The sequence below is a fragment of the Cinclus cinclus genome, chromosome 2 (assembly GCF_963662255.1).
Source record: "Cinclus cinclus chromosome 2, bCinCin1.1, whole genome shotgun sequence".
In the NCBI taxonomy this organism is placed as follows: domain Eukaryota; kingdom Metazoa; phylum Chordata; class Aves; order Passeriformes; family Cinclidae; genus Cinclus; species Cinclus cinclus.
In genome coordinates, this window is record NC_085047.1 from 62,014,261 (window position 1) to 62,301,303 (window position 287,043).

General features: G+C 36.4%; 1 protein-coding gene across 1 annotated transcript; it reads right to left on the minus strand.

Annotated features, from left to right (window-relative positions):
* Window positions 1–6,765: 6,765 nt before the first annotated feature.
* DIAPH3 (diaphanous related formin 3) lies at window positions 6,766–210,357 on the minus strand. Its single transcript, XM_062514786.1, has 28 exons — window positions 210,205–210,357; window positions 199,000–199,032; window positions 188,683–188,856; window positions 185,860–185,964; window positions 180,146–180,276; window positions 178,036–178,110; window positions 177,886–177,955; window positions 177,376–177,512; window positions 176,820–176,925; window positions 166,759–166,869; window positions 166,226–166,344; window positions 165,369–165,485; window positions 164,053–164,171; window positions 163,869–163,933; window positions 163,171–163,275; window positions 160,574–160,909; window positions 159,467–159,581; window positions 124,775–124,870; window positions 123,771–123,865; window positions 118,723–118,824; window positions 106,706–106,945; window positions 103,913–104,042; window positions 94,165–94,289; window positions 84,292–84,456; window positions 80,240–80,375; window positions 64,045–64,140; window positions 63,549–63,608; window positions 6,766–8,146 (listed from the first exon to the last, which is right to left on the minus strand). The coding sequence occupies exons 1-28, from the start codon at window positions 210,355–210,357 to the stop codon at window positions 7,896–7,898; spliced, it is 3,567 nt and encodes a 1,188-aa protein (XP_062370770.1). The 3' UTR covers window positions 6,766–7,895.
* Between the last annotated feature and the right edge of the window lie 76,686 nt (window positions 210,358–287,043).

The following is a 287,043-nucleotide window of genomic DNA, read 5'->3' on the forward strand; positions in this document are numbered from 1 at the left end:
CCAATACACCCACGCTCAGTTTGTAGGGTGACACAACAGACAACACAGACACTGTGTGTCCTAGGACATGGACTTCAAAATTGTTTGCCCATTGCTTTGTTCCCCAGTTGGCTCAGCCACTGACTGGAATGCTGCCTTGTAGACCATGTGTTTTCTGTAGAGTGGTCTTTATGATTGTGGCTCATTTAAGGAAAATTAGAATTGTATACAATCCTGAGTCCTGCATGATATAAGAAATCTGATTATAGGATCATTTTCGCTGGTTAAAATTTTAGGCAGTAATTCAACTCTCCTATCCAGCATGATATTTATTGGGCTGGCAACACAAAAATTATAATTATACTAAAAACTGCGCAGATTGGAGCTGGAAGCAATGAGACAATAAAGCCCACAGTATCAGCTGTATAGCTGCCTCCAGGCTAGAGCTGCACTTTGAGTCATCCTATTTAGGAGCTGTCTCCAGCACTCACTGAAGTCAACAGGAGCCTTTGATTTCTTCTCAGTAGGTGCTGGATCAGACTGTTACAGTCTCTTTTTAAAGTCTAAGAACAAGGGGGCAACAGGCAAGCTTAGTGAACCACATTGTACTGATGAAATAATATCATTTTAAGAAGAAACATTCTTGGAGGAACGTAAAATTTGCAGGAGGATAAGAGTTCAGGGCACTGCAATTACTACATAATAGTAAAATTTCATCAGTGAGCAAGGACAAAGCTGAATTTCTGGGGTAATGCTTGGCATGCATCATGGAAGAGGTTTGCAAATAACAAAATCCATGGTTGGAAAAGAGGCAGCATTTAGAAATATAAACCACAGCAATTAATAGTGCAGTTTGCATGTAAGGGGCTTGAAGTTAGAGATGTATTATATACTCATCTAAAACTTTATGGTGTTTTGAGATGTATCTGCTGTATATATGGTGGAACATGCCAATCATTTGGCAAAAAATTGCCCAAAAGTTCAGTGAATGAATTAGTTAGAACATTATCCATTTCTTTCTGAAAGCCAGTCACACAGGGGTCAAGTTGTTCTGCCAGGAAAATGTCCTAAGGGGAATATTTTATTTTACCTTTGTCAGCACATTGGAGAGGATTTCACTCAAGTCACCTTTGTATATTTTATTCATTAGGGCGTGATCCTGAAAGGCCACAGTCACCCTTTGATCAGAGTAATTTCATGCAGTCTGAGGATGATGAGTGCTTGTGAGGACATATCAGGGACCTCACAGGATTAGGTTTCGGGCATCTGTGCTCATATTTTGGACTCTGAGTTAAAAATGGGACAGGTTAATAATTTGAGACAAGGTGCTGAAACTGTGCTGATCAAAGCACCGGTGCAAAAGGTGTAAGATGAACACCAAGTCTTCTTGGTTTTATCTAATTAAAACCAATTTTAACTTTAATATAGGCTTGTGTATTTAGTATTAAAGATATTGGAGATGGAAATGGAAGAAATGATCCTGCACAGCCTCTTTCATGAAGGACTTAATTTGTCCTTGCCTGCTGATTTTGATGCTCTACCTAGGTGCTATTGAATTTTAACTGTTTATTAGATAATGGAAAGATTTACTGCTGCACAGTATTTCTGAGAAAAATAAAAACACCTAATGTCTCCTTGGAGATTTGGTAATCAAAGAATAGAAAACTGTATTCCAGAGCCAACGTTAATGAGAGCTTATTTTGTTCCTTCTGGACAAGGGTGGCCCATGTCCCCTGCTGAGGGGACAGGGAGAAATCTGGCTCTTCCCAACCATCATCCAGAGGTTTGAGCAGTTTATCTGTGGAGTGCAGTTGCAGGCTGGAATCCATTACATCCCAAGTGAAAAAATTCTCATACTGCCATGGTTACTGTTTCTTCCAATTCTCCATGATATCAGCGGGTTCCAGGATAGAGATGAAGACAGGGGTCTGATTATCTTGTCATGATGCTGCAGTACAAAAAGGCAAGGTGCCACCAACTACATAGCAGGACTGTATTTTTTTCTGTCCAAGCATTTTTAATGCAGTGCCCAGGCACCTTGGAGATAAATTCGTCATAACTAATTCCCCTCTAAAGGGGTGGAAATCTCTCACCCTATTTTTCATTTCAAACTTTTTTTGGTTCCTCTACCTCAGTGGTTGTCTTTCAGGAGCAGTGCTGATGGGTTGTGCTCTGAGATTCATTACTGAAGATGTCATGAGTAAAATTGATGGGTCTTGCATTCCACTATCAAGGTGACTTGTTTGACTGGACTACTCTGCTTTTCTACCCACTAGCAGAAAGTACCCTTTGTTAGTAAGGAATTCGATCATCAGACTGCATAATTGCCATTTCTGTCTTAGTTAATGGAAAGAGTTGTGTTGCACTCCATGTTTTCAACTATATGCAACAATCCTCACAATAAAATTCAACAAATTAAACAGACCTTTTACAAAAAGCCTCTTTTTAAACTAACAGTTATAGATTGCAAAGTTTAAAATGTCTTGCTTTGGACTGAAAATTTCAATTAAGGGCAGAACTATATATAAGAAGCCAAAAGAATTGAGAATTTAAACTCATTCTGTGCATCTTGAATGGAGCCATCAGACTTGGAGAGTGGATGTAATAGCTGTCTTTAGGAGGCATAAGGAATATATGCATATTCTGGTGCTGTTTTGACACCTGAATAATTTAGAAGACTATCTTTTTTATCCTACTTAATGTGTGGCTCTAGAACCATGGGGTCTTTTTATGGTGATCCCTTGGCTTGAGGCCATGTTTGCTGGCTATGGCACCTGTGTCTTTCCACAATCTGAAACACTGGAGGGCAGAGTGGCATCTGCACTGCCTTCACTGTGCCAGCTAGGGCAAGCTGCCAAGAGCAGCTTTGTCTGGCACAGCCATAGGGAGGGTATGGCCACTATGTGGACTCCATGCTCTTCTTTTACCTCTTCTACCTCTTCTACCAAAGTGAAGAGGAGCAGGGCTATTGCTTGGATTTAAGATGAAAATATTCTCAGGCTTTATGGTAGCTCATATTTATCTCTGCCAGACTTTTCCTTACTTTTGATTCATTTGAGGGCTTCAAGAAATAACAGCCCAACAGCATTGCTTATTCCGAGGATATTCTGATATATGTCTTTGAAAAGACAAGACACCTGTGGCCTTACCCACTCTGGATCACCCACCATCATTTCCTTCATGACCTTTACAGATGTCAGATGAGACTGGGTTTTTTCCCCCCTAGTTTCTTCATTCTGCACTGGATACAATTTCAGGTCCCAGAAGTGAAATCAGGCAGCACATTAATCAACTCTATTTTCCAGCCTCTGCACTTCTGTCTTTCCATAGTTTATTTTTTCTGGCTAATGTAACACAGATTTAAAAATAGGGGTACATTATCCTCCCAAAATACATACAATTCTGGTATCAGCAGTGGAATAAGCTCATTTAGATGAAAGGAGCCATTTTCCTTCTGTGGAATGAAATACCTTATCTGCCTGTTTGGGTTACATTTCAAGTGTTATGCCTCCTACGGCATATAGGGCTGATGTTCCATGCAAGTCATCTGCTTAGTTTCCTTTTGGTATGTTGCTAGAAAATATTTCCCTTAACAATTCTTCAGTGTACACCATTGCATGGATCACAAGAAGAAAAAGCTGCATTATGGAAGAAGCACAGAGGAATTTAAATGTACCCAGCTAGCATATGAAACTTAATGGTTATCTCTGCAGCTGGGAGGGAGAAAAAACTGTGTCTGAACACCTCTTGTTTATTTTTCACTGTCAGAGTGACCAGAATGCTTTATCAAATATGCTTTTACAGTGAGATGTAGATCCCTGTTCTAAATACTATACTTCAGCTAAAACACACAATAGTGCAACGGAGAAAGTGTATTTGAAAAGGAAGAAAATGTGCTTGCTTCATAACTTAAAAAAATGTAAAAAAGTCCATTAGTTGGTGCTGTAGTTAATTTAATAGCAGATGGTAATTTTAGAATTTCTTAGATATAGGAATCTTACCATAAAATTAGATAAAAAATTGGTAAAATGAAATTTGTCTAATTCTTTGTATTTTTTCATAAACTAGACAAACAGTTCCTCAGACTCAAAAGAAGTTATTTTTCTGCTGCAGTTCAGTTGTGTAAAACCCATATGTCACATTAAAAAAAATTGTAAAACGGTATAGTAATGCTTTATTTTGTTCTGGAGAAAGCAATGTTGTCATGCAATTGCTTTTTTTGCTGAGCTCTTTCACCTGACCCTGCTTGCTTATTATAATGTTTTAGGTGCAGTAGCTTGGGGTTTATTGACCCCTGTTTGTTGCCCATTTATTTTATAGTTACTGAGTATTGTAAGGCTTGGAAAGATTAGTGTAAAAATTATAATTTGGTCCTGCTTATTAGAAATAGATGTGGCAAAAGTGTTACCAGTAAATGTCATCTTTCTCAGTTTTTATTATAAAAGCTTGAAGGTCTGCAACACCTCCAGCTGGTCAGCATTAACTCCTGCAGTTCTGGAGACTGTGATTTTTTGAATGACCAGGTTGAGGAATGGTTGTATGAGGGAAAAGAAAAAAAAACTGTGTTGGAAAAAAACTGTTTGCAACATCTGCATCTGAGACTTTTTTCCTACATGTGGTCCTGTCAGTCTCTTAAGCAGTAGTAATGTCATAATAATTGGGAAGCAAAAACAAGCATTTTGAGGTTGCTGGTCCGTGCTTCTTTAATGAAGTGCCTGATCCAGGGCAGTATCACATCTAATGGCAGCCACCAGCTGCTGGAACTGTTGGACTTTTTTGTAACAAAGGCACTTCTTCCACTTTTCCTCCTGGGCTTACACACACTGGGGTGTTACCTACAGCCTGTGAGTTAGGTGTCAAACTTGGCTGTAAGCAGCTTGAAGAGACTGCTCCAAACATTCCTGCCTTGCTAAGGTCAAAACATTAGAATATTTTGTAGAAATTTAGACCACCACCACAAACAATACGGTATGTACAGGAAGTAAAAATTGATGTAGTAATCAAAATTCTTTTACTGAGTGAAATAAAAAGTCATCCAAAATGTATATGAAGAATCAAAAAGATGTGTTAGACCTTTACAGTTGTACTGGCAAGAAAAGTCATGGATGTTTGTGCCTTTTGTCTGCTGCTTAGGTAGGGAAAGAGCCTTGCAAGATTACTTCAAATGCTTTTATCTGAACAGTCGTGTTTGACTAAATCAGAAAGCCCTTTTTATAAGGACTTAATTTTCAGGTGTGAATTATAGAGAGGGTGTGTGAAACCTTTGTCCATATCTAACAGAAGTGGTCCACGGCTCAATCCCTCACCTGTAGTAGACTCGATACCTACCAAAAATGACTAGCACATACCAATAAATGTCTACCCTAAGCACTTTAAGATTAACTTTAAATTATAAACTGAATAAATGAATTTATTTTTAAATTTAATTAAAGCAATTTGCTCTATATAATTTACAAGCTGAGTTTTATACTTTAATAAAAACATAAAATCATAGCAATAAATACAGCGGCAATACTTTCAAAGTTACTATTTCCCTGAACTCATAAGGCAATATTAGCATTTTTCATATCAAAAACACCCTGTGTATGACTTTGTATCTAATGGAAATTAGAGAAAATATAGAAAGCAAACCTACTGTATAATACAGCTGGACCACGTACTTTAACTCTGAGAAGATTAAGAAATGATGATACAAAGAAGAAGGAAAAAAGAAGGAAAAAACTGCACACTGTATTTACATGGTTTCTAAGAAGTTGCACAGCATTTTATTTGCCTTGTTACAGAAAAAAACCTCTGCAAATTAACTTGATGGCTGCTTGAAAGGATTAATTCAGAAACACAGTACCTTAGAAGGACTAAAAGCCCTGGAATACATTTCTAAAACCTTTCCAAACAGTAAAGAAAAAGTAACTTAAATTATGTAATTTAGAGATAAATGTTTATTATAAAATCAGGAGATTCTAGGCTTCTAGCAGCATTTTGTTCATTGTAAAATTCAGTAGATAGTTTTGTAACTTTTCTTTGGTGGATCAGCTATGCAGCAGTGTTCTGAACTGTCAGTTTTCTCAGGTAGAGTACCATCCATTAATTCAAATGAACAAGTTTATAGTGTTCCTGAAAATAATGTGTACTTCCACCTACACTTGGTAGGTCATCCTCCTAATATTTAAGAGATGGCTCTCTACTTTTCGCCCTTTTATTTTAGCATCCCTGGCAAGTGAAGAAATCCAGTGAACTGCTAACTTTTATTCCTCTTGAACAGGCATTTTCTTTGCGTTTGAAATGTCACTTTATGTAGTCAATTGTATTGGCCTTTTTAGATAGTAATTTTTACTGCACCCTGTAAATAGGGGTCGTAAGTCTTAATACTGGAAGTGCAGAAGACCTTAGTGGAACAAATATCAGTTGCTGTATTTCGAGTTATATATTCAAGATATATTTCAAGTTATCAAAGATGTCTCTGTATGACAGCTGTGCCCATTGTTTGCAAGGGAAGCTGAAGAAATGTCTGTCTGACAGGCCTGCTCTGAATCCTTCCCTGACTTGTATTTATAACTCCCTTTTTTCATCAAAGGTGGGATATGTAATTAGTGTATAATGACAGCTACAACAGTCCCAGAAACAGGAGATTGATTCCCACGATGGCTGAAAACCCCCCTATGCCGTGTGTGTAATCAGGCCCAGTTTTCAAGTTCTAATTAACTTTATTAATGTTTAGTGCAGGAAGTACAAAGGCAACTTAAACAAGAATATAAAAAGCACTGGAGCATTGAAACATTGGTTTCATGTAACTGACTTATTGAAAGACATATTTTTCAGCATTTTGTAAAGAAAAATAAAGTAATTTAGAAGAAAGATATTTGATTCTTAATACACTCTTGTAATAAGGAAGCTTTAAATAAAGGAGCAAAGAGACTAACAATAGCTCCCTACTTGGTAACATTGGTAGCAACTCTTCCTGATGTGCAATTAATAAATACAATAGTGAACACACAACATTGTACAGTGACAGTGGGATAAAAGAGATGCAATCACTTGCAAGACTCCTGTTGTGCCAGTAAGTAAGACTTCATGGGCTACTGGAAAATAAGCTTGTGAAAAACTAATTGAAAAAATCTTCCCCATTACATGTTCCTTTTCTAGAAACATATTAATTCGCACGTGAAAAGATAAAATATTACACTGGTAAATAACTGTGAAGGCATTTTCCCCCACTAAAGACACAATTGAAAAGCCTTGCAATCAAAGCAATTGTATATATTATTTTGATATAATAATGATAATAACCTTAAAAGCAGTGATATATTAATTACACATAAAGTATATTATTTGCATAGACTTTTTTGTTTACTGTCCATGTGGTAAATACTTCTATAATGCAGCAAGTTTTGGTGCTCTCTTATGAGCTCAAACTGGAATATGGCTGATACTGTATATTACTGTAATTGTAAAGGACACTATAATGATACATTTTTGGTGCTTTAGCCTCCTAAATATAGAAATTACAGTAGAAAATATAAGAATACCTTTTCTGTTATTTATTGACCCTATTCCCAGGCATGATAATTTAACAATGCTTAAAAGATATTCCTATTTTCAGAAGCACTCAAAACAGATGATTAGCGGTCTGTCCACTAAAAGGATTGTGCTTTGGAACAATTTAGAATTTCTTTTCTTCTGATACTTTTCATATGCTTCTTAAGTAAAAACATATAATAAAAAACCATCTTGCAGTTATGCAAAACTATAGCATTGTTTTGTATAGTGCTGCAAACAAAGTTTAGAAGCAGATCATTCATCCACAGAAGTTAGGAACTCAGAGGTATGCAACATCAAAAATAGGAAATTACTGTTTTTTTAAAGACATAGTGTAGGCTCTTGTTTTTAACTTTTATTTAATCTGTCATATGATTATTCTATAGTGCTCGCAGTCTTGCCAAGAGAGCTTCTACTTCTGGAATGGCTTCTCCCTTAGAAGGGGACCCGATGCGATCTATTTTCTTTTCTTTGCCACCTTCTCCATGACAGGCTTCCTTTCTCCCAACAGCCTTGTTCAACACCTTAGAACTTGTTTCCACATCATATGTAACTTCTTTGGTGACTGGGCTTCTTGTCAAGTTTAAACTGTGGTGTGAACACCGCTTCTCTGGCTGTCCTTTCTGGTTCTCTGCAGAAGACAAATCAAGGAAACCTTGTTTCATTATTAAAATACTCAATATTCTGTAATATAAAAATACCTCTTGATCAGACAAATTTTACATGCAGATGATGTACTACAAGGAGTAATGATTGCCAAGGAGGCAAGACAAAATATATTATCACTTCAAAAGCAGTGGACTCAGTCCCTTGAAAGTGATCCAGACTTTACATGTCTTCATTAGAGTATCATCCATATTTCTTACCAAATCACAGATGTAGCCTGACAGGATCCTCCTTTCCTACTGGAGTCAAAGAGGTACCTACTCTCAGTGTCTTCCAAGGTTTTATTCTCGTTAATTACATTTCCTATATATTTTTAATTGTTAAAATTTTAAAATGTATTAGAAAAACTATTTTAATTTAAGCATCCATTGCAATACCTTTTCTTTCCTTTGTGAGCTTTTAGGCAGCTAAGTAATTTCAAGAAATTGCATAATTCAGTATTTTTTGCTAAACATCACTGGCATTGCTTGTCACACAAAGTTGCACTCAGTTAATATCCAGGCAGGAGTTTTGCAGGTTTGGCATGCTTAATAGATAGATTTCTTTTCCTGTCGTTCCCCACCCCCCTTCCAGATCAAGTGACTGTCTTCCAAACCAGCATATGAGTGGTTTCTCTCACAGATATCAAAATTTTTAAAAACAGACCTACTCAATATTCATGTAACCTTGAGCAAGGCTTGAAAATGCCTTCAACACACTTGACATGACATTTAAAGTTTTTTGGTTATTCGCTGAAAGATGTTCCATCATCCCAATAGTAATGACTTTGGAGCACAGGCAGTCACTCATGACAGTGTGTTTTATGTGAGTGCTGAAAATTCCTACTGAAAACAGCTTGTACATTAAAAGGCAGCTGCTGAAGATATTTACTGCACTGTCATTCCCTGACCGGGGGCTCTCGGTGATGGATGAGGATTTTACACACTTTCTTGGACAATCTCAGCAAATTTTTAAAGTACAATCACCTTTTGGGAAGTGGAGAAAAATAAATATTCCCTTTCCATCATCTTCTAAATCAGATAAACAATTCCTAATTAAACTTTCTTAAGACAACTTTGACACTTAGCTGAAAACATTATATTTTTTTTCACACCATGGAAAATAATTTGACCTTGAATATGCAGCAGCACAGTGTTCCTGAATCACAGGAGGCCAATGACTGGTTATGAACATATCTTTATAATTACATGTAATAAACCTGTCATATATAATTAAAATATCCTTTGTATGTGCACTCTTAAATATCCCATTCCACTTAAATGTTTATGCTTATTGATTTGGAACACATATTTGCAAACTGATAAAAGCATGCTACCTGTGTCAATATACAAACTACCAGCTGCACCACAGACCTTTCTGTTTACATTCAATCTATGTGCAGCTGGAAAAATAGCTGGTGTTTAAAAATCAACACTTCAAAGTATAAGAAAACACACTATAGTATCATCAGAGATGAAGCATAGCTGTTGGATTTTTAAAAAGTCTAAAAGAAATTAGGCACTGAAAGTAAGCTTCTCAAATGCGCCGACAACCAAATTTTAACTACTTTGCACTTCAGCAGTCTTCATCCCAAAATGTGAGGTTGAATTAGGTGTGGTGAGCTAGACTGAATAACAGAGATGGGGAACTTTTTATGAACTGAGGCCTCAAAGTAAAATCCAGCTGTAAAATCCAACAGTTTCTCATGGTATACACAAGGCAGAGTAGAGGTGACTTAAGAGTGAGACTCACAACTGCAGCCTAAGCAGGGAGCTGCTCCAAGCTAGCTATTAATAAGCAGTAGCTCATGGGATCTATCAAAACTCTTTCAACACTTTGAAACTCAGTAACTAATTGAGGCTTTCACTTCAGCATGTCCCATAAATCGCTGCCTACAATCTGGAGTTGTTGCATAGGGATAGGACAGAGTAAAGCTGAAGACAGCTGTGTCTTTTCTTTCCCCTCAAAACAAAAGCAATTGTGAATTTCTAGGCATAGACTAATAAGTGCAATATTTAACTCAAATGACCAGCCTTTCCCTTCATTCTGAAGTGTCCTGCAACACTGAAAAATGACATTAGGAAAGTGTCTTAAATAGTTTTTAGTTTATGTGTGTAGTTCTTGTTGCATCTCCTTTGCAATGATGATGTCAAGATTCACTAGAAAAATCACAAAGTCTCATGCTAGTCATTAGCAGCATTCCTTATTAATGAGAACAGTTTGGCCTCAGCCATGTTACAAATAATATTGATCAGCTAGATTATATTTTAAAAGTAGTACTTAGACACATATTTTATCTAAATCCAGTATTATAAACTCAAAGTTGTCATTTCAGCTGCTTTCTAAATCAGCTGGCATCTTTACTGCTTATGTTCTTCAGTCAAGAAGGAACTTCTCCACAGAGCATTGCTGTGCCTAAGTGCAAGTCCAGTATTTGCAGATGTGGAGGTAGATAGTTCCCTGCTAAACAATTTGGCTGCTGTGAATTTCATTCAGGAACACTGAACTTTGCTGGGCCTGGCTCAGAAAGCATACAAATTTATTTCCAGCCTTAGACTTCACTTCAGTAAATGTGCATGTAACAAATTAACCACTATATTACTTCAGGTATATGTGCTGCCCATGGCATTCTTATTAGAGTGAAAAAATATGACTTTAAATCAAAGTGTAAAATTAGTTAGGCACTATTAAGGTAAAAAGTCTCACTAAGTCATCACATTTTTTTTATTTTAAGACAACACAGAAATAAATTTGTGTTAAATCCAAGCTCTTAAGGTCTCCATACTGCTTCACACACTGATTCAAAACTTGCACGCATTGATGATTTGTTACCATCCATTCCAGTGCCTTGACTTGGGATTGTAACCTCACCTCCCTCAAATCCTGTGCTATAGTGGTGAATCCAAAGAAGTTAATTTTCAACCTGGCAGTGTTGAGGTGAACAGTTTAAAAAACCAGTGTATCTGGCATGTGTATTCAGAAGTACATGGCTGCAAACTGCTGCAGGTTAGCATGAATCTTTGACCACAGCTGTGGAAAAACTGAACTTCCTTAGTTTGGTATGATAAATGCTAGAAAGCATATAGTTATTTACTTGCAAGAAAAGCCAGAAGTCAAGATTAACTGACAAAGTATAAGAATAAATAGCCATTAATTTACTCACTATTAGACATTAAAACCTTGAATCACCAGAGTAATGAAGTTCTGGAATTCGCTTATATGCATGCAAAAGCAAGAAATCATAACCAGTCATAAGCAGGAATTTGATATGTTTCTGAAGACAGTATTTGATATGGCTGCCCAAACAGCCAGGACACGGTGACATTGGCCACCTATGTTTCCAGAAAAAGGGAACACACAGAAAATCCACAAACCATACAGGTATTAATGGACTTTTCCTAAAATGCTTTGAACCATTACATCGTAGACATACAAATTTGTTTTGTGCTTTCGACAACAAACTATATTTGAAACAAATTACGTATTTATACACATGCATTGGTTCAAATACACTTCTAAAGAACTGAATATATTTAAGCACACAGAAAGTTCAACTAAAAACTACTCATGGAAAGGCACTTCTGCATGAATTGTTGTTAAGAAGAAAGCTTACATTTCTGGAGATGCACTATTTGTCCACCTACTGTAGCAAGGAGCACCTTCCGGCAGTAGCAAGACAAAAAAAAATCAGACATGAAAAATCACTGGATAAAGACAGAACATATTAATTTCCTGTATACACTGGAAGTGGTTGAGACAAGTTTCTACTATTTGGTCACTTTCAATAACCAAAATTTGTCATTCACCTTATGATAGCAATGACTAGGCAGATAAAAAAAAAAAACCAGTAATTTTGAATTAATTATTAAGTTTTCTAAATGCTCAGGTGATAACCCATAATAGTTTTGACTTTACTGCTAGTGAATGCTTCCAGGCACAGGTTAGGCAGAGATCACGTTATACACTACGAAAGTCTCAGTGTCCAAATTCCAAATTCCATGATATTTAAATCTTTTTTTTCCCTTGTTTGATATTGAATTTTTGTGGGTCCTCTAGACCTATTCAAATGCAGGTTTTTGCAGATATTAATTGCTTGAACATTGCTGTTAATCAAAAGCATTCCAAAGCCGTATTTGCAAAACCTGGAGCCAAATACTATCATCTAGATACAAGACTTCTAAAAGTAATGCTCAGGAAACTCATTTGACAGAAAACTGTGCTTAATGTAGCTGTCCACAGTTTAAGTGATGTCCTAATACAGAACAACTTATAACAGCATGCTTATAACCTATTAAAGGATACATCACATTCAGAAAAAGGAAATTGTGCACTAGCATCTGAACAAAAAAAAAAAAAAATCTTAGACCTGCCTGCTGTGAACTTGGGGGGAAAATATGATCAGTTGGAGATTTTAGAATCCTATACAACAGTGTTATGTATTACCTTTAATAGAGAACAAAAATGATTGCAAGAGACTCACTAAAGTCAAGATAGATTTTTTAAAAACAACTAATAAATATTTAATATGAAAAAGGACGTTGAAAAGCTTCATTTCATCATGTAGTTTCTCAGTAAAAGTCTTGATACTAAGGACATATTTTGGTTTTATGCAAATACTTGTAGACTGATTGAAAAATAAAGTCGCAAATACAATAAGGAGAACAGCATTGCATGGCATTACATGCTCATATTACAGTCATACATCAAAATGTAGGGCATGACAAAACTGTAACATAAAAAGAACAATTGCACTTACAACCTCATTACATCTCTTACCAAGTTAACAGGGAAAAGTGCTCAAAACCCCTGTGGAATATTTCTGATCTCGCTGACTCGTGCTCCACATGCTACATCATATTCCTGAAGCTATGTCTATGCCAACATTTTCTAAAGCCCACCCATACTGACACTACTGGCAATGCAAATTACTTCTACATTTTAAGTCATGACTTACCATTTAAGTCATGTCCTAGACAATGAAGGAATGTCCCCATGCCAAAGGACTTTAGCTTGGATAAAGTAACAGCCCTACCCATAACTCTTACCACTGGCTCCCCAGTTTGGTGTCATAGTTTATCTCTGGTTCCTCATTCCTGATGCATGGAACTGAAATTCTCAAAAAGCTACACCCTGCTGATGCTGTGCTCATGTATCTTCCCAGCAGAAAGCCAGGGGAAAAGAACATGCATTTTTGACAGCAGTGCCATGTGCTAATTTTGGATGCAGCTTTATAGCATTCCCACAATATGAAATGCTTGACACAACCCAGTCTCTTTCTGGAAGTCCTGTTGATTTCTCTCAAGGTTCACTGACCATACCATCAGACATATCCCAGTGCAACCTTAACCAGTGAAGTTGTACTTAAGACAATGGTCACATACCACGGATGTCATGAGGATATTGGGGTATATCCTCATATGTTCCATTTAAATAAACAGATTACAAACTCTTGGCTTCTTACTGTCAGAAATGCCAAGAATAAAATAATTAATTAATGTTTTCCTCTCAATTTTGAAACAACAGCCTGATTCCCTGTACCAACCCCTATTAGAGACCCAGGCACCAGACAGTTGCGAGACCCCAGATTTTTCAGGCACCCAATTTCCTTTAATTTTTACAGCTCAAAGACAGCCTTCTGAATTCCATCCCCAGACCTTAGCCCCTGTGTGAGAACATACCAAGACTTAATTATCCTTCTCAAAGCCTACCTTATCCCTCAGAACCAGAATACAGACATAATATGAAAAATTGCTGATAGCTAGAAGGTCCATCCATATCACCTAAGATCATTTGTTTAAAAGGAAAAAAAAAAAAGAACAGGGACAGCTCCTTTCTGGATGGTTTAATGGAAAAAAAATTAAATACTTTTAATTGTTTTCATTTTTTTCAACAATATTTCTGACTGACAAGGGTAGGCTTGAAGAATGTCCCTGTTAAAAGCAGCAATGTGTGTTGTTACGACTTATTTCAGTTTGAACCTGCAGTTCCAGCCTTCCAGCCCTCCAGATAAAGGAGTGTGAGCTGTACTCGAAAGACCTTTGCTTGATAAGTAATTTCTTACATCTTTGTATTTCATGCTAAGTGATCACAACTCTACTACTCTTAAGCAGACAATAACTCATGCGACATGAAAAAAGTGCTACTGATATTTGGAACATTTATTTTTTAAACTATGCACATTTCATTTAATAGTTGCTGCTGTTCTTGAGTGTTGCATTAAAAAGGTGTGAAACACAAAGAAGAAACACTATCAGTAAGCTCAATTTAGATGAGACAGTTTTCAGAAATTGTGAATATAGGGGGTTTATGTGCATTTCAAAGGCAAGAAGTGACACTATCAGTACACAGTGTGACTAATATAAAGAATTTATAGAAACTAAATTTCAGAGACAGTCAATTACAAACTCTGAGAAAACTAATTTTTGACAACAGGAACTGTGCTGGATCAGCTCCCTTTTACTTGGCTCTAAAGTAAAGCCTTTAAAAATTCTTTTAATCCCTTTCTTACCTATATCTTCTCAAAGACCACTTTAAGTTCCAGCTGATCATTCGATTCAAAATTTACCAATCTTTTCCAAAAACACTTTGCACTTGCAGTGAGTTGGAACCAGTTTCTATATTTAAACTAATATATTCCCACCTGTGATAAGACACTGACTTTTTTTTACAAGAAATGCCAACTTTTATTTACTGGGATTTTAACAAAAATCTTGAGTACCTGTCAAGATAAGAGAACAAGAATGTGGATCAGGCTGCTGAAATCACCCAAGGTCAGTGAGAGACGAAACCTCTGCAGGTGTCTTCTAAGATGGCTACTTCAGACTTTGGAGTTTGGCATCTTCCCTAATTCACCCTGAATTACATTTGATTTCCTGTGTTTTTTCCATGCATTTTTCCCCAAAAGAAGGCACATTTGGCAGTTTCTAGGAAAACTGCAAAATGGAAATTTACAAAATAGATACCTGTTTTGCTTCATTAATGATTTTTAAGCACATGGTTTGAAACATTCTTGAAAAACTAAATTCTAAGTATCTTAATTTCAAAATGGATAAATCATAAGTTGTAACTTTAGGATTAACAACTAATAAATTAGTCTTATTTATGTCAGGCAAAGGGTGTTTAAAAAGGTAAACATTGATCTACATGTGTACCAGTGGCATGGGGTCTTCAGGCCCCAGTGGGCAGAAACAATCCACAGCCTAGGTGTTTATGGCATTTCTTTTAAAGTACAACTGGGACAAATATCAACTTTTCTCTTCTTTTAATCAAGAAAAAAACTCCAGGAAATGACAATAATAAAACTGGAAGTTAACATATTTTAGAGCATTTTAAATTCCTGGAATGTGGTTTATTACTTGCTTTATTTTGTTCACAAGTAAACTGCAGCTTGCATTCCAGATTGTCTTTAGAGTTAACAGTCAAAAATGATGGCTGTCTAAGTTAGTGACCTGTGACAAGATACAAAGAGGTCCACGGTCTAAAGCTACCCTCTTCAGCTGATGATAATTAATGTAGATCACATATACTAAACTGCCTTCGAGCAGTAGACACATTTAGTCTCCAAACCTGTCTGCAAACCAGCTACCTACAGATGAGTACTGCTTTCAAGGTGCACTTTGAGAAAAAACTACAGGAATATGCATAAAGACTGCTGCCATCAAAGGAAAGCCGCTAGCAGATGCAATGGGGAATGATAAGCAACATGCTGATGAACATAACTAAAATGGAAAAGAAACACACAATTTTGTCCTCCAATTTTGTTGAGGAAAAACGCAGTAGGAAGCCTCCTACCTCTAGAAAATAAAACTCATGACAAATCCAAACAACAAAGCAAATCTTAAAGAGTGACCTCATATTTTTGAGATTTTACTCACTGCAGTTCTAAATGTTGTTGCTTCTGTTCAGTATTTACTATTTAGCGTACACATAAAAAAAACCAAAAAAACCCCAGACAAACAAGCAAAACCCACAAACCCCCACAAAAAACATGCCCCATCCCTGGAGAGGTTCAAGGCCAGGCTGGATGGGATTCTGGGCAACCTGATCTAGTGGGTGCTGTGCAAGCCTACGGTGTGGGTGTTGGAATTAGATGACCTTTAAGCCAATTCTGACCCAAACCATTCTATGATTTTATGTATGGTCCTGGAGTGACTTTATGATTCTTGTATCCCCAACTGTCTGTTCTGTTTATGCTGGGTATTAAGTTCTGCACCTCTAAGACTGGTTCCAAGAGCAAAGTGGGGGAGAAGAAGTGTACAATTTGTTTGCAGAATGCATTTGCTCTCCCATGTTCCCTCTCGCGGACTGTGTTGTCTGCAGCACAGACAGTGGGAGAGAGCTCTCCTTTTAGTTAGTTTTTAGCTAGCTGAGGCAGAGAAGTTCCTTGGACTGTGGCTCTTCTTTGTCTTGGAACTGATCAGCCTGCTCTGGACTGAAAGCCCAGAAGAACACCAGGAGCTCACACCTGTGATCCACCGGCACACAAGATGTGACATTTTCCAGCTCAAAAGGGATTGATAAGAGACTGAATGAGCCGAGCTGCACCCCATGAAAGGGATTTTCTGAATTTGCAATCTCTTCAGAACAGAGAGAGGTTCCATTGTTTATTATTATTCCTTTTTCCAAGTTTGTGAGTACTCTGCTTGCTAAATGAACAGTTTTTTTCCACTTTTCTCAAATGAGATTTATGTCTCTCAAACTGGTAGGGGTAGGGGCTGCTTGAATTTGCTTTCTAGAGGGACTCCTTTGGAGGTTTCCTCCCAGATTTGCCCTAAAACAGGACATGTATCTATACCTGGTAATTGCCTTAAAAGTTTAGCACTATTATTATTTCTTATCCACTACTCTTGATATCAAATGTCTACAAAATATTCCCTAGCTATTCCAGTTGCTGCTACAAATCCATACAAATTTATTTCTTGTTTGTATCCCAAACTTCCATTCCCAGGTGTGTATCAGCAAGCAGAGTACTGGTAGTTTGAACTCATTTAAGTTTGAATACAAATACTTTGTAATATCAGATCAAACCAATGAGAAAAACTATCTTTCTCTCATCATCTGTTACTCTTCTCTCCAAAGAAATCAATCTACTTCTAAGCAAGAGGGAGATCTACAGAGTCCTGGAAATACTTTTGGGAACAGCATAAAGAGAGGCTAGAGATGAAAGTAAATTAGGTGGATATTAGTTTTAACAGTTGAATAGAAACATGATCTTCTCACATTGCTGTAAGAGGCACAGGACCAATGTCCTGGGGCAGCTCTTGCCCACACAGGTCACAGTCACAGTGGGCCGTCATTCACTGTTATTCAATAGATTGCAAGAATAGTGTATGGCTCTCAGGATCCTCTAATTTTAAACATTTTTAAAAGAGGTCTCTGGAAGAATAGCAACAGAGAGCACTACATGGTGTTAATGCTATGTCAGGGAAGAGTGTAGTGATTTACTAACCTGGACAAGTATTTATGAGAACTCTGAATTCTAATCTGCGCTTCTTTATAGCATGGGTGCTTTTTTAAGAGGACAGAAGCAGACCTGACTGTGTAGCTTCACTTTTGTAAACTAACATCTAAGATTGCCTTTATGAATACACTGGAGAGAAGTGGAATGAAGCTGAATCATCTTAGTTCATGCAACTTTCATATTATTATCATGGTCCTTACTTTCCTCTGACAAAACTCTGCAGAAAATAATTGATAGCGTACTAACGAGCAGACTGAAACCATGGAGCAGGAAATACTACATATTCAAGAAGATCTTTGTGCAAAAGTAAATATTGGGAAATAAAGGCAAAGTGATTTATCTCTTCCTCACTCAAACAAGATTGTATAAATATATTCCTTTGACATTCTTCTCTCTCTTTATAGACTGCTCTAATTAATGCCATGTACTTTCACTTAATTATTCCTTCTCTTTGGGATGGACTGTAATTTGGCCTTGTTCATGTGTGGAGAAAGATGGGATGTAAAAAAACGTTTTTACTCTGCACATGATCCAGCCATATGTGGATTTGACAGAAAAAACTGTACTCTGCTAGTGTGACAAACTGCTCTGAAAAGAGATGCTGATTTCAACAGTCTCTGAAAGAGGAGACTGTTTTATTATTTAAAAACGGCTTTTACTGACTCCTCCAAATACCACTGAATTATCACAAGATGAATTCAAGCTACATTATCATGGGTAATTAATCCAGTCATTGTGAATTCAAAATGCTGTGTTTAACATCACTAATGGTATGCATTTTTCATGCAATGAACATATTTACTGTCCTATATTCGACCAGTTAAACTCTTAGCAGCCACTTTGGTATGTTAAAAACAATAGAAGCTAACTGTAGCACTTCCTCCTTATATTCTTAATCAATTGCAATCAAATACTATTTAGTAATCATCAACTAATAAAAGTTAATCTTACTGTGTAGGAGGGTTTTTTTTAAATTTCCAAAAATCCAAAATGGAACACACCTCTGCACATACAGACAAAAAACCCTCTCTCTCGTGGAGGAACTTAAAATATTACACAGAATATGAAAAACTGAAAGACTGAAAACCTGAAGCTTCTATACCCATTGAGAAAACAAGGCAGAAAGCAGTAAGACCTCCCAAGCCATGGAAACAGAGGATTCTTAAACATAGACTTGTTTTTCCTTTGTCTGTTTTGACTTATGAAGCAGTCTTGCAAATGTATTTAGCTCAAAAGGTGATATTAAAAACAAATGATGAGAGAGCATCATGGTATATTAATTATGCAAAAGAACCCAAACCGAATTTAATCAGAAACAGGAGACTCCAAACAGGAAAAATTGTCTCTCTCTTTTTTTTTTTTTTTTTTGACAGAGACGGTTAAGAAAACATTTATGGTAATGCCAGAGCATCTGCTGATTAAAGTCAAAGCTGCAGGACGCCAACATTAAATCACTGAACCATCTTGACTGCTTCTGGGTACTTGAATTTAATTCGAATAATAAATTGCTGTGAAATTTACACAAATCGGAAAATTAGCCAGAAAATGTTTACAAAGGCTATAGGTAAGAACATATAAAACAGATATCAAATTGATTTGCATCTGAAAAAATAGAGCTAAAATAAATGTTTGGCACTCAGACATTCCAGAGCTGCATTTAATCAGTAAATCTCTAAAAGATTAAGTGCTTTAAGAAAAGAATACATTTTATCATTCATTTCCTAATGATTTTGACCTATCTCTTTTGTTTGGAATTGTTAGCATGCTTGTTTGTTTAACATAAACACAGATGAGCCATTTGAACGCAGCCTGCAACATTTAAAATCAATTTTTAATTCCTGACACCTGAGGATTCTGCACAGAACAATATACTTCATTGTAAAGCTTTAATTGATGCATCTATGTGCTGCAGAGGGTGATTACTTGAATAATAAGTATGAGACTTGTGATCTGGTTGCTAAGCAAATGTGAAAGAGAGGAAAAAGTCCAAGAAACGATGTAACAATGAATCAAGGTGTGATGACAGGATAATTATTCTGTGAACTGTCATGTTGAAGGACTCTCAGAACATTGACCTGCACTTGATCACACATCAGAAAATTGTCTGAGGGGTAATTAAAATAATAATACACCAGTTCAGTCACTCACAAAGAGAAAAACATATGTTTAACTTATTTCTCTGTAGCATGCATGGTCAAATACATTCTCATGTTAAATGTAAATGCTTGAACAGTGCATGAATTCAGAGAGCAACATATTACAGCAAAGAACCACTGAAGTTTATCTGAATTAGCATGAATGCTTTTCTTTCTTCAATTACTCTGGGCATTCAACTAAATATTATTCATACTATGACACATAAAAGCATAAAATCTGTGAAGGGGTTTTCTGAAGCAAGTTGGGGAAAATGCAGTCCTTTTAAAATATGCTTAGGTTGTAAGGGTACATATTCAAAAAGAACTTCTCCTCCTTTCCCTGAGATGTTATTGCTGAGCATGACATCATGTGGTAGAGCATCAGCCTGGGTCAGGTGTGCCAGTTATCCCCTTCCAACCTCTTTCCCACACTGAGCCTCCTGGCTCCGTGTGTTTTGCGGGTGAATAGACAGAAAGGCACGACACTGCGCAAGCACAGCTCAGCAACAGCCAAAACACTGCTCCGCTGGCATCACCAGTCACTAAGACAAAGCACAGCAGCTTATGGGCTGCCATGGAGAGCATAAAGGCCAACCCTGGCATCCCCAGTAAAACCAAAGATAATGTAACAACTCTATGTCATTACACAAATGAATTTGATGGAAGCTGATCACGACAGATTTCAGCCTTTAAAGGCAAACTTTTACAAAATTCCATTTTTTCCTGTTTAGGCTTTTGTTCCATTGTTTACTGTATCAGTTTATGTTGGTATGCACCCCACTACAAGCCTAGACTTTAGTTCCAAGCCTAGACTTTAGTTCAAAGCCCATACATGATCTCATCTAAGCAATGACAATTCCTTCTCAAATGTGGATGTGCAGATGCTTCACCGCCTTTAAACCAGATATTGCCAGACTTGGTTAGGGGTGAGCTTTGCTAATTGTGTGAAATCACTGGTGTTTACTACTTTGCAACTGTGCTGACTATAGATGCCAACTTGATGTAGACAAAAAAAACCCCAACTCATAAAAAAACTTATTTCCAGATCCAAGTTAGTCTGTGATGGAAATCACTTGACTGCTCAGAAATCTCCTCAATTTTCCCCTCCATTATTCCGTATGTAACTGAAGAAACTAGAAGTCAGTCAGGAGAAGTACTGTGGACACTCTTCAAAAATTTAAGACCACTCAAAACACTTGAAAATATTTTTTTAGGACACAAGGTACACACACAGTTTTACATGCACACAAATTCATTCAGGTTAGAATGTCTGTAGGTTACTCTCAGTCATACACAGGCACAATCGCCACACAGTTCTCCTGAAGAAAATTCTATTTCTCCTACCATGTTCTATAGAGACAGTAAAAACTCCTTTTAGGGAACACAGTATATGTAATAACTATTAAAATTACACTTATTTCTAGAACAACTGTATTGTGTAAACTCATTGCTAGCTCATCAATTAAGTTAGTCATTCACACTAAACACGTTAGAGATACGTTCTCAGATCTTTTCTAGCACCTTCATTAGTGCTCATGAGAAATGTTACACCTGAGTAGCTTTAAATGCTAAGGAAAAAACAAACGCTATTGAAAAATCTCACAGTGTTCAGCAGTTCACTGTGATCTAAGGAAAATTTATTAAAATGCAAATTTCATGCACGTTACTATTAATTTCAAAGCAAAATCTTATAGAATAAACATAATTTTCAGTTTTGTGTTATAGAATAATACCCCATACAATCGGTATTATTATCATCTAGATTCTCAACATTACCCAGCAGTGTTAAGAATAACAATTCAGCTGACTCCAAGGAGATTTATAAAAATTATGCAGCAAAAATAGTAGGCTAGATGTCTATGTATTTTTATTTCAGAAACATAACTGAGGAAAACTTTGGGGAAGGGAATGCGAAGGGAGAATATTCTTTATGTCTAACTTAGTTATGGAACTTGATAATTTATCTTATATCTCTTAAAAACCTTTGGTTCTTCTCAGCTTACTAGCCAAACAGTTTTTTTTTCCAGAAATTAAGCTTAAAATCACGACAGTTTCAATAGCTGAAACAGTTATAAATTTATAACTCTTTGGTTACGTAACAGAATATGGCTCAAAGCAAAAACTTCAATTACATTTTATAGATGCATTTCCTTTTTTTTTTTTTTTTGTGGTAATGAATACTTTGAAATAGTCTCAGTTACATTTAAAACAATAAACTACAAATTTAACTGGCCTTATTATAACTACAGCTATGAAATAGATATCTCATTGTCTAAGGATACATATGTATTGCAGGTACAGAAACAAACCTGACTCTTTTCTTCTGTGTTACACAAAATTGTGCATCCTTGTGCCCAACCAAAGGCCCTTGATCCCAGTGTGAGATTAAGTGCTGGTTGAATGAATTTGTGCTGGTTGCCTCAGGCTCCCTTCACGTTCACTGAGGAGAAACAAGCACTTTTAAACTGTGCTTCATTTCACCCTAATGTAGATACTTTAAACGGGTAAAGAGAGCCCACACTGCAGATATCTAAAAGTAATTCCTCTATCTGGAAGCTTTAGACTTTTGACTGCAGCAAAGTCTGGATAAAAGGTGGATTTCCTAGACAGGAAATCTAGACAAAGACAAGGGATTGCTGAGATGACACCTCCCCTATGAGAGAGGACAGGGTGCAGATTTGGTGATTTTAAGGCCTGATAGACTATTAAGTATACATCTCACCACTTACTTAACAGAAGCTGTAAAATTTCACAAAGCTTTTTCTGAATACATGAAGAATATAATTAAAACAAATTACAGTTGTTACAGTGAACAGTTTGGATATAAGCAGGGGAACTCTGTTTAGTATGCAATATGCTGACAAGAACTGTAGATGTGAAAGACACCATTATTAAGTACGCTGTCCAGCCATTACCTATCACCATTTTTTCCTTTTAAAATATCCCTCACATTCACTAACCTCTGCCTCCAGTAGACATCATTCTTATAGTTGTGCTTAGGCTCTTCTGACAGATTTGTGATACCCAAACTTCTGTACAGCTTTGCAAGTTTCTGACAAGCTTGAAACATATTCTGGGTTTAAAAACCAGCCTATACAATAAATTATTTCTACTTCTGCATTGGTACATGGAATCCTATGCTTCAGGTTAAAATCATCACTACTTTAAACTTAAATTGGCGTAGATTTAGTCCTGGCAATGCAAAACATACAAAACTCTAGTTGTGTACATCTAAACTTTAGAATTTCACATCCACAGAGGACTAAGTGTTCAAGTTTAGTCTTTATCTAGAGATGATAATTCGAATAGGAAGGCAGCCCTGTGATTAGCAGATATTAGTTCTGAGTGTACGCATTTTTGTTAAGTAAGATAGATTAGTAGGTGCAAGAATTAAAGTAACAGTTATTTGAGTTCCATGAAGATGATTTATGAACTCTCTCTCTAAAAAAACAAGAAAACCCAAAAAAGCCAAAACACCCATAACACTGCTTTTGAAGAGTATGAACCAAGTTTAAAAAAAGGGATAAAAATAGTATGTAGTGACAACAACTGTAACAGCACCTACTTTAATTTATATCGTTTCATTGCCATTCAAAATAAGCAGTAAACAAAATATTTTGTCTGGGCGTTATCATCGTATTTTATGCATATGTTGCAGAATATTTGTCTCTTACTTATACAGCATACTAAATATTATGTCAAATTTTAATTATTCCATAAAGCATAAAGATAAAGAACTAGTAAAGAAAATCATTAAAGTTTCAACATGGTAAATAAAAGGTATTGCATTATGATAATAATAAAATGCCAACACACAAAGCTATTTTTCGTATGAAACAAAACTATGCAGTTACTTGAGGCTCAATCACTTCAAAATACTATTTTCATCAATCTTTTCATTGTTTAACAGACTTTAATATATATTTCATCATTCATTCAGAAACTAATCCAAATGACCTATGCCCATCAGAATTAAAATAGAAATGCGATTTTCTTCATCAGATTATGCACAGCTCCATAGTCACTGGTGCATATAGGAAGGACTGTAATACACAAAGATTCAGCTGAAGGGTATTTCAAATTTAGGAGACAACTCATTTATAGGAAAATCTATTTGTGGGTGGCTGAGGTTGTTTTGTGCCTTACTAATTACACAAAATACAGAATTTCTGAGAGCACTACAAAGTGTGGAATGTTATTTATGGATCCTACATACCCACAAGTGCTGTATTTCACTATAATGAAATCATTGTAGAGCATGGTAGTCCCAGTGCAGAATCATTATGCCTGACTCTGCAGAACAATAATGGCAAAGAGATTGCACTGTCAAGGGACTAGTCAAGGGAAAAAGGCAATCTTCAGAGCACAATTAAAAGCACATACTTTAGGTATCTATTGGCTTCTTTCGATTAGAGACAGAGACTAGCTTAGATTAGTTTTAAATAGATAGTCAAGGCAAGCAAAACAGATCCCATGTAATTAAGTGGAATATATCTACACCTGAACATAAAGTTTATTTAGCTGTTTTACATGTAGCTATACCTGTCTGAGAACTGCCAGGTTTGAACAGCAATTTCTCACCAATAGTCTTTAAAATATGTTTTTTCCAAATGGAAATGATATAACTTGGAAAGAGAAATGGGCTGAAGTAGCTAAATAGAATATATGAGAGACAGACACCTGTAAGAGCAGCAGTGTGGGCCGCTGGCTGGCCGCAGAGGGTGCACTGACTGGTAAATCTTGGACTGGGAGTCCTCACCTGCCTTGGGAAGATAATCCTGCTGTTCAGAGAACAGTGACTCTTGACTGCTTTAGGAGTGACAGGACCATCAGAAGGAAGAGACTGTACTTCTTGTCTGAGTTCAGTAACAATGCAGTAGTTTCAACTGCAATTCCTTTCTGAGGATTTCATTCTAAAGTAGATCCTGATGAGACGATAGCTTACTCTCTAGCCCTAGGACCTTCACCAGTTCTAGCTTCTACCAACTGCTTTCCTCTGTAGTTTCACTTGCTTTTAAATGGCATTTAAGTCTTTTTTAAGAAGACAGATTAGTAAGATAATGGTAATAAAATTACTGCAAGATACAGTAATTTTATCTATTTATATACAGCATTGACTACATGTGAATCTGCATTTGATGAGAAAGCATCTCAGAAAGAATTGAGCACTTGTGATAGATGAGAGAGTTTTGGAAAAACATTTTCAGCTGCACCCAGGAGTGTGTAGGTAAATGAAGGATAGGGAACAGCAAGATAATCAAATTTATGATTGTGCAAGTCTGGGGCACAGAACAGCACTAGAATTCTGTGCACTTAAGTAACTTGGAATAATGAAATCCACTAAACAGGAACATTTAAAAACAGGAAGTTACATTAGAATGCTAGGTCCAATTTAACAAACCATTCATTCACCTGCACTTTCTGAAAACCAACAACAACAAAACAACAACAACAAAAACAAAAAACCAAAAACCAACAAAAAATGTTGAGAAATAATGTTTGAATTTTTGTTTTGAAAATATAAATTAAGAAATCATACAACTACAAAATAAACACCTTGATGTTTTGTATTTTTTTTACTGATAATAAGTTCTCTTTAAGTTTCATCAAATGTCCTTTTATTACCAAACCATGAGATATTTTTACTTGGATGAAATAATATAAATCAAGATGCAGCATTTCTTTCTCAGAAACATTAATTACATTAGAAACATTAATTTTCTTGCATATTTACAAAAATATAAATAAAATATAAAAAATAGCTGTAACATGGTAAAGCAGAAAATTCACTAATTTGAAACCACAATTCTTGAAACTCTTTTTGCTTAAATGTAAGAAGCTGAAGGTTAAAAGTTACAGTTAAACATGGGTTATCAAAGACATATACAATTTCCATGGAGAAAACCACTCGCTTTCTCAGCCAAAATTTAAAGACTTTTTAAATTAAGTCTTTGCGCAAAATGTTTCATTGAGTAATTGTCATAATATTTCACAAAATAACAATGAAATGCAACAGCTGAGAGAATATTGTTACATTTCATCCTTACAATTTGGAGGAAATTTTATTTTTATTTTTGTAGCTACTTTACTAACAGGTTTTACTCCCATAAATACAAAATATTACATTTATCCTCATTTGCAAATTTGGTCCTCAATGTATAATATCCTGTGTGTGATAAATTGGAACTCAAATATACAGTATTGTCCGTTCGACTTCAGAGAAGCACGGTTTTATAGCATAGTGCCTAGCATTATGACTGTGGTACGTTTATCACAATGCACTGTTAGGCAGAGTTTTCTAACAAAAGCAATTGAATGGTAGACTTTATTTAAGTCTATAAGGAATAGCTAAATGCACAGCAGCAATTAACAAGATACGCAGTAGAACAGCTTTTAGAAACAGGTGTTAGGAAATATCTAGTGAACAGTGTTTGTTAGAGACATCAGGTATCTCCTGGAGAAATGAAAAAAATGCATAACACACTCTACTCTTCATGATGCTGTGTATGAAGAATCATCAAGTTTTTCAAGGTCAGCTTTCACCATGCTAGTCATGAATCAGTTTATCGTAACTACCACTGTGCTACCTGACAATGAGAAAAAAAAAATAGTATTCTTCTCATTTTCACTGCATTTATTGCTTTTGAGCAGTTAAAAGAAAGGCAATTTTCCAAAATAAATAAACCCATGCACGGCTACTTTCTTTCTCCACACTCCAAAAAACTATGCCCTGTAACGTTGTTTAAATAATTGTTCATTTAAAAATACTTGATTTAGGGTTTTTAGAAATATATAAAACTTTCAGCTGATTTCAATTAAAAGAAATACCAGACACTTATTAATGGTGTATTGCTACAATATTAAAATAGGGGAAGTTTAAAACCCCATCACTTTGTGCAGTTACTGTTTCACAACACAAACAGTAATTTCTTGTAGAGTGACATGTTTCCTTATGCCACAGCTATTCTTCCCTTACAAAAGCTGCTACTTTGACGAGAGGGGGCAAATTCTTGCCATCTATTACTATGCAGTCCATTACAATGGGTTCATTCATATTTATAATACAATCTGTGATGTTGATGCATCACTTTAGACTTCACTGTTATTTCAAAAAAAATCCATAACTGAGAATAAGGCAGGCTGCTGACAGGAGTTAATGTGGGTTTTACTCTGTTTACAATTGCTTTCTAATCTACTAAATGGTTGTGAAAATTGATGCACTGTTAGAAGTGCTTTTATACACTACTACAGATAGAAAGCTGTTATACTGCAGTAATCTCTGTAATCCTAAATTGAATTTTTGACAGTGTTTTTTTAGTTTTTCCAATTTGAGTGTGACAAGGTAGGCTACTGCATTTACAGTAAGCTTAATTCCATCAATGCAAAACATTTTCCCATCTTTATTGAGATGCCTATTATTGTTATGAAGAAAAAAAGTTATGAATAAAACTTACAACTATTGCAATATGTACTTTCGGGGAAAATCTCTTAGTGGTCAAAGTAGGCAGAGTCACTAAATTTTGCTATCAAATTTATGATCTGTTCAAGTTGTGCAAGTGAATCCTCAGGAGATAAAACACAGGAGTACTGCATTCAGAACTGCTTGCCATGAAGGTGAACATGCTCTCCTTGAACATCACAAAATAAAATTTAGGATTAGGTGATTTCCTAATTAGTAACTTTCCAGTGGGATTTTAGGGAGACATTCAAAGATAGTTGGTTAGTTACACAACCAATGAAATCAGAGTTATAAAGAAGTCCAAAGAATGTATACTTCAGTTTATAAGCCAAAAAATGAAGCCAGAAATAAAATAATAAAACCTTTTAAGCCTCATATTTCCCTGATAAATAGGGGAGAATAATACCAAGGCTGTTGCTGACATGAAGTACAAGTACAGAAGACTAAAGTACTGTAGAATAGGTGCCCAAAAAATTCCTGACACTTATCTGAAATGTCTGGTGCCTCACTAAAACCTGAATGTGAGGAATGCAAGACAAATCCCTTTTTATGTTCGTCAAGGAGCTTCTAATTTTTTATGTGGATGTGAAAATATTTCTAAAAATTTATGATTAGAACTTCTACATGGCTCCTTGTGGAAACAAAACAAGTCCTTTATATTCAGGACATTTGCATATGTAATAACTTCAAAATTTACTTATGTATTTTAATTCACAAAATTTAATAAAGAGATACAGCTCTCTCAGATAATAAAAAAGGATAGGTGGGTGAAGAACAACAGAAGTCATCTGGTTCAAACCGAGCTTCACAGTGAGATACAGTTGTTAAGTTGGATCCTAAAATTTTCCAAGGATAAACTTAAAGATTCAAACTTCATAATTTAACCTTGGTGACATTTAATCACATCAGCTGAATTAAATATTCAAAGATAACACCAAATATGCCCATCCATTCTACGTAGGGCAGCATGTTCAGTCTATGCAGAGCAGCAAGTAAAGTTCCCCTAAACAACCTATCAACTAATGAACACAAATGTACAGTAACCAAGCTTCATGAACAATAAAGGTCACAGAGGTTTTGGGGTTCTTTTCCCCCTATATGACTTATTTACTTTTTTTAATGTACAGTTTTTCTGTTGTCATTTTCAAAAGTAAAAAAGGCCTAGGAATTAAATTGTAGAATTCTTACTGACTCAGTTCAAGAAAACCTATTATATTTAGGTGCTACTGAATAAATTGAATAGATTCTGCAACATAAATGAAATCTTGGGATGGAGAGATGATAATTTTAAAAGATTACAGAGTCATAAGAAGTTACTTCTGGAGATGCTTGGAAATGCGGTAAGTATGATCATCACTTATAAGCAATTTATCACTGATTGGTTAGAAGAACCATATTGATTGCAGGTCAAAATGTTATTTACTCCCCTACCAAATTTAAGGAAATATTATACAAAGGGTTTCTACAGAAAATTGATAATTTTGCTTAACTAGGGTGAAGAAAAAGAAAAATCTGCTGCGTACCTGTCATTTTCTAAGATTATTTTCTTAATAGCCAATGCAACCTCTTAGCAAGAAAATGTTTCTTCAGATAACTAGTGGTCACCTTCTAAATGGCGCTAAGAATTATTTCTTGTAGTTACTTCTAAAACACAACCAAAGAAACAACTTAATTTAGCACCCCAGCTTATTTCAAATACTGTCAGTCTTCGCAGAAGTTGCTCATGTTCAAGTCTACAATTTAATTTCTGGTCTGCAGCACTGCTTTGTACAATGTTGATTTCAAATTTTCCAATATCTAAACTTTCCTTTAAAACTATACTAGAACAAAAAGCCCCCAACTTATTATAAAAGCTAGTTTTCTTTTTGGAAAATTTAAAGAAAATCAGTAAATGTATCAAAAACAAAGACAGGGCTAGAGTGTCTCTCCTGTAAAGACAGATTGAGAGAGCTGGGGTTGTTCAGTTTGGAGAAGAGAACGCGTAGGGGAGACCTTAAAACAGAATTCCAGTACCTAAAGGGGGCTTATAAAAATGAGGAGAGGGACATTTTATGCAAGCAGATAGTGACAGGACATGGGGCAATGGCTTTAAACTGAAAGACAGCAGAATTAGCTTAGATGTTAGGAAGAACTTTTTTACTCAGAAGGTGGTGAAGAATGAACAGGTTATCCATGTACATGTTGTGCATGTACATCCCTGAAATGTTCAAGGTTAGGCTGGATGGGGCCCTGACCAACCACATCCTTGAGAGTGGCATCCGTGACCATGGTGAAGCCATTGGGACTTGGTGATCTTGAAGGTCCCTTCAAACACAAACCATTCAATAATTCTACAATTAGCTGCTTATTTAATGCTTCGTAACTTTCATCATGATTTTCAGAGTCTGGATTTCTTATTTCAATACAAATGTGAGAAAAACTTAATAGAAAACATTGCTTCTGTGAAAGCATAAGCACCTCTGCTCTTAGCAGGCTGACATGCATGCGACAGACCATAAATCTGTAGAATCGGACTTACAGAAACTCTATCTTACCATACACTAGCAGAGAACTTCTTACTGGCAAACTGTCGTAACTGTAACAAACCTGAGGTACTTGCAAGTTGTGGAAATTAAAATTATTTTGAATAACTTTGTTATATGTAAAGTTTTTATCCTTTGTGTTACACAAAAAATTCAGCTGGAGTAGAATTTGAGCATATTTAACAAAAACAGCCTTGACAATTAGAGAGAAGTTTGACACATATTTCATAAATACACCTACTTGTATATCAACGAAATAGAACAAGATTATAAACAACTATACTTGCATGAGTTTTGAATTGTCAGGTAACCTGCCAACATGAAAGGGGCCTTTTCCTGAACTGCATCGTGTTAGTGTATGATCCTGCTTTGTCTGGAGAAGAAGAGATGGAAATATGGCAGTCAGGTAATTTGATTTTTTTTTAAATTCCTTCTCCTGTACCAGCAAATTATAATTTTACTGTCTGAATATTTCCTCTTTAATAAATTAATTTCCTGAAATGCTATTCAATGAAAACTTATAGGAAATGGTGATTTATGGGCAAATACAATTAAAACCACAATAATATTTCATCATGTAATATTGCAATTATTTAAAGATACGGACACGTACTTTTGTCAACAGCATTTGATAAAATTACTCTGTACAAAATGCTATATCTAAAAAAAACAGCAAGGTGCTTTTTAAGTATTCATTTTTTTCTAAATTTTGGGTTCACACTATTTCAAAAATAAAATATCAGATTGAATCTTGTCTTAAAAACTATAAAGTTTATAATTTAACACCTGGGACAATTGTCTTTTCCCTATATATCTTGCTTATATAAAAGAGGAATTGAAATTTAATACAGCTTTTATAATTTCTATTTCTTGTAATGGTGTCTTAAAGGCAGAAAATGGAAGGAATAATAAATCACAAATGTCAGCAGTGTCTTTTGAGATACAAATTGTTAATACTACAGAAGCTGTAATTTAGAAGCATGCAATTTAAGTCCAGATTGCCTGATTTACTTTACTGACTCCCTGATCTAGTTCAGTTGAACACTGAATTTAAATAGAGGTGCTTGGAGTCAGGAGGGACTTATGTATGTGCTTATATGCTGTGCTGAATCAACATCCCATTGCAACAAATCACAAGTACAGTACGTTTAACAAGCATAACACGGCAAGCATATTTATCTGCTCATAACATAGCCAAAAATGACACCTTCTCTTTACATTTTTGTGAGTTAGCAAGAATCAGCAGGCTGGAATAACCTTACTTGTCCTTATCTACTTTACCTTAGAAATAATTATTTAGCATAAAAAACCAAGAGCAGAGTATACGTTTTTTTGAAGTTGAAAGGAAAAGGTCCAAACTGGCATGCTTTAGCTGTTTGTTAGCTGTTTTTCTCCTAATGAATTGCCCTGTTGCTCTGCATCACTCTGATTGCAAAATAACAGCTTTCATTAGTCATTATAAATATGGCTCTGTGCCACTTTATTTACATTCTTATAGTAAATAGCTAGAAGTTCACACTGTAATAATTCAGACTGTTTCTGCACTAGCTAAAAAATAATCTGGCAATGTCTAATATATGGTTTTACTTAAAAAAGCCTAAAACCCAAATCTGAAAGTTTTTGGGTTTGTAGGTTTTTTGACATAATTTTACCAGCAGCATAATTCCACTATGGCCAACATTCTTGCCAATAACAAGGTTAAGGGAATAGGAATGTCACTTTAATTAGACTTTGCAAACTGGGCTTCTCTTCTGGTAGACCTGTCACAAGAAGAAATTGATACTCAAAGTTTAAAATGTGATCAGTGCTTGAAAATGAACTAGCACTGTAAATATGCATAAAAACGAGCTTAAGAAAAATCTGAATCATAAATACGAATGATAATAAATATTAATCAGTAATAGGACTGTTTTCATAATACACAATTACTTTCTAGATATTATGGTAACATTTCATTAAAAAGCTTAATTTTCTTTAACACTTCTTTTTTTTGCAAAAGAAAAAAAGGACAACTTTTATCTGAAATACTGTTTGATGGTAGAGATTTTTTGTAAAACACTTTTCTATTAAACACATTATTTTACCCAGATCAATCTAAAGTCAATGAACTTCACACATAACTGACCTCTTATGAATTCTAGCGAGTAATTTAGGTAGAAAAGTAAAAAATGTTACAATTTTTTAATGTACTATTTTAGGAAAATAAACTGTTTCCTTTAAGTTGAAAAAATATAAGCAACAGAACCCATATCTAGATTGAACAACAACTATTACAGAGAATATTTTTCATTACTAGCACTCTTGAAAGCCCAAATTTTGGTGCTACTAAAAATTCATGCCTGATTCTAACAAATATATAATTATTAAATACATACAAAAATGATGTCTATAGACATTTAATACACATGCAGATATTATGCATGGTATTATAAATTATATCCAGATTTCTTGACTCAACAGGCTTTAGTAAAACAAATAATGCCAATACAAGTTCTGTCAATAATCTACACCAATACTTCGAAACAGTGACATTGCAAAACCCCAGCTGTCAGTCTAAACTCAGTTGCAAAAAGGCAGTTCACCTTTTAGCTAATTTATTCTAAGCAAAAAAGATTTATCAAGTGCATTACAAGGACTCAAAAATAATATTTACATATTATAATGGGAAAAAGTACAGACTTGAAAAAATGTCTCTAAATGATGCTGAGTCAACAAAAAAGGAAAATAAAAGATAACAGAGTTCTTTGAAAATTCATTTTTAACCTTCCTAAAATAAGAAAGCAAACTTCTTTTGTTCAAATATAAAAATCTTCTAAATGAACAAACAAGTTTTATTGAATTTAACATATTCCTCTCTGTCTAGTTAAATTTATATTAATCTTCTCAAATTCAGGTTGTATTCAGTATCTCCCAACCCAAGCTGCTGCTGAAAAAAAATCTTGTACAGGGTTTTCCCAGCTATTAGCTTTCAGCAAATAGAAAGCAATTCTAATTTGATGGATGTGATATTAGGTCCATTTAGTTTGTCATCTGGCTGCTTTTCTTCCCAATTACATGTTGGCATCATAATCCTTGAAGAGGATTCTTTCGCCTCGTAACGGATTGTGAACCATACATCACAAATGTGCCATCTACAATGCGTCTATGCAATCTCTCTGGCAACATAGCCACTTAATTCCACGGCAGAAGTTATTCTCAGAATGGCTTTTATATTCTTTTAAATATCTGAAATATTTATATGACAAATTTATAGATATAATCTATGGACTTTCTCCGGAACGCTAGTATCATCTTCCACCCAGTGAAGATGAAAACCACAGTGTCAGTGCTGGTCAGCATTACTGTTAGGATTAGGGTGAAGATGGTTATTTATCAAACCCTTATAAGGTAACTTCAATGAAGAATATTGCATCTTCACCTCTAATGAAAATATTGTGTAGTTATTGCATAATAGCTCTTTGTACTAACAATGAGACTAATTTTACACTACTATACCTATTCTCTAAGATTAGAGGATTACACACAATTCAGGAAAAAAAAAAAACATGACAAACAACTTCCTTCCATCAATGTACTACCTATATTCTAGAATACATAGGTCAATAAGTATAGAAAGGTAGAATAAACATATTCTTCATCATATTCAAGAAATAAGTTAAATTTTATATGATAAAGATAGCTTTATAATATGCCAAAATCAAGGAGAGCTTAATATTTTTGGTGTTCACATTAATCATTAACTAAAATGGCCTCAGACTCAAATCATCAGATATATTCTGCATTTCCCAAATGCCGCCAGAAACGCAACTTTTCATCACTATTCCCATTTGATATATTAAAAAAAAGAAACAAAAAGTGTACGATCTACCTTTAATTCTGTCTAGCTGAAGGCCAAGAAGATTGGTATGAACAGCTACCTACCTTAGCCACCTGACATGGGAAATGACAAAATTTATTAAGCAGAAATCTTACTAGAAATTAGATTTCGAAACACTCCAAAAATCTTAACTGGTGTCAGACAACCTATCTATTTTATTTTTTTTGACTGCAACTAAGAAATTAAATAAAAACTGAGTTTTTCAGAAGAACATATTTTTATTTTGAAAAAATAAATTTTCAAGTCTTTGGATAGAGCACTTTGCTCAGTTTTCAAGAGGAAAATTATTACTTACTGCTGCTTATTAATATAAATGGATTGGAAGAGCAACATTCCAATTTAGATTAATGCTAGAAACTGTTAATATCCTCAAAATTAATGCTTTGAAACAGGAGAAATAAATACAGGTTTCTTAGCTTTATTGTAAACACTGCCTACTTTATTTTTTGCACAGAAGAAAGTTCCCACAGCAAGAAATACTAGGAAAGAGTGGACCCAAAAATATTGGCATGCTTTAACAATGCAATATAAAAGTAATGAAATCCCATTACCTCAATGCAGAGAAAGTACAGAAAAAGTAGTAAGAAATCAACTCGATTAATTCACAAAGACTTCTATGACTTGAAATTCAGAAAAGAAAAGCAGAAATCACAGTCTTTGAAGAGAATTAGTAAGGATGAATACAGACAATTGCGTAAGGACAAAATAATCACATCAGTACTCAGAATGAGATACAACTGGCAAAGAAAGAAAAAAAAGTATACTGATAAGGAGGAGACCTAATAAAGACTTTGTCCATTACTCAAAAAGGAAGAAAAGCTTTGGGTGGATGAGACCACCATCAGGTTTCTGTCCAGTTTTAGACACTGAACTACAAGAAATAAGTTGACATTTTGTCCAGTTTTAGACACTGATCTACAAGAAATAAGTTGACTCCTTTTAGTTATCTGAAAATCCTAATTGACATGAACAATCAGAAAAAAAGTATCATGTTGTTATGTCTGCAGTCAGCAAAATACCAAGGAAAACATGGAATGATAAAGGTACTTCAGAAGTTCACATAAGACTCTCATTGCCTTTAACAGTATTCTGTCTTCCTCTGCTCTAAGGCACTCCATTCAGTAAATTTCCTGAATATATCTAAAGAAGCAAAAATGAAACAAATATGCAAAAAAGATGCTGCTCTTTTTGTCCAGTGTGGATGTGTTTGTCTAATTTTTTCATAGAAATCTCCATTGAGAATGGCATCTGTATCCTTGGACTCACAATGTGAAAGGGAAATAGATTAAATAAACTCTTAACTATCCATGAAGTTTTATGATTCTTAAATGTAGTGAAAGGAAGAAGAGCTATCTGCCATGTGTAAAAGTGATTTTATTATTTCTCCTGAACAATATAAGCATGTTATTTTACTCAAAATCAAGGTAACAAAAACAAGGAGTACAGCAAGAGCACTAATACAGTATATATGGATTTGTTGAAAAATCCCCCTACAGCTCATCTGTCACACAGAACATGAAATTTAATGTAATTCTTCTTGTATTATCAATGAGAAGATGTGCTAGACCATATGCTAACAGTTAAATTACATCTGTGAACCAGCTTTTTGAAGTAAATGTATTTCTGACATTCATTAACAGAAATTCCACAGTGGTAATAAATAGAGGTAAGAGATACAACTCTATATTTACTTATAACTCTAAAACAATCAAATAACTTTTAGTTAAAACTCTTTTCTCTGGTAAGCTGAACAGATATAAAACAGGACATAAGAACAGACTTGGACTGCAGCATCCCAGTGAAAGCTTTCCTTAAGCCTTACAGTCAATGCAGTCTACATTTTCAATTGTAGAATAGACAGTGATATTCTAAGTATTTACAAGTACTACAACTTGAGTTACATATAAAAAAAAATGCCCAAATTATTTCATTTGGAAATAGTTGCTATATTCACATTGGAAGTCTGAAAGAATTAAAAAACCAAGGAAATTAATCAAAACTATGAGAATTTCTATCACAACAAACTTAAAATGTATTTATATGCAAAAATGAAATACAAAATGTACTACTGTGCCAGTCATGCCTATCAGAAGCAATAACACCTCTCCCTCTTATGCCTGCAATTTTCTTCCTGGCTCCTGAATTTCCTTCTAAGTACTATATTTAACCACTTGTTTCATTAATTAAACATTTAAATCTACAGACCAGACCATGTATTCACTTCCATTCCCAACTAATGTATAGTTTCTCAAACAGTTGTTGTTTACATGTCAATGACTGATGTACAGTTTAGGATTAGGCATCGTAAATTAAAATTACCAGTCTCAATCAAAAATAACAGATTATTTTCTTAAAGCCTCAGAATTTCCAGCAGGATTATTGGGAATAATTATGATCCCTTTCTGGTAGGTTTTCCCTCAGCTTTTCCCTCTGTATGAAGACTTTTAACTGTAAAGTCTCCATAGATCAGGTGCCTGAGCACTAGATCATGAAGAAACAGCCCTTCCCTCTTTTTTACTATCCGTACAGTACATTCAGACCCTTTTCTAGCAACACACAATTACATAGTATATTATGTCATAGCAGTGTTTGGTACAACAATCTACTCTAATTTTCTAAAGCTGTTTCTTTCCATTTGGAATATATCTTCTCACAGACATGCTTTACATTAACACACTGAAACTGATATGGAAGTGGATGATGAATTGTACAGTCAAATACTCGAAGAATTAACTCACAGTCTTCTGAAATTAGAGACAATTTTGCATGGCAAGGGCAGATATTAAGATGTAGATATATTTATAATGCACGAACGTGTGTTTTAACTGCATGCACATACACAAAGAGGCGGATGAGCAAAGTCCAATGGCCTGGTGAAATGTCTTAGTGCAAAACTCCTGTGATAGGTGATCACCATGTTGGTATTTTCAGGCTTGCAAAGTTTCAGAACACAGAATCTTAAATAACAGTGTAAGAATGGAGAGTCATTGTTTATATTCTCCTCTTCTTTCAGGAAAACAAAAAAAAAAATGGTGAAAGGGAAAACTGGAAGATTTTAGGAAGATAAAGAATGATGGAGATTGTTTTGTATCTCAGTAAGATTTAGCTGGCCATCAGTATCTGATTAAATGTTTTCAAGTGCTTTAGAAAAAAGACACAGCGAACTTAAAAATCACATTTGCCCAACTGCAATTCAAAGAAATAAAATAAAGGAATAATTCTCCTCTATAAGGGAACATTCTGCATTATTTACCTTGTTTAACTTACCAATTTCCTCTTTTGCATTGGACTTTTGCAAAACAATTGTGGACAGAAGACCATGACAAATATAATAATGAACCCACAAAAATTAGAAATGGCATACATAATTATGTATAAATGTATGCAATTAAAATTTCAAGCTAAAATGCATCCCCAGAAAACTGCAATGCAAAATTATTAAGCAATAAATATATAAGATACTGGAGTATAATCTGGCCTTACCCTCAAGTTAGGGGAGTAAAATTAAGAAAATAGAGAACCACTGACAATAAAAATATTTTATAAAAAAGAAATAAAACTTAACCTACAGATTCATGGACAACATTGCAGAGGCAAATACTGAAAGCTTTCTTTGCTCCCCTCCCCACCAAAGCATCATTTAAGATTTGGACACCTTGAAGTGATTCTATTTATCTTTACTTATTTCTAGGTAACAGGATTATATAGAAAATAGCTGTAAAGTTTCTTCACAGTTCACTGCATAGGTGCAGTAACAGTCACTTTGTGAAAAGATCACAGCAGTGGGGGAAAGGTTGGCTGTTTGCAGCTGAATTTGAAGTTTCTGGAGATGAGGCAATTTGCTTCTTGCTTGAAGAAGTAATCATGCCCAACTTCAGCCAAGTTTCTTAATGCAGAATAGAAGGGGATGAAATAGATGAACTTTTTTTCAGAGGACACTGAGGGCAGGAAACAAATGGGTTCTGAAGTTTTTCAGGTCATCCAGCTCACCCACCAGTTTTGATTTTTCACTACATGCATAATTATTTTATTCTTTTTATATTCTTCTACAATGGGAAGATAAATAGGGAGCCTTTTGTGGTTTTTGGTATACTTCTTTCAAAGCTCTTTCTGAATCGCAGTGCCATCATTATATTCTAGCTGAAAAACATGTGAGTTCCTGAGGGCTTTTGACACACAAGCTTCAGAGGCAAGAAGCACCTTGGGAAATCTCAGAGGTGATTTGGTCTCATGCTATGTCAAGTCAAAGAACAGTCTGATGAGATACTATGTAAATGTTAATGAAGTGCTCTCTGAAATGTTAATAGCCTAATTCAGGTGACCAGAAGGACAGTTTCTTATAGTACACTTAAGAAAAAACAGTAGCTATATATATTAGCTTCATAACAAATTGCCCAAGTAGTGATATTATACTTATGGAACAAGCTACTCATTTTATCCATCTGTAACTAAGCTCAAATATAGTTTACAGGATATGTAAAAGTAAATTTTACCTTATAATGGTTTCATATCTATTTAATACAAATAATGGTTTTGGACAAAAATATTATGTCAATCATGTCAAATAGTAGAACTTAAAAAAGAAAGGGCTAAGGAGTATCTAAGGAAAGATGAGAAAGTCACAGAATTTTTATCCTTAAAGGCTAGAGTACTGATGTTACATTCTAGTGAATTGTTTCAAATTTCGTTAAGAGGACACAGGAGTCTAAAGCAGCATATAGAAAATAAAACTTACAGAGTACTGGTGGAGAGAAATACAAATTCAATATCTGAAATTATTTTTTCAGATACTTTTTAGGGGAAGGCAAGAGGTAAAGGTTAGACACCAAGAGTATAATGAGCATACCAAGAGCACAAAGCAGCCACTCTTTACTCTGAGTCTCAGTTAGCCCCCTCAGTGCAGTGCCAGCTCCATAATGAGCAAGCAGTCTACTCAACCAGGGAGCTCAGTGTATTAAACAGATCATGGGATACAGAAATACACTGCTTGTGGACACAAGCACAGAGATCAGCATTAATGATGAACTGAGGCAGATAAATAGTGAGACAAGGATGCAGAGGCACCACTAGTTGAGATACATCATTAAGCACAATCACCTTTGACAGAAGTGGTTTTGATATTTCAGTACTCCACTTATGTCAAAACCCATGAACTTCAGCATGTTGGAATGGTGTCTTAAAGGTTGCAGTTAATTAACCCAGATCATCTTCTGCAAGTTTCAGACTTGTTGTGGAACAGATCTTTCAGGGTATTTTACAGCTTAAATTGACTGGATTTACAGTGTTACTCTTGAATATAAATATGGCATGAAAGTAGAGCAATCAAATGCATAATTTTCCATGTCATAGTTGTGCAGGGTTTTTAGTCAGTTTTTCTACATTTAATGCAGTTGCTCAGTAATCTGCAAGAGCATATTACACCTTTGCTCTGATGTCTTGTGGCGAATGTGTCTTGGTGAAATTTAAGATGATAAACTGTATGAACTGCAAATAATTTAGATCCAAGCGCTTCAGAAAATTTCTTCTCACAGAATTTTTGGGTATCTCTTCCTAGAGTAACATTTAGGAGTACAAACTGTGAACTCACTGCAACTTTTTCCACTTGTAGAAACTCAAGAGCTTCAAGATTATTCCTATATTTCTGCCTTCACCTACATCTTTAATCCTAGTTGTTTCAGTTTTCTCAGTTTCTTCAAGTTCCTTGCAGAATTCAGTATTCATTTTGTGTTGTCTTTAAATCTTATTACCCTTAAGTGTTCTATCAAAACACCCATGTAGTTGAAGTAGCAGCTTTCTACATCTTATCCACCTGATACTCTCTTTCTGGAAACAGTATGAAATATTATCTCTCTTTACATCCATCACTTGTCGTTGTTTTCTTCATCCTAACTATAATATTAGTCGGCAATTAATATCCATCAGCATAAATGAAATAAATATTTTTTGCTTTTCTTTGACTTTGGGAACATCAACAAAATTGAAAAAAAATGGAAAATTATATATATTTAAAGGATCTAACTATATTTGACATTTAGAGTGTAAAAATCTTACAATTTTTTTTCTGTAATATAAACACAACCAATGAACATCTCTTTTTGAGAAAACATTTTATCTAAAAAAGATAAGCCTTTTAAGCAAATACGAATTGACTTTGAAAAATACAAAATAGTGTGGAGAAAGTCACAGCTAAAATATAGGATATAAGACTTAAGAGATTCCAGTTCCTTAATTATTTTCAATTATGATGCTAAAATACTTTCACTTGCTAATTAATAGACGAAATTTTAGAATGTCCCAATGTAAATGGGACCAACTACCCATCCTACAAGAATGCTGTTTTCAAAACCACACTTGTTAATAATCTCCACTTGTTCTTGTGTTTATGCTGTTAATAGTTCTTCTCCAACACTTACCCTTCCAAACATATACAACATATTATATACATTATAATTGTATATATATTTACATTGCATGTAATACAGATCTGTGTGCATTTTACACACACATATACATCTATGTACACTTTTTCTTGCCTTCCTTTTGTTAGACTAAACAAGCCACACTGTTTCAATCACTTAATTTTAAGTAGTCTATTTGTCTGTATTAACCTAGCAGCACTGCTCTTCATTCACTCTACTTGAATTAATTATTTTTCAACGCTGGTGGAGGGCATCAATATCTCACTTTTTGTTTGCAAAAATACTTTCCTGGATCCAGACAGAGAATTACTGACTTTTTGTACAGCACTGGAATTAAAAATAAGCCTGATCTTTACATTTACTTAACTGTCCAAGTCCTTCCTAGCTCATGAATCCTCTGTTTATATAAAGTATATGATGCTTTCTTATCTCTCAAGTTCTCATATACATAAAATAAGTATCACTACAGAGTTTTGTTTGGGAAAAAGTTTGTATATAATTGGCATGATTAATGCTTAAAATAAGGAAGAGGCAGAATGTATCCATGACTCATACTTCTTAAGATAATTCTCTGCTGTGTGTTTTCCAATTCTATAATCCTTACCCTTGTAGGAAATGGCAAAGTAGACAATCTGTGTTTGTTAATTAACTCAGCTGGAACCAAACTTGAAGCTGTTCAGAAATCAAAAATTCACAGAGAAATAAGTAAAGTTCTCTGGACATCACGTTACAGATTAATTTGGGGTTACCTCAGAATTAAATCCCCAAAGCTTTGTTCAATAGTCCTATTAGGTCTTCAGTAGCCATCATTAGTTTATTTTTTTAAAACACAAAACCCAGCCTATTACAGAGGATCAAAGTGTCATAGTGATACTCTACAATCACACTAGGCATAACTGGGACAGATACTATATCAAGGGAGAAGTTTCATCAAAAGAGCAAACTGAATGAAATCATGTAAGCTGTTCTTCAATGCAAAGAAAAGAGAAAAAAGAAGTCTCTTTATCCATGCAAATCCTTTTAGGTCATAAAACATCTATTAAATTAATGCCACAATATAAAATAAGCCCATTTCCTAATGAACCTCAAAACTGCATGCTATCAATAAATTGCCTCTAAGTCTGAAAATTCTGATTTATAAAATGCTTTGACAAACAAACACCTTTAAATCATATAACTTGGCCTCTGAGGAGTCATGTCACTTCTTTTTCATGTCAATTCACTGCACTGCTGCATTCCCATGATCTGTGGTGGCCACTGGAGCTCAAGTCAGACAGAGCTATCAAATCAATTATAGCAGCCTGCCACTGTCTTACACCAACAACAAATGATTGATAACAAAACCTGCCTACTTTCAGTTCTCATCTGACTGCAACAAAACAGTCCCTGCCTGCTTTTACTGGCATTTGTCATGAATCAATAGCAATTTCATCACTCAGAAAGGTGCTGTCAACTCTACTCAGTCCATCTGGTTTCACTTTACTGTTATAATTTTTAACGCATAAACTATTCAGGAAGGTTAATGTATAAAACTGGTTTTCTTTAGAATCTCCTATACATTGGCACCAGAGAAACACTTAGAAAACATAAAGTGTCGATCATTTTTAAAGATGGAAGGAGGAATCAAGAGAGTCACCCTCTGTAATCTTAAAAATTTATTGACACCTAGCCTTGCCTGGAATTTTCTCCTGATTAGGTAATACTATCATCTGATCCAAAAAGAAATTGCTCTTTTGACCTATTATTATGACCTTACAGTAATTATACCTGAAAGCTGAACAGTGAATAATTTAAATGAAACTCAGATTTTCCAAGCATGAGATGATAGATAAACTCTGTATTCTTCCTACCATGCTCAGCTAGGATGTTCATACTAAAAAAGATCTTCAATGTCCTACAAAGATGAAAAATAATAATTATAATATTTTAAAATTATTATAGTATTTTAAAACATCATCAGTAGTTACAAATATAGTTTGCACTATATTACAGAATTCACTGGTATACTAATTGGGACAATGAACTGTGTGGCAACAGAGATACTACATATCTTAACACATGGGTTTGCTTCACATCTAAGTTTCCAATGCTGATCTCAAAAGAACTAAATTACTAAATAAATTGCAATCTTCCTTTACTTAAAGCAGTTGGTGAATGGTTCAGCTCTGTGATGTGTGTGAAGCTCTAAACCATGGTATGTACCAGATCACAGAGTATGCTTAAGAAATAAAGGTCTGTCACACTCAGTTTTCCAGCAAACCACTGTTCAGATGTTTATGCAAAGGAGTGCTGTTTTAATTGTTTATATCTGTGTTTTGGGATGAAAAACATGCTATATTTCTACTTTACATAATGATACTTCCATAGTGGAACTTTATAGCAGAGTTATTATTTGAATTGGTAACACTTGCATTGACTAAAATAAATCCTTTTTTAAATCACTTAGAAAATTTATTTCCATAGTATTAATATCATGTACTTAAAGCAGAGAAAACAGTTTCCATTAACACCTAAGTCTTACAGAACAGAACACTAAAGTACATACTTCTCTTGGGGAGAATATTAATTGTTCAACACATAATTCCACTTTTCCTTCTCTAAAAAAAACCCCAAAAAATACAAACCTCAAATTGTCTCAAGATATTCCCAGGAATTCCTAAGCTAAAGTATCAAGGATTCATGAAAGAACATGAAAAAACCCTCAGACTGATTCCCGGCAGTTTTTGGGACATCCAGTTCTACTACAAAAGCAAACCAGCAACACCCACACCAACCAAAGCCACACAAAACACCTGGCTGAATCTCCCTTTCTGATGTTTCTCTGAGGTGCTCTGCCACTTTTTAAAATTTAACTGACTATCATTTGGGATGTTGCATTTGTATTTATTGCAAGCTTATGAGATTATAACCAGCTTCCACAGAACTTGTCTTTCTGGGTTTTCCTTCCATGGAAACTCAGGGCAAATTATACCTACCAAGAGCCTTCTTAAATACTTTGCATTCAACAAGATGACCAAGGTATCAAAGAACCCACTGGTTTAAAGAAAGAAATGACACTCAAATATAGAAAGCCACAGGTGAATTAAACAAGAGGCTTCTCTCTCACATTATAGAAAGTTTAAAAATTTCACCTGCTATCCAATGAACACTTATGCCTACAAAGTTATCTTACCATTTCCAACCAATTACTCCAGTCTTTAACATCCAGTAAGTCCAAAAGAGTAGGAGGTTTTTGTTGTTGGGTGTTTTGTTGGGGTTTTTTTCTGTTTGCTTTTTGTTTGTTTGTTTTGTTATGTATCACCATGATAGATGTATCAAATCCTAGGAATGCATTTAGAGAAATGGGTGGGTTGTTGAGGTGATGGAAAATGCTAACATAGCAATGTAAAACCCAAGAAAGAACATGTTCTCATAAAATGTACAGACCAGGAAGGACATCTTCATTTGGGATGAAACCCTAACCTAAATGTTATTTTATATCTTCTGTTAGCATAGGAAAATATGGTAGGGACGTGACAAACAAATACTGTGCTCTTCAATGATTATCTTAGCCATAGCTAACGGAAAAAAAAAATTGATGAGGAAAAATACAAATAGATAAAATATCCAGAAAATGACTAGTTAGTACTTGCACACCAGACCTTAATACATGCTGATGATCATTTGACAGAAAAATACAAGAGACATTTCCCTGAAAAGTGTAGCAGAATTTATCTTGCTTCTGCCTAAATTGATTCATCATCCTTTTAAAACAATTTCCCCCATGAAGGCCCCCAGAAAAGGGCAGTGAGGGAGATGACCTGGAAAAAATATGAAGTGAAATTAGAACAGCAACTTTTTTCAGAAGTCATTGTGATAATTTTAATCCCATTGCAAAATGCGAACCACCAAAAGTAAAGAAAAAGTGGGCGGAAGAAAAGCATGAAGAAATAGTATTGGTTCTATGATCTCAAGAACTATGTCAAACACAGCAGCTTTTATTCTCAAGGTATTCAGGGAAGATGCCTTGGGATTCTGTTTCTCCAAAGGCAGATAAAAAATTGCCACTTATTGAGGCATGTTTTCACAGGTTACAAAAAGAAGGGTTGTATAAAAGACGAGAAAAGAAAGGCTTCAGGCATGTTTTCTTTTGATTCTACTAGCACATTACCCACAGAGAAAATCCTGCACCTCACACAAAAGGCACATAGATCAATCTATATCTTCTTAGATTTTACACCCTGACCTAAGGGTTATCTAAACTGTAGTAACTCAGGCCGTAAACCTTGTAACTTCACCTAAAAACTAAGCTGATGATCAAATGCAGTCTCTGGATGTCTTGATTAACTCTGTCAAACCCATTTCTCACTGAGACTTAAATTAGACTTAATCCATTGGGACTGTTCCACTACTCACAGATATTCACAGCATGCAGTGATTGGGAAAGAACAGTTAAACTTGGTGGGTGACTTGTTTATTTCTAGAAAATTCACAAACATTCTCACACAAAGGAACAAAACTGAATCTGTGTTCTCATCTCCGGGCTAAATGATGAAGTAATCTGGGCGTTGAGCAAAGGCAGTAACATCCATCTCCTTCTTTCTGAATTGCATTTCTTTCTTTCTCTCAGAAAAGCAAATATTTCATGCCAAATGGAAAGAAATTTCAGTTTTCAATACAATGCAGAAAAATGTATGTTTGGGATAAAATTTATTTTTTTCTCTTTGTCTTAGCAACAGAAAAAAAAAGAGTAAATATCACAGCTCTGCCCCAGACATTTCTCTCAGGCAATACGTTCTCAGACTCCCCATCAAATAACCCATTCCATTACTCCCCCCTTTCCCAAAATACATCTACTGTGTCAGAAGTGTTTCTTGATGGCAGTCAGCCTGCTGTTCAGTGACAGACTCACTTACGGAAGAGTTACCACATTTATTTTCAGCCTAGGATTTCTACTAAATCTTTCTGGGTATCACATTACAACTTTAACAACAATACTCTCCCTTCCTTCCCTCCACACATAAAAACCCCGAAAAATTCCAACCAACCAAGCAAACAGCCCCTCCCTCTCCCAAGTTCCCAAACATAAGGTCAATAAAACCCTCATTTAACAGCCAGTTTCAAACAGTTTCCTGGAGTTGAAGGAAATAATCAAGTGATAGGATTAGATGTTATAAATAGGTATATGCCCACAGATAGAAAAACAAAAAAAAACCCCAGAAAAACAAACATTCTGCCTTTCAAGCTAGTTGATATGGTATAATGGTAATACAAATCTTGGTCATCCAAAAATACTGTAACCAGTTTTAACTACGAGCAATTTTAACATTCCAGAAACAAACACACATGATGTCCTTATTTGATGAAATTTTATAGGCTGAATGCAACTGGCTATTTTAAGGACTCTTTTCTGGTATGCAAAGACATGTGGCTTAAAGTCCCCATTTAGAAGCCCATTTAGAAGTATAACTTACATTTGAAACTACACATAATGCCCACTTGTGCAGGAAAAATGAAGTGTGCTGCTATCAAAGTGCATTGTTATGTGATGACCTCTTGATAACAAATAAGAGAGACAATATCAATTTTATGCTGCTTTCCTGGGAGGCAATTAGAGCGCCTGTGCTATTAGTAGTCACCTGTATTCCTAAACAAATAAAATAAAATTAATTGCATCATGGCAAGTTTCCTTGATGTAGAACCAAAGTTTGTTTTCCATATCTACCTTCTAAGCCCTACTTCTCTTCACCAACTCCCAGAAAGAAACACCCATGACTGTGAAGTTTTGCTGAATGTGCAACAGCTTTGCAAATCCAGCAGCAACTTCGTTTGGTTATCCCTTCAGCTGGGAACAAAACCATTTTGCCAGAACAAGGATGGGGAGTCTCTAACACTCATCTGGCATCTGCAGTCCGGGGAGAGCCGGGCAGTGGGAGCTGTACTCATCCCTCGGTTGCTGCTGCCATTGCCATGGTAACTGGGGTTGCCTGGACGATGTGGCGGCTGATGCTCCCAACGCGGCAGGCTTGGGCTTGTGCACCCGTTCAGCCGCCCTTCACATCCCTCCCTCATATTCCACTTTGATTCATAAGAACCTGGTTTTCTTCATCCTTCTGTTCCCCTTCCTCCCAGTCCGTGCTACATCCAGGTCAATTTTAATAACTAGGAACAGCTGAAATACCTTTATTCGCTCCTTCCCTTATACAGACATAAAAATACCTGGAATACAGCCAGACAAGCAAGCACAAGAAATCAGTCCAAATATGCTAATTTTTTTCACAGGTGGCTTACATTTCTTTCACAACAACTGATGGGGAGAAGAAAAGATTTATCCCTAAATAACGGAGCTGCTATAGCAATGGAGTAAAAGCAGCTATAGGGGTGGGCAATAGTCTGCATGGTGAGCAAAGATAAGAGGAAACAGTAATTTAATTATCCCAAAGCACAGAGAGTTGTTAATTTGAGCTGAATCTGAATTAACTGAAAATACTGTACCGGAAAATAAAACATGCAAATAAAGTGTTTCAGAAGCACTCTTCAAAACTTTTATCCCAAACAAAACAGCGAACTTCAAGCTGCTTTTTCCTGTTGGGCCGTACATTTAAGCCAGAAAGCTGCTGTGAGCTGTTAAACCTTTGAAAACACCATAGACTTGCTACTTTTTTTTTTGTAATGTTTATGAGTCTATCAAATGCAAACTCCACCCAGAATAATGGCTATAAACAATCCTTCAGGTGACTCATGCTAACACTGAACTGACTAGTAATCAAATACCCATCCCAAGAATTTAGTTTACTTCAAGACTCCAAGAATCAGTTTGATTATGATGTCAGCTGCCATATTTTTGATAGCATCCTGTATGTAGGGGAAAAAGTAAAAAATGTAGATACTTCACTAATTTCTTTCTGCAAAGAAAGTGCTTTATTTTTTCTCTTTTTTTAACACAGGGAGAATTGCTATTATCTGAGTAGGTTTTAAAAAGTTACTCAGAAGATGAAACACAATCTAATTTCTACCACCACTGTTTGTGTGAAACAATTTATTTTCATGTTTCTCTTCATATTCAAAAGCACCAAAAGAATGATCACAAATGAAATAATTTCTAAAAATTAACAAGAAAAACCTATAAATACTTCTTTAAACTAGGAGACCTCTGACCCAAGTTCTAGTTGCAATTGTTTCTGTTGTATTAGAAATTAAACTATTAGGTAAACTCCAATTGTGATGAAAAAATATGAAATTTTTTATCAAAAATGTCTGTAATGGCACCTGGGTAATTTTTATATTATCTTGTTGTTGCTTTGGATGAAGTCTTATTAAATTGCTTTAAGGATTAATTTGGTTTAACAAATTATATTGGCTAGACCGCAGTATTTCTTGTTTCCTTACACTGCTGAAAATGTAATTTGCCAACAAGGAAGAAATAAGTAATATTAATTGGAAACCTATTTTGAAAAAAAATAAAGATCCCAGTAAAATCACTGCTTCTGTTTGATTGATGCACCGTGATCCAGGGAGTTTCAAGGTTGACTCAATTTTGTTAATAATTAATGGGATTTTATTTACAAAAATGTAAAATGGAAAACGAGTACAGATACTTCCCATGAATACATATTACAACAGAGCATCTCTCGTGCATTGATCAGTAATGAGTTATTATATGCACTCCAATCATAAATCCCAGAGGAAAGTTTAGCTGATAGAAGTTCTATTCTTAGTCTGACTTAATAAGCCTGGACTGATTTACTGAGTAAATTGAAAGATATTTCAGCTTTCTTGGGTGAATTTGTTCAATTCCACATATCCACTTCTAGGCAAGTTTAAGAACAAAACATCAAATCCACCACTGCTCATATACCTCAAAGTTAAGTAACTCCTCAAAGATAACAGGTTAAAGTACATCTGTTAAAGTATTTCAAACAGAGGAAGGATTTCAATATGTACTGAAAATGGCATAAGCTCAAATCTCAAATTTAATGTCTGGGATACAACAAATATGAGCATGTTAAAAGACATGGAAATACCAATTATTATACTTTCAGTATTATGCAGTGTGAAAACTACCAAGCTCTTTTCGTCCTAAAGATATGTAGCAGAACTTAATACTGCAGAGAAGTATTATGCTTCCTCAGAAGGAAACATTCAAGGGCAATATATTTTTCTCATCAGTATACCTCATGTAAGTGTACAAAGTATATCATTAGCTCCAAAATCTGAAAATCTTGTTGAGGACAGCAATGCTGCAGCACTGTTTTCCAGATACAAAGCACCTTGAAGTAGACTTCTCCACTAGCTTGCTCACCACATTCCAAGAACACTAACAGATCATAAAATTTAATTGCACTCAGCTTAGTTTTTGAAGGTGGACAATTTGATTCAAAGAGAATTCTGCATAAATAACTAAAAAAAACTTAAGGTTGAAATCTGCAATTGAAGCCAAGAACATAATACAGTGGAGTGCACACTCTTTACTGGCATATACACTGGCAGCTTAAGAAGAGCTTTCCCATTTCTCATATTTTCCTTGTTCTTCCTAATTTGCTTAGTTTAGCTTTGAAAAAGCCAGATCCCAGTAGATTAATTTTAGTCAAACTTTATTTCCATATGAAATGCAGTTAGTACTTTTTAAAAAGGTGTTCTTGACCAAGCAAGTTTTCTTATCACTTGCAGAAATGTATTACTGTAATTCAAACATTGAAATAACTTTCTTTATGTCAATGCAGGCTAAAGGGTATAAAGATTTTTAAACTAAAAATAAGAAGCAATGCCTGTTTGTTTGGTGACTTGTTTCAAATGGGCTAAATTAAAGCAAAGAGGTACTAAGTATAAGAAAAAACACCCCGCAACTACTCCAATGCACTGGCATTGTAGAAGTACATATGAAGAAAATCTTGTTTGACTGTATGGTGCAACCCCAGAGCTAGCAAATCTTGAAGTGCATCTTGTAGCAATAGCTGAGTAAAACCAGATGCTGAGTGACACCCAGTTTATGATGGGAGGTCTGTGTATGATGTCAGAATCTCACCCACCACGTTTTCCTCAGATCTTGAAAAGGACGCAAAATGTATGGCTATTTAATGCAAAAATATTTTATGGCTCTTGGACAGCACATTACTTTAAGTTATTGCTGACCTATCTCTCATTTAGCTTTAAGTAGTTTGGACATATTTTTTTTAATGCATCTCTTTGGACTTTCAGTTACTAGAAAAATGATAAAAGCATATTTTGTGTTACTACAGCTTTCCCAGAAAACATCAGCTGGAGATCCTTTGCAACCTTTCTGGTTGCTTAGTTCCTTCAACATGCACAATTTCACTAAAGCTTTATTACTAATGTGAGAGTAAAATACTTCTATAATAAGTAATATTCTAATTTTTAGACCACAGTGCATTTTATAGTTTATTGGTACAGGTCAAAAATGCCCTTTTTATTAGGCTAAATCTGCAGTTACAGACTGAAATAGGAATAAAATGTTTTATACACTAGAGCTAAGTGGTTCTGTAGAGGAACCACTACAAGTATGAGTAAGGAAGATGGGTTAGAATAAGGATGCTACAAGATGTGGTCGGGGACAAGAAAAACTATCATTAGGTATCATTCATATGGTTACTGATGTGAATAGAAAGGAAGAAAAAAGATCTGCAAAGGATGATCAAAAACCAAATCAAAATTAGGAAAACAGGATAAAAATTAGGATATAGCTAGTAGTATCTGCAACTAAAAAGTCATTAACAGTTTATTTTTTAACTTCTAATATTAAAGATAGCCCCTTTTTTATTTGACAGGTATTGGAATGTGGAAAAGGAAGAAATTAATTCCACTTCAGCAGGCTTTGTTTTCTGTCCCATAAGAAGCAACTATTCCCAATAATATAATCCATTCTTAGACTGTAAGATTCCTGTATTTTTGACCCCAGTGAAACAAATACAAGATTTTATAATAGCAGATCTCGCTACATAACAAGTTTTCAATAAAATGATCTCAGAGCAACTGCTGTTAGGTGGATAAACAGAGACTGGGTAAGCTCAGCGGAGAGTAATTGGCTGTGTCCTGTTTTCAGTCAGCAGCTGGCAACAGAGAAAGAACAGACTTAAAGCACTGGGGTAAGCTCGGAGACTGATTAGTCAGGAAGCTATTGCTAAAGGCAGCAAGAGTAGGAGCTATCCCAGGAGCTCTCTCACAGCAGTTTCCTCTGCCCTGTGAGACACAACTGGAAATCCCTTAATGCACTCTGCCCTTCATTTATTTTTGCTACTGGACATGTGAGAGCATTTAAGAATGTTACTTTTTTGAGTAGTTGCCTGATGATGGATCACACAGAATTAAAATGATTTTATATTTCTTAGAGAAAGGGGAAGACTACCATCTACAGTACAATTATAAAACTAGGGATTACCTGAGAGCAAAGTACTTTTTATTCTGTGCTGAATGGCTGAAACGGAGTTTGCAGCTACCTACGCATCAATCCTTATTTACTCTTTATGCTGAAATTAAGAACCCACTCTGCATTCCAGGAAGGCTGCGTAACTTAAAGCCACACTGCTGATCTATTTACTTTTAATCCAGCTAGTTAAATAAAGCATAAGTAGATTAAAAAATATTATTATTGCACTAGCAGTAGAACACAAATTACACAAGCATACTCTATAGTAAAGGAAAAGAGACGAGTACCAAAATACTAGAATTTGGAAGCATAACTAAGTTAGCTATCCAAATTTAATGCAAATTTTGTTTGTATGCATGTAAGAGAGTTAGTTTTTTTTTGTCCCACAGAAGCCAGTACTATTCATTGCCTAGGACAGAATACGAACTTAAAGAGCAGCTATTCAAGCTATTGTTTCATCTGCAGTATTAACTGTGCTGTGTCCTGTTTTATTAACTCTATTATACATAGAGACAAAGAACTTAAACATGAACAACCCTTATTAGGTCTCTCAGCCTCAAGCACTTTAAATTGGAGGCGTGAACTCATTGACTATTGACAATTTATACAGACTAAATCCTGTGTAGGATGAGTATGTGTCTCTCTCTAGCCACTATGAGGAGCCTAAACACCCTAAACTGTGCATCTATTGATGAGGTATTTTATCTCTTCAAGAGATTAAATACATATATTAATTTTGGAGGTCAGTTAAAAATGCTTAATACTTGATTTCCCAGAGCAATTAACATTATGAAGCACTCTATGTGTTTAGTGCTTTGATTCTACCTTTCAGTGCAATTGTAGATGTCTGTAAAGAGAGCCTGGAGATCTCAGTTTAAGAACCAAACAATGCAAATTGTGACAAATTTCACCCACCTACCAGAAGGATAGGAAGGAGGATCCTGTAAAATACAGGCCTGGCAGCTTGACCTCATTGCTGGGGAAGGTTATAGAACAGATTATCTAGAGTGCCATCACATGGCATATGCAGGACAACCAGGGCATCAAGACCAGTCAATATGAGTTTAGGAAAGGCATGTCTTGCTTGACTGAACTGATCTCCTTTCATGACCCTGGTGACTGATGAAAGGCTGTGGATGTAGTCTACACAGACTTCAGTAAAACCTTCAACACTGTCTCCTACACCATTCTCCCAGAGAGGCTCACAGGCCATGGATTAGAGAGAGTGCACTCTTTGCTGGGTGAAACCCTGCCTGGATGGCCAGGCTCAGAGAATGGTGGAGAAAGGAACTAAACCCAGTTGGTAGCCAGTTGCTAGCTGTGTTCCCCAGGGCTCAGCACTTGGACCAGTCCTGTTTAAAATCCTTACTGATGATCTGCATGAGGGTACTAAGTGCACCCTCAGTCAGTTTGCAGATGACACTGAGCTGGGTGGCAGTGCTGATCTGCTGGAAGCCAGGAAGTTTCTGCAGAAGGACATGGACAGGCTGGATTAATGGACTGAGGCCAATTGTAAGAGGTTCAACAAGGCCAACCGGTGGGTCCTGCATTGGGTAACACCAATCCCTTGCAGCACTACAGGCTGGGGGCAGAGTGGCTGGAAAGCTGCCCAGTGGAAAAGGCCCTGGGGGTGCTGGTTGACAGCAACTGAACATGACCCAGCGTGTGCCCAGGTGGCCAAGAAGGCCAATGACATCCTGGACTGCATCAGCAATGGTGATCAGCAGGACCTGATGGCAATGGCATCCTGGACCTGCATCAGCAGGACCAGGGCAGTGACTGTCCCCCTGTACTCAGCACTGGTGAGGCACCCAAGTCCTCTGTTTATGGGCTTCTCATTACATGAAGGAGATTGAGGTGCTGGAATGTGTCCGGAGAAGGGCAATGGAGCTGCAGTTCCTTATCCTGGGAAAAAGGAGGCTCTGGATAGACCTTATCACTCTCTACAACTACTTGAAAGAACGCTGTAGCAAGGTGGAGGTTGGTCTCTTTTCCCAGGCAATCAGCAACAGGCCAAGAAGCCTCAAGTTGCACAAAGGTAGCTTCAGGTTGGACACAGGAAGAATTTCTTCACTGAATGGGTGGCAAGGCTATGACATGGGCTACCCAGGGAGGTGGAAGGGTCACCATATTTGGTAGTGTTCGAGAAATGACTCAATGTGCCATTCAGTGCTGTTGTTTAGTTGACATGGTGGTGTTCAATCAAAGGTTAAACTTGATGATGGAGGTCTTTTTCAACCTTAATGATTCCATAAAAATCCAAGCAACCCAAAACCAAAGCCAATTTCCACTCACCACCACAAAAAACAAACAAACAAACAAAACAAAACAAAACAAAATAAAATATTAGGATAGAGGGAAAGGATGGGGCACTCTATGAGCTTGTAGCATTTATTTTGACATAGCTGTCATTTAATGTTACCTCACTTTATAAATACTGACCAAACTGCAATAATGCCTCCACAAGATCCTCCCTCTGCCTAATTGCCTAATTTGACACTGTGTTCATATGAGTTAATCAGCAGATTTTGAAGCATTGGATTGACTCAGACAGCTCTTGAGCTACTGATGTTAGAGTGAGAGATTAGACTCCTTAACGTTCACTTTCTCTTAGAAAATATGGATCAAATGAGATATTTACATTTCAGATCATAGGAAGAAAAAAATATATAGGCAGTCTCCCTTCTTTGGTAATGGCAGAAATACAATGCATTCAGTGAAATAAGAATATGTCCTCAGATAAATGTTTCTGTCCTTATGCACTGAAAAGAAAGAAATTTTGGCAAGGAATTTAGAGTATTTGGGGATTAATCTCTGCTTTTGAAAATAACGTAATATTAAATAAAATCACCAAATGTAATTATGACTACAGTAAAAAACAACCAAAATCAGAAAATGCCAACCTTCTACAAAGCTATAAAAGCAGCAGAAGCCTTTATGTATTAACAGGTTTTATTCTGATCACTTCTCCAGAGCCTAGAGAACACAATGAGAAGATCACCACCTTTAAGACTTCTTTCTCTTTCTCTGGCAATATGTATCTGTAGTAACTGAAACTTTCATTAGCCCTACATTTCAGCTAATTCTGGCAGGAATTTCTTCTGTTGTTAAAAATTTTAGTTACCAAGCGAAAATACCAGGAAAACTTAGGTGCCAAAGTTAAGCTGGGTAATGAAAGCTCTCACTCAGCTGTGTTTAACCCTGGTTCATCAAGATTTATTGTTCCCTCAAGGAGAGGATTTAAACCTTGCTTTCTGTATCCCTGGAAATTTCCCTGCTGTTCATTAGCCCCTCTGCTCATGGAGTGCCACTATAAATAAGAAATTTTAGTGAGTCTACTGATTCAAATACTCATAATGGATGTGGATGGATGTTAAGGATTCCTGCCACATTCTTGGACATGTTTCTGAAACTGCATAGCTCGATTAGGTGTAGTACACAGATCCCCAAATATCATCTGAAACCCCCAAACTGGGCTGTGATATCCAAATTTGTTCCTGACCTAAAAGCTATCCTGCCTTAAGTACACAAAGTAGACTGTCTAGAGATAATTCAAGTACTTTTATGTGCACTGTATTATAATGTACCATGTACACTCATATCTTTTCAAATGCAAGGAAACAGGCTTAAAGCCTAGGAAAACAGATAAAAATAAAAACCTCTGGAATAATTATTTGCCAGTGCTGAAAATCTGCTGAGATTTCATTCCATTTCCCTGTTTATGACACTAAGTAGTCCTGATGTTATCTTTTCAATTTCTTATTTTATCATTTTGCTATGCTACAAGGAGGGAGAAAATCAAAAAACTGCAAGTTTGAATAGTGTAGAAAAAAATTCACTCTTAGTTTTCCAAATCACAGTCTTTGAATTTTTTTAAACACAGGGCAAATATGGGCAAGCTTATAGGGTCAAGTAACATTTCTCTGGTATATGAAGTTAGATAGCATCAGGAGACAAAAAAAAGCATGATAAAAACTCTTTCCCCCATGAAATAAAATACTTCACCATTACAAAGTCTTCTTTTCAAGACATCATGACAAACTATTGGAACAGAAAGACTATGCTACAAGCTAGACAGTTACAGTCTCTCAAAGAAAGAAGTATACACTAGTTATCCTCCAAGTAGTAAGAACTAACGTGTTATTTATAGTGGCACTCTGTGAGCAAAGAGGCTAATGAACAGCAGGGAAATTTCCAGGGATACAGAAAGCAAGGTTTAAATCCTCTCCTTGAGGGAACAATAAATCTTGATGAACCAGGGTTAAACACAGCTGAGTGAGAGCTTTCATTACCCAGCTTAACTTTGGCACCTAAGTTTTCCTGGTATTTTCGCTTGGTAACTAAAATTTTTAACAACAGAAGAAATTCCTGCCAGAATTAGCTGAAATGTAGGGCTAATGAAAGTTTCAGTTACTACAGATACATATTGCCAGAGAAAGAGAAAGAAGTCTTAAAGGTGGTGATCTTCTCATTGTGTTCTCTAGGCTCTGGAGAAGTGATCAGAATAAAACCTGTTAATACATAAAGGCTTCTGCTGCTTTTATAGCTTTGTAGAAGGTTGGCATTTTCTGATTTTGGTTGTTTTTTTACTGTACAATGTATAATTACACAATATTATTATTATACACAATATTATATTATACAATGTATAATTACATTTGGTGATTTTATTTAATATTACCTTATTTTCAAAAGCAGATTAATCCCCAAATACTCTAAATTCTTCTGGGAAATTGCATAGACTTCACATAGGTTTTCTGTTTGGTTAAAATAATTTTGCTTTAAAAAGTTATTGGCTATTTTTTTAATCAAAATATTACCATGCCAAGGATAAGAGCCAAACTACTTCACAGTGTATGCTGAAAGGGAATAGACTGATTAACCCACTATCTTCCAAAATCCAAATATTCTTTCCTGAAATTACTTAAACTGCAGCTTCCCATCTGGGATTTGTAACCTACCTCAATGTAAGAAAAGACGATTTGCAGACCAACCTGCTCACACTCTTCCAGATCATTCAGCGCAAGCCTGGCTATCATCTTTCCTCCTGCCATTCAGGCAAGAGCTGCATTTGACCCCTATATTTCCTTCCTTTATCACTCATGGTCTCCAGATTTGAGCCACCAAAATGCCTTCTGAGGCTTCAGATTATTTTGCTGGGTGATTGATGCAGATATTGCCCTAGGCACGTATGGTGGAAATACACAAGGCTCATCTATTTTATGAACAAAACAAAGAAGATACTGTATTTATCAAGCAACTTACAGGCACAAGCACTAATTCTGATACAACTGAACTGCCAATTTCCCTTTAGAGTGTTCAAAATCTTGAAAGTAAATCTTCCAAGTGTTCCCACCCCAACAAAAGGAAGAAGTTGAAGATAACCCTTGTTTTCTCTGCATGTGTGCACATTTTCAGAGGATTTGTTATAATGAAAAAAGTCAGGCAGAAACATAACTCCAGTATTTCTTCTAGACAACATTTTTGTTATGTTACAGCAACCACTTAGGAAAATAAATGAAACTGAATTCTCCCAAAGGGGGAAAAAATCCCAGAACAATAATGGAAGAGATTCACTTACAAGGCAAAAAAAGATGACTTAAGAAAAGTGCTTGAAAAATTTTATGAATAATATTTTGTGCTTTCTCTAAATTTTTTGAATTCCAACTGACTAAACAATGTTGCATTAACCAGTCATCACTGGAGTCACAGAACAGACTCAGGTCAGGAACCATACTTTGTTAGTATCTCAGATTTTGTCCCCAGCGAAGTCTTTAACCTGAGAAAACACATTTTTAATGTCTTTATGATGAAAACTTCCTACCTAATATTTCACTTGTGGTTTATTTGTGATTTCTTTATGAAAGCTAACCTCTTTAAGAAATATATATGTGTGTGTATCTATCTAGCTACTTTTAAAACCCAACAATATAAAGAGCTTTATGGCTGTTGTTCAGCATATCTATTATTCAGATCAAATTTCTAAAAGCCCCTGAAGAATGAGGCAGGAGTTTAGATACTACTTGTTCTTAACATTCAAAAAGCAGAAGTGAAACAGACTGGTAAATTTATATCTAAAATCTTGTTTAACAAATATGAAAAGTGCTCTGATAAGTGACAGAATCTCTTTGCTACACATATAAACTTGGCAATTGTCTTTCAATGGGAAGTTCTGTTTGACTAAAAATGAAAATACAAATATGGGTAAATTTCTGGCAATTTACAGCTCCCTTTGTAGTTTTAAGATTTTCAACTGATAAATTTTCAGCCAACTGCTTTGAATATATAACTTGCCTGCTGTAGCTTTTGGAAATCTGGTTACCTACCTAGGCGATTATGAAGCTGACATTTACTGTATGTGCAATTATGGAATATACAGTGTCACTGCTTTCAAATGTCACCTCTTTGCTACTGTTATCTTGCAGAACGTGTCCTTGCCTCCCTTGAGAGCCGTGATCTTATTCAACTAATACCAATGAACACTGGCAAAATATTTACAAAAGCAATTAGCTCTTCTGAATGTCTAATCTGACAGCTTCAAGGGGTTGCATTTCAGGAATGAAGTTGTCGAACCCCTGGAGAAAAAAAACCCTTTTTAAGGTCCACCTTGTCTCAAGGTGGTACTTAAAATTTTTACTCTGAAAAAGTTTGGGCTCTCTTTTTTGTCTGCATTATGTTCAGATATAACACTATATGATAAGATACAGGGTGAAGGATATATGTGCAACCTCACTTAGGAGTGTTGATAAGGGAAATCTCATAGGACTTTAACTAAATAGACAGGACATTTTTTATAGGAGTACAGTTCCTCCTCACCTTTCTAAATACTAGTTTCTAGTGTGTGTTTAGCTTATACTGAGGGCAAGATTGCATTTTTTTTCTGTCTAGATCAGTATTTTCACAGTAATATGCAATTACTACTAATTTTAAGTACCCTTTTCCACTCTTTACAGAGTCTTCAACCATTTTCTGCATTCAGCATTTTAAAAATAAATACATGATTAAATAAATGAGTGGTTTATACCTCTTGATGTCAGTCTATTTGAAAGAACATTTTGTTAGAAAAGGCCTGAAAAAATAATTTTCTCATTTTTCATTCTAAACTCTTCTTGCTGGCTGCCATCCCTTCTGAGTTGGAAACTTCATTCTAACATTAATTTATGAGCGTGAGAGGCTGCTAAGAACTCTGCATCAAAATTAATCTTTTTCCTAGATATTTTGGAATGAAAATTCTTCAGGGATATTTTTGTGATGGTATGTGTTTGCAACTGTGGCAATACAGAAATAGTTCTAAAGAAAGAAATAAAAATGTGTAAATTCACTTTCCTTGTCTGGATATTATTTTTTCTTTCCACACATACAAAATTGACTTTTATGGTCAGTTTCTTTGAACTCTGCTGTATTGTCTAAGAAAACAAATTATAAGCTATTATAAAAAAGTGTACATGGTTCCAGGGGAATTATTTCTGTTGGAATAAGCAGCAATTTCACTTGACCTATGAAGTCAATATTGAAGAGAAGGTTTGTTCTTAAAATGGCAACAACTGAGAACCATTTTTAATAGAAATCCTATGAAATGTTTTCCTTTCATAAGAGTGCTACAGTTATTCCATGTCTTCTACTGAGGAAACTTGTCTCTTGAGTAAAACTTCACAAAGCTTAACAAAAAATTCTCCACCAGAAGTACTGATGTTTTGTGATCACGCAGCTAAACATGCACAGTGCCTTGAAATCAGAATCTACTGTGAAGGACTGTTAATGCTCAAGAGGCTGCCTTTACTGCTAACATGTTTTGGGAAGAAAGCTATCTTCATGGGTAGCTCCTTCACTGTTAGGTACTTCCTAATGTTCAGTACATACAGATGAGGAAAAGACAGCAATATACACAGACTTAAGGAAAAATTAGGTTGAAATGCCAATCATAGATTGCTGTCACATACAATAGGGAAACAAAAATGACCTCTACGTAGTCACACTGTTTGAATCAGTATGATGAGCTTGAGCTCACTGTCAGCTTTGCTTGTCAAAAAATAAGGTAGCAGAGACATTAATATGAATATCAGATAATAGTTCTATTATAAATACGAGATGAAAATAACCCAAAAGACATGAAAAGAGCGTTTCCTTAGGCTTAATTGGGACAGAATGGCATTACTACATAAGGGTTTTATTTAACAGAAGTCTTTAAAATGCTTCAGACTACACATGACATGAAAATTATTCTATTGTGTATAGACTTATGAACAAACAGCTACAACAATTACAACCATCTCTTACCATGGAATTTTGATCTCAATACAGAAACAAGACCTTTTTGTCACCTTTAGAAATGTAGTCCACAATGTAATTACTGATTATGACAGAAAGATTTCCTTTCAACCTCTGCAGTCTCGAAAAGCTATCTGTATTTTTTTGCTTGCATTTCATTATAGCTTTTATTTTCTCACAGCATTATTAATATGATCTGCTTGTAAAGATAAACTCTTTCTGATGCATTTGAGGTATGTGTTTATATGCAATCCAAGCTGCATCTCAAATTTGTATTCATGCAATTCAGGTAGCATTAGCTTGGTTAATGCTACTGCAAATAAATGTGTAGCCATAGCAGCAGAGAACTTGATGCAGGCTGCAAAACCTGACCAAAAACTCAGTGAATAATGCAGCTTTCTGTGCTGCAGTGGGCTCTGTCCTGCCTTGGATATGCTGCTCCATGTATCTGGACCTCAGGAGCTTGAAATAAGCATACAAGCTGCAAATATGCCTTTATGCCTTGACTCTTGTAAATAATTGATAAACTCAGATCAGCCATAGCTAATTGCTGCTTGAAACGATCTTTTAATGTGCAAAATCCTGATCACTGAAAATTAAGTGCTTTCTGCTGCTTCCTAAATAAAGAGCTCCTCTGTTAGATGCTATGGAATCCTAAGCACACCACTAAAACTATACCAAAACTTTGCTTATTTCAAACAATGCTCTGAACTGGAATTGCAGCAAAAGCATATTCCACAACATTGACTGCAGTCCATGGTCCCTGCAGTTAAACCCAGCTGTAACATTAACAGGTAGTTTTGCACATAGTAGGCAATTTAAAAATAAAAAATACTATGAACGGGAACAAAATATACTAACTGTATCTATATCCACTAAAATTTAGTATATATTACTTGCATTCTTAAGGCATTAAAACACTTCCAAGATTTAGCAATGTATCTTATTTCTGTTAGTTATGCAGCAGGAATTTTTCTCCACAAGAAATACTGTAACTTGATGGGCCTTGCCACAAACATTAGAAATACAACTGGTAATTCTGGTCAACAAAATAGAGCAGATTTAATCTTGACAAAACCTACATATCACAGAATCACTAGGTTGGAAGAGATCTTCAAGCTCATCGAGTCCAACCCATGCCCTAACACCCCAACTAAACCATGGCACCGAGTGCCACATCCAATCTTTTTTTAAACACATATAATGCTAGAAAGAGGCAATCTGTTCAATAACAGAAGAATGCAGTAGGATTGAAAATAACACACATTCGGCTACCATGGAATGTGGCATGAGAATGAGTACTCCCTTTTAATTAGCAGTACCAGCTAAACACTGCCAGAGCTTTCAGGGGAGCTCAACAGATCATGAAAAGAAAAATGGTTTACACAATAGTTATCATTTCACTAAATTTATTATTGCTCTTTTTTTTTTTCTTAAGCAGTCTATTCAGTTAAAGGAAACAATTTCAGTTCTCAGTTCTACACCTGAGCAGCATTGGCTTGCTCCTCTGTATTAGTTTGTTTTACAGGGTTTGGCTAAGCCTGAAGAGCAAATGCTCGTTTGATTCCTTGTGTAGCATTGTACTGAGGGTGGCACTGGCAATGGTTAGAAAAGTTTCCTTCCTGCTTTCATTCATATGACAGCTATGGAGAAAGTGTGCATTCAGGCTGTATTTTTCTCCCTTGTCTTACCATATGAGACATGGAACCAGCTTCCTGTCCTGTGTTTATGCAGGATAGAGTTAATTTTCTTCTTAGTAGCTGGTACACTGCTCTGTTTTGAATTGAGGTTATGAAGGATGTTGATAACACACCAATGTTCTAGTTGTTGCTCATCAGTGCTTACTGTAAGTCAAGGAATTTTCAGGTTCCCGTGCTCTGGGATGCTCACAGGCTCTGCATGTGCCCTGCTCAGTGGGCAAGGGCACAATAAACTGGGGGGATCATAGCTGGGACAGCTGACCCAAAATGGCCAAAGGGATGCTCCATACCATAAGGCATCAGGCTCAGCATGCAAACTGAGGAAGTTGATCAGGAGATGCTGATTGCTAGGAAGAGACTGGCTCAGCATTGGTCCACAGGGGTGAGAAATTGTATTGTGTGTTATTCGATTCTCTTGTGTTTCATTCCTCTCGCTCCCTCTACTTTTTACTCCTCCTCCTTCTCTCTCCCTATATTCTTCTTCTTATTATTATAATAATTATTATTATTAACCTATTTTAATTATTGCACTGTTCTTTTCTCAACCCATGAGCTTTATCTTTTTCCATCCCACCAGGGAAGACAGAGTGTATGGCTGCAAGGTATTTAATTGCCAGCTTGGGGTTATAACACTATTTATGCTTTGATCTGATTTGGTTTCCACTTTTTAAAGAGAAATATCTTTAATCATAATTACTAAACTAGATTTTATTAATTTGGATGGTTATGTTTTGAAACAGAAGAGATTAGTTAAAACTTGATGGCATCTGCCCAACAGAGATTACTACACTCTTAAGGATTCAGGACAGATATTTGAAGTCATGGCTTGTAATTATTTTTGACTGTATGATGAATCATAGCTATTAATCTGCAGTGTGCATTAATAAAATATATCTACAATAAGTAAATCTGTCAGTCTCAGCAGAATAAACAGTAACCAAACCAGTTACCAGTTAACCCAAACAGCCAAAATCAGTACAGAAGCAAACACGGAAAGTGTTTGAATTGCTACTAAAGAACTTTCAGCAATCTCCACATATTTTAGCATTACAGTAAGACAGTGGTTTTTTTTCCCATGATATAAAATTTGGCATCCTTTTGAAGATGGAAAAAAAAATTAGCAAATTAGGAATGACCAAGCCCATACTTCTGTCTAATAAAATATCCCGGTTTTTCTGAGGTGGGCTGAAGTCACAGACTTTTTGCTCATATGGTATGTACATGTAACAGACCACTACATACAGCATTCATCACTTATTATACACATATAGATAGAAAGAACAGGCTATTGAGCATATATCTATATATCAGATATAAAGTGCAAGAAAAAATGATAAAAAGAACAATACTAACATTATACATTGTTGAACTCAGAAACAGAAAATTAAAGAACCTTAATCATTATAATTCCTATCTTGACTGACCACATTAACTTCATTAAAGTTATTATTCAAAATTTGACTTTGACACTCAGGGTCTAGAATTCATTCTAGACAGTATGTAACCTAAATGACCATATCTTTCTACTAAAAATGAAATAAAGGTTTTGAACTCACCATGATCTACACCAGGTTTAGTGCTCTATTTGGCTCCAGATAGGAGGATATAACACACAGACATTGTGACAAGTGTCAACAAATCAAAAACATGCTAATGAATTCCTTAAAAGGAAGCTCAGATCTGTACTAGCCTGTTTCTGAGCTAACAAGACAACTGAAAGAAACAATGAATTAATTTTAAAATGTGTTAGAATTAGACTGCCTCAAAATGCTCTGTAGAAAAACTGTCTTTGATAACAACAACAACAACAATTCCAAGAGTTTACTTTTACTCTTCTCTCCAAGTCAGACTTCTGAACTTCAAACTTTAGCATCAAATTATATCCACCTGATATGCAAATCTTTGCATGGTTTAGACTAAGATTTTTCAGCATTAAAATTTTGGCGATTGTGAGTGTTTTTTTGTTTTGTTTTTTAAGCTGAAACATGGCCATGATGTTTGACCAAAGGCAATTAAGTTTGAAAACTGGAACCTACAGTCTGTCCACAAACAGTTACCTAGATGGAATGTGCTGATAAGATGCAGTATTTCAATATGACTGCCCTTACAAGCAGAAACACTTAAAGGATAAATTCAGATGTGGTCTATAGTCATTATTCAAATATCAATATGTTATGTGCTAGACAAGTATCTGTCAAATATACTTGATTATTTTTTGATCCAATTTCTGTAATTATCTACAAACTGTCCTTTCAGCTTGTTTTCTTCAAGTTTGTCTATATATGCCAAATTCAACAGGTTTGAGGGGGGAGTTTTGCTACACTTAGTGAAATAAACACTTAAACAAGGTATAATTAATATAATCAATTTTATGACATCTGCTTTATAAAACCTGCAGTGCATTTAAATATCAAAAAATAGTGCAATCTGCTTTAAAAACTAAGAAAGAAGATTTTTTCCCCCATTATTATAATTTCTCTTTAACAGAAGGACTATAGATATAAACTTTTTCCTGAGATTACTAGTCATGAGCACTCTGAACTCAAGCTTAATTAAAACACAGCAAATATAGTAATATTCTGCAGATTATCTAACAAAGCTATCAGGCACCCACACCTGCAGTGTAACTTTTCTTACAATCTTACTGATTACAGTGAGATAGTTCAGTAGTTTATGAATAACTGAAATAAAATGAAAACATTTACTATAACTTTGTTGAGACAACACTCCTTTTGAATTATACTGATAAACAATAGCTTAAACCATTCCAGCTATAGCACCAAGAAAACCAAGACAAAGAAACACAGAATAAATGTCAAAAGTTCACAGATTTGGTATAATAGGCACTTAGCAACACTTGAAACAACGCAATCTCTGCTTTCTGTTACAGTTCCAAAAACTCTAAAAAACTTGCGTAATAATTCTTAAGGATTATAAAAGTACTACAATTTAAAAACATAATCAAAATTTAAATAAATAAAAATCTCACAAAAAATACAAGAGCTTTGCAGAGTTAGTATAGTTTCAGGATGCAATATTCAGACGATTCTTAAAAAGCAAGCTCCAATATGCTTTAGTACTCCACTAATGTACAATACTGAATAATCACAGCAGTCCTGAAAGCACAGATCAACTATATAAGCTAAGCTAAGAAGTGCATGCAATTCGTGAATGTGGTTCATTACCATGGTTACAAGCTTTCAGCACGGGACGTTGTGTGGTTGGACTGAGATTTTGTGGTACGTCTGCAAAAGCAAAGAAACAATAGAAATAAAACACCTGTTTGAAAGCTACTAGAGCATTACAACATTACAAAGCAGAAGCTTAGGAATTATGAATTAGGAGTTAGGTATTTCTTAGCATAAACAACAGTTATATACCAGAGAAATAATTTGACTCAGACAAACGTATGGAGCAAAATAACTTTCACTTCCCCATACAACTATAAACCCTAAAAATTTAAAGTAAATTTGGCTGTATTGAGAAGTCTTGTCATAATGGTCTGAGTACAGTAAGTTCAGTACATTAATTTCCAGTCTTACTGACATAAGCAACAGTCTGAACATCCCTGAAAACTGTCATTGCACAAAAGAATTAAACCTGACAGTATCTAAATTCTAGAGGACTGGACCCATGCTTTTAACTTTCTCTGGAAAATAAGATCTAAAACAGAATATTCACCTTTAGACCTTGGTGTCCTTTTCCTTCGGTCTCGAAAAGCCGCACCTGACTGCAAGGCCTCCAGCAGGCTATCCATCACTCCCGTCTCCTCACCTTCTGTAAAGGAAAAAGAAGGAACCCTCTTGGTTACCATAGCAATATCAAAGCATAAAGAATAACACCAACAAAGAACAATAATAATGGATACCTATAGTATTGTTAAAACTATTAATTTCAAACTTTGACCAGTGCTTCAATATTTAGAAATTGCTCTCTTGCAATTAACCACAACAGATTTAGTCTTCTAGCGACTGAACTAGACCAAATTCTTTTCCACTCATTTCATATTATTCTTTCTCTATACAGAGTCAAGCATAGATTTAAGTGAAATGTCATTTCACTCATACTTTCATTTCAGTACTCATCTACAACTGCAAATAATCACTCTCATGCCAGCTTTCAAGAGCTGTCCCTTATATGATTTGTTACATTTGACAAAAGATCATTCAGTTATTGTGATAAAAAGTTGAAATTGTTTCTCAGTGAGGAGTGGAGCGAACAGTATTGGACTGGATAGGATGCAGTGATATCCATAAGTAGTTTAAATCAAAAGCCATTTTCTGTTCACATTTAATAACCTCTGGCCAATATTAAATAATTGATGTAGTTCAGGAAAATTCTACTTGTCGAATTACATGCTTATAATGCCTAACAATAGACACAGGTGTATAATAACCCCCAAAAGAATTATGACTGTTATCTGAGATGGTAACCAAATGCAAGTATTAAACACTCTCCTTTTACTTCTTAAATAAACATATCAAAAAGTGTTACATTCTTGAACCTTGTTTCCCCATTGGATGTATGCATGGGAGAACACTGAACAGAACTCAAGGGATTAACTATGCAACAAAAAATCTCTATGGAGGAATTAAGAATTCCATTATAGAAATCTCATTATATTCCACTGGCAAAACTCTCTAGGTCAACACACATCTTGGATGGAGTCAGCAGTCATTGCTAGCAGTGAATATGTAAATCAGGATCCAAACTACCTGGTGCATATAACAAAATGTCAAGTACATGGGGACAGTCACTGCCCCGGTCCTGCTGGCCATACTACTGCTGATACAAACCAGGATGCCAGTAGCCTTCTTGGCCACCTGAGCACACAGACTGGCTCACTTTCAGCTGCTGTCAATCAACACCCCCCTGGGCCTTTTCCACTGGGCAGCTTTCCAGTCACTCTGCTCCCAGCTTGTAGCGTGGCAGGGGATTATTATGACCCACATCTAGGACCCACCAGAGGGCCTAGATGAATACCATACAACTGGCCTCAGCCCACTGATTCAGCCTGTTCAGATGCCTCTGCAGAGCCTTTCTGTCCTCCAGCAATCAATACTTGTCACCCATCTTGGTGTCATCTGCAAACTGAAGGGGCACTCAATTCCCTCATCCAGATCATTGACAAAGATACTAAACAGGACAGGGCCCAACACTGAGCCCTATGGAGGGTTACTCATGGGCAGCCATCATCTGGATGTAACTACTCACCACCGCTCTTTGGGCTCAGCCATCCAGCCAGCTTTTTATCCAGGAAACAGTAACCCTTAATCTTCTCTTTTCTCTCTACTCTGTACTACCAGACTAGTTTTCAACCTTAGACAAAGTGCTATACACAAAACCAAATAAGCAAAAATTAGCAAAAGCATCATGATTTTGCCTAACATTTATACTTATGGCAGGAATAGAATAAACATAAAGACTGAAATACACAATGTTTTATCATTTTGCTTAGTGTTTGCTATAACATGCTTTATTATGCTGAAGTTTGCTGTCTTGTGACTAATGGACTATCACACCTATTAGTATGACTTGGAATATACCTTATAAAAAATCACTCAGATTATGTCTTCAGCTTCCTACTTGTTTGTTTGTTCAGCTTTGGGTTTTTATTTGCTTTTTTTTTGTTTGTTTTTGGTATTGTTTTGGTTCAGATTTCGTGTGTTTGTTTTTTTTTTTCCATGTTGGTTTGGTGGGGGGGGGGGGTTGTTGGTTTTTTAACTTTCTCCATCTGATGTCATGCAATTCTCTAAAATACTAATGTCTGGAATAAATATAGTCAGTGAATAGTTTCAAACCAACATGATGCCTGATGAAATTTTGAGCCAAGCCATTAGTAAGGAACATGAATACTAGAGGAAAGCTTACAAGCATTTTGGTAATAGTAGTTCAAAAAAAGATTAAATAGTATCACAGTCACTAAAATGATACCATTAATGTCTATGGAAAAGAGTTCATAAATTTTGTTTTAGGAAGTAGGACTAACAGAAGGAAAATGTCAATGCTATTTCAGCATATAATTTATTTCCTCTTAAGCCTGTCCAAGACTACTACAGATTTCACAGTAAATTCAAAAACTTAACAATTTTCACTACAAAATCCCTGGTTACTATAAAAAGGTTCATCAAATAAATTAAAAAAAAAACAAAAAAACCCACAAATATTGCAGACTCATAACTTCTTGCAGTAAAGCTGTAACATTTATGTGCACTATCTTTTTTTCACTTTTATCCGAAATAATCTGGTAGTCACAGAGTATAGATTTGTGTTTCCATTGACATCCAAAACAGTACTAGAAGAATAAATGTTAGTAGATTGAAACTTGAATTAAAAAACTCCTCTAATAGTTGTCCTGTATACATTGATATATTGAAACAGGCTAACCACTGCAAATGAAAGCATTCATACTTAACAATCTTTGCACCCAGAGCATGTAGAAAGCATGGTTTTCAAAGTCGTACAGCTCCAGTAAGCTCCAAATTCTGGTTTCTGATACCTATATCAGCAGCTGACTGTGACAACTTCTATCAAGTTATGCAGGTAAGTTATGCAATTACCAGTACCCATACGCTTAGTAACATTGTCCAAGTGTCTATGATGGGAAGATTAGGAAATGAGAGTCCACCATGCAGTATTTGAGAAATCTTTTAAATTACCTTGGAGAGCTGTATACAACATTGCTACCATGACAGTACAAGAGTCACAAATACTGTTCAATATTAACACTTCCTAAGGGACCTTTAAATCGGCTTTCACAAGCTGCTACAGATGATTGGCACCAGTCCCAACTGGCTTTCTAATTAGTCAAGTGTATCAATCTTTTGACAACATAGAACTAGGAATTCTAGTTGGCTTGCAGATAGCTACATAGCCCACATTAATTCCTTTGAGAAAGATACCCTTTTATGATTGAAATGATCTCTTTTCCCTCAATTGCAGAATACAAGATTTAAACACTTTTTAATATCATACCTAATTAAAACTCATATGACTGTGTTTTAAATACCATCTAAAGGAGAAGTAAACTTCTCAAAGTAGCCAGTGAGTCTTGCCCTTGACATTTCAGTGCCAAGTCAGATATAAACATCCTAATTTCATAATTACATCTTTAAAAATGTTAAGAATATTAAAGACCCTTCTCTTCTAGTGCACTGAGTACCATTAGCTTTATATGTACACCTATAATGTCTTATAATGATAGCAACAGATACTGCAGTTAGTAGTAACACCTACATTTCATGTACTGATAAAGAACAAATTGTATATACCATAATTCCAGGAGCAGTAGTCCACTGACATGATAGAATCACAAATATCATTAGCAATGTAGTTTTATAAAAAGTGTTGCAAAAATATTATTTTGGATGAAAAATGTTTTATTTTTACAGTTCCTCTGAACCTGTCCAATATAAAATAAACCACAGAACACTTGGACTCCGAAAGTTCACTTTACCAGCAGAAAACATAGTAATATCCCTGTTTCCTTTTTCACAGAACCAAATCTTTATTCAGCTACTCTTTTCACAAAAGAAAATACTAAAAAGTTTCAGAAGAGCAAACCAGGGATTCTTTAGCATGGTTTCTGTTCATGTCCCTTACTCAATCTGTACACTTAAGAGATTTAGCTACAGGGATTTTGACTATCATCTTTCCGCCGCCTTTATTTATGGCATTGCAACTACATGCAGCTTTTTGTTATATTGCATGTAATGAAAATTACCAGCTCCTAAAGCCAAACACTAAGTTTCATGCGAAACTAAAACCACATAACTTGGACAAATACATACATTAAAAAGAGACCTTGCAGATTCCATAGCTGTTAGAGAAGGAAAAGGGTGCAAAATCTCCAGGGCTACTCCTGAAGTTATCTGGTTAGCAGAGTTTAATTATCTTTATTTCATCTTTGATGTAACTCCATGGCAGCACTCAAGCCTTTATATAATTTAACAACAAACCTGGAGTGCTGAAGCTATCAGATTTGTTTTCTTCATCTTAAGAATTAAATCCTCTCAATTCAGCAAGTAGCAGAATTGATAATTTTTTACTCTTGCTTGCTAGAATACACACTGCTTTTTTTCCTTCCTCTTCAGCTCAGGACATAGTTAGATATACTGCATCCAGTTTTAGACTGACTAAAATGTAAGCCCTTCACAGCTTTCTTCCAGGTTTAGCTCCATCATGTCATGTGAATTTACATACAAACATTTCAGAGGCAAATGATTACCAGGCCTAGTGTAGTGACAGCTGAGATGTTTCCAGACTATTGGCACAAGGAAAGAAAAAAAAAAGTTAGATCTTTTAACTTTGTTAATATTGTACCTTTACTTTAGAGACATTATGAAAAGTCCTTTATATTTGATGCATAAGGACAGATTTTGATTAGTGCAGGCTACAAAGCACTGCTCAGCTGACTAAGGCCTCCATCTGAGTAAAATTTGAAGTAACATTCTCTGAACAAGATCACAAGAGGAAAGCTTTAGCCATGTGTAGTTTTGAATGGTTTAGGTTCCAGGAAGCAGAGCAGCAGATCACAGAGAGGAAGATAATTTAAGCCATCAATGCAGCAGTGAGCTCCAATGTTTTGGATATAGGTTCCATCTTTTCAGTCTTAGAATGCAGCCAAATTCTGCAGAGTATTCATAGTGCTGATATGAACAATTTCTAGATGTGTCAGCCATACATATGATCAGGGCAGAAGACTACTTGAAGGCTTTTACATTGTAAACATAAAACTATAAAGCAACCTTAATGTTTCAATGCAACATAGCAGCAATGTACAGTAATGACTACCTAAACTCTGAGTCTTCATTCTAATGAAATTCAAATACAATTTTACAAAGAAATTGTGGGAGGATAACAAGAGCAACTTTATCCAGAAAATGCTCAGGATATATAGACTGCAACTTGAACTTGCGAAGACTGAATTTTTTCTGGTAAAAGCCAGAGCAGCAACCAGATACTCCAGTGACAGGTGAGTTAAGGAATATATGACTATCAGTCTGATTTTCAATAGCAGTGCACAATGACCCAGAACATGGAATCCTTTGACATTGATAAAATTTTAGAAGAACCTTGTTACAATAAATATGAAAAAGAAAATTTCCAGTGTACAGTCACAAGCAGAAATGGCTGCCAAGTGTGCTTTGGATGGACTGGTTGAAAGGACAGCTCTTTTTAGACCCTGAAGTGTTAAATCCAACTTCAGAAAAATATCATTATTTGCAGTGACTTCAGGCGAAAGACACATAACAGCCCTTCCAAAAGTAAAACATATGTACATACCTCATGTTTCAAATCAACACTCTAGGCCACAATCAGAAGAGTTACATTTCTTAATTATGCTCAAAACTAAATAGAAAGCCTTTGATAGTGCTTCAGAGCCCTTGGCAATTATACTTTAAAACGGTATGATTTCTCCTAATGACTGATTTGCCCATTCCATAAATCCAGCTGAGAAGAGTAGGTTTCATGTCATCTTGTTTTGTTCTTGATAAACTGGTCCATTGTTGAGCTATCCTAGAGTGTTTTTATGGTTTAGAAATAGATATATTTTGACTCTAAGCATATGAAAAAAGAGGACCCAAAGCTCCAGAGAGCTTAAAACAAATTCAAAATAAACTCCACCCTTCATGAGCTATGAAAGACATCTGTCCCTTTCAAATCAGCTGTTGAAATTAATGTCAGTACCTACATAAATTCAATTTAAGACAGCTCATACAACAAAGCCAAAAGATAAGCTTTGCAAAGTAAGAGGTGCTTTTGTATCACCACAGAGATAAAAAATACTTCAGTGGGGTAAGGCACAATTCCCGCATCTCAGTTGGATCACAATTTCCCATTTAAGTAATGCAACTGAAAGTGAAATCATCTTAATATTGAGTTTTTTAATAAAAATGTTAAAACATTTCTGATGTACATTCTGAGTCTGCAAGTTTCTTCTTTCTATGACAACAGAAAAGAAGCCACTGTAAACTCATACAGAGTTTTTTCCACAAAGGTTGTCCAGTTTTATTTATATTGGTGCAAAATCCAGGAGAATGACTGTTAAAGCAAGTGTTTCTGAGAGACATCCAGGTAAACTGGACTTATGAAAGAATGAAAAGAGCACAAGCCTTTGAGGTTGTGCACACCAGGACTTGATATGGGGCATAATATTTATTATATTTGCCTTCATGACCTGAATGATGGAATAGAGTGCACTCTGACCAAGTTTGCCCATGGTGCAAAATTTAAAGTAATGTCTGACCTATTCAGAAGAACATTGAAAAGTTGGGGAAATTGGCACATAAGCATCCTAATGAAATCCAACAAAAGACCTATATGTGATGAGGTGAAACCTCATCCAGGAGCACAGGTTGGGGGGCTAACTGGCTGGAAAGCATCTTTAAAAAATAATTGGGGATTCTGGTGGACAACATATTGGTCATGAGTCAGTATTATGGCTCTGTGGCAAAGATGACCAAAGAAAAGCACTGCCAGCAGGTCACAAGAGGGCATCATTCCCCTCTTCTCAGCACTGGTGAGACACATCTGCAGTGCTGAGTCCAGCTCTGGCACCTCTGTACAAGAGGGGCACAAACATATCCAAGCAAAGCCAAGGGCTATGAATATGCTAAAGGGATTAGAGCATCTCTCATATAAGAACACACTGAGAGAGCTAGGATTGTTAAGCCTGAACGGAGAAGGCCCAGGGAGATCTTATCAATATATATAAACACCTGTGGGGAACTGTGTGGGGTGTAAAGGTGACAGCACCAGACTCATCTTAGAGATGCCAGGGAGGGCAGTAGGCAATGAGAGCAAACTGATTACAAAGATTTCACCAAGTCCACTGAATTTTGCATACACACCTACTCTCTCATCAACTCAACAACACAGGATGTTCTAGAAATGCATTTTATATTGCATTACCTGATACCTGATTACTGACTTTTTTAAAGTCAGGTAAAAGACTCAGTCTTTTTATAGCCTTTTTCCTATTCACTTGGAATGCTGTGCCTTTTTAGTGGGGAAAAAAACGCTTGATAGATTGAGAACAATGCTAAGTTTCTTTTAGTTTTATTTAACCACTTATAATTGAAACAGATCAGCCTTATGCACTCAGATTATCTAAGGCTATGATTTGAAAGGACAGCTAATAGCAAGAACTATTGATTACATATGAAGAAGTCAGCCAACATGCTTTACTATTAAGGAGTTTCCCATTTTCTTTACACATCACAACTCCAATGACTCTGAAAAGAATATAACCAATCTGCTTTTCAGACTAGCCAAAAACTAGTATTTTCATTAGTTTATTTTCACAGAAGGAAAAAATACAAACACCTATTATTGAGATTAATCAATTACCATTTTATTTAGAAAGCAGGAAGAACAACTATAGGAGCATTAATTGAACATAGCTTCTTAAAAGAATATACAAAGCTGTACATAATACACCTGTGTGGGCATGTTTGAACATCTTGTCTCTTGGTTACAGTGTTCCTCTGAAGGAGCTTATTGAGCACAGTAGTTTCCATTTAAATTTATAAACAGCCAACAAATTAGAAAATGTACACAATGATTACTCATACTGAAAGTTGTGCTACAGAGATGAGGGGCTCAAGGAAATTTTCACCAGTGAAAATTTCACTAGTTTTTCACCAGTGAAGTGATAAAGTTCTGACTGGATTACATGACTGAGCTTACTCTAAGGAAAACTTCTGGACACCTTTGGGTGGGAAAGACCCTTTCATCTTAGGTTAGGGAGGTATAAATGCCCAAGAGTACCCAGGAATATCAGACCAACAGCCCACCTACCCCTGCATCCTTTCTGCACTAGAATCTGACAGCCAACATCCATACAAAGGACAGGATAAATATATAATTATATTACTAGAATGGTCTCTTGGTCTCCAGCTGTTCACGATTCAAAGACTAGTGTTTGAATTTAGTAGCCTTCAATAGAGAGAAGCTGCCAGAGAAATCAAGTAACTTTTGTCAGCAAGCTTCAGAGCAAGAATATTTTAGTATGCAGTAACATGACTGTACTTCTGTACAACCACTGAGGTATTGCTGAGTGAAGATAAGCGTCCTAGCAAACAGCACAGTAATAGAAGCAGCAGCAGACTCAGTTTGAAGGAAGAGTCAGACATATGACCTTCCCATCAGCTAGCTTTCCAACCATTACAGAGGAGGTTCTTGGCTTTTTTACAACCTTGGACAGAGGAAAGTAAAAATAAAGCATATCCTTCAGTGCTTTGGTAAGAATATTTATTCCTCCTTTCCTCTGCAACTTGAGAGAAGAAACTTTTGATGATATAGAAAAAACCTTGAGAGAATAAAAGCATCACATAGCAGGAGTGAGAGTTTAGAGGACTCTGATTTCTCCCTCCTTACAGAGGAGATGTGAGGTAGTATTTGGAGTAGGAAATGCCTATTCAAATCAAAACAAACTATCTGTACAAATGTTACAACTCTTAATAACAAAGATGTCTCAAGAGAGCAACTGTTTTTCATGGTAATGCCATTTTAAGTTTGTACAGGTTTGTTTTAAGTTTGTTTTTGCATTTGTTGAGAAATTTTACTGCTATTACATAAATGGCAAGCCTTATGAGAATATTCATCTACAGACATTACTTTATTGACCCTTAATTTTTTCAACAATTCTGTTTGTTCTAATTATTTTTCTGTCTTCCAAATACAGCTGCTATTTATTTTTCCTTGGGCTTTCTGTGAACCTCAGTTTCACAAATGCTTTTCAGCTGCTATCTCCAAAGATTCCACTTCTAAGTAAAATTTTCAGAAGGAAAATAATTGTTTCTTCTAAACAACTTGCTCTTTTGGAGCTACTACATAGCACAAACTAATAGCAGTTGCTGCATTCTGAGCCTATGGGCTGCAAATAAGTGCATGAACCTCCATGTTCCAGAAGACTTAGCACCTTTGACATCTTGTTAGAGCATGACCTGTGACTATTAGTTGTTGATTAAATTAATATACATTCAGATCAGTTCTACTTTTTTGCACTAAAACCATCCAATTCTGTGAACAGATAAGGTTTTGCTGTCTCTCATCTTTTGCTGTGGCTTCTGCAGATGTTTTACATCTGATGTATCACACTGAGTCTTTTAGATTTTTTTGATTAAACATACCTGCATTTTATCGTTCTCTGGAACTTTTTTCAAGCATGAATGTGCCAATTATCCTTAAGGGAACATCTGGATGTTCTTGGTAATTTACCCAGATTTATACTTTACTGTCAAAACAATACAGTTGTAGATGAAAAATAGCCTCCATACTTAGGGAAGTATCGAGTGATATCTCCTTTCTGGTGGCCATGTCTCTCACATCGCCTTCCTCACATGTATGATTTATTTTTTTTTTGGTAAACAGACATCATGCAAAAATTAGATCTACTCTCCAAAATCGTCATGGGATTACTACCAACTCTCCAGTACATAAGAATATGAGTAAACATTGAGTAAGCAACTCTAAAAGGTCTCAGAGTTCTTTCTGTCATTGTAATTTAACATACGAGGAATAGGTTACACTCCTCACAGTTATAGAAAAGAGTTATTTCACACTGGCCTCCTAATAAAAGTGATTCTTAAGAATGAATTCAAATAATAGAAAGTGACATCAGGAACGCTCTTGGTGAAGAGGGTCCAATTTGAGGATAAGTAGAGGCAATCAGGGAACAAGAGGAAAAAGTTACCAGCACCAGAGAGGAACCGACTGGAGTGGAGCACTTGAAATTCCAAAAGGGGAAACTACCTGGAGAAAATAACTTACACAAGATGCCTGTTGGATATTAATAATATATCTTTAGGACTTCTTCATATATATAATTGCCATATATTTTGTCCCTTTTACAGTAAATTTAGTTGAATGAAACATATTCCTAAATGCCCAAAAGCTAGTAACATACCTACTATTGTCCAAAAATCGATACTTTTCTGGGATATTAGCCTAGCAAACATTTTAAAGCAACAAATTACCAACATATGTTAGAAACTAATGATGTCATTTCACTAATGATTCACTAATGATGTGTCTTTTGCAGTCCTTCACTCCCCTGAGAGGAAAGGAATGCTCTTGAGAAGTATTGAATCTCTTACTCCAGTGAGAACAAATTAATAAAATGGAGGTCTTATGAACTTGAGCTAAGCAGGTAAAGTAGGGTCTTTGAGCGTACCTACTAATATAAATAGCTTTGGGGATTTTTAAATTTATTTCAAAGGCAAGCATTTTATCTTGGAATCAGTTGGAATCTGAACTTTAACTACCTAATTACATTTATTACTTTCATTTTTTAAACTATCAGTAGTGGGATCCATGGTGTCCCTTTTTTTGCAGAACATTACAGAACTAATGAAAATATTAATATTGCTCAGCTTAGCAGACAATAATAAGGCAGTTAATATTTGAAGAAACAAAGCCAAAAATGCCCTTAGCAAGTTTGTGAGACAGGAATGTGGGGAATTTTTTTCCAAAACAAGATAAACAATATAAAACCTCTACAAAAATAAATGCTGCAAAATTGACTGCAAATAAAGTCATAACTGTTTAAATGAGCAAAAACTTCTTTAAAACCAGATCATTGTGATAAAAATGAAACTGAATAACACAACTGAAAACAAACTAATATGCTATATTGGAAATCAGATGTTTTATTTTGGCATTACTTCACCACTTTCATGCAAGAAAAGGGCAATCTTTGTAAACAACCACTGATAAAAGTGGCTTGTTACTTAAATAGTATTCAAAGTAAGACACAATGAAGATGCCACAATGATGGAGTTCTCAATTATATTGCAATAAATTTAGCTGCTATTATCTCAACTATAGAATTCTTTACATTCTGATAAGATCAAAGTAATTGATTGGTGTGCTTCTACAAAGAATCTGAACAGCATGAGAAAGTATCTATCTGAATGTTAATAGTATGCAGACAAGTGGCATTTACATAAAGATCCCCTTTCACTGGCTATTTACCTTTGGAAGGATAGTGTGTGATAGTTTGATCTGGCTTCACAAAAGCAAGTAAAGCATCTCAAAATGAATATAATTTTTTAGTCCAGAGAATATTTAGTGGACAGATTTTATTAACATAAATTTCAAAACTCTAAGTATCACTCACTACTTAGTCAAAATGTTTACTGAATTCCACTTACTTTTCAGGTTAAGATGGAGCTCAAAGGCAAATATGTGAACCTTCTACTTTTACTAAATAAACTGAAGACTCACAGCCTTCTTTATCAGTGAACTATTTGAGCTGTGACCACTAGAATATGTAGGTGTTGCTAAGATGTAAAGCAGAGATAAGAGACTTAGCAAACTGCAGTTTAGAGGGGTGTAAATCTGACATTAGTTGCAGGTTCAAATCTCAAAACCAATTTCCTAGAGGAGAAATGAAACAATTCCATATATTAACAGAAATCTATGGTCTTATTAGCAGGGAGTAAAATTTATATTATAAAGCCTACCTAAAATGTTCAGGCTTTTCTAAAACATGCTGTACTGCCTATTCATAAAATACTACACTTCAGAATACTATAAAATATTGATATATTTATATCAGAGACATAAAAAATTGAATTTAAAACTTTATGAAGACTTATCACAAAGTACACATATTTACCTAATTTTAGAAAATGACCACATCAGCACTGAATTTGGTGCAAACAGTATGGCAAAAGAAGCTTGATATAGAAGTATCACAGTATGCCAGAGCACACCTGTGATCTAGATGACTCAGTTGTCACCTGTGTATCAAAGGCATAACACAGGCTAAGAAAGATATATTACAGGACTACCTTGAACTCATATTTGCCATAAATATCAGTTACTACTAATGAAATTATTGTTTTCCTCCTGAAGAAATAAGTTTAAACTAAAACTCAGGAGTTACCGTTAATTCAGATTGATTTTCTTTTTTGGTTAATATGACCTTTGTAGTCTTATTTTTTTTTGTTGTAGTTCATTCAAAACTCGTATAAATACAATCTTAACATGCTATATGCAACTTCTTGACTCAAGTCACATATTGGATATATTTTAATAAAATTTATATTTCATTACATATTACTTTATGATGTAAGTGCTCCTGCACATGACTGGGAGGGTTGGGGGTTATTGTCCATTCCAACCCCTTAGCATTCTATTATTCTATGATTCTATATTAAGTTTCTGTCAATGCAAAAAAAGTGAGCAAATACCCTCCCAAGTAACTAAAAACTTTTGCAGTATTATGTAGGCTACTTTTATGCAAAAATAGTTTCCTCCACCATGTGCAGCCAAAGGTAGCACAATAGGCAACAAAACCCTCCTCTTCAAATAGCTTCCAAAAGCAGATGAAAGATGAAGAAATCCAAAGAAAAGGACTTCAAGAACAAAGCAAAATTTGGGGCAGGTTAAATGCCTGTATTGTAAATGAGACCAGCTAACAATACAAGCTTAGGATGATGATACTAATCCTGTTTAAGCACTGGATAGCACCTCAGGTCCTTGAAAGGTATGAAGCATAGGTTGAAAGAGAAGCTCCAGAATCATAAAGTAGTCAGCAATGGTAATTAATGGTCACCAAAAAAAGCATAACCTCAAGCACTGTGAAAAGACTGATTTTACCTTAATAAAAGGAGCAACAGCTAAGCAACAGAAAATCAAAGACAATGCTGTGGCCTGGGGAATTAACACACCCTGAAGCATTTTTACATCCTCTAACCATAGACAGACAAGAGGATTTGAACCATCTAGAAACTAAACCATTTTATGAAAGAATAAGATCCAAAACCATGCATAGGGAGGAAAGGAAAGGAAAGGAAAGGAAAGGAAAGGAAAGGAAAGGAAAGGAAAGGAAAGGAAAGGAAAGGAAAGGAAAGGAAAGGAAAGGAAAGGAAAGGAAAGGAAAGGAAAGGAAAGGAAAGGAAAGGAAAGGAAAGGAAAGGAAAGGAAAGGAAAGGAAAGGAAAGGAAAGGAAAGGAAAGGAAAGTTTCAGGAAAGGAAAGGAAAGGAAAGGAAAGGAAAGGAAAGGAAAGGAAAGGAAAGGAAAGGAAAGGAAAGGAAAGGAAAGGAAAGGAAAGGAAAGGAAGGAAAGGAAAGGAAAGGAAAGGAAAGGAAAGGAAAGGAAAGGAAAGGAAAGGAAAGGAAAGGAAAGGAAAGGAAAGGAAAGGAAAGGAAAGGAAAGGAAAGGAAAGGAAAGGAAAGGAAAGGAAGGAAAGGAAAGGAAAGGAAAGGAAAGGAAAGGAAAGGAAAGGAAAGGAAAGGAAAGGAAAGGAAAACCTTATTTCAGTATGTCATCTTGTCTTCTAGGATCATTGGTAGCCATAATCACCAACACTACAGTATCGGTTCCAGGGGATTTTATACTGACATTAAATTTAGGACACAGATTAAGACAGACTATGCGGAGGTAAGTACTTTGACTTACCTCTAGACTATGGAGATTGATAAGTAATAAGATTTAATTATAATTATAATGACAGATAATGCACAAAGGGTAAGATAATAGTATAACCAGTGCTGCTAGTGACTGTCAGCCCAATAAAGTGGGATTAGATATTTTTTTGATTATTTTTGTTGTCTTTTGTTTGTTTTTTTATTGCTGTTGCTGATTCGTAGAGTTTTTAAAAGAAGTTTAAGAGAAGCAGTTAAGAAACAATGAAGTAGCACATAGTACAGGGATACACGGACATTCCTAATCTTCAAGTAATTTCCAGTTAAAAAGTCATGTTAATTAAAAAAAAAAAAAGAGTTGATATATAGAGTACACTATGATCTATCCACCAAGAAGAAAAATGTTGAAGAACCATTTAGCGTATAAACTCTCATCTTTTCTATCAAGTATGCACCTCTATGAAACCCCAAAAATAACTTCTGGGTTGGTGATATCAATGAGTTTTATTTGAGCAATATTTTAAATAATGTTCCTACAAATCTAACATCTGTTCTAGTCTCCATATAAAGAAATAATAGGCAGCAAAAATCAGTTACTCCACAGTCACACTTCAGGTAAGAGTGTTTTAGTATTTTTACAGAGAGCTGGGTATGAATTTTTTAGCAGATCAGACATGACTGATTTACAGATTCTTAATGATAAGATAGTCTTTCAATGAACAAGTTAGAACTAGGGAAAAAAAGGGGGGGGGGAAAGGAAAAAAAACCACTTTTTTGGATTGGCTACGTAACTCCTAAACATCAGAGCTACATTATGCCTCCAATTAAATATTGTAAATACAACTTTGAAGACTATCAAAATAACAGTAACATTAATCATCATTAAAAACTCAAAACAAACTACCCCATTTTTCATAGATATGTTGTTGACAAAGAAATCTACCACATGTACTTTCCTTCCCACTCTCAAAATTCAGGTGTTCTAGTAGGCTTAAAAATACGTTGCGAACAGGCACAAGAAACCTTACAATGCATCAGGGATCAATTTAGTCAACATCAGGCTCAAGACATTTATAGCTTAACCCTAATACCATCTTTTACCATTTGCTGTTTAGATCAGTCATTCCAAAATGAACCTTAAGTAACTCACAGGACAAGAAACATCTTTCTTTATACTTGCAAGATATGAAAACCCCAGGCTACTTAAAGACAAGTAGAGGACAAGTACTTAGCTCCCTGCCACATCAGCTGAAGTGGAAAGGCTTGCTATCAGAGGCCTGCATACACGTGTATATAACACATAAGTCTCCAACATTGGCACCTGTATTCTGGGAAGATTGAACATTACATTATGAAGAACAGGACTTGAGAGCAGCTTTAACTTTGACTAAGAGACTATCAATTTTCCATCCAAAATGCTATCAGCCATACATAAATCTCATCTGAAACACTACCAACCATGAATAAATACAGACACCACTTTTACCCCTTCCTAGTCTTCTCCAGCTTCCTCTGTCTTCTGTGAGCTTTGAAAAGATTGTCACTTGTGGTTTTCTGATTGGGTCTTGAACTGTACTTCTAAAGAATTAGAATTTCTGTATTCAGACAAAAGCTGCCTGATTTCCCACAAGAAAGCTTTAGACTCGCACCTCCAAAAATGGATAGGCTTATAAAAATAAATCAAAGATTTTTGGTCTGAAGCATCTCTGAAACTAAACGCACCTACTCTGGCTATTAGTGAAAACTGGAAGAGACAGATAATCATTTATGCCAAAGGTGCCAACCAGGGTTTAGGAAGGGAACTGTTTAACAAGATCTGCTCAGGAAAAAGCAAAAGACTAGCTCACGGCAATTTAAGCAGTAAGTCATGTATCATTCTGAAGTACTACAGAAGCTCAGTCTAGGATAAAATACAGGTGTATTGAGGATCATCAGACACCTCTTTTAGTAACAGAAAATTCACAGCATCTGCCATCTCTTTTGGTACAAAAGACAATATAGCACCAGTAACTTTTAAAATGCATAGCTGAGGGGTTTTTTGAGGTGTTTCAATAGGGACCTGTTAAAATAACAATTGACATACTCAAAGAAAAATACAAAGTAATTCAGGAAGGGCTTAGTCTCATAAAAGAACAGAAATTAGTAACCTTAGTTAAAGAAAATGGCTTTGTGATTTGGAAAATGTTTTTTCTCAAGTAACATAAAGGGTTCTGAGCATAACTGAACTTACACGTGGTCACATAAGGTTCAATATACTCCAATGGAAAACTAAAAAGCAGCAATTTGAGTTATTTTATAACTCAAAACCCCAGGCAATTAGAAAAGCCCATTAAAAAAACCTAAAATTTAAACACCTCTTTGCTGAAAACTTTAATCAGTGAAACACCATTCACCTATTTTGTTTTTCTTTCCTCATAGTACATTTTCACATAGTGAAAAAATAGAAGCTTTATTTCCAGTAAAATGCTTGGTAAAATGCATTTTCTACATCACTTACCCGTTTTCATTTCTAACAAGCGTTTTTTCTTTTGTTGTCTCTCTAGTTTTTCTTTTTCTGCCTTCTCCTTAGCTATTTTAGCACGTCTCTGTTTTTCTTCTGCTTCCCTTCTTCTCATATTTTCTTTTACTGCTTGCTATGAAAAAAGAAATAGAGTTCCATTAGAATGGAAGTCTCAGCAAAAACAAAGTTGAAACTTAAAAACAAAGAAAAAAGCTTTCAAACCATATCCCCTAACTAATCTTAATTTATCAAAGCAAGTATTTTACATTCCATATTTAGTACATTTTATTCAGTAGAGTAAGCAAATTCAGAATAAATACATTAAAAGCATACTAATTGGCCCCAAATGAGGATTATAAATTCAGCAGGAAATGCATCTTAAGAATACATATGTTAATGTAGGAAGAATTCAAAATGTCTAAACCACCTTGTTCTATGAAAATATATGTTACCATTTGTAGCTCCAAAATAATTTCAACACTTTCTTCTTTCTCATGCTGCCAACTATAGCAAGCAAAACAAAGCTGCCTGGGTAACAGTGTTGCATTTTTCTTATTCTTTTCAACATATGCATTAATTCACTGGCTTTATAAATTATGGCTAATATCCGTACAGTACTGGTTATTTTGAATTATAAATACATACTCCAAAACTTCCAATGGAGCTAAAACAGAACAATGAATTTCAGAGTTTAGAAATAAAAATTTTGCACATTCAGACCTGAAGCAAAAGAACTCCAGTACATTCAATACATTTTTAACAAAAGTATTTTCAGATTACATTTTCATTATTTTAGTGTTAGCTATGTACGCTGGTATTTAAATTTGAAGTTAAATTTGCATTAAAGGTAAAGTGCACTTATTCTTCATTGCAGAAAGATTTATTTTTTTCAGAACAGCTACACAGAACCCTGTGTGTCCCCCCTTACTAAATGGTTAACATCTCCACAAAGTCTGAGGCAAAAGCTGCAAGTTTGCAGGGATAATTTGTATTTAGTGGGAAAACATCCAGACTGCACTTAGGAAAAAAAAATAATGGACTGACAAGCATTAAATAGCACAGATAAATGTGGATTACAACAATACTTGAACAGGCACTGTTTGTAGCATCACTGTCATAGAGAGTGACCGAAAGAAGGGGAAAGAAATATATCGCATAAAGCCTATGAAGAACTACTAGTTTTGGAAAGAAGAATAAGCTTTCCATCAAGAAAAAATGGCAATGAAATGGATTTTTATACAAAGCAAAACTGTACTTTCACAGTGTCTCCTCCAAAATTGCCTCTGTCAAATTTCTTGATACAGGGGGAGGAGGGTAGGTGCTTCCTACAAAATGCTAAAATTTTTGATTGAATTAATTTTGACAAACGATTTGATGATTGTCAGACTGGGCACTCTGTAAAATAAAATACTGGACAGACTACTGGATAAAATTCAAATGGGACTTGGTACTTGACAAGTACAATATTGGAAAAAACTACACACTTTCATAATAGAATGATTAAGGAAATTTCTACTTTGCACCTACTTTTTCTCCAAAAATAATATCAGAACGACTCAGCCTCAGAGTGCAGTAATTCAAATGTAGATGTCTATTCTTTCTATTCACACTGAACAAGTGGGCCTGACTTACTAATTTACATCTTTATATGCAGTGCAAATTGGATGCTTTGGAGTATCACACCTTGTCCCCAGCCTTTCCCTAACAGGAAAGTGATTTTCTGCAAATTCTATGTCAAAGCTTAAAATTCCAGGCTGATGATATCTTGGATACACTTCAGGATACTAGGTACCTCTGTTGTTATGTGTCCTTTGAGACATCAGGCAGACAGCTCTCCAAATTCCACTAAATGAATTAAGTATGCATCTCCCTTGACTAAATCACAAGATTAGACACTTAAACTCTCATAGAGATATGCCCTAAGGCCAAATTCTTTCCTACACGTCCCATATGTTTTCTGCACAAAATGTAAGTGGAATGCCAAGACCTAGATTTTCCAAACTGGAGGCATTCTTGGGTTCTCTCGTGTAATTTCCGGGGTAGTTTCTAATTTTTATTTAAGTATTTGCTTTGTATAAAGGAAAAATAGAGTCTAGGGAAAACACTTACCTGGTTGCTCTTCTTCTGGTTCTTGAAATTATATCTCTGCTGCAGAGTAACCTAGTGCCAATAGGAGCAAGGGGTTTCTATACCCTATGATTAGCCCAATTAGTCTACTCTTGAACAGAAGGGCTGTTACCTCAAGGTGTGTTTATTCCTTTTCCTATGACTGGAAGAAAATTCTAACCATTAGACAATTTCTTCATCACAAAAGCTATCCTTCTAAGGAAAGGAATGAGCCTTTGTTAGCAGTACCCATGAGGCTGTGAAAATACAGAGGGAGGTTAACAGGGATATCTGGTACCTAAGATAATCCACTGAGTGTATCAGGAATTTAGCTGTGGGAGCTAAAGCTCTAAAGGCAAGATGCTTCACCCTGTTTTTTGTATCTAGCCAAATAACTGTACTCTTGACTTGGTGCTCACGGAGTGTAAATATTAGCTGTCACAGCTACCAAATAATACTGAAATACAAGGTGCAGATCAAAGTTAGCTATGAAACTGAAGTCTACGGCTCCAGATTTAAAGACAGATATTTTTAAAACTTTTAAATACATTTTCATTAATTAAGAATAAAAAAAAAATAATTATAAGTCAGAAAATACTCCATGTAAATCATCAGCCTTCCATGACAACAAGTTGACCGAACTTCACTCTCCCATACCTATTGGTGACGAGGGGTCTTTTAGTTCGGTCTTCTTAATAATTCAATTATTTTTCTGCACTAAATTTACAAGTCTTCTGAACTAAATTTTCTAAGATAACCATCACCTTCAGTTTCTATAGTTCCAATACTAAACAATTCTGAAAATCGGCTCATTTGTCTCATGTTAGGTGTCTCAAAAATCTTTTCTGAAAAGTCTCGAAACTGAGCAGCTATTCAAGATTTTGGTTAGTGTCATTGAATGATAGGGGATTTTATGCCTTATCTACACATCTTTTTCATATAGCCTTCAAACTGTGCTCTGCAAGACAGAATTATTAATTTTCATCAAGGTTTCTTCTATCATGCTCATCAATAATACCTAACTGTTTTGAAGCTTTAATTAATCTATCTTTATGACACTTCTGTGAAGTAGAGGCTAGCATCAGTGCTAATTTTACAGACACAGAGAAGAAATATGGGAAAATTAATGCAAAGCACAACCACTTCCTTAGAGCTTCCAACTCAACATGAACCTAAGCATTTAGAATTCTACAACATTTACATGGTAGGTATAGTTCAAACATCAGAAATTAAAGTAATACAACTATTTTGTAATAGTCATTAATTCTGAAATCAGACTACTGAGTTTCGTATTAGGCATTGACCAAGTTAGGAAAACGCAATCAATGCCCCTCTTCCCAAAAATCTGGTATATGTAACTTGCCAAGCAAAATTATTGCAATTGAATAGTATCTAAGGTTTTAATTGTTAAACTGTAAAGCAGAAGAGGCTTAGCAATCATTACATGTTTCAAATGGTTGTTAAATATGGGTTCCAGTTTAAGCCCTTTCCTCAAAACTGATGGGCATATGAATTTCAAACTGTTTCTCAGTACCAATGAAAAACGTAATTTTCTCCACCTGTATCTTCAGATCTCTCTGAAATCATTAAAGAACCCAACCAATCCAGTAAAATCAAACAAGACCAGGAAACATGCAAGCAACCTAAATACATGTGCTGTAATGATAAGTTGTACTGATCACACTGCAATGAGGAGTAGGTAGCAAAATGACTAAATGAATCTTTCTACAGACCTATAGGCACTAGTTGGGTCACTCCTCCAGATTTTGCCACAAAACGCATGCTCATACAATATTCTTGCAAGAGTGTATACAGTAAGTTAAGCTATGTAATCATAAGAAGTCAGATGTGACTCAAAACAGCTTATCCAAATTTATACATATAGATAAGGTTACAAAATATAACTTGTAGGAAACATCAAGTATAAAATAAACATATTGTACCATGAACATCATCCTGAAGTTGTTTAAGTCTGTTAAAAACTCCTCCACCGAAACTTTCTTCAGGTCAATGGCATAATACCCCATCACGTTCTGATAGAGTTTTTCCATGTTCTCATGCATTCGTGAAACTTTCTGAAAATCTTCTTTGGCATGAATGAGGAAGCTGTACATTGCTGTTAAGGCTGCAAGAATACTCAATGAATCCAATCAAACACACTGCTATCACTTAACATTGATTTCTATGTCATACACAGTTTTAATTTCCTCAAATAAGGATCAAAAGAATTATTTCCATGTTGTATATGCTTCCTAGAATTTACTGCATATACTAGGCCTATGAATAAATTCAGGGGCTTTCATCAAAATATCTCAACCACTTTAAATTTAAAGATTATTCAATTCCTACATAATTTCTTAATGAAATGAAATGAAATGAAATGAAATGAAATGAAATGAAATGAAATGTATATAACTAATCTAACTTCAAGGACCCCTGTCGTTTATTTAGTATCACTGTCTCCTTATCGAAGCTAAATGTTTAGGTATATAAACTACAGTTTCATGGAATTTAGGTGCAGATACCAATAATTAACCTGAATATTTTATCAATAATACTATAGCTCCTACTAAAATTAGATTAAAAATAGAAATATTGATAAACAGTATTAAAAGTAAATATCATGAAAGATAAAAAACTTCATTGTAACAGCAGTGCATTTACTTCTTTCTACTCCTGAAGGCTGCATCAGGTATTTATGCTTTTTCTAAGGCTATTTGCAATGTCAATACAACTAAAGGCCAAATTAGAGGCGAAAACAATAAAACTACTTGTACAAAAGATAAACAATTTATAAACAGCATCAAAATATTGCGTATAAAATAAAAAAACCTATGTTTATTCAGGACTTCCAATAATGTAGTTTGCCAAAGAAGCTCAAAGACAAAACTTTCTACCTAGCCATTTCCTTATGTTGGGCATCATCAGGAAGTGTGTACTTTAATGGAATGGTAGCTAAACAAATATTTATGTTCCATTATTTTCCTGCTGTAGTAAATGCTACGAAAGAAAAGAAATAGCCATTTTATATTTACTCTCAATTGCCCACCTCAGCTACTGCAGAAAAGAATTTACTGTGTATGTACACTTTCTGCTACAGACTAAATACACTATGGTCACTTTAAGAAAAACAGAATTTTTAATAAAGTGCATGAAAATCTAGACCAACTGAATAGCACATAACCTGGCATTTTTTCTTAATTCATCTCATACCATTGGCCTCAGACCATTGTCCCAGGCTGTGCAGATCCCTCTGCAGAGCCTTTCTACCTCCAGCAGATCAACACTCCCACCCTACTTGGTGTCCTTAGCAAACTTGCTTGAGGGTGAAGTCAATCCAGTCATCCAGATCATCAATAAAGATGTTGAACAAGACTGGCCTCAATACTGAGCCCTGGGGAACTCCACTAGTGATCAGTGCATATTAACATTTTACAGCTGGATGACTGTTTTTACTCCTTTTTATAGTTTTGTTTAGAAGATAAATTCCATGTCAGTTGCACTGTTAAATGTCCTTCTGATTTGTTAAGGTTACTTTAAAAATAACAAGAAAGAAGTTCATGGGGTTTTCTGCGTGATTTAGAATCCAGGCCAGAAATTCACACAATAACGATCTCAGATATGTGCAGGATGGGAGAAATAATGCACTTTCACAATATTCTAATTAGTCACTAATGGCTACTAGATGATTCTGTAAGTGTAGAAGAGCCTCCCCTATGACAGCCTTATGAAAAAGGACTAACTACAGTCAAGATTTCAACAATTTAAAAAAATGCATCTTCCATCACCCCTCAAACACCTAATTTTAGACTTTCTCAACATGGCTCTTTTGCCAGGACAAGCTTCTCTTCATGCTTTTAGTAACTCCACAAGATGTAGCTCGCAAGCAGCTTCATACTTCCTGTGCTGACTGGCTGGCAACAGCTGAAAGAGAACTGATGCTGCCAGCCCTCTTTTCTTCTACATCAATTTGAATCTCCTTTACTCAGCTCCCAAGATGAGCATAGAACACAGGAAACTGATCTTTATACTTGAGATTCTTAAACATTAATAATACTCTTAAAAAGCTGTTGGTAGGAAAGCAAAGTTGATGACAGGTTTGTCTATAAATGCTGCCCAAGGACTATATAAAAAAGGATTATGAGAAACAAAACATGACAAAACACAAGCTAAGACCATCAAAATAAATGTCACCAGCTCACAAAAACACAAACAAACCAAAATAACAAAAAAGAGTAAAATTAGAAAAAGAATTCCTACATCTGGTTTAATTTTGATCCTAAAATTTAGGATACTTATTATTTGTGATTCTTTGACTATTAACAGATCTTATAAAAAAAATAGCTTTGTGCAATTATGAGGGTGCTTATTTCCACAGAGTGAAGGGTAAAGGAAAATTAAATAAATTAGTTTCGCTGTCTCTTTATATAAATTCCAGATATTAAACATCCCAGTATTTTTAGTTTTCCAGAAAGCAAAAAAAAAAGTTTAAATTATCAGTAAAATGTGTACTTCATCTTGTAAATTCTAGAAAATATCCTGAAAAGTAAACCTGGGGAGTGGGGGAGGTTAGAGAAAACTGTGATATTCCTCAAGACACAGCTAAAATTACAGCTATGTTAATAGAGTCCATATAAGCTGGTTAATTTTATACTGTTGAAAACTGACTCCCATTGAATATCTCATGCAAAATTTTAAACACCAAATACAGTATTCTGGCAAGATGTTTTGCTATCTAGTATTTTAACGCCAGACATGACAAATCCTTAGATTTTTATTTTCTATCTGATGCATTATGGGATATCCCTTGGCATTCTGCTGAGACTGTGTTTCAATTTAGGTATTTTTAATGACTCCTCTTCCTTTTCTCCTCAAATATGGCTTTTGTTAGCCAACCCTAGCTAAACTGGAAACAACAGGGAATTCTACTGTGTACAGCAATCCCTACTGCAATTATTATGAACAGGTTGATACATACACAATATCAACTACACAATTCATTGGTTTTGGATGAATGAAGACAGAAGTACAGCTAAACTGCAACATAGGTGGGAAGAAAACAAAATCAAGAAGTTTGGTATTTGTTAACTTTTTCTGAAGTGGCTTTATTTCATGGACTAATTCATCATTCTGCTAATTAATATAACAGGACACCATTGCACTGCTGAGACAAGATCTGTGGAAAAATTTCTAGCTGCTGTTTGGTCTTGCATTTTCTGGCAGCTCTTTTCACAGTGAACTGCTTGTCTGAAGTTTCTACTGGTTTTAATACATTGTGGTACATAAAATACTAATATAGTGCAGCATATCAAGCCAAGTAAAAGCAGCTGTTACCCTAGAAAATATAATGAAAAACGTTAATCTCTACCAAGCACTTCCTTAATAGACCCCAATATTCACCACTCGTATTTTAGCAGAAGCTTCAAAAGGGAACTGAGACCGCCATTATACTAGAAGACTACAGTTTCCACAAAACTTGCCAAACCTTTTGAAGACTGATGCAAAAAGACTTTGAGGTCACTTCAAACCATTTCAACAAATGACTTTCTACTAAGAGGAAGAGCAGTGAATGCTGTAGGACTCTGTTAAGGATTTCCCACATTTTGGGAAAATAATTACAATTGTCTGAAAAATACATGTCAAAGAGACTTCATTTTATATATGTATACCAAGGTTCAACAGAGAAACTCTGCATCTGAATGTAATAGTTGAAGAAACAGATAGAAATGCTTAGATTTTTTAATTAGTACCTTCTGAAGAGTACTTGTCAAGTAATACCTTTCCTTTGATTCACTCCTACTTATCTCTGTGCTATAATGCTGAAATGAATTGGCAGGTATTTGTATCACACAAAGCTGCTGCATCCACTGTGTATGCATCATATATTAAAAGTAAAACCAGTGCTAGCTATAATACATGCCTTAAGTCCAGACCAGATAATAAAAGAATTAAGAGACTTAAATTTACATTGGTTGAAAAAGCCCTATCTCATTACCTGTCACCTGTCCACATAGTTAACATCTTGACCCTCTACCAAAGAGCAGCACACAACCTTTTTTTATCTGAAGAGCTCAGAACTACAAAGTCCTTAGGATGCAAGGACATCTTACAGATTCAGTTTATGTTGCACAGGGGGAACTTCAGACTCTGAGGTCAGTTAAGTAACCAACAGTTTGGAGGCAGCAAGTAGGCCCTTCCCTGCTGTTGAAATGGGCTCCTTCTACCTCATTTGGTAGTGAAGGCTCTGATTCATTTAAGTGCTGTTTCTTCCTCCCCATTCTGCAGTGTCAACAAATCAAATTAAATGGCAAAGGAACAGCTAATTTATCAAAAGAAAGGTCTTTTTTCCTAGATGAAAGGCAGCAATCAACTGATTGTCTCTCAAATATTAGTTTCATAAGTTTCTGAAAAGAACACCATCAACACTACTTTTATCAGTAAGCTCAAACTTTCTCAGCTGCTGCTTGGAAAATCAGAAGATGGGAGTTGTACTGATAAAGAGCACGTTGACTAAATCACTTAATTAAACTTTTAATATGCAATTTAAATACTCTCCATAAACCCACTAAATTTTTATTTTGAAAATACAAGTATTTTTTTCACTGTGCTTTTTATGGAACATTTCGCTCGATGGATTTAATATGTTAGATCAATATAAATTCAATATTCTTTGACTTGCCTAATTAAAGAAAACAGAAGAATTGTGATAATAACTATTTCTTTCCAGCTAGCATACACATGATGGCTCACAAATTAACACAATCTAATATATAGGAGAAATATTCATAATTACAGACTTTGTCAATAAGAAAGTGAACCAACTGTGCATGTCTCTGACTTCCTAAAGAAACAAGAATGCTAATCAGTTCATTAGGGGGCTTTGGGTTGTGATATTTAGTGACAGGATGTAGCAGCCTGCTTGTCCATGAAGCTTAATTGTATTCAGGATGAAAAATTATTTTCTACAAAGCACTATCTTTCCTTTTTAAGACTTCCTGCTGACTTCTTTTTATGAGCCACATGCTTTTCAAGACATCACCATTCAGATTTCCTTGTTATAGGAATAAAAGTAAGGTTTCATCATGCTGTGCAAGATTATCTAACCTTTACATCAAACCTTTTCTGCTTCGTAATTTATTGAAGTTCCTGTTTTTCTAAAAGTGAGCTGCTTTAATGAGTATGTTCACAGACACAACTAGAAACCATATGCAACTATGCTGTTTAGAAATTGCTGTCTGTCTGCTGGGTCAGGTAGTAGGTGAGGGTAAACTACTTCTGTTAATAATATTTAGTGTTCAAAATATTGTATTTGAATAGTCCAATACAATGAAATATGTAGTATGGCTGCTGCAGGAACTAAAGAGCAGAGCTGCCTGTCTCAAACACTCTTTAGGCCACAGAAGGACATTGCCATGAGATAAGCACAGAAGGGAGTGACAGGATGTTTCTAACTTGGCAGAGGTGAGATCTGCATGGCACATCCTGGTTAAGGCATCCAGACAACAATTCCCACTGTGGCAAACTGTAAAGAAGCAACTGCTCACACACATATCTCTGGTCAAACATAGTTCACCCCAAGTTAGGGGATAGATGGGCAACTGTGACCACTGAAGATGCCCCTCCCCAAATATGCCTCCTAGGGACTACTAATTAGGCCACTGTGACAGGACCTCAAGATAAGATAAAGGTGGCATTATTGTCCAGGTATTATCTCAGACCTAGGGGAAGGTAACAAGCTGGAGGAGAATAGATCGTTGATAATGGACATAAAGAATGCAGAATTTCTGTTCCACAAGGAAAGCCAACCTGGCAACTGTGCTGAAATCAGCTCCAGTTGGGTAGGAGGTACTTCTGTCAGGGGAAGATCACAACCCACTGAACCAAGAAACACACCAACTCAAACAAAGAGAAAGACTGAGCATGGGATTAACAGTAAGAGAACTGTGTTATTATGAGCATTAATTCATTTGTTTGCTAAAATGTATAAATAGTGAAATAGTTTTAAATTTTGAACCACCTCAGGACACACTACCACAAAAACCCCAAGGTGAAGAAAGACTAACAGCATGCCACTGGATCCAAGTGTGGGGACTATCTCCTGCTTTACACCTCTCTTCCTTTCCCCCTACCCACCCCCATTTACTGTTAAAGATGTGAAGTATTGACTTCAGCATAGGGTCTTAGGTCACTAATCAGATCTTAACAGTTGGTTCTACCTGTACTGATTTATTCTAAGACCAAATATTTATTTTGCCTGTTTCTGACAGTAATCAATACCCAACAATTAGGGAAAACAAGGAGGAAAGGAAACTTGGCAAATATATAATTCAAGTGATGTAGTATTCAGTTTCTAGCAGGCCTGTACGTTAGTCGGTCTTCTGAGCTAAAGCTGCCTCTGGGCTACTGTGTTTCATAGTACTTGACATACAATTTTTAGCCACCTCTCTAAGCCCTATACGAAATTCATTCACATTTTCACATTCATATTTTCAGTTTAATTTTCAGTCTGTTGTCCATGAAAACATTTCTGTTAGTATATTTTAACCTGATGGACAGCATTTCACATGGGATGAACCCATGGTTATTTAAAGACACAAAGAATATATTTCTCTCTTTCCTTCTGTATGGGATACAAAATTACAAGTATTTCTACTGTATTTTCTCAACTTTTTTTTACTTTCCACCATCAGAGTATTACTCTACTAAAACATTCCTTCTGCATAACCTATTGCCAGTTGCTGCTTATTGCCACCATCCTCTGCAACATCAGTAGATATATACTACACTTTTGGAGACGAGGTAATGGAAGAACTGATGATGTAAGAGTATTGCTGATTTTTAATTATCTTGTTGTTAATGTTTTTCGCTTGTTCTCAACTTGATTTGCTCCCAGTTTTTCTAATACAGTGTTTCTCCTTCAGATCTATTAGTCCATAATCACTGCAGATCACTTGCTGCTTTGTCAGCATCTGCCAGTATCTCCCTTTGGCATGAGCATCTTTTTCAAAGATATTAATCCCAAAAGAATAGTAATCAAACCACTTTTCAATGTAAGAAATTTCTTTCCTTACATGTCTTTGTTAAAACACGTTGAAATATGGATGGAAATTCAGTTATGTTCTACTGACTTCTTACCTTTATTTGCCTGCTGCAATAGACCCTCAAAGTATGGTTTCTCTTTACGAAGCACACAATGACTCTCCTCCATCACATTTTATCTCCAATTTTTCATGCTCATTTTGTATTTAGTCTTCATCAGTTTTCTTGGTAGAGAACCTGACTTGCAGATCCTCCTTGTAGCCCTTCTAAAAAAACTTGTGGGCTTTTTTTCAGCTTTGACCTGGTCTAGTGAAAGGTGTTCCTGCCTATAGCAAGAGGGGTTGAAACCAGATGATCCTTGAAATTGCTTCCAAGCCAAATTATTCTACGATTCCTCAGTTGTATGATTCCTTTGTGCCTTCAGCTAGCTTAGTTCATGTAAGAATCTGTAGTCCATTGAGTTTATATTCTAGTTAATTTTGATTTTTTTTCAAGTGTTTTGTGATCACTGTTTACTCCTAGGGATTTATTGCTATTTATTTTATATTAAGAAAAGGAATTCTACAGATTCCTTCATTTAACATCATCCTTCCATTTAAAATATTACGCAGTAGGGTCAACTTAAGTTCTCCTTAGAGAAAACTGGTGCAAAGAATAAATTTAACTTTAGGGTTATGACTTATCTTATTGACAGACATTGATAATCCATGTCTTCTCTGGCAAGATTAGAGCTTTTGAGATGCCTGAAAAAGACGAAGTGTAGATCCTCCTTTGCATTTCCTAAAATGATCACTTATCCTTTTTAAGGGATCAGTAAACTGCCCTAATGGTCTTCATGTATGGGGATGGAATTTCTATCTCTGAAAAAGTTTATGCTGTTTATTGCTAGGTCTGCCTACTTACTCTGTCTTAAATACAATATATAACTTTGTATCAGAGTATTCCACTCACTTCTGCCAGGAAGTTTCATAAATATCCAAAATGTCAGTAACACAAAGGGAAATGAGGCATCCTACATAACCATTTTTGGATTTCAGATGTTTGGTATTAGCATATAATGTATATAAATTACATCTTTATTTATCCACTTTTCTCTTGCTCTCCTTAGATTTTTTAGAGGAGTCACTCATTCTCAACTGAATTTTGCTAATTTAGTTCTTCTCTTTTTTTTTTAGTAAGTATATATCTAAGGAAAACTGTATACTATCTGTTCCTTCAAAATCTAGTCATTAGATAAAAAATGCAAAAAGTTAGAGGGTATTTGGAGAGCCTGCATCATGACTATTTTGAAGTAGATGCTTGATGTCCTTCCAACTGAAATAGCCTAGCCTATCCTATCCTATCCTATCCTATCCTGTCCTGTCCTGTCCTGTCCTGTCCTGTCCTGTCCTATCCTATCCTATCCTGTCCTACCCTGTCCTGTCCTGTCCTGTCCTGTCCTAACAGATAAAGAAGGGCCCATCCTTTTTCATAAAGTGCTTCCCATTCCTAACTTCCCAGACTACATATAATTTTCCAAACAAAGCACAGATTTTGTAAGTCCTAGCAATATTTGCCAAAAGCTCTCATGGATATATTTTCCTTTAACTTCCTGGCAATAATAAATCCCTTGCCTTCAGGACCCATCTCCCAGTTCTCCTATTATGCTGTCAGTTTTCTTCAGGAGCAAACTTATATTTCATACTGTAGAGACATCATGCTGGTGGGCTGCAACTTAGTTCCCAAAAACACATTGAGCTGGGAAAAAAAGGCTTCACCACAAACGATAAACAGAACAAGCTCAACAACAAAATGCCCAACCTTACAAAAAATTAGTAATGACACTGGAAGGTTAAGATAACCCAGAGTGGGCAGAGGCCTGAAGCTAAGCTACAGACACTTGGGTTGCAATGCATCTAATGGAGAACTGGCCCACACACAGGAAGAACCAGTACACACACTTGGCTTTGGGGTCACTTGCCCTGGCTCGTGTAACAGGATGAGATAAATCAAGAGGACTGTGTGCTGAGTCTCCCAGCCTTTGTACATAACAAAGCAGTCTCTCAGCTAGGTAACTACCTAACCATGCCTGCAGAGCAAATTTAAACATGTCTGCTCATATTTCTGCTTCCAGATTAGTCTTGGTGCCAAGCATATATGGCCAAAATTTTCTAGAGAGGTTTAAGTGAAAGAGTGTCTTTTTTTTCCAGTTTAATTAATTATCTTCATGTCACAAGGTGTTTTTATGAGAGATAGGCAGTGAAATTGCCTGCATGATTTGGAATAAATAGTGAGAGAAAGAATTTTGGCAAAAGTAACACCAGAAAATAGTTTTCATGGGCTATGAATCTCATTTCTGAAATCACAGAACCATTCTAATTCTGTGGTTGCACTACAAAAACATTCACAATGGTAATGCATACACTAGAAAACAAAGAGACGCAGGGTGACAGACATATTTTTCTAAGAGACTGACAAAAATACCATGTAACACTAGAGTGCTTAACATTCATATTACAACTTCTTTTCACTAAGTTAAGAAATTCAGTTAAGAAATAAACAGTGTAAAAGTCAACAGTAAGCATTTTTTTTCCTCATTCATTCCACTGCAGAGGAATCCTTTAGTTGGACTGCTCATGTATATAGTTTTTGAGAGGAAAAACAAGTTATTTTTTTCAAAAATACATGCTACAAACTAGACGGAAGTCATGAAAAGATATTAAAAATTTTAAGCAATGCAGTTAAAATACTTGGGGATTTTTCATTTGTTTGGATTTTAAGAGTGCTCTTAAGGATATTGACATTTTTGCTACAAACTTATCGTGCTTATCTTCGGGAGCTGGAAAAGTCTGCAAATCCTTCTCAAGCTGTTGAAGTTGCCTCTCCATGTGCTTGAGGCTCTTCTCCAGGTTTTCTGCTGAGACTAAAAATACAGAACATTCATTCTGTTAACACACTAAACAAAAGACATTGTTTTCAAAATGCAAGAATTAAAACCTTACCCATGTCAACACCCTACATTTGTAAATTACAATGCAAAATGAGGAGGTCACTCTACAATGTTCAGCTCTCCTCACTTATGCAGATTCCTTAGTCTCACTGGATTCATGCTATTTGAATGTTGTATTTTCATTTGTTTTTATGCCCAAGGTTTTGCATTGCAATTAATGCTGTTTTAAGTAACCTGAGATATACATACGCCAATCTGTGTTTTCTGATTAATCAAAGGACAAGTTTACAAGATATTCTAAGATCCACAAAGCTTTTCTCCATCTCATTCTGTTAAAACAGAAAATGCAAACATTTTTTAAGAAAGATCATGAAGAAAATAAGATTCTCAAACACAGAAAATGGGTCTGTTAAACACCTATGCATGAAACCTAAACCTCAATTCTCTAGTTTAAAAGCACTATGTATGGTAAAAAAACCAACAGAATTTGTTGGAGCAAAAGTGCTTGCCAAGCATTTAAGAGGGTACAACAGAGCAACACAAGGACTTGGGAAAAAGCAAGCAGTGGAGCTGAAATATTAGTGATTTACAGAAGGATGAAGAAAAAGTGTAAATTTTCTTTGCCAGGAAAAGATATATAACTTTCATCTACTTGAAGCAATGCATGTAAAATTGAATGCCTGATCTGTAAATAGTTAATTGAAATATCAAGATGACCAGAGTAATCTGAGGATAGTTAGTATGCATTCTATCTTAGATCTATATTATTGCCATTGGATAAAATTTACTTATGATTTATTAAATCAACTTAACATTTCTTTAAATTTGATAGGAGCAACACATGAAGATGTAGGAACACCTAGTCTAATGTTTTTTTTCTAATTATTTAATTAATTCATAATATACTGTAAATATTTGGAAAGATATAGTTACTTTCATCTTCACCTCAAAAATAAGACCTCCTTGGAGAAAGTCTGTGTCCCTATGATGATAGTAGGACCTGTAGTGGACCTACAATTTCTTTCACTATATAGTTATGTGAGAGAAAACAAAATACATAGAATAAACACATCCTTCTCTGATCAAAGTCTGACAGAGTCCCAAAATGACCAGAATAAAATGCTGCATAACAACTTCTATCCCATTCATAGCAGAAGAGTTATGACAATTATAAAATGATCCATGGCAATGTGATAAATTGCTTTATAATCACCATTTTTAAAAGCTCCTGTTTAATCAAAAAATAGTTTCCCAAATGTATGTTAGACATGTACATTTTGCCTCAGCAATAGGTAAGCCAAAATCATCACCAGTTAGGTCAGTTGGCTTCAGAAGTTTAAAAACTGCTTTGTTTCAGGAGCATAGCTAAAATAGAAGAAGCTGACTATGTTGACTAAGACGTGTTTCAGTCTTCACTGGCCACAGAAACAAACCTAATTTTAATAGAAAGTCATACTTCCGCTCTCATGAGAAGCACCAGAGGGTTAGGCACACATTTTAAATCACTGAAGATGCTAAGAAACACAGAATACAACTTGTGCCTAATTTAACTACTGACTGGACTCTTCACAAGACCATTTATCTTGCATAAAGAGCTCATAGTATAAATTAATGTGACATGTACATATAGTACATAGTATCAAAATTATGAGAGCTGGCAAGGAACACTGCTTTAAAAACAATACAAAAGCTCAACCCACCAGAAATAATCCTCTACAGCAACTGCAGGTAGCAACTGAGTAACAGCTACACTCTTTCACACAGATGGGAAACCCAGCAAAATAACTCATTGCCTAGAGCTGATTAACAGGTGCTGTAGAAGATATTTTCAAGCTCTTGCTTCCAGGAAAGTCAGTTTTTCACTCTAGTACTTCAGCTTTTGGGGTTTTTTTACACTGAACATTTACATATTTAATCAAGAATCTTTATACCTCTGTTTTGTCCTCAAGAGGTTTTTTCCCCTCTGTCATTATCTTAGGTCGTTCTTGAACTTAAGATTTCAGCATGCCTTTGATTTCAGCAGTGTATAACTATTAGATATACTTTGCTTTAAGACTATATTTCTGCTGATAGCCTCAAATAAAGGCTAGATCACAATATGCTGCTATTAAGTTTGGTACTATTCGCAGCTTTCAGTTTAGTGAAAACAGATTTTAAAAAAATCAAACCTCCAAATATAACCAGCTCTTCCAAAAGAAGATCATATAAAATAATTGCCAACCTTTTCTTGTGTGTCTCTGAAAGACACGGTATAAAATCTGAAGGGACATATAAGAATGGCAGAAAATGGAAAAAAACTCCTTAACTTTAACCCCTAATCCTGGAAGGATTCAGAAATAAACCCAAGCCAAACTGAAATACACAACTCAAACTCTAGTTAAAAAACAAAGTCGAACCCTGGGGTTTTGAATGTTAGTGAGTCCACAAAGCCAAGTTGTTTGCTGAACACAGTGCATATGTGCCTAAACAATCTCCTTCTTACACCCACTCATACCCCCTAAGCTCTCACAGCCCTCTTCCAGAATGGCTCCTGCTATTTTTATAAGCAAAAATTAGATTTCCTGCCATATGCTTTTCGTGGCTAAAACACCTTCGTTCTTAGGGCTTTCTCTTCTGAATCTGGTTTTCTAGTATCACATTATTCTGGAAGCCTCTTCACCTCCTTCTGTTTTCAAATATTTCTGCACAGTGTTTAAGGTGATGACTCACCAGCCCTTTAATTTTTGCATTACAATTTCTCCAGTTATTCTGGGAATACCTTATCTGATTAACTTACAAGAAAATATCCTTTTTTTTCTTGACCAAAGCCCTTATTACAGTATCAAGCTGCCTGATCTTGTACTTCATGCTATTGATTTTCATTACTTTTATTCTGCTTCCTTAGGATCACTCGGTGATAACAACACAATACCCCTCTCATCTGGCAAAATATCTAACCCTATGTCAGACATGCTCATTGGTATAAAACCACGGGGTTTTTTTACCATGTTCCTTTTAAAACAGTATTTTGTTTCTTCTACTTATAGAGAATATTCTCATGAATATTCTCCCATTGTATATAATATCAAGTGATTTACTGAAGTCAACATAATTTTATGGGATTGAAAAAAAAAGAAAAAATTAATAACCAAAGCTACCAATAAATTCATTTTTATTTTGTGCTACTCTCATTAACCTCTCTCTGTGTAGGATTATTCTTTCCTCTATAAACCTTCATATCTATAAAGTCAGATAAAGAGACATGAAAGTGCTCAAATCATTCTTTTTCAGTTTCTTGAATATTCTATAGTAGCACATTACTACAGCCACAGTAAAACTTGGTAAAAAAAGCACTTACTAAAATACTAGCTTTGTCTCAGTTATCTCAGGATGCAGAATATGAAACTGGTATTTACAGTATGAGAATACAGTACTCTGATTTTTTTTTTCTTTCAAAAAAATTCTGTGGAGAATTTTCACTCCCCTCTCTCCCATCCCCAGATCATTATTCTTGCTTAAAAATAAAAACAATATTTAATCTAGCTTTGAAACTACAGTTGTTTTATCTTAAATACGAGAAATAATTCACCAAAGTGAAGCAACACTTGCATGCTCTCTCATTTTTATTGCTGCAAACCTGTTGTTACTTTTTGCATCAGTTGATATTTCTGACATCTTATGTGCCAACCGAATCATGATGCACCTCCTCTTGCCTACAGGTATTTTGCTTCCCTTGTGTTATTATGACCTCTTTATTCTGAGAGAGTGATAGTGACAAACTGACCTCTAGCCTGATACAAAAAATTATACAATATTATTAAAAATAATCTGGAAATATACTATTAGTTTTTCCATTTGAAAATCACATTGGACTGATTAAGCCTAATGAATAATTCTCTAAAACTGTCATCATATTATAAATGTGGCATTTAAAAGTGAAGTTAAATGACAAAACATAGCCCAAAATAACCCAATAACCAACAAGATAAAACTCACCCATATTTTCAGGTGAATTTGGAGCACTAGCAAAGAAATATTGCAGAAGAAAATTATTGAGTGTTTCTCACAAGCATCAGCAAAGGTCTGAAATACCATTAACAGTAGCATAAGATCTACTTGGATATACTCAGTGTCACACGGCACTGAAAATACAGTATTTACACTTTTTTTTCTCCCAAAATAATGATTTGCCTTGTCTCTACAGCCATTTTCTGGCTTTCTTGCCCTTATTCTCCCTTTTCTTCTTCTTCTGTGTGTGCCTAAGGTGCATACAAAACTCTTTTTGAGATTTTTTTTTTCCCAAACCTCTGACAATGCCACTGGCTCTCTAGCACTCAGACTTTTCTGTCTATAGCCAGAGTAAATTTCAGCTGCACACATGAAGAAAAGCAGCTAAGCAGCATTTTTGTTTCCTGTTTTCAAATTCAAATATGAGCATGCTAATGTAGTTTAATTGGTAAAGATGTGGAAGCATTATTTGTACCCAGTTCACCAGTAATAATATTATCATCAGTAGTATTAGGCCTCAGATCTTACAGAGATGATGCCCTATACTACCTCCACAAGAACCCTGGCCTGCTGGACTTGTTATAAACTTCAAGAACCTCCTGGGAGAAATGCAGTCTGACACCACATCTCTTTTAATAATGTATAGTTTAAGCTCAAAAATTGAAAATATGGGAAACAGTTGAAAAGAGAAACACCTGAATGACAATTCACTGTTTGTCAGTCATTCATCACTGAAAGAAAGAAACAGCTGCTTAGGCAAGCAGGAAAAAATGGCCAAGCAGCAGGATACGGCACCTGCCCCGAGCACAGGGTTCAAGGTCCCCCAGTGTTGCACAGCACACAGTGGTATGGTACAGTGGTAGACCAAGATCTGTCAAGAGACAAAACCATCTTATAAAAGAAGAAATTAAATTCAGAGGAGAGAGCAGAAAGAAGACCCTTGCATCAGCTGCAGCTTCCCTTGCTGAAGAGTTCTCGAGCCTCACCACCAGCTTCCTTGGGGACCACAAAGTGGTGAGCTGACTGCAGGTGTTGTATACTCGCGGATAATTTAGGGTATGATTGTCAATAACTTAACTGTTTTGAATATGCAGTGAGAGTGGTTAATAATGATTCAGAATGAACTATTAACATGGAATGGCAATGACTATCAGTCTAGTACAGTTAAAAATAAAAGTTTACAAGTGGCCACATTTATCAGTCTTTTACCCAATATTGTCATTCTAAGATCTAACTCTGTGATGTATAAAGGCAGCAAGATACATGTCTACATGTATATCTAAATGCACTTTCAGCACCTTCCTACTCATTAAAATTAGCTTTAATGAAGCTCTCTCACCTTCAAGAGTCTATACATCTGCACAGTGCATTCAGCTTCTTTTTTTTTATTTGTCTTTTCCACCATTTTAAGGTTCCTCTTGAAATTGATTTCTGTGTAGGGCATTTGATATCTTTTGTATTTTAGCAGATATTCACATTTTTGCCCTACAGAGTGTATAACCTTGATGGCCTGAAAATAAGAGCCTGTGAATTTGTGATCCAAATCAAAACCCAAGCAATGCATAACATAAATATATCCAATAGTACTGAGAAATTTATTGTTAACTTAGAAATTCTCTAATAAGAAAAACACCCATTCCTTATGACATATAGAATTCTTATGGCATATATATTACTACTTTTCTTTCATGCTGCCCTAATATTTTTAAGTTTTATAGGTGGGGGTGTCCCACTTTTCATGAATATAGTTTAAATTTCACATTTTCAATTTAGTTCCTAGCTTTTTTTTTACTTTGAAGTGAAATTAATTATCTATTAAAAAAACAAATGAAGTTTCAAAAAGGAGAAAGTGGATACATTACTTCTAAAGCTGTGATGAGTTAATGTCTTTTAGAGCAAGGAAAATCTGCAGCTTTATAGTGTTATTACAATACGAAAGACTTGCTACACTGTTACCTGTAAGGTCTGTGTAAATTAGAGTCAATCAAGTAAAACAGCAGCCTGAACAAACACAATATAAATCTTTATAATACCATAAAATATGAAATTAGTAAATTGTACTGAATTACCAAAATGTTTCTTGTCTGGAATACTAACAGAAAAGCATGAAAGTAATTATGTTTAAAAGAAAAGACAGCTTTAATTATATAAATCTTCAGGAACTGTCATATCTGTTAAGCTCATTAGCTGCAATGAAACTTCCTCCTGCTGATCTAAGAGCACTTAGAAAATAGGATTTGTTGTACTTCAAAGTAAAAAGGTATCTTTAATTCATGTACTGTAACAGTGAATTAAATCTACTTCTAGTATTACAAAAGTAAAAACTAAAACTTTAGCTTACAATGGAAAAAACCAAAACCACAAATTAAATACCTTAAATACCCTGAAGCTAGCTTCAACTGCACAGGTCATATGTTCCTTACCATTTGCCTCTCAAAGCTGGATTTTAAAAATTATTTTTTCCTGCAACAATTAATTTACCTACTGTGAATATTCAATCATTTATAAAATACTACAAAATATGTTACCTTCACCATTAACTTGGTGCAGTCACTTGTTACCACACTTCAAGCCTAACAAGCTATTTTAACAGCTTACTGTATGATCACTGGACAATGTTTAATGAAATTCAAGAAGCATGAATGTTTCTTCAGAAAAGTATAAAAAGAAAATGAGTTGCTGAACATTGTAACATTCTAATGTTCACCATTTTGAATAAGAAATATCTTGAGAGAGAAGTTTTAAGAATGTGCAAGTATGAAACAAAATAAACACAAGACATGTATAGGCTGGCTGATACATGAACAGTCATGTCAAGGAAGGATTCCAAAAAAAACCCCTTTTTAGTAATTTGTTTTGAGAAACCTGTAGAAAACTCAACAATTGCTTGGAGATGATCAAGCCAAAACTAACAAGTGCACAGTGTAGTTCCATTTTTATGTATAAATATGTATGTTCAGCTTCAGGTTTTCTGTTAATATTGTTCAAATGGCATGTACACATCTTTATACCACGTTGATTTTGATTTATAATTTACAGGACACCTGCAAATAATACTTTTATGCCAGATAAAAATATGAAAATATTGTATCTGAAGACATGAATATACAGCCAGGTAATAAAACCAGCTCAGTAAAGACCAGCTCACACCAAAGGTATAGGAGAATAGAATATTCTTATCCAACTTCATTGATCTATTCTTGGAATGTATTTTTAGAAATTACTTCAGAAAACAAACTTCAGTAAAACCATGAAGGGAACATAATTCCATCTCCTGCACAAGGCCCCAACCTTTGCCAGGACAAAAGCTAGAGAAGAGGATTTAAAAACTACTACTAAAACAAAATACTACTTCTACAGTTCAGGAAAAATCAAACAACATATTAATATGACAGAAAAGCAGAAAAGAGCGATGTTGTTTCTTCACCCAACAACTCTGAGGAACAACATAGAATATGTGCAAATAGAATCTTTCTATTGGATGACAGGAAAAACCAAAGCTGACTTCCTCCCCTCTCTGCTATCAGCCTGTAACCCTTAGACACAACATTCGGATCCAGTGGTTTTCCAGATTTACTGGAAGTGTTAATTGCCGCCCAGAAATGCAAATCAGGATGGATTATTCCTACTAAACCCTAAATTACAATATCTTAAAGTGGAGGAAGTCCTCTAAGCCTCAATATCAAAGTTCTCTTCCACCAAAGCAAGTGCTTTTTTTTCTGGAATACACATATTTGACTATTTAAAAGATTTTTGATGACTTACCCTCTATCACTGTTCCTAGTAGTCGTAATGATGGCTTGTAATATCTGCTGTAATATCTGCTATGATTTCCCATCTCTCTCAGTCAACTTGTTAGATTTTATCAGCATATCAGTAATATATGAGACCATAACAGTGGATTTGACTGAAGAGATTCACAGATTTCTTTTCAACTGACCTTCTACTAAGCTCAAGCAAAAATAGCCACTTCATTAAAAATTTACTGTATAAAAGTCAGTGCATATTAAATCAACTTGCGTAATAAAAATGCACTTTTGCAGAAGTACTAAAAGGTTTAAAAAAACTCCTCGAGTTACAGTTTTGGTGATTTGCTGGGCTTTCCAAAATTCCAGTGCACCAGGAGTCTTTCAAAAACAGAATGGAGTTTTGCAGGTAGGGAAACAAGTATAAACAAACACACTGATACATTAATCTGTTAAAGATATCCTAAGCCTTTGTCTTTTTCATACAGTAAAACTGAAATGCAAAATGCATCTCATAATATACTGTAGTAAATTCAATATATAAACTTGAAAACATGATCATTGATTTCCATCCTACCTCATACTGAGATCAAAGACTCAACCAGATGCCTAGAACAGAACAGAAAGCCTGGGCAAACTGGTAATTTTTCTGGCTACTCTCTGAATGGTCAGTGATTTAGAGCTCAGAATTTTTCCCAAAAGCAGTCAGCAGTGTGATATAAGACAATTATCTACACTGAAAATACTGCCTTCTAATAAGGATAAAAAAACCTCAACCACAATACAGAGACTGACATAATAGTGATAAAAAAAAATAAATCAGTAGCCAGTTAACATGGAAAATAATGCCAAACACACCAAATTAATATACGCAGAAACTGTATCTATTACCAGTATAAACAAAAACAAAAACAAACAAACAAACAAAAAAAAGTTAGGTTAAAGCTTGAAGCAAATGACAGCTATTTAAAAATAACTAAACTTTTGCAGGGTTATAGTATACCGAGTAAAACTGGAAGTTTTAAGAACCAGAAAGTGAACTCTATGTAAGTGATCGCTATCTCAAGTCCTCTATCAGAGGCAGGTTTTGCAAAGCTGTAATTTGTGGCAGGGAGACTGTCTGAGGCATGAGAGTCACATTCTACAAAGCATTATAGATAAACTGTGATATTTCCCAATGTGACAAAAACTAAAAAATTTTTAACTGAGCCCATCCAATAATTTTTTTCTGCCAGAGTAGGACAGTGCTAAGGTAGCATCAATTTCTACCTCTGTGCTTTGTTTAAATTACTTAAACTGACAAAATGAGGAAATGGCATTTATAACTAAGAAATTAATTTCAAAAAACTCTGTTGGTGCTTATACAGGGATTTTCCATATTCTGTATAGCATGATGAAACTACAAATTCTTCCAGACTTCCAATGTCACTGTTGCATAAAAAGATATATGTAGGGAAGACAAAACTGTTCCATGTTTTGAAAAAAAATTAAAATAAAGTGATGCCATGACAGCCTTTCTACATGTCTGAATTAGAAGACAGTGAGTGAAACACTTACTGTATAAAAGATCAAAGACTGGAATTAAGATCTGGTAACAGAAAAGAACTTTTAAAAGAAATCCGGTATGGAAAATGTATCTAGGAGATAACGTTAGAAGACATATAATGGGAAGTCCTGTAGTAAATGTTAGAGGGCCAAACAGTAAGTATCTTCAAGACCGTTCACAGCAGCTCAAATTACTGATCTGTGATATTGACTATTAATATCTTGTTTTTAAAATATTGTTCGTAAAAAATAAGCATCATCTTATACACAAGTCACTGTAATGTGTCAAAATCAAAACTTTTAGTTAGTTACACAAACCTTTACTAGCTTTATCCAAATGCTGAAAATCCTCAACAAAATTCAAGACATCCTGATAGCTTTCTTCACACACTTCTACCAGAAAATGGAGCAACGTTGTTTTTTGGTCTGCTGACTTTGTGTCCTTCAGCTGGGTGGGGGAAAAAAAAGAAATGCAAAAACACAGAGAAAAATTTTATTTCTGGCCATTTTAATAAGTGACACATATTAGTAATTATTCTACCAAGAAAGGAAAGAACAAACTTTTTTTAGAGTAGTACGTTTTTTTAAAGACAGCAATGGGCTGTTTTATTTCCCCCCTTCCTAGAATTTTCTAGAAAGCTCACACTAAGTATTTTTTCATTCTACACAATATTTGTGTTCAGTATTCAAAAACAATACAAATATTTCTTTTTAAAATGTAATTATTTTAACAATACAGGAATATTTACAAAATTGTGAATAAGCACATTACAGTGTAAAAAAGAAAAATCTAAATTAAATCAGCAAAATCTAGGTATACATAAAGCACATATCCAGTGCATAACATGATTTATTTCTTTATAAATGAAAGTAACTCTAGCCTAAAAATACTTATGTAGTGGAAGCTACACAACCTCAACGTGCACAAGTTCTTGTTATCAGTTCTCAATACAGTAAATAAGAGTTCAGAGATCTCAGTGTTTAAAAGCACTGCCTTCAAGAATTCCTAAGCGTAAACCTTTCTTTCTGGACTATTTATACATATAAAATTATTTTCAAGCCTGGAAAAAAACCTTTAAAACTTGCACTGCTTGTGTAACAACACGAACAACTGACAGCTGACAAACACTTCTGTTAGAGTCTTTCAACTGAAATGTTCTTTTAAATCAAAGACATTTTTATTAATAGAAAATGACATCACATAGGGAAGTGTTTCTTCACTACTCAAGAACTATTTCTACATAAAAAAATAGCATTTCTACATTAAAAAAATGAATAGTATACAAGCATGTAGGCACAAAGGAAAGATGATTATAAAAAGGGCTGTCACAATTCCACAAAGACTTGTCCATCTGAATATCAAGGCACAAAGTCCTTACTACAGCATTGATATTTCATAATTAGCTCTAAAAAGTCTGTTTATTTTCAAAGACTAAAATGCTACTATGCTGAGATATACTCTCCCAAAGCATGAATGTTTTACTTCAAAAAAGTGGATTAATAACAATGTGAAACACAGTTTTCCAAATAAACAGGAAGTGGAACACATATATATCAAAGCCAAAAAATATATTATAGGATCCTTACTGTATGAAATGTTATAAAATATGTTACTTCTATTGTATTGGGAATCTCAGTGAAAGATGTCTCAATAACACCACAAAAAAATTCTGCAATATGACACTGTGGTACATGTAATATACTGTGATACATAAAAAAGTTAGCTATAAATATTAACTTGTATGTGTTACAAACATACATATAATTTTAATTCATCAGTATTTAGTGAATGATTGAGTATTAGCATATCAATATCTTATCTCTCTTCTGAGATTACTCATGGCTACTCTCTGATGCAGAAGAACTAACACATTCATTCATTCCATGCTTTCATTATCTATATACATCAATTCTCTCTCCTATATCTAGTACTCAACGGTTATCCTCAAAATCTTCCTATTCTAGGTCTTAATAAGTCATTTCTCCAAGATAAATTCTGACTTTTGATCCTACTCTGCAATTTGCTTATATAATTTACCTTCACATTATTTTCATAAATATATTTTTTGTCTTGTGCACTAAAAGTACAGAGAATATAACCAGACCTAGGACAGATTCTTGTAAAATCATACTTAAGTAAATATACATAATTGGAGAAAGAATCTTTAGTATCTTCTTTCTGAATATGTTTCTCAAAAAGTTGCATTTTTAACTCAAACAATCTACAACGTATCAGCTCTAGGTGGATGACTCATGCTTAATGCTTACTTTAGATGAGGGAAAGAATATAACTTATTCCTTATGAATATTTATGTCATAGGTATCACATTCAACATTCAGTGAAAGAATTCTTCTGAAATATGGCAGAATAAGGGTGATTAGTTTCATGAATGCAGAAGTCAACATACTGTGTTTTCTCTTGTGCAAAAGGATAAATAAACAGAAAGACAAAGAGTACTTAAAAATTTAAAATAATTCCTTCCTTGCAGGAGCTCTATGTGCATTCTGAAGATTGTTTGGTAGCCTCTCAGAGAGCGCAGGAAAAAAATAACAACACTAAATATGGGAAAGGTGATTAGCATTAGAATGGATTATAAACTAACACTGAGAAAATTAAACACCTTCTTGTATGTATTTTATACAAAAGTTGAGTGAAAATTTAAGAAAAATCAGAAGAAGCAAGAAACTGATGAAACTGAGCAACATAAGGAGAAAATAACATAAGGAGTAAATTCATGTCCAAAAGAAAACATAACTGCATTAAAACATACTAATATGTGATAGATGTCTTAGAAGTGCTCAGACATGATACAATTACAAAACTACCATGAACACAGTGATGAGGTCCTTATATAATCTTATTTAGTTTAGGCTTTTTATCATTCCCTCAAAATGGAATCATTTAGAAGTGATTAAATGCAAACCAGTTTTAAGATTACTATTCATGTATTAGCTGTACTGTTCAAACTATCAACTAATGCCAGTAATAAGGAAAAAAATAGTAGGGAAATAATTAACTGAAGGAGAAACTCAAAATCAGAGTATTTATGTAGCATAATCAAAACAAAAAAGAGTGAATGTAATAGTCAACATGGACATTTTAGAACTCACTTTGCATAGCGAGCTGAGATTATATCCAAAGGTCTGTGCATTCCGAGAACCTGCATTCATGTAGTTTCCCATTAGTAATACTAGTTCCAACAGCTTGCTAAAGCCTTTACTCTTCTTTATCTCTTCACAGGCAGCACTGACAGCCATGATGTCAGGTTTGATGTTGCTCACCTGCTCCTCAAACTGAAGCTTAAAAAGAATAGCACTGAGCCGTGGCCGTAGTCTCTTCACGTTGCTCATCTGATTGAAAAGAAAAATAGAAGATTTCCTTTAAAATTCATGGTACACTTTGGCACTGTACAAATGCATGCACTCTGAAATGATTTATTGGTGTGACAGGCTTGAAGAAGCAATATATCTGCTATAACTGATAGCAAATGAATGAATGAATGAGAGACACTTGGGTAAGCAACTGAAATCCCATCTTGTGGTTAATAGGAACTGCCCCCATCCTTTCCAAATAACTAGTATGTGTAAGCAATAAAAGATAAAGCGTCATCATATATCACATCTGTCAACGCATATAGCAAATCCTATAAAACTAATCCAAGTTTATGACCCAGTAGTTGCAAAGGAATGAAAGTAGTTCACAAATTTTGTATAACTCTGGATGTACCGAAACAAGACAAATTTAATTTTCTGGTGCAAGTATTTGAAAGCTGACATTAATAAGAGCCTATTATAAACTTGCAGGAAAATAACAGTTTTGAAAGAATCTCAGCTATGAAACAGCTAATATAGTATACACTAATATATACCAATATTCATAACCCCTACATTCCTGTACACTAACCCAATACTGTTCCATGGGTGCAGCTGAATGCTCCCAGGAAAACAGCTTCTGTAGATCATATACATAAGACTTGGTGTTTTCTCTGGTTTACTGATCAAGTATTTTCAATACAAATTTTGATCTTCTTATATATTAGGCCACTGAATTCTCACTCCAGACATACTTTGCACATTGTTTACTACATCCACACTAGAAACACTAAAAAATTATTCAATGAGCTGCTTATTTTTCCCTATCCCTGTTTTCTCATCAATTTCATGAATTCCATAAGATCTCATTCCTCATACTTGCCTTCTTCCTTCTCAAGGAAAGGTTCAGGTTAATAATTTATTTACAATACCCAGAATCATAAACTAAGTCTTTACTTTCTTTTTCTGAATAAGGAACACGTTGTTTCCAGCTACCAGTACTTCTTGTTGCAAGAAAGAAGCAATAATATTGGCACTTCTCCTACAAAGCACTTGGCTTCATAAAATGGCCTTAAACTTTTGCCTTTAAATTGGACATATCCCCCTCCAAACCACAGTGATACCTAAGGTTTTACAGAGCATTTCTCAACACAGATCTAGTCTACTGATGTGAAAATTCCTCTGACAGTGCAACATTCCTAAGTCATATGGCACCGATTATCTCAGGAGACAGTGTAAAGGATAATGGTGACACTTCATCCATTTTCAATGTAAAGTGAAACTGAAGGCTGTCTCATCCAAAGGGTTTGATACAGAAGCAGAAGAGGATGGAATTTGCAATCTATTTTATTGGTTTTACTGTGATAGTAGAAGAAAATAAAATCAGGCAGAGTTAACATTTTATGTCACTAGGCCATTTCAGAAACGCCTTCAGAGATGTGAAGCCACATGATGATATCTCATTGAAGTAAACACACCATTTGCATTTTAGTTCAGGTAAAAACTCTTGATGTAAAATAAGAAATCATTTCCACTAACTGTACTTTGGTTTTCATCATAGAGCAAAGCACATAATCAGGATGTCTTTCAGCTTAAACTAGGTTGAAAATCAACTGTTGCACTTTAGTCCACTGACTGCCTACAGCCTGGTCATCAAGTAAACTTAAAATGCACACTTTAAACATTATTAGCTCAGCACCAACTGTAGGCAAATATTCTGTTCCTATACTACATGAAATAGCATCCAACAAGTGTGGTAAAATTCTTACTTAGGAATGGATAAATAAAAATAATGGGTCTTGAATTGGAACAGGGCATTTCACAGCAAAATAGAAACAGAAATACCTAAATTCCACATGAAATTAACACAGTACTCTGTAGAGGAGACAACTCCTTCTGTGGACATCCCTGTGAGGGCCCCCTGGAACCTCCTTTGAGATAAGAAAAACTACTTGTTTAGAATGGCTCATGTTAGAAAAAAATGTAAGCTCTTCTTCTTATCTTTTTAGAATATTATTGGTTAGGTTTGGTTCTTTATAATTGGTTGCCCCAAACAAAGAAAGATAATGTAGTTGGCCAAAATGTGTTTACCCTGTTTTCCACTGGTTTACTTGTGATCCCCCCAAACCCTATAAAAGTACATGTGTGATCCCCCATCTTTGGATTTGTAGCCTGACCCCTTCACGGATGATAATAAAGCCTGTGGGAAAAGTCTGAGCTGCTCTCCCGGTCTTTTTATGCTGGCTGGAAACTACAGGTTTGTGTGAGAAACCATGAAACTGAGTGCCTGAAAGGCCAGCACTCACAAACTTTGGAACTTTCCCCTGCCCCACAACAACTGGGCAGGAAACACAACAAAAAGTTACAGTACTCTAGCAACTTTATACTTAATTTAAGAATAACTATGTAAGAGTGTTCAGGTAGTGGACAGATGCAAGTGTCACAAATTCATTCTCCCAGCTCTATCAGGAGGAATTACTATTAACTCCTTTTCCTCAATTATCTTACTAAATTTGTATATGTACTGCTACTTCTCAGCATCTTGAGAACAATGTTTTAATTTCAAACTTTGTCCTGAAGTTAGCGAGAAAAAAATTAAGACTAGACTAGAAAAAAAACCACCACAACATACCACTGAAATGATCCAGATTTTTAGTATTTAATACCCTAGTCAAGGTGCAATAGAGATGATCATTAATATTAAACCATAGAAACTAAAAAAATGCAGTGTAAGCTGCATTGATTTTAAATGGTATTGAATTCAAGATGCTACAGAATCACTAGAAGATGTATCATTTATTGACTCTTGGCTTTTCAGACAGGCAGATCCTTGAAACTGAAATAAACATGCACTTTAGACCACAAGGATGTGTTGCACAAACATGAGCATGCACATCTGCATAAAAGGTGCAAAGTTTTCATCAGAACCCTTGAACTACAAGAAATTCAGATGTCCAGTATGTAAGTATGTAATTCTTCAGGCTGAATACAGAAATATGCAATCTAAAAATTAGAAACAGGAACATATGCTAGAAACACAACAGAAATGCCACTGGGATTTTTGTTATTATTACTAGCATTATTTTTGTTGTTGATGAAAATGCTCTGAAATCTATGCACAACGCATGTTGTTGGTATTATTTCTTTACCTGTTTGCTAAGTCAGTAATTGAAAAGTGAAGAGATGCAGTTCTCTTTGTATTATATGGCTTTTTTTGTGACATATAGTTAACAGTTTTATTCAAACTGTAAAATCCATAAACCCTACCACAAGAGATGCTAAGAATTTACATGTTGCAATGCTGACCGTCTTAGGTTAATACTCTGTATTTTTTTATAATCAGCATATAAGGACGTAAGTTTACTTCAGTTTAGATGGTAGAATTCTGAAAACAAAAAATCCAAATAACTAAAACAGGAAGTTGAAGTAGAAACCTATACATGTCAGAGAACTCAGTATATAGCTAATGAATTGTTCTACTTCTAAAGTAATAGTCCACAAGAAGAGTCTCACTACAAGCAAGTCAAAATAGGAACTGACTTGTGAGTTGAGCTACCCAGTAGCAGCTCTCAGAGATCTCACATCTAAGAGCAAAGACAGGTTTTTCTCTCAAATACAGCATAAATCACAAGGCAACTACAAGAATGTGCAATCTGATATATGTGTACTCTCACTATCTTTTTCTGTTGATGTCAAGTAAAGGAAAGCATCTCAGAAATTCCACTGACACTACATTTTGATCACTGAAGGGGTTTCATTCCTGTCACAAGCTCATAGAGAAAAACACTGCAGGAACTTCAATTTCATATCTTCTTTAAAAGGAGAAACAATGCTGAGGCTGTCAGACCACCTGAAAATGTTCTCATCCAAAAAGTAAAATAACAGTTACAGCCAAGCTGACTAAAGAGAGCAAACTGGAACACCACCCCCTGTGAAAAACATATGGCTTTCACCACTGCAGCATCAGTAAACTCCTAAGAGTGCAGAGGTAAAAAGTGGGAATTCCTGACACTTACCTTTAGACCCGGGCACTTGAAAAGCAGGAAAAAAAATCAAATAGGGAAGGACTGATACCTTATATTTTATCACATTGAAAAAAAAGATAAAACAACATCCTGCTCAGTTTGTAAAGGACAGTCAACATACCTAAACCTTAGTGAAAACTAGCATCTTTCTGGAAAGATCAAACATTATTTCACAGTATGAGAAGTTAATTAACAATAAAAATCAGCATGTTTGTTTACATGTTTTTATGGATACGGGGAAGTAGTTAATGTTTCTTCACTTTTGGCACACTCTTTTTCCTCAAGGACATGATAACAAAATTCCAGAACTGCCAACACAAAATTAATATTACTTAAGAGAAATCAAGTAGAGATATAGATATATACACACATATATGTGTGTATATATGCAAACCTTTGAACAAATGACTTTTCAGCCTTAGCTGTGATGGAGAGCATGTCTGTTACTCTGCTTCTCTAGCCTGAATTATAAACAGCTTGAATTTGAGCTACTCGCTAAGTTTCTTGCAAATCCAATATTTTCCTAAAGGATATTCAGGTCATAATACAAGGCAGTGTAATGTAAGTGACACAGGGACAACATCTACCAATTAACTCCTAGCTGCACACAGGCAGTTTTCTCTTGTTTTGTGAATGACAGCGAACTGATCCACAGTGCAGAAAATCCCTGGTACTGCTCTGGATTGCATTATGTTCAACAAAGATGGCCCAGCAAGGTCGATGAGCAGATCTCAGAATTGCCAGTGGGGGCTACCACACAGATGTCAAAATAAGCTGAATTTACAGTCTCCATGCTGAAATTCACAGGAAGGTAAGTTCTGTGAAAAGAAAGTAGTCTGTTGTTTTGGGGGAGTTTTTTTGGGTTTTTTTTGTCTTATCCAAAAATTACAATTAGATGTACTGACATCTTGATCAGTATGGAATGCAGACAGCTTTTGTTCTTCCATGTTGAAACCAGACAATGATATTTTCCTAAAAAGGAATCTTCCAAGAAGGGCAGGGTCAGAATTTCCCAAATTCTTCTATTTTTAGCAGGCCTAATAGATGTCTGAAAGGCTAATTTCATTAAAAGACACATATGAAGCAGATGCTACTAGACTGCAAAGTTTTCCTCATGGGAAACCAAGTCAAGAGTTTAAGACTGTGAAAATCCTCTGTAAAACCTATAATCCATACAGGTAGCAAAGATAAATAAATTAACACTAGAAGTCAAGGGCAGATGTCATTGAGGAATTTAAAATCAAATATTATAGTACCACACCAAATGGAGAAAACTTTCTATAAGTAAATCAGATGTAACAGTATTCTAGGTCAAAAAATCTGTTTAGCCTGACTTTAAAATAAATGCCTCATTTTCTGTCTGGCTACTACTAGGAATCTACCTCCTAATGAAATCCATAAGGAATAGAATTCCTTACTCCATAAAGAATTTCCCAAAACAGAGGTCATGAAGATAAATGATCAAGGCCTGGATGAGAATGTCTCAAAATCATGACAGCAAGTTTAATACCACCCATCAGGTTCAACCATCATAACAACTCCAATATCAAAGTGGAATTTGATGTCTTTGATGTGACAGACATGACCTATTTCAAAAAAAGTTCAGGCATCCAACAATTCATATCTGGTATCATCTTCTCTACTGACCCAAGTTGTGACCCAGTTAACTTCCTAAGAAGGAAGATTAGTGTCTATGATCATGACAGTACTGGTAAGGAAAAAAAAACATCCCACCAAAGAGCTTCTGTAGCCCTGTCAATAGTGAATTTAATAATGACTGGGGATTTTTATCCATATGGTTACTTGGTGTATTTGGAACCACAGTTAATCTGTGGCAAAAACAGTCTGACATGTCACATAAATGAATGCTGCAGAAGACAGTTCCTCAGTTCCACCAAAAGATCACAGGGAAAGCAAATCCTACAGTGCTTGAAGCAGCATTAAGATCTAAAGTCTGAAGCTGGAACAGGTGAAATTTCTGCATATGAACTTCAGGCTCTAGGGACTTAAGAAGTATTGATGAGCCTCAAGGGTCATTCAGTCCAGCTGCCCTACACTAGCCAGTCATTTGGATACCTAACACAATTTAAGTGGCTAAATTCCAAGAAATCCTTGAAACTCAAAACAGCAGGATCATGGTCCTTACTCAACAAAGGAGTGTTTTCCTTATGATGTGTAAAGCATGACATGAGCATTAGAGGGTTGCTTACATTACTAGTGAAGAAAAACATAAAATCAGATCCAGGACAGGCTCTTGACAGAATGTGCTAAGTGAATGGCTGGAAGTAAAAGATGGGGACCCTTCAAAGAATTAACATTCCTGCTCTGAAGCTGTAGCACTATCTACCAAGAAGAAAATTGAGATAGCCTATGTGTGTGCCAGAACAAACAATAAGTACCCACTTAGCCATCTGAATTAATATCAGATAACAGTAAGACAATTTTTTTTCAACTGTTCTTTAGATTAACTACCCAAAATGGTTTTACTGGAAGTAGAGATAAGAGCAAGACCTGATGGTACTGAAGCATTTACAGGAGCACTCATCATATGGCATCAGTCTTTCACTGATGTAAAGGAAGTAATATAAGACAATCCAATGGCACTTGCAAATAGATCAGTGCAGATCATTCATGATGGCCATTTTCAGAAGGTATTTCTGGAGCTTTGCTCTCCACCCTTACCTAGGTTCAAGGTTTAAAATATGTCAACATTACAGAAGATAAGGATGTTCTCCTCAACAACATAGGCAATTTGACTGCAATTTGTCATAAAGACTTTTTTAACTCTCACAGATGGCATATAATAGAAAATTAATTTTTGGCAACACTCCTGGAAAGGCTGGAAATATTGATAGAGAACACTGACAAAGCAGAGCAGCAGATACACGTGACATCTAGAAGACATAGAAGATAAGGTTTGCAGATAGAAATTAACACAATCAAAATATCTCACAGCACACATGCACCTCAGCACTTCAGAATTTTAAACAGACTGAAATGTCACTAGGTATGGCTGTGTCCAAGCATCAAGTATTATGAAAGGCAGAGTACACCCCTGCAGAAACAATGATAGTATGATATTTTCCAGACAACAGTAAGAAAACATTAAAACATTTTGAGTTATCCTCAATGAGAACATACAGGTGAAACTATCAGCTGAATATGAAATTGATCAATTTAAGTGTCTGCTGAATTATTTAAGACAAACTAGCCTTCATCAGGCCTCACTCTAATCTTCAATTTACTCTAGTGAAATCTTTTCCTTTGGTATGAACTCATTAAAAACATATCCATCAGTGAACAAGCTGTGAAGCCACATGAGGACTGCTTGCCAAATTCTATTTAGGTTAGCTGTCAGTGAATTTCACAAGGTCTGAACATTAATTATTTCTGAAACAATATTTTGTAATTCCTTCAGTTTTATCTTTGAGCAAATATAAGCGATCAAGGAAAAAGCTGTTTCTTTTTTTTTTACTACCAGACAATATGGGAACATCTTTCTGAATGTCTCAGATTATCAGAAAAGAAAGACAGCAGGAGCTATCACATGTGGCTCTTGAGACAGTATTCTCATATGTAAGAATGCTAGTACATGTGCCTACACCTGAGGTCAAATGTCTACTAATAGCATCCTGTCAAGCATTAGAAACTTTTTACATTAGAAGTGTTTATAAAAAATATCAAAACTTTGATTTCTTAAATGGAAGTGCAGCTATGGATTTCAAACCACATAATAAATTTAACACAGACCAGGACCATTTTATACCACTAATGATTACAGGCACTGATGCACTGTACTGATGTACTGATGCTACATAGAGTCATAGAATCTTTTGTCTTGGAAGGAATCTTAAAGATCATGTAGTTCCCAGTCCCCTGCCTTGGGGGATTCCCTAGACCACCACTTTCCACTAGACCACATTGCTCTGAGCCTTGTTCAACATGGCTTTGAAAATATTCAGGGATGGAGCATCCACATTCTCTGGGCAACCTGTTCCAGTTGTCTCATGCTGGAATTCACTACTGATTCAGCTTTATGCATGCAGCATTATCAATTCAGAACTATTTTTGTAATGGTTCCTAGTGCAACAAACCGTTAAAATATGTTGGCATGAGTAGGCCTGATGCTTTAGCACTGCTGTGTTGGCAAGAGAGGGAGGAGAGGCAGATGTGTGGTGCTGCAAAGTTGGGGAACTACTGTTATAGGACACTGGGGAGGGGGAGGGAGGAGAGGGAGGTGCAACAAAGAACTGGAACCATCTGATACGGGACCAAACATTGCCATATTGCCATGTACCTCTGTGCCTTCTTAAAAATGTGCTGAAATGTCAGACCTAGAAGTGCAGGAATGCCTGATAAAGAGCATCAAAACTTTGATTTCTTAAATGGAATTACATTTATGGATTTCAAACCATATAATAAATTTAATATGGTCTGGGACTATTTTACACCACAAGGAATTACAGGCACTGTAAATAAACAAGTGTACATCAAGTCACAGAATGGAATTCTATGAGAATTCAGAACATTCGAGTTCTGAACAGCTGGAAGATGCTTGTACCCAACTTCCTTATGAACAATATATTGATCAGCAGTATGGTAATAGTTCAGTAAAAATCAATTAAACAGATTACTGCACTCAAAGTGTCAGTGATGATCAATAAATCTAACTAGTAGTAGTTCTTATATCAACTCAATATGAGTTGATAAAAACAAATCAGATTAACATTACTAAATGATCTACTTAAATATTTCTTTGATATGATGACAAGAAATTAGGAAAAAATATTCTCTAAAACAATATTTTTTTCTTAGTAGGAAAGAACTACCTGCAAAACAAATCAACAATGCTAAAGTCCTAAAGCAACATAATATTTATACTGCCCATTGAAGAAAGAACCAGGAAAAAATGTAAAAACCACCAAAAGACAACCTTCTCTCTACAGTTACCAAGATGAACATTTAGATGAAACCCTGTTCATCTCCAGTGGGTTTTATATTGCACAAAGATAATCTTCATCATTATCAAGTTTTATAGAAGATTCGGCATGGTGCTAGTAAAGACAAGGTTGTGAGTTCAATCCCTATATGAGCTATTCCCGTAATAGTTGGACTTGATGATCCTTGTGGATCCCTTCCAATGGAGAATATTCTGTGATTGGGTGGTTATCAGTGAAACCACCAAGAAAATAATATGAAGGTTAAGGAAGTTTTAAAAAACTTTTGGAGGAAGTTTACTGCTGTAAGTAAAACCAAGTACAAAAAAAAAGAACTATGGTAAAACAAAATACAACTGAGTATTTATTTTTTGTCGAGCACAAGCATCCTTCCTCATGAATTTGAGCAAGGAAATACAACATTCAATATAACATCAAGTTAAGGTAACAATAGTAAACTAAATTTTTAATAAGATGAACAGAATTAATGCAATTTTCATGAAATAGTTAATGAATCTGTGCAAGTCCTACTTGTTCCCCTCTCCCCTCCCAAAAAAAAAGCCCAACAACCCTAAAACAAAAAAAAAAAGCTCCACAGTAATAGGTGATAATATCTGTGCTCTGAGACATTGGCCTGCAGTAAGTGAAAGAAAGAACCTAGCAGAAAATAAAGTAGCTTATCTAAAGAAAACCCAGAGTCTGGAATAGAAGATAAGAGCCATAAAGGATTTATTTTATACTTACTGCTGAATGAACAGAAAATATAAAAATGATAAATAACTTAAAAAAGAGAAAGCAGAAACCACAAAAGCAACTCATAGGGTGAATACAAAGAAAACATATCCTCACAACCATAAAACCCAAACAAAACCCCAAAACCACAAGCCACACTCATGAAGGGAACCTGAACTGTTTAGAGTCATGCCCTCAAGGTCTTTAAGCCAACAAGAAGTTAATTAACTTTGCTTGTAACATGTAATACTGTAACAGTCACAGCAAGCCAATATTTTGCTAAGTGTCTTGCTGTTCCTTTCAGAGTACCAAATCTTGACTTTCAATTCAAAGCCTGAAAGATAATGGGTTTCCATGATAAAAAAAATATTATCACACAAGTAGTAATTAGCCATTTATTCACTATTTAGCTTCTTCCTTAGGAGTCAAATAGTTTAATTGCTCCTTTAATCACAACTTCAGAGCAAATTAACATGGAATCTCCTAATTCTCTGAAAAAACGTAACTATAAAACACTACTCATCTAAAAGACTTCAAGTCTTGCATTTTGTATTCAAGTTTGATTTAAAACAAACAGTAAAAAAAGAGGCATTAAACAACATTTTTAAGTAAAAAGAAACAAAACCAACAAAACCAGAAACAATATGAAGATGCATGTTAGCAGGAAGAGTGGCTTCCTAAGAAATGAGTAGAATTTCTCAGCCTGCTCCCTGGCCAACAATAAAAGATACAAAAGATCCAGATGGAGCTTGAAGAACTTTGATGAAAAGTAAATCGATAGGATTCCATGTTCAAAGACTAAAAAAGGTGACTTGCTCAAATTTTCCGTCATTGGAATAGAAACAAGAAATGTTTCATGTAATAAACATTGTAGCTTGTTCTCTGAAATCTGCTCTACTACATACACAGAACGTGTGACACAACAGAAACTACACAATGATGGGGTTTAGGTGTTGTTTGTGGACTTTATTTTTTACTGTTTTGCATGGAAAACCAGGAAAAGCATGGACTTGCGCTTATCAGTGGGAAACTGGTTGTTCCTTCAGAAAAGAAATTCCACAAATTTATGAGATATAGGAACTCTTATCATATTGTCAATTTATTTTATTTTTCTGAGTTATCATGTTGTCTCAACTTTTTAAGACAAATTTATCAGAAAAGTTGTGCCAGACACAGCAAAACTCTACCTACACTGTTACTGGTCTAGCTCTTCTAATCAACTGACAGTTCCATCTAAGTGAATAAGTATTATTTATTCCCTCACAGGAAATTCCCTCAGATAAGATAATCTTAGTAATAACGGCCTTAGGTTGAAATTCCAGGAACGGACAAGAAAAGTCAAAGATTTGTATGGATATATGCACCAGGAAACTACATAGCATTGCTCTGAATATGTCTGGATGATGTAATTACCAATTATGAATCATGAGCTATAGAGAAATTAGACGCAAACTGTATTTCCACAAAAAGCATCAATTGCCAGCACTGAAATAGAATTTTGTTTTTTTTCACTTCCAGTCTTCCTTTGGTGAATTCAACCTGGAAGATATTACAAACATATCTTTCCAGGGGGAAGGGAAAAAGTGATTAGGTGTACACTTGACAAAACATGGCATAAAACACAGTTGGCAGGAGGCAGAATAGGTTAACATGATCGCTACAACATTATTTTCTTCTCATTTATGTGGAGAATAGAAAGAAAAACTTAAGTGTAGGAAACTTCAGTGAAAAAGTTAAGATGTAGTAATGCAAATAGAAATAAGGCCACACTATTCTAGCTATGGAAATTCAAAAATAGCTCTGTATCTCCCAGTGAAACTTTGCCACAGAAAGTATCAACCTTTTTACAGTTTTGGATTGGTTTCTTTTGCAAAAGTAAAATATTTTTTATAACAAAGATAATACAAAATCATTCCAGTAGCAATATTTCAATAATCAGGCCTTCCACATCCATGGACATGTCCAACGTAAGTCCAATCGAAAGGCAGCACTTGAGTTCTTATCCCAGTCAGGAAGCCCTTCACTTTTAGGAAGAAACAACTGTCATTCTTTTCCTATATTATATTAAAACTGTATTTCAAGAAAGGACAAAAAACCCCAATGATAATAAAACAGAACTCACCACAACTCCAAACTGCTCTGGCTCAGACAAATTGTTGTACTCATTCTTGAACTTGGACAATGCATTCAACTGTTCTTGTTCAGGGAGGTGTTTTATTAAATTCTACAAAGAAAAACAAACTAGGATTAAAAATCTCAGATTAGATGTTTCTCTTACCATAAACAAACAGGTTTACATATGCATTACTAGCATGCATTCCAATGACAACACTCTTCCCTGAAGACAGCAGAATGTACATAGGAACACTCAAATTAAGGTAACTGTGAGTGTAGAAGATAAGTGATGCAATACTGTCAGCACCTGACACTGATTGTACACACTTCTGTAGTATTTTTTAAAAACTGTTTTTAAAGAAAGAATATGCTTGTTAGGCACTAAGCAAACAGAACACTTCGAAGCAAACAGAACACGAACTTCAAGTATAACATAACCATCCAAAGGATGGCAAGAATTACTAACACTAGATGAAAAGTATTATGAAAAAGAAGTATTAATTTTCTAGCATTTCAAAACAAAAGTTTAAACCCATTACACTTACTTACTTACACTATTATTTAGCCTGAAAACTTGCCAGAAATAGTAAATCAGAGGTGAAATTCAGCTTCAGCTGAATTCTGAAGTCCATATGGGGAGGTTGGACACCTATAAGTGAATGTCTTATGAACACAGGTAAGGGAAACAAACTTTTCACCTTCATCTGTTCACCTAAGGATGCCTCTGACTTCCTGGAGTTTGCTGAACACTTAGACACATATTATCTACATAAAGACACTCACATTTGGGCACCTGAACCCCACTCTAATTAGCTTCTGCTAGGCTGGCTAAAAATGGCTTTTCAGATGCTCTGGAAATAGAAAGCTTATCAAACACTGAATTATGATATATAACTTGAGTCAATAGCTCAGCTCTGTCCCTTCCCAAGATGACTGCTGCAACTACTAGGCAATAGTCAAGAGTCCCCATGGCCTGCTGTCTTTCTTAGACTATGACTCTTTTGTTTCTTATTACACATTGGTCAAGCTTCTGTCAGAGTGAGAAAAACATGAGAGAGATTTTCCTTTCTTAAAACACTGCCTGGTCCACTGGAAAGATCACTCTCCTGCACAGAACTGAAGATTCAATCCTTTTAACACTGAAGCCAGTCCAGGAAATGCAGCCACCAAACTACCTATTGCCATATTTCAAGAAAGTAACAAAAAGACCAATTCCAGCACTTCCCCATTACTTGGTGGAAAAGGCAGACATTTTGGTTGCCAACATTTGTTTTATTACCTTTCAAGTAAAAAGCTTTGGTGATATACAATGAGCAAAAAAGAATTTGTTTCAGTTAATGAACAGAATTGTCATCTGAAAGTCTTAGAAAAACCCCTGATTTTACCCACTAAAGATCCTAATTCCTTCTTATACAGGAAGTTCAGCCAGTTAAGATATAAAATATACCTCTCTGGGACCAGACAGATAAAAAGTCTATGCTTTGCTTAACTTACTTCTTTAGTTTAAGAAGAATGAATTTTACTCTTAAGTATTAGCTGAAAAATATCCCTAAATCAGTAGACTGATACAACAGAATGTCCATGCTCAAATAAGGATTTTGGTAAGAAAAGACAAAATTACTAAAAATGTATGAACGATGATGCTTAAAACAGTAATGTAAACTTAAATTTTAGGCATTTGATTTGGATATTGTCAAAATGATTTTTAGTGGAACAGCAGTCATATATATATATATATATTCTTACTACTATTACATTTGGAAAATATTTTTGTAAAAAAACCCTACATTTATTAATTATGGATAAAGATGTCTGGCAAGTAACAGTGAGCAAAAATGAGAGGGTACAAAGTGTAAAAAGATATATTTTAAATTAGAAATTCATAACACACCTATTTCTTTTTCTGATATCCAACATTCCTATAAACAGCTCTAAATTTAATAAAATTCCTTAATCTTTACTGAAATTAAAATGCTATTGTTTGATGCAGAAATAGTTTTCATATGAAGAAAACTGCCCACAAAACTTTCAAAAAACAAAAACAGTCAAGTGTTAGATGAATATTTTCAATACTGAACATCAGAATATTGAAAAAAAAAAAAACAACCAAAATTGAAGGAGCAGCTGATATCAAAGCAGCTTTTATGGTGTTCAGATAAAGCTTTTGAACAGCTACAGATGAAACATATTTTGAATATCAAACAAGGAATAAGCAGGAGAAAGAATTTGGACTCAGTCACAGGAAACACTCCAATAATTAGTCAATGAGCTTTTGGATTACAACATGATTTTTGGAGTTTTTACATTTTTAAGCAGTAGATTTAATTTCTAACTGAAGCAAGGTAGAGGGAGAAGGGTAGAGACAGATGGAGAGAAAATGCATTTAATTGCTTAAACATAACACAAGTTGGATTAAGAACCAACTTCCACCTTCAGAAACAGTGATATTAGGACCCTCTGAACACATCAGTTACAGCTAAAAAAAAACCTGCTGAAAGCAACAAATTCCTCAAAAGGAGAAGCACCATACTGTCTAAGGTAATTTATACCAATGAAGAAAATCAGCGATGCAGTTGCAAATCTATGTACATTTTCCCTTGCTGCAGAATGATGAAATACACAGAACACATTTTCATAGCATGGCCATAATGCATACTTGAAAACAATTCTGAAGGTAGAAATAGAGACATACAGCTGGATACTTAAAGTTATTTAGTAACCTAAGTACATATGAAGATGGATATCAACTTTTTGAAGCAATGGGGCACATAGTTCTACCACTTTGAAAGAAAGATGGGTGTCTTAAGTCCTTTTTCAAGTTTAAACTCAGTCCCTTTTTCAAAGTTATTATAGGATTGTTTTACCCTACAAGCAACTTGGATGAAACCATTTGATAAATATTACATCCAAACTTGCAAACTAAATTTGAAGCCTAAGTTCCACTGAATTTTCCATCTAAGTCTTCAAGTGATTAATCACTTGGCAAAAAAATGCAGTCTATATTCTTGAGTGATTTATATGACTGTGTTCATATAGGATATTGTGCACATGATCACTTGTATTCCACTCCACTGACTTTTACATAATCACAGCAGCTGCTAATATCAATGTACTCCTGCAGGATATAATTTCTCACTTTTGACTCTTCACCTTCTCTTCCCCTTTTCTTAAAGAAAATTGTTCACTCCCCTCCAACAGCAAACACAAATGGGCTCAACCACAGTCAAAACTACTTTGGATTCAATTTTGATACCAACTACATAGAGAGGTTACTGGATATGACTTTCAACATAATTTACTGTTAACACCAATTAATAGAGCCATAAGATTATCAGCACAGTGTCAAAAAGTTATATCCAATTAATACTGTTAGCCATGCCTACTGCAAAGCTCCAGTAGGGTTAGGGTGTGTTAGATATTTTAAATATACTGAAAATTAGGCATTCTTTATCCCAAGGCATACACAATTATAATGAAACCAATAGTCCACAGAAGAAATGAAAATAATTTTACAAAAGCAAAAAAAATTATCCATGAAAATAAATTTTCTCTTCTCAGATTACTGCATCTTTACAAAGAAGTATGCCATTAATTAAGTACCCATTAATGGTTTGATGATTTTTTTCCCCCAGAGTCTAAATGCAAAAGTAAGTTTTGCCTTCTTTAAATAACATTCAGAGAAATTGTCAAAATAACAGTTTTTCATATTTTTGATATGTAGCATTTATTTATACAGGTTGCTTCGTTTTATTGTTGAGGACCTATTTTTACTAACAAGCTAAATGTCAACCATTGAAAAACAGTGCTAAAATCAATTGGCATGACAGAGATTCAGAGCAAGCACAGACTGAGACAGTTTAAGCTGAACATAATAGCAGAGAATATTCCACCTCTAAGTTTTTCATGCTACTATAGAGAGTTTTTACTATTATACCAAATAAAATAAAATAAAGATACATGTAATGCTGCTCTTGAGCATGAAAAAAAATCTTGAAAAAGTGATCTAAGTTCAAATTAGACTAACAAAGATTTAGAAGTGTAAACTATGTTCATCCTAATAACCTTAGAGTAATAGTTTCAGTGCCAATATTAACTTCATCATTAAACAAAAGAATGAGAATTATACAGTGACTATATATACTGTCCCTGGAGATGATTGTTCATGCTTGCTCCGTCAAATATTTAAGATAAACAGCTCATTCTTCAATGAAGAAGGGAAAGTGAAGTCCAAATTGCTGAAGAGAGATTAAACATCTTTGAAATCCAAGTCACAAGAAGTGAGGGAAAAATTGTATGCAGGAAGAAAAAGGGTATGCTGAGCATTGCATAACCTCCTCAGTAAGATGCTGACATTCCGATACGGTGGAAACTCACAGGATGAGATAAAACCATGCACACAAGCAAAGCAAAGCAAGGAATTAATTCACTGGTTCCCATGGGCTGGAAGGTGTTTTCTGCCATCTTCAGGAGATCAAGGCCCCATCAAATGTAATGGTGACTTGAAAAGATAAACAACACCAATCCATCTCCTTTGCTACTTCTTACTCCCACTTTATATACTGAGCATGATGCCATATGGACTGGAATGTCCCCTTGGTCATTTGGGGTCACCTGTCCTGACTGTTTCCCCTCTCAATCTTCCATACACACCCACTCTCCTTGCCATCATGGCAGTACAAACAGCAGAAAAGCCCTTGGCTCCATCCCAGCCCTCCTCATCAATAACAAAAATATCTCTGTATTATCAACCCCGTGTTCAGCACAAATCCAACATAACTCCATACCAACCACTGTGAAGAAAGTTAACTCAATTGCAGCCAAAACCAACACAAGCTGCTTTCATAAAAATATAGCATTACAAATTTAAAACAAACAAACAAAAACAAAAACAAAACACACCAAACAAAAAAAAAACTACTGTTCACAGAAAAAAGAACGTTCTTGCAGCTAATAAATTATTAGCCAAATTTACATTGAGATTTTTTTAGCTACGGGTTTCTATTTACTGAGAAGCTTCTCTTGAAATACTGGGATTTTAAGTGCCATTTTTATTACCTGAATCATGGATTCTGAGAGCAGTGTTTCATCTACTTCCAGTATCATAATTTTGATCTCTTCATAAGGCACTCGGAAGGATCCAAGAAAAATTGCTAAAACAAAGATTCCACAAATAATGAAGAAAGCAACTATCTTGCTTCTACTCAAAAAATAGCAGCAAAACAGGTCATAGCATCTCCAGATTACCAAACACTATGCCAAGTAATATAGGTAAGAGACAACAATTTTTAATGTATTTTTAATTACTGTTCTCTTTCAATTCCAGCCTCCTCCATATCCATTTGTTATATACAACAGCATCACAGAAGACTTCCATAAGCAGAGACAAGTGTACTCTGCAGAAGAATCACTGCTATTACTGAATTTTGTGCTGAGATGACAATTATAATATTTTCAATTATCTTGTCAGAGCCTTCTCTTAAAGAAGCACCATGACAAACCAAAGAAAACAAAATGTTCTTATAAGCACTCTTTATTTAGTCACCATAATACAATTACTTCTTATTAAATCTTTGCTGGCATTTAGGAACCTATTCTGCCTAGAACTGTTGTGCATCACAACTTTATTTTCAATGTTTGCGTATTATTCCATAATACTGAGTATCACTTAGTGTTTATGAAGTTCATGAGATGAGCAGACATATTGCAGACATTTTCATCCGTTGGTTGACAAGGGGTGGGGACATGCAGGGGAAGGGGGGCATCCAGTATTCCTTGATGAATATACTGAAAATACAGATGGAATAGATATATAGCTGCATGCTTTAACCTCAGTATATACAGTCTTGAACAAGGAATAATCTTTAACTGCTTTTGGGGTCTTTTAAAGTGTTTCAGTTGTGTCAATTCACATGTCTGGGCTTAAAAACAATATGCACAGATTTAAAAACATTTTAAACATGAAGTGGTTACCAGGTAATCACACAAGAGAGAAAGACATTTTTATAGAACATTTATACATTACTCTGAGAAAAAAGAAAAAAACAATAGAATCTACTTACACAGATTCTGTGCAATCTTAGGATCCAAAACTTTTAGTTCTTTGATGCGTTTCTTAATGGATTTCTTTTCTTCAAAATCCTCCTCCTCTCTTTTTACTGCCAAAGTAAACACAAATACAATAATGGTTAATTCTTAATATTTAGACAAAACACTCATGAATTCAGAAAGTATATTTGCTATCAAGCATAGTCAATCCACAGAGAAAAAACTGAGAGGTTTTGCATGTATTGCTTGTATCCCAAAACTTTTGCTTTTCAGTCAAATTTTTCAGCTTGTTAGCCTTCTACATTTATTTTTTGTTTAATATATAGGACCTGAATAAACATGCTAATGTTAATTGTACAAATTAAGAGATATTTAAAATATCATGCAACATGCTCTGGTTATCCTGGCCAGGCTAGGATTATGAATTAGGTTTTAACAATAACAAATCTTAAAAAACATGGCAATATGTCTCAAAACTGAGACATCAATCGATTTTCATTACTGCTTTTGTCTAACTAGATATACCAAAATTATCAAAGATCACCGGCTTATTAAAAAATTCACATTACCTTAGAATATAGATGAGTTGTTATATACCTATATAGCATATAGGTATGTACATAGATCTATTTTCCTTCCCCCCTCAAAAAGATGTATTTTTAAATATATGATTTAATCACATTATCACAAAATACCACAAAATGATTGTATAAACATATATTAACATTTCTGGAGATTTTTGGCTTATTCTGTCTTTTAATAATTCAAACAAATAGAAAATAATTCATACAAATAGGATCTCCCAAATAGATTGTGTAAGCTGAATTTATTTCTCATTAGTCACACATTGTCATAAGAATTTCAATTAAAATAACAACATAGGCTTGATAAAGTATTAGTAGGAATTATTATTCAAACAAACTAAAAAGCAAAAACCACACAAATCTTTCCTCAAATATGATCTAGTATTATTTTACAATAATACATAATACTCTTTTTTTAAATTTTCCTTCTTCCTCCCCCCAGCACGAATCTTCACTGTGAAATGTTATTTACCAAATCTATTGCTACTGTTTATCTAATTCTGTATACTATTTCACAAATGAAATTAGTTTCTAAGCTTTTACAGTATGATTGTTCCAAATTAAGTTATACATGCTTCAAATATTTGAGAGTAGAATACATGCTACAATAATATAATATGCTACTGACTTCTGAAGGAGACAGGTACAGATGAAAAGTCCTGGCAAGGAGACATAGAATTACAATTTCTAGCTCAGTGATGATCCTTGACAAAATTAGACATAAGCATGAATTATCAAGAGGATTTCCCAATGCTGAAATTAATTCTGAAAATGTTAAGAGAGATATTTAAGAGCTACGTCATTCTTAAAAAGTGTTTTTCAAAGCACAATGAATTTTTCCAAGGATTGGGACACAGAGTAAATGTACTCTTGAGGTCTTTTGAGCTTTGTTGTCGAGGATACAACCAGAGAGCAAAGGAATTCAAGACCTCACACAGCGATTGAAAGAACCAGATTCAAGTCCCTTCTGAGTAGGTGGAAACACAAACTTGAATCATCTCCTAAATCGCTTTTGATACTCTACACCTGCTAGGCAGCACGATGCCCCTGAGAACATGCCGAAGTGCAGAAAAGAACCTGTATTCTGCAAAAAATGAAACCACTAAGCTAAGTTATAAAGCAGTCCTTAGAAGAACGGCTGGCAGACAGGGTCCTGGAAAATCAGTTACAAAGCCAAAATCCTCCTCTTTTGTCTGTTCCCAGTCTACCCACAAAATCCTCTTGGCCTTGAATTTCTTTTCGCACAGATTTAGCAGAATGGTTAACATCCTCCTGTACCAGGATAAACTGCACACCCTGCTTACTACACATGTAAAAGCAAAAGTGGTTTTCACCACCTGTGTGAGAACTCTATAGCCCAGGTTCCAAAAGAAGAGAATGACATTAAAGCTACTAAAAAAAGGTTACCACTAAAGGTTCACTTTTTCTGATTATGCATGAAGAAGAGCCCTTACTGAACCCAGAAGGGTATGTCAAGGGGCTGCAGATCCCAGAATCACATGACTGTTTTCTCCTTTAGTTATACATTTTAACAGACCTCTCAAATTTCTTAACTTCTTCAACTACACACTGAAAACAGTGACACTTAAAAAACATGACTTTTGCCTCACAGTCTTATCAATGCTAGAATTGCAGATTCTCCTAGAAGATCTGTACATCCCTGTAGCACAGGCTCTTAGCAATTTTCGTGCCTTAATGAAAACACAGTAAAATGCTTGATGGCAACCTTGGAACTTTGCAAAGAAATTTGTAACTTTACAAGAAACAAAATCATTTCCTTTGTAGTCACAATAAAAAGAAGTTGAAACGTCTAAATCTACTAATTTGCTTAAATGTGCCCTGACAGCCTCAAACTGGATGCCAATCGGGGCAGAAATAAATTAATTTGAAAAAATAAACTAAAAATAAAAAAAAGTTTGCCTCTTCCAGCACTAGAAAGCAAAATTTATTCATTACAAGTCTTATAACTGAGATAATACAGATACACAAACATGCAAAAAAGAATTAACAGTCAAACGCGTACTACTTAATTCCCTACTTTCAAATCAAGAAACAATGCTGCAAATGAACTGGCTAATAGCCTCAGGAATTTCCGCCCATGAGGAGGTTATGCATAATGTTACAGGACTATTTAAGGCATTGCAACACTAAGGAAAAACCATAAGCAAAGAACATATCTACCCTAGGAAACTCATACAGGAATTGTATGCAGAGTTCTACAACTATGCAACAACTTAAATTACTGCAAACTTACATGATACTTCTTCAGCAGAATTCAGGTCACGTCCTTATGAAGTTAGCAGCAATAAGAAGGAGAGGACATGTATTATTTTTCGTGCTGGTTTGAGATGTTGCACTTCCCACTGAAAACTGATACCTCCTACTGTCTCTAGAAATTTTTACCTCCTTTGCTAATGTCCTGGTTTTGGACAAGGACATGGGTCATGTGGAGTCATGTGGGCATGGCCAAGCCACTGTGCTATTCAAACCCATCTCACCTCATGGCTAGGCAGGAGGGAAATGGGTCTATCTCTTGGTTCCTGGAAAAGAGGGGGAAGGAAGAGGTATTCCTTTTCCAGGGAACCAAGCAACAAACTGAGTGGTGGGTGTAACACTGGTCCTGACCAGATCATCTGTCTGCCATTTTCTTCATGGCAGAAAAAAATGTCATGTCTTGGGTTTAGGGAAAAAACACTGGGGCAGATGGTCTGTCCATCATTTTGTTTACTGTCGCAGTCAGTGAGAAATTACCTGCAAATCACTCTCTTCTTGTAAACTTTTGTTATTAATGTTGTTGCTGTTACTGTTCTTATCTCATTGCTGTTTCCAGTAAATTGCTTTTATCTCAAGCCATGATCTCTGCCTTTTTTATGTCCCACTGAAGGTGGGAGGGGGGGCACTAAAACCATGACAGGTGACAAAAAAAGCCAAAACCCCAAAATCCCAAGAAGCATAACTATTCTCTATTTCCAGCAAGAAAAAAAGGGGGGAAAATCCCACAGCAAAGGGGAATTAATAAAAATATCTGAACAGGTGAAGCAAGAATCTAGACTAAAAGGAAATTAAAGAAAATAAACAGTTAAAGTTTCATTTGTGGAGCACACAGGAATAGAATAGAAAGTATGCATAAGAAAGAAAATGGGAACATCTGCTTACAGTGGAAAAAAGGAAAGCAGCTTAGTGGGAGTGGGCAGCTGCTGCAGAAAGGATGTGACTATTTGAAGGAAATAGATGAGATGTTACCATGCTAATGAGAGAAGAAACCAGGGGATCACAAAATACACAGACAGTTCTCACGGCTCCAGAAGTTTGATCTTACTAATGCATTAACTTTTTCAAAATTACTTTTTTTTTCAGCTATTATACAACAGAAAAACACACATCCTTTAAAGTTCTGTCTATATGCTAAATCTATCCCACTGCGGGATACACAAGGCCCTAGCACCTGAGCTGTGTTTTGTCAGTAGTACCTCATCTGATGCTCCTGCTCTGCCCTCTCAGGCTGAGGAACGAAATGCTAGAGCACTTTGAAACACACAGAATGCACCTCCCACCATTCGCAGTTCCTCTTTATCATCGCACCCCACATCCTTATTAACAAGACTCTAAAATTAGCAGATGTGGTTGCCAACATATACACACACAAAAACCTCAAAGGAGTTTTAGATACTGAACAGATTGCTTTTACTGTCTCCTTCAAATTCAGATCCATATACACATTCAAATGTAGTCAACTACCTCCATCTGTGGCAATGACCTGACTGAAATTAGGGTCCTGAAAAGAGTGATGACAAGACTGTTTTACAAATACTACAGCTGGAAGCCTGCAGAACAACACTTCATAAAACTGTGGACTGGATCCTATGGAGCTACTTTGTAAAACTCTGAAACAATTACATTCTTGGTTGATACCAGTGAAATAATCTATATTCATGAACTGTAATACATATTTCTATGTCTGCCACAGGTCTTGATATAATCTGCTATCCACAGTCTTTATAAGAAAAATCATGTCTGTGCATCTGTATGCTAAAGAAAAAAATATTCTAAAATACATCATGCTAGTGGAAACAAAACAAAACCTTTGAAATATAAGCTTCAAAGGGAACATTTAGATCTGAACATTTATTTTTAAAAGTCTGACTTCCTATTTCAGATGAAACTCGAAAACCACATTACACAGAACACTCAGTGGAGTTATTTCATCACTAAGTAGAGTTATTTTGTCACTAAGTAACAGAGCATACAGAGGATTACATGTGACTTCACACTTTTCCTAGCCTCTTAGCTAAAACAGTCATCATGCATACTGTCTTCACTGAAAAATGAAATAACAAGCCTGGGGTCATGGACTCAAAGGATGTACCCATACCAAGTGTCATTATAAAAGTAGATGCCTACTTCATCTGTATATTAGTCTAATTCTTTAAAGTAAATTGTATCTTGTGTCCCATATAGCAGGGTATTCAACTTGAAAACCTGTGGTCTTCCTCTCCTAAAAGTCACCTGGAATCAAAGGAACAGATCTTTAATAGAAAATTAGTTTCCAGCTAAATAACAAATACTTCAGAATTTCTTAGTTATTCAAAGCTAAAATGTGGAGTACCTTGGTATCAACCACTACTGAGGCTGGAAGGGAGGTCTGGAGGTCATTTGGTCCTATCCCCTTACTCACACAGGGATATGTACAGCCAGGTGCCTAGGACTGTATTCAGGCAGCTTTTGAATATCCCCAAGGCTGGAGGAAGAGTCCAAAACCTCCATGGGTGTTCTGAGCCAGTGCTCAGTGTCCCTCAGAGTAATAAAAAAGGGGCTTGTGATGTTCAGGAGGACCCACCTGTGTTTCCATTGGTGCCCACTGCCTCTTGAGCTGTCACCAGGCACTACTAAGAAATGTCTGGCTCAGTCCTCCTTGCACTTTACCTTCAGGTACTTATGTAAACTGGCAAGACCCTCCTGAGCCTCCCCTTCTCCATGTTAAACACTCATGGCTCTCTCACACAGGAGGGAGGTTTCAGTCCTTTCACCATAGTCATGACCCTTAGTTGGACTTTTCCCAGTACATACATGTTGAGGCCATGCCAGTGTTGAAATCAAAGAAATATGCGTCTTTTGACTGACGGGACAGAAAATTTTGAAGACTTGGACTTTTTTAACAACTGTATGCCTACTGTTCTATAATAGGACACGCAACAAAACAAAACAAACCTTTAGTCTCAAAAGGAAAAAAAAAAAAAAAAAGCCAGCACCAAGCCTATTACCTAGATCATGACATTACACAGGTGCCAAAGCTCACTTGCTTATTTCATACTGAGCTGTTCACCAGCACAGTCATTTGTGACAGTCTACTTTAAAACACAAAAGAAATTGTGAATTAAATCTAAGTCATTTTACAACAGCATTGAAAACACCTTTCTTCTTTTTTATGAAAACAAGGATAAAATAAGGTTACCAGGCATAGCCCACAGGAGTAGGAAGAATGCGCTGATAGTCTGCTTTCCAAACTAAGCAACCTAAGGTTGTACCAACAGAATTGTTATCATCAGGGACTGCTCATCACTTAAAGATCTTTTTAAAATGATAGTTCATTCTAAGCCAAGAATATTAAACTCTCATATTTTTTAATATGTTTAGCTGACAAAATTCTGAAGAAAAAAACAACCCTGAAGTTTTATTTGTTAAGAAGTAACTAAAATGCCCACAGGAATATGGCATAGAAAATCAGAATAATCTTTCTCTTAGTTACAATCTGAACACCTGCTGGGCTCCCCACTAGAATGAAAGTTTTAACCAAGACTGATTCAACTCTTGGAAAGATCTGAAACTTCATTAATTCTTGTCTGAGGGGAAAGATAAAAGGGTAGGCTGAAATGAGCTTTCTGCTACAATGGAGTTTGCTCCATGGGAAAAGCAAAACATACTGCTGCTCCCAGCAGAACAGAGTCTAATGCCAGTAGACACATAATTCTATCGTTTCCAGATCTCCTCATTCTAAGATATATTCCTACCATCAAGATTTAGCTGTTTGGGCCATACAAAGCTGATCCATCACTTGTCAAAGGCATCAAAAGCTGGATAACATATATGAGTGCACTCATACCCAAAGGGAGTATAGCTGATTCAAGAAACACCATAACATTGTTGATTGTAAATTGGAATGGCAACTGTTCCCCTCCACTATTTCAACAGTGTTCAACAGTTGCCTTTCAGACCTTGTCGAATTTCAGAGCAAAATATTTTCATTTAATAATCCTTGACAGATTGTTCTTCCACACATTTGTGTAATTGCCTTTTAAACCTAACACATTTTAAACTTTAAGTCCTTCAGCATGGAGTTCCAATTACACTGCACAAAGACTTCATTTTTATAATCTTGATCAGTTTTGCTGTACCTCTACTATACTTTTTATTAGTAAGAAGGAAACCACAAAAAGTATGCAGGATGTGGGCACAGCTTGAACTTTTACAATGACACTTTTATTTACTATTTTGTTTTCCTTTTCTAACAGTTCCCAAAACCCTATTTTGTCAATATATCAGTAATTTATTAAATTGTTAACTAATTCTGCCATTTACAATTGATTATCTACAATATGTCCACCACTGGTATCAACTTTGGCAACTGTAGATATTCAAGCCTATTTTAAAACTGTCATCACATTTGTCACCTTGCTTCCTCTCCTCTGATGTTGGCATAAGTTCAAGTAATAGTTTACACAGCACAGTTCATAGCTCAGCTGTTTCATCCTTCAGTTCCCATAGAAGTCTAGGGTGAATACCAGCTGATCTTAGCAATCTGTTACTGTCCACTTTATTGACCTATTTTAAAACTCACTCTACTGACCACAGAAGGTATGTTTCTTGCTCTAATGTGCTATTCCCCCAAAGCCCAGCTTGGAGGTAAGTTCATTATTGGTCAAACAGAAGTAATTCAGAGCTTCAGCATTTGGAAGCAGGAAAAAAAGGTGTGTTGCTCTTTGTTTTTTTTTTTCTTTGGAAGGCAGATATGACGCACTAAATCATCCTTACATATAGCATTTTTTATTATGTTGTTATCCATGCTTAAAATTCAATAGTATGAAAATTTTAACACCTTAGCTCTAAATCACAAAGCAGTTACAATCAGAAACCTACTAAAGTCCTCAGAATTAAAATAGAAGCATATTGTATGTGAAACCTGCATGAAAAAGAGACACTCAAAGATGTGGCTTCTGCTGCTGATAGATTTTATGTAGCATCTGTTAAATATGTTTAATATGCTGCAGTCTCTGTATTTCTTTAACTGTGCTCTGGGTTTTTTTAGGTGAGTCTACTAGTTAATTCTTTTTAATCTTTTAATGAATAATTAATTACTTTTAATTAATTACATTAAAACTCTTTAAATTTCACTAAATAGCTTGCAGAAGCAGGACTTGGCTTATTTCTAGACCAAAGGTCAACATACAATCTAATTTTAGTTCTTACTGTGCAAGTTTTGAAAACATTGGTATTTATTATTTATTCACATGAATAAGTAGAAGTATCTTGTTCATTTTTGTATCTTAATTTACTACACTGGCAAAATTGCTTCATCATAATCTTAATTTCCAATTTAATACAGATGTTTCCAGCCCTTGAGTTTTAAAGACAATAAGTCTTTGAACATATAGTAATTCAAATTTGCTCATCTTTGGAGAAGGACTTGGGGGTGCTGGTGGATGAATGACTGGACATGACCTGGCAAAGTGCGCTTGTGGCCCAGAAATCCATCCATGTCCTGGACTGCATCAAAAGCAGCGTGGCCAAGAGATCAAAGGAGGTGATTCTGGCCCTCTACTCCACTCTGGTGAAACCCCACCTGGAGTGCTGCATTGACCTCTGGGGTCTCCAGCACAGGAAGATCATTATCCTCTTGGACCAGGCCCAGAAGAAGGCCACATAAACAATCAGAGAGCTGCACCACTTCTACGAAGACAGGCTGAGAAGACTCCATGGAGACCTTGCAGCTTTTGAATATTTAAAGGGGGCTTATTGAAATTAATGTCTATTATGACAGGACAAGGGTTTTAGCCTAAAAAGGGTTGATTTAGACTAGATATATAGGTGAAATGTTTTACAATGAGGGTGAGGAAACACTTGAACAAGTTGCCTGGAGAAGTGGTGGATGCCTCATCCCTGGAAACATCTGAAGTCAGGCCAGATGTGCCTCCGAGCAATTTGATATTATTGAAAACGTCCTTGCCCATTGTAGACGAGTTTGACTAGATGGCCTTTAAAGGTCCCTTCCAATCCCAACTATTCTACGATTCCAAAAGTCACAGTATGAAGACATAGCTGAGCACTTCTGGAAATATATGGGGGGTTCATTCCTTCCCCTACACACTCTGCCTTCCTCTAACTTGCATATTCCTAGAATTTATGAAAAGAACAATATAATAATCAATGTACTTTAAAAACTTCAACTGACAAAAATGAATGAAAAATTAATGGTGGGGGAGAAAGCCTGCTATCAAAGTAGCAAGTTTAATCGGCTCGTGGAGTAATCAAATAAGCACCAAAGTTGGGCAGACCAGGTAATCAGAAGGAGGGCAGAAGACGTCAGTCAGGCCTCTTCACTTCAGCATCAATGAACTGATGTGTCCTATTGCTCAAAGGGCACCATCCTGTGATCCCAGCTGAGCAGAGGATTACAATGCATCTGAAAGAAGCATTTCACCATTTTCCTATTTTTATCTGTATAGTGAATTCCAGAAGGTAGTTTCCAATTGTGTCACTTCCCAGCACAGCCATGTAAACACTATCAAAAAAGACAGAGAATTGGACTCCCCCCATCTAGCAGCAGCAGATTTGCCTGCCACTGAAATATGGCACAGAACAAATTTGTGAAATTTCCTATAATGCAAATTATAACCAAAAAATTTCACATTTTCAATTAACCATTTGTTTTTAAGGGTCATTTCTCTCAGAACACTACACTGTAACTGATAGAAGAGACATTTTTTCAAAATTGATTTGATCTTTGTTATTCTAAGATTTAAAGTTAACAACTACCATCTGAATATACACATTTCTGATAGAAAAATTATTCCACCAAGATCTTATCTCCTTCCTTTTAAGCATAGGGTTCATATCACTTGTGCAAAATAGTGTTGCATAGTCTTACCAGCACCCTGCTCTCAAAATCAGTTTTACTAAATATCCTTACAGATGAACAATATCTCAGTTCACAAGAAAGAAAATTTTTATTAGTTACTATGTAGAAGCAATTTCGTTGCAGAATACATATTGCACTATACGCTATTAATCTGTAAGTACTTCTGCTGAACAGTTTTATAAAGGGTACTCTATGTGTTCTGATACTATTTTTAATTCTTTTATTAACATCTGATATTAACTTAAAACAATTCAAGGTATATCCAGGAGAGAAATACTGGATCAGGCTTTCAACCTACTTCTTTGAGTGACTATATAAAAAATCCCCAAGACATGGAAGTAGTGCAAGGCAGGAATGAATGATCTGACTTAAGAGGGACAAAAAACTTACTAAGCTACCACTGTCACCTCATAGTACTCTCAGTGCCTCATAAACCACAAAGGCAGGGGCAGTACCAACCTGACAAAGGACTGATCATTAACTTGTGACAAGAAGCAGCAGTACATGGGACTCCAAACTGAAAGGGCAAACGGACAAGAATACCAATCCAGGATTACTAGGGAGGAGCTGGTGTATCCTGACTGAAACTGAATGAAGAGCCATAGTCAGCAGTGGACTGCTAAATTACAAAGGCTGCAGGAAACCAAGGGTATCAGAGATAATAAAGAACACTCCCCTAAAGTACCTCAAAGCACCTGAAGCATGTCTGGAGATCAGCATGGGACATTTCTACCAACCTAAGACATGAAATACTGGTACATAGCCAGCCAGTGTGACTAGATCTCCAGGATGACGGCATTAGCTGAATAGCTGCCTGAAAGTAGCAGTGGCCTTGCAGGTCGGATGCTGGGTTTTGAACCTTCAGAGTTGAGATTGCTTACCCCTTGTTACAATCCCTGTGAGCTCGAAAATCTGGGAGGCAAGCCAAAAAAAAGACAAGTCACTGTGGACTTCCCATCTTGCAATGTACAACTCACCCTCTTCCTCACACACCCCTTATAAATCTGCCACTCACAAATATTTACCTTATGTGGTATATGGGAGCAGGAGAGAAAAGATAAAGGAATGCAAATCTATCCCTTCCTTGTAAATTTTTGCAAAAATAATAGCAATTACTGTGTCATCTAATGAATTTAAAATAGGAACTCATGGTCCGAAGTTCAAATCACTTCTAAAACAAAGAACAGCAGATAATTTTTTCATTATTTTGTTAGGTCTATCTTCAAAATATTGAGTACTTTTTCTTAAAGAAGCATCCCCAAAGTAAGTGTGCCTGAACGTCTCTGAACTACCTGTCTGGAACCAATCTGCAGTTTAAATTTATTCATGACTAGTTTTTACTTATTTCTTGTGGTTGAAACAGTTCTTTTCCCTTTCTAACGTTCTTAAAGTGAAAGAAAATATCTTCGCACTACAACATGATCTTTGTTTTTTTAATTAAGTATTTCAAATCCATTTAATCTTTTCACCTGATGATACCAGCATCTTCTATGCATCTGTGATTTAATCTGCCTTGAGTCTGGGACAGTAGACCTGAAAGTCACATTACAAAGCGTGACCTGTAAACATACTAATGAAAATGCTTCCCTACTGGAAACATTTCTGTGAAATTCAGGATTTGTTCTGCTCTTCTTCCCTCACCTTTATGTACTTTTTTTGTAAACAACCAATACATACATATATTAAAAAACCTGTATGTACATAAATGTGATTATACATTACGACACATAAAGTGAAGTAAAATCACAGATTCTAGTGCTAACCTAAAGTTTGTGTTCACACTGTTAAATTTTATGCATGAGCACCTGCACTAAGGGAAGCACTGACCACAGGGGAAGGCAATGGAACTATGCCATGGTCTTACACAATATCAAATGCATCTGAATGGAGTGGAGAAGTGTGAGCTTGTTTCAGACTGATTCTTTCTCAGGTGTTTAATTATCACGTTTCTTTGCTTTCTTCTGATACAGCTACACTTGCACTTACACTCTCCATTCTCAAACGCCACTAATACCATGCCACCTTTAAGTACTATAGGTCTCCATAATCCACTATTAGCAGAGGAATGCCAGCAAGGTCACAAAGCCAGTAACAAACTTTTCAGTGGCTGTTATCTATCTTCCTGTCCTGCTCTCTGCCCTGCCCCCCTGCAACCATCAGGTACATGCTGAGGCGTTAATAGCATACTGGTAAATACCAGGTGGGCAAATAAAGTAGCATTTAGCAATGTGAACAAGGGATTGAACATGTTAAGAATACTTTGTTATGTGGGAAAAGTTCTGTTTAAAAACAAATAAGTGAAGCTACAGTTAAAGGTTTTGTATTAAAGAAGTCCTGCGGTTTTGACTTTGTAGATTCTACATGTAGTATAAATATAGTGAGATTACTTAAAATGCACTTAAATAGAGCAAGCTCTTTCAGAATTAATGGGACTTAAAAAGTAACATAAAATTTGCCAATCATACTTAAATATTTGGCTTTGTTCTCAAATTTTTCTTTCTTCTACTCATCAAGCCTCGGTAACATCTTACCCTCCTTGAATTTGAAAATGCTTCCAAACTCTGCTATCACAAAGTTCAGCCTTTTCTTAACATAGGCAACAAATCATTGAGACTATTTAATAAATAATTATTCCCAAAACGGATCCCTTAGAAACTCTACTAATAGCCTCATATTCCAATACACCCTGTTTCAATATTCCCCACATCCTCTTTAAACTTACCTGCTTTACAATCTGCAGCTAATCCCACTATTCATTAATATTAGTACAATGGCAGGCCTACTGCAATCCAGATGTTAAACTGATCATATTTGCTTTGCTTAGAAAAACTGTCATCTTCTCAAAAAAACTAAAATTTTATCTACTGTCTAGCATAATTTTCTTTTTATATGCTGAATCTGACACACACTTCAATCTCCTTTTTTTTTTAATCTACCACTGTGTATTTGATTCTAGTTTTGTAGAAAAACTGTTCCGTGTTCCTGCATATCATTGATAACGGACTAATGAATCTATGAAACAAAGTCCTCTGTCATTTTTGAAAATAACTTCTAGAAAACATGCTGTCTTTTTTTTTCCCAGCAAAAAAATATATAAACTCCCTCAGTATTCCCTTCCTGTAACTACTAAATGATGATGATTCCCTCGCAATCATCCTTAAATATCATACATAATTTCTAATAAAAGCAGTGAAATGGTTTTGTATAATTGAATAGAGGAAAAAACAATAATGGTCCACAGTATAAGTTAATTCAAGGTCCTTATGTGCACAAGCACTTCAAAGATGACGCTGAAAGGAAATACGAATTTAGCCAACATTTTTTATTGCTAAAGCATGAGCTGTCAATCAGCACGTTTATTTGCATGGTCTCATTGCAGTACATTGCCTCAATCTCAACAGTCATAGTGAAAAATGTTGAGAGCATAACTGAGCATAACTGTATCTACTTAACAAGCATTCATGCACCCTCATTAATTTTTTTCATCTCACTTTGAAGCATAACGTGGCTCATACCAGAACAATAACTTGCTGATAATTATTTGAGACAACAACTGGACAGGAACAGTGCAGAGGTGAACTTTCCTATAGATTATAGTGTGCCTCAGTGAATTACAATTAGCTTTAAAAGTCATCTGTCCTGTTCAGCAGCTTTCAAGATATTTCATTAGCAACTAAAGAAAACCTAACATATTTTAGGCTTTAATGACTCAGTTACATTGTATTTTCTGAGACAGAATTTTTTCCAGAAGGCATGACAAATATCGAAATATGTGAGCTCAAAACTCCATAGTATTTATTAAATTGTCACATGATATAAACTGAAGTTTACGTTGTCATTCATTAATTTAAATGCTAATAAAACAGCAAGAATAATTTATACAACTCCCAAATCACAGACTAATCTTACAAAACTCTGATGATAACTTTACTGTAATACTCTGCAGGATCAGTGTCATATTTAGGAATATAAAAAGCAATTCAGATCAAGTAGAAATCACTAAGGAAAACAACTGTATATGGTGCTGTAAAATTGTATTCCATAACAAGCTAAAGGAAAATAGACTATATATCTACCTAATCTATGGTCATTATAATGTACTGATACAAAAAAACCCAAAAAACAACACCAAACAAAAAACCCACAACACAAAACCTAACAATATCACTTATAAAATACTGTTTAAAAAAATCTTTCAGATGTCTAACTCGTTTAATACACTGTTATGTGCTGATAATGTCCCCTGTTTCTTCTAGAAGAATCACTTCAATGCTGCATTATCTCTTGCTTTTGCTGCGCCAAAACTCAACCGTTTTCAAAGTCAGTGGACAACCTCCTCTACATGTAGCTGTAGTTTTCCAGGAAATTGTTGAAATGCAAGTGTTCCTTTTCAGCAACAGAAAAAACTCCATCTCTAGAGAAACATTATTTCTTTAAAATTATTCACAGTTAGAAGGCTGCCCTCATAATAAAAGTGGGTCTTGTTTGTATTGTTATTATTAAGTGACAGGTATATGTGGAAATTATTCACTCTTTTTACTAGGAAAAAAGAAAAGGTTTGGTGAAGAAAGAACTATAACAATGAAAACATATTTTCAATAAAATGTCTGACTTTAGATGCAGAAAAAAACTGCATTAAAGATCCATTAGATACCTACATCCTGACCAAATCCTTCAATTTGAAACAGGTAAATGCATGGGCCTCCAGCAACAGATAGTGATGTCAATTTATACAGAAGGCAAGGCAAGCAAAGAAAGAGAGGAAGGAAGGAGAGGAAAGGAGAGGAAAGGAGAGGAAAGGAAAGGAAAGGAAAGGAAAGGAAAGGAAAGGAAAGGAAAGGAAAGGAAAGGAAAGGAAAGGAAAGGAAAGGAAAGGAAAGGAAAGGAAAGGAAAGGAAAGGAAAGGAAAGGAAAGGAAAGGAAAGGAAAGGAAAGGAAAGGAAAGGAAAGGAAAGGAAAGGAAAGGAAAGGAAAGGAAAGGAAAGGAAAGGAAAGGAAAGGAAAGGAAAGGAAAGATTATTTTTCTGCATCAAACAAGTCTTCGGGAAGCATGAAAGATTTCAGCTACAGTTTAAAACCAGTTGTTAATTACTTAATTGTTTTCTGCAGCACCTACCTCCCAAAGGCAGCACTGAGAACAAATGCAGTTATAGTTTCTATAGTAAGAGCACAAGTAAACCACAGTCTTTGAGCCACTGCCATTTCTTAAGGCATACATTAAGTCATCATGATCTTCCCCAAAGCTGGGGATGTTCCCATACAAACATGGTGCGAGGACTTTACTTTCAACCTTGTATACTCAAAATAGAAAAAGTTACATCTGTACAGGTGGATAACATTCCTCAGTGAATTACAATCACTGACAAGCAACAGTTGTTGCTCTCTCAGAACAGTTAGCTCTTTAACAGTTGTCTATCTCTCTACTGTGCTCTACTCACACCATCCATTACCTGGAACAGTATCCTGGAGTTTACAGAATAAATATCACTCTTTTAAAAAGATATGATGCTTAGAGATGTCAGCAAGAGACTAGCTGGTAAAATCATAAATGCACTTGAAGCAACGAACAGCCACACACTATATTTATCATAAAGTTCTCTCCATATAGCAATCAATGCTTATTCACCCTAAATCCCACCCATTTCCCTTGTAACAATGCCTCATGCATCTGCAAATGAAGTGTTCTGGGGCCTCTACAATAGAGCATTCCACACGTTTAAAACAGATGGGCTCCAAACACGATGTTTTGGTTTGCTTTAACTAGACCAATGTAAGTTCAGAATGGAGATAAAGCTGTTGGAGCTGTTAGCTGTGTTTCTCCTAAGGTTTTTATTGGGTTTTGTTTTGTTTTGTTTTTTTGGAGGGAGGGCTGGTGGGCAGGTGGCGGTAGTTTTGTTTTCCCACATACTTAAGCATTGTTTGTGTATAGTTCTCACACTTCCAACACTTACTCGAGAAAGAATAAGTTCAAAAAGCTCTCAGATTTCCCATACTTACTCTGAAAAATGGGATTAAGAACAAGTCAGAGCAAACAGTGGAAGCACTTTATGCAAAGAGAGAAGGTAGATGCAATTCCATCTACCCATTTGAGTTCTTTTCTCTCCTGGGGCTCCACTGGACCTCAAGTGCATCCAAAGACACATACACACCACAGTTTTAAATGGATAAACTTCTGGAAGGAAATTCTGTCCAAAATCCTAGAGCAGAAAAAAACCCTCTGCTAATAAATAAATAAATAAATAAATAAATAAATAAATAATCTGTGCATTCTGGATGGATAAAACTTTCTATAAAGAAAAAGACAAAAAATTCTGCACAATGTAAAAACAAAAAGAAATGTCATAGCAGCACCGATATAGCAGCTTAATTTACCTAAAATGAAGTACAAGAATGGGGAAAATGCCACATAGTCATAGGGAGCATTTCTTGATTTCTGCTTTCAGAATTCAAGACTTCTAAATATTATGCAGTCACCACTGAAAGTTCTTTGTCAGCTCTACTCTTGTCCTGCTCTCCTTTTTTTCCCTTATCAGAGGTACAAACACCAAACACCTCCAGGAAAGGAAGTGGTCTGAACTCTGTACGTAGTCAAACACAATGATCTGCCTTCATTATGCAGGATGGAGATGATCATAGTTCAGTTCATGAACCTCTGAAGAAAAGGCTTTTTCATTTCATTTTTTATAATGCACTTTACAAAACTTGGCTTAATGATTTTAAATTCAGGCTAAGAAAAGAAGGAGATACTGTGTCATAACAACATATTCATAATGTTAGGTTTCATAATTGAGGTGGTGGGTTTAAGAAGAACTAGCTTGATCAATATTCAAAATCAGGACAGTAATTCCTACTTTTGTCTTTTTTATCCACTCTAAAAAATTAAGCCTTTGTTCCTGAGAAAGAAAATAGGAAGCTATTGTCCTTGAAATCACTCAACAGTTGAACACAAAATGCCTTTTAGTTTATTCAGTCAGCCTGAAGAAAAATATGGCTGTTCTATAAGAGGAAGAAGAGAGATTATACAGCAGTTTCCCATTTCCAAGTAGAGCCTTCAGTTTCTCATGATTACTTTAAAACTGTCCACACTAACATCATAGATAACCAGGACTATATTAGACAATGAAAAAATACAAAATTCTTCTTCCAAAGCTTTCCCATCCCTTTTAGCTGTACTTTTTTCCAAACTGCTTCAAATATTTGAAGTAGTAAACCAAATAAATCAAAAAGATTGCCTAATGTTTCAAAAGTTAGGTCCTTAAATACTGAGTCTGTACCGTTGCAATGTTCAAAATTAACTCTATTCAGTACTGTCCAAAACCAAACAGCAATGTTTCTCCATGCTATCTACCTGCAAAAATATGACGCTGAGATTAGAAATACAAGAACAAATATACTCTAGCTCTATAATGTTGATATTTTTATTGTTGATCAGCAGTACCAACATAATTGATTCATTACTAAGTGATTGGGACATGCACTTGACAGCTACAATTTCCCTTAGAATCATCCAGGTTTTCAGTAGCAGACACTGAGACACTTCACAGTAATTCTACTTCTAAAGTTATATCACCACAAAAATGATCCAGTTACCTTCTTGCATTTACTTTCTGAGAAAAATGCAGCCACATAGGCTACAAATCAAAAAACAATAACAGCACTGTTCAACTTTTAAAATATTCTTTTTTTCTGTCAGCTCAACTTCAAATCAATTCATAGATCTAGACTGACTATTCATGGCACTCAGAGACATAATTTTAATTCTGTCAATAAATATGCAAAGCTATTGTTGTTTACACTTACACTAAAATACTGTACATATCTAGAAACATAATTATTTCTAAGCTATGACCTGTATTTTATCTGAAAGTTGGTAGAAAAAAATCTTATTTATGTATTAGAGAAATCTACAAAACATTACTTTATGATTTTATCTTGAAACCTATCATGATAAAAGCCTTTTCCAAGAAAAACTGATACTTTGGTATGACATTTCTTCATTAGAAACTATAAAGGTAGCATTGTTGTAAATCGCTCTAGGTATATTTAAATCCACAAGTTAACTATAATAGAAAACACATTTTAAAAAACTGCTACTGTTTCAGACGGGGGAAAAAATATATAGTTAAAGCTTCATAGCCATTATTTTAAACTCATACTAAAAATCATATTTTTAACCAAATATTTATTTAAATCACAGTTCTAAAGTACAACAAAAATAAAATTAAAAATAAAGATGCATTGCTTCTTAATCTCTAAAACCATAGCATATCTATTTATTAAAAGTATCTATTTATTAAAAAAGCAGAGATTGAAAGGTTTACAGAGAAGCACAAATTAGCAATTTATCCAACATGATCTTAAGATGCTTTTAATACGAATGTACAATGAGTAAAGTTTGGAATCTTTTTTACCTGTATAAAGGTCAAGTATAAGACATAATACAGGCTGAGAAAAAGTTCAAGAATATAGTTACTATGGTGAAGACAGGAGACAGCAGAAAGTCAAAAAGACATGCATAAATAGTTTTTAAAAAATATTTTGATACATTACAAAAAGATGTGATACAGGAATGTAACATAAAACATTACACTGATTTCACACAATATATGCAAAATTAAAGAAAAATATACAAGGACAGAAACATACACTGAAAACGTACTGAGAAATCCAAAGTAGTGCAGAGCCAGGCATTTCTACTAGAAAAAAATAGTGCAAACTATAATTCTTCATCATTATTAAGTTTTTGTTAGAAGAGTAATCTTGTTGATTACAAAAAGACTGCTTACATAAAATTTTTAAACAATATTATTATATTGATATGACATAATCATTACTCAATAATGAGTGCCTGATTTAGTTTAAACCATTTGAGATCTAAGGTAACAGAAGCATTTATTTAATTTAAATTATCTCAGCCATTAAACCATCAGGCAGATTTAACCATGCTAAAACTCAAAGAATTTATCATCTTATACTTAAGCAACTGCACAATCATCTTTCAGCATCAGTTCCACATCAAATAACAACAGTAATAGAAACAGGTATAATTCTGATCTATCTATTCCTACAAGTATAGGTAAAGTCCTCAAAGTAAAGATTGAGGTTTAAAATGAACTAGAATTAAGGACATGGAGATGAACAGTAGAAGTTTCAGTTATAAGAATGTTTGGTTTGCTTTACTAAGGGAATGTCCATACTTCACACGTCTGTCTCCCTACAAGAATTCTACCTCAACTAAACTACACTACTTAGCACTGTGGAAACAGATAACATATAAACTGGAGTGAGCAGACAGTTTGCAGTGTATAAGCACAAAGTGTGTAAGTGTTGTACTGTGAGCATCTTAGATGTTTAGCCTTGAACGTCCAAGAAACAGGAGACTATCTTTTCTTTCTGAAACACAGACTGCCATTGTATGCATTTTCTGAGGAAAGTCTCTGTGAAGGAACTTAACCTGGCATTTGAAGCTTAACGTATACGTAGCAGTCATGTTACAGGCCAGCAAGCTCCCGATTGTACATGGGAACATTTCACTTGATAAAAATATAGCAAAATAGTTTCTGAGAAAAATCTGAACGAACCAGATTATTTACTTACTGAAGGCAGCATTAATGTCTCTTTCAAACTTATAGAAACCAGCAAGTAACAAAGCAAGCCATTTTGAAGTGCAGTAATCAAATTGTACTGAACACCAAATCTTCAGAGCACAAGGTTAGAGAGCTCAATAACTAAAGTGAGCGTCAATCAAGGTCACACAAAATCTCATGTGGCTTGACTTGCCATATCTAATAAATAAATCCAGGTAATATCAACAGCATTAACTTGTTAATAGATGAATACAAACAACATAGTCCACATTCTGCAGAAAAAGAGTTAATTAACCATAAAGAACTACCATGCATATCTGTACTGCAACTCCTCAGTAAGACAGATAATTAATACCCTTACATATTTTGTCATAGGAATTTATTAACTATCACAAATACTAGGCATTCAGTCGTACAATGCATATCAAAAGTAGCTTTCTGACAACAGCCTGAGGACTTCAGACCAAATACTAACAATCAGTTCATTAGATGTTCTTTAAATTCAAGGGGTTACTCATACTGAAAAGTATGCTGAAACTCAGCAGAAAAAAGAGAAGGGAATTCAGTCACCCAAACCTTATTTCCCACCTTGACATCCACACTCTTTCCAATGTGTTAACATGGCAAAAAGTATTTTTTTTAATGTTTTTAAAAATAAATACCAGCTCATACAATTAATACTGGCTTCAGCTCATAAACACCAGAAATTACTATTAAGTATTTTTGTAATAATTTTTGCTAAAAAGTCTGATAATTTCAACTTACCTCCTAAGTACACCTTTAAAAAATGTTAGAAAATTAACCAGTGAAAGAGATTAAGTGTTCCAGAGAGCAAGGAAAGGTAGGTCATTTGGTGGGGTGAGTGTTGTACTATTTTCTTTTTCTTAGAGGAGTGTGTTCATCAACCAAGAAACCATAGTAATTTCTGAGTCTTCTATAGGTCAAGAGATGTGACTGACCTCATACATTCAAGCTGGATACAACTGGATTCTATCAAGATATTCTAGAGCAGTAGTTTCTACCTGACACTCTATAATTTACATCAGATTGTTAGATTACTTTAGACATATTTAAGGATTGCCCAGCACATTAAGAGCAGCTAAAGTAAGACATTAGGAAGAGTAAACGAGGTTTTAGAAGTTTCAATGCATTGCGTGTCAAGCAAAAGACTACACTGTTACAGGATATTCCCTCTAAGATCTTGAGTTATACTGGTAAGAATCGTGTGCTCATCATACTAAACACTAAACATAGTCTCAAGATATAATGGGACTGCAAATAAAGGTAAATGGAGCATACCTTTATTTAGATTATATGCTTTAATATACCCTGTAATAAGGAAATTATTCAAGTCTGTTCAGAATAGTGCCCATTTTAAGGATTGATTTTGGACTGGTCTGACACCATAAAAATCTAATAAAAAGTACCAAGAAAAACATAAATTGAGGCAATGATCATTTAGATAATTTTATGACTTTATACACTGTCAAATAAAGTTCTGATTCTCTTCAAATAAGTCTTGAAAGACAAGAACACTAACAAAGCTAAACAAGAGGGAAAGGAGCATCTAAAAACTGTAGCCACAGTCAAGTTATCAGAACCTGTAACAGATAAAATTGCTCTATTCATAACGTACTCATGAAGGTATCTACAGCACAAGGAAATTGCATCACATACCTCTAGATAGCAGATCATTTAGCTACCAGATTATCTTCTTTCCTTAGGAATCATTTAGCTACCAGATTATTTTCTTTCCTTAAGGATACAAGGGCTCTCACATGTAATGCTCAGTAAATATGACATAGTTTCTTATTGTAAAAGACTTATTAAATACCATTAACCAATATTTTTCAATAGCAATCTACAAGAAAAACAAGCCATTAGATCTACAATGATTGATTCCTATCAATACAATTACCAATGTATAGCTGAACATAAGACAGAGAGAAGGGTTTAGGCTGAGCTGGTTAATTACTGTAAATAACAACATCTTTTCTTTCCAGTTTATAAAAATAATAAAATGAAGCAGGGGAAAGTAACATATAGTGTTCTTGGTGCTGTTTCTGATGGCAATGCCCCCATCCAACTTTTTGAAAGAGGCAAACAGTTTGCATCTTTTTTTTTTTTCTCCAAATAAATAACTTTGAAATATCAGTTATATACTAAAAGCGCTAAAAATTGCTTGGCTATTCCAAGTCTGCTATACTGCAGGGCTGGAACTAAGATATTGACACAAAAGCGTGTATTTCATTCTCAAAGGAAGTTTAACCTAGCAGTGCTGTCATACAGACACAGACTGATTTTGTGCAAATAGTCCTTACTCCTATCACTTTCCAGAAATCTAAATTTAAAAACTTTATAATCTATACCAGTTAATATGATTTTCCCAGCTACTGCTTATCTTCATTTGTATTCAGCAATACGGAAGGACCTGGTAAAAATACTTCCAAGAAACTTCATTGTTTTTCATGTTTGCATTTATAGAGTACTTTCCCTTTGCATAAATTTCCTCATATTTTAAAGTGTATTTTTTGTGACTGCACTTAACAGTTAGAGCCATACAAACTCTACAAAATGGCACACATTACGTCATTGTAGTCAGTAGCATGAGATGTGCAACAAAATAAAATGTAAAGAGTTATGTAGTTCTCAACTCTGAAACAGGATATTAGGATTTATTTTAAATCAGAAACATAATCCATTTGTTTAGTTATAACATATACATGATTTATTTCTAAATCATGTATATGACAAAAAAGAGACAAAAAAGTTCCGACTTCTGTAGGAAAGTAAACAGGATGCACACCAAACATGTAAATCACCTTAACCTTTTCCTCAGAAGTGGAGAATATAACTGAAGACTATATAGTAATCTGCAGCACAATTTTCCAAGAACATGTAAATGTTCTAATCTTAGAACAGTTTTTCACAATTTGCACATTAAAAGCTTTTAATTACTATTATAAAAAATTCAAAAAGTGAAATAAATTTAGAAATATAGATGAATCCACATGATTTAGAATCTACAAAAGAACCTTTTCCATTTCCATAATTCAGAGCCTAAGTGCTTAGCAATATTTAAATATACTCAAAGACTTAACATTCAGCGTACTATTCAATATAGCAATGCAACAACTTTCTTTAAATTAAAATATTCTGTTAAAAGCTCTCTCTAATATGAAAGAGAAATATGAAAAATATGCCACAAACAGGAATCAATGAAGCAACTGGATTCTGGGTTACAAGACAACAAGTGCTATTTCATTAAAAATAAATCTTGCAGGAAATAACACTGACTTCATTTCTGCAAAAAGTGCAAAAGAGTTTTCTAGTTAAAACCATGGCTGTACATCTTCTAATTACAGAATCACATTTCTTCTGTGTTATTACAGATGTACAATTGACATTACTTCCAACATTTGCACTTCTTAGGGTTTTCTCTCCTCTTTCACCAAACCTGTAATAGCTATTCAGTAATCCAGACCATTTACTGTACTATGAGACACTCTTGTGGTACATTAAGGAATGAAGTGATGAGCCAATCATAAACAAAAAGATTCAATCTCAGAAAGCATCCATTGCAAGCAAGTTTAAGAATATTCACAATTTTAGAATATTTTATTAAAAAGCAAGCAGGAGAGATCTGCAGTATTCATTCTCACTGAAATGCTGTATCTGACATACTATTTGACAGAAGCTAAACAGAAAAGCTGAATTGCAAGCGAATTCTTGTTTTTGTTGGCTGAAGAACATTAATACCACATCACACTATAAAAGTGAAGGTAACTTCATATTATCTTATGTTAAAAAGGGTATATAGTTCTGCAACAAAAAAAGGTATTTGATAATCTAATGTATCTACCTAAGTTGGAATATCAGACAAATACATTGTAAATATAGTTTTAAGCTAATTCTAATTATCGTGTATTTAAACATCTGTCCAGAAAGCTTTTCATTCCTCTAGCAATTCAGGCAAACAAAATTTGTATAATTAAAGCTACTTGAATTCCAGCTCCTCAAAGTCAGTGCTAGAGTTCTATGAGACTGAAGATGATGTAGTCTGTGTTACAGAGATTCTGCACAATTAGTCTAATAGGTGGATTTGGTTATTGCACACATCTTTTATGAAGAAAAATATAATTTATCATATGAGAACAATAACAGTAGTATTTCTTTACTATCTCATCACACATCATTGCATTAGCCACAATTTTTTAAATTCTGGAAAAAGACAGTAAGTCCATTTTGTACCAGTTGGGAGTCTTTTTTGTATTGTTTAGTTAGGATCTCCAGATCCTGTAGAATAGGATTTTATCCCTCTCTTCCTGTTACATTTATGTATGCATAATGGTTGACTAACTAGTTAGTCACTATACCTTTTAGACTTTTGAGGAATTAGTCTAATCTTAGATGCATAAAAATGACTTACTAGTTATACTAGTAACAACATACTCATTCTATTTGACCTAAATATCATTGTATGTAAATGAGGGTCCTGCAGCAGAATTATAATTCAATTAAATCTATATGACCCCCCCCCCCCAAAAAGGTGGAATACAAATACTACACTGAGTAAACAGAAAACTTCAGCTGGTGATCAAAGAGTAAGTCTTAGCTTCAGAGTCTGCAGTGCCATAAGTACCAAGAGCTATACAGACTACAGTCTGTAGTCCAGAACAAACACCAAGAGTGTAACAATTTGTGTTACTATTTTTTATAAAGTTAAGCATAATGCAATTTACATTTCACCCTAAAGGCAAACATGAGTTCTAGCAAAATGAATCACATTATTTTCTTGACAAATCAGAAGCACGTTAGCTCCTTCACACAAGGAATGCTTTGTCCTTAATTTCTCCTTTTATTTTCATACTGACTTATTTTTGCCTCTGTAGTTTCAGAAGGGCTTTATATAGTTCCAAATATGCTTCCTGCTTTGAGTTTTGGCCTATACTCCCAAGTTCTCAGCAACAGAAATCTGGAGATCCAAACTGTCTATTTCCAGTATATCCTGAGTATCCTGTTCTCAAAAACCTATTTTTGTTGCAGTGGTTGAGATTCTTTGTGTTTATTATAAAGCATGAATCTGCACAGCTCAGCTTATGTCCCATTTGTCCCCACTTGATCATTACCTCTTCCTTATTCTGCTGAATAAGGAAGAGCCCCAGGTACATTCTGAGAGTTAACTGCTAGCAGCAAATGGATTCTACCTTCCACTTTTTAAAGTCTGAACAAGTCCATTTATCACTTCTGCTTCTCTTCTATAGAGCACCAAAACAGGATTCCAGAGAACAGTAGTTCACACTACTAGATTAGTACTGTAAATAAACTTTCTCTTTTGACTTTTTGCAGTTAAGATGATATAAACTGGTTTGGTTTTAGCTACATTTATCCATGTTTGTTTCTTACAGCAACATTACAGATCTGCTGAATTACAGATGCCAAGATTTTTGCTGCAATGTGCAACCATGTCCTGTTCCTCTTCAAGCAATCCAGCTACAGCTGCCTCCTGTTCTGTCAGCTTTGGTAGCAGCTTTTATTCAAACAATCTTGCTGAACACCAATTTGACTTTTTCATCCTCCCACTATTTCAAATAGATCACCCAGTATTTCTCAAGAACTTATACTGAAATACCAGCAACAAAAAACAACATTCTGTTTCATATATATCAAGTACATTGCAGTCAAATTTTAAGTGCCACAAGACATTACACCACACAGTCTAGGAAAGGGAAAGATAAGCAGTCACCCTAAGCAGGCTCCTTCTAGCTTCTTATCCTTGCCAGCTATACTTATGCATTTACAATTTTAGAAAAAGGCATTTCTATATCAAACAAGTCATACTGCACAGCAGGAAACATTTAGTCTTTATAACTGTTAAGCTGAGTAATACAGCAGATGAAATTTTTAAGTTTCATTACTTAACTGATGTTAGAAGTAAGGTTGTAGAAGAACTATCTTGTGAATTGAAAAGTAGAGTTCCACTAACTTCTAAAAATAGGAAGAGTGGAGCAACAAAGCCATAAAACAGAAATATGAAGTTGTTAAAAGCAACAGGATATGCTGTCTGTGTCCTCATTCTCTGAAATTTAAATGACACTGAATGCAACAAACTCACCCAGAAGAAGGTATCTGAAAACACAGCTATTTCACAGTAAATATTCAACTATCGTGCCAGACAGCTACAACAGTGCAAACACATCCTGACCTGTTACAAAAGTTTTCAGAACGTGGAACTAGATTATATCTTATGCAAAAGAATATTTTGTTAAAGCTCGGATTTAACCCCCCCAAAAAATCCTATGATTTCAGATCAAATAAATTCTCTCAATTCTTACATAACGTTCAGAACCTGATTGCTCTTAATGAGGGGGTACATCATCTACAGGACATTTACAAAAGTGCTTCATGGTGATAACTATTTCATTAAAAAGATTGAAAGAGCCCTGTTAAAATATCTGTCGGCAAACTATCATGACAAGGTAGAGACTAGAAAAACCTATTTGGAATGAGGAAACTATATGAGAAATTTATCATGTTGAGATCATGCAGAGAACAGCAACCCACTATGGAAGCCTCTTTCACAAAAATTCATATGAAGTACTCAACAAGTTTTTTTTAATTAAGAACTCACTTTAATTAAGAAAATAAATTACGCATTAGATAAGGCCAGGTCATATTTACACAAAGTTAGTAGATAATGAAGATTATGTAATCTTAGGGGGTAAGGAAAGAAAATGTCTATAGCCACTTTGTACATAAGAATAACTTAAATTATTGCTCAAGCTGAACCTGATCAAATGCAAACAGAACCAAAGACTCTGCCAAATATAATACTGCTCAAGTCTGCATGGCATACCCGTACCCAAGTACTGTCTAACAGCTGCCTAATTGGACATCACTGCTCCATTAACACATAATCTCTTTGATTTTTTTTTGTTTTGTTTTTCAAAATGAATTGTCCTTGAAATTAATTTCTTCTGAAACAAGCCATTCACTGAAAAACCAAATGATACATTTTCTAAAGGACAAAAACTAGGGCTCATGGAAATTTAAATGCTAATAATTTTCATCAACAGTGACTTTGAAGGTTTGCCAAATAAGGTTTGTTAAACATTCCTTGCATGTAAATTATTTTTCTCAGTTCACAATGCAAAAAGGCTGCAATAAAAGCAGTGCTGTAATGAAGATTTTATTACACTCAAATACAGTGTTACCTTTAGTCAGATATAAACACTTGCAACATTAGATTGGAAATTCATCAAAAGCATTTAGTGCATAAACATGTAGCAAAACCAAATAGGAGGTAAAAACCCATGAAAATAGGTTTGTACCAGGTGCAGAGTTTTATACCTCCTGTGTGATACAAACACTAGCAAATTAATTCATGCCGAATCCTCACCAGTATAGTGACAATTATATTTAAGTTCTTAAAGTGAGTGTTTTCTATTAAATAAACAAAATTATCAGACTGAGCAAGGGCACTGGGATGACCTTCCGGAACTTGTGTTTTAGGTTGCAAAATTGTTTTTCTATTCTGTTGGTATTTATAGTTTAGGCCTTATGAAATTGAGTAGACTTTTTTTGATCTCCGGATAAATGAAAATAATATCTACCTCCTCTAAGATCTTACTTGTTCACACTATGGAAACATTTTCTAGTAGAAATCAAGAAAGGAACACTTATTGCTTCTAAAACATGAAGCCTTCAAAGGCTTTCCCTACCACAGTGCTGGGAAATGGGAGTGGAGTGCTTTTGTTATCCCGAATATACTGTCATATATTCATCAAAAATGAAGTTACTACAGATTGATATTGTATTTTGTGTAGAAATCAACTCCTTAAAAAAAAAAAAAATCAATTGTTTGAAAGAAGAAGGTAAAGGTGAACTAAAGGAACAACTCTGTCCAGGCACTTCACTGAGGAGAAAAGGCGAGCACTCAACTCAATCTGGTTTGAAGCTGACAGGAAATAATAATCTGTGTAAAAGGTAAGAAACAGCCATTTAATAACAGCACATACTACAGCTCTGTCAAAAAGGGGGGAAAAAAAGTAAATTAAAATTAAGTTATAGTTAATACTGTTCTTAGGTAGATGCCTACAAATGCTGTAGCAAACTCTTCAATATCTTTTCACTATCTGACAAAGTAGTTCCTAACTGAAAATACAAATCAAAGTACCTTATCTAATAAAAGTTTTTCTAATCCTATTAACAACATCTACTGACAAACTCTTTTCTACAGTCCTACCAGAATATCTGATGATATTCATGATTCTGACATAGATTAGGCCACTGATGACACAGTCGTTCAATAATTAATTAATTCAAGGGAGAATTCATCCTAAGAAGTTGTCAAAGAAGAATAAAGGGGAAAACATGCCACAATTTTAGCTTCAAAAAAGACAAACAACGACAAAAAAATGCTATTGTCAGGGTATTTTAACCACTCCTATGCTATTTTTTTTTCAGGTTTTCTGGGGGTTTTTTTGCCACACATTCATGGAGCTATCTGGATATCAAAGTCAGGTTTTAGGAGTTATTCACATTCCACTTCTTTAAATACATTTAACAGTCTGAACAACTGAATGATTTTCCTATCCACGACAAGATATCAGAAAAAATAAATTAAGATTAATTAATTATCCCTAAACTGGGTCTGTTTTGCTGTGACAGTAATTGGTAAGTGATCTCCGTGCTTTTAATTCAATGCACAAGCTTTTCTATTTTATAAGACAGCAGTTAGGTGGGCATCTGGCAGCCAGCCAAGCTCAATGCACCACACAAGTATATTCAACCACCGATTCCTATAAATCAATCTCTACCTAACAAATATGATTTGGTACAAATATTTTAAAAGTATAAGAGCAGATATAATTCTATTTGCTAAGAATATAAACTAATACACTTACCACCAAACAAGACTAAATATTCCATTCACTCTCTCCATGTGAAGATGATACATTCAAGCTGCAAGTTACCACTGACATTTCAATGCTTTAGTTGCTGCTCCTTCTAAATGCTCATAACTTACGCCTGCCTTCTTCAGAAAGAAAACGTTTTTCCTTATTTTATATGCACAAATCTTTTGTGTTTTCACATAACTGTGTTTTCAGGACAGTTAGGATGATACTGAAAGGCAGTGAAACAAATGCATAGCAGACTTTATTTACTTCTACTTGTACAGTTATATTAAAAGATAACTCAGGTTACTCAGTGCTGTATTATAGCAGAAATTACTAAACAATATTGTTTAGTTTAAGTTTGTAATAATAAGATTATACAAGTACAGTTTGGAGCTACCTCTGATAAATCCTCTGGAGGAGGAGGAAAATACAAAGTTTGTGGGCTCCACCTAATCTTTCAGATGGATGACAGCCTGTTCTCTTGCTTATGCAAGGTGGGCTGTGGTGTGTTAAACAGAGCACTAAACTGATTTATATCACTAATTTGGTCTTCTCAGTAGCATTTACTCTCTTTTCTGATTTAAAATATTTGAGACTTAATTGGCACTATAGCACCTTAGGTCTTGATTTTTCTTACAGAGTATACAGAGGAAAAAAAAAATTAGAACTATATCGACCTTTACAAATCAAGTGCCAACAGAGATAGTACTTCCCACAGAAGTGCTTTATTTCTGAATAATCAAGTCTGGCAGGAGCTCTGGTGTGATGGGATCAGACAGTGCCATTTCCAATAAGATTAGGATGAAAATCTGTCCTAGTTGATAAAAAAAATAGAGAAACATCATGCAATCTTTCTCTCGAGTTTACTAGATTAATTCCCTTTGATATCTAGAAAAGAAAGAAGATAACATTTCTAATTTTTTCATGCCATCTCCTATTAGCTGTAGTTATCTGCATATTGCTAAAAATAATGAAGAATTTACAAGTGATTTCTTGTATGTTTGATATGCAATTTCTAATCCTCATCTGGAGTTTATCACTTTAAACATAAGAGTCTTTGGATCAAGTCAAATAAACTTATTGGTAGGATATTTATAAATACAGCACATTAATTATAAAGGACATATTTCAGGAAACTACTAGCTTTCTTATATTTTGCATACATGAGATGTCCAAATTGTCATTTTGGACTGAAATATTTCAGGATTTCTTTTTTGGTTAGAGGTTGTCTTCTTGTGTACTCTATGCAAGCTCCTAAGTCTTGGAATCACCTTGGCAAAGCTCTTCAAGGACCCAAAGGATTACCTTAAGCAATACGTAGCTGGAACTCTCTTTTTATCCGGAGCATATATCCCACATTATGCCTAGGCACTACAGTCTCACTACATTAATTACACTTACTCACAGACTTCAGCAACTTACCACTATAATCTTCTCCACACCAGTACTCTTCAAAGCAACTCCACAAACCCAGTATTTGCATACTAAAATTTACCTTATTTCAGTATTGTAAATCTTAAACATAGTAGCTTGAAGCTACTCCAAGCAACCTGGCACTCATATCAATGATTAAAGAACAAGAACTGCAATAAGAGAGGTTCCTAGAAAAGACATTATGCCAGCCTTAGCACATCTTATAATGCATCCTCCCCATTTAGCAAAAGAGACGGTTCCTTCCTATAAATGTAACCTTTCTTATTTCTTTTGGACCATTTATCACTGAATTTTCCTAATGTTCTTTGAACCTACTGATCTTTTGAAGTTGTCTCGAAGTGGTCCCACCAAGTCCTTAGCTAGCTTCATTTACAAAAAATTAAATACACATTTCAAAATTAGCCGAAGGGTCCTTTGTAAGAAATTCAAGATTCAAAATGAGTATGTGAAGAACATCCTGTTTATATTTATCTAGATACATTTAATGAGTTTTCCCATTATCTTTACACTTTTACATTTTTAATGCTAACTTTTTTCTTGCAATACTATCTTGAACTTCCCTATCATGACAGGTGCATTGTTTTTACCCCATAGCTTTAGCTGCTGGCAATTTTTCTGTATTATAATACAAAGTTTCCTCAAATCTTGGATATAGTTAAATCTCATGCTTTATTATCACAAAATACCCAGCTTCTCTAATCTTAACATTTTCTCATCACATATGTGTTGTGATCCAAGAGCTAATAATACAACATAATAACATTAGAAGGAATTTCCATTCACAAGGTTGAATTGGTTTTGCAAAGGAAGTTTTTTGCAAAGGAGGTTTTGCAAAGGAGGTTTCTGGTACCCCACAAGATTTTCACAATTCTACAGCTCATGCTATCATTTACGCAGTGTCACTCCCCCAACTGTATATCTAATAATTCCAGCAAAGTTAGCAGAATGTTAACTTTACAGACCAGTGATTATTCTTCCATCAGGCTTCCAGTGCATTACAAAGCAGTTGACATTCAATAATGAGCATTTGTGTTTGTTCATCTTATCTCTTAGGATTAAATAATATAAAAGCACAAGTAAGCTCCAGCTCTGCTATTCAGTAATTTTCACATATCAATTAAATTTAAGTCATACAGTCACTTAAATGTTTTCCAAAAGTCATAGTAAGAGATTTCTTTAAAACCATTGTTGCCGGAAAGGCTTTGCACAGATTTTCTTCACTGGTCTGAGATCATGAGGATAACTCTGGTGGTTAATTCTTAAACTCTTGATATTTCACTTCTTTGTCTATCATGTTTCTTCTAACCACCGTTCATAGCAACCCTTCTTCTTACCTTTAAAATGTATCAGGCAACCAAAGATCACCCATGCAAACCATTTACATTCACCACCTTATTTTCAGAATTTGTCAATTACTTTTCTTTCCCCCCAGTCAGTGAGTAGTCATGGAGCTGTAAGAGGTACACAAAATCAACTCTACTGAGGTAACCAACTCACAGCCAAAACCAATGGTCAAAACAAACCCACAACAATGGTAACCACAATGACAATGCAGTGGCATTTCACAGGTTATGTATCAGTCAGGGATATCACCACAACATGAACAGGAACAATGACCTAAAGCATTCAATCATACACTGACACACATGGAGCCCTCTCACTTAGGCTTTTATGACAAAGGAGTTGGTTTGCCATTATGCTCTTGACAAAATTCTAAATCAATGAAAAAAAGATCACATTTCATTTTCAGTAAGTTGCTAACATAATACCATTAGCAACTGATGCTTTGATACTTCTCGGTGTTCATCTCAAGGTTTCACACATTGCTTTCACAAAATGATTCAACTTTTGAAAAGTGACAAATCCAGCTTTATAACACACAAAAGAAAATACCCCATTATCATCCATAGTCTATGTGGACTTTCCATTATCACCATCAGCATGCAGTGCAGTGAAAACGTTTCCTCCAGTACAGTATCAAGACTGCTGCCAGCAACAAGTCAAAGAAGTGGTTATTTCCCTCTACTCTCCTTCTCAGGGAGATACTTCCTCACTCTCAGGGGAGAAGTATCTACAGTATTTTGTATGGGTTTCCCCATCTCAAAATAATTTTTTAAGAAAGTACTTTGGAATGAGCACAGCAGAAAGCCACTAATATCATTAGAGGGCTGAAACATAAAGATGCAGACCGGAAGTTTAAAAAGTTGTCAGTCTTGAGAAGAATAATAAAGGACAAGGGAAAACTTACTGTTGTCTCAAATGACCTGACATAAAGCTGGAAATAAGAGGGAACCAGAATTCCTGGAGGTGTAGAAGCCAGGGGAAATAGGCACAAGTTTCAACAAAATATATCCCAAAAGATATTATGAAAATTCACCACAATGCCAAACATGTGGACAGACTGTCCATCCCTACATCTCCATCTTGAGAAATACCTCAAACTCAGCTGGAGAAAGTCCTGAGCAACATGAACTAGATTGGTCCCTTTACAAAAAGCTGTTTGCCATCAAAAAGATGACCTTTAGGGGTTTCTTCCATGGTTCATATCTCTGAAATATCTCTGGATATACTCAACAAAGGTTTCCTACAGTCTGAAGCTAGGCCCTCTCTTACTTCTTTATTCTTGCAGTAGTATTTCCTTCATACCTCCATAGCTTTCAGTTTTTCAATTGCTTCAATGCCCCTTCAGAATCAACATATTTTATAACTCCTATATAAACATCTGCTGAATCTTCAAATCTATTCTATACTGTTCTGTATTCTTTTTTCTAGTGAAAATTCTTTAGTGGATTATTTACATAGACATCAGACTTCCTTTTCTAGATCAACACTGATATACTTTTGGTATATTAGCAGGCAAAATGCACCAACTGAATATTTGAGTACTTCAATTTGATTTTACTTAGCGATAATAAAATTCACTTAAAGTATCATTGAACATTCTGATCCCCTCTTCCTCTACCAGATACCTCTTCTTATGCAAAGATTTTAATGAAAAGAGTGCATAAGCAGACCCTCCAGCAGAGTGGAAACTAGCTCATTCTTTGCAAGCCATCATTTGGCTACAGAATAATTTTCAATTTCTCATCTTTCTGGTTTTAGACACAAAGCTTTAGAAATAGTCAAGGACTGTTCCCAATTTGAGTGTAGTGAATAGCTTGCTGATTCTACTTTAGAGAGCCTGGTGTTAAGTCTCCTCAAGACTGTGAAGAAAACTGTATGTCTCCAATTTCTTTGATAAGTTTTGTTGTAATCAGTAAATTAAGTAAAAGCTACAAAGAAGTATCCCCTCTCTCCATGGCCATGAGAACAAAAGCAGTTGCTTTTCTGTCCTCTCTACTGGAATTCATGCTGTCAACAAGAGACCTTGAGGTCGGGTTCTGCCTCCTAACACACTTAAGCTTTCATTTAAAGCTCTGTAAACCACTCATTTGAACAAAAACAAAATTTAGTTCCATGCTGCCCTTTAAACACCTACTTAGTGTTCTAAATAAAATCTTTAGTGTCTCCACTTCCTTTGAAAGATGGCACATATATATCACCCATGTGGGATGAGAGATTTCAAAACTTAAAAATAAAGAAAATTAAACAGTAAGCCTCACTTGTAAAAAAGAAATAAATTTGTCCCCAGAGACCAGTCTTTAAATTGCTACACACACACACAAACACATTTGGTATAAAAGTGTAATTCATTGACTTTCCAATTGTAGATCCAGTAACTCTTTTCTATTGGGTTTTGTCAAAACAATGTATTCAGTCCATTCAGTTAAATATTGAGGGATGTTAATCTTGTTAACTCTAATGTTCTTGCTGTCTGTGGAGACTCACAATCCTCTGCTGAGCCATTAACATGTTTGGCCTGGATATCATCTTGTCTCCCAAATTTTACTGTTTAATTACACATAGGAAACTATTTCCTCCAGCGGCTTTTAAAACTTCCAGCCTACTAATTCAGGGAACTTCCATGGGAATTCTCCCAACATTATAAAGGTACCATAATTAGCTTTTAGACTTATTTTAATAGATTCAAGCAAACATGTCTATGGTGATGTTTTTTTGCCTTTTTATATTTTAACAACATTCTTAATATTATTAAGTTTCAGCAGCAACAAGATATAATACTTAAATCAGTAGAAAAAGTGCTAGGGCATAAAAATTATGCTTTGACAAGAGTGGAATAAAGTTCTTGGTTATGGTGTAAGAAATATTGGATAATACACACAAGAGGGTACCCAAAAAAAGGGAGAAATTTGAGAATGCCATGCCATTCTACTAATAAAAATAGAAAAACAACATTTTTAAAACAAAGTAAAATTACAATAACCCCTGTTCAATTTGCAAAGTAATTAAACATTACAGCTGTTTAGCTATTCTAAGTATTACATCTCCAATACCAAAAAAGGAGGGGAAATAAATGTGTCAGAAAGTGACAGGCATTTTATATGTGGGACAGAATAACCTAAACTACTACTAAAATGACTTACTTCCATGGGAAGGAGAACAGTTTTAAAGCCAGGAAAAGTTTCAAATATTTTGTTCCTTCACAGTGCTTTAAAAGCTAAAGAAGCTAAGCAAATGTCAAAGGACATCTATGTTCCTACGGGTTCATCAGGAAGTAAAAAAAAAAAAAAAATACTGAAATACTGTCATCCATCATGGATCCAACACACATCAATTATCATATCAATTCTGAGGGTAAACACATCATTTTCTGGGCTCCAGATTAGATTTCAGCAATTTATGATGGCATTCAGATAAAATTATATGAATATATTTTTTTAATGTGATAAATAAAATCTGTATTATCTTGAAGAATTTATTGTTTTGTTTTTGTTTTTTTTCTGTGAGGTTTTCCTGCAGGTCATACAATTTTTGTCATGCTTAAGTAAAATAGTTGAATATTACTGCTCTATGCAGTGTAGGATTTTCAGACATTTTTCTTTATACATCCCACTTAGAAATAAGAACATTAATGTTATATTCTGAGGGTTTTTTCATATATTTATTTAAGTCAAAAGAATGTAAAAGGTATCTCCAAAAGCTGAAAATTAATCAATCACCTACTTACCCCTTTTTTGACAACAAAATGTAAGTTCCAATTTGCAAAGCATGTCAGCATTCTCATACTTATCTTCTTCTGCCTTAACCCAAAAACAGGATTCTGTCATTTCCTGAGGCCTGATCTATAAGCAAGAGACAAAACAAAATTTTATTAATTATTTTGATACTATGCAGAAACTGTGCTCCGTAAAATCTACAGCACACTAAATATTTAAGAGCTCTGTAAAACATGTGAACTTTTAGTACACAACTTATCTTCTGAGTTCTTAATATATTTCTCATTAAAAATAATAACCTTAAAATAAGTGGGTTTGGAAAAAACTGATTCTAACAATGCAGACAACACACTCTGTTATCCAAGACCTAAGAGGAGCAAATTAGCTTTGGTCTAGATTTAAAACTTGGGCAAACTTCAAATAATCTCTGAACACAGTTGGTTGGTTTAACTAGATACTAAGTACTTTACTTTTCAGAATGAAGCTTTGATTATTTCATTAATTATGAAAATATCTTTACTGACTTGTTTTTGTCTAAGTAATTAGCTTCCAACATCGGTAGACTGCTACACTTAATCTTGTCACAATGCAGAAGGAGAAGAAAACAATACCAAAACCAATCAAACCCCAAATTGAGTAGTCAGCATTAAGTTTAAGTAAGTACATTTATGTAAGTACATTGAAGTACTACAGAGAAATGGAGAGACTTGCACTCCTTTTCAGTCCAGGCTAGATAGATTCAAGACACTTGTTTGGAAACTGTATAGCTGTCAGTATAGTTCAGTCACTGATCCAACAAAAGCAGTCTTCTGAAAAACAAGTCATATTAGGACCCAGGAAGCATAACAAGTATCCTCCTATCAAGGTTGTTTTATTCTAAACCAGAACTGACTTTTCCAGGCATCTCATAAAGTCAACAGATACTTGCCCAGAAGATCCATGGGTTAATGAAACACAATTTTCAGAAAACAGTGAAAAGCCAAAGACAGAAATTATTAATATCTTACATAATTTTAACTAATGTATAAATTATCTATCTAGTGTTACTTCTGACAATCTATTTCCCCCAAGTTTAATGTCAGATTTTACATCAAGTATTTGTCATTAGTCAACGCTACCTTAGACCAGTTGAGTCTCTTCATGGTAACCTCAGGCTTGAATTCTTTTTTAGGCTTCATTCCAAATGGCAAAGCATATGAAGGCGGGGACCACTGTATTCCAGGCAGACCTGGTAGAGGCGGTGGTGGAGGAGCACCACCAAAACCCAGAGGAGCTCCCAAGCTATTCAGAAGTAGTGGAGGAGGAGGGGGAGGTGGTGGTGGTGGAATTGCTCCATTAGAAGGCAGTGGTGGAGGAGGAGGGGGTTGAAATTGATGTGGTCCTGCACCTTCCAGTGGAACACCAGATGCATCTCCATGAGTTGATGGCAGAAAACCAGGTGGCACAGAGCCATACTGATAAGGAAAATATTCTTAGTCAGTTTCACAGTTTTATCAACAAAATGCTGTAACAGTCATAGTTTATAGATTAAATCCAGAAAGCCAAATGAAAGTCAATGCCATTTGTCTTGTAGAGAACAGTCAAATAAGAATGATACCGAGCCCAATGTGCTCTTGATTTCATGATTGAAAGTGTCAATATTTGAAGCAGACATTCAGACCTGGGGGTTGCACACCAAAAAATGGCAAACTGAAATGGTGTTTCCCACTCTACATATTTCACTGACTATGAGCTAGGAAGGGTGTGATAGATATCCTGAGATCTCACCTAGACTACCACGGTTTAGCTCAAATTTAAAAAAAAATAACATCCTAGTCTCTGTTGTTTTCATGCTACAAATGACAGAGAAACATTCCAAATACATAACAGCAAAACCTTAAGAGATAAACAATTGTGCTGAAAAGCAGGTAAAACAGGTATCTTCCAATGTAGGAGCATTCTCATACTACAGAATTGAAAACATGAAGCAATAATGAAAAAATATCCTTCCAAAAATTAAGCTTCTTTACCCACTAGCTTCTTATTCCATATAGAAATGACATCTATAATGTATCAAAATAGGATTAGGACTTTAGCAAGTCTAATAAAATTAATTCTACTATTTGAAAAACTTCTATCATAGGCCTGCAAACATAAATAAGAAAGTATCTGACAAAATCAACAAAAGAATAAATGATAAATATTTATTTACTGGTGATAGCACTAATTATCTTTTCAACTATGATCTGAAGCTGGTTATTTTAGAAACTAAAGGAAATATAATAGGTAAAGGATTTAAAATTTCTGAAAAGATATAGCAGAATATGAATAAATACAAATAAATGCAAGCACAACAGCATGATAATGTTTTGAATTTCTGAACATAAGCATTGTTTAACCTGACAAATGGTCACTGAACAGTTGGCTCCAGAAATGAAAGAAATACATCAGTACATACCAAATGCAAGAAGAGAGTGAAGGAATGAGACCAAGGGAAAAAAATAATCATTAGTGGTAGAAGTCAACCTGCTAAGTAGCAACTGATGCCATATGGAAGCCAAAGTTTAAAAGTATTAAGTTGCAGTAATCAATTACCTGACATTTACAAAACTTTTAATGTATCCCATTGACAACAGTGGGCAATTAATGGTATGAAAATTAGTGAGCAGAATCATATGTTATGCTCTGTGTCTGCATGTAGAAACAAGCTATATTTAAAACAGTGAATAACAGAAAGAGAGGGAGAAAATAGGGAGGAAACTAATTTCACTTACTAAAAATATTTAAGTATGTTTTCAAGATACACACAGAAAAATACTTCCTTAAAGAATGATGTGCCACTCTTACTATATTTGGTTTTTTAGAATGCAACTATTTCTGTAATTTCTTTTGTTACATGTTTGGCTTTGACATTAACAATTAATTTCGGCCAGAAACATGAATTAGAATGACATTTCTAAATACACCAAAGCAGAGCTAAATTAATTTTCTTCATTAATAAAATTAAAGAAGACAATAAATATTACCAAAAAAATCCCCTCAGAAGTATTAAAATAAACCCCTATAAGCATGTCTTTATGATACTTTCTTCTTTAGCCATTTTTAGTCTGTGCTTCCTATTCCCAGAAATAACACACAAGAAAAATCACTTGGTCACACAGTCTCCTTACATAGATTTAAGAGTTGAAGTAGTTACAAGTTAAGTATTAGCTATCAAAAAACCTGCACTATTCCTCTCCATCACATTTTATAATATCTATTTATGCTTGAAAATTGAAAAATTATCAGGAAACGTTCTTATCCAGCCACAGGTTATTTCTTTCACTGCTGGATATCCATAGTAAGGCCTCAGTGTAGCAAACTGCATAAAAAGCAATTTCTTGTGCAGGGATAAAGATCACAATGATGAACGCTAATCTAAAAGCATAAGACTTATTACCCTATGTGGTTAATTACTTTGGAAATCTATGACTCTGAAAGTAAAACCCAAATGAAACCTAAGAAACTATAATTAACTGAGCTCAGGCATAAAAGGATCATCTGGGAACTCACAGCTAATTAATGTCACATTACAATTATTTGTATAAAACAGAAATTAAGAAAACTAACATTCAATAATAATCGATAGCAAAGATTCTTTGAAAAAACCCTCAACTGTACTATCAGAATCCAAAGATGCAAAAGGAAGTCTCTTTCAAAAACATTATTTCATACATTCATTTCTACTGCCTTTTACCTGTGATTTAAAAGCTTGTAATTCTGTTTCAAGTTCATTGATTCTCTCCTCCTTTTTTTGCAGCAGGGCCTGGGTCTCCTGATGAACTACAAAATCTTTTTCAAACTAAGAAAAGAGAAAACAAAATGTTGGTACCAGTCAGTTCTGCATAGTTTCTTTAAATTCTAACTTTTCCTTTTGTGCTTGTTAAAACTAATGTGATAACAATACCAAGGATACATATCTGCTATTCCAACTTCCATGTGTCTCCTGAGTGGAAGAATCATCTGTATCACCACTACAGGTGTTTAATATATGAAATGGTATAAAGACCTAATGTATATTAAGTTAGTACTACACAGAGTAGCTTAAAAGACATGGATGTACAGTAATACAGTCTGTAATTATGAAGAAGTCTACTTTTATTCTTCCACTGTTTATTTCATTAGGGAAACTTATAACTGTTGAAATAAAGTATTAGTTGATTTTTGGAAGAGTTGTACATAAAAACATAAATAGTAGAAAGATCCTCAATTAAGGTTAACTACTTTACATCACTTGGCATCCTAGTTTACAAGGAACACCCAAATTCCCACTTTAACACAGAACTAATATTAAGTTGAAGTTAAAAACTATGCCACGGTTCAGTTATGCCATTCCTTAATATATTAGGTAATCCCGTGTCCATCTTACAATCACATGATGTAAAAATTACTTACTTTTCTAGAAAGTTCAGAAGCCCTCTCTTCACATTCTTCTAATCTTGCTTTATCTACACAAACATCTTGAAAAAAATCAAGTAGCACACTTATACATATGCAGGAAACACAAGATTCTTAATCACCTATTCAGTTTCATATAAGGAAGTATGATGCTGTAATCATTTCCAAACATAGTACTTACCTAGTAAGTGGCTGAAATTTATATCTAATCTCTTACGGTATGTGAAATCTGGGTCTGTTCCATTTCGATGTAACACTATCTGTGACACACACTCTTCAATTAATTTGAAATACTGTGGACTAAAGACAGAGATGAGCTATTTTACAGCATATTTATTTATGAATCTATACTTAAAATCTTGTCTATGAGCAAAGTAAGGTCAAAAGCTTTGGTCTGATTTGCTTCCAGAGAAAGGTAAAAGTTTCAAAGGAAAATTATGTTTGGCAATTTATTGCACAAAAATTGTTTACAAAAAGTCTGCAAAAACAGTGGGCCAAAAGATATATAATTCTTGTATTATAGAATCTATATCTCCCTCCCTATTGAAATATAGGAAGGAAAGACCACCTCCTGCTTAGTCTCAGTAGAGAAGGCTCTTCCTTCAGCTTGATTTCACTAGTTTTCTGGCTTTTGTAAGTACAAGTGCACTGCAGCCCTGCTTCAGTACAAGAAATGAAATGTTCTAAAATGCCAGGGGGTATGACAGCTGGGTCACTTGCCCAGAAGACACAAGCTGTGAATTCAAACCTTTTCAGGTGGAAGAGGTCTCGCACAGATGTACCCATAGCAGGTAAGCACCCTCAACCTTTAAACGTACATCTGTGCTAGACCTTGCCTGAAATGCAAGGTTATGCAGAACGTTGTGCAGAAAACAGATGGCCCCTGTTCAGTTCGTACCTAGTTCCTCCAGTGTTTCCTCAAAGACAACACAAGAGTTTTTGAAGGAAAATATTTGTCATCTTGAAACACTTAAAGTTTTATTAACTGTTTCCCTGTAATTTATCTGATAAATTTTCCAGGAGACACAAGCAAGTCTACACTGACCTAAAATGGATACTGAAAATATTCAATTCCAACCCAAAAGTTACTCTTAATTAGGTATATGTTCAGATTTCTGTATGAAGTGCACTTCTTTGCATACTTGGTTTGAGTCCTTTGACTCAAATAGACCACAAAATTATAATGCTACTACCATGATTTATAACTGATTAAGACATCTCTCCTGATCACTTATACTTGCAATTAATAAGGCTCAGCTCATAATAAAAATAGTTTTCTATATTTATAAAATAAAATTATACATTAAGCAGAAGAGACAAAAACATATAGATGGCATTATTGATTCCAAGTTGATTCTTTTAAACATGAACTCACGAATTGCAATCCACAAAGAAAGACTAAAACCTATCATTAAATTTATGGAAGAAATATTCTACTAATGACTGAATAAGAATAAAAAAATCCATAGTTAACATCTAACACAGCGTTAAACATACCGGATAAAATAATCATTTCTTATCAGCAAAAGATGTTGGAGAATAGAAAGAAAATATCCTTCAGCACTAGTATCCTTAACTGTATTCCATACCATGTTGTAAACATCATTTACTTCAGTGGAAGTGTTAAGGAGAATAATAAAAAAGATTCAAAAAATTTCAGTCAAATGTTTACCGATAAGTTCTTTAAACAGAAATTATAAGAGAAAAATATCCATTATATGTTTTATTTTGTTCACATTTGTCCTGCTGATATCATGGAATCATTTATGTTGGAATAGACCTCTAAGATGATCAAGTCCAACTATTATCCAAGCACTGCCAAGCCCACCATTTGCCATGCAACTACATGCCTCATCTACAAATCTTTTAAATATCTATCTCCAGGGATAGGGACTCCACCACATCCCTGAGCAGCCTATTCCAGTTCTTGACAACCCTTCCTCTACAAAGGTTTTCGTATTATCCCATCTAAACCTCACACAGCACACCTCAAGGCCCTTTCCTCTCATTCAGTCAATTGTTACTTGGGGAAGTGACTGACCTCCCCTCCCTGCCCCCAACTATAACCTCTTTTCAGGTAGTCATTGTGAGCAACAAAACTGCCCTGATCATCCTTCTCCAGAATAACCCCAGCTTTCTCAGCTGCTCCCCACAGGACTTGTGCTCCAGCCCCTTCTCTGGACATGCTCCAGCCCCTCCTTGTCCTTCTTGTGGGTGAAGGGCCCAAAACTGAGCACAGAATTTAAGGTGCAGCCTCACCAGTGCCCTGTACAGGGCAATGATCAGTGTCCTGCTCCGGTCAGCCACACTATTTCTGACACGAGCAAAGATCACATTGGCCCTCAAAAGGATATTCTAGTTCAGATCTAATATCTTCTAAACGATGAGAGAATTCAATCATGTCTTCTTCTTTATGCTCATTGAACACTTTCAGCTGAATATCTAGGGCTTCATTCTTTATACATTGTAGTTGCTGCAAAGAAGAAACAGAAGAAAGGCTTGCAAAATTAACACTTTTGTATGTAAATAAACGTATCTGTTTAATAAATTGCATAAGTCTATGTTAGTTAAAAGTTTAAAATTACAAGAACATATGAGATTAAATATTCAAAAGGTAAACATAACTTCAGATTGGCTTAAAATTTGCTGCACAACAGTGTGTCACATGCTCTTAAGCTAAATCATAAAATGCCAAGAAATCCAAATAAAGCTCAGAGAGCACATTTTACCTTTTCATTTTTATTTTAAAACTGATTCTCATATCTGACCACTCTTTTTCCAAACTTAATAAAATGTCTTTGAAAATAATTTACTTCCCCATTCCCCCTCTCAGGTTTAAATAATTAAATTTAAATAGTAATGCAAAGAGAGATGACGAGGTGCTTACTGGCAATATCTCTTTCAATCCACTGCGCATAAATTCATTTCTGATGTGCAGCCTAAAATCCAAGTCATCAGGAGATGTAACGAGAGCATTGATGAGCTGCATGCAAGCTACCTGTAATAGAGTAAATTATAAACTCACTTATTTCTTAGATTTCAATATGCATCACAATCAAAAGGTACAACAAACTAATAATTAGGTATTACATTTGTAATTATAAAACTACTGTAATCTTATCTCTAAGCTACTTAAATTCCTGATCAACCATGAGCTATAAATATCAAACTCTAATTCACAAATTTCCATAAAAATTAACTATTTTCCTACTGCATTGAATTTTGTTATTCTATACAAATATCAAGCTCCTTTAGCCAATGAATTTTAGCAGATAAAGCATAATAGCCAACATACAAAAATCATTGCAAATATACATTTATCTATACATATATACAAGAAGTTAGTAACATAATAGAACCTGTGTACAACAATTTAAAAAAAAAATGCTGATTAAATTAAACTGAGCCTTAAGAACAGAATAGGTTTTTTTCTACTTTTTTTTTAAATAGTTATTCTTTAAGAATCAGGCAAACTAGTGAGTAGTCCCTCTTCTGAAAAAACAAGAAACTCATCTTGAAAATCCATAGCCATGAGCAGCAGGAATTCATTGTCCATATTCACAAGCCTTTAGAATGAGGGCAACTTACTGCTTATCTCTAATACCACGTAAACAGCCATTGTTTCTTTTATTTGCCCTCCTTATTGTTTGCACGTTTTGCTTCAATTAACAGAAAGTATGTTATTCAAGTAATTCCAGCATTTTAAGGGCTTCTTTAAAGCATCAGACCATTAGAATTCTATTTGGATCTTACATACTATGTCAAGAATTAAAGCAATCTGGTTCAAATACTTTGCTGTAAAGCCTTTTATAATGATGTATCCAGTATCACCTTTTGCCTATGGCATAATGATGATGCATTATGCCAAAGGCAAAAGGTGATACTGGAAAGATGCTATCCCAGTCATCTTCAAAGTATACATAATTCCAAGTACTGAATTTACATATGGTCACAAGAACAACCAGATGTGCAAGCTATTTTGGTACAGACTGTGAGAAACAATAGCATCCATTAGGTTTCCAGAAGGAACATACTAAGATTACATAACAGCACAGACCAGAACCATTATCCCACCTGTATCCTACTGCAAAGTATGCAAGCATGAGAGTAGTTTTACATATTATTTCAGCTGAACTGCTATGGAGGTGAATAGCAATTAGCATAATTTAGGCCTGTTTGACTGCAGTGTTAGTCTATGTAGATGAACTTACCAGCTAACACCCTAGAAGAGAAGAGCTTAGTTATGAGAACAGAGATGTAACAAATGCAAACAATCTGTTAATGTGAACCTGTTGCGAAAATCAAGTCAAGCAGACTCTGAGCTACAGCAGGTTGTTAGGGACCAAGCACTAGAATGACCCAACAAAGCATCAGGCATTCTCCACCCAGTCCCGTAAATGATGGTATTTGGAGTCACTTGAAAAGAGAACCTAGAGGGCCCCACAACTCCGAAGTAGGAGTTGGGACCTCTTTTCAATTTCTGGAGATGTCTGAATGGACAGGAATGCTTGAGGGAGGATGCCATGCCTGGAACCATTGTACTAGCCAATTCAACACCTCTCCTGGATAAAAGCTGCCACAACAGCATCCATTCTTAAATTACTCTGTCACACTACATACCTTGCATCAACAACTTCAAAAGAGTAATAGAAGGAAGGAATAAGCTTTGCTTCTTCTTTTTACTTGAAGGAAGAGCTGAAATTAATTTCTATTCCCTCAGAACTTCTATGAAATTCAGTACATGCAAATATCTAGATTTGCATAATAATAAAAAAGAAAACTGTTGTTTTTATTTTATTTTATTTACATAGATGAGGAAAATCGCACTAAATTAAATATATAAAATCACAGAATGTCCTGAGTGGGAAGGGATTCAAAACGATCATCAAGTCCAACTCCCAGCCCTGCACAGGGAAGTCCCAAGATCACACCTTGCGCCTGAGAGCATTGTCCAAATGCTTCTTGAACTCAGATAGGCTTAGTGCTGTGACCACTTCCCTGGGGAGCTGCTCCAGTGCCCAACCTCCCCTCTGGGTGAAAAATTTATACCCAATCCTAATATCTAATTTAAATATCCCCTGACACAGCTTCAGGCCATTCCCTTGTGTGTCAGAGTCTGAAAACAGAGGCTTCTCTGAGTTCCTCAGTAAGAGATCAGTAAGTTCTAGTAAAAGTTAAAAAACATAGTCCTAGGTACTAATATTAAAAACAAGTCTCCATGAAGGCTCCAAAAATATAGCTTTAAACATAATAAAACTATAATAAAAGTATTGCTTACATTTTTTAGATAAAATAGATAAACTATATGCATAGTTTATATGTAAACTAGCATGCTAAGAAATTCTAATTAGAATTCTAATAAGTTAAAAAGAAATGCTTCAAATTCATGTTTTTAATTTATTAAATAATTTGTGTATACAAATCTGAACACTGGGGAGATGCTTGCTCTTACTCTCTCTTTCTTCTCTCCCCTCACTGCTATCATCCTCACCCAAAAAAAGATAGGAGCTGTGGCAACATCATCAGCCTTCCTGGGACCTCGACAAGAACAACTTCTACTTCTAATTAGGACTTTACTTTTATTTAAAACTCTATACTAAAAACTTTTAACATAAACTTTAACACTTGTGACTCACTGCCTTTCAAGACTAATGTGCCTTTACAATAAACAACTTTATAGCAATCAATAACTGCTCGACTCTTTAAAAAAAAAAAAAAAAACAACCCAACAATCTAACTTAAATATCCCCTGACACAGTTTCAGGCCATTCCTTGGGTCCTATCACTGGTCACCACAGAGAAGAGATCAGTGCCTGCCCCTCCCTTCCCCTCACAAGGAAGTTTTGGATTGCAATAAGGTCTCTTGTGAGCCTCCTCTCCTCCAGGCTGAACAGTCCAAGTGACTTCAGCTGCCCCTCATACAGCTTCCCCTCAAGGCCTTTCTCCATCCGCATTGCCCTCCTTAGGACACATTCTAACAGTCTTATTCCTTCTCATATTGTGGCACCCAAAACTGCATACAGGACTCAAAGTGATTAAATCAAGTGCATAAGTGTTAAGATAAAATTCTGTAACTTATTCTAGGTTTTAGACAATAATCAAGTTACAACACCTAAACAAAATTATAGAACACAAGTGGACGGGGGAGGAATCAAATGTAAACACATATAAACAGAAACAGAGAACTTGGAAGGACAATTTGAAAAAAAGTAGCTATGATTAACACATCTAATTCCTCAAAGATAACAAAATAAGGAAGACAACAACAGAATCTGTAGGGTCAGTAAAAGACCATGGTATAAAGGAATGCTCAAAGAAAACAAAGCAACACAGACAGCAACACTTTGTCATACTGGTGTGTGAAAGGAGATCGCAAAGTAGAACAGACAAAACAGTTCAAGGATGGCAGAAGAACTCAGAGAAGCAAGCCAACATGAGAAGTAACAAAAGAGCATTCACTCCTCAAACATTCAAAGTTTAAAAATAAAAAATTGTGGACAAAATTACTTTACTTGCTATTACATCCAAGTTTGTACTGAAATGTATCTTGAGTCTGAAGAAAACACAGATGGCAGAAATTATATTGTCATTTAAAAGGCTATTTTCAGGAAGATCTGGACAACTACAGATTGGCAAGCTTGACTTTTTCTACAGCAGAAATATATTTTGTCTAGTTGAGAACAAAATTGATGACTAATACAAAAAAATTAATATGAATATACAATATAAATAAATGGCTTTGCAAAGCAAAGTCCTATTTCATGAATCACTGAACGGTATTTGAAAGGCCCGAAGAGCAGGCAAAATGCTCCAACCTAAGTCTGGACCTCAAAAACTTAAACATGTTTGCAAAATATCAAAACAATTCAGAAAAATGTAGAAAACGGCACGCTAAGAAGATAAAATAAAAACATCTAGCAGTATTAAATAATAATATTGAATCTGATGTTTAAAAGTTTGTTTTTAAAAAAGATTATATGGCTCAAAAATTATGACATTGTATTAAATTATGTTGAAGTAATGTTTCCTAATGTTCATCCCCCTGCCTTACTGTAAGTCTGCCTTGGTATGTTTTGTAAGGAAAGTGTTTAACAGATCTGGGAAGGCAATGGAAGCCTCTTCATGTCCTTTCTCCATATTCTTTACAGTGAAGGCAATTAGATCATCACCTCATGCGCAAAAATAAATAACCTCACATATCAAAGACGAATATACTTATCGTGTGTTTTCTTTCAGAACATTATTGACATTATATTAGTAGCACTCAGTTTTAAAACAACTCAGTTAAATAGGAACTTATCTATATAGGTATATAACAGTACCACAATATTGACTGTTTTGCCTTAAATAAAGTGTATTTCCTGGAGAAATATCTTCCTGATTTGGGGCTTCTTTGAAGTTATAGAAAAGAAACAACACTTGGTTATTCTTCTCTTTTTATAAAGCTGCTAAATTGATAACAATCTGAGCCTTTAACTGTCACAGTGGTTTTTTCATCTTTGTAGTGCCTGTCAGAATAATGCTCATGATACTTCTGCCTGAAATATGTTATTTCCTGAATTTTATACAATTTCCTTCTGTACATATGTCTACAGTATTTTAGAAACTTAGGGGAAAATAGGACTTCATTAACTTATAAATTATTTTCTTAAAATTCAAACAAAATCTCTGTATTACTCTTGAAGCCTGTTTCTGTGTAAGTACTTTTCCCTAAGAGTTACTCTAGTATGTGTGTTAACTGCCAAAACATCTCTCTCTACTAGGTAACAGAGAAGGGTGTTAATCCCAGCAAAGGAAACTGCAACAACTAAAAGATAAATACAAATAATATAATCCTCTTACATCCAAATGCCAACACTACAGTAACAAAAAGTTTGAAACCAGGTGCCCAGTTCACTTTTCAAAAGTAGTCTCAATAAAATCTTCCAGGAATTGTCTCAACAGCACCCAACACAGAAGAGAGGTTCAGCTGCACAACCAAGTACTTTTGAACACAGAAAAAGGTCCTCATATTGAATATTTGTCTGCAGTCTTCTACAGTCTTATTCAGGACACATAGCCTTGTAGCCCACTTATTTTTGCTAGTAACAGGTTACAGATTTTGTATGAAGCTAAACACCACATGCTTCCAGACATCTCAGGCTTCATTGAGTCTTGGCTTGCCTGTCCGGAGAACATTTTTGGCTTATTTAGTTGCAACAGGATTTGTCTACAGCAGAATCACTATCACCCAATTGGCCGTACATTTTTCTTAGCCTTGTACAAGTCTCTGGCATTTCTGTAACTAGTGGGTAGAATACAACCATAAATGAAATGCAGCATAGAAAGGTACAGGCAGGGGATGGGACTGGAGAAGTGTTAGCACTACTGAGACCAATTTTATTACACTACTAAGACTTCACATAGACTAAAAAATAAATCCTTGGCTTTGAATATCAGGTGTATTTTTTAGGCCCACAAACTGCACAAGTTACTATGTCCCAACAGAAGAATTTGGATGCAACAAGTGGTTTAAAATGGAAGCAACCAAACCAGTTAAATTTACTGCAATAAAACCGTACAGAAGATATTGTCTTATTATCTGAGTATGGGCTTTATTCTTAAAGCTTTTTGTATTTGTTTTGGTATGAGTCCACTTTATGAGTATTTGTTTTCCCCTTCAGCAGCCAAGATGAAAATTTTTACTTCCCTTAATTTTGATCTTATTTAGTTGAAACAAGTTATACCATCTCAAATTCATCTCTCTGGAGTACAAAATCATCATTCATTCAATTGCAATTTCTGGATTCAATTAGTTGTGCCATTCAAAGCCAGTAATTCAGTGCGTTGACAGCTGCCACCAACACCTGCTCTCCTGTTGACATCAGTGAGGCATTTCAAGGATTGTAGACTTCACTACCATACAGTCAGTACTAAAGTGCAGTACTACAAGCTTACATTTATATTTCAACTCCATGTTGTTTGATTATATACAATTTAGAATCTTTGTCATTGTTATCAGCAGTTTAAAACACATCCTACAAAGCACTTTATGAATGGACTGTTAAGCAAGGAAACAGCATTTATCACAGATGATTTAAACTATCAGTGAAGAGTCAATCAGAGACTGAAAAAGTACTGCTGTGAAAATCCTGATCAAGAGCAAACAAAAGTTTTATCTTCAAGATAGCAGGGAAATTTCAGTGAAAGGATGTCTACAGACATAATTGCTCCCCCCCTGAAAAAAAAAAAAAAGATTTTTTTTATTTGTCAAATTGACACAGTAGATGTGCACATGTGCTATTCAAACAGAGCCATGATACAACAATGAAAAGCAAGAAATTAATCAGTAAGATGTACTACTGTTCTAGTACTTCTAGTCAAATTTGATCAAGTAGGAATTCCATTGCAGTTCATAACAAAACCATACTTTAGCCTTCCTGGAACAAACAAGATAAAGCTCCATTGGATAATATTAGCAAACTATTTATTTGTGTAGGAATAGAAATCTGTGTAGAAAACAGAAAGGGAAATACCCAAACACAAGCCTACAAGAAATAGAATGAGAAAAAGTTATACAAGGGGAAGGAAAAACAAGTCTAAGCAAGACACATTGCTTACACATGGGTGTGAATGAGATCACAAAATCTTTTTTCTAAGTTTAAAAACTTTTTAAAGGACTAGTGATAAAGGCAACAGCAGGAACCTGACAATAAATCACAAACACTGAAATCATATTCCAAGTGAAACTAATTCAATACCTACCAGCATAAAATACTTAAATCACACAAGATCACAATAATTTGAAACTAGTTTGTTCAGTCTTGACATTTAGGTAAGGTAAGCTTTGTTCTGATTGACCCTATTACATAAGCAGTTATGGAAAGAACCTCATTAGCACAGAGCAACCAAGAATCATCAAGTTATTAAGGAAACCAAAATGTCACAGCCATATCACATCCTCATATTATTAAATGATAAAGAGTAAATGGTATTCCCTGACAACTGAAAATACTGGGAGGTTAGTGATGAATACCTAGGATCTTTTACTTTGTCACAAAAATGCTTCTCCTAGGATATGCATGAATCTGGATGTTTCCACAAGGACAAGTGGTGTTCATTTTTCAGGAACTTAACCAGGAAAGGAAAAATTACACCTTTGCTTCACCATGGTGCCTCTTCTGAATCCTAACTGAAAAATTAGAAGGAGTTGGCCCCTGCAACTAGATCTGCATGGAAGAATAACACTCTCCTGTTAGTTAAAAAATCATCTGCTTGAGAAGCAGTATTGAAAGTTGATGATCATAACTTGCTGTTTGTTGTTTTCACAACTTTCTTACATATCAAAATGGGTTGTGCCAGAAAAGCTGTATTTCCTGCCTCCATGGCTTGAACAAGCAAAGTATTAGACTTTGCAGCTGTCATCATAAATATGCAAGGCACCCGATTGCCCTCTACGCATTTTAGACTTAAGATGTTAAACTAAATCTACTTTAACAAAACCAGAAACTTGATATTACTCCTGGCTGTAGTTTTATTCTCAGAATAAGACTACTAATTTTGTCTTGAACCAAAATCAATTAAAATATGCTTTCCATAATTTTGGATTTTATGAAAGACAGAGTATCTTTTGCTTTCAACAAATGCAAAAAATAGATCAAGTTTTCACTAAAAATACAAAAAATCACCCTACTGAGGCCTTTTATGTATTCAGTCTTCTAGTAACAGAAATGTTAAGTCAATTCAAAATTGAAAAGGTCAGTTGTTAGTGTCAAATTGAACTGCCACAAAGTAAGCATACGTAAGTAAAGCAGACAATCAAGGCAAGTATGCCAAGTAACGGACAACTGTAAACTTCTGTCTCATTAAAACACTGTCAAATTAACCACCAGGTCAATGTCATTCTTAGAAAAGTTTACAGCTGATTCATATGAGGAACCTTGATTTTTCTCTGGTCTTAAAAAAAAAAATCTAACAACCATTTATGAAGTCAGAAAAAGTAAATATCAAAAACCCTTTTAGCAGAAGGAACACACTCTAATGAAAGTTTATCTCAAAAAAAAAAAACAAACAGAAAAGAACTTTTAATGAGTTTCCATGTCTACATAAGATACAGCAAACAAAACAGCAAAGCATTACCTATTTGCAGGAACTTCAGGCTAACACCCTCAGCAAAGCCAAATGAATATATTTAGCCTAAGTATTTTAGCAGAAGTATTGCAACAGTAACATTTAGAGTAAATTCTCATTTTTAACAATGCTTCTGTACCAGAGGATAACAATATACCAGATGGAGGTATAACCCGATCAATAGTAGGCATAACTAGTGGGAACAAACTTTTTTAATGGCTGAAGAGTAGTCCTAGAAAAATTAAAATTGCTACTGCATAGATAACTGAGCTGAAGTTTTCTGCACTGATTTGGTAATCTCACCAGTGGTATCTTGCTCATGGAGCTGAGCACCCCTGCAATCAGTGAGTACCCATGCTGGATAAAAACAAGAGGATTAACTTAATTTGCCTGATGGTTCAAATAGAGTAATTGGCTGCTTTTAGGAGAGTTTCACACGCATTTTCAACTACAAAGAAAAGGAAGTTACAGATAGTAACTTTTCTTTTGTATTAAATCTACAGTCATTTTTTTTCCTTCATTAAATCTACACAGATGTAAATATACATAAGCCCTGAAAATTCAGCATCACATCTGAAAGCCTAACACTCAAAAAAAAAAAAAAATCCTCCTAATTTCAATTTGGTAGTTGTCAAATCCTTATATGCTCTACAGAGACTCTTGAATTTTCTAAACTTAGATACAACATCCTGAAATTGAAAAAGAATTTTTGTGATCTAAAGCATTTCTCCCACCTGAATCAAAATATTTTTTAAACTTTTTAATATCCCAGAGAAAAGCTGATATCTCAGAATTTTTTTGAAATCCCATAAAATTTATAGATAGCCCAGGAAAACAGTGGATGATGCCCCATCTCTGGAAGTGTCCCGGAAGGTCAAGTTGGACTAGGCCTTGAGCAACTGGTCTGGTGAAAAGATACCCCCTCGTGGTACCTGGGATGGGAGCACATGGTCTTTAAAGGACCTTCCAACACAAACCAGTCTATGATTAGAAGAGAGAAGAGGTAAGGAAGGGACATTTTTTTTCAAAATTCTCCACCTTTACAGACATAATATTCCTTCATGGTTAGCTTTTCTGTGAGACAAATGAAATAAACAGCAACTTTTATGTGTCAGATATTAACTATATTATATAAAAGCTTAATGCAAACATTTCTTTCAAAATTTAATCTTTTACTACTGTTGTAATAGTCAGAAATAATTACAATTATGAACAGCTCTCAGTTCAACCAGATTACATTAATATCAATGAGCTCACATCTACACCCTCAGACCAATGATTTACAATGATCATTCAAACACAGTGTAAATACTTTGAGCCTTCCTGCAGTAAAATCAATATCCAACTGAAGCAAATTGAAAATAAGTTGAAAGTTTTCTTTCTTCAGACCCTCTGAGTGCAATTTTATGATATCATAAAGTGAGCATGAGGGACAGGCCTCCTAATGGTTTAAAACATTAATTATAAGATGCAGTTGCCTAGAAACTTTTTTTACTATTATTAATCTTCAATTTCAACAAATTTTGCCGGAAGCGGTATGATCTTTTTGCATCCAAACATATGATTTATCCTTTATTTTAAATATATACTGTCTTTTAACTCACAAAAGCAAGATCTCAGTGAATAGAAAGCAATAAATTGACCTGCAACACCCCCATGTATCCAGGCTGAATATTCCCATACCACATCGTAAAAGACAAAATTATAAAATATATTCCAAAATCTGACCCCAATTTGAAACAGTATCTCTATTCCTTTTTACTGTAATTACTTTTCCAGTCCAGAAAAAATAAATAATTTTATTTTTACTTGTTGTAGTGATTAAAAAAAATTACTTACTTGCAGCTGAACAGAGTTATCCTGAAGACCTTCTACAATAGGAGAGAATCTATCAACATTCCTCTCCTCTCCAGCCGCTGTTACCGCTTCCAAAATTTTTTCAAGGCTGTGAGAAAAGAGAATCGTTTCACTCAGGAGAGATATTTAAACTTTTTTATTTGCTATCTTAAAAGCCATGTTGCCAAATTATTCATCTGCCTCAATTTCTTGTAAACAAATTTAGGAGGTTTCAGCAATACTTGTTGCCTTTAGAGATTTTTGTAACCAAAGAATGACTTACTGGATTACAAAGGTTAAGAAAATTATGGTAATAAATATTAAGCAGAAGAATTGCTGCATAACTATTTCCATCTTACTAAATCATCCAGGTATGAAAAAGAAAACTCACTGATATGACCATGATAAAAAAAACTCAAAGGTATTCTGAAAACTGACAATGTAATACAGAAACTACTTCCAACCTAAATTGAAAAATTTATCATTTCATTCAGAGGTAACTATAATTTGAGATATTGTAAAATTACCTTACTATTTATTGTTTAAATGCAGTACTTACATGTTTTCCTCTCCAACAATGCACATTGCAGATAAGAGTTTAACTATATCCGTCATCATGTTTGTTTGCTTGGGATCAATTGCTTTGGTCAGCAACAAAAGGCTCCTCTCTTCTCCCAAAATTCTTTCCAACCCATACTAAATAACAGAAAAACATTTGTAAGGGAGGGAATCCAAATGGCTATTGAGTATCTAGTAAAGACACCAACGGTTCCCCACAAGTATGTCAAATGACATTTAAGTCTGCAAAATAATAAAAAAAATAAATGAGAGAAAAGTCCCAAACAGGTCACTTATTCTGTAAGAAGGGCATATATCAGCATTAAAAGTTTACATTATTGTCTTGGAATATTTCTGCAGAGAGAAAGTGACAGACTTCTGGCAGACAGAAAGAACTTCAAACCACAACTGACCAACCCACCACTTCAAATTGCACCAAATTGTACTCATTATGTACCTTATCTAATTGAACTGTAGTAATTTAGTTTCTAGATTAAATGAAATCTCATACCTTATTATTCATGAAGGCTCTCAAACACTGTATAACTTTATGCTGACTCCTCTTCACAAGTCTGTCCTGACTGAAAAAATCAGAAATTTAGTGTCAATAAATGCTCTTTAAATATTAAGAAAAGCTAACAATTTTATATTAAATCCTTACTTTTTTGTCTCAACTAATCGCTCTAAAACATCCAACAGCAGTCCCAGACCTTCTCGGCCAAAGTTTTCAACCCAGCTAGGGAGAAAGAAAAAAGACCTTTAAAAAAACTGACATTTCAAAGACTAATCACAGTGAAAGAAATTTGTCACCATAAATAAAAGCAGGTATAACTGGATGTTTCTATGCCCAAAATACCTCCAAAAAAACACAACAAAATTTTAAAATTTCAGCTACTATCAAAGGCATCCTTTGATGAGGTTAAAACCTTAGCCAGTTGTTTCTACATGAGACAGATGCTTCATGGTCCTGTTTAGTACTGCTCAAAACCCCTTGATATCAAATACAAGTAAAGGTACACTGACAGCAGCGCTTACGATTATAGGAAGACAAAACCAGATATTTTTACTTTTTTTTTTTCTTCTGAAAGTAAATGTATTATGAAAATAGATTTTCTCTTTCTTGGATGGGTGTTTTATTCTGAAACAGATTAGGCAAATAACTGACAACTATTTCTAGCAAATATGGACATAACTGTCCTAAAGATAATCCGACAAGATTCATTTCTTTGAACATTTTGCATTAGCAGAACTACGAGCAGCCACTTTGCTGTACATCCAACAGCTGGGGATGATCAAGTAAAGTACTGATGCATTCTTACTGCCTTTACCTCTGCTTCCACAAGAGAAAAAAACTGCTTACACTACCCAAAGAAAACACTCAGCTTTTTGTCATTCTGTCAAAATACTAAGTTATCAGTGCCTCTATTTTCAGTGTACTTATTAAAAATGTCCTCTTCATGAAATTTAATCAGTTGCAACTATTACACAAGAGGAGAAGAAATATTTGCATATAACTAGTTGTTGCTAATAATATGTACACCTAGATCACTTGAAACACTTTTATGAACTGTACTGGCAACTGTGAGGTCAAAACACCTACATTATTTACTTGAATATTAATGACCAAGATTGTCCATTTAGAAGCTTTATTTTTATAGTGAGGGAAAATAAACACAGCTTTTTGCAATAAACCATAAATTTTAATACCTGTTTCTAAGTACCAGAAAGCAAAGTACTCAGTAACACTTGATTTAGATTTTCTCTGTGAGCTAAAAATACAATTAACAAAAAAGGACTAATTGAAAACCCTTTGTCAGAATAACTCATGCTACTGTAAAGCGTGTTTCTTTCCACACGAACCATTACATATTCTAAATAAGATAACCCAATTCAGAAACAAATTAATGAAAGGAAAGAAGCAAATACCCATAGAGAAGACCCACATCAGTAACTCTGCCAAGCCAGACACAGAGAACAGAAAGTTGTGCAATCCTTTTTTAATCATGTCCCAACATTTAGTTCTCATTATTTTAAACTACATCCTAAACAGTTTTGTCAAATCATGTGTTCAACCTTTGTCTTAAATGGTAACTCTAAACAAAAGGATGCAAACAGAATAGAATAGGAAAAAATACAACTTAATAAAGTCAGCATTCACAAATCAAGCTGCATGGAACAAATCAAAATTAAGACTGAGCAGTGATTACTGAAGAGTTAACCTTCCTTCAATAAAGCACAGGTAAACAAAGGTTGTGCTTTCTTCTGTATAGATAAACCCTACAGGTACAGAAAAAAGTACCAGAAGTCAGGAAGGAAGAAAGCTTAAAGTACAGTGGACAGAAGCAGCAGCAAACATTTAGAAATATATATGTTTTCTGTTGAACAAACTTACACCAATGTGCCTAACTCCCATTATTGATCACCCTGACAAAAATAAGTTAGAAGATCAAAGACTTAGAAAATATTTCAAAAATAAAAATGAAAAACAATTGACTACTTAGCCCTAAAAACAAAAGGAACTGCTTCTGCTCCACATTTAATTTACCTTCTCTTAGTATTACCTTATACAGATCAGTGATCCCTATTAAAAATAATAGACCTACAGAGGATACATAATCAATGAAAAAGGAAGAAATTACAATCATTCACTTATGCATAAATACTCATTAACTGGAAAACCTTGAAACATGTACATCTACATATCCATTAATTTTAATCCATTAAGAAATTAGAATATTATTAATCTCTTCAACATGTGCTAATGATGTTACCTGACAGGATTACTAGTCAAGGACACACGGAGAGATTCTAAGCAAGTGACTAGTTTTTCATCCGTTGACCCAGATTTTAAATCCTGAATAAATTCTTGGGGAGAAATCTTCCTACTGTTTTTGAGACTTCCCTGAAACACAGAAAATACACTTGTTTTTATTTGGTGCATATAGAACTTAAATAAATTATTAATGGCTAAGCTTCATTTCTATTCCTTGAAAAATATATAATGTAGACCTGTAAGCGCGTAACTGATGACTACCTACTATTTGCCAAATACTGACTAAATTTGGTCATTTTATGAAAATTTATTATCAGCAGACAAAAAAGAACAGGCATCAAATGTACATATTTATCACACATACGCAGTGAAATAAAATTTTTGTATTGAATGGATTCTGTTTATGCATTGCAAACATCTTAATATTCAATATTTAACGGAAGGAAAAACCAATTATGAGGTCCTCTGAAGAGATCACAGGGCACATGTCCAGAAGGGTGACTGCAGTCACATAAGCATACAGAGCGAAGAAGCAGCATGTCAGAACAGTCAGCGTATTACTGCAGTACCTTCTGCTCTTGCAGAAGTAGAAATTCTTGACATTGGAAAATAAGAAGTCTAGTCCACCTAATACCCATTTCACATGAAGGACACATATAGTTTCTATGGAACATATCTAAATACAAAAAAAACCAGGGATACAATGGGTCATAAAACTTAGATCTGAGTTAATCCATTGCAAGACTCCTTTGTTGAAAATAGAAGCACAACTGTCATGTTGCACAAAGAGACTTACTAAATATTTCCTCATTAACTAGTGGCTTAAGTCAGTAATTGAAGAGAATTAGACTTGCAGTGCAGTAATAAGTTGAAATTATTCACTGTAAATGGTGAGATAGTCTCGTTGTATTATTATAGCTAGCTTCATACAGATGATGTCTTCTCCCCTTTGTTAGGTGAAATACTGAGAAGTAATCTTTTCTTCTATGAAGCAGAAGATGATTAAATAGCTTCTATTCATTTCTACAGAGAAATGAATTTTAAAGCTGGGAAATGTGGTTGACAGACCAGGCTGCTCAGCTGCCATCCAGAGGGACACCAACAGACACGAAAAACGGGCAGAAGAATTTCAGGAAGTTCCACAATAGAAAACTGTAAATTTTGAACCTGTGGAGGAATAATCCCATGCACCAGCATGTGCTGGGGCTACCAGCTGGAACGTAGGCTTGTAGGAAAATAGGGGGTGTGATGGATAACGAGTTGACCAGAGGTAAGTGCATCACCAGCTGGTTGAGGGAGATAACCCTTCCCCTCAGCTCAGCAATGGTGAGACATCTGGAGAATTCTGTCCAGTTCCTGACTCCCCAGCATGAGAGACATGGACATATTGGAATGAGTGCACAAAGGGCTGTGGACACAATTACAAGCGAACCTGTAGTACATGGACAGATTGGTAGAACTGAGATTGTTTAGACCCAAAAGGAGAAGGCTCAGGGGAGCCCTATCAGTGAAAGGACAACAAGAACAAACTGAAATACAGGAAATAGGTTAAATGTAAGACAAACACACACTTCTCCGGTCCTCCCTCTGTTTTCTTAAGCATGAGGCTGGTCAAGCACTGGAACAGGTTGCTCAGGCGCACTGTGTAGTGTCCCCTATCAGAAATATTAAAATTGGAATAGATAAGAAGTCGGATGCTATTATTATCTCCAGAGGTCTCTTCCAGTCTAATTCTGTTCTATGACTCTGTGACAACAGAAGACTGGGGGCTACAATATTCTCCACCCCAACTATATTTCCTCAGACTTGACAATAGATGCTCTATACACCAAATCGAAAACAAACAAAAAGCCACAAAACAAAACAAAAAAAAACAAACAAAAAAACTGCTTCCAGGAATAATCCCAAAAAATGTAACATCTCATGTTATATTTCGAAATACCATGTGCAATACATGGAATGTCATTCCGAACATGCTTCTGAATTGATGGCTATCCCTACTTGCTTAAGTATGAGGGTAACTTCCAATAACTATGCTCCATAAAAAAAAGTAGATGAGATATACAGCAAAAGATGAGGGTTGAGGTGAGAATCTGGAAGACAGATCTAGGAAACCTAGAGAAAATTTTTAAAAATCAGTAACAATAAATGTTCCCATAAACAAAAAGAAAATCAGTATTTTCAGGTTTTTTTCATGGATCTTTCCAGCTGTACTCTGCATAGATGAGATAACGGACTGACTAGAGACAAAATGCCCAAACAAACTCCCAGCAGCCTTCATGACAAAGTATTTAACTAAATGTTACAAGAGAGCTGGAAATTTCAAAAAGTCTCAGAAATTCTGCTGGCAGCTCCTGATGTGCATACACTACTTGGTAAGTGCTACTTTTAAGCCTAAGCATAAGGATTAATATCCTGTGTGGAGAATCTGTCATTTCCAGTGACTTCTTCCAGCAGTTCCTGCTGTAAAATTGTCAAAACTGATGTCAAATCAAAATACTTATAAGTTGTCAGTAAAATTGCTTTCTTTTGATGCACAGTCTTATAGGACAGTCATATGGACAGGACATACAGTTAAGATGGTTAGAAGATATTTTGCAAGGAATTCAATATAATTAATGGCAATACGTGCAGTGCAAAGGTCACATGGGACAGGAACCCAGTCAGACTAGAAGAATTCAGTAGAATGACATTTCAGAAAGCCTCACGTGACCTGTCTGAAAACAGTGTCACACACAGCAGAGACTCAAATCAACATGCAGAGAGGAACCAATCATCCCATTTCAGACTCAGTTCCCCACTGGAACATTACCCTATGCAAAAGAACCAGCAAACTGTGAATGTCTGTACAACAAACTGCCACAGTGCTAAGTAGCACTTATTCATGGTTATGCCAAAGTTCTGCAACATAATAAGAATATGATACATCTGCCAGTGCTTAAATAAAATGAGAGCTGAATTTGGTACCAATTGTGAAACAGATTATATTAGCTGTATTTCAGCATGAGAAAAGCTGTTCAAGTTCAGAATGTTCAAGTTAACTGAGAAACAGGAAATATCTTGAGGCTCAATGGCTCTAGAAACTTAATTGCTCAACTGAAGAACAACTGGTCTGTGAGCAGACGCAGCATGAAGTCAGCATTAATTAATCTAGTTAAAACATTACAAGGAAGCACCATGAACAATAAAAACAAAATCTTGAGAAGAAAATTCACTTTAAAAACCCAGTTTGTGTGCTTTGAACGTATAGAACAATAAAACCTATGGTTGAGTAACATGATAGCAATGCTACTTTCATTTCCCCTTGAGTATTAACCCCATAAACATGGAAACTTATTTTCAAAACTTTTATTTTTCTGCAAGTATTACTATGCAAAAAGGTGTGTTTTGTGATTATTGGAAAGGAGCTGTGCACTTCTAAGAAAGGAAAACCCTGACAGTGAGGTCAGTGATAAAGCTTTGATGACAGTAGAGCCCACTTTGACCACCAGAGGCTGTTTCATTTTCATCAATTCATTAGAGATGCAGACTCTGTTCTTCATTTTATAGTTCTTATATAATTACTTTAAATGAAACATGCTTAGTACTCCCCATAACAGTTGTGAATTAGGGTATCTTTCCCAAGGCAAAATATGTTAGTACCCACCTCCTTAAAGTTCAAGAAGTATGAAAAGAAATACAAACTATCAAAAGAAGTTACTGCAGTATCACTTGGAAAAGCCCGAGATGGGATTAGTTGCACACAATAATCAGGAGCTGAAATGATGGCATGTCAACTGTTCCAAAAACATATGACACTTTCACAAAGTCAAGGTACACCAAAAGTTAGCCAAGTACTCTCAAGGTGCAGTGCACTCGTCTCACTAGACTCAGAAAGCACTCAGTCCAACTAACTCGAGGAATGAAAGAGCATGCCAGGAACAAAGAGTTTTCAATGGCAAGGGAAGGAATTTCCCATCCCAATAGCTCCAGCACTAATCTGAAATCATATGCAGCACAGCTGGATCAAAGTGCTGCATCTGTGCCTCATAGAAACAGTTTCTCCCAGTACACAACAGGTGAATGTCATTTCCAGTAAAAGCATAACAGCAGAAAGAGAGTTCAGGAAAGACAAGTTTCTCTGCTTGGATTGGTCTTTAGTCATCTCCCACCACAGAAAGAGGCATACTGGGTTAGCAGCAGAGGAAGGGAACAAAATGGAGAAAATGCTGCTGGGAACTTTAGGGAAAACACACAAGACAACAGTGTGTGGGAACAAATCACTGCCCCGGGGGAAGAAACAGACCTGTCCTCTTCAACAAGGTACCTTATACAGCTGCTTTGGGCATAGTGCAAGAAGCTCCATTGCAAAAACACAAGTGCAACAACATCCAAAGAAAAAAGGAAAATTGCAAATAGAACTCAGAAAGAAGAATCAATGAGACCTACTCTGTGGCCAAGAAGCAAAGACATGAAAACCTTTTCATGACAAAGATATGGAAACCTTTTCATGACAAAGACATGGAAACCTTTTTCTTGACAAAGACAGCCTTAACATCACCACCATCAGTATGCTATAATTTCAGCAACAGATGTGAATGCAGCAACTCTGCACAGCCAATCATGTCCCATTATCACATTACTTTTTAGATAAAACAACTGAGGTCATAAAATATATATGGACATTAGGGCTGACAACCCTAATAATATATAAACTCTCACATACTATTTTGGGTAGATACATTTCAAGAATGTTGTGAGATTTACTTGTCTGAGGTTTCTTGATTTCCCATGCAATATCTCTAAACAGGAAAAACAAGCTAGACCTAATCTTCTGGTATTAAGGATCTGTTAAGCTATAGAAAGACTCGCAGTTTTGATAAACTCACCTTAAAAAAAGTAATCACCGGGAAGTTTGGTCCTCCACAAGGCATACCTACCTTCCTAAAAGTGCTAAAGCATTACACTAATAATATATGTAGTGTGAAGTAGACAGTAAGATAAATACCTCAGTTAAATTACTATATTTAATGTTTTAATTTCTCAGTATTTAGTTACAATTACATATAGGCAATTTTTACTGATATCTCTAGTTACATACAGCAGTGGGAGTTGAAGATTCAAATATGTGAATTCTAAAACAATCAGAACATCTGATTAGCTATGGATTAGATATGCAGCACTTTGTGTGGTAGTTAGATCCCACTCTGCAAAAATTAAGCAGTTTTACTTATACCAACTGCATCCTTAGTTTGGCCCTTATATACAACTCCTTGTACTGCTTTAGAACAACCAGTCGTTAGCTCTATAGGTAAAAAATGGACAATAATTGATTTTGTGCACAATACTTTGATTATCAGCTATTACGTAGCATCAAACATGAATTCTGTATTAAGTCAGACATGAAAGAGGCTCATTGGTTGAGGAATTCTTTTTAAACAATGCTAAAAAAGAAAAAAGTGCACACCAAACTTTTGCAACAAGTTTTTGTAGGATCTTTCCAACTCTACACTTACCTGTACCTTTATCAAAAAAAAAAGATGGTTTCTGTATAGAAGACACATTTCAAGTACAAGTGACTATCTGCCACTGTATCTTGTAAAATAGTAAGATAGACATAAACATTTGTAAAGGGCAATATGAGAAACAGAAGTTAGTCAAAGGAAAGTAACATGCATGCATCACTTTTTCTGTTCAACAGGAAATAATGTAGGCTTTTAGTCATTTACTTACAGACTTGGAAGCAGTGCTAATATATTGCATCACCATTTCTTTTTTGGTATTAAAATCCTTTTCTCTCAATGGCATCTTCTTGTCTTCATTTAAATTCATATCTTCCTAGAACAGGATAAGAAAGAAAAAATGAGACTTGTGAGGTGAATCCTCACCAGCTTTGGCTGGAACTACAAAATCAATGGGTAACTATCTTGATATTATATCAATAGTTATCAAAGCTATTTCACCTAGTCAGAAATCAAAGCCAAGCAGCACAGACAATCCTTAGATTTTGTGCTACAAAACATTTTACACTTTTAGTATAAATCCTTAGGATTTATACTACACTGAAACTTAAGTTTCTTTGTCTTTCAATAGCCTTCATACTGAACAGAAGAGAATGAAGCACAGTTCCTAGAAACATTTATACTTTTGTATAAACCCAAGCTTTGAGAAGTTATTGCAGAAAATGCTTGACCTCTGTCCTGGTTTCAGCTGGGATACGGTTAATTTTGAACTTAACTTGAACTAAAAAAAACCCAAAAACCAAAAACCAAAACAAAACAAAACAAAAACAAAAAACAAAACAAAACAAAAAAAAAAAAAAAAATAAAAAAACCAAAAAAAAAAAACCTTTTCACATTACCAGGTAGCTATTGTAAAGTTCATTTTTCTATTTAAAGTAGTTTCTTTCAGTCTTGCTCTTTCATGTTTTCTGAAAAGTAACTTCTAAACTTAAATAAAAGTGCCTAACTTATAAACAAAAGAAAAAAAAAACAATAATTAAGAAACCTCTCAACACAAACTGTATTCCATAGGCCTAGATATAACAGCAGGTTAATTTATGGGAAATATTCTGTCTCTGTGTGAAGTTTCTTTTTTTTTTTTCTAACAAATGAAACCTCATTAAGACAATTCATTTACACAGACTAGAATGATACAAGGGGCACATCAAATACTGCTTAGTTAAAAAAATACTTTGACTCCATCCTTTAATTCTCTAAATAATTGAAATATATTCTACAGGTAAACAATACCTATTTGGGAAATAAGAATACATCATTTCACATGGATATTTTCCTAATAGCACTAACAGAAATTAAGGGAGCTCAATGACAGCTAATTATTCTTTAACTGTCTGGTTATATGAGCTCTTTCATAATTTTGCTATGAAAACCACACAAAATGCCACTGCATAAAATACTGGAAGAAGGAAGCCATATTCATCCAGGAAAACTCCAAGTACAATGTAAGACATTTAGTAAACCCTAAGAATTTAAAAACTTCCTCCTTCAGTATTTCATTGACTATTTTTTTCCATACAAAATTAGTTCTAAAAGCCTGGCTACAGTATTCAAATTGTTCATCAATCCACCCCTCCAAATCACTTAATTTGATCAGAACAGCAAACTAAAGGCTACAATATATAATTAGCTATGTAATCTACTGTGACTAAACTAGCTTTATTCCAGCTCATTCAAATGTGGATAATCTGAAAAATCCTTTCTGTAGCACATGTTATAGATAAAACACCATTGATAAAGTATCTTCATACAAGTGTAAGTTCTTTGTTATTCAGTGATACTAGGAAAGCATTCAAATTATCCACGTCATCAGTACTTCAACATATTTTGCAAAGTAGTTTTAAAATTAGAATCAATTATTTAAGGATACATGGCTATAAGTATCCATATTTATCTAGACACGCAGTAGTAGGTTTCTGAGGATTTACTGAAAGTTTCATTTATTTATGGCACAGTATAAGATCACAGATTATCCCATACTTATGTATGTAGGATGGTAGAGAAATACAATCTACATGTAAGGGGTGTGTGGAAGGAGGCACACCTTCAAGTTCTATTTAAAAAGTCTCCTATTTCCTAACATTTGAGCAACTATCAGTTACAGTGAAACTTTTAAAAGAAGACATCAAAGTATACCAGGAAAAATGAACCATTAGGTTACAAGTACAAATACAAAAGTTGATAACAGTTAATTATTCCTTTCCTTCATCATCTTAACCATGAAAACCCTGAATGCTATCCTTCAATTATAGCTCTCAAGAGGTCTACAAAAGTTTGCTCAAAACTAAGCTATCATCACTGAGTACTAGGAAGTACAAATTCCACAAAGGTACTTCTTTCATAGCACATTTCATTTTCTCCACCTGCCAGTCCCTGGTAGCACCTTTGTATTTCAAGAGTTACTTCTTATTTGCTGTGAGGTAGCAAAAGGAATAATAATCTAGGCATCATTCTCCTTGTTAATGTTCTTTTGTACTCTTCAGATTTCAGTCACTCTTTTCTCAGGGCCATTCTGTGTTTAGTTTACAATTGCCCAAAATGTCATCATCACGATAAAAAGCTCAAGCTATTGAAGTGCTACCAATGCTGCATGATCTTTGTGACTGGTCTTTTGTAGCGCACTAACAACGACAACTAAGGAAAGAAGCAAATTTGCAGACAAATGCTGCTTTGAAGGCAAGTCTCTCTATGCAAGAGTGACATAGCATATATATTCAGAACTAAATGTGGCTGTGACATTTGAAGACATAAAATCTCTTTGTAAAAATTTCTGACCATCTTAAAAGGAAGAAGGATCCCCCATTTCTTGTTCGTCCTCAAAACGTGTTGCATAATCTCACTTCTAATTCCAATTTTAAATATATTAGGACCAAAAATTTGCAAATATAATTCCATACTTTATTTCCTGAGAAACGCCTTAATAAATACACAATTACAACTCACAACAACAATAATATTAATAATTCAGGTAAAGATTAGAACACATGCACAGAAGAACATGTCATTCTTTAAGCAAAAGGAAATGTAAGACTCTTACCATCATTTTTTCAAACAGTGCTATGATTTCTCTTTCTGTCAGTGTTTTTGTAGCAAAATCTTCCTGGTCCATGGGTGTGGATGACCAATCTGTAGAATGTGACTGCTTCATATGTGGCAGAGGAGGTCTTTCTTTTTTACTTCTTGGAATTCTTATACTGGCAAATCTATCCAACTGAAAACACAACAGGTAAAACATATAACATACTGCTTCCATTCTGTGTAACCCTAATTAAGATGGGTGTTCTTGGAAATTGAACATCTTTATTTTTTGTGGTAGCTTATTTTAACTGCTTTATTCTAAAGGCTTTTCCTAAAGATACATATGACGGTCAGTTGCCTAGCACTGGATTTAACAGACCAGAATCCCATTACATTAGAAAGAAATCATGCAGAACATCAGAATTTTACAGAAAGTTTGGAGGAACAGATATCTACAAAACCAATTTATGAAGAATTCTTTCCAAGCGTTACATGTAGAATACAAGAAAGCAGGCTTATTTACTGAAAAGCAGTTTTAAAGTGGTTTTAGAAACAGTTGTACTCCTTACATGGCTACAGAATGCACAGACATGCAAATAAACTACCTTTTATTAAAAGACAAGTTAGCATAAATAAGGCATGGTTCTATTTATTTTCTTTCTATTTCTATTTCTTTTTGCATCATGTAATACAAAATTTAGTGCCTTTGTTCCAATTATTTAGAAATTAATTTTGGAGAAACCATTGGCTCCTCTATTAAAGCTACTTAAGAGTACATTTATGATTTCATGAATGATCCTTATGGCTAATCCTCAGCACACATAAATTGCTCTGGCTTTATCAACCCTTTCAAGAGCCAAAAACCTTCTTTAGAAAAGTGGTTCAGGTTGTGGGACTTTTAACTGATTAGGTATTTATCAACTTTTTGATCAAGAGTTACTAAGTGAAACTTTACACATTTTCAATGCTAGAGCTTGTGTGCTTTAAGGTACATGGGCAAGGACCAACAGAAGCCAAAACCAGCTGACACGCAATGAGATGTGCTACATCACCATCTTTGTAGCACCCTTTTGAATAGATATGAACAGCAACATCACACTTGTCAACAAAAAAGAAAGTTATGGAAACACTGGATGCATAAGAGATTTTGGACAAGATTTCAACCATATTAACAGACTTCTGTCTTGGAATGCTATGCAAAAATATTCTGAGGTTTCAATGTATTTTTAAGATAAGTATCTTGAGACAAGTACACCAGTTACCAAACTAAATGATAAGTAAAATTATTATAGCATCTGTGGAATTAAGATTAGAGAGAGCAAAGAAAATCAGTAGCAAAAATTGGGTACAAGTGTTCCACTCTAGTCAGAGCAAGAATTGACTATCAGACATCCATGAAGAGAGATTTAGAGGAAAAATATAAAGACCTTAATTCTTCCTGTTCAAAACTGAAAAGAAACAGTTTTTGGAACATAGATTGTAAACTACTCACAGATGGCTGTAGAACATGCAAAAGCCAAAAATTAATAGAGCATAAGCATAAAAGAGCTCAGCATAGATGATGGGGCCCTTCTGTGTTACATCAAACCACCAGGCAACGAGGAAGAGCATACTCTACAGGAATAATTACATAGGCAAGATCCAGGACGACAAAGAATGCAACAAAAGCAAAAGGGAGAGTAACATCACTGGAAGAGTAGTCATCAGTGGCAAAAAGCATCTTATATCTTGACTAGAAAGCAATTTCCCTTCCTACTTTTAAAATCAGAAGTCTATGGCAAGCATGGGGGGATGAAGACAGACTTCAAACTGACGTGACTAAACTGGAATTGTAAAAATAATCCTATTATATGAGAGTTTTCTTTTCAAATAATGTCTTCCACAGAGCACTGATGAAAGGCAGCATGCCTGCTCCAAAGAATGAGTTAGCCAATACCTTCTCCCTGATCCCACATCTGCACTATAAAGTACATAACCTAAGACACAAGCCATTGTTTTTGCAGCTGGTTCACATTCAGCCTTGAAAGAGGTGTAGAGGGAAGACACTTGGCCTGAAATAATGGATTTCATCCCCAGAAACAGTGAACAGAGAACAAATTAGATTTAAGACAGCTGGGCCCTAAATTCCTTTTCCAGTATCTCCTGAAAAATCTCAGTCCCTTCTTTATAGTCTGTGCTCCACAAGTCTCCTCTTCCTTCTCCTGCTCCATACAGCTGCAGAAACAGCAGTTCTGGCCAGGCAGAACCACCACAAAATACCCCATGCAGTCCCAGAGGTCCACTAGAAACAGCCCTTATTCAGGGAGAAGAGCCTATTCCTCCTTGAAAAGAGATATTTCACTTGTTCTCATTTTTTGTTTATGTTTTGGTTTTAAGCTTCTCTTGAATGTATAGTAGATGTTTTGCATCATTATACATTATACTGCAACCTTCACATTTCCCATATTCACCAAATCCTATACCACTCATCCTAAAGGAGGAAAGCACATCTTGGAATATATTTGATCAGGCAGAACATGTAGGACAAATTGAGATAATAGGATTATAAGAACATTTAAACATCTGTCAAACTACTTATTTTAAATAATTTAAAACAATGCAGTCTAGAAAGAAGATTCCCACACATTAATAAAAGAGAATTCACAACAAGACTTGGACAGCAGTACAATGTGGATATTCTACATATACTTCCCTTTTGAATTATACATTGATAGTACTTCAGAAAAGTTAATACCTCTCAGTATTCCATACAGGCAAATAATTTCATGGTCCACAGAAAGCCCTCTACAATAAGACTAGAAATTTCATTGCTTCAGTGCAATGAAATCTACCACTGATGCTGCTGGCAATCCAAGTGCAGAGAGGGAGAAACAGCAAAAAAAAAAGTTCAATAATCTTCCATGTTACACCAAAACATTTTAAATCAGGCTAACCAACAGGCTACAGCTAAGCTTAGCTTTAATACAAATTTCACTACAGTTTAAAGCAGGTTTCACCTTGTATCTTTTTTACTTTTTGGTATTTATTTTACCAATGGATACATATAGATGCATACACCAACAGTGCTCTAGGACAGTAAGAATAATATCTGTATGAGTCAAAATCAAGCAACCATCAAGGAAGAATGACAAAGTTTTATTGGTTTATTTCATAGGCTGACTATTATTCCACTGAGAGCCCATGAAATAAGAAAGTGATTTTATGCCCACACCTCAGCCCTGAAAAATCAAAGTGACACAGCGATCCATGACACAAACTTTTTGGCTCATCACACTTTCTAATCAGATCCCTAGGAAGTAAGTCCATTTGTGCTCTCATTTTGATCTCAGTGATGACTTCTTATACCATTCTCTATAAGAAAATAGCATATATTGAACTTATACACTTGATAATGCAGGAATCAATTGACTAGTTACTGCTAGACTAATTGTTGGCACGACAGCTTATCAAGACATCACCTACTAACAGAGCTCCTATGCATGAAGGAATGAAAGGTGTTAGTTCACTGCCACCCTGCCTCCCTCATCTCCCCCTTAATTAACCCATCAAATCACCTATTCCTATATTTAGAAATTCCTCAAAAATTAAATCCAGCCCATGTATGTATAAAAACATTCATTATCACTGTAAGTGATGGCCTTGATAACAGCACTGAAAATGGCCCTTGTGAGGGCCCTGCTTCTTCATCCTCTCCACCCTTCTTGTTCTCTTTGACTGCTTTTGCTAAAGCTTTTTTGTAGGGTGACTTTCATATACATTTCTTGTGCTTGTGCACAGGGGCAAGTGACACCAGTGCATGTTGTTTCTCTGCTTCAGTGGCACTGTTTGTTGTCAGGGTTGAAATAATCACAGTGTCCATCACAATGGCTGGAGCAGCTGCAGAGCCTGGTGTCTCACTGTCAGGTTCAAGAGACCTCTCCCTTCTGAGGGCACTGGGCAATGCTGGGCATGGCTCAGTAGGCCTGGGCCAGCCCCCAGCACATTGCAGTGGTTTGGGTCCTCCTGTGTTGCCAGCGTGGCAGCACACTTTTTCCAAGGCCAAAATTTTTACTAATTTTTCTGGATTATGTGCTTGTTAGGGGTAAAGTGCAAACACAGACCGCTGCTTTAGATACTGGCCCATACAGTCCCACACACTCCTCCACTACAAACTATCCAGCCTTTGGGCAAATGTCTGGGTAATGTTCTTAATTAAGAGTCTGACCTTAAACAAGACCTGAACTATATACAACAGCATGCTGGCTCCCAGAAAAAGGATGAGGTTGGTTTCAAGGCTATTTAAAGGTCATTCAAAATCTTCAGAATTCTCAAAGACTACTGTAATCAGCCTGGATGAGAATAATTGAAAGGGGGAAGGAAGAAAGATGTAGGAAGGTATTGTTATGGGTACAGGAGGATGCCTGTGCACCAAAAAAAATCAAGACACAGTCAGAATAGCAAAGCAAATCAATTTTATTAGTCGTGTTAGCAATAAATACATACCAACCCCTGAACGCTGGAGAAGCTGCGGAGTAGAAGGAGATGGAGCACGGCTCCTGAGTGGGAGGGGTAGGAGGGCAGTGCACCTTCAGGGTGTCCCCGGGATGAAAACAGTGTCCATCATGTCATCATGTCATCCTGTCTCCTCCACCCCGGAACCACACCTTATATCTCACCCTCTGGAGCGGCCAGCTTCAACATCATCTCACATGGGGCCAACGCATGAGATGAGGTCACAACAGCCCAAGATCACACCTCCCTGCCAACAACAGCTTGATTGTTCCCCTTTCACAGGGGATGAATTCCACTGATACATAGTCTCATTTCTGAAGGTTAGTACTGCCAACTAAACAATAAGCTCTTCTACATTATCTTGTGGACGTGCACAATCACACACCAAATATGTCAGGCCTTAGATCTGTCTTTGGTCCCTGACACAGGTATCTTCCCCATAGGCTGTCTTTCTGAGTTCACAACTTCTGACACCTCATTATTAAGACAGAGCATTACAGAATTATTACAGTTTAACTTAAACTACGTTAGTAGACGTACTAAACAGCCTTCTTTCTTCCACTCCCATTCTCAAGAAGAGACACACATATTTACATACACATAAATAGACATACATTATCTATCAAGACACTGATGGTGATCACTAAGCACAGTCTTTTAGCAGAGTTCTGATATGAAATTTATACAGGTACAAAATATTCCTTTCCTGAGTGAAGGCATAAAGCCAGGAGTATTGCTCATAGCTTTTGCTCTTTTTCCGGGTCTTCTTCTCACTCTGCCTTATAAACATGTAGGACAAAAAGTACTGCCACCCTTTATTTTCAAGTTCACATTTTTGACTGCCTGCTATTTATATACTCAATAAACACATTTTCACATCTGAAAAATCTGCTCAAGTACTACAGAATAGCTGAGTCTCCCAGACATTTTGCCAGTCATTTTAGCCACAGAAGCCAACAGTTCAGTCATGAAAGTCTGCTGTAAAATCCTGATGCTGACAGATGACAAAGACTTAGGGGAACATTAACAACATAGGAAAGAACAAAAGGAGAATACAAGTGCAAGAAATCCTGTGTCTTCACTTGAAATAATTATTATTCCTACTGGATAGGGAACAGACACGATGAACTGGGTTGCAACAACTTATTTCGGTAACAGAACTTAAAGCAAACCACTTAACCAGCTGAAATACTTCTCAGAAGATCAAAGAAGTGACTTCCAATGACTCTGAGTCAAAGACCTGTTAACATATTTTTCCTCCTTGAAGCTCTGGAAGATTAAAAAAGTATATTCTTTCTTTGACAGTCAAATTGCTCTACAAGATTAACTTCTTAGTATGTGAGAAATTCCACTGCTATCAGTAGAGCTTTTAGGAAAAGCAAGACTCACATAAACCAAGACACACAGAAGAATCCCTTCGATAAAATGACTTCTTATTCCTAATATGCCTAATCTCAGAGATTATTTTACCTATCTAAAATTTATAGAATTTAGACCTCTGCACAATCACATCCTAAATGTCTATACAATATTTCACTCTGAATCTTATTTCTCTATATACTGAAAATTATACAGTCTTTCTAATCTTCAAAGAAGTTGCTATGAAATCAGTATGATTTGATGCTCTAAGGAATTTTAGTATGTTTTTCTTTTTTGTCTGCATGAGATAAATTTTAATAAAATTCTGTTAATAAGCTGGTTTAGTTAACCTTTCTGAGTCTCACTCTCTCTTTCTCTCTCTCTGCCAATGCTGAGGCAGGCATGCCAGCAAACTCAATCTCAAGAAGCGGAAGACTGTCACCCCAACAGGCAGGAGGGGACCTAAGAGACAGGTAGAAAGGAGGTAGGTCCCTGCTTGGGGTGCCAGGCTCTCAATTCTGAATAAAGTAAGGATGGGCACCAGCAGAACTGCCACTTTGTGCTTCTGGCAGGCAGACTTCGGCCTTTTTAGGACATGGACTGACAAAGTCCCTTCAGAGTCAATTCTGAAGGATTAAGAAGTCCAAGAAGGCCAGACATAGTTTAAGAAGGAAAATTTTAAAAATACAGAAGCAGCCTGTCCCCATATACCATAAAAGAATCCAGTGGAAAAAAAGACCAGCCTCGCTAAACAGAGAACTTTACACTGAAACTCAGGGCTCAGGGGAAGAAAAGGAAAAAAAGGAAAAAAAGGAAAAAAAAGGAAAAAAGGAAAAAGGAAAAAGGAAAAAGGAAAAAGGAAAAAGGAAAAAGGAAAAAGGAAAAAGGAAAAAGGAAAAAGGAAAAAGGAAAAAGAATCACCTCTGCAAGGAGGGTCAGATAACTTGGGGGGACTACAAGGGTGTTGTAAGGTTATGTAAGAAGAAAAAGTAGAAGAGTAAAAGCCAAACTGGAACTAGGTCACTGTTGTTACAGACAAAAAAAGCTTCAATGAATACACTGCCAGCAAAATACATCTATGGAGAGTCTCCATCCTTTGCTGCTTGCAGAAGGTAATGTAGTGCCCGAGGACAACAAAATGGATGAGGTATTTAATACCTCTTTACCTCAGTCTTTAATACCAAAATCAGTTGTGCTCAGGAAACCCAGCTCCCAGAGATGAAAGTTAGGGATGGGAAGCCAAGTGAAGCCCCCATAATCCAGGAGGAAGTGGCTAGTGATCTGCTATGCACGTTAAACACCCACAAGTCTATGGGCCTGGATGGGATGTATCAGAGAATAATCCCAGAATACCAGAGAATACCAGAGGGAGCTGGTAAAAGAGCCCACCAATCCAATTTCAAACATTTACCAGTGGTCCTGATTATCTGGAGAAGTTCCAGCTGACTGGAAATTAGCAAATATAAGGCCCACCTAAAAGAAGGATTGGAAAGATGATCCAAGGAACCACAAGTTTAAGGTCTGTCAAACTAACCTAGGTATCAGGGGAAGTCATGGAACAGATCATCCTGAGTGTCATCACACAGAAGGTACAGGACAACCAGGACATCAGGCCCAGCCAACATGGGTTTGGGAAAGGCAGGCTCTGCTTGACCTTCTATGACCATTTGACCTACTCAGTAGATAAGGGAAAGGCTGCGGATGGTGCCTCCCTAGACATCACTAAGACATTTTGCACCATTTCCCACAGCATTATCATGGAGAAACTGGCTGCTCATGGCTTGGACAGGTGCATTCTTTGCTGAGTGAAAAACTGTTTGGATGGCTGAATCAAGGGAGCAGTAGGGAATGGTGCTACATCAAGCTGGTAGCCAGTCACAAGTGGGGTTCCCCAAGGCTCAGTACTGGGGCCAGTCCTGTTTAATATCTTCATCAGTGATCTGGACATGAGCCAGTATGTGCCCAGGTGGCCAAGAAGGACAATGGCATCCTGGCCTGTACCAGAAAAAGTATGGCCAGCAGGACCAGGGCTGTGACCATTCCCCTGGTGATGTTCTGGCAAGGCTTCACCATAAATCCTGTGTTCAGTTTTGGGCCCCTCACTACAACAAATGCATTGAGGTGTTGGAATGTGCCCAGAGAAGGGCAATGCAGCTGGTGACGGAAGGGTCTAGAAATCAAGTCCTATGAGGAGCTGCTAAGGGAGCCGGTGATGCTTATGTTGGAGAAGAAGACACTCAGGGGGGATCTCATTGATCTCTACAAATAGCTGAAAGAAGTTTTTTGTAAGGTGGGAGGTGGCCTCTTCCACCATCTCAAGTGAAAGAATGAGAGGAAATGGCCTTAAGCTGTATCCAGGGAGGTTCACATTGGACATTAGGAAAAAAAAAAATCACTGGCAGAGTGGTTAGGCATTGGAATGAGTTGCCCAGGAGCATGATGGAGTAACCATCTCTGAAATTGTTCACAAGGTATCTAGATGTGGCACTTGATATGGTTTAGGGGTGATTATGGTGATGCCATGTTGACAGTAGAACTACATGAACTTGAAGGTATCTTCCAACACTGACGATTCCGTGATTCTTGAAATGTGGAGTACTTGAGAGAGATATCAGATATCTCAGCTACCTGCTTTCCACTCCTCTGTGGAGCAAGAATGTAACTGCCATCTTTGCAGATAGTAAGCAAGCAAGCTAAAAGAAGCACATGTGTAAAAAGCAAGGTGTTTCTGAACTTAATGAGGATTTGTCATTAAAAGTAGACAATTCATCAGTATCTCACAAATAATCCAATTTAAATACGGAAAAGCAGTCTGCATTTTAGATTCTCAGCATGCTGCTAACATACCTAAATTTAAAAACAAAACCAAAAAAAATACAACTGTATTTGTAAGAAATGGCTTGGGAAATACTTCATAAAGCATAATGCAGCAGTTACTTGGCATGCAAGTGATTGCCCATGAGAGAAAAGGAAATATATTATTTGATTGAAAGCTACAAAATCAAGTCATCTTTAACCTTCAATTTCTTTATCTTCTCTTACTACAAATTTTGTCCTTGTCACACACAGTAGTAAACCAACAGAAAAATGAAATAGAGGCACAAAGTGTCTGTTTGAAAGCACGCCCTCACACCAAGATGATGTTGCAAATAAACAGAATATCCCCCTTTATATGCATTTAAAAGATGTCAAATGTTGTGGTTTTGCATTTTTTTACTGTTTGCCTTTTACTAAATAGCTGTCATTTCCCTTTCTAAAAATATATATTCATATGAACAATTTGGTACGACTCTGCAAATAGGGTTTCATTACTCTATGAAGGGGCCTTTGGCAGGCTCTGAGAAATTTAAGGAGTTGGGGGAAAAAATGTTTACTACAGAGCTGAGAGGCTTTTTGTTCTTATCACAAAAATACACAATAAACCTGCTGACTTTTTGGGGCTACGATTGCAAGCTGGATAAGTCAAATAAGCTTTGTAAAGTACAAGTGCAATAAGGCAGAGATCTAGACTCTTTAACAGGAAAGAAACAGCACCTCACAAAAACAAATATCAAGATCTTGTGCATCCCAGCTATAACCTTTACATGACACTATCAAAACTTGCTTTTTAGTTACCAAAAAATACTTTTGCTTTCAGAGAGCTGATAGGATTTCCTTAGCACTCAAAGATAAACACAAGTTTATACAGTCAAACTTGTATTATCAGCCAGACAGATTCAAATTTCTTAGCAACAATTTCCATCCAATGAAACTGCTAAAGATATAGAAACAGATGATTTAAGTCAAACTGGGACTGATAGGCATAAATCTCTCTGCACTTCAGCTCCCAGCTGCACACACAAGTACTTCAGCAAGAACTCTGTATAGCACTGAAGTCATAACAGCTGATCTTTAAGGGATGACAAAACACTACTTCCTAGGCAAATTCAAAGACTTTGTAAAATTATGTAGTTTAAGAAAAATATTATTACCCACAAGAGAATAGTACAGGCAGTGAAATAGGTAAGTTCAAGAGCAAGAAAAAAAATCTGGTTTGTGGTTAGATACAGAATCTCATCTCTGATCAAATTTGAGAAACACTGTGTTAAACGTGATGCTGAATATACTTTAGGAGGTTTGAACAAGCATTAGAGTTCCACAAGCAAATGTTACTTTGTCAAACATGTTATTTTAAGGTAGCCATGCAGCCTAAGTAACTTTAATATTAAACATGCAATCACAGATATCTTTACTGCATGTAGATTGGCACAATTACCTGTGTCAGGCTCATTTAGCTGTGATTAGAGTATACTTCGAAGCCATCCATACATTTTTGCTACTCATACTGATTATGTTACAGATAATTACCAGTTCAGTGAGACTTTGCCAATTAACTAAATTATCTTCAAAGTTAAGATAGTTTCTAGTATTAGTAAGGTTATTTCTGTTGCATTAGCAGTAAGGTTATTTGCTTAGCAAAGCCAAAGCAAAACTTAAATTGTCTTACCACATCATCTGTCAGTGTCTTGATATTTACATGCTGTAAATCAAACAGGAAAGCAATCATGTCAAAATTGTTCAGTAAAAAAAAAAAAAAATTCAGTTATAGTTACTTTTATTCAAAATCACATGCAATTTAAACAGTGTTGAATCCTGACACTTGAAATGAACCAAGTTTATTGGCAAGTTGTACCTTGCTGGTTTACAATGCACAGCAAATTATACAGATTTTTAAAATCTTCCATTTGATCCTTCAACAGAATATCAGAAGAATATGAGCTAAGCACAGCTTGAAACAACTTATGTTTTATTATGTTTCATAAATTATATTGTATAGCTAAATATACAGATGACCTGCTCAAAATTCAGCTACTAGACATGTGCCTTCTCAAGATGGCTGTGGGGACACCAACAACAAATCATCCAGGGATTTCAAGCTCAGTAGAACACAGAGCTCCTCAAAGGTTCAAAGCTATCCATCAAGCTGCAACACTCAAACTACCCACATTGTCGAACAGTCTCAAGTTACACCTCTGTGGCAAGCAGAACACGAACTTGTGAGCAGAAACTGAACGCAGCATTTAACAATAGTAGCATCCAAAAAATCTACAGATCACTTAAAACAGCAGTTTCTGAATCAACATTTGCTCTCCACTGCACATTTACAAACACAGCAAGTGCTAGGACGTACAGCTCTTGCACAAAACCGAAGAGCAGCGCAGAACATTGGTGACTGGTGAGTCAGTGTTGCAGGGATCCCATGTATCATTTTTACGAAGAGGCTGAGAACAGAGTTGGCAGAAAAAGGTCAAGAATGTGAAGTCACATACTTAGTGAGATAGACTCTTACCCTTCTCTTAGACTCCCCTCTCTGCCTAATGTACACAGTTTGGCAACAGCTACAGCAACTGTCAACAACTATACCCCAATTCACCAGATTCGGAAACTCTTCACCAAGTCAACAATAATGGGCTATCACTCTCTACAACAATCTGAAAGGAAGCTATAGCAAGGTGAGGGTCAGTCTCCCAGTTAAGAAGCAATAGGACAAGAGGAAATGGCCTCAAATTACACCAGTGGAGGTTAGCCTGGATATTAGGAAAAATTTATTCACTGAAAGGGTAGTCAGACATTGGAAAAGGCTGTCCAGGTAAGTGGTAGAATCAACATCCCTGGAAGTGTTCAAAAGGCATGCAGAGACATGGATTTGGCAAATACAAGGATTTGGCAGTGAAAGTGGTGGTGCTAGGTAATGATGATGATCTCAGATGCTTCCAACTTTAATGGTTCTGATTGTGATTATTAGTTCTGACATCTTCTCTGGCTCATCCCTCAGAATCAAACAATTTGTGCTAAGTAAATAGAGCTCTAGTCTGAATAGGGTCAAGAAACTGAGGAAGAAGTGTCTGCTGAATGGTTAAAAAGTTAAAAATAAAAGCCAAATGAGGTACAAGGAAACACAATATTCAGTAAGAAAGTTCTAATATATATATTTTAAAAAGTGTTAAAAAATATAGTAGGTCACTACTGAACTTTTATGATCATTCCATTCCATGTTCTAAAAGGTGAGGATTTGTAACAAATGAAAACAACAACTAAGTGAAAATATTCCAATCCATCCAGGAGACTGAAGATCTGTATTGCAGTCTTCTCACTGGTGTTCTCCTGCCACAGGGGTAGATCAAATTTTTACCTCACACACTGCTATAGAACTGGGGTTTATTACTTGTTTTTCCCATTCTGCTAAACATCTACAAAGACAGTAAAAGTGCTAACTGATGTCATTTGCAAAAGCTCATGACTTTGCATTTAGCAAGGTTTGGTATAATACTTCTATGCTTAAGTGAACAAAACTGCAAGAGAAAACACTAACATATGGTCTGAAACTGCAACTAGGTAGAGAAGAACATGAAAATTTATTTCTTTTTCATACAGATTACTTAAATCACTAAGGCTTAAGCAATGCACAAATACCATCATAGAGCTCCTCTAATATGGCAGGAGACTACATAATCTTCTTAGAATTGAAACCATCTGCATTCGATGCTTTGAGTGAAAATTCAAGATTTATGTCAAACTCATGTACACACCACTAAAAAAAACACAGGAAAGCAACATCAGGTTCATTTCCACTTAAGAACAGATGCTGGATGCTTTGCAATTGCTCCATACAAGACACCATCATCATGTGGGTAACCAGGCAATTTAAGATTCAGGTTTTATTCTTTGAAAAAGACAGAAGTTAGTGGGATAGTTCAAGCCAGTATTTTACTTTTCATTTAAGTTGTGGAATTCAGCAGTGCTATTTACTATAATAACAAGTGAAAAGTTTCCTGTTTTGTATCTCACTGAATACCTCACTGACCCAAGTAGTCTGACTAATTAGTGAGAAAAGACTACCACACAACAAATTAAGGACACCATAATGGTATAACAAACTTGATATACAGACATGAATCTTCTCTCAAAGTCTTCATCTTACTGGATTACCTAGAGTACAGAAGTCTAAAAATACCAGCATTTCCTTCACAAAAAGTAGAGCCTAGTCAGAAAGCAAGTGCTAAAGCTGGTTCTTAAGTAAGAATCTACTTATCCAGCACTAAATATCAACACTGGTGACAAATTTGGATTTTTTTTTTATAAAGGAGAAGAAATTGCATGCAACCTACAATCTAGTGTTCAGCTCTTGCAGCACTCCATCCAATATTAAAAGGCTGAATGACCTGCTGTAAGACAGCTCTAAAGATTTATTTAGTGAACTTTATCTTATAATGCTTCTCAGTCTGAGGAGTTGGTTAAAACTGAACTGGGGTTTTCTTTTTCCCCTCTCCCTCACCAAGTCTTTCTCTTCTGACAAGGCTGTACAAAGTGAAATCAGCTGACAGCTTTACTGGTCTTTTATAGCATTCAAGGATACAGAGATGTGGAACATTACATGTGGTCTTAAAAACAACAACCACAACAAAGAAACCACACTGGATCTTTTAATGGCATTACATTTAAAGGAGTGCTGTGACTCAAGAACAAGAGAATATTCTCGACAGGCCAAACAAAACCAACACAATTCTAGTAAGAGAAAAATAACTAGACCAGTAGTCAGGCAAAGACCAGGTAAAGACTGGAGTACTTCACTACCACAGGGACATATTTTCAGGCTCAGATATATCAGTTCACAAAGGACACATTCTGCTCAAGTGAACAGGTTGCCTTAAGGACAGGCCCTTGAGTAAACAACGACTTAAGTAATATTCCTATAATAAATATTCAGTCACTGCTAAAAACATTAAGGAATTTTACAGAATACTGTTTTGCAATGGATGAAAACATTTATATGCTATACTGAGTCTTCCATGAACTGCTGAACAAAAATAAAATTATTGATTTGAAAGTACAGGAACTATGTACAAGTATTCCTCTTGTCTGTTTATCATGCAGAATTGTAGATACGCAAAACTGAAAAGCAAATTGTCAATATTTTAAGTATGCTGACATGATTTTTAGTCAAAGATATACAAAAGCAAAAAGAGATTAAAAAGTTAATTAGGACAGTTCAGAAGGAGAGATTTATCAGTAGCACCTTCAGTTAGAAAAGCAGAAATAGCACCGTTGCTTAGTCTTCAGCTATACAAACACCTTTATAAACTAAATTTTAAAATTGCACTCTTCAACGTAACTTAGTTATTAGTCTAGGACATGAAGGAGAGGTAATTTCATTTTGAAATTGGGTACAAGCAGTTCACTTAAAGCTAAGTCCAATGAAAAAGAAATGCACAGGTGTATAATTTTTGAAGAAAGCAAGCAATCTGATAGAATTACCCCTTACGGGAGATGATGTCTCTCAGGCATACTGTTAAATAACCGATGTCATAAGACAGAGGATATATATACACACACATGCAGCATGTGGCACAGTGCTCTTGACAAGCTGGCAAAACTCCAAGGATAGTGAGAGTCTTAAACAGAAGCTGAAAGGTACAATAGGATGTGAGGGCTGAGTTTCACAACACAAGTACAGCAACAAGATGACTGCTCCCGAGGCAGAAAGAGTACTGTGTCTCTTGAAAAGGTCACATGTGATTAAGACACCTGTGATGCAACTGCCACACCACCTAGCTAAAAATCTGTTTGGCTTCATATGCACTCACAGTAAAGAATCTTCTAGTCATACCGATGCCCAAAAACTAGGCAAGAAAACAGTATTCCATAGTATAAGGCCTATAGAGCAGGTATTTGTTTATTCAGTACCAGGAGTGAGGGGGATAGCTCCACCACAAACTCACTCTTCCATTCTTTGCACAGTACAAGCTTTTATAATTTTTTTTTACTTAATGTGAACATTATACTTGCCTAACCTTCATACTGTAACATATTTTCTAATTCCATGATTACATAAGCCCTTGTAGAACATTCACGGGTTCTGCATGAGGTGGTTGTCAGCCTCCTGGCAGTCATTTTGGATGAAGGCTCTGGAATCTTCCTCGGGCTTGAACTTTTCACCTCTGTTTCTATGCATGCTCTATAAGTTTCTCTGCTCTGCTCAAATAGCCAGTGGTTAGCTTTTTGCCACTTATTGTGCTAACTTTGCTGATTTCTAAAAAGTGCTTCCTTCACATACCCTGTTACAAAGTAACTACTTCTTTCAGCATAGCTACAGCTTTTTGCATAGTTCAAGCATTATCTTATTGCCTCTGCATCAAGAGGAAAGAAGGGAGGGGGCAAACCAGGGAGGGTGATCGGGCAACATTATCTTGTTGCCCAGATATCAGTACACAAGATGATGATCTTATATTGCAGATAGAAACAGCAGTAGGTACTTGAAGTTCATCTGCTAGATAGAATTTAATAACTTTGAGGGATTGCCTATATCATTACCCCAGTCAAGTCCAGGTAGAAACAGTGAAGCAAAGCAAAGCAATGACAAATCCCACTTAATTGGATCAACAGTACTAGTCTGATCTTTTGTATCATTACATCTATTTCCCCATCTTTACATACACATATTTACGGACAAAATTCTCTCTAGATGTGGTATAAGCAGTTCAGGCAAACAGGATCAGAATTAAGGAAAATTATACCTCACATGGGACTCTGATCCCATGTCTTCAGCATTTTTTCCACCTGCACTACAGGTCAGTGTGGCCTGGAACCAGTGAAGACCAGCCTAGTAAAATATTGAGTATAGTCTGTATCACCTAAGAGTTTTGGCACTCTACCAAAAGGGGCAGCATCTACATTCTCAACAAGCAGTCTTTTCATCATGGCATAAGTACAAAGTGATGCTGCTCATCTAACTTTCTGAATGAAAGCAGATTGTTCGGTACTTTAACTCAGATCATGCCTGGCAGAGATGGGCATTGTTAGTATGATAGGAAAATACAAAATATGACTTTTTGATCACAAATAGAAGTAGAAGACAGACAAGAATAGTGCTACACATCCCTGCCAATATGAGAGGGCTTTTAGGCTTGCAATGTAACATGATGGCAGGCAATTAAACAATTTCAACATGAATGTCCTCCACCACCTCGATGTACTTCAATTTACAAAAAGAAAAAAAAAAAAAAAGAAAAACAACAAAGTAAAACCAACAGTCCAGATATTCTGGGATATTAATTTTTGCCTTTTTTACAGAAGAAAACAAGGAAACATACCCACTTATAACACCCCCTCCAAATCACCATTCACATGTATAGGTTCTTTGATAAATTACAAAGTGCTTCCACCATACATGTGGCTATGAGAAAAAAAAAATGGAAAAAAATAGGGCTTAAGCAAGATGAGTTTTAGAAGAACTACCTAGTTTATGCCTGAACACTGAAACAAGACAAACAAAGACTAGGGATGCTCATATAATCACATAATCCCCTCTGCACCTTTGTAAATTCGAAAGTAAGAACTCATTGCCATTAACATTATCACCAAAAAAAGATTCAACACTAGCTACTTTTCCTCCAAATTATATTCTCCAGCAGAAACACAAGTAGAAAACTGAATCAAGGACTGAAGGAAACCTGTAGACTCAGAGAAAAGTTAATTGGATGATTACAGTGAATGCTATCACTTTAGGATCTCCTTTGTAACAATATTCCCTTGGTAATTTTGCTACCTTAGTCTGAAAACGCAATTTACAAACTGCACAGCATTTCTTGCTTTTAATTTCCAATATACTACTTCAGCATTTAGATAATGGCTTTATCACACTCTGTTTCTGCTGCTTGGAAAGCAGTCTGGAAAGCAATCAGAAGCAAAACTCCCTCAACACGACAGGTTCTACACAGTCACATTCTTTAGGCATTGACGAGTTAAACTCAAAATTGGTGCTTACAGGTAAGATCATATAACAAAGTGCTAGAACACAGCAGTAAAATTTAATATCATAACCCACAGTGTTAATTCATGCCAACAAAAATAACAGCATGAAGAATTTACAATTCTACAAAGCTGCGATAAAGTGTTTTAGGTAACAGCTGTTCAGCAATCATTTCTTTAAAAGACTAATTTAGATTCAAGGTCTTACACTGCAGCATAACTGCAGCAATAATTCAGTCACTTTGTAATTAAAGATATTGACACAGATTGGGCTTACCTTGCTACTCTATGCCAGAGAAATGGAAGTGCTTTTCCACTTAACTACATCCTTCTTTGATTTATAGACACTGTTAAATGCAACTGTTAATTTGTCTATTTTTAACAGATTGGTGTAAACAAGAAACCCTTCTTGACTCGTAAATTTCATAAAGAACTTAATAAAAAAAAACATAACCTGAAAGTCACTATAGTCAGATCAATGGTATACTGAAATTAATAGAAACACCTTTAATTGGAGTTAGAAATTGAAGTTGATCTTTTGAGGACTCATGTCTACAAGATGTAGTATCAGTAAAGTGCAGTTGGAAGTCACATAATGTAGTACTCACTGTAATGATTTCCAAACATTTCTAAGGCATGGGGGGGAATCAAGGAGAGGAAGTGGCAAACAATTGCTTTTTACCTCACCCTGCCCCAGCAGATTTCAGAAGTTTCTTGCTCATTCAATGTATATATAGAGAACAGGTATAGTATCTGCCATCCTTCAGTAGATTATGTCTTTTTGCAAGGTCCTAAACCACAAGGGTGGATGCATGACCATTCAATAAGCTGAAGGGCCACAGAAATTATTTTACCCTTTTAAAAGTCCCACTTGTATAAAAAATTTGGACCTGCTGAACAAAGTCATGCTTCAAAATGAACCAGCACTCCTTAAAAAAAATATATTTAAAATGATTCTGCAAAAGAACCGAGACAACTGACGCTTACAACTCATTCACTTCTGAGAAGCTAGTTTATTCAGGAAGAGTCCTTCAAGGCCTTGTATGACAGGGCTAAACAGTTATAGTGGCTGATTCCAGTGCCTCTTTCTTCCCTTTCCACCCCTCATATGCAGTGGGTTTTAAAAATCAGTATTTTCCCCAGTTAAAAAGAATTTACTTTAGAAGGGAGAAAAAAAAAAAAGGAGGTACTTGTTAATGATGTCACCTTCATCAACCAGCAATCCAATTTCACCTCAAGGTTTGTCAGGGAATCAAATTATTTTTCAGATTAACATATCTGCTATGACAGATCAATATGTTGCATTGACTGGAAGGGTCCAACCTGGAACTTATTTTCAAGCCTTGAACACTGAGAAATATTACACTCACATAATCTGTATTACTTGTGGTCAATAAATCTAACAGGTAATTTAATTTGACAAACATACACAGACAGAAATATAACTGAAGTAACATGAGGTATGGCACTCTAAGTACCCTAAACAGAGAAAAGGCCACAGCCTAAATCTAAGACTGGATTACAGAGAGCTCGAAGGGGTGAGAACCCGGTTTTACAAATTCTGACACAAAACTAGTTTAACTAATAAAATTACATTGAAGATGTACAGAAAGAGTTAGATGCAAAGAAGTCAAGTTGGAAAATACCTCTAAGATCACCAAGTCCCAAACATAAACCAAACAATGCCTAGTCCATCTCTAAATCACATCCTTAAGTGCCACATCTACACATCTTTTAAACACGAGATGATGACTCAACCACTTCTCTGGGCAGCCTCTTCCAACTTGAGGCCCTTTCCTCTTGTTTTGTAACTTGTTACTTGGGAGAGGACACTGACCCCCACCTCACTACAACCTCCTTCCAGGCAGTTGTCAAGATCAATAAAGTCAGCCAGTGAGTTAACAGCACACCTAGAACACAATCCATGTTCAGGCCATAATTCTTCAGTCCCTATCAACATCCAAGGATAAAATCTTTGTTTTAAGACATTGTGTAAAGATGAAAAATAGGACTATAGGAGTGAAATGCTTTTGAAAATTGCAGTTTGATTAAGCATTTTCATGGATTAAGGACATGCTCATCTATCCCTGCTCAAAGAGAAACTGGGCAGGAGAACAGGAAGAGTCCAAAATAAATTATCAAAACCCACATCTACGTACAAGATATACCCTATAAAACTGAGTCAGAACCCCAAATTTGACCCCCTTTATTTTCTGTAGCTGAGACCTCAACATAGTGACCTTTAAAAAAGTCAGCTAATGCCTGTATTGAAACATGACCAAAATCACCCTTGCATAGCCTGGAAAGCCTAGACATGCCCAACAAGCTCACCTGCACCAAAGAAAAGGCCTTTTTTCACTGAAAATATGAGATTTCCTCTAAGAAAAAAAGCCTCACTGGCTTTTATCACATATCTATCTGAGTTCTACTCCCTATAAACTATTGTACTGCCATTTAAACACATGGTTAGTAAAACTGAACATGATGGCAACATGCTACTTCTGTTTTAGCACATAATTAGGCAAAAAAACCAAAAACCATTGTGATATCTGTGTAAGAATTTGGCAGTTAAAGTATCGGTAACAAGTACAACTTCTTGACCCAGAGCTCTGTCAGTCACAAACACACAACAATCCACATCTCACTCACAAATGAATAACCCAACCCTCAAGTCATACAGTGACACTATCCAATCTTCTGTAGTAGCCAGACCACATAGGTTTCTCCTCACAGGACATATACTAAAGCATGTGATGAAAGGCAGGGAAGATGCAGTGTCACAAGACATTTTGGGGTATATGTGTGTGGGGGAAGGGGCAGGTTGGGCCCTGCCCTGCTCTGCACACATCCCCCCTCCTGCAGCCTGTATCCCAGCTCCGCACTGGCTGCCAATCCCTGGCACAGAGGAGGCAATGCTCCACACCTCTGGAACCCCTAATCCAGCTCCTGAGTGGCCAAACAAAAGTCCCACCTAGGAAAAGGGCCCCGGCTGGCCAAGGGGTATTTAAAGCTGAGCACAAGACAAGCACGTATCTCGACCCTACCTCCTCTTGGGATTTCTATGAGCTGAGCCCTGCTGGAACCCAGCAGCTGGTAGCTGTATGTGTTCCTTTTCTTTATCTTTTTTGTCTTCCTCTCCATCTTCTAATTCCTCTTCCTGGAACTTTTGAGTAACTTAAAATCAAACAGGCTTAAAGTTTGCCAAGTCAATGGGCTCAGTTAATGCTTTGAGATTATTTTATGTTAATTGAATGTTGCGCCAAACATTCAAAACCTTTTGGCAAAGTTCTTTTATTTTCTGAGATTGCCAGTAAAATCTCTTTTGTTGTTGTTTTATCATGTTGCTATTTCTCCTGTGTATCTAATGCAGAGTACAGGAACAACCATAAGACCTTTTAAAAGCTTCATCAAGTGAGGGGCTTACACATGTCCAGCCTTGTCACCTGCATGACTAAAATGCATGTGTCCCCAGTGGATACACAGCCACTTACAATAACTCTTGATCACAGTTTCATATATGCCCATTCCAACATGTAGAAAAAGGCATAAGGACATGGTTCAAACAGCAGTCTCTGCAGCCACAATACAAAACAATTGGAATATTCCAGGAGTAAGCTGTGGCCTTCTGGAACAGGTCTGGCCATCCTGTTCGATATCGCTTATTGGCTAACTTTTTTGAACCTGTGCACAAGTGCCAGACATTCAAGTACTGAATGTTACACAAATACACCTTAGAATCAAGAGTCTAACAATGTAAGTGTTATGGTTTCTCTTTTTCAATTATGTAATAAATACATTTTAGAGCAGGTGGCCTCAGAGACAGGTGAACAAAAATCAACATGCATCACCTAAATATGAACACGGTGTTCATCTCCTCTCTGTATGGCAGATACTCCCTGAAAGGAGAGGTTGTATCGAGATGGGGGCCTCGATGGGCCCCTTCTCCCAGGCAACCAGAGATAGGATAAGAGGATACAGCCTCAAACTGCACCAGAGGACGTTCAGGTTGGACATTATGAGGAATTCCTTCATAGAAAGGGTGATTAGACATTGCAAGGGGCTGCCTAGGGAGGTGGTGGAGCCACCATCCCTTCAAGTGTTTAAGGAAAGACTGAACATGGCACTTGGTGCCTTGGTCTATTTGACATGGTGGTGTTCGGTCACAAATTAGACTCAATGACTCCAGAGGTCTTCTATAACCCAACTGATTCTGCAGTTACAAGGCCTGTAGAATATACATCAATCCCAGCTCTAATGCTTGGAGCTTTCATGATGTCCAAACAAAAACTGATTATTACTGGGTACTCTTTGGTTAGAGCGCAACTAGGAGACACTTTACCTCGTGAATAATTATAAGCCATCTTGAGTTTCCCAATTTATTGGTGTGCTAGCCAAAAGCTTGTAAAAGAAGGCCTATGGAAGAGGAACTTACTAAGTCCTTTAAAGTCAAAGACCATTTTTTCACTGCAGAGTTTATATCACTAAAGTGAAAAAAACAAACAAACAAAAAAAAAAAAAAACAAAGAAAAAAAAATCCCAGTCCTATTAGAAGTGACACCGTTTAAGAGTTGGAAGTCTCTTCTACTCCCCTTGCACACATAGCTGTCACGTAGCAAGTAATGGCAATGGAGCTTTGTGATGAAGCATTCGTGAGAGACCTGAAAACTTGCTGCACGGGCAAGCAAGCGGCGAGCTGGACCAGGAGGGATCATCTTCGAAGCCCAGCCGGAGCCGCGTATTCCCACTCGGTCCCCCGGTCTCGGGGGGCCCCAGGCAGTGACCGGCCCCGGAGGGGACGGCGTGGGAGAGACGGGGGTGTCACCGCACGGCCGGGCCCCCTCGGGACAGGCCGGGCAGGCCTCACTCCTCGGGAACTCCTGCCGCGGGACCGGCTCGTACTTACGAATTTGGGCTTCCTGCTGTCCGCCACCGCTTCCTCGGGGCCCCCGGCGCTCCCGGTCCCCGGCGGGCCCTTCCGACGGAGCCCCTTGTTCTCCCGCCCGGCGCGAGCCGGCGGAGAGGACGGGGCGCAGTAACGCGGCCGCGGCGGCTCCATGGCCGCGCTCGGGCGAGGAAGGGAGATGGGCAGGGGGGAGCGCTGCCCGCGATCGGGCCCAGGCCCGGCGCCCCGGCCGAGCTGGGCGCCTGCGATTAGCGCGGCTTAGCCGTGCTCGGCCAGGCAGGGCGCCGCGGGGGGAGGAGCGGGGCTCAGCGCTAAAGCCGCGGCCTCGCCGCAGCGCAGGATTTAGCGAGGAGTAGCCCCTAATCCCGCCACGCCCGAGCCGCGCGGAGCCGCGCTCCCAACGGCCGCGGCTGGCACAGCGCCGCACCGTCCCGTCCCGTCCCGCCGTCCGAACCGTCCCGCCACCGCTGGCCCCGCCCCCGCTCCGGCCAATCCGCGCCGGCGCGGATGGAGCGGCGCGTCCCGATTGGTGGGACCGGAGCCCGTGTCCGGTGAGTCAGCGCCTCGCGCCGGGCCCCGCTGAGGCTCCCAGGTACTCACACACACACACACACAGACGCACACAGACACACAGACACACACAGACACACACACACACAGAGACACACAGACACACACACACAGAGAGACACACAGACACACAGACACACACACACAGACACACACACAGACACACAGACACACAGACACACACACACAGACACACACACACAGACACACACACACACACACACATACACAGACAGACACACACACGAAGGGAGAGTTTATTTCCTTATCGTGCAATTCCTGTCTTCTCTGCGTCCTCCCTGTTCAAGATCTGAGCACGGGGCGGGTCCCTCACCTGTTCGGCCTAGGATGGCGATTCCCAACAAGTGACTATGTTAAAAATTCCGATTCCATACCTCAAGCCACTGTTTGACAGGTGAGAAGTGCTTCACATATTTCTGTATGACATTTTTATATAATTCGAGCACAGACTTTCATATGTAAATATACATTATTATATAGAAACATAGAGTAATCGGGTTTGGAATAGATCATCCAGTCCAAAATTCCTAATCACCCTGTACCAGATCCAGACACCTCTTAAGCACCTCCAGGGATGGTCACTCCATCACCTCCCCAAGCAACCTATTCCAATGCCTGCCCATTTGAACAGTGGAAAAAAAAAATAAAAATCCTAATATCTAATCTGAATCTCCCCTGTCTCCTCTTAAGGCCATTTCCTCTGGTCCTGTCACTGCAGTAACAGTGGAGACTGGCCCCCGCCTCCATTAGAACCTCTTTTCTGGTAGTTACAGAGAGCAACAGTCACATATGCACACATGCATACATACATACATATATATATATATATACATACGTTATATATAATTAATGCTTCTCATATTACTTTTATACCAGCTTGGTATTGTTGGTTTTAGAAGGTAGAATTACACAGTCCATACCCAAAACAATGGCAGTGTTTCCATCATCTTCCTGCGTCAGAGTTTCTGTTTTCTGATGGACACAGGAGGAGCTGTTAACTGTGCTGCCAAGGCCAAAAGAACAGGTGTACCTACAGTCTGCATTTGTTTAATGCAATCTGTTGTTTTCCGTCACTGAAAGACCTGCAAGACTCTGTGGTTTATGGGGAAATACATAAATAAAGATTTAATTATGCTGTAAACTAGCAAATTGCATATGGTTTACAGGGCAATTGAATTGTCATGACTACAATCAATACATTGCATTTATCTTTATTTTAAATTAAGAGTAGTTAGAATAATGATGCAAACTAGACACTTATGTAGGGGAAAATCTATTTCCAAATTTCAGTGTTCGGGATCATTAAGAAAAGGAAGGCTAATACTCAGCATTTTTATCTCCAGAGTATTTCCTAAAACAGAAAAATTTATTTTCTGTCATTCAGTCCTTCACCATGACTTACACAGGCAGTGACCTACAAAATGTAACATCTGCCAGTACAGAGAGTTCTTCTGGAACACAGCAGAATTCAGCCCCAGACTCAGCCTTTGCAAGGCAAGGAGCTGTAGGGCCACGTAGAATAGATGCTGTAATTATTTGTATACATTAAACTTTTCATCTTTGGGCACCTTTCTATAGATGTTTTGTAAATTTATATTGGAATTCTTTGTGGAGAATATAATTAGCAGAACACTGTTTAATGTCATGGTTAATGATTTCCTGGAACATTTGATTAGAAAATTAATCAGGCTATGCGTGCGTATGATAAAGCTGTTTAAATGGACCTCCTAATTGCACTGTGGTAGAACACAATGGCTTGTGCCAATGTATCACTTTCAAGGTACTGTGTTGCAATAACAGAGAAACACTGAAGGGAATAATTTATCAGACAGTTTTACTAAGCCAAAAGTAAATGCTAGGACTTCTGATCTATTATTATTATTTTATACTACCCCTCTTGAGCTCGTTAGGTGTTTCACAGAACAAATCCACTGCTGCAATTAATCATGACTGGGAAAAAACAGTAAGAAAGAAATGCATCACTAATACTAAAATGTGCAGAGATTCTACTTAGTCATAGTGTTAATATTGTCTGGGGCATGCAAATAGCTTAGCCATTTTGCATTATTTTTGTTCTGGAATGAGAATTTCTCAAATATAAAACTCTGAGACAAAGTAAGTGCATAAAGTTAACCATGGATTTTTATGGAAGTAGTACTTTGGATTGATGGATTCATTTAGGCTTTTAGAATTCTGTTCCATGTCTCTCTCTCTCTCTCTCTCTTTTTTTTTTTAATATACTGTGACTCATGACTTAAAATAAAAATACCCTCCACATATTCATTGTTCCAGGGAGGCAGTTTGTCAAACACATTCCTGTGCAAAGTATTTCAAAGCTGGCCTTTGTATTTGGGCAGTTGTCCACATTTCATTTGGAGGCAGCTAGTTCTTTCCTATAAGAAGATGATAAAACAGTCAATTAACTGTTCTTTCATGAGGTTCATCCCTTTGAACTGTCACATAAAAGTTATGAAGGATTTTGTCAGAAATGTTGTTTTTTACAAAGCCATCACACAAGTTTAATACTACTCTATTTAATTATGTTAACAAGGAAAACCTTCTTAGCCACAGTTCCTGTGGCTTGGCAGAGGCAAGAAAATGGCACGTGTCTTTTCAGGAAAATGGCTTCTTCTTTCTTCTGAGAAAAGCCTCAAAGAGGCAATTCTAGCCCAAATCCCTCAAACTTGCATTACTATTTGTAAGTTGTACCAATTGAATATGTATTTTATTCCTTTTCTACCATCATTTTTTTCCAAAAAGTTAATACAAGAGGTGCAGGAGATACAGGAGATGTATGATTGTTACCACATAATGCCAGTAAAAATTACTTTAGAAAAATATGGCCTGTCCTCATGTCTTATAGAGGCAATTGATGCTTGTTTTATCTAAGAAAATATCTCATAGTTGTATTTTTGTATTGCAACAACACTTATTAATATTTTAAATTTATTGCAATGTAATATCCTTAAATGCAACCTGTGGATATGATCTTGCTTAATTTTCACAGCATGGATGGCTTGCAAAACATATTATTCCATTACTAGGATAATGAAAGATAAAATCTCAAATTGTTCATCAAGTCTAGCCTATTAAGTTTACTAAGGAATGTGGCTGTAAGTTTATCACACTAAGAAATTAACAAATTTATGTTACAGTTATGAGAAAAATTATAGTCTATTCAAATAATAAAAGTTTTATTGACAAAAATATGTTTTTGGGTTTTTTTTCCCTTTAAAACAGTTATTTTGGCTTTTTTGTACATAATTTGATTGTCGTTTAGTCAGTGTCACTGCCAGTGTAGTAGTATATATAGTCATCTGTGCTACATTTTGTTGCTAGCATAGACTAGGAAAAATGAAAATCCATAGCTAAAACTATCCTGGAAGATAATGATAATCAGAAATAGGAAAGAACTGAAAATTTCCCAACTAATGCAGCACTAACCTTAAGTTCTTACAAGAGAAAAAATGTATTAGGCATTTTCTGATATATGCTTATGATTATGAACTTAGTTGTAAAAGCTTACAGAACTGTAAGCCTACTAGAATGTGACCAAAAAAAAAAAAAGAAGTTTTGGCTTTAATAGTCTTCATAAAGGATTGAATTTTTCCTTTGCTTAAGCTCATGATCAGGATAACTTGTGTTTGTTATGAATCTGTTTGAAGAGATTCTGAGAGCTGAGTTTAGGCTAAATGCTTGTCATGGGTAACTCAGAATGTTATTTGTTATATTCCACCTCTGTCTCTGCCCAAACTCGTTACTGTCCCACCACGGCAAGAGCTGGAATTGCCGGGCAGCTGGGAGGTGCAGGTCCCCTGGTCCCTTTCCAAGGTTGGGGCACCTGAGCCAACCTGTTCTTGTGCCTGGCAGTGTTTGCTGAAGGTGGAGGCTCTGTTTCAGAGGGGGTTATTTTGGGCTTTTTGCTTGTTTGGCGTTTTGTTTTTCTGGGCTTGCAATAGTAGCCACTCAGAAAAGCTGCACTTCGCAATCACAAACTGTTTCGGAGTGAACTTGCAGAAGCTAGGCGGCTCCTGGAGCTGGGTCACCCTGCGTTGGTGCAGCCCAGGAGCTGGGAGCTGTGACTGTTTCTCTGTATCTCTCCTGCCTTTGTTTTTCTCCCTTTCTTCTTCTAACTTTCTTCTCACAGAACATAACATCAAGTGGGTTTGAAAGTTTTCTATGTTCAGTGGGCTAAATCTGTTCTGTGATAAGTGATGTTATGTTGCATTTACTCTTTTGCCAATGTTTTTTTATTTCCTATGGTTTGCCAGTAAATTTCTGTGTGTTTTTTACCTTTTAAGAATATCTGGTTGGGATTGTCTCCTTTGCATCTGCCCAGAGCAAAAGAACCTTGGTTAAACCCTGGAATTGAGTAAATGGGGTGTCACATGGGCACACTTGGAAAGGGTCTGACACCATTCTCCCTGTTTCCCTACACACGGTCAGCAGTGGGAGTCACCATCTTCTAAGAGATTTGAAAACAGTTTGGGTGTTTCTTTGTTCGTGTGCAGTTGGTGAGATTTAGCAATTTTCTGTCTAGCAATTTTTCACTGTTATTTTTTGCCTGTTGCTGTTTTGCTTGTTAGCAAATAGTTATTTTTTCACTTATATCTATTCACATTCATTCCTTATTGGTGGAAAGGGATTGGTTGAAACTATGGTGAGATAACTCATTTTAGGGAATCTACATCTTAAAATTGTCTTAAACCAAGACATTACTTAAAAAATAGTTTTCTTTTATATTCCCTGGGCTCTTTTTTGGTAACAAGCTCATTTTTCTCATGTGATGCTTTAAGAATGTATGATGCTACTTGCATCTCTTTTAAAGCCCTGTTCTTGCTCTCATCTGTCTTGACTGCCCTACATGCTATTGTAGAGTTGGAAGTATTCAAAACAATTGTTTGCCATGATTCACTGGCACCCTGGAAGACAAGTATGTGTGCTAGTTAATACATGTATAATATTTTAGGTGGAAGTAGAGGGGAACTTAGGACATATAATGAAAGAAAATGCTGTCTTGCCTGGTATGTCAAATAGTCTGTGAAGACAAGCAGATTTGAGCCATTTTGATGACAGTGTTGGTAAAGCTGAACTCATCAGACCCCTTGGCACATTTATTTATTGTTTCTTAAAAATATCTGAACTAGAATCTTCAGAAAACAATTATTTTCTTCCCTTTCTTATATAAAAAAGTATTTTGGTTGCATTTCAGGAAAGCTTTATGGTCACATTTCTTGCAAACTCATTTTTGTTACCAGCAGAAATACTTGTGGAAACCAGAATATCCTTGATTGCAATCCCAGTTCTTTAACACTAGGAGTCTTAGACTGTCACACTTGCACAATGGTGTCAGTGCTAAGTGTCAATGGAATATGTATCTTGCAACAGTTATAAAAAATACTTGGATTTTAGAGAAGCGCAAAAGACTTCAGGGCTATTCTTCATGTTTGCATGACAGTAATTTCCAGACACTTAAAAAAGATATAATTAAATTATTCAAGCTGAAATGAAGTTTCCACTGAGAGTTGTGTCTAAAATATAATAATAACTTATTACACAGGAGTTTTTATTGAAGAAAACAGCAAAGCAATATCCTGCAGGTTCCAGCAGAACCTGCAGGTATAGCTGTCTTTACTCCAGAATGGACAGACAAGAAAGACATCCCTGAGGACAGCATATGTCACAGTCCTGTTATTGACATACCAGTCATACCTTTTTGAAATTTTAAACAAAATTTAACAAACAATGGATTCATTTTCTCCATTTGCTAGTTAGAATTTAAGGACTTTAAGAAATAGTTGTGGTCTGAATAGCACCATTCTCCTTCTTGAAGCTTTCAAAGTCACCCTGTAAAAGATGAGGATATAAGAAGTAGGGAAGTAGTTTGCTTCATCAATTTATTGTGGATTACATATTGCTAATAATTTCTCACAAAATATTTTAGGATAGGCTCTCATTCAGCTGAGGAAATCTAATATACCTCCTTCAAGATAATGCCTAGATAGGAAAAAAAATCAGTAAAGAAGTCCATTATACGATTCATCAAATGGATCTTTATGAGGATATTTCAGATGTGATTTGTGGCACTATTTAGGATACATTGCATATTACATTACTATAAAGTTCAGGTTTGTAATTTAATTATGGGCCAAATTATCTTCAGTTCTAACTTTAGTTGAAGTGACTAGGCCAAGCCTGACAGGTGATATAAATTGTAAATGGTCTGAGTGTCATGGGCCGCAATAAAAGCTGTGTTACATAATTTTATACTTTGTGTGGGATTTTCAGAGCCGCCTAAAGAATTAAATGAGCTGTTCCAACCTTGTCTATGCTATCGTTATGCTATTAAGTGTTCATAGTAAAATTATTGCAAACATTCAATTTTGTCCCAAAAGAAAATAAATATTTTTTCAGAGGATAAAATTGTGCTGAAGTTTTCTTGTAAATATAAGGGTCCAGAGAAGTGTGATCAAGCTTAGTGATTTTTTTCAAGGCATTCACTGCAAAGATTTTAAGCCTTCTGTCAGACTTCTGAGATGTAATTATCTTCCATTACTTCCTGATAACTCTCCAAATTCTTCATAGCTTTCCTTTTTTAATATAGTTCTCTATTTTTTTATTATTCACTTTCCAAATTTCCTTCTAAGATTCTGTCTTTCATTTTTCCTTGTGATAATTTATATTACTTTCTACTAGGGCATGATACAGTTTGCTTTCAGAAATCCCTTATTTTCTTTTGACAGATGTATCATTTCAAGAGAGAGAGAGGGAGGGAAAGAGAGATAAACACATATATGTATGTGCATATATAATGCTTTTTATGGGTTAGTTATGTATTGCAGAAGTCTCAAAATTGACTATAATTTCTTTATAAAGCTATTCTTTCTCTCTGACTGATTTTCTTATTCTAATCCATCTTTAAGTTTCTCAATCTACTTTTTCCTCTTGCAAGAGTAGTGGATATAATCATATTATGGTTAGTGCAACTTAATATTCAGTTACAGTAAGTACTGTATATGTAGATTAAGAAAAAAGCTTACTCTTGTTTTTAAAAAATACATATAATTTAGGGAAATTCCTGAAATACATGCTATATTAAATATAATCAACAATTTGTGGGTAACAGAAGTCACTCTGTTGCTATCCAAACTGCATGTTATTTTTTTATGCTCTATTCCTTGGCAAGTTGCAATGGACAACCTGATTTTTAATGGATTTTTAACATATGTAGTCATAAATTTCTACAGAGTGCAATGCACTGCCTTTCTTATGTTAAGTTGTACCTTCATCTCTTGTCATAGAATGATGAAGAGTGTAATTGGAGGGTGTACTTTGCATCACAAGTACTATTCTAGTGCTGCACAGCTAAGCTTAGGGTTTTTTTTTTTCCCTAGGAAGTTTCTTAAGTGGCAGTTTTATGACACTGTGAATCAGAAGAAACTTCATAAGTTTCCGTCTTCCTTCACCTATGTTATAATAAATGAAAGCCACTGGTTAAGGAAAATGAGCACTTTCCCTTATTTTTACAAAGTATTTTTGCAGAAATGCAGAGATGATTATGTGGGATTGGGATACAGAGGTTATCCTGTAGGACCTAGAGATTCAATTAGCTCTCGGATGTGTGTTTGAGGGGAGGGAGGCAAGTGAAAGAAATTGTACTGTAACAATTATAGAATTGCCCCTCACCTGGCCACAAGCAATAGGGTCTCAAGATGGTTTTGGTTCATTGTATGACAGCCTAACCAGAATGGACATTTATGAAACCAAGAAAAGTAGAGGCCAGTTGACATTGTCTGTGTTACCTTATAAATGGTAAATTTAGAGAAAGCAGAATCTCAGCCTCTGAGTGTTAGGGCATGGTGAGGAATCCATCATGTGTGTGCATCCCATGAATAACCTCATGAGGCTCAAGAGCTTTGTTTCTTGCTTCTACAGCCACCCTTAATCAGAGAGGGGAAACAATCCATCATTATAAGTGTGCCTATTAGTCTCTGAAGTGTAAAGTAATTCCTTATCCCCATCTGTCTACAAAGCCATGTTTGTTTTTATTCATGAGCTCATTTCCCCTTGTATTGAACAATCATGCTGGTACCAATGAAGAGGAAGCCTCCTCGAAGAAGTAAGGAAAGCCTTTGACAAGATTTAAAATCAAGCAGGAAGTCATCAAGAAGTCAATCACTATACCCCACTAAGTGCTCATAAAATTGTTATTTACCATATGTTTTGTGAGCTTCAAATCTGGACAGCAGATAGAAGCAGGTTTTCCATTTAGAAAAGCCCCAACAAAGATCTCTTTTTGTACCATTTGAAAGAGAAGGAACATGAAGATCTATCTGCACAGGCTTGCAGGATGCTGGGACATTGATAAAGGCAGTCAAAATGTAATAAAGTGGATACAGCATTTGGGTGGATGATACATATTTTCAAGCAGCTTGCTTTATATGAGCTACAACATGGAAAAAGGAAGAATGTTACCCCAAAAGTGGCTCAAAATATACATGACTAAAAGCTGTACAGTGGTCAATTCTTTTTTCATTCTTTGCAGGAAATAAGAATAGAGTACCAAGAAAGAGTATATTTGGAGGGACAGCATACACACAGGAGCAAGAGCAGGGCAAAGAACTCATCAGCAAAAGCAGCGGGCAGGCTTGTGTATGGAATGTTGCTGAGAACTGAGCTCTGGAATGTACTGATTCCAAATAAACTGCATTGCTTCGGCATTTCATGAGCTTGACTCATCCACCCTCCACCCCCTTAGAAATGTTACTCATTTCTAAGACTCCTTGTCCCTGTAATGATCACACCAAGTTCTGCTTTTGTGATTTGACTTCCCTGTGGCCCTTCATGTCACAAGTCAGTAATGATACTGGGAACAAGTGACAATTTTAGTGAAATAGGAATGTATATCAAAGTACTGTGGTTCTGTAAAACAAAATATGTGGTAGTTTTGTAGCATTTGTGTTTAGGGGAGATCCATATTCTCTGGCTAAGGACAATCTAATCAGTAAAGAACTAAGCTGGTCTTTTTCTATGATTAAGGAGTTAACATTTAACTGAAGTTCTCACTTTTATCTAGTGAAGAAAAACTAACATACACAAAAAGCAGTTCATCCACTCTTAAAATATGAATTTAAAACAAAAGGAAATAAGAACCTCTGGAGATCCTTCTATGTCTTCACTGACTATAGATGATGCTTTGATACTTGGTTTAGACCAGAAGAGTACATTTAAATGCTGAAGGCAGATGAAATAAATCTCATTCTCTCAAACTGTTCTGGGGATTTCAGCAATTTTCAGTCAATAAATTCACTCCCTTTCAATAGACTTTATTACACATATTCATATTAATTCAAAATCACAGATATATTTAAATAGCAATGTTAATGGCTCCTTGGAATTAACAATAAAATTCTTTTGTGATCCTCAGAGAATAAAATCTTGAATAATCACATTTCCAAGGTAATCTGCACGTCTTTGGAAATAGTTTTTGATAGTCTGAAAACTGAAGACAGATTATTTTTTTCCCTGAAAGGTTTAATGACTAGTTCTCTTACTTCTTTTGCTTGCTGTGGGCTGTTATCATTATGGATATTAAACTACTTCAAAAACTGGGAAGTGTTAAGTTGCAAATATACACTCCTGTTGTACAGAATTACTTGGATGGTGAATAAAAGAATTAATGGTACTACTAACCTAGATATTCTAAAGCATTTTCTTGGTGAAATCTATTCAATCTTTCTGTTGTCTTATTTTTTTTTTTTCTCTTTTCTGCTACAGTATGTTGGGTTTTTTTCTCACTTGCAGAGCTTAGCATTCGACCTTGGAAACTTCTGCAGGATGAAGAAATTAACTCTCTAATAGGTACATGACAGCAGTCCCATCCTTAATATGTTAGCTTTCTAAACAGGTACCTATGTACCTTCTCCCAAGATAGTATTCATTCTATGGAGGAGTCATACGTAAGCATCCACAAACAATTATTATTTTTGTAATCTTTCTTTAGAATTCTCCTTTGCCAATCTGCCCACAGAAGTGAAGAATTAAATACAGCATCTCTCATTGTTATGTGTTGCTCCTGATTAGTCTGCATCTCCTGTCTGTCTTCCACAGAGATAGCAAGCTTTTGGGGCATTGACTTTTTTTCCCATTCAAAACAGCTCTGGCATTTTACAATAATAAACATCTTGATTAATACACAGAGCTTGATACTTGTGTTACATGCAAAGACTAGAACACCTAAACGCTATTTGATTTCTAGACTTTCTCTGTTAGTTTCATTATGAGAAAATTCACCAGAACGGATATATCAGAATAAGCAATGCTTGCTTTCCATACTTAACTTTCCACTCTTCGAATAGCATTAAAAGTTAACTAAGTACTTGTTGTAATTTCTAAATCTTCATCATATTTCATAAATAATCCATACCTTATAATTGACATTGTTCAATACAGTTTTCAGACTTGTGGTATTTTCTAGCTTTGAACTATACATGTGCACAATCTAATAATTCAGTGTTTTATCTCCATGTCTATTTGTATGGCTTCTGAGAGGGAGGTGGGGATGGATATAATTATCCACTTATATTTTAGGTGGAAATAGAGGAAAATTATCTGTGTATCTAGAATCAAAGTTGTCACTGTATAACCATTTATTTTTAACTGGGAGATTATACAAGCTATATTCATTCAGATTCAGTCCTATGTAAATCATGGCTTTGCAATCACTTAGAAGTTGTATCACATTAATCTACAGTGACAGTGTTCAACAGAGTCTAGAAAGTAGTTTGATTTCACACTCTGTAAATGACAGTTCTTGATTTTCTGTAATATTTTGGATCACAGACAAAACCTTGTTTCAGTAACTGCGTATTAGCTGGATGGTTACAGTTGAAATGCAGAATTGTTGTGGTTGGATGATATGATCAACATTCATCACAAGCTAATAATGGTGATTCTGAACATCTTAATTGGAGATCACACAACTCTGTGTAGTGTGAAATAAGATGTCTGGGCGATTGCAAAGATTTTGACTGGTCCTTGTGCTGATAGCCTGCAGAAGATTTTAATACTCTGAAGTCATACCAGATGGGCAATCTGCTGCAGTATATATCTTGGTTCACTTTTAAGCTGCAAGGGTTCTGTATCTGATGTCACCTCAAGGGGAAAATAATAAACAGCGGCACTAATGACATTTTTTAATCTCTCTACTCTTGATTTACCTAGGTTTTGACTGATGCAATAGTCAGTTTAGGAAAACTGTACAAAGACCTTCTACAATACCAAAAAATGGACCAGAAATGGAACTGGAAAAAAATGGGTATGCATTATTTAACTTCTCTATGCATGCCTTCTAATCTTATGTGCAAAATTTAACTTGTTGTTGCAAAGTAAGTTTGGAAAAGCATACAGATATGAGGAAGAATGGCAGAGAAAAGTGTAAAGGAGTGCAGATAAACTTTTGATTAATTTTTATAGCTGAAAGAAATGTAGTCAGTTTTCTGGATCAATGGAGTTATTTATTCTGGTAGTGAGTAGATAGCAATACCAGCTCCCCCCTACTCCAAGGTTTTGCTGGATACATTCTTTCATAGAATATTCCATGGAAACAACTTGAGTCAATTTGAGTTCTGCAGCCTTTCACTGCACCCCCATAACTGGACTTTTGTCTATTTTGATACAGGAAAACTCAAAGCTTTGGGTGTTTTGTTTCATCTCTTTCAGTGTGGAATTTTAGCACAGTTCATCATCGGGGTAACCTGATCAGTAGGTTATGCAATTAATATGGAATAGGGAATATAGTCAACTTTTTAAATATTATTTTAAATAACTTGTTTTGGACTATAGAAAACATGAAATGTGAGGAATGAGGATCTGCTGTTATAATAACTTAGTTTGAATTAGAGAGCCAAAGAACGAACTAGATGTGTGTTCTATTAAGCAGAAACATTTGGCACTTGTCGCTGAGTAAATAAGATACCATCTAAGTGTTTTGTCCTGATGTGGATGCAGAACACTAGTATTGTGAGTAAATGGTAGAGAAAATAATCTGAGTTTAAAAATAAGACATGTAAAAGACCACTAGAATTTTCAACTGGGCTGTGAAAGACAAGCAAAAAAAATTAAGTAATGCTTACATTTGCCATCTAAGCAATGAATGAGGGCGAAGACAATTGTGATGTCCTTTACTTCTAACTATATCTGGTTCTGTCACTTGTTATGCTTTATAGTTTTTAATTAACTCAAGATAATAGTTAAGTAACTTCATCATGTTAGCACATTAACATCAACACCAGGAAGCCGGACTGAGGATGGGGCTTTCCACACAAATGTGAAACACACAAAGGATGAATGTAAAAAAAATTCTGAAAATATATAAGAATCTGTTAGTGATGCAGAAGTCAAATGTGTAATGCCAGGAAAGAAGAGACATCTGATAAAAACCCTGATTGAAACTGGAATACACAGCTGAAGATTCAGAATTAATGTATAAAAGCATTACACAGCTAGCATTTCCTGAGAACTGAATTCAGGATTTTCTCAAAGTCAGGACAAAATGCTGAGAAACCTTGAAACCACTTGAAACTTTTAGGAAAAGTTCTTTTATCTTCCATCTCTGTCATTAAAAACCTTTTTGTCTTGACTTTCCTTCTTTGAGAATCAGAGAAGACAAGATAGAAGGAAATTACGTGGGACTCTACTCCAGCACATTATAGGATAACTTATACTTGACTTGCCATAAATAAGCTGAGAATCCAGATAGGTGATTTGTTTTGAAAGTGTGATTTGCTGAAAAATGCATTGCCTTTGTTTGAAAGACCACAAATAAACAAGTTAAGCTAATTCTGAAGAAGATTGTGTTCTAATGTTGGATTTGAAGACAACATATTCAAAGTGGATTATGATAGACATAGCTGCCTTATGCCTGAGGCCAGATCAAGAACAAGTAATGTCCTGCACTACTCACCTCTGAAGTACTGATTAATGAACCCTTTCGAGAAAAAAGGATCTAAATGTCTCCATTCCCAAGAGAGTTTGCATTTTTTTTTTCATTGAGATGTACAGTACAATAGAGTGAATTAAAGCAATTTTCATTTCTGTAGCTGAATGTCATTCCCTTTAAATGAGGTGAGGCAGTTAGATGGCTTTGATTGCTGCCAGCTGTCAATACCTCCACAGAAAGCCAAGATACTTCTACAGTGAAAGATGAAAAATAAGCCTGCTGATCAAACACATCACAAGTTGTGTCAGAGGATTAACGAGTTAAATGAACTAGATGTGTGTTTACACTCTTCTGGTCATAAACAAGCTGTCTATGAGCTTTTTGTTTGTTTTGGTTTTTTGTTGTTTTTTTTTCCTTACAGAGTACACTTCATACTTCAGTATCTTAACTGTTTTTTGTAGTTTCTGTTCTTGCTTTATGGAATACATGTCTCTAGATAGAGAGGAAAGGAGCTAAAACAGCCATTTTCCTGTTGTTGAAATGTCTGTCTATTTTACTTGGGTAAATACCATTTAAATAGACAACAAGAGTAAAAGTGGTTACTCATTACTGTTACTTGCTGTAGTAAATAGATATATGGGCTGAATTTTCAAAACTAGACACTCAAAACTTGAAATATGCAGTTAATTTGTTAATCAAATGCCTGCAGTGCAATACAAGTCAGATATTAGTGTTGCACACAGTCTCTTACCTTGTATTAGCTTCTGTATGCATAATTTAGACATACACACCAGATTATGCCTAATTTTGTAAAATGTAGTCCATATGTTTTGTGAGTCCTCTTCTGTTTCTTCTTATTATACCTGCTTACTGTTAGTGTTCAGCACAAAATTAGCTGAAAACAGTCAAAGTGGAAGTGAAGACTAGCAATATAGCTTTAAAAGTCTAAGAACAATCTTTAAAAGTTCAAATCTGTCTTTATATCTCTGCACTAAGTGGCTGAGAATATAAAATGATTTTTTTGGGTTTGTTTGTTCTCCTTTACAGCCTTCAATGCTAGCCAAGTGACTTGTTTTATAAGTCTGTGGAGCTGATTAGTGTTGTGTGTATAATCTTAACAGAGATACCTCCTGAGAGGACATGTCCAACCTTAACAATCTTAATAAAGAAGCAAATAACATTTAATTATGTTACATGGTAAGGGAACATGAAGTTTTTATGTTTTACTCCTCAAAGAAAAAAAATGTGGGTTTTTTTTTGTTTTTTTGGTTTTTGCTTTTTGTTTTATTTGACAAAGAGCTACATTTCATGGAAATTAGCTTAAATCAATGTGGGAATATATCTCAGTATTGCATGAACACCAAGGTGTCCAAAGTTGCAAAAATTCTTAATAAATCTCATTGTGTCCCTTCTGGGACACCAACCACTGCAAAGATTTTGGTTGTTTTCTTTTTCTGTGTTTATTAAAAGCTTCTGAGACACTTTTAATGACAGGTAGTCATTATGTAGCAGGCACTGTGGGAAATCTGTAGTACTATATATCTTATTTGTCAGTTGTCTTCCTATTTGGAGAGACATACTGGCTCAGTAAGGAGGCTAATCACCAAGGCCCCCTGTCCTTTCATGAGGCAGTTCTTAAATCTCCTTCAAGAGGAAAAGAAATTCTAAACAACTGACAAATTGAAAAGCAGAGACCAGACTGAACAGTCAGCCAGCAGCAGTCATGTAAGAAGGGAACTAGAGAAAGGTTTAGAGCCAGGCCTATCAGGTGTGTATCTGAAAGGAGGGCACCAAGAGGCTCTTCTCAGTGGTGCCAGGCAATAGGACAAGAGGCAATGAGCAGAAAGTTACACCTGAATACGAGTTAAAACAATTTTTTAATGCGCAGGTGACCAAGCACTGGAACAGATAGCCCATAGAGGCTGGGGAGTCTCCCTCATGGAGATAGTCAACAATCATCTAGACACAATCCTTAGTAACAAGCTCTAGGGGACCCTGCCTGAGCAGGAAGGTTGGACTAGATGACCTCCAGTGGGCCCTTTCCAACCCTAACCATTCTATGATTCTTTATTTTGTGTGATCTATATTCTTCCCAGACGGGTGGTCTATGTGCATTTCTTAGTGATCCTAATTTAGGCTTAGCTATGTGCATAGACCATCTAAAGGCAATATAGACTAAGAATAGAAGTTCTTAGAAGTATTCTGTTTTCCTAGGTTTTTTTTCTAAATGTGAAGGATATGAATGCATTATTGAATGGGATGTAGGGTCCAATTCAGTTTTTGCTCAGATAGAGATCCATGGTAACTCTGTAAAGGCAAGTGAATGCAGTAAAAGCAGGTCACAAAGGATGTGTTTACTTACACCTCCTTAGTATGGCTAATTTTAATATCATTCCTAGCTTTCTAGATAAGGGAACAACTGAAATGTGCTGTGCCTGTCTTCCCCAAATGCACATTCTTTTTCTGTGAGTACCCAGAGGTAGATGAAGGGTTGGTGTGTGTGTGCAGTCTAGCCATGGTAGTCACTGCATGCCTGGACCAGGGAAGGCTTCTCACTGTAGATGTAGCTGATGAAACTTCTCTAACAAGTAATGACACATTACATAAACTGCCTTCTGGGCATCCTGAAGGTTGATTCTCTTTTACCTCTGCGATGTCCTGCTAATGTGGGCACCTGACTGAGGCTGAGTGAAAGGAATTCCCTCCTCCTCTTTTGTACTTTGAATCTCTTCAGTGATGTGCCTTCTTTAATGTTCCCTGTTCCTTCCTTTTGCTTTGAAGGGAGCTTTTGTTCGGTATATTCATCAAAATTGGTTTTTTGGGTTTTTGGGGGGGTGGTTTTAGACCTTATTATTTAAATGTCTGACAACCTCCAAACTTGAGTGCTCTGATCTTTAGAACAGCACAGCAAAGTAGGAAGGGAGAAGAACTGAGGACTAAAGTAGCTCAAATGACTTCTTAGCAGCCACACGCTGAATCCGTGTGGCTCCAATTCTAATTCAAAGCCTCCAGTTCTAAGTGCCATGCCTGCCCCAAAACACGTATATGTATGGAGGGTGGGCTCTCCCTGGCAAACTCCAAGCTGAACCAGCCAGGGAGTAGGAGGCCCTGTGTCCAGACAGGGTTATCAGGTGGGCAGAAGATCTGTGCTGGTATTTGGGGGAACCTCTGAGTGTGGGACTCCTGTGGGACAAGTGTGCGAGTGCTGCACGTGTACAGTGAGCATCCAGTGGGACCAGCCAGTCAGTCTGGGGCCTGTGGGATGAGTAAGGGGGATGAAATGTGGGAAGGAGTGCTGGGTGAGCAGGGGGGCCATGCAAGTGCTATGGGGATCTGTAAATGTCTGTGTGCTTGCACACAGCTAAGGAAGTGTGGATTTGACAGTGAGGGGGATTGAGAACAGGCTGAATGGTAGGTCTCAGAGGGCTGTGGTCAGCGACATAGAGTCTAGTTGAAGGCCTGTAGCTTAGCAGTGAACCTCAGTGGTCAGTACTGGGTCCAGTCTTGTTCAACTTATTCATCAAAGGCTGGATGAAGGGACAGCACAACTTCAGCAAGTTTGCAAATGATACAGAACTGGGAAGAGCAGCTGACACACCAGAAAGCTGTTCTGCCATTCAGTGGGACCTGGACAGGCTGGAGAGTTGGGCAGAGAAGAATCCAGTGAAGTCCATCAAAGGGAAGTTCAGGGTCCTGCACCTAGGGAGGAATTACCCGATGCTCCCATGTGGGCTGGGGGCTAACATGCTGGAAGGCAGCTCTGTGGAGAAGGACGTGGTCCATGGGTCAGCAGTGTGTCCTTGTGGTCAAGAAGGCTGATTGTATCCTGGGCTGCATTAGGAAGAGCATTGCCAGCAGGTCAGTTGAGGAGATCCTGCCCCTCTATTCAACCCTGGTGAGACCACATGTGGAGTTCTGTGTCCAGTTCTGGGCTCCTCAGTTCAGGAGAGACAGGAGAGGGTCCAGTGGTGGATGATTAACATGGTTAAGGGACTGGAATATCTCTCTGCTGAGGGAGCTGGCACTGTTTAGCTTGGAGAAGAGATGACTGAGGGCAGATCTTACCAATGCATATAAATATTTTAAGGAAGAGTATAAGCAGAACAGAGCCAAGCTCTTTTGAGTGGTTTCCAGCAACAGAACAAGGAGCAACAGAAAAAAACTGAAACACAGAAAGTTCCATCTGAATATGAGGAAAAACTTCTTTACTGTGGGGGTAACAGAGCACTGGAACATGGTGCCCAAAGAGGTTGTAGGGTTCTCCTTCCCCAGAGATGTTCAAAAACTGCCTAGACATGAACCTATGCAACCTGCTGTAAGATGCCCCTGCTTTAGCAGGGGCTTGGATTAGATGATCTCCAGATGTCCCTTCCAACATTAACCATTCTGTGATTCCAAGAATCTGGGGAGTGTGATGTGTCTCCTGTACTAGTGACCTTCTGCCTCTGCCTGGCCAGGAGGAGGAAGGAATGTGTCCCTGTGTGCCTGTGTCTGGTGAGATGTCCAGACTGTGGGGGACTTTGGGGGCAGTACCTTATCTGTGGCTTTCTATGTGACCGGCTCTGTCTGTGTCCTCTGTAAATGTGTGTGCCCACACGGGTCTGTGTGCCTCTGGGAAATGTAGTCAGCTTTGCTGCTGGTTGAACTTGCAAAGGGGAAAGTGTCAGCAATGTCACTCAGCCTGTACAGAGACCCTGGGTTCCCTGGGCTGGGCTCCAGTGGCAGGCAGGAGGAATCCCCAGGCCTGGAGCTGCTGGAGCTAGTGAACACTTGCCACAGCTTAACATTATGGCTATGTAACACTGCTTTAGCTGGATACTCCCCAAAACTATTTTTTTTTTCTCACACCGTCCTTTAAAGTTACAAAGGTATTGTAATTATGGAGACACAGACTACCGAGATTAAGAGGACAATTTTCAGTGACCAGTCTTTTTAGGTTCTGCCACTTTAAATGAAGAAAAAGTTCATCATAAATTACTTTCAGTGGGTTTGAATCTTATCATGATGTTGTAGTTAATAAAGCTGGAGACCCCCTAGGGCACATGAGGGCCTTAGTGCCCTATAAATAAGGAATTTTAAAAATGAGGAATGAAAAATAATTTGACATTTTTTAAAATTTGGCTTCTGATGTGGTTAATATCACAGAGCAGATGTAACATGCCACAGAGGTCACAACTTACTGCCTGAGGTAAGCTAACTGAGCAGAAATCACAAGGAGAGATTATACCCACAGAAACAGTTTGTTACAAAAGAGCTGAAGGGCATTGGCTGTGAATAAGCTAGAGAAATTTATGTTGTGGCTTAACCATGACTTTTGAAGCTGACAAAAGAGGCATTCAGCCTTCCCTGGACTACTTTTCCTGCTGCTGTGCCCACACAAACAGCTGTGCTGGACAAAGAGAGGTGATGGCAGAGGAGCAAGCAAAATAAATATTCAATTTTTAACTTGGACAAGTTTCTCTGCCTAGTTTACTGCCTGCAAAACACAAACTTTTATGTTGGCAGAAGTGAGGAGTTAATACAAGGATGGGAATGAATGGTTGAACATGAGAACCATAATGGATCTCTTTATTTTGCTGGCTATGCTACATAAAAATTACTGCAGAATTATGACATTGTAATTGTTGATAAGTAAGAAACTGGGTTTCCTAATAGTTCATAGCATAATTCAGGAAAAACTTCTGAAGGTTACCTAATACCAACTCCTGATAATAGCAGAGCACTTCAGTGGTCATTGAAGTGGCTCATGGCCTTCCCCAGTTGGGTTTTGAATGTTTCTGTGGTGGAAATGATACAATTCCTTTGGACAGGCTGTTTCCAATTCTTAACACACCTTTGGAAATAATTTTTTCCTTATGTCCTGTTGGAGTTTATTGTGACAACATATATCATCTAAGGGAGCCCTGACCCAATTGCTGCATTTCAAATGCCAACCTCCATAGTGCTGACTAAAGATACATAATTGACTTTCTTGACCTGCTGGCTAAGCTTTTGCTAGTGCAACCCTGTATGTGGTTAACCTTTGTCACAACAGGGTACATGGCTGTCTCACATTGAACTTAGGGGCCACCAAGATAGCTTCCCTGCTGGTCCTTCTCTGCAGAGCTGTTTTCCAGCCCTGTCTGTCCTGTTGCGTGGAGTTTTTTCTCTTACTTTGCAGATCCCTAATATGTGATTATGTTGGATGAAAATGATTCAGAAAACTTTGAAACTAGTCCACACTGAATTTCCTGTTTCCTAGAGTGGTGTCCTACTCTTCTGAGGTCCTCAAAAATCTGCAGTTTGTTTTCTTTCCATACCTTGCTCTCAGTCTACTAAGGTTAACCTGGCCACACTTGCTTTCTACGCATCCATGATCCTCCTCTTTGGAAGTTAAGAGTAAACACAGAAGCAATAGTAACAGCAAAACTTTTGAAAGTTAAGAATATAGATGAGAAAGGAAAAGGATAAAGGAGAAACATGGGATGCTTTGCTTTGCAATTATTAGGACCTTGGCAGACATAATAGATTGCATAAACAATCAAAACAGAGACTATGAAACTAGCATATGTTACTAACATTAGAATTGTGCTGCCATGTCAGATAAAGCTCTTTTAAAAGTATATTTTCTTCCCTTTGTAATGATTTTTGCTTTTGAAATTACTCTGTATGAAACTGTGTTTAATCATTACAAGTGTGTCTATCCCTGGACTGCTCAAATGCCTTCTCCTACTTCATTTTATTTCTTATCAGGAACAGCACTCCAAACACTTGTCTCGGTGTTCATATCAAAGAAGACAAAATCCAGACCTCTGAAGGACTGAATTGCTTTATGCATTTTTGTTCATCACAAAGAACAATCCCCATACTTTCAAGTGCACTAGGTGTACTTGCAGTGCCTTGCCAATTGCAAGGAAATTTTTTCTACTTTTATCATTCTGCTTTGCTCATTCTTTCCTCCATTGTCATAACTGAATTCATAAAGCAGTTCTCTTTTTTGTTGTTGTTTTATAAATGGAACATTCTTCAGGAAGAGAGCAAGAATGTGTGCACAGAAATCATTGAAGAGTCATATATATTGAAGAAAACACTTCTTACTTTCAATAATGAAAAATAATAAATTTTGACATTACATGAAAAAGTGGAATTTATTCTTTGCTCACCTTAGAAATACCATTTCACCAAGCAAAGTAATTTAGGAGTAACTATTTCATATTCTTTTACTTTTATAATAATTTAGAGACAAACCTAATTAATGTATCATTTTACAGGTGAAGAAAATGTGATGATAAGGTTCAAGAGTGAAGATTAGATTTAGTAGATGCCCTTTATCCTACAATACTGTATCTCTGAAAAAAAATCTACTGTGTTCCTTTTTTTCAAGTTCTTGCAGAAGGTTCTGTATTTTGCTATTATATCTGTCTCAAACATGTTAGGAGACTACTTTGTCATTACAGCTGCCCCAAATAGCAGCAGATTATTAGACCTGGATTTAACAGGGTGAGAATGAACTGCAAGGGTTTGAGAAATGGTAACAGTTAGAAAAGTTTGTCTAGGGTACTTTGTCTGTGAAGACCTCCTACCCATTTTGTTCCCAGGTTTTCTTTTTGGCTGCATAGAATAAAATGTGAAAAATAATAAATGCAATTTTTTTTCAGACTAAGTATAACCTGTTTTGTGAATAATTCATTTCTGTCTTGTATGACTTCATTATGTCATGTATAACTAGCACTTTGTACTGTCAGGCTGAAAAGCTACAAAATGTGTTTAACAGTGCAGCATAAATTCATAACTTGTAATTTGAAAAGTGACATGATATTGCACCAGTTCTTGCATTCTCAAACATGCTTTCCCAGATAACTTATTTAAGATTTTTAAAAATACAAGACTTAGAGGTTGTTTGGTTTTTTTTTTTCAACCATAGAGGTCTACTTTTATAAAAATAAATAATGTATTTCATAATATTCACTGGCCTAACATCTCTCGTGAAGTAAGGACTTTCAGCTATTGGTCTTAATTCTGCAAGACAGTTGAAGCCATAGCTAAATATTTCATCAGTTATGTCAGGTACCTGATATATCATAATGTACTCATTTTCTAAGTGAGGAAACTCTGGAACTACTCATAAAAATACTGTTCCTTAATTGCCTAAAGGAGTCAGTAACATGGCTGTGAGTTTGCTGTGGTTTGAAGCCCAAAGAGTGACATGGTCTGATACCCGCACATTTGATTACTTGGTTGGTTGTTCCAGAGCAAAGAAGATAAAAGTTTTGTTCAAGAGTACATAGGTTTGTACTTGCAGCTGCAACTATATGTTTGTGTTTGTATTAATAGTCTTTCATGCAGTTTTGTAGATGCTTAGCTGACAATGTGTTTCTGGAGAAAATGTTCTTAAAGGATGGTGAATAAGAATATGGGTCAGTTTGTTTTAGGATGTCCTCCTGCAGAAAAGGAAAGAAAGCAAGCCAGCCTTCTCCCTTCTTACATCTCTCAGACTATGGAAAGGAGTTACAAGCTCTGACCATCAATACTGCTGTAATCACAGCATTGTTTACACTGGAGAAGATCCTAAAGATCGAGTCCCACCCAGCACTGCCAAGTCCACCACTAAATCATGTCCCTAAGCAGCTACATGCCTTTTAAAGACCTCCAGGGATGGGAACTCAGCCCCTTCCTTGGCCTTTATACTCCCATCAGAGTCATCAGGAATGTAATGACAAAGGGCTGTCTCTCTCACCCAAACACCAGGAAAGGAAAAAAAAAAAAAAAAAAGCCAAGATAAAGAAGGATAAGAGTGTTTGCACTTAGACACCAGAATTGGGTGCCTGAAATTTCCCTGTAAATGTTTTTTTGAAGGCCACGCTTCTCGCCATTGAATAGTGAGAGAACCTGAGCACTTACTTTAATATTGCTTTATTCTAACTTTTGCATTTGTGGCAGGTACAGAGTAAATCTCCCACTTTGTTTTTATTTTTAACAGTGTGAAATAAGGTTTTCTAAGACTACTATTCATACGAACAGCTGCTCCTCTGCACTATTTAGAAACACCTGCATTCAGGGTCAACAGTTTCATTATCCCGTCATAAATTCAGCTAATAACTGTATGTACAGATCCTCAGCGACTTGCGAGTGTGTCCAGTAAGAAACAGAATCAGGATTAGTTTTTGTGCCACTCTAGTGTCCTTCAGTCTCAGTGCTCCAAGCAAACTTAAAAAAAACCCCTCTGGTTTTGTTTTAATTGCCTCATTTTATCCATTACAGTCTTGAGGCGAGGAGAATCATGGGCATTGATATGGATTTCTTTTTCTGGTAAATAGGATTTGTTTTGCATTTTAAACTGTTGAACAGGGTCTTTTTCTTTCAAACTCACATTTTTCCCTTTAAGCATACCATTATGTATATATCTCACGAATGCAGAGAAAAGATCACTACGCAGAAATGGGACATGAATGACATTCTGCTATCCTGTATCATCGTGGTTTTAAAAATAATATGTTTGTTCAGATTTTTCTCTTCACAAACTGAGATCCAAGAGCAAGGTGACCTCATGACAACCAACAATTATAGGCAGAACGTCTCAGAAACAGTCTTTAAAGGATGAAGCCTCAGGCAAGTTCTGTTTCCTCTAATGTCAGAAGAAAAGTTAATACAAAGTGAGTCTTCAAATGAACAGAAACTAATTTGATACTTGGCAGTGGCTAAGGAAGAGCTTATTTCTTCTTTAACTTTTTGTTTTGCTTTTCGTCTTCTCAGAGAGAGATTTTGTAGTTTTCCATACTCCTTTATCAAACCTTTAAGGTAGAAGAGTCTAGTTAAGACAAGTGATTCTTTGAGCCAGACTTCCCAGGTGAAAAGAGTATGTTTTCTCAAATTCTTCAAATTACATATGAAGAATGCAGATAGGCGTTTTATCTTCACCTATTCCCTACAACAGCCTGGCATGTGAGATTATGTGGGGATGCAAATTTGCTCTCTAAATTCCATTTTCACAGTCTTTGAACCAGCAGTGATACTGGGAATGCAACTACTGCTCTTCTCTGTTCAGTATGCAGGTCACTATAAAATTGCTGGTTCAGAGACTCCTCATCTGACCTGCCATCACCTCTCATGTCAAAAAAGTTGCTAAAGACATCAGTTCTAAACCCAAAGAGGACAAATACATGACTGCCATCATCCCTTTGTGGAGGGGTTAGCACAATGCTTCCTCAGAACATCTGACCTTGCAATGCCATTGCAACAAATTAATTCTGGCCTATAGGTAACTTATTTGTGTAGAAGTTGGCAGAAATTGGATGATTTATCAATCTCATCCTTCATTTGCAATTGTAAATAGAGTATTGAGTAGGCAAGTTCTATTTTCATCATACAAATTGACTGTCTGGTACAGAATTATTCAAATACTAATCCTAATTTGCACCCAGGGCAATACTATTCATGTCAAAGGGTAAAACTGGTTTTTTGGCCTCACGCAGCAATTGACCCATTTATTTTTCATTGTGTTATCTTGAAGCTTTATTTATTAGAAAGTAAAGTCTGCAGATAGCCCGCACTTGTAATCCCAAGACAAAGAAGAAAATTGGAAGTCCTTTCCCAAGGCAGAGTTCTACAATTAAGTTTTGTGATCTTCATTGCTGAGGTGTGGTTGTCACCCACTAAGTGATCTTACTCCTAGTCCAAGTTTTAAAGCAATGTAAATTCCACATGGTCAACACAGATTTTGGAGCCTTATTCATCCTGCTGTGTTGCTGGAAGGATCTCTATCTTTAAAGATGTAGTTGCATAAAAGAAAGAATTTGGAATTTACTAGCTTCTGTTTTTAAGCAAACATATTTAACTTTTTACTGCATCTTCTTTTCTGTCACCTTAGTTATTTTCCCTCAGATATTTCTTCTTTTCAAAAAAGCACCTTATGTTTTCTCTGTTTATCTCAACCCCCTTAGAAGGGATTTTTCTAGGTAACACCTGCAAATTCAGCTCACTAACATTCCTTCATTCCTCCAAAGACTTGTTTCTTTTACTGTGAAGTCTACACATTTGTGAAAACTATTGGACAGTTTGTGTTTTAGAACCTTGGTGGTTTGGTTGATGAAAATAGTTTCAACAGTTTCAAAGTTTACATGCAACACACTGCCCATATCATAGTATAATAAAATGGTTGTGGTTGGAAGGGAACATGAAGATCATCTAGTTTCAACCCCCCAGCCAAGGGCAGGGATACCAACCACTAGACCAAGCTGTTCATAGTACCATCAGCCTGGGGCATCCATAGCTTCTCTGGGCAGCCTGTTCCTGTGCCCCACCACCATCACAGTAAAGAATGTTCTCCTAACATTTAATCTAAATCTCTCCTCTTTTCATTTAAAAACAATCCCCCTTGTCCTGTTGCTGTCCGCCTGTGTGAAAAGCTCTCCACCTTTTTCATAAGCCCCTGTAAGTACTGAAAATCTACAGTGAGGTCTTTCCAGAGACTTCTCCAGACTCAACAACCTCAACTGAACTCACTCAGCCTATCTTCATAAGAGAGGTCCCTCATGCCTCTCCTCTGGTTCTGCTTCAACAGGTCCATGTCTTTCCCAGTTTTCTGGGAAATCTGCCCCAGATTTCAACATGGCTCTCCACATGGGGCTTTAAGAGGATCAAGCAGGGGGCAGAATCATCTCCTTCAACCTGCTGGCCATGCTCCTTTTGATGAGGCCCAGGGCATGGTTGGCTTTCTGGGCTGCATTGCTGGCTGCTGTCCAGCTTTTTATCTGCCAGAAACCCATGTCTCTTAAAGCTTTGCATGATATCTTCCTCTGGATTTGTTTTGGTTTCATATTTTTCAATACTGCCTTTCCCAGTGTGATAATCTGTGACTCTGTATAATAATAATGATGAATTGGGAAAATACAATGCCATGTGGCTGGGCTTTATAATGTAGACATCACAGCTGGCTAATCTTGTTCTTTTTTCTTTTCACATGATTTTTGCATGCAACAAGTAAAAAAAAAAAAAATTTAAAAATTGGATTTCATGTATTCAGAGTTCAAAGATTAATCCTTACCCCAGTAGTTAAATACAAGTCAACAAGGTGAAGGAAAACAGCAGTAAAAAGACAAAAGGTGAAGTCTGACACATTAATTCCAATTTTTCTTCTTCCTCACTTTATCTGGTGCTTCTTACAACACGTCCCCTAAAACAGTGTCCTACTTCCCCACATTTTTTCCCCTCTGTCTCCATTATGGATTTTGATTTGAACTGTAATATACATGGACTCACTATAAAGCAAATAAATTGAATGCTACAGAGAACTTGCCTACCACTTCACAGCTTTTCTTGTTCATGAATTTGTATCTTAAATTTATTGTTTTAATATCTCAAACTCCAACAGCTTATTAACTGCTCTGACACTCAAAACACACTTTTTTTGATCATGTGTCACTCATCCTAATGACTTTGTTTTTTGAAGGACCACTAAATCTTATGAGCAGAGGTTTAATTTCCTTCTTTGAAAGAAAAAGAAAAAAAATTACTAAAATACTTAATGTTGGCTCCATAGCAATGAGGTATTCATCTCTATTTCTGTCTGTTGAGATGCTTTTCGGGCTAATAATTGGGAATTGATCATTGTAAAAATCTATATTGCAGCAACAAAAATGACATATGCATTGCACTGATAGGATTTTAATATTGAAATCAATTTTTCATAATAATATTGCATGGGAATGCATGAACTTTTCACACTAAGTATGTATTTTGAGAGTTTTAAGAATACTTACTATTTCTAATTATTTCATGTAAATTTCAATTCCCCCACTTGAATTGTTTAGTTAATAAGTGATGGAATTTTAAAATTACATTCTCTCACATTTTCTTCATTATTTTGATGAGAATTTTATATTCCTTGGGCATTTATATTTCTATAGGTAATAAGCATAGTCAGTTGCTGCAAATCTCCTGATTCTGATCTGGTTTCTGCAGTTTCTAATTCTGTAAAATTAATTACAGAAGTTCAGTAGTAGAGCAATTGCTAAGAATCAGGTGTAGGGTGAAGGGCAGAATTAAGAAATTCAAAGTGTGGAGAATTAATTGAAGGAGGAAGAACCTGAAGAAGAACCTGAGCCACAGAGATTGAAAAGCTATTTCCTGTAGTCCCAGGTATTAAAGTATTTCAGGTTCAGCAGGAGAACACAGTAAGGTGGCCTTTGTGATAGCGTGGTCTCAATCAGATGGAGCTCTTACCTTTGGTCTCCTAGGGTTCATTTCCACCAGAAGTTTACAATAACTAAGAAAAGCTTTCTAAGTCTTGATTTTCTCCTGCAGTAAGTGTGGGAGCAAACAGGTTAAGCAGCAGCCCTGGCAAAGCATGGGCTTGCAAGGAAGTATGGGTCTACACCATAGCTCTGTGTGGAGGCAGACCCATCCTCACTGGCTGAAAAGCATTAGAGGAGGTGCTGGTCTCCGCAAGATAGAACTTGTCTGGTCCATATATGGTTCCAAGTCAACTCTTGCTACATGTAGACCTTTGGAATCAGCCTGGACCATCTGCTGCTCTTCAATTTGTGTGAATCAAAGCTGTGTTTCTACCTCAGTTTTGCTAGAAGTCTTCAAACAAGAAGAAAAATTCAACCCTCCTTAAAGTTTTGATGCTCATGAATAAGAGGTATAGCTAGGATTTTGAGGAGTGGGCTCTGAATCTGTGTGAGGCAGGCTTTGCATTTTCAATCTCTCTTCTGTTGCTCTTGTATCTGTACTATTAGACACTGTAGATCCTACAGGGAATGGAAGCCAGGTGACTGATTCTCTCCTTTACACTTGAATAGAGATGCCTGTCAAATACACTGATGTCATTCTGTACTGAGTGTCCATGGTGGGGGGCTGGCAGAACAGACTGCAAGGTGGCCACTGCAAGGAGTGTCCAGGGCTGCCCCATGATGGACACAGCTGGTTCTGAGCCCTGAAGCCACAGGAGTGACATCTCAGGGAACAGGTATTTTTAAATGGGCCAAGTACTCTGCATGCAGTGAGGATGAGGGGAAAACATGAGAGAAACATCCCTGAACACACCAAAATGAGAAAAGGAGAAAAAAAAAAAAAGGTGACTGAGGGCAGGAGCAGAGGCTCTCCTGCAGCCCCTGGAGGAGACCATGGTGGGGCATGAGAAAAGTATGAGGAGGAAGGAGTGACACAGTGGACTGACTTATGGACTCTTATGGACTGACTCGAATCCCCCACTCCTCATCCTCTGCATCACTCAAGGAGGAGAAAGGAGAGGAGCTGGGAATGAAGGAGTGATGTCAAACCTGCAAAAAAGGCAGGTTTGGAGGGGGGGGTCGGGTCTTTTTAAAAGTGTTTTTACCTTTGGCTTTGTTTCCTACCATTCTCTTCAATTGCTAAGCATTACATTAATTTTCCATTAGTCAAATCTGTTTTGCCTGTGATATTAACTGGGGGACAGTTTTCCTGTCCTCATCTCAACCCGTGAGCCTTCTCATCATATTTTCTTCCCTGTCCAGCTGAGCAGGGGGCTGAGTGAGCTGTTGTGAGTGAGCTGAGTGGGAGTTTGGCTTAACCACTGCTGATCTGCTACACCTACAAGACAGAATTAGACATGGTCTCTAGTTCTGTCACTGACTGACTATGATTAACTATTTCCTCTGTCTAAAACAGATGCAAAGATACTTCTGCTGCAGTACCACCACAGGCATTAAGTAGCCGTAGCCTGTAAAGTGACACCTCCTTGTTACTCTTCATAATTATGCAGCGAGTAAACAGAATGTACAGTAAGTGTAATAGGTCATGAGTTGAAGGTAATTAATCAAACAATCAGCAATATTACAAATACAGACTTAACGAAGAAAATATTTCAAGTAAAAATGTGCCAGAATATGCCCCTTGGCTAATGTGTCTTATCTGACTATTGACAAAATGATTAGCCACTTAAGAGCAGTACAATTATTTTATTAATAAGAATTAATACAAGCTATTGATACTAATTAATGATGCATTGAAATTCAGATGACCCCTTTTCCTTTTTAATGTTCAACTGAGCTGTGATTCTCAAGGCTTTTTAAGACACTCACAAGATTAATTGTTTTTAGGTGCAATTGCTATTTGTTCTGACTAGCAATGGCCTATTGACTTTCTGAGACAATGACACAAGATCAATGAGGATTTGGAGAAGATGAGTAAAATAAGCCCACAAACACTGATGTCTTGAGTGACATAAATATTGTCACCTTTTCTACTTTGCTTTATGCAACCAGAATGAGACAAAAGCTGTTACTGGTCAATGTTGTCTTAAAAGCTTCTGTGAAACAAAACAGGCAGAGCTCTGCCTAGTTCAAAGATACTGCTTGATTACTATCAGGTCAACCTGCTCTACTGACACTGAAAAAAGAGACTGAGGAAAAAATTTTAGCAGAGGCAGAAGCTGTTCTAGTCCCTTATATTCATGTGATTGGAAAAAGCATACACAGACAATGGTTGCTATGCCAGGGCAACTTATTTCCTGTTCCAGTATGTATTTCTGGACCTAGTGTATATGGTGCATCCTGTTCTAATATGGGTCTTGACACTGGCACACATACTGAAGTTCTGTGACAAAGAATACAGAAAATATTCTTTCCACCATCCCTTGCTTTTAAGAAGCAGAACTGTGTATTCCTTCAGCATGAGGAAATACTACCTATTACCTGTGACTGTAATGAGGGTTTCTGACACTGACTGCAGGAAAGTGATATTGGTGACAGAATGTAGCCTCCAATGTTGTGAGTCCTCACAGGAGGAATCTTTCCAATATTTCTATCTTTATATAAGACCAGTTACATTTGACAAGTTTCAAATCGTGTTGCCTTATAGTACTGCACATTAGTCAGCTGCTTCAGTACATAGGTGTGGTCTTGGGTATGTAAAATGGAGAGTTACTGAAGCCAAAGGAATTGAAAATTGAAATCAAATATGGAAATTGATGTGAACTTATTGACATGGGGTTTTGGTAAGTTTTAGGAAGTAGCAGCATAGGAACTGTGCTTCTTTTCCTTTTTTTTTCTTTTTGAAATAGTACATTTGAGGAGTACATGCTGTTGGAGAGCCTGCAAAAGAAACACAGGGAAGGCACACGAAAGACAAATGACAAAGACGGGGACTAGGATGGTGCTTAGAAGGCAGTGGTTGAAGTTAGGGGCATAGTGCAAAAAGAAAATGTCAAAGCAGCCCAGATTTCCTCACAGTCACAGTTTCACTCCTAAGTCTGAAAGGATTCCTAACACCTATGTGTTTTTTCTGTATCACCTGTTTGCACAGCTTGGGATGCAGTTTACCCTTCCCCATGGCTGGTCAAGTCCCCTGCCCACAGCCCTACAGACTTCCTTGCTCTGCTACCTGCAGGTCCCTGGGAAAATTCCTCTTTCCTGTCTCTTAACCTATGAATCATTTTCCAAGATATTTTCCAGGATATTATCAATTTTCCTCTCAGCATCAGATAGGTAGTATGAGAGGTGCTGGAACCCATTCTGAGTGAAAAAAAAAACAGGGAAACAGGGAGCCTGTAGAGCTCCCGTATCTACTGCAAAGGAACTGGTTGTTTAAAGTAGCAGTGAGGCTGTGTTAGCAAGTCACTTGCTCTCCCCTTGGTTTGAGCTACCTTAGGACTCTCTGTTGGCTGCTGCACTGTATAATCTGGGCATGGCCTGTCCAATCCCTCAGCTGAGCACAGAGTCTCAGTGTGCTGTACATACACTGTGCAATAGCCATGATTACACAGTCCTGGTTTTAGCAAGTGATTCTTCCTAATGCTAGCTGAGAGAAGAGAGGCAATAACAAACTGTTTGGATTTGTACAGTTCTCTCCTAGATGTAAAAATGTATTTGATGTGTCTGTTAACAACAGGGTTCAAATGTATTTGCTATTTGGCACGTGGACAAAAAAATAGCCAAGCGAAAAAGGAAATAACTTTTTTTCTGAAGCAGTCATACCCTTAATCACCCATAATTATGTCTCTAATGAATATTTCAAACAATAATAGGCTTAGTTTTGAGAGTTTTATAAAGGGTATTTGTAAAGAAAAATATTTATAAACATTGTGGTTTTAAAAGTTTGAATGTATTTAAATGAAAGATGTGAACTTACAGTCTCAATACCATTAAAATTTTCTGTGCAAGAATAAATATCCAGTTGCAATGTGTCAAGCACATAAATGAGAAGGATCGTCATGCATGTGAAAAACTGCATTGTTCTGATGTTTCTGAAGTAAATGACAGAAATCAGAGTAATTTGCATAACTTGGAGATTAGAAATGTATCTCTTTGTTCTTATTAATATATTTGCTCTTCTTAATTATAAAGATTTAAATCTTATTTTAAAATAATTTCTGACAAAATATTCTTGGGAATAGAAGCTGCATGTTAATTCTGAATGGATTGTTTGCCTAACCTTACAAAAGAGATAAATTGCTTCTCTTTGATAATAGTCAATTTAAAAAAAAAAAAGATTTGGGATATCTGTCAAAAATACTGATGCCTGTATAGGAAAAGGGGACTCACATCTAGTTTAACTGGTTTTATCTGTCATGCATATACCTTTACAGACAAGATTTGCATTTCTGTTTATGCCAGTTACAATTTACTGGGAAAAAAAGAGAGATAAGAATTAAAATTTCAGATAAACTTTTCCCATATTTTTGTAAAACTTTTAATTTAGTTCAGTGTCAGTTCTCTTGTGAGTCTGTAACACAAGGACCTTGACTGATTCACAGAGTCGCAGAATTGTTTGGGTAGGAAGGGATCTCTGGACATCATCCAATTCAATCACCAGCTCAGGGTAGGGGCAGCTACAGGAAGTTTCCCAGATCTGTGTCCAGGCACAGTGTAAAGATCTGCTCAGATGGAGACCTCATAACTTCTCTTGGCCATCTATGCCAGTGTTTGATCATCCTTACAGTAAATAAGTGTTGTTTTGTGTTCCAATGTAATTTCACGTGTTTCATCATGTGCCAATGCTTCTTCTTAGTCACTACTTAGAAGAACCTTGCTCTTGTATTTATTCATATCCATCAGGTATTTAAATACATTAGAAATACCCCTCTGATCCTTCTCTTCTCTGGGCTGAGCAGTCCTGTCTCTCCCAATGTATCCTTAGATGAAAGATGCTCCAGTCCCTTAAACTTATTTTTTTCTTTCACTGAACTCATTCCATCAAATCCCTGTCTTGCACTGGGGATCTCAGTGGTCCAGATGTGGCCACACCAGGACTGAGTTGTAGGTACAATAGATTCACTGGCAGATTCATCTGATGAATTCCAACTTGTCACAGATAACTGGTAACAGCATCTCTGATTTGGGAGGAAATCTGAATGCTGTTTTAAGAGAAGAAAGTTAATGCTTTGAATAGGTGGATGCAGGACACATCCAGACATCAGTGTGACAAAATAGGTTGAACATGCCCATATAATGAAGGAAATGAGTGGCAAACAAAGCTTCTGGAGAGGCCTCCATGCTCCCAGGAAGCCCTGTCTTACATACAGGAAAGCCATTTTATATGTCTAGGTGGTCAATAAAAACAAGACATGTGGTGTGTCACAGCAAGTATGAACAGGTAAACATCGGCACAGTGTTCTTTAAATAGCACTATTTCTGCTCTGTTCCTTACACAGGATTCTGTGAACATTTCACTTGACTTTCTTTTTTTCCCCCTATGAACCATGATGATATTAAAATAAAACTCAGATTTTATTTGCAGTTTTGAGCTCAATACTTCCCATCAGGGTAGTATGTTTATTCATGATAGTGTTTCTGAATCCCAGCCAAACAGAAAACTGGGGCTGAAGATGCTTCATTCTCCTCCTGGCAAGGGACAATTGGTTGTACACGTAGACTGCTGTAGTAGATGGAAAGTACATGTAAGAAACCTAACAAAATATGAAGTACAGGCTAGAAATAAAAATGAGTAACTACTAAATTTGTCATTCTTAGGGGGAAAAAAATTAAGTACACAACATTTGCAAGCAGCAATTTTATTCAGAATCCCCAAGGTACAGTAGTACTATTGAAAATGTCTCACTTAGGCAAGCTTCACTGCTTTTAAAAGGCAGAAAAAGTCAGTGAACATCTGGCTGAGATCTATTATCAACATAATCCTTACACTGCTTTTGTCCCCTCATTCAGTTATTCGAAGGCTCCATCTTCTTAGCAGTATCTCTTTATCTTTGGTCTCCATAGGCTTTTATGTATTCTGGTGACAAAAAGGACCTGGCTTCAAATGCCAGTATTCAATGACAAGAACTAAATGTGGGTGCTGTGTATATACCCTTGAATTTCAATGTGGCTGACAGTTAGAAATTGGAATATCAGAAAAAATGATGGGAATAGGGATATTAGCAGTAATATAATTTAATTGATTTTGTGATTCTTAACTTACCCAGGATTTACAGAGGTAGCTATATGCCAATGATTAAATGGATCTCTTTGCTGTTTTATAAAAGTATTTACTTTGCATTTACAGATAGTGTTTACTTAGTATGGGGTTAGTACGTATCTGATAAGTCTTCATATTTTTCTTTAAGACAATCCTTCCTTAACTAAAGAATGTAATCATGATCTAGTGGTGTCTGCATGATCAAATTTTAATCTAGTTAGTTTTGTTTATTCAGCTATTATAGCCTATCAGAATGAGATCTCGAGTAGAGCAATTATTCTGAAGGAAGAGTGTCTAGCTTTTAAAAACTGCTATTGCATATATTCTACTTGTTATTTGAAATTTTTTATTAGCTTGGGCATCTGCCTGGACTTGACAAGCATGATCATGAATCAAATGACACAATAAATAATACTGCTATTTGATGGAGATAAGAAAAACAAAAGAGCCATAATTAATTCCTAAAGAATAATAACAATTTGTAGTCTTTTCCCCTGTGGGGTATGTGTATGTGTGTGCAAATAGCTCCTTCTTCTGCAGTCATTTGCACTCACAGTTTGAAATTATTTGAGATTACTGGGAAGCACTGATTCAGAATGAGCCAATATGGTGGTGATTGTGTTAGCTGTGCTTCATGCTGCCAGTCCCTCACTAGCCATGCTGGACAGGTTCTGCCAAGGCTACCCGATAGCACCCTGTACTTGCCACTCTTCCATGAGATGAACCATGCAGTTTATTGTGTTTAGAACAGAAAATTTAAAAATAAGCCCTTCACTAATTGTTGTAATTTTTCATATTTGTAGGAGCATAAAACAGTCAAACTATTTCTACAAGCGGGGAAATTTTTAAAAAAGGATTTTAAGAGTTTAGGATGTTGTTGGATATAGTGATGGCAGATACCACAGAATTACACAGGTGCATAAGGTGAAATAAAATGCACATAAAAAATGAACAATGGAGAGCAGTATGGATTTTGGATCTTTCCCTTCCAGATTTTGACTTTCACTTTCACTTCATTTTTGACTTTCATTTTGACTTTCAGGTTTTTCTTCAGTAAAGTTATTGGATAAATTTACCCTGAATTTGCATTCCTAATGATGATGAGGTTTTTTGTTGACCATTCATGCCTTTCTGAGGAAAGAATTCTTTTTCTTCTATTCTTTACGGAAAGCAAATTCTGGTTAATAGTATCTCCCAAGTCTTAACATTTTTTTGTGTTATTGGCAAAATCCTGTAGGGATTAAGATATGAAAACTTTTATTTGAACTCTCTTTTTCAGCTTTTTGTCACTCATCTCTCCCTACTGCATCACTTTTTTCTTTTTTTTTTTTTTTTTTGCGTCACGTATAACAGCATTGCTTTCCCTGACAAAGCAAAAGAAATCAAAACTGAGAAAAAACAGCAAATATGTCACATCCTTGAGGCAGAGCTGAAGGGAAACCTTTCAGAAACAAGTGGCTTGCGTTTAATTATTCTAGGTCCTCCAAGATAAAATCCATCATATTTTTATGTTCTGAGATTATGAATGTCTATTTGTTGAGTGCACATGAAAAGGAAGCTTTTGGATTTAGCATGAAAGGACAGAGATTTAAGAATGTCCTGATTAGTGTGCTAAGGTTGTTTGATGCAAGTCCAGAAAAAACATCAGCTGTACGATTGATGCAGCCCGTACAGTGACTTGTGAGACAAATTGTTCTGCTGGCCAAAGAGAAGTTTGGGTCAGAAAGGTCTGCCTCTGACAAATTTTCTTACGATATTTCATTTTCAGCTTTGCCAACAGCTTGACAAGTTAAACTCCCTTTGTACTGTTATAAAATAGTGAGTTCAAAATGAAGATCTGGAACTGTAGGCAAATTTGGGCCATTATATAAATATTAGAAACTTGAAGTATCACAGACTATTGTAACTTATTGAGGTCAAATAATTTTCATGAGGACAAATGGTCATCCCTATTGCACATACCTTGCACACTGGCCATGGGTAGGTGCCACAATTTCCAATTCTAGACAACATCTATAAAATATTTGGTACTGTAATGTATTGTTTGGGTGAATTCCAGTTGGGAAAGACTGAAGTCAGCTAAAAGTAGTTACAGTATAATTGTAAATAGAATTTGTACTTTGTGGTAAGTACTTTTAGTGTGCTTTCTGGCATCATGTCTCCTGGGGTTTTTTTATCAGATACAAATTTTGAGAGAAGAGACCTCTTTACATCCCAGGATGACTACATGAGCCTTCCTTTCTCTTTGTACTTGGGAGTGACAACTGTTTTACCTTCTGAGCTGTGTTTTGATACTTTGCCACATGGGAAGCAGGGAGTAAGCAGAGAAAAGGTTGCAGCTGATTGGTCCTAATCCAGAAGAGGTCTCCTACACTGGCTGTACTCAGGCAAGGCAAGTTGGTTCCCAAAGATTTTCAGTCTCTTAGGGTTTGCTTAATTATTATGATATCTGACACTAGACTTTCACATCAAGTTTAGATTTCCTTTCTACACATTCAGGGACTTTCACACTTTTCTTTGCATATATTAATTAGCTTTTATGCTACTTTTTTTTAACTTTCTGGCTTTGCTGTAGCTGTTTTCTTACTTTTATCTCAGCCTAACTGCATGCCAAATCCCATGTTGTTCACGGCATACAGAATAATTCTTTTAAAAATGTGTCCAAAGGCTCTTATGACATTCTCTTCCTCCAGTTCAGTTCTTTCATGGGTCAAACCAAAAATCAGGAGATATATAATGCACAGACACAACAGGAGGCATTTAGAGGAATATCTAATCCCTTAACGTATGTTAAGAAAAGCAACAGTAAAATGTTTTTTTCACAATTTACACTTGTTTGTTAAATGTTGGTCCTTGGTTGTTGCTGCAGAGATGTCCTCAACTCTGTTTGGTGCCTACTGCACATTGAAGTCTCTTGTGAGCCCCCAGATGGCAGAGCAGCCCAGAGCACTTCCCTGTGTGCCTATCTCCATGCTGGCACGGCAGTGAGAGATGTGGCAGCTCATCTCTTGGGGAGAATGTCTCTGACTCTTAGCACCTTGAAATCTGAAACCATTTTAGAATTACCCTGCACTGAAAAGTGGAGCACCCTCCTTTCCCCTATGAATCTCTGTGTGAAAATTGCCTTGTCAGACAGTACACATATTGAAATCAGGCGCTTCCTGCTCTTTATGCTGGGTTGGACTAGCAAGGTCCAATAATAAGGAATTGTGGATGGAAGAGTGTTTTTTTTTTTTTTTTCTGTTTATGCTATTTCTGTAATAGAGCTTAGTTAATAGGTTTTGCAGTGAGGTTTATGAAGGTAAGGCAGGGAAATGTGACATTGCTATGGCTCTGCAGTGTCATTTGAGATCTGTAGGATACTGCAATAATGCCAGTTGCTATTACGAGTCCCAGTTGTAATTGAGGATCTCCTGTAAATTCTGCATCATATCTGTTAACCTTTGGCTGATGTCTTTGAGACCTTAGGGCATCCATCTAAAATTAAACTTAGCAGCTTTGTGTAGTTAACCTTTGTTATCAGAAATGAGACCTTGGGTATCTAGTGCATCGGTGGTCACCTTTATTTTGGTATCTAGTCAGGTCTGGACCAGAATCCTGCCCCATATGTCTTGTAGCTAATTTACACGTCGATTTAGTGGCTGCTTTGAGAAATTATACTGTCTGAATCTGGGTCCCACATCCAGAGGACTCAGTGTAAGAGAGTGAAGCCAAGGGAGAGAAGCAGGATTAAGAACAGTTGAGAGATCTTACCATGGATTAGCCCACTCCAGCTGGCTTCTCTGCATGCAGCTGTGTGAAAACTGAGTCCTAGGGCAGTGCTGGCCTACATGAAGGTGGGCAGTGGTGTAAACAAGTGACAGGATATGTGTCTTGAATCTACAAAAACCCTGAACTATTGGAAAGTATGGGAATAGTTGTGCCTTCCTCCAGTACAAATATCTTGACCTCTCAATAGGACTTCAAAAGGATATTTGGTGAATTCTTTCTGCTCTCCCCTGGGCAAACAAATGTGCCATCACATCTGCTTAAATAAACACACTTTCACTAAGACAACCAAATAGTTAGAAATAGAGAGAGGTTGTTTGGATTATTTGATGGATTTTTTTTCTTGTTTAACAACATATAATAGAAATACAAGCCCATAAAATATATTTAATTGTTAATTTGAACTGTACAACAGAGTTGCACACCATGAGTGCCATGGTGTACTACTATGAGTTTCTTTAGGCTGACATTTCCAGGTGATTGCCTACTACCCACCCTGCTGCCACCAAACCACTGGCTGTATTTCAGTATTTAGTGTTTTCTTTATATATAACACTGTGAATTAATGAATGGAACACCACATTTTTTTCCATGTTTATAGGCTGCTGAAAACACAGATTATTCTTCAGCATGAGCTTTGATCACTCTTCTAGACAGTACGTTTTCAGATGCCCTCTTTAATTTGTGATATTAATACCAAACCTGATCACTGTTCAGTGGTTTTACTGACGTATTTACATATAGAGTGGTGAAGTATTTTTTTTAGAGTATTGAAAGCTCTCTAGGCCAAATTGGAATCATAGACTTAACCACAGTATCTGTATGACATGAATATGATTTTTGCTTATGAAATTGCCTTGGAGGTTTACTTTCAAAGCAAATGGAGTCCATTTCCTTGGCTTCATACATTTAGCTCTGAACTATGTGGGGAATGACTCGGCAAGTGAGCGTTTTGAATGAGCAGCACTGAGTGTATTCTGAGAATTGTTTTCTTCCACATCAGCACCCTTTTAAGAAAAACTATTTCAGTGAATTTTAGCAAAAAATTACATTTTTAAATGATGAAATAATTAGTTAAGACTACATTACTTTATTATGGAAAAATAAACCTTTCCCAGAGTAATAGCTTAGTTACACAAATTACCCTTTCACTTTATATTAAAATGAAAAGATAGACCTGTTATACAAAACTTGCACCACTACCATCAATTATCTGATTTCAAGATCACCTCTGGCTGTTAAAAAGATTTATATTAATCTGCACTTGATAGATTCAGAAGGATTAAAGAAGTGAAGGAGAGCGAATAAAAAGAGAACATCTTCCCGTCTTCATTGTTAGATGACCTTGTGCCATGGTATGTTTAAATTGCTTACTTCCTATAACTCTATAAAGTTCTGTGTTTTCATTTCTGGATTAGATTGAAGTGTCAACTGTTTTTGATGAATTACACTAGTAATATATGTTCATGTTCTTCTTTGCTCTTTTTTATTTATATATGTCCAGTATAATTTAGTTCACCTAAGAAAGCTTTTAGGAAAGTTTTTTTTTTTTTAATTACCATTTTAGCAAAGTATTTTTAAATGCATTTATCATTGTTCTGAAGAAATAAAGTGTATATTCAGCTGTTAAAAAAAAACAACAAAAAACCAAAACAACTCAAAAGAAAAGTTTATGTCAAATGTCCTCATTTTCCATGTTCTGAAATCCAGAATATTTTGTAGAAAAAAAAAAGAGTTGTGAAAAAGAAAAAAAAAAAAAGACAAATTATTTCAGTTAGTAATTTAAACCTTTACCCTGTAACTTGACCTGAAACTACTGAAATAAGGTCTCCCTCCTAGAACAAAGGGTTAGCCTTACCTTCAGTACTGGGGTCTTATTTATTTATTGCTGAAAGGTGCAGAGGGGAGCAGAGAGCTTTAAGTGTCTTACTTCTATTATTGAAGATTCTCACTGATGCAGAACTTGAGAGCAAATAAAATCAAGACACATTTATATACAGTATTTGTGCTACTGACTGGAATTATAAAGGGCAAGCCATACATACACTGGTTTATAGACTCACATCAGAAGGGACAAAGGTATCTCTAGTCAAGTGTATGTTGTGCTGATTAAGTGAGTTTAAGAGTTTAGTTAAATCTGTATATTCTTCATGTGGAAGTTGTATAAGGAGCAGCACCTTCTCTATACAATTACATAGCTCTGATATCTTCAACTGCAGTGAACATTTTATGTGTAACCAAAAGAGCAAAGTAATTTAGTATAACCAACAATAAAGGACAAGTTTGAATTTCTTTTTAATTCTGGGGATTTAAATGAAGATAGTTGTGTTGTTTTCAGGTTTTGTTTTGTCTTAAAGAAAACTCCAATCTGAGAAGAATGCTTGTTTTTTGAAAGAACAGAGTGAACTCAGATGTCTGAGCACAGCAAATCTGTTATTGCAACTTTGATATTGAAAAATACTAAACAACTTTAATAAAAACCTCCAAATATTTTATATCTATTTTACATATTTCCTCATTTTAGGAGCTGTCATGAGGGAATTAACTGCATTATACAATACAGGGGAAGTGGTATCTTATGTTATCTGGTGTGTATGGCTCTCACCTTTTTCCCCAATATCTCACAGGAGTGTGAGCTCATGCTACAGTGAGAATAAAAACAACCATAAGTTGTAAAGGGTTAAGTATCAGAAGAAGTTTTATATCAATGCTTACTGAATCTCATAAATATCAAGAGCTTTTTGTATCTTTGTCAAAGCAGTCGACGCTTTCTCTTGTGGCTTTAAGCAGCTTCTCTATTATATTTCTGTATCCCACTGTGTGCTGTGTGCACATCTCAAACAGAACTGGAGCTGCAGCTGTAGTTCCACTACAAATGGTGATAAGGAAGTACCTGCCCTCCTATCTGTTGTTTCCAAATACAGCATTTGATTGACTGGACCAGTTCCTCAAACTGTTCAGCATTTCTCCAAGGGCCACCTGTCATTTAACATTGTTGTTACTGGCTTTGGTTGTGAAGTATTTTTCTTTCCAGAGGAATGGAGCATTTTGAATGAAAAAGATGTGATAAAATTTGCTCACAAAATGAGACATCTAAACAGAAGTAATTAAAGTAACAACACTGTCCTATGCAGTTTATTACTGTGGTTCAAATACAGGAGTAAATTAGGAGATGTAGTCTTCTGCTTTTAGCAAAAGATTTTCTACTGTGGACTTCACTGATTAGTATTAGAGGCAATGTGCTTTTGCTGGCTATTTGTCTATTGTTTCTTCCAATTGTTTTTAAATTACAACCATAGCTTTCTGACAGAAACATGTTGCCATGGAAAAAAAATATAGGAAGGTTTGGCTCTAGGAACACCTCTTTAGGCAGCTCAAAATCCAATTGCTCCATTCCTAGGAAATTAGTTAATAAAGCCCTGTAAGACTCTACCAAATAGAAGTGAAAAGATGCTAGTTGCTAATGCTGTAGGCTATAATGCTGCCAAGATAGAACAATGCTACCTTCTCTTATTCTGATAGTATGAGCTTAGATTGTTAGCTGGGGGATGGAGAAGGGGAAAGGCCAAGGACTGGCTTGGGGAGGAAGATCTGCAAAGATTTCCTCTGTTGTTAGTGAAAAGACAGAAAAAGTGCCTTAAAAGGATGTTCTTCACAAGGACCCACGTCAACTGTCTGAAGTAATATAGAGGAGCACTCTCTGCTGTGGTAGTTTATCTGTAGGTTATCATTTTTCAGGATGCTTCTTGGGATATTTTTGGCTCAGGCAAACTGTCTACCCAGAAATTACACTCAAAATTACACTCAAGACGTGTTTCCCATCTTACTGCTTGAACTGGCCTCAAAGTACAAATGAGTCCTTATAGAACTGTAAATATCTCTTCAAACCCACTGCCTCCTGTAATTTCTAATTTCCAGCTTGTGAAAAAGGGAAGTGGAATGGCAGTGAAAAAAGCAACTGCCCAAGCATCTTGCAGTGTCTGCTAAGGATGACATGTGGTTACCTTTCACTCACCTGGGATGAACTGGGAAATGTGGCTGTGAGATGGGGATAGAAGGATCGTCTTTCTTCCAGAGTGTAGTAAATGGAGAAAACTTTGTCTAAAAACCAGTGTTTCCAATTGTTTTATTGTTTTAAACCTTTCAGGAACAGCAAACTCAGCCAGGACAAACGGAGCTTGAACTAGTGCATGGTATTATGATGCTTTGGTTTCACCTCGAAAACCTTCTGCTTTCTCTGGAGAGTTTTTCTTACGTCTTCTAGGGATATATTCTGATACTAGCCTATTTCTAATGTAATTTCGTTATCTGCTTGCACTTTTTGTATCCTTGTGTTCATTTATATTAAACTAATTGTATAAATTTTCTGTTCTCCCTCTGCACTTGAAATTTTACTCTGCTTATGTATCCTTTTTATTTATCTCTCAATATCTTTTTCAGTCCTGTTTTTATTTGCTATGGTCTTTTTCTCATTCTAGTGCACATATTGTTGGATAATACGTACCACCCTTGGATATGCTGTAATTGCTTTCTGAACAGTTTCCATTTCCTCCGTGTCTTTCCCTCCTCCCACACCTCCCATTAGGTGCTTAACCCACTGGATTGCCTCCAGCACTTCCCCATTCTTCTACTTTCAAAGTCCTTGGGGGTTTTTTATTCCTCTTGTAGGTTCAGTCTGCAGTAATGAATCCAGCTGGATTATGGTCATTAGTGAGTCCTCCACCTCTGTTTCCTAACAGCTGCACTGTTGAAAGTCAGAACTTTCGTCTTCTTTGCCACCTTTTAATACATTGAGGATATAGTACATGACTGCTGCTTGATTTATTTCTCTCATTGTGTCCCTTTTCCTGTGTGTCTGGATAGCTGAAATCTCCTCTTATTAGTTTTGACATTCTTCTATATCTCATATGTTTCTTGTTCTTTCTGATCCTATTTTTTTCTGGTTTATATCCAGTCCGTACTGCCACCTTGCTCCCCCTATTGCCTCGAATTTTGAGCTATGATGATCCTTTCAAGCAGCTGCAAAAACTTTTGGCTTCTTCAAAGTTTTTGCCTGTGGGAAAGAAATAGTTTTGAACCAAGCTATTACTATCTGAGTGGTGCCTGCCTTAGCAAGGCACACTCCCCTGCCCGCAGCTCCCTCTCAAAGCATTCTCAGTGCTCTGGCCCCAAATCAAGCAATTAAGCACATGCTCAAGTTCAATCATGGGAGGAGCAGCATTAGCTCACCAGGACTACTTACATGCTTAAAGCTGGCACAGGACTAAACTCTTTGCTAAATCAAAATGTTGGGGCTGTGATTTTAATGCAGCTTGGATAATGAAGGCTGTATGTCCTGACACCTGAAAGGTGCACAGTAACTCCCAGTAACAGACACGTGGGTGTGGAGGCAGAGAATTCTATCCCACATCTACGTCTTAATAGCAAGCGTGTCTGTGTGCATTTGTGTACACACACAATTGCAGGGAGCACAGCAATGTGCTTGAGAATATCAAGCACATTGTAAAAGCAAATGTAAAGAATCTAGGCCTTATTCATTGCCTGCAGATGCAGAAAAAAATTCCCATTGACTTTAGTAGGCATAGTTTAGGGACTAACACTGCAACAGTATTTATCAAACAGCTCCATACCATGGACATATCCCTTACTGCATGTTACAGTTTAGATCTGTCAATTTCAATATACTCATTTTCTGTTGTGAGATAGAATTAGGAGCAAAAGCAAGGCAGGCCTAAAACTTAAAACGGTTTAAAGAAAAACTATTAACAACATGAAGAAAATACTACATTCAGAATAAAACCTTCAGACCACTCCCTCCTCCCCCTTCCCACACTTTCTTCTTCTTAACAACAACATACAGAAACATTTCAGTCAGTTACCAACTTAAATAATCTTTTTCAGTTCACTTTAGAGAAAGTCTCCTCTTTGTTCGGCTATAGGGTTTTCTTCCACAACAAGAAAAAGAACAGTTCTCTTGTGGCTTCACTTTTCACCAACTCCTTGAATATTCACAGCTCTCCCGAACTGTGTTTATGGGCCATGTTAAACTCATGGGGTGTTTACTTTTAAGAATGAACTGTTCATTCAAAGCAAAAGTCCTCTTCATCTCTCTTTTTCTCTGTTCATACCTCATCCCCATGAAAGAGATCCATTTTTTCCCTCAGGGCCAAGATTTTCCCAAACACACCAATCCCCCATATCTTTTTCCACAGTTTATTGGAATTTTTAGTGTGGTACAGTCCATCCCTACAGTTTACAGAAGGATTTTCAGCCTAAATTCACAGCGTCTCCTCATTCTCCTTCCATCTGGAACTTGGCTCCTACTTCACTGACTTTGGTGTATCCTCTCTGTTCTTTTTCCTCTCACTCAAGGGAGGATTGAAGGTCTGCAAGTCTTATCTGAGCACTGGAAGGGTTACAATCTCGCCTAGAAGGTGCAGGGGGCTGCGGTCAGCTATTGCTGGAGCTGTGCCAGGATCTCAGGGCACTCGGGCCGCCATGGGGAGATGCGCTCCAGCGCCCATCTTCCCTCCAGCGTCCATCTTCTTCCCTCCAGCGCCCATCTTCTTCCCTCCAGCGCCCACCTTCTTCCCTCCAGCGCCCACCTTCTTCCCTCCAGCGCCCACCTTCTTCCCTCCAGCGCCCACCTTCTTCCCTCCAGTGCCACCTTCTTCCCTCCAGCGCCCACCTTCTTCCCTCCAGCGCCCATCTTCTTCCCTCCAGTGCCATCTTCTTCCCTCCAGCGCCCATCTTCTTCCCTCCAGCGCCCATCTTCTTCCCTCCAGCGCCCACCTTCTTCCCTCCAGTGCCAACTTCTTCCCTCCAGCGCCCATCTTCTTCCCTCCAGCGCCCATCTTCTTCCCTCCAGCGCCCATCTTCTTCCCTCCAGCGCCCACCTTCTTCCCTCCAGTGCCAACTTCTTCCCTCCAGTGCCAACTTCTTCCCTCCAGCGCCCATCTTCTTCCCTCCAGCGCCCATCTTCTTCCCTCCAGCGCCCACCTTCTTCCCTCCAGCGCCCACCTTCTTCCCTCCAGCGCCCATCTTCTTCCCTCCAGTGCCCATCTTCTTCCCTCCAGCTCGCCCAGCAGCAAGGGTGCGGAAAGGCTTTTCCAGAACAGGGCTCAGCTGCCTCCCCCTCCTCAGGCCCCGTGGGCGCTGGGTAAATTCCCCAGGGCCGCTCCGAGCCGGGGCAGGGCAGGGCTCGGCTCTGCGGAGCCGCAGCCCCGCCGGGGGAGCAGGGAGGGCTGGGATCTCAGCAATGCCCCTCTCCTCCCCCGGCTATCCGTGCCCCTGGCTGGAAGTGGGGCCCGGCGGACTCCTGAGCTCACCCCGGCCAGCCTGGGCTACATGGGAAGGGGCCCGGGCTGGTCGGTGTCACCTTGTGAGAGGCTGGAAACGAAAGAGACTTGCCTGGGCTTCACTTGCTTAAAAATGTGAATTCATGGAGGCGAACTTCTCTAATTGGTTTCTCAGGCTGTCAACCTCCAAACCAGCCTCCAATTGGTCCCATCAACTCACAGAGGAAGTTATCAGGGAGAAAATCTTCCTAGTATGTCCTCCTCCCAGGTGCCTTCAATGCACAACCAGCAACCTGACTCTACTATGCCTTACACTGTATGTACAAGCTTTACAGAGAATGGTAGGTTGACTTAATTTCCTTCTTCTAGATCATGTTAATGCCTGAAAAATGTATTTAAATAAGCACTTCTAAATCATCTAATTTTTCTAACCTTTATCCTATCTCCTGCTTAGACATTTTAAACATTACAGTGATAATCCTACTGAGCATCTAGATAATTATGTACCAACCTTTTCCATCAGAGGTGACTTAGCAAATAGTGGGTTTGCCTATTGCATCTTAGTTGTAGGGTGAGCATTGTCAAAATTAATACCAATATGAGACAAGGATATTTATTCTAATCCATGTCTTGTAGTTTTCAATAATGTTTTAAAGAAAATTAAATCACCTCTGAAAACTGAATTCTCAGGGTGAAATTGCATATTGTCACAGCCATGATGTGTCACATTCATTTTGTTACAAATGAATGTATCAGCTTAGATTTATTTTAGCATGGCTTATGCTTTCCAAATTCAAGTTTTAAAGGTTCACTCTGAATAGTCTTTCAGCAAAATGCATCTGGAGAGACAGTTGGATCTCATTTATAAGCCTCTCTCCCTTTGTGCCTTATGCCATAATAAATGTTCTCAACTATAAGATTTTAGATGAGATCAATTCTACTTCCTGCTTATCCCCTTTTCCACTGGCAAGTTTTTTTTAAAAAAAGTTGATTTCTTTCTCAGGCTTTTAAAAAGGGAGGACTTACTTGGCTAATTTTTAAAAATAGATAATATAATTGTCTTGAATTACTGCTTGAATTCCATCTGTAGGTTGGCATTTATTACAACAAGCAAAAATAAGACTACTACTCACATCACAGCTTCTTTTTTCACTGACAAGAACTATTTGCCATATCATACAAATGTGCTCCCAAGCTTTTCTTTTTTAATGTGTTGTAGTTTTTAATAGCTATCTTTGACAGGTGACTGCACAAACTGATGTCCTAAAATGAATGAAGAACTCTAGATTCAAAGTATTCATTTTTTTAATAATTCTTGCTTGGGGAAAACTTTTAAATCTTTATCTTTGGATTGAATTGCTTTATATATATATATTTTTTTTTTAAAGTGAAGTAATTTACATCTCATGGCATAGTGAATAAGAAAATCCAGATGCAGACATTTAATGTTTACCAGCCCTAGTAAGGTTGTAACAAAGAGGAGGAAAGATCAGATCTTTTTGGACTCACCATGAGAGATTTCATGTCCAGAGAACTCACTGTAGTGTGTCTGACTGGGATGGAGTTAATGTTCTTCCAGCAGCCTCTAGGGCCCTGTGCTTTGCATCTGTGGCTAAACTAGTAAGGATCACACACTGGTGTGCTGGCTATAGCTAAGAAGTGCTCCTGCAGCAGCAAGGCCCTCTCTTGTTTCTTGTCTCTCATCTCCTCCTCATTCCCCCAAAGGTGAGTAGGCTGAGGCTGGGCAGGAGGTTGGAAGGGGACACTGATCAGGAACAGCCAACCCCAACTGACCAAACTGACTAAACCAAAATTGAAAACAATGAAAGACTATATTTTTCTGTGATTCCTGCATAATCCCATGAAAACTTGTGGAAGTGTTGTAACAAAACAAAATAGTGTAGAATGGAAGGTGGCATAAAAAGCAGACAGAAATTCACAATATTTTCTTTGCTGTTCAAATGCCAATGCCCTATATATATATTCCTCAACTTCCAATATTTCAATATGTGTTAAGATATATCAATAAAGAGTGAAATGCTAACAAAGTAATGAAAGATTTTATAAAGGAGATAGAAAAATATATTCCCCAATGGCAGCAATGTAGCTGTGCTTAGTACATGTTGCTATCACCGACCAATTATGGTTTTTTAATTAATACTTAACCAAAAGATGCATAACATATTCTCTGAAAGAAAACTGGGGGAGAGGGCGGGGAATCCCTCTTATATGACCATAGGGTTCATTTTCTCAGGCCATCAGGAGTCTGAATGCTCTTTAGCCCTCTTAGCAAATATACACAATTCTGTTTGCACATTCATTCCTGGAGGACTCTGCCCAAGCAAGTGAGGCTCCTAAAAGAAAGTGATTTTTGTCAAACTCTGACAAAATGTTATCTAAGAGTTAGTGTGCAGTGCCACTTTATGATGAATTGGGAGGTGACAGCAGCTTTCTAAGGGAAAGTCTGAGGTTTAGCTACACAGTGAGCTTTCTGAGATATACAGACATACAGCATAGCAATGGCAAGAGGGGACAATCAGCTTTCTTCATTCCTAGGTCAAAGCACTTTCCCTCTGCTCATGTAAATAAGGAATCTCTTGCAGATGAGTATCATAAAGGAAAAACATCTCACATTGTTTTTCCCTAATCACATAAATCAGTATAATATACATCTCTCTTGGCTGAAATGTCAGCTTTCTGCAAAATCAAGTCTATTTCATGTTTCTGATCATAATACAAAATTAATTGAATTTCATGCCAATGAGACTGCAGGTGCAGAATGTCTCCCATCTAAATAGAACCGCAGTCCCAGTTTTTAAGGCAGATTCATCAGAAATCAATGTCATAATGGTAATGGTGTAATAACATCCAGCAGGTGGCCTAGAGAAGGAACTGCAAGGTATGGGGGAAACTACTAAATTGCCATCCTCTTCAATAAGAAGAAAAGGTGGAAATGGAACAGAGAAGAGGAATCTTGCAGCAAGTGTCTTTCTGTTGAAAAACTGCTGTCATCAGTTCTATTAAATTTGTTACCAATAGTTGTGGTAAATGCAAGTGCTAGAGAGACCATGAGGAACGGGGGGAAAACTGTCTATTTAAAAAATACCTTACCTTAAGTTATGTTAAATAGAATTTAATGTAAGAAGGCGTAGAAGCAGTTTCTGCTGAGCAGATCATGAAAATACTCTTTGATACAATCTTACAACATATTTCCCTAATTTCCCTTCATGCAAGGATATATGACTTTGCATCTTTTGATAAAAAGATGAATGAGTGTGAGTGTTCACAGGGTCATTAGTAATTTAAAAGAATGATTCAAATATGGCTTATTTGTTAAGAGAAGGTAGAAACACCTAAGCCACCTCTTCTGCCTGGGGTTTGCGTGCAACTGATAGACTTAATGCTCGGGGGTTAAGTGGGTGAGTGTCCAGCTGGTGGGTTACTCCCCCATGGAGAGCAGGGCACAAGTGCTGGCTCTGTGCAGAGGCTGTCACTTCAGACAGAGCATTGCATGATCACAACTACGCTGCTTCCAGGGTCAGCACTAGGAAGTCAAAAGCAGTTTTAGCTACTTCTCCATGGCTGATTGATCAATTCATGACTCCTACAAGCCCGAGCCTGCTCCTTAGAGTGAACTGAGAGTCCTGGGGTGCTTGTTTCAGAGGCAATTAACTGTCCCTCAGCAGAATCAGCTGCACTCATTTGCTCTGGCTCTGTCCCAGCACCCCGCTGAGCACCACAGAGCCAACCTCAGGGCTGTGCATCATTCCTCCCAGGGCTGTGAATTCCAGGAGGCTTATTAACTCCCCCAGCAGCACTTTGGGAGCAGACAGAGCCAGCTCACATCTGTGGCTGTGTGCCAGAAACCATTGATCAGAGGGTGCTACAGGGCACAGCAAGGAGTCTGAGTCTCTTCTGTTCTCAGCTCCATCTCATGCTGAATGCTGGCTGACTTCAGTAGTGCTTCTTCAGTATCCCAGCACTGTATTTCCTATTAATCATATTTTGGGGAACCAACATTAGTGTGTCATGATTTACCCCAGATAACAGAGAATTCAGCTGTAATAATTTTGGATCTTACCACGTTGGCAGATGGAAGAGAGAATTTTTCCAAAGCTGGTTGTTGGGTGGCTTTGTGACCCTATAGTGATCTCAGCCCTAAAGCCTATCAAGTGGGAAATATGACTGGATTATTTTAACTGTTTATAGGCCATACAGCCCAGTATTAAGGTTGTGCTATTTAATCCGATATTTAAGAAGCCTGCTGCTATTATCAGAGACTGCATATGAGAATCACCTCCAGCAGTGATCAAAGGCACATCTAAGGTGGACACAGAGCAGGTAAAAGTAGTGTCCCACCCTCCTTTTGGATACTGCACACTCTGCAAGAGGAGGCAAGAACTGTCTGAGCTGGATGTGACAGATGACAAGTCTCCTGCTTTCCATTTCCAGGTAGATGCAGGTGCTAAAAATTAAGCAAAGTACTGTATCAGCTGTTCTATGCAGCCCCTGCATACATCAAAGATCTGTAGGCCAAAAAGTAAAAGCGTATCCTTCTATTGCTTTTTTCCCCCCTGCCTTGTGTTAAGGGAATAATCCTTTCGTGTCCTGCCAGCTCATGAAAGCACAAAGAATGAATTTATGTGCTTGTGAAAAAAACCCTTCTGATAATACTTCCTGAAACCTTAAAATGAGCTCCCAAATTGGTCTTTTATGTGAGTAAGTGCTGTCAAAGTTACAGAAGTGCTTTCTGGAGCAACTGTTGTGTAGAAACCTGTCGTAGTAAACACTCTCTTATTTCTGTTGCTTAGTTTTTATGTTGTTATGTGCAATAGGGAAGGTAATAAGAAAAGCAAAAGAATAGCTACTAGAACAATTATGACATTTAAGAAAAAGGGAAAACAGCAGTGAAAATGTAGCTAAGGAAACTTATTTGATCGCTGTACTTGCTAGAAAATATCCAGTCTATGCATTACTCTGTGAAAGCAGTCATGACAGTTGAATTGCTGTCAGAAAATCCCTATTACTATGGAAAAAAATGGGAATAAAATAGTTGTATTAAACTGAGACACAAACCAAATTTCTTTCCCAATACAAGACTGGAAAAAAAAAATCCCACTTTTTTCTTGTCTGAACCTCACAGCAGGGTTTGACTCATAGCTGGAATAATTTGATCATCTAAATCAAATAACCATCGGCTTGCTGATTTATTTGCAACAGTATTTTTGATTTGTTTGTTGCATTATATCAGTTTTAGTTTAATAAGTAATGGTCTTTACATCTTAATGTGTTTATTAAATCTTTATAGTGCAATCTAAATTTGTTCTAATATGCAATAAGGAAAACTATAGAGTCATTTGTTCTTTCAAACTGTATCTGTTTCAGCATGTCGAGACTGAAATATATCAGCTATAGTATTTGTGTACCCATTATTTCTCATCCTTTTAATGAAAATGTTCAAAAAGAAAGGAACTGCGAGAAAGGATTTCTCAGTCTGGGGAGAAGAGAAAAAGTTTTCAGTGAAAAATAAGATCTCAGCAGACAAAGAGTTAACTCAGATGGCTTTGGGGAAAATCCCCTCTCACAGAAAATAGACAATATATTGGAGTTGCTGAGATGACAGTATTGGATTTGACAGAGTACATAGAACCAGAATCACAGAGTGACAGAACAGTTTGGGCTGGAAGAGACCTTAAGGATGGTATGGGCAGGGGCACCTTCCACTAAATCAGGTTTCTCAGGAACCAACCCAAGCTGGCCTTGAACACTTCCAGGGATGGGGCATCCACAATTTCCCTGGCCAACCTGTTCCACTGCCTCACCACCCTCACAGTAGAGAATTTCTTCTTCACATCTAATCCAAATCCCTCTTCTTTTAGTTTAAAACTATTAAAACCATTTCCCCTTGTCTCATCAATATCTGACTGTGTAAAAACTCACTGTCCCTCTTTTTCAGAATACCCTTCATGTACTGGAAGGTGCTATAAGGTCTCCTCAGGCCTTCTCTAGGCTGAACAGCCTCAGCTCTCTCAGCCTGTACTCATAGTAGAGATACTCCAGCCTTCTGGTAACCTTTGCGGTCTTCCTGTGAACTCTGTCTAACAGGTCCGTGTCTTTCATGTACTGAGGACTCCAGATTTGGACACAGTATTCCAGGTGGGGTTCTTGCAAGGGCAGAGCAGATATTTAAGTCAAATTGCACAAAAAACATATATGTAGAAATGGGCTTTCCCCAACAGCTAGCATGAGTTTGTTATCATTAATTTAGGCAAGTAAGTATTAATGATAGGGTACATATTACTGACTGGCAGTGGATGTCTGAGAAATGTGCCTTTGTGTATTGTGTGCAAGGTGTGGCACATGTGATTCCTTGCAGTTAGTGCCAGCTGATTGACGGCTCTGCGCAGGATGGTGCCATCAGGAATTTCCTTTCATGATCTGGATAATAAACTGGGTTTTAGAGAATTGCCCCTAGGCTGAATCAGCTGTTAGCCAAACTTTGCCAGTCTGGACCACGGTGGGTCCGACAGTGCTGCTTGGTGCTCACTGACACCTCCCGCAGCACTGCCGGTCATGGAGCAGCCCACACAGAAGTCATGGAAATGTTGGAAACCTGTTACAGAGCACAGCTGCCACAAGTCCTCATGATGAGAGGGGTTCCCTCCAAAACTAACTTCTGTTTCTTTCAGCAATGGCCCTTTGCTTTTTTTGGTTTTGTTTGTTGTTGTTTTTTAATTTTGGCTTTTTTTCTGAGGGGGTGAAGGAGAAGATGGTTTTTGCACTTTAGGCATTGCTGGAGCTAAAAAAAATAAAATCCAAAGCTGTCCAGTATTGGAGAGCATCAAACATATTTTAGCATTGCCTATTTGAGGAGGCTGAAGAATGATTTTAAAAGGAAAATAACTAAATGAAGGGAAAGTCAGGAGAAGGTCATTCAAGGAATGGTCACAAGGAAACCTCTTACCTTTCCTGAAGATGTATTTCTAAAACCTGTTTCTCTGATAGTTGAGTGTTTTTGTTTGTTTTCTCTCAGCAGGGGTAAAGTTTGATCATTTGATGATCTCTGCAGAAGCTTTACCTGTCTTCATCTTCTCCTAAACCCAGACTATTGAAATAATGTACCTGATAGTAGTTTCTTCATATACAGAAGTGGTTAGTCGGTTGTTATTACAGAACAAATAAATGTAATTAAAGTCAAAGTGAAACAAAGGAAAAGCTGAAAGTTGAGTGTGCATTAACCTGCCATGCTAGCCCAAATCCTGAATGCAATCTTAAAATTAAAAAGTATCACTTGTATGGCTGTAATTATATTTGACTAATAGCAGAAATTTATTCTTGGTCTCATTCATTTTGGATTATCCCTATTTGTAAAATGAGCAATTGAAAGGACCTTGATCAAGGAGTATTTTTAAATTGTTTGCTTTTTAATGAGAGAAGAGAGATCAAAAGGTAAGTTAGCTGTACCTCAGAGAAATGAATCTGTTAAGGGAGTGCAATGATTAGGGAGATTTTTATCTGTGCAGAGGAGAGAAATTTGAAACTGCTCATTCAGATTCAAGTCTACTTCACCTGTGCCACTTAATGAGGCAAAATCTTGATTTTAAATTTGTACACAGGAGAAAAATCTTCATTAATATAACCTGACTAAAAGTCCACAGTGGGGGAATTTTCTGTTTTCTTTATTGTTTTACATTTTTTTATTGAGTTAGATCTAATAAATTGTGTCTGTGCAAACAACCAACACATATGTTCAGATAATAAGAGCAGAATATTCTCAGTGTTTCACTGACACGTGCAGTTAGGTGGCCCATTAACACTTTTATCATGTGAATGGCTGCCCCATGGGAGAATCAAATGGTGAAATCTGCATTTTGACCTAACATGGCTCTGAGTCATTCACCCAGAGAGAGAGCTCTACATTCCCCTCAACCACTCTTGCACATATCTTTAATATCAATCCTCTCCATAGCACACTCATACTGTATGTTATATTTCATGAGTAAATCTTCCAGCCATTTACAATTTACAATTAAAATAATCAAATATATAATTAATAATTATTATTATTTATAATTAAAATATATAATTAATAATTAAAATAATCTTCACATTGAGGATATTTCTGCACTAGCTCTGTCCCTCTGTCCCTACTTCTGTTTAAGCCTCTTAGATGTGAAACTGAAATGTTAGTTATACCTGGCAAGACAAGGAAAATCTTTTTTTTATTTTCAAATGATGAAACTTACTGGTGCATTGGCTGGGGCTAAACTTGAGGGTGGTAAATTTTCAGCATGGTGTGTGGGGAGTTAGCTATACGAGTCATTAACATTAATTCCCATCTGTAAATAATTTTGAAATACTTTAACCAGCAGGGGAGCTATTTCATCTTTTATACTTAGCAGATTGTAAAAATGTATGCTGAAACCATCTGGCCTTAGTGCTTTGTTGGACTTCAGGCTTTTAATAGCCAGTCTGATTTCCTTTGCTGAATTGGGGTTTTCCAATCCCTGGCTCAATTTTCCTTCCACACCAGGCAATACCGTGTTGCTATTTGTTTGTCAATCAATCCCTATCTCACCAATTGAGATGAATAACAGAGTTGCTATAAAAACTTAGGAAGGCTTTGGGCCTAATTCTCATTCATACTAAAGTTACTTTACACTACTCCGGTTGCTCATTTACTGGGTGTAAATGCAATTTACTGCCTGAGCAATATAAAGCGACTGTAACATAAATGAAAATCAGGTCCCCTATGTTCAGAGCAGCTAACAAATTCAAATTGCTGAGTACTATTTTCCCACAGGAGCTGGTGTACTAGAATTTCAATGCATATAAAGAATGCAGCAAGCCAATTAAAAATGAAGATATTAAAGAAATTGAATGGTTATTTCTAAGGTCTGTTTAGAGATGGTTGATCCAAACAATGAGACTGACTTAGACTGGCTTTTTCAAATGTGCCAACTTCATCTAAAGTTCAGCCTTGTGTGATTCTTGGAGATTTGCCACAGTACATGGAGCAGACTATTCTTATTACATAGAAAGCAGGACTACATTTCAGAGGTGCATGCAGGGCTCCCTTACTTACCTGATAGCATTTCCCTCCGAGGGACTGTTACTGAGATTGAACAGTTGTTAACTAATGATGCACAACTGTGTTTTGGTAATGGTTGAACGAAGGGATAACGGCAGAAGTATCTTGAAACTGTACCTATGAAAAATGCCAAAGCAGACACTGCTACCTCACTGCTTTTCCCATTTCTGAAGCCATGGTCTTTATTGCCTAAAACCTTTAAAAAATGTGTTTCCTTATAGTGCTCTGTAATGATGGTGATGATCTGAGCCAATGATGGTCTATAGGAAGGAAGATATTTTATGGCAAGTAGACTGTGGAATGGGCTATTCCAGTTTAGACAGAGGTCAGTCATCCCCATGTTTTCTCTTACCCCTCTCTTACACCTGCATATTCATATCAGCATGAATATCCACTTTGATATGAAGATCACATTCCTGTCCCTCTCATCTTTTTCTTTTGGTCTGCTGAAGACACTTCAACAGCCCATATACTAGTAAGGAGTTGTTCTATTGTGGAAATCACAGGCACAAGAAGACTGATTTGTGATTTGCTAATACATGAATCCATATATGCCATAATTGTCCTCTTTGTTCTGTTAACTACTTCAGACCTATAAATCTGTGCCTATTCTTCTCCCACCAGCTGCTAATCAGCTGATTTCAATCCTACCTTCAGCTTGCTGAAGAGCACAGGGAATGTAGTCTATATATGATCTTATACAAAGATTAATAGCCTTCTGTGGCTGCTAAATAACAGCCTGGTTGTCTAACGTGGGCCTGTGTTAAGGAGTGCACACCACAGTCCAGATCCTTCCTTTGCTTCAGCAGCATTCTCAGATACCACACTGTCTTTGCAGAACTCATGATGAACAGCTCCTGAGGCTCAATGCTGTGAAGGAAAACACGTGTGGTTCCTCTCCTGAAGTAGCAGGTGTGTTCCTGTTGCACAAATAAACATCAATAAGCTTTGTCCATTTAAAAGTGACTTTTGTACTTTTTTAAGGAAGACCTGTGCCTAAAATTACTCAGCTGATTTTTAAATTAAATGTAAAATTCAGCCAATTGCTTGTATAATAGACAACAGGCTTTGTGCTTAAGACTGCTAATAAACAGAAACCTCCTATTCTTTGACACTGAGCATTGTGATTTACACCATTGTAATTGAAATATAGGAATATTTTCCTAGTTCTCAGTTCAGATAAATCAGTGTAAGTAGTAAAATATTTTTGAGATGCTGCTGCTTTTATCGTAACTTTGCATTTTGCTGTGAGAAAAAGAATCTATGTAAGTGTTTAACAGCCAAGTTGATCATCATATATTACTTAGGCAGTTATGATTAGTATTGCAAATGTTAAAATGCTATAACATTATTTAATGTTGTGGTGAATGTAGGAATTTGTAGTGGCATGTATTGTTGGAAGATGTAGACTTGCAAAAACTGATTTGCATATTCTATGGTAAAGGAGCATTAAAAATTTAGTGTTTTACTGAGTTTTATTGCAAAATGAAATAGTTTATGTAATTGTGTATTTGGAATGTTTGTATTTTTCATTCTTTGAAATTTGTCAGTCTTCACAAAGAGTATCTCTGGGTTTTATTTTCATTACTATCTTGCATTTGAAACCAAACTCTATTTCAGGTTTAGACACCGAGTAAAAGCTTGTAGTGATTTTCTGTACAATAGGAAAGAAACCAAATTTTTGCTTGTTGGATACAGTTAATTTGGATTAGAAGAGTCTTCAAAAGTGCTCAGTAATTCCAGCCTGAGTATTATCATTCCTAAGCAATGCTGTAATCTGTTCCACTGCTTGAGAAACATAGGTCCACTCTTAGACTTTCCTTCACATCTTTGTGGTGTTTGAAAAGTAGGGTCCCAGCCTTTACTTACAGCAGAGTGAAGTGAGACATGCAAGATGTCTGTGCTGGAGGGGGTGAGTGGCTCCAAACAGACCTCAGAACATCTAAATGTCATTCCTACCTTTCACCATTGATGCAAAAGGAAACCTCTGATGAGCAGAGCTGAAAGAGCAGATGTAAAGAGACAGGGATTTTCTCACTCTCAGCCTGCTTGGGAGCTGTTGACTTGGGAGTTGCAGAGGTAATTTTTTTCCTGAGGGAAAGGTGAGAGCTGTTTCCTACCACTGTCAGAAGCCCTGAAGAATAGCTACAGCAAATCTAGAGCTCCATTGTCTCTGGCTGCCACAACAGGGGATATTTGTCTTGGTGACATTTGAATAATGATTTCTCAGTGTTATTTTCCTGTACTGCAGCTGTTTGCTGCATCACCACACTCCATAGGAAAAATCTTTGTCAAAACTGGACCAGTTTTACTCCAGGAGTGTTAATCAGCCTTGGAAATGCCTCTAAGACACACACTTCATCACCTGGCTTTTGGGGGCACACCTGCTTTTTTGGCTGCTGTTCCTGTACAACAAATAGTAAAAAGATTTTATCTGTGGGATGAAGGCAGTGACTCTCTACATCAGTAGGTACATTTACAGGATGCTGTCATGATCAGAAAGAATGCAGTCTAGCTAAACTGTTTCTAAATGAGGCTACAATTCATCTATGTTGCCCACAGCCATCCATTCCAACTTGGTCTAATTGCTTATTCACTCTAATTTAGTGGTGGTGCATTCCTGCCTGTCACTTCATCCTCCACTACAGTCCCCATATGGGCAGGCATTCCTTTGACTCAACCCAAATCCCCTCAATATGCCCTGATCTTCAGACACATTTACGTCATGACTTATGCATCACTGTGTAGCTCTGCATACAAGGACCATGTGGAAAAGCAGAGAAGCAAAACCTAAATAAAGGTTTGTGGATAAAGGAATTGCCCAAGAGGGAAGAGAGCACTGATCTTCAGACAAGACTTCTCAAACAGGAATGCTTTACATTAAACTGTATTTGTTTAAAAATACCAGCAACCTTCAAACCAAGGACCAAACCTTCCTCTCCATGTTCCAGCAGAATGCCCAGAATACTTCCTGTTTTAGCATGAGAAGAATGGGTAGTTTGTGGGTTTTTTTGGTTTTTTTTTGTTTTTTTTTTTAATTTTTGAATATGTTGTTTTCATAAGAACAGAAATGCAAGTTTTAAAAAGTTGTTCTACTCCTTTCCTACTGACAGGATTATTTTTTTTAACAGTTAATAATAATGTAAGAAGAAATAGCTATATCACAGAATGATCAAAATAACTATAACTGAAAAATATTCCATTTCTGTATGGCAAAATGGCTTTCTTATGACAAATCAGCATTGCTGTTTTGCTTGAGTAAGTCACTTCATAAGAAAAATAGAACATTTAAATACAGAATGGTTTACTTTTAAATTACAAACTGTATGTTTTAGCTTTAAATGAATGTGCAATAATCCTTCATTGCCTCACAAATATATTTTTGTTTTTCCTTCAGTTTGTAACTCACAAACTGTATTATTTTGGAAATAACACCCTTCTTTTCTCTTACAGGTCTATAACAAGAAGAATAGCAAGACACAATTCCACAGAGATATAGCTTGAGAAGTTAAACAGTTTGAGACCTTTCAGATTGTTTTATTTTCCCCTGAAATTGATTTTGCAATCAGAAATGTCTTTGTTGTAATCTCGTTTATTTTTGAAAAATGTACATGGAATCCTATTTTCCTGAATATGGTGGAAAATAAGAAACAGGAGACGGATCTTTCATCTGATAACACTTTACTCTGAATTCTCTTCTTTGGATTGCTCCCTGACTTAATTCTCTTGCTGTTTCCTGTGTTTTCCTTCTGGTGTACACACATGCACACACATAAATTTCAGCTCTGGTCATCTATTAACACAATCTGAATTAGAACACAAATCCTATGAGGAGCAGCTGAGGACTTTGGGTTTGTCTAGTTTGGAATGAAGGAGACTGAGGGGTGACCTCATTGCTCTCTGGAGCAGCTTCCTGAGGAGGGGAAGTGGAGGGGGATCTTCTGATTGCTTTTCCCTCCAACCCAGGGATAGAATAGAAAGGAATAGTTTCAACCTGCACCACAAGAAGTTCAGACTGGATTAGGAAGCATTTCTTCATGAGAGGGTGGCCAAACACTGGAACAGGCTTCTCAGAGAAGTGGTCAATGCCCCAAGCCTGTCAGTGTTTCAGAGGCATTTGGATGCCCTTAATAGCATGCTTTAACTTTTGGTCAGTCTTGAGCAGGTCAGTCAGCTGGACTGGATCTTAGGTCCCTTCCAGCTGTTCTATCCTATTCTAAGGTTCCATTGCTCTCTGCCATTAGTAAAACAGTCAGAAATTGTATTGCTTCCTTGTTTGGCTTAAATGAAATATCTGGCCTTGCTAACCACATCAGCTTTCTAAAATCTGCAGTCCTGTATCAGCTAAGACCTAAGAATTATAAGCCATTCAGCTTCCTGCATAACATTTGAATTGTGACAAAATCAAATTTAAGCTTTTCAGTTGAGATATTAGTCTTCCTCATGTTTTTATGGCACATGGGGCAACAGACAAGATCAAGACTTGAGTGTACAATATTGATTAGTAACATGTTATGTCATGCCAAGTTTCAAAAAGAAAAGTCTTACAGGCAAAAATCAGTTATTAAACATGAAATAACAAGGCATGAGAGTACTATAACCCCAAATTCAGAACCTTTTTGAAGAAGCTCAGCTACAAACTTTAACTTCATTTTTTAGCATTATGTTGAAATTTTTGCTTTTGTTGGTAGCAATAGATGAGCCACTCATAAATATAGAGCAACTGTTTGGTTGTTTTTTGTTTGTTTTTTTTTTTTTTTAATCTTATAAACAGCCACAGGCTGTTTAAGAATTATAATTCCCAACTGTTTTGATAAAAAAAAAAATCTTAGCAGATTTTCAGTTGCCAATTTTTTTTAATGCCGTTCTGAAATTGGATAGATATTTGAGTTGATTCTTCACTCAGGATAAAATTACAAATCTATTAAGCACATTTTAGATCTGCTAGCTCAAATAATTAGGTGTCACAAGGGAAAACACAGGTCAGTGAGGAAGCTGAGTTTTATGGATCAGATGTGTTCATAACCTCTACAGGGGCAATCCACTTAACTGAACACTGCATGCGCACAAGATCAGTTAGAAACACTTCCAGACACTCTAAGTATATTTTGGAATGCTTAAAGGTACATAATATAGATGTTGAAATGTTTAATACCATTTGCAGCATTCCTTGTATTATATGGATACATCTTACATTGGTTCCAAAGTTCAACCATACCACCTCTTACGTACTGATTTCCAAATTTAAGAGCACTGCTTATATTTGTCAGTATCTGAGGTCTTGAATTGTCAGAATGCCAGCAGAAGCCATGTATGTATTCATGCTTGATTGGAGGAGATAATGGCAGAGAGTCTGAGCTGCAGAAAGCAACAGGAAGGTACAGAAGACTGCCTTGGCTGTGCTTGGCAGGCGTGATGCCCCAGCAGTGTTTATCCAGCAGGGACTCATGGATAAGACATTAATGTCATTATGGTTATGTATTCACATCTTGACAAATGCTACTTTGTGCATACATCTAACAGATTGAACATGTAGGAAGAATAGGAATTAGTTTTCAAAAGTTATTCGTGTAATTTGAATTAATTTCCTCCTCTTTGTCTATAATTAAAAATGAGAAATGAAGAAAACTACTAAGAATAACTTAGAAATTAAATAACTGAGAAATTAAAAAATTATAAGGCGTATATACATGTCTTTTGCAGGAATGTCCAGTTTTACCCACAAAGTGGCAAGTGAAATCTTTCAAGTGCTTAGCTTGAGAACATGAAGTTACATGTACCTATCTTTTCTAGAACTTTGACTTTTTGAATACTCTCATTTGATACATACCACATTAGAGATGCTACAAAGATGATACACTGGTATGGCAGATTAGCCATGGCTAACAATCTCCTACCCAGCATCTCTCTCCCTGCTCTTCCTCAGTGGGACAGGATGAAAAAATAAGAAGAAAACAACTCATGGGTTAAGATGAGGGCAAGGAGATTGCTCCCCAATGACTGTTGTGGGCAAAACAGACTTGATTAGGACAAAATTAGTTAATATTAACAATTAAAATAGAGTAGGATGATAAGACAAATAAACAAAAACTAAAGCACTTTCCCAACACCCTCAACCCCCTCTTTTCCCAGATTCCACATAATTCTTTCATTCCCAACTCGCTCCTGCCCCAAGCCTGGTGCAGAAAGAATGAGGATTGCAACCAGTTCATAAGAGCTCCTTCTTCTCACTCCTTCCTCCACTTACTTTTCCTCTGCTCTAGCATGTGCTCTTCCATGGACTGCAGTCCTTCAGGGTAATCCTGCCTCTACGTGGACTCTTCAGGGGCTGCAGACTCTAAAGGTACTGGGATCTGAGGTTGATACTTCTGCAAGGGTTTGAAGATTAAAACTCTGATGTAACTTTTTATGTGAGCAAAGATGCAGACGATGGTGCTACATTGTGGCCATCTCTGTGGGTCTAGTTGTCAAGAGGGTTATAAATTAATGGGGGTGGGAGAATTTTAACACAATGACTCACTGGTATCGCCTTATGGTGCTATGATTTTATTTGCACACATGAAGTTTGTTTGTTTGTTTGTTTGTTTGTTTGTTTGTTTTAAATGAAGACAGAAATTATGGGCGATGAATGACTGTCTAACTCTAGTCTTGGGTAGACCTGTAACAAAGAAGAGTATTATGGAAATCCAGGAGGAAAGACACTTCAGTCTCTGAGAAAAGTAGATACGTTGAAAATTGGAAAAGGATATCCTTAGCAGCTGAAGGACTTACATAAATGCCTATGAGTAAACAATTATTCACAGTCTCTGAAGATAGCCAAAGTCAGAGGTCTGGAAGCACATTGTTCATTGGAAGAGGGTGTTTCTGCAAGATCAGCAATGGCCATTTGTTCAGCATGGGATGGTTGTGTTTACACTGCTATTTTGTCTATTGGCTTAGAAAAAGGCAGTTTGGAAAAGTATTTTAACCAGTAATATGGTGGCACATAAGTGGCTAACGAGCAGAATCAGACTGAGATTTCTTTAGCTACAAGGAGAGATTGTCTTTGTTGATTGTCCATTCATTTCTCATTGAATCCATGAAATGGATTAAATCCATGCAATGGCCCTTGTGGAATATCATTATTTTCCTCCCTTTCCTGTTTCAGAGTATGCAGCCATAATGTTGCCCTCACTGGCTACGTGGCAAAGGGATATCTGCTATTGTTGTATTCTACAAAAGAGAGGGTAAGATGATTTTGTAAGCTATCTGCCAGGTTATAGAATTTAATTTGCAAGATCAAACTTTCACAATATTGTGTTTATGTTACAGTGCCATTTTCTGTTTAATAGAAACATTCAGAATGCTCTTGTTCCATCTGTTATAAATAGTGAAAGCTGATAAACACTCTGCAAACACAAGATGCAGATTTGTGGCAAATTATGTTTAGTACAGCCCCCAAACATAAAGCAAGATTTATAATTTTTATGTTGCTCTTTTTTTTTTAATTTACTCTACAGTAATTACTCCAGAGCTTTAAGTAGATACATAAATAACACTCAAAGTTTTACATTATGTTTTAGTATGAGAAGACAGGGACAAGTATATGCACACACACATGCATTTCACACCTTCAGTTGTAATGCAATTACAAGTCTTGTTATGGCTGCAGAATCTTTGATAAAACTGCTTGTAAATACATTTTTTACCATATCAATAGATTTAAAAGGCAAGTCCACACACAATTATGCATTGTATGGAAAAAAAAATCTCAGTTTTCAATTAAGAAAATGGAGATGAACCAGATGAGTAGGAATAGAATTGCAAAGGGCTCTGAGACAAATAGCCAAAGATGAAACTTTGGCTATGAACTGCTGTTCCCTGCTATCAGGAGAAAGGGAAAGATTATGCAGCAACAGCACAAGTGAGTCACTGAACAAGACTGTTAGAAGGTGTGGGTGAGCTGTTGTAGCAAAAAAGGTTCTTGGTAATGCTATTTGGGTGTGATTACTTTATCACCTGCCAAGAATGAAAACCAAACTATTATACATAGTTAAAGAAAAACTAATTTACAATGTGGAACACCACATGCAGTCTACAAAGACACTTCAAAAGACAGTTTAAATAAGTTTATGTCTTCCTTTGCTCAGGCTGGATTCCAGCAGGTGACTGATGCATCCACTCAAAAGATGGAAGAAAGAATTTTTGGGTTTTTTTTGAAGCCAATATATTTCAAAGACATTAACTGGACAAACCTCACTGCAGCCACTACTAGTCATTAAGACTAGTGAATATTTCATCTGCTACAGAAAATGTTTTGTCTTTTTTTTTTTTTTTTTTCCAGTCAAGTTGCCCAGCTTTGACTTAGCTGCCCTTTCCAGGGCATATTCATACCACTTTAAATTTCTGGCTGTGTGAACAGATGATCCTATAGACCGGACCTTTTGACGGCTGAGGTAAACAACAGTTTATTTTGGAAAGAGCAGGAAAAAGTTCTCAGATTAGTTTTACACACCCATCTCTTCAGTTAGAATTGATCTTGGAGTAATTAGCAGGATACTTATTCTTTAAGGCAAAAAGAGTATTTCAGAAAACAACTTTATCCCAGGGTGTCATTCCTGTGCAAGACATTTCTTCCATATCCACAGCCTTAGCTGTGCAACCCACACTGCACATATACTCAGAGTTTCATATTCTATTTTCTACATTCTATTTTTATTGTTCGAAGTATTGACTTCTTCTATCAATACAGGGACACAGCTTTGATGTGACCCTCAAACTGGAGAGAAAAATAGCAAAGAAAATGTGTATATTTACAACCTACTGGCCAATGTAGCTGTTGTTTAAACCACTAACATGTTTATTTCTCACTTTTTGCTGCAATAGAGTACGCTTGGTTCCTGCAACAAAAGTTCAGCATTTTAGGAGTCACATGAAAGGGCAGGATTTCCTTAACCCTTAGTGTTTGTCCGTCAGTGCTTCAGGAAAGCCAAGACCATTGTGCCCAACCAGTTTGTCAGGATCCTGTTATGGGGACCCTTCATTGAGCAATCCTGCAGGACTGGAGGGTGGTTTGACTGACTTTTTCAGGGACACACATGGACACTGTAATGGAGACTCTTCAGTCAGTCTTCCACTCTATTCCAGTATTTCCCCTCTGCCAGTGATTGCCAGCACCCCTTAAGGATTCTCACCAACAGTTTGCAGAATAACACTCTTTGTTGATATAAAATTATGTCAGGTTAAGGTTCAAGGATTGCCTATGATGGTATTTGACTTCAAAAATACATTCAAAGTAATGCACAGACAAACTCTAATCCCCAGTAAAAGTGTTCAGTACACACAGGGTGTGGTTCTTACCTGTCCCTATGAGTGAGAGGACAGGTTCTGCCCATCAACTGATCCCAGCAGTTCCTATAGAGTCTTTCCTAACTTTTCCCCATTCTCATCATATTTGTATAGTAGTTCTTTATGTTTAGGTGGAGCTTGAATAGTCATACAGACATTTGTTACTGATTGGTGCCAAATTTCCTTGCTTCACTCTTAAAGGTATAGCCAATAAAATGCAGACACTTGCTCAGTGAGGAGTGGTCATACCTCAGGGACAGGTAACCTTGGGGTGGAGGTGTGGGTTGTATTATAATTAGGCTGTAATGAACCAAGTTAATCCGAAGAAAGCGATTTCTGCGGAGTTGCTGGATTGGCAGCAAGACACCTTCTCCTATCTCCCCTGAGTGACAGCTGCTATGGGGTTTATCAGCTGTAAAGTACCATCAGGGTCCCTCCCCTGCAAGGGTTTCAACAGAGCCTTGCCCACAGGTTTCCACTCTGCTCCACCCTCCACTCCAACTCCCTCAGCAGCTGCTTATGGTTGCTGATTGTCTGTTGGGGGAATCATCATGGAATAAGTTTCGAGCATATTGATTACATTCCATCCAGGGAGTAGCAGCTGCATTTTATCCTATAATTTCTGTACCAGTATAACTTCTGTTAGGATGTGAATTTGACTGCTCTGTTGCCTCTAATTTTTACCCCAGTCATCTTTCCACATAAGGCATATCAAATCAGAACATGTAATCAGAAATTGTCCTTAATCTGGAATACAGTAATGTGTCAAGGAAAAAGATTTATTTCAAACAGACAGAAACCTGCAAAAAAGGCAGGCCACTTATCCCTCTGGCCACTATTTCTTGAGATTCTGGTTTTAAGTGTGCATTGTTCTTATTCTTTCTTTGTGACCTTTCTCATAAGGAGAGGCATTTTCTTATCTTTTTCTTCCTGGAGTCAAGTTAATTTAATTTACTGATTGTATCAAATGCCTTATTCTTATGTATGTGTATTTCACTGGATTAGTTTAACGGGGTGTAAAAGAATGTTAAGTAAAGATAATAGGATGATTCTTTTGAGCACAACAGGTACAAATTAGGTTGTTAACTATATTATATGCCTTGTATTGCTTATCATGTCTGATAAGCAAGCTCAATAACATTTAGCTTTTGCACAGCATGTAGCTTCATCAAGAACATAACTCTTTGGACCAATTTTTAGTTGCAATGAAAACAAAAAAGAAGGCTGCTGATTCAGAAATTGGTTTTGCCCATGGTTCTGTTTCTTCTCAATCATCTACTCTCCACCTGCCTTGAGGGAAAGCTAGCATTTTATGCAGGAGCTACTACTACACTGCTGGAAATTATGGCATGGTCTAGCATAAGGAACTAAAATTTGTCTATTGTGTAGAACTGGAACTTATGCTAGTTTATCATATCATGTTGTGGTGTTAAGTAGTTTAGTTCATGCAGAAAGACAGGGATGGCCAGGACAAGCACAACGGATTGTTGGATGAGATGAACATTCAGTTGTTGTTTGCTGACTAGCCTTTTTCTTGTATGAATCAGCACCCTGATAAAAATCCCTGTTCCTGTCAAATATCATGTAAGGTCTTGAGCGAAGAAAGGTCTGCATTTCAAGCCTAAATTACGGCATAGCTTCATTACACCACTGAGTTAGGCCAGCAGACCTAATTAATTAGTCATAGAGTCAGAGTCATGTAAACTGGAAAGAACCTTTCTCTGGAACAGACCTGCTCTGATCCACCCTTCAGAGTAGGTCTGGCAGGTTGATCGGATCACTCAGTTGAGCTTTGAGTATTTCTAAGGGTAGTGTTTCCTAAAGGTGGAGATACATGTGGCTGCCTACCCTCAGTAGGAATAATTTTGTTTTCATCTTCTTTATCTTTTACCAGAAATTCCTTTGTAGCAGTTAGCTCTCACTCTGCCTCACACTTTCACTCTGCACCTTTAAGGAGAGTTCAGATTCATCTTCCCTACACTCCCAATGGGTATTTGTAGACGACTTCCCAAGCCTGTTCCAGGCTAAACAAACTCAGTTCTTTTAAGCTTCCCCTCACAAATAATGTAATTCAGGTTTCAATCACTCAGAGTAGATAAATGGTTTATCCAAACCTGTGTGTTGAACATCATATAGAGTTCAGCTCCTAGAATTCAAGTCCTAGACAAACAGCAAATTTATCTTTGTGTTCAGGAGACAGAGGAGCCAAAACAAATTACAAGATTTATCTTAGATGCATGCAAATTGGCAGGCTAACCTAATATCAAAAGTGTCTGAATTAATTGCTGTGGTCCTTAGATAAATAAACAAAGACACATTTCTATACTTATACATGGTATTACTTCAGAGATGAATAAAGAATAACATTATTTACCTATGCCTAGTCTTTAAAAATATACACCAAATATTTTTAGTTTATTCAGAATATTTTTCAATTTGGTACGGTTTGGAAATCCATGCCTTAAAGCCAAAAGTTAATGAGTTTCATTTAATAAGTTTAGGCAACAGGAAAGTCACTATTTGATTTGTTTGTACCCAGGGATGAGACAGATCAGAGAACTGTGGAATCAGTAAGACAACATAAAAAATTCTGTAGTTGGAAGACAAATATATCAATTCAAGCTACTATCATGTGCATCATTTTAACATTATGGCAATTTACAATCAAAGCAACTTACCTTGAGAATTCAGGAATTTATCACAATGTGAAACCTTTAAATTAGGAGTGTGTGTCTTCCTAAGAGATATCTTCCAACCAGTCAGAAATGATGGGTCAAGAATAACCAGGTGAAGTATTGACACTCAATTATGCAAAAGCTCAGAGTAAAATGTCTGCATAGTTATTTCAAGTTTTAAGTCTGTGGACCTATAAAATGGAATCAAAGTGATGTGCTACAAGGTCAATCCCCAATGACATCCTAGACTGGAAGAAACACTTTCCTTCTGTGTTAGATACTGCCATCTTCTCCATTTTACAAATTTCTTATCACCTGCATTCATTATTGCAACATCTGTTCCAAAAGATGGATGTCTTCTTTTGGTATTTCAACTTGGCTTGTATCTCCTATTGTAATTGAGTAGATTTATTTTAGGGCAGTTTCTGACCACTAAGCATAATGAAAATGAAACCCATTAAATAATCTGGGTGGATTAGAATACTTATTAACGTTTCACTTTCAGATCCTTTGAATTTACATGCTATTTCTTGAATCTACTGCATATGAAAATCTACAAAAGAAACAAAACAGATGCATATGACTTCAGAAGAGAAAAATATTCCAAATCTAGGAAATATTTTTTCTCTCTATTTTTTGAAACTTCTGGAAGCAGAGAAACATTTAAATCACCCACAGAAAGCTCTAAGGGCAATTATGAGCTAAAATTTCTGCACTTCATTTTTCAGTACCTAGTCAGAAAAGCATTAGGTTACAATTTGTCATGGTTTTCTCTAGAAAGCCCTCTCTTTTCCGGTGGAACTCCTCCTGCTTTGCAGGACTGGGCTGTTTGTTGCTGGAGCTGTTCCTTCACTGCTGGAGTACTGTACCATGTGCATTCTTCTACCTCTTTACACAACAGGTTGCAGTAAATCTCCAATCTATTATCCTAAACCCCCTTTTTTAAATGAAGCATAGAAATAAGCTTTCCTTCAGTAAGTGATCTTTCCTCCGCTTTCCAAAAGCAACAACTAAGTTGAGAAACCTAAAACAAATTGTATGAATGTTTTGTAGAAATGCTCTGAACAAATAAAACTGAGAGACACTTTATAGGAGTAATAATTTCTTACTTGCAAGTGTTTCAGAAGACTCCCACAGCAGCAGGTGTTAAGGAAGTATCCATCTGTTCTTGTTTCTCTGCACAGAAGTACATTGAATATATAAGAGTTTCTAAATGTTCAGGGTTGTCATTAAAATGGGTTAGCTGTGATCGTCACTTAAGGCATTCCTGATATTGAAATTAAAATGAAGACAATCTCTGGCTCTGTTGCAATTTGAAAATGCGATCAATGGTTCCCTGAAGAAACATCCTGTCAACTGAGTGCTTTTTAAATTATCTTCTGAAAACCACTTCAGTATTCCTGTGACTGAACTGGAAATGCTGTATCAGCAACATTACTGTTCTCTGAAAATATGGATCAAACCCCAGCTGTTGCAGATATGTTAATTGATGAATAAAGTTAAGAGATCTGAAGCTTTTATACTACACTTGAAACTTATGTTTCTATTTAAATATTGAAGGCTTTTCAGCTTTCTCCTCCAAATGCAAAAATTTACTTGAGTCACTTCTAAGGAAGGCTTCAGAATCTCTAAACTTGAATGCTACAGCATAAAGACCGGAGGACTGGAGCTTCATCAACACAGCAGTGAAATCAGCATGAGAAAGGAGAGATGGTAAACAAGCTGTGAAAAACAACGTCAGTTTTTTTGGAGATGAGACAGAAAATATACTGGGCACTAGTTTGAATGAATTTACAAAACAGCTACAAAACTTCTACACACTCCAAGGTGTTTTTATACCTTAAATATTATATAAGCTACTGTCCTGTATTCAGATCAGAAAATGGATCTTGGCAAGCAGTGTGAAAGAAGGAAAACTCCCTCTCTGCTATTTTAGCACTGTACTGCACTCAACAGAAGGAAACAAAAGGAAGTTGTTGCATCTACCATATGTAACAATTAAAATATCTTTATAATTAAAGCTAAAATAATACTAACTGAGCTATTAAGGCTTTTTATCAGTTTGTGATTTGCAAAGTCTAGTAGCTTCCACCTAAGAAAATGTTAGCAGTACCTTGCTAACTTTGAAAAGTTTAATCTGTCCATTATATTTTCACTTTCTATATTTATCTAATACTTTCTTCTCTCAAGAAGTCACATTGCTTTAAGTCATTTTACTGTTTGTATGCGAATTATTTGGTCTGGATACTTGTAAGCAAATATCCTCATACCTCGATGGAGCAGTTCTGGTGGTGTCAACCACAACTGTTTACAGCTGAATGTATCTCCAAAGCTTCTGGATCTCAGCTTTGAAATCATCAGTAAAAAAAAACAAACAAAAAAAAAAAACCAAAAAAACCAACAAAAACAACCACCACCACCAATAACAACAAAAAACCCACAACAAACAAACAAGACCTTTGCATCTCCCAAAGAATCCCCTCAAACCAGTAATAGCTGGCCAGCCTTCAGCTGGCATGGAATCTTTCCAGATTTTAAGTTCAACCCTAAATGTTGTTATAAACTTCACATTGAATTTTTGTGGTTTATGCAATCTTTTTTTCATTTATTGGTTGTTATCTTTACTGAGACTGTTGGATCTACAAAACTGCGAGTAGAGGAAACAGGGTGTTTCTTTTAGAAAATAGTTTGCAACATTGTAGCTGGAAAGTGATAAAATTTTGAGAACAGCATTGTTATCCAGGAAAAAAACCCCAAAAGGCATACAAGAAACAACCCACCCTACCATGATATGGACAATACAGCATGTGATATACTAATTTGTTTGATGGAAAAGTATAGATTGCGTGCTAGGATTGCTTTGGCACTAGGCATTTTGCTAAGCCACCTGCCAGGTTAAGCCACTCTAATCATGTAACCATGGCAATACTGCTGGCGTCAGCACGAAGAACTGATTTGTGCAGCCAGTAAGGACTGGGCACCTTAATGCACTAACTGGAGCTGTTAGGAACTGTTTGGAAATAAATATGTAAAATAGGAATAAAAGGTTCTTTTAGATTATTTATTGTTTTGCTTCAGGCAATATTTGTTAACAGCAGGCCACCCTGTTTATCGGGCTAAGAGAACATGGTTGTGAGCACTGAAATAGATAACAAACTGCTGGTAAATAATTGCTGGTTGATTCTCCTCTGCTGCTTTGCTTTTTTGTGCTTTGATGGGAAACAACTGTTTCGTTTTTAGCAGGAGGTGTTAGCCCATGCTTGTGCTCTGCTGAGGTAAACTGGCAACTTACAGCAGTAACTGCAGAAAATATGAAAATAAGAGAAACCCAACAAAATTTGAAAGTTTCAATTAGGTTCTGTAAATATGGTCAGAGAGTTGGTCAAAATGTTGCTACCAGATATATTATACCTCTTCTTCTTATCTCTCAGTTGTTTTCCAAATGCTTTTCCCATACACACATTTCCTGTCCCTCTCACATTTGCCTTTCATATGCCCCTCAGTTATGTGTTTTCCTCACACCTTTAATTTGCAGCTACACTGCAAAGTACTACTCCACAAATAATGGGTTTGTTTTTTTCCAGAGAGGCAATGGTCTGATGATATACTGTCTCCAGCATCAGTGCTGCCTTAATTAATTTCTACCCCTATGTCAACAAGGTGCAGGACTCTAATGTGAATCAGACCAGAAAAGGGATCCACTTCAAAGTAAAAACTTCAGCATCCCTTCTCTCCAATTCCCCTTTTTTCAGCCAGGTGCCTGGTTCACACAGCATCCCCACAAGTATAAGCATATGTAAATATAATTAAAGGAATGCCTCAGTGAATTTTATAGTGGGTGGAACAGAGTACTGATTATTTCTGATTTTGTGGCCAGATGAGGGGGAAAAAATAAGCTCATAAAATCCGTATTCACTCTCCAAGCCAAAAGCCTCATCTGCATGAGAAGAAAAAGGGAGTCCTTAGTGACCTCTCAATACATTTTTATGCTGTGTCTACTTTGGTTTGCTTACTAGCAGCATTACTTGATGTATTATTTTCATGATAAATTATATTTATTCATGGCATCTTATTTTACTAGTCTGAATCGCAGTTGACAGAGGTAACCCAAATTGTTGCTCTATGCTGTGGCCCAGTTGTTGCCAATTTTTCTTCATCCTCTCAATTTTTTATGGTCTTCCTCCACAACTCTTTCTTCTAATCTCTCATTCCTCCATTTTTCCCTCTTTCAGTAGTTTTTCATGGTGAGTGCCAGTTTTCAGTGGTTCATTAATTTGCCAAACAGCACTGTGCTTTCTGGAGTATATTTGTGTCCCCCAGACTGGCAATTGTTGGACTCTGTATTGGACAGTTGATGCATTAACACATATTTGCTTTTGTACTAAATCACAGGGTTTTTTTTGTTGGCTGTGAAAAAAGTGAAATTATGATTTTGTACTGAAATAAAATGAAAACTTTTAAAACAACTGTGCCAAACAGGAGCCCACTTGAGGATGTGGGACTATTAATCTTTTTTAGTCCCCAATGCTCTTCACTTTGCTCTTATGGCCCAGTATGGACTACATTTCAAATGTCTTAGCTAGTTAGGATAAATATCCAAGCCAGTGAAGTTCCAAGTATATCCTTGCAAACAGTGAGAAATTTTTCAGGGCTCTAGCATTTCTGTTTCTTTTCATCCTTCATCTTCGCGAACAACAAAATTTAATCAAAAAGTTAGCTGAAACACAGTTAGAAAAGGAATATGTTGCTTTTAATAACTTAAAATATGTAAGCCTGCTTTAAGGATGATTCTGTAATTTTGTAATTCCCTTCATAATACTGCTGTTACTCAGAAAATAGGGCCCAGTTCTCTCTTGAAAGATTAAAAACCTACCATGAAGATCAGATGATTCACATTCTTTTGGTTTGTTGTGTTTTGCTAATAGGCAGGAAAGAAGGAGCACAAAGGACAGAACAACTAAAATCAACAGAGACAGAAGAGATACATAAATAAAAGCAGAATTGGAAAAGAAAGGAACTGAATCACTCATAAGTGAAGGTCAGCAAGCAGCATGCCCAGTAATTGCACTTGATTGTTTGAAGCATTGATTTTGCTGCTTCTTGAAGGTTCTTAAGAAATGTAGTTATTTTTCTGAACTGTATTGCTTTGGGCCTACAGACTACAGGGGAAGAGCAGTAGTACGCAAAAGCTGCCACCATCTGAATAGGAAAGATGCCTAACACAGTATATTTTCACTGCCAGGAAATAACAAGGAAGCATTCTTGCCTGTTTAGTGGGTATTAAATCATGGATAGAAAGTCAACTGCTTATCTAGAGCCTAACATAGATTTCCAATAACTCACTTTCCCTCAAGCACAAACATATGACAGCACTTGAGGAAAACCACAGAGTGAATCTTTTATAATTCAAAAATAATATTTTTAGATTTCCATGAGAAAACAGCACTTATTTATTCAGTCTTTTTCTCCCACCTTGCAATTAAGCCAAGTGTTGACGCAGATTACTGGGTCATTTATCCCCCAAACTGTTCAACAGATATGGTGTCTTCTAGTATTGTGGATATACAAAATAAAACCTCTATGCCTTTTAATAATAATAATAATAATAATAATAATAGAAACCCCAATATACAGAATTCCTACACAGCCACATACATGTAGAGGCAATAGGTAGTGCATGCAATATGTGGTCACTGTCGTCACTTTTGCTGCACAGCTGTGCTTTCCAATGTAATCTGCGTTTATAGTTAAGGACATATCCTGTTCATGTACTGTGCAGGATGATGGTGTCTGTGCCTGTGTGGCTCTGACAGGCTTCCATTACTTTGGTGTTTGGGGTGTTGCTGTCCTACCCTAGAGGATTTGGCTTAGTTTTAAGAGGGATGTCTGTGTGGCTGGACAGGCAACCCGACAATGTTCCATCCAATCCTGTATAGGAGATGAATCCCTCTGCAAACAGTCCTCCGACAGCCCCCTGGAACCTCCTTTGAGATAAGAAAAACTACTTGTTTAGAATGACTCATGTTAGAAAAATGCAAGGTCTTCTTTTTATCTTTGTAGAATATTATTGGTTAGGTTTGGTTCTTTATAATTGGTTGCCCCAAACAAAGAAAGATAATGTAGTTGGCCAAAATGTGTTTACTCTGTTTTCCACTGGTTTACTTGTGATCCCCCCAAACCCTATAAAAGTACATGTGTGATCCCCCATCTTTGGATTTGTAGCCTGACCCCTTCACGGATGATAATAAAGCCTGTGGGAAAAGTCTGAGCTGCTCTCCCGGTCTTTTTATGCTGGCTGGAAACTACAGGTTTGTGTGAGAAACCATGAAACTGAGTGCCTGAAAGGCCAGCACTCACAAACCTTGGAACTTTCCCCTGCCCAACAACAACTGGGCAGGGGACACAACAAAAAGTTACACATGCCCACTCTGCAGGTTCTTTACACCCCACTGAAAGCTCCCTGACACTGTGTGAGCTGTCCTCTTGCATGGCACTTACTCCACAAGGCCTTTAGCCTCCACAGTAAAAGTGCTGTCCCTAACTCGTCTGCTCATACATAGGCCACAATTTCTCAGCATGCAGCCAGCCCTTCATGAGCAGCTCTGCCCATTAGTGTTCGTAATTATTGACCTTAATTTTATCAAGACAAGCTTTCAACTTGAAAGCTGGGGAAGCATGAAGGAAACAGAAGCCTGCAGAGAGGACCAGGCATTCCTTACCTGCTCTCTTCCTATTTGACAGCAACGTTCTGTCCTGTACACTGAGGGACTGTATGGCCAGCAGCTGGTTCTAGCAGTGTATCCAGTCACTGAGCTTTGCTCTTTTGCATCATGTGAACTGATTTCAGATGCCAGGTGACAGCCAATGGGCCACTAACTTCTCCATGTAACACCACATTCATGGCTCTGGGATAGGAGCTCTCAGGAAGCAGCAAGCATGGGCTGCCCCACAAGAAGAGGAAACCAGGAGCTGAGGGCAATAGCAAGGCAGGAAGAGCAATGATCCCACCCAGGAGGGCACAATCCCACAATACCTAAGCAGGTGTCACACTGGGGGGAAGGGTAAGGCAGTATTCAAGGTTACCAGATGTCTGCAGTGATGAAGCAGGTATGAGGTCAAGTCAGCAAATCAAACCAGTAGTTCAGGATCAGCAAGGCACATGGACAGGCAGACCTAAGACAAGTCTCAAGGATGGAAGCCTGAGCTTCAATGTAGCTCCCAAACAAAGAGCAGGAGGTCCCCATGAGGCTTCCCATAGCTCCTCTTCCCTCAGCACCCTGATCCAAGGCTACAGCTGTGCCATATTAGCACTGCAATGGAGGATGGGCAACCAAGCCCCAAGGAGCCGGGAAGAGGCTGCAGAGCCTCTCAGTGCACTCAAAGCCCTGACAACAACATGCTTATTTCCAGATTTTCATCCAGTCCAGAAGGTATCAGTCTCTTAAAAGTAATCTTGTTAGAGACAAGGCACAGCTGTTCAGGGCTGGGATGTTTACTGCAGCCCAGTAAAGTCTGCAAAGCCATATGCTGTTTGATCCTCTGCTCCCTGGCTATTTACCAAGTCAGCATCCAGAGGGGCAATAGGTTGAGCTGTGCCAGAATGGCTGACAAACACCAGCCCTTCTGCTGGCCCACGAGGGGCCCTGAAAGCATCATAATTATATGGAATTACATTCTGCAGTACTTAGTGATCCATCATACCCTAGTGATCATTGCAGTGGTTCATCTGCACTTTCGGGTCTGAACTGCTGAGATTTTGATAAGCAGCCATGCACAGAGCTGACAACAGCATCATTGTGCCATATATAAATGCAATCCCATCCAAAAAGCCACAGTGCCTCATTGAGTGCAATGTTGTCTTTTTGACTGACGTAATGCCAGTGTGAACTACACCTTTAAGATGTCCATGGCCTGACAAACACTTAGTGATCTGCAGGACAAAGTGGGGAGTGTGGTCAAACTGAAGGTTTCCAGAAGAGGACAGTCAAGTGACAAAATCAATTAGAGTGGCCTGACAAAAATGTTAGCCTTGGCCTTTCTTGGAAAGTATCTCTCCTTGCAACACCACCTTAACTAGTTTGTCGTAGCAGTATTATATCCAAGACTTCATAATCCTTTACCATTCCCATGTAGGATATGTACTTGCTGTTTGTTTTTCCTTCATCCTACTCCTTTCCAAGCCTCTCCCCTTCCACTCCTCCATGAAGAAAATCTTTACTTCTGTAATTTTCCTTTCTTATCTTTAATCTGTGAAAAGGCAGTCCCTTCTCCAGTTGTCATATAAGAAAGACTGAGTGCTGAGAACAGTCTTTCTCTTTCAGATAAAAAATACACAGTATTTTGGCTGACAAGCTACAATACATGTAGAAAAGCTAATCCTTCTGACTGCAGTCAAACCAGTTTAGGACCCAGTCCATCACAGGACATGGAGAGATAACCACTTATGTTGAAACTCCAGCACACTCCTAGAAATATAATGACCAGAAGGAAAGGCCTTCTACATTTCAGCTGTGAATCCAGGATAAGGATCATCTGTTTTTATGTTAAGTAAGCAGATCTGTTCCCTTCAGATAATGTAACAAAGAAAGCGTATTCTACACAAGACAATGTAAAAATTGAGACCAAAACAGGATTTCTGCTCTTGTAAGGACCTCTTATTGGATCTGGTCTTCAGGCTCTTCATCCCACTGTTGCTGCTTTCAGCACATCAGGCTGGGGTGAACGATGCCACAACTCACAATGAGTGTTACAGGTTTCTGCTCTAGCCCATTTCTGGAAAGCACAGTCAAAATTTTCAACTCCCCAGTTTTGTAAGCCTACTGCTAACCAAGAGGATTGGGTGTGGAAGTGGCAGGAGATGAAGGGAGTAAGGATGAATCAATCCAATGAATCAAGGAGCCTGCAGGGCTGCTTCAAAAACTGACTCTTGCTATCTTGTGCTGTATACTAGTTCTGTTAGAGCTCTGTCTCACCAGAGATGCTTGAGTAGACCAACCCTTTCAGACATTAAAAATTATAGAATGTTGTGAAATAACCTCTTTGGCATAGATTAAGTTGTCCCATGGGCAGCAGTCAAACAAAACTGCATTGCAGGCAGTTTGGATAGAAGAAATCCACGTGAATTTTGTGGACAGTGATGCACTGATTCATCTGGAGCAACAAGCATTTTTCAGAGAAAGCTCTGGAGGCACAGAGCCCCTTACAGGCATGCAGGGGTTTAGGTCAGTCCCTGTACAGCCCCTGGTACTCTGGTGCTCATTACCTTCAGCAATGTCATTTATTCCAAAGGTGATTGATATAGAGAGTATGCTTAAAGGATGTATTATCATGAACAGCTGGTACAGAAGGTCTTATCTGCAGGTTTCTGACTGCCTGGCAGGCACTGCATCACCTTCTCTTTTACAGTGGAACTAATTGTTCACCTCAGTGCAGCACAGCCAACAGTAACTACAAACTGCAAAGCTCAGGCTTTGCAGTAACCTCTGTGAGCAGAGAAACACCCACTAATGAGGACTTCTGTACAAAAGGAGGCATGTGTGAATATGTACACACACACAGCTTGCATATAATGAATTTCTTAGATGCCTGCAGACCTTCAAGAAGGACAGAACCTACATTTTCTTTATAGATGGTGTTTAGTGCCATGAGGTGCAACAGCTAGTTCTATGCCGGGATAAACTGCTGGTATAATTGCCTGGTGATTTAAATGAAGATTTAAGTAAGCAAAACCCTCCATGTCTTAAACTAGCACGAGGCAATGCATAAAGTCTGTAATTCTAATTTTCTTCTCCTAGGTCATACTCCATCCCATACTAATTGGCTCTATGGGCATCCCATTTTGAGTTACAATGCTTACAAGCTCTTCTTGATAATCTAATGTGCAGACAGGTCATACTCTAAATGGAAGGTGGTTTTATTTCCATTTCTTTTGCATAATAAGTTCTGAACTGTAACCACACGTCCACCTATCTGCTAGTGCTTTTCCAGGTCAGTGGCTGCTACTGTTGCAAGACCAGCGTGACTTGGCCACTGACATTTCAGTGTGACTCTTTTACTTTACAGTATCCCTCATCACTAATTCAAGAGTTTCTTTGGTACAGACATACAGTAGGTTTGTTTCAGGGCTCTTGGGTTAGTTAGTTCTCCTTGACATTATTCCTTTGGCAGATCATGTTCATCTGGAGCCTTGTCATGATATAGGACTGTACAACCTCCAAAAATCCACTTTCCCAATTAATAATGCTCCCTCTCCTAATTTTTTTCGTGTTGTTGTTTAACGACCACCGGAAGGATTAACACCTTCCCTATGGCTATAGTCATTACTTTTAGATTTTATTGGCAGAAATCACAGGTCAATCTTCCATTTTAAGCTGTTTTTTAAATTTTTTTTTTAGGTTTGTCTTAAGGCTCATGACCAGGAAAACTTCAGGGATATGTGTAGCATTATACATTGTTCAGTTGAACCTGAATAATATAGGTTTCCTTCATCTGTGTCAAGCTTTTAATAGTTATCAACTTAGACACATGTGCCTTCTTAAAAACACACAGGACACCATACCTACTTGTGACAAAATCTTTGTCTTAGAGTGTATAATCCATAGACACAAAATAAAATACCACAAATGAGCAGCACAGAGTGTTGTGTGAAAAAATCCTAAGTGATTTGTACTCAGTATAGCAAAGAGGGGTTTTCAAGTAGATCAAAATAGCCCAACTAAAGAAATAACCAAAAACCCCCTCAACAAAACCTAAATTGTAAGCTTTGACTTGAAGATGCTGCTTAAAAATGGAAGCATCTTAAGGATGAAAATGGCCCATGGAGAAAAGTCTACCTTTAATAGATGAACATAGCAGGTAGACAAGTTTCAAAACCTCAGTGCTGAAATAAAACCATTTGGCACTGATGGGTTACAGAAGTAGCTGGACATGATGCACTAATGCAAGTGGTCAGTGTTTTCTGCAGAGCAGCTGACCTCACATGCAGGCAGAAAGTCTGAGTGCCAAGGCCTTCAAAAGTACTTTCTTAACTCCTTATCTGCTCATGTTCACCTTCTAGCCGTGGTTTGAATGCTGGAACACAGAGTAAACAGGGGGACAGTGCTCCCACCGAGCCTCTGGCACCCGAGGGCACGGGGTACTTATAACAGCAATAATGAAATAATGCTATTCTGGTGAAGTATAATTCCCTTTAGAAAGGCAGATTTAAAAAATACAAAACAAAACAAAAAAACCCGAAACAAACAAGCAAACAAAAAAAAAATAAACATAAACCCCAAAACAAAACAAAAAGAACCAACTAAAAAAAAAACAAACAAAACCAAAAAAAAACCCCCACAAAAATACCAAAACGTTCGTATCAGTGCTCACTACAGCTTTTCTGAAGGCGTGCAGGGACAGTGCTTCCACCACTTTCCTGGGCTGCCTGTTCCAATGCTTCATCCTTTCTGTGAAGAAGTTTTTCCTGATATGCCATCTAAACCTCCCGTGGCACTTGAGGCCATTTCCGGGTCATTGACACTCCTCCGTAACCTTTAATACTGGGTAGAGGAGGCCGACCCCCACCTGGCTACGCGCTCCTTCTAGGGAGTTGTCGAGAGCGCAAGGTCCCTCCTGATCCCCCCCTCTTCTGCAGGCTGAACACCCCCAGCTCCCACAGATGCTCCTCATGTGTCGTGGGCTACAGACCTTTCTAAAAATCCCTCCTCACCGGCAAAACACGCCTTTTAAGGGTACGGAAGAGAGCCTTTTCCAGAACAGCACTACCATCAATAACACTGT

Coding starts and splice junctions, on each gene's coding strand:
- DIAPH3 (XM_062514786.1), bottom strand. CDS start 210,357: ATGGAGCCGCCGCGGCCGCGTTACTGCGCCCCGTCCTCTCCGCCGGCT. Junction 177,956..178,035: donor CGATTAGTTGAGACAAAAAA/GTAAGGATTTAA, acceptor TGATTTTTTCAG/TCAGGACAGACTTGTGAAGA. Junction 160,910..163,170: donor TACAAGCTTTTAAATCACAG/GTAAAAGGCAGT, acceptor TTTCCTTATCAG/TATGGCTCTGTGCCACCTGG.